Genomic DNA, 288,358 nt, shown 5'->3' with positions numbered 1-288,358 from the left:
CTTCAGATTTATTGTACTTGTTACATGGTAAGCCTGACCCCTGGATGGGTGGAGAGAGAAATGAAATTCTCAGAGAAAGGATCTGAAAAGAGTACAATTCATCACAAACTCAGAAAGTGTTCAATTAAGAGTGTGATTCTTAGAGCATCGAATGTCTGGTGATGTCAGACTCTGTCATGGCTGTAAGTTTAAGATTTGTTTTCCAAAACAAACAGGAGGAATCATCCTGTCTTGTTGCTAACTCCAAACATACATTTTTCCCCTCATTAAGGCAGAATAGGAACCATTTAAATGCTCACTATGGGCCAAGGGGTTACATGCAGTGGCTCTTTTAGCAACTTTAGGAGAGATTGCTGCAGAAAAAGTTGGGCTCAGAAAGATGAAGTTGCTTATCCAAAGTCACACAGCCAGCAAGTGGTACGGAATTTGAATCCTAGCCAGCCATTCTGCAGACCATGTCTCCGGCTTCCCCAACCACATTCATCACTCCCACGTTCATCCTAGGAGTGTTTCCTTGTTATACATCATCATACAACCGTTTTTCCTTTCCTCTTCCGATAATGGTAGAGTGCCTCGTGTTGTAATAACCCTCCTGTAAATAACAATACACCCTGGACAAAACAACTACTTGAAGGCAATGGAGAGTCATCAAAAGCAGACAGAAATAAGGGGGAAGTTGATTAGGTTCTTCTCCCAAGAATATATCTCAATTTACTTAGCCCAGAGTGGCTGGAACTTAAGCAAAAAGCTTCAGTTATACTGAATTGAAGAGTTAGAGGATGGAATTTGAGGCTGCAACAGCGTAGGAAGCAAGAAAGAAATACTGGAAAGGAGGGAGCCACAAAACATGAAACTTCAAAACTCTGCATGAAAGCTACCTCAAATTCTTATTGATTCCTGAACTGTGTGTGGTGCGGGGCGGCGGAGGCGGGTGGGGGGTGCAGGGGGGTGGGGAGGCGGGTGCTTCTGAGGGAACTGTTAGTCACTCAGCCATATCCAACTCTTTGTGCCCCCATGGACTATAGCCCGCCAGGTTCCTCTGTTCATGGAATTCTCCAGGCTAGAATACTGGAGTAGGTAGCCATTCCCTTCTCCAGGGGATCTTCCTGAGCCAGGGATTGAACCCAGGTCTCCTGCACTGCAGACAGCTTCTTTACCATCTGAGCCACCAGGGAGGTGTCAGGGAAGTGCCAAGATTCTCAGCAAAAAGCAACAGCCAGGAAGTTGAAGAAACTGAGCAGTTTCATTTGTTGTTTATAGCAGAGGAGACTGAATTTTTATTTTTAACTGACCCAAATCATCTGCTTGCTGCAATAAGAATCAATACTCTTCAAAGAATGATAACTGAATGCAGAGGCTCTAAATATATTGTTCAAAATCTTCAATATACAATCAAAAATTTTAGACATGCAAAGAAACAGAAATAGTGTGATTCATAGTCAAGAAAAAATAACAGTCAATAGAAACTAACTCTGAGACTATCTAAATAACCAAATTAGCAGAAGAGCACTCCTAAGCAGGTTTTATAAATATGTTCAAGGATTTTAAGGAAAACATTGTATTATTATAGAACAGCCAAGGAATTTCAAGAAACTGAAATTATACAAAAAGAAATAACACAGTACACACAAAGGAACAAATATACAAATGGTGACTAACTTCTCATCAAAAACAATAAATTCAGAAGACGATTAAAAGGCAACTTTAAAGTGTTGAAAGAACAAATTATTAACGTAGGATTCCATGTTAAGTAAAAGCATTCTTCAAAAATGAAGGCGAGAAGGACCTCCCTGGCGGTGCAGTCGTTAAGAATCCACCTGCCAATGCAGGGGACACATGCTTGATCCCTGGTTCCCCAAGATTCCCCGTGCTGAGGAGCAACTACACCAATGGCCACAGCTACCGAGTCTGTGCTCTGGTGCCTGCAAGCCACAGCTACTGAACCTACATGCCCTAGAGCACATTCTAGGGCATGTAGCTTTTCTTGGCTTTTCACCAAGAAAAGCCCCTAAGATGAGAAGCCCATGCTCTGCAACTAGACAGCAGCCCCTACTTACTGCCTCTAGAGAAAGTTTGCAGTCAGCAATGAAGGCCCAGTGCAGCAATAAATACACAGATACATTTTTTTAAAAGAAGGAAAAATTAAAATTTGGAGGGAGAGTATCAATAAAACTGTAGAGACTTTCTTACCAATCAGTTTGAAATACAAAAATGCTAAATAAAAATTCTTTCAAGTTGAAAAGAAATGGCATCAGATGGAAATCCAGGACTACTAGGGGGCTTGAAGGGCATCACAGATAATAAACATGTAAGGATAAAAGATTATATTTTTCTTCTCCTAATTAAAAAATGTCAGTTTAAGGAAAAAATAATACATTGTAGGATTTATACTGAAGCGACTTAGCAGCAGCAGCAGCATAGGCAACATATATAATAATGACATGAAAGATGGGGTAAATTAAACTATAATCTTGAAATAAAGTGGAAAATTGAACTGAAATACATTGTATGCAAAGTTGAACAATATTATGTACTCTAAATTGTCTCTGATAAGTTAAGAATGCACATTGTGATTTCTGGAACAACTGCTACAAAATACAAAGAGATGTGGCTAAAAATCCAACATAGGAAATAAAATGAGATACTAAAAAAAGTATTTGACCAATGCAAGTAATACAGGAGAGGAAAAGCAGAAGAATGAAAACAGATGCAAATAATACAGAAAAAAATTATTCAAACATATCGGCAATAAGATTAAATGTTAATAGACTAGAATCTTTTTTAAAAAAAAGTTTCCCTAAAGGAAAGCCTGAAGCACAGATAGCTTCACCAATGAATGTTAATAATTATTTAAGGAAAAGTAATATTGATCTTATACAAATGCTTGATTTTTAAAGTCTGCATAACCCTGACACCAAAATCTGACAAATATATTAAAAGAAAAGAATTTTACAGAGCACTAGGTCTCATAAACATAAACACAAAAATACCAGCAAATTGAATTAAGCAATACATAAACAGACTATTAATAATAACTAACTGGAATCTATCCCAAGAATGCAAGGTTGGTTTAACATTCCAAAGACAATAAAGTAATTAAGCATTACATTAAAAAGTACAAAGTTATATAGTTGATGAAGAAAAAACATTTGCAAAATTTAACACCTTATTTGATGCAGTTGTAAAACTGCAGAATAAAACCAAAGTCTTACATTAAAAAAAATTTTAACACCAATTTTTGTAAAAATTCTTGGCAAATGAAGAATAGAAAAGAATTTTCTCAATCTGATGAAGGTCATCTATTAAAAAATATATAGGTAACATCAAACTTAATGGCAAAATATTAAACACTTAGCCCTTAAAATTATAGATGTCAACTACAAATAGGCACTTACTAAGAACATTGCTAATGATTAAACAACAAAGGACATGGACATGGAACAACAGACTGGTTCCAAATAGGAAAAGGAGTACGTCAAGGCTGTGTATTGTCACCCTGCTTATTTAACTTCTATGCAGAGTTCATCATGAGAAACACTGAGCCGGAAGAAGCACAAGCTGAAATCAAGATTGCCGGGAGAAGTATCAATAACCTCAGATATGCAGATGAAACCACCCTTATGGCAGAAAGTGAAGAGGAACTCAAAAGCCTCTTGATGAAAGTGAAAGTGGAGAGTGAAAAAGTTGGCTTAAAGCTCAACATTCAGAAAACAAAGATCATGGCATCTGGTCCCATCACTTCGTGGCAAATAGATGGGGAAACAGTGGAAACAGTGTCAGACTTTATTTGTCTGGGCTCCAAAATCACTGCAGATGGTGACTGCAGCCATGAAATTAAAAGACGCTTACTCCTTGGAAGAAAAGTTGTGACCAACCTAGATAGCATATTGAAAAGCAGAGACATTACTTTGCCAACAAAAGTCCGTCTAGTCAATGCTATGGTTTTTCCAATGGTCATGTATGGATTCGAGAGTTGAACTGTGAAGAAAGCTGAGCGCCGAAGAATTGATGCTTTTGAACTGTGGTGTTGGAGAAGACTCTTGAGAGTCCCTTGGACTGCAAGGAGATCCAACCAGTCCATTCTAAAGGAGATCAGCCCTGGGTGTTCCTTGGAAGGAATGATGCTAAAGCTGAAACTCCAATACTTTGGCCACCTCATGCGAAGAGTTGACTCATTGGAAAAGAATTGCAGCATGCCAGGCCACTGACTCGATGGACATGAGTCTGAGTGAACTCCCGGAGTTTGTGATGGACGGGGAGGCCTGGCATGCTGCGATTCATGGGGTGGCAAAGAGTCGGACATGACTGAGCGACTGAACTGAACCGAACTGAGGCCTCCCTGTCCATCACCAACTCCTGGAGTTCACTCAAACTCATGTCCATCAAGTACCCCATCTCATTCTCTGTCATCCCCTTTTCCTCCTGCCCCCAATCCCTCCCAGCATCAGAGTCTTTTCCAATGAGTCAACTCTTCGAATGAGGTAGCCAAAGTATTGGAGTTTCAGCCTCAGCATCAGTCCTTCCAATGAACACCCAGGACTGATCTCCTTTAGGATGGACTGGTTGGATCTCCTTGCAGTCCAAGGGACTCTCAAGAGTCTTCTCCAACACCATAGTTCAATAGCATCAATTCTTCAGTGCTCAGCTTTCTTCACAGTCTAACTCTCACATCCATACATGACCACAGGAAAAATCATAGCCTTGACTAGACGAACCTTTGTTGGCAAAGTAATGTCTCTGCTTTTGAATATGCTATCTAGGTTGGTCGTAACCTTCCTTCCAAGGAGTAAGCGTCTTTTAATTTCATGGCTGCAATCACCATCTGCAGTGATTTTGGAGCCCCAAAAAATAAAGTCTGACACTGTTTCCACTGTTTCCCCATCTATTTGACATGAAGTGATGGGACCAGATGCCATGCTCTTCGTTTTCTGAATGTTGAGCTAAGCCAACTTTTTCACTCTCCTCTTTCACTTTCATCAAGAGGCTTTTTAGTTCCTCTTCACTTGACTAATGAAAAACCTTTTGTAAATTGAGTGCTTCATGATATTGAACTCCCCCTTCACCAAAACCTTATATATTGACCTTTCCCCATTGCCGCTTTGGAGCAGTCTCTCACAGCTATCTGAGATGCTGCCTCCCAGACTATAGTTTTCATTTTGCCCCAATAAAATTCAACTCGCAACGCTCAAGTTGTACGTCAATTCTGAGTCACTAGAGACAAGGCAAGGGTGTCTTTGCCTTCAGCATTCATATCCAACTTATTATTGTAAGTCTTCACCTGGTCAATAGGCAAGAAAAAAAAGTAATGGAAGATACAGAGAGATGAAAGAAACAAAATAATCTGTACTCAAAGGTGACATAATTATTTATGTGGAAAATCCTAAGGAATACATAGAATAACTATGAGAATTATAAGTGAAGTTAGAAAGGTCATATGATATATAGTCAGTGAAGCTTACGGTGAACAGTGTCAGATTCGTGGCCTCCTAAGGAGAGAATTTTGATCCAGAGCCAGAGATGAGGCTTGATCACTCAGAGCTTTTGTGTAGCAGACTTTTATTAAAGTATAAAAGGGACAGAGAAAGCTTCTGACATAGACATTAGAAGAGGGCAGAGAGTACCCCACTCATTAGTTTGGGTGGGGCTCTATGTACTTATTCAATTGGTTATTAACAATAGAAAGGTCTAACCAGATCCACTCCCACAACATTCACCTTAAGATAACAGGATTAGTCAGAAGGTTCCTGTTAAGGAGAAACAGGTCCTCAAGCAAGATACACTGTTGTTATACAATCATTTAGTTCAGTTCAGTTCAGTCGCTCAGTCGTGTCCGACTCTTTGCGACCCCATGAATCGCAGCACACCAGGCCTCCCTGTCCATCACCATCTCCCGGAGTTCACTCAAACTCACGTCTATCAAGTCGGTGATGCCATCCAGCCATCTCATCCTCTGTCGTCCCCTTCTCCTCCTGCCCTCAATCCCTCCCAGCATCAGAGTCTTTTCCAATGAGTCAACTCTTTGCATGAGGTGGCCAAAGTACTGGAGTTTCAGCTTCAGCATCATTAGTACAGAGCTTAAGAAAAAACATACCCTTGAGCAAGATGGGTTCTGTTGTTGTGTAATCATTAGTTCTGGACTTAAATAAGGTTAGTCTTAAAGACTGTTGTCATAACAACTCAGAGTTTAAGAAAAAAACATCTTATGTGACTAAGACAAAGGAATGTCGGAGAAAAAAAGGTTTGTCCCTTTCTCCTCCTGGAGTGCCCTGGACCCCTTTCTCCTCCCTGAGGACCCCGGACCCCTTATCAACCTACCTCAGAATTAACTCTCTCATTAGTATCCATTAGCATCTTCCCCAGAGGAGGCTAAGAGTCGGACACGACTGAGCGACTTCACTTTCACTTTCCACTTTCATGCATTGGAGAAGGAAATGGCAACCCACTCCAGTGTTCTTGCCTGGAAAATCCCAGGGACGGGGGAGCCTGGTAGGTTGCTGTCCATGGGGTTACACAGAGTCGGGCACAACTGAAGTGACTTAGCAGCAGCAGCAGCAGAGAAGGCAATGGCAACCTACTCCAGTATTCTTGCCTGGAAAATCCCATGGGCGGAGGAGTCTAGTAGGCTGCAGTATATGGGGTCATGAAGAGTCGGACACGACTGAGTGACTTCAATTTAGTATCCAAAAATCAATTGTATTTCTATACATAGGAAGGAAAGCTGTGATAAACCTAGAGAATATATTAAAATGAAGAGATATTACTTTGCCAACAAAGGTCCATGTAGTCAAAGCTATGGTTTTTCCACTAGTCATGTACAGATGTGAGAGTTGGGCCATAAAGAAGGCTGAGCGCTGAAGAACTGATGCTTTCAAAATGTGGTGCTGGAGAGGACTCTTGAGAGTCCCTTAGACAGCAAGGAGATCAAACAAGTGAATCCTAAAGGAAATCAACTCTGAATGTTAACTGAAAGAATTAATGCTGAAGCTGAAGCTCTAACAGTTTGGCCACCTGATGTGAAGAGCTGACTCATTGGAAAAGACCCTGATGCTGGAAAAGATTGAAGGCAAAAGGAGAAGGTGGCAGCAGATGATGAGATGGTTAGACAGCATCATCCACTCAATAGATATGAGTATGAACAAACTCTGGGAGATAGGGAATGACAGGGAAGTCTGGTGTGCTGCAGTTCATGGGGTTGCATAGAGTTGGACACGACTTAGTGACTGAATAACAATAATAATGGAGAAAAATATTTGAAAATGAAATTTAGAGAATCCTCACACAATAATATCAAAAATAATTTAGTAATAAATTTAATAAAAGATGTATACAATCTTTACACTGAAACCTACAAAATGTTGCTCAGAGAAATACTAACCAAATAATGGAGTGATATACTATGATTAGACTTCCCTGGTGGCTCAGATGGTAAAGCGTCTGCCTACAATGCGGGAGACCCAGGTTCGATCCTTGGGTTGGGAAGATCCTCTGGAGAAGGAAATGGCAACCCACTCCAGTACTCTTGCCTGGAAAATCCCATGGACTGAGGAGCATGGTGGACTACAGTCCATGGGGTCACAAAGAGTTGGACACGACTGAGGGACTTCACTTCACTTCACTTCATACTATGATTATGGAATGAAAGATTCAGTACTATTAAAAGAGGTCAGTTCATCCTCAATAGATCTATAGATTCATTATAATTCCAGTCACAGTCTCATCTGATTTTTTTCAGGCTGCATTAATTCATTTATTGTCAAGAGATTACCTCCAACCATAACAAGGCACAAAAATTTCACTGTAAGTTTTTCACGTTCTGTGTGGAAATAATTTTAAACTTACAGAAAAGTTGCAAAACTGGAAACAATATATAGAACATTCATGTACCCTTTACCCTTACTAGCCTCATTTGCTTTACCACTTGCTTTATCATAAAGTGTGTTTCCTCTCATTCCCACTCCCAAGATATTTCCTTAAACAACCATTGTTTAGTTACCAATTTCAGTACATTTTAAATTGATATGATAGTTTTATCTAATCCAATTTTTACCTAATTTAACATTGATAAAAAATTTTATCCAATTCTAATTTTGTCAATTTTGACTCAATAATGTGCTATGTAGAATTTTTTCTCTTTATTTTAGAATCTAATCTGGGATCAGATATTGAATTTAATTGTCATATCTTTTCAGTTTCCTTTGGGCTTCCCAGGTGGCACAGTGGTAAAGAACCCACCTGCCGATGTAGGAGACTCTGGTTCCATCCCTGGAGGGAATATCCCCTGGAGGAGGAAATGGCAACCCATTCTTGCCTGGAGAATTCCATGCACAGAGAAGCCTGGCAAGCTACAGTCCATGGGGTCACAAAGAGTCAGACATGACTGAGTACTGCTCACTGCACTGATTCAGTCTCCTTTAATTTGGAATAAAACCTTCTGCCTTATACAACCTTGATATTTTTAAGGAATTCAGTTCCTTCTTTTCTAAAATAGACTTTCCCTCTGCAATCTCCTTATAGTTAGATTCAACTTTTGTATTCCAGGTGTGATGCTGTGTCCTTCTCAAGTCATTGCATCTGAAGGTAAACAGTGTCCATCTACCCCTCAAAGTCGATGTTAATGTTGACCATGGGAAGAAGGTATTCCCCAATTTCTCTATTGTATAGTTACTATTTTTCACTTTCAATTAACACTTATCTGTGGAGAGACATCATGCAAATGTACCACTCCTCATCAAAGTCCTCTCCTAAACTTAGCATCTGTTGAGTAAGTATCCTTGCCTGAATTATCTTTGCCATGATGGTTGCAGAATGATTTTTTAACTCTAGCGTTCTTCACATTAATCAGTCAACAGCATTCTGCTGCAAGTCAGAGTTCTCCTTTCTTATCTATTTATTGATTATCAGTATGACATCATGAATCACTGTTTCTCCATGTCTTATGGTTAACTGTTGCCCTTAATTATCTTGCTACTCAGACTGTCCCTTATTTGACTGGCAAGAGCCCCTTCAAGCTGGCTCCAGTGCTTTGTGACTTGTCCCATCATTTTCCTTTTCAGCATAACGGAATATTTCAGGCTTATCTTGTATTCACTCTACCTCAGCCATGAAATCAGCCATTTCTCTGAGGATCCCTGGTTCCTTTTAGGAAATCAAGATCTGGACACAAGGTGTGCTCATTGCTCCAGCAGAATATTTTACAGAAATCAACAGGGTGGTTCTAAAAATTCATGTGAAACTTCAGAGGGCATGAAAAAACCAAATACTGAAAGAAAAGAACAAAACTGAAGGACTTACACTACCTGACTTCAAGACTTACTATATGTAGTAATATCTACAATAATCATTAGGGAATAGGAATGGCAAAAAGACGATTCAATGGAAGAGAACCAAAGTTCAGAACAGAACTACATATGTACAATCAATAGGTTTTCTTTCTTCAAAGAAAAAGCAACAAAGCAATTGGGAAATAGAAAGTATTTTTGATAAATGATGCTGAAACAACTAGATGTCCAAATTTAAAAAAATAAAAACAAACAAACAAAACCCACAACACCTACCTTCCACCATATGTAAAAATTAATTTAAGATGAATTACATACCTACACATAAAAGTTAAATCTATAAAGTCTGTAGATGAAAAGAGTAGAATATCTTCCTGAACCTGGGGAAAGCAAAAATTACTTAGAGCTCAGAAAGCAAAAACAATAAAAGAAAAAGTTGACAAATTAGAGTCTATCAAAATTAACACTTCTGCTTATCAGAAGACACCATCACAGAATGTGAATAAGCAAGTGACAGACTCGGAGAAAACATTTGCAAAACATGCATCTGACAAAGGATTTGTACCCAGAATATTTAACACACTCCCACCACCCCAAAACAGAAATATCTAAATTACTTAATTGTCAAAAGCCTTGAAGAAACACTTCACAAAGAACATGCTAATGACCCTTGAGAATACAGAAAAGTCCTCAACATCATTTGTCATCAGAGAAATGAAAATTAAAACTACAATGAGATACTTCCACATAGCCACCATCTAGGATAGCTAAACACCAGCAATTTCAAACGTTGGGTAAGATGTGAAGAGAGAAAAGTTCTCATACATCATTATTGGAAGTATGAAATAGTACAATCACTTCAGAAAACCATCTGGCTATTTCTTATAAAGCTAATTATTAGTGAATTGTAATCCATAAAGTTGTTTACCCCCCAAAAAATTCAATATACACCTACCCTAAAATCCCTGGTGGTTCAGATGGTAAAGAATCTGCCTGCAATGCAAGAGACCCAGATTTGATCCCTGGGTCGGAAAGACCCCTGAAGAAGGGAATGGCTATCCACTCCAGTATTCCTGCCTGGAGAATCCCGTGGACAGAGGGGCCTGGCAGGCAACAGTCCATGGGGTCACATAGAGTCGGACATGACTGAGCGACAACACTTCCTTCCTTAACTCTTCCATCACTTACCTTATAATTTTACTTTTAATTTTTACCCCTTTATAATTTTACCCCAGCAATTTTACTTTTAGGTATTTATACAAAAGGAATGAAAATATATGTTCACAAAAACACATTTACATGAGTCCTCAAAGCAGCTTTATTCCTGATAGCTCTAAACTGGAAATAACCCAAATGTCCATCAAGAGGACAAGGAATAAACAAATTGTGCTATATTCACAAAGTGGAGTATGCTTAGCAAAGAGAAGAAACAAAAGAACCCAGACACAAAAAAATACATATTGTAAAATTCCATTTCTGTGAAAGTCTAGGATAGACAAAATCTACAACAGGAACCTGCAAAGAAAAAAAAAAATCAGAAAAGTTTTTGAAGAAATAGGTATACATATGCCTCCAGTGTTGATGCGCCTATATGTAGTTTACATGACCATCACTCTCTCTGCTATATTTGTCAAGACGCCCATCAAGACCTTTTAAGTAAACAGTAACAGAAAACTCAAACTAGAGTGGGCTGAAATAATAGGGAGTGTATGTGAATAAACAGTCCAGGATCAGACTGGGTTCACACACGTCTTGATTCAGCATCTCAGACACTGTACTCTATTCTGTGCCTCGGTGTTCCGCTCTGCTCTTCGGGGCCTGCAGGTTGCATCCACAGATGGATGGATAAACATGTGGTATGTACATACACAATGGAATCCATTTGCAGCAACATGGGTGAAGCTAGAGAGTTTCATACTAAGTGAAGTAAGTCAGAAAAACAAATACTAGATGATCTCACTTACATGTAGCGTCTAAAATATGACCCCCGTAAATTTATCTATGAAACAAACAGACTCACAGACAAGAGAACAGACTTGTGACTACCAAGCGGAGAGGAGTGGGAGTTTGGACTCAGCAGATGCAAACCATCACACATAGACTGGACAAACAGCAAGGCTCTGCGGTGCCGCACAGGCAACTACCACCAACATCCTCCAAAAACCATGATGGAAAAGAATGGGAAAAAGAATGTACATGTGAGGTATAACTGGGTCACTTCTCTGTACGCTAGAAATCAACATAACATTGTAAATCAAGTATATTTCAGTAAAACAAATTTTTTTAAAAAGTGAAGATTAAAGAGAAAAGAAAAAGGTAGAGCCTATTTCACCTTTCCTTGACTCTAGGCTAGGTTCTTGACTTGCTTTGGACAAGAGAATGCAGCAGCAGCCATGGCATACAGCTCTCAGACTAGGGCTCTAAGGGTGCGGGTGCTTCCAGCTCCTTCTTGCTTGTTTCCTTGCTTCTCCATGAGAAGGACTGAGCTGGCCTGCTGGAAAATGAGGCACACAGAACAGAGCCCAGCCAGCCTGTCTGTGCCTGGGGAGATCTAACCATGTGGAAAGCCCATTCAAGACTCACAAAGCCACCCAGCTACCCAAAGCCAACCACAGAGGCACACGTGAGTCCTACCAAGCTCAGCTCAGCTCGTCTCAGACCAGCCAAACCACCCAGCACCCCACTGACTACTACACAACAGCAAATGTTTATTGTTGTTCACCACTGAGGTGTCAATGATTGTTATGCAGCATTACTACGGTAATAGATAACTGATACACTCTCCCAAAGAACAGCAGAGACTCCCAGAGATGGCAACCATGAAGGATGGTGCTAAATTTGTAGAGTCATGGAGATGGGATCGGAAGTAGTGCCAGAATCTTGATGCAAGCCAACATTGTGGAGAGACAGAAACCACAAGGAGGCAGGAAGCCTGGTCTGCTGCCTCTCAGAGAGAAACAGATGCCAGGCGGCACCACAAAGGGAGAAGCGGGAAGAGGAGTCGCCAGACCATTTTCCAGTTCCCAAAGGCCGGGCTGCACTCTGCACTTTCTTTCCATGAGAATCCCTTTTATTAATCACCCTTTCATCTGAGCTATTTAAAATGGATTTCTCTTCCGTATAGCCAGCGTTTTCCACTGCAGAGTAGATAAGTCTCAATGATCACAATCCCACTGAAAACTAAAATACTTTCACATATACACGTGGGACCAAAATTTGCCCAGAGCTTGGCTAATGACCAGAAATATCAGGATATAATTGTAGGATTTATACTCATTCCCATGATTCAAAATCACTGGGGCTTCCAGATGGGCACCGTTTTCATTCTGCCCTAGTTCATCTTCTTAAAACCAAGCCACATGGATAGTTTGGCCATCTGCTCCTCCAGACCCCTTCATCTCCAGATGTCTACAGTTAAGGCAGCCCCATAAGCCTGAACCAAAAGTCATGATTCTTGAGAAATCTGAGATTCTGTCCTAAAGTATGACCATGCTCAAGAAATAGTGTAGAACCTTCCAAATCCGTGATAGCAGAGTGGTTGGTCAGTTCAGCAACGAAGTACGAATTCTGCATCCAGTTGCTGGACGCACATGTTCTGTTTGAGTCTGGATTTCTGCACTTCCATTAGCAGAAGACCACATGATGTAGCTTCTTTTCCCTTAATTCTCAAAAACAGATTCACCCACACGGCTCTTCTCATCATTAAGAAAGTACAGTCTTGACGAGGCACTGCTGGCACTAGGGTGGGTGGGAGGGGGCACTCAACACATCAGGTCTCTCCAATCCCAAACTTCTTGGATCTGAAAAACCCCAAACTTTCCCCCTAGGAAGCTGCATGAAACTACATGGATTCCTTAAACACAGCTCAAACTTCTTTTAAATATCCCAGCAAACTCACAATAGAAATAGTACAGATATTTACAAAACTACAGCTTCCATGGATTTCTTCCTCCCGCACATCCTAAAATGAATGAATCTTGGCTGCAGAGTTCCCACCTCAGAACTTTCTGATGGTCGAGGAATGAAAGGAGAGTGTGGTGGTATCCTTTTCTGACTCAAGGTAAGGGTTAAAAGCCTTTTTCCCTCTCTCTGCAGGTGCCCCCTCTGGGGTAAGTGAACTCAGCTTTTCCATGTTTAGACCAAACGCCTCAAATTTCTTCCTGGCAGGTGTTCATGGGTGTGAGCAAATTAGATTTTGAAAGTATTTTTGCCACGAGTCTCAGGCCCTCAATATAGGTTATATGTTGGAAGTCCAGGGCCAGCCAGTACCACCTCTCTGAGACACTGGAAATCGGGGCTGATGAAAAGGAAAGTCAATAAATTGTGGAGTCCAGAATCAGGAAAACCTGAGTTTGAATTCAAGGGCTGCCTCTTCCCAGCCACGCGACTGTGGGCACGTCACTGCCGCTCCCTGAACCGCCCCATCCTCCCCTGGACAGCAGGTGCCCCTCACTGCCGCGTTCAGGAATCTGACAAGACGTCACATGTAAACCGTCTGGCCCGTGCTTAGGGTTTACTAAACAGTTATGTATTAGGGTTCTTGATTACAAGCTGTGTGGTAATCAAATGGAATTTATTGGAAGGCTATCAGGGGCTCAGAGAATTGGCAGAGAGCAGTGATGAAGTCTGGAACACGGCCAGAAACCAGGAGATTGCTGGAGGCTTAAGCAACAGGGCCTTGGTAAGGTCATGGGAAGAGACGGCCGGCACGCACCGCGGCCCCGGCCTGAATGCCTCCGGCCCCTCCTCCCCGCTGCGCACCACTCACTCAAGCTGCCGGGGCCTGGAGCGGACACCTGGGTGCCCCGGCCTGGGCTCCATGCCCAGCCCCTGGCTGCAGCTGGAGCAGACGGAGCGAAAACCGGCACTCCTTCCTCCATGGAGGCGGTGGGGGCACCCGCACCCCCCCCCCCACGACTACACACGAGCTGGAGCAGACGGAGGGAAACCGGTACTTCTGCCTCCATGGAGGCGGTGGGGGCACCCGCACCCCCCAACCACAACTACACACGAGGGCAGGAGGGCGAGTCTCTCTGGGGAAATGAGGGGCTATTAGAGGGCAGGCTGGCTGCTGAAGAGCCCCAAACCCACAAATGCTTGCTGCAGGTGCTACTACTTAAACCCAGGAGAGAAGGCGGAAGCTTCTCCAGGTGACCAGGGGCAGAAGTCATGTGGCATGGAGGGGGCTGTAGGCTTGGGTTTCCCACCAACTCCCTCTGCAGGGGTCACAGTGACCCAAGGAAGCTGAGAGGGGTAGTACCCAAGCCTCCCTTGATCTTGTCTGTGACCTTGAGCAAGCAACTTCACCTGAGTGTCTGTTCTGAGCAGGAAATAGCCATGAGAGTCCAAAAGACAGTCCACCCAGAATGAGAGCAGGCACACGTGGCAAACCCAGTAAGAGCCAGCGTGGTGATGGCAGTGCCTTCTGCACAGGCTTCCCGGCCCCAGAGCAGAGAAGCAGCGGGGCACACACAGTGCCTATGTGATACGGGTGTGATGCCGATGTGGGCTGGGGACAGGGCACAGCCACCCACTAAGGCTGCCAAGTCCAGCCTCCTGTGGAGCCTCCAACAATAACATGCTGATATTAATGCCTCCAGAAGCCTGGGGTGTGCATTTCTTTCCTAACATAAAGATGCCTTCACACCTAAAGCAACACTCAGTTCTGTCCTCAGAGGTTTTCCAGGGACATTGAGCAACTTACCTATTTTGCAGCCCAGAGCTTCCCATCCCACCCACCCGTGACTCTGTTGAAATGTCAGAGAAACCCCGGCCCAGCTTCGTGTAACCTGAGAGTTGCCCAGGGCAGCCACCCTACGGAAAGAGAATCTGGTTCAGTGAAAACATTCGAGACAGAGCAGACATACACATCTCTCTTTTTCTTTTTTCTGGAAGATGATTTTCCACAGTTAGCCACAAGATCCATTTTCTAAATGAGAAAATAATGGTTTGTATGTCGCCACTGGGAGCCAAGGCATTTATCATTGATGAACTCGGCAGCATTTATTAAGTACCTATTCTATATGGAGCGCTCCATTAGATGCCTGTAAGGGATGGCTGGGGAAGGCACGGCAAACGCAGGGTGTGCTCTGCCACTCACTTTCTCCTGGTTTCCAGGCTTCCCACCCTCGTTCTTTGCTTCCAACATAATGCAGTGCTGACTTTGTCACATCCTTGCTGGAAATCCTTTATGACTTTCCAATACCTTCAGAAACCTCTTTGCACAATTTGCGGAGTCTTTCAGGACCTGACTCCTGCCTGCTTCTCCAGCCTTTCTGCCTTCCCTGTCCCTCACGACGTCTACCTGCATCTACTTATTCACTGATTTCCCATCCGTTCATTCCCCAGATACTCACTGGGCAGTCACTCCAAATCTGATACTCTGTCAGCTGCTAGGGATGCAGCTGGGGGAGACAAGAAAATGAGATCCCTTCTCTTAGGAAGCTCACCTTCTAGTGCAGTGTAGATGCCAGCAAGAGAAAGAAGTAGGAGCGTTGCACACTGTGCAAAGTGCCACACATGCAATTCCCTGATGGTCCAGTGGTTAGGACTCTGATTTCACTGCCGAGGGCCCAGGTCCACTCCCTAGTTGGGGAGCTAAGATCGCACAAGATGCACAGCTCAGCGAGAAAAAAAAAAGAAGTATCGAACAATCGAACACGCACAAAAAATAACACAAGAGGGTGATGTGATTGAAAGTGACAGGGGAAGGACCGGGCGCATTTAGCCATACGTGAGTGGAGAACCAGCCCATACAAAACACGTGCAGTTCCGTGGTTGTCCAACACGTGGTCTCTACCCTGCGCATGTGCATGAGCTCGGCCTCCTCCAAATGTCCTCTTCAACTCACCTCCCCGGTCCCTCTTCTGCCCATAAGGCTGACTCAGTATCATCTCTACAGGGAAGCCAAGGACCAGCCTGAGCGCCCCTTCTCTCTGCTCCCCAGATGCTCCAAGCTTCTCTCCAGCTTAACTCCGCTCCACTGCGACACACCTACTCCACCTCCCTGATGCCCAGCATCCAGGGAGCAGGGCCCAGAAGTCACCCCTGCCTCATGGGGAGAACCAGGGAGGGAGGAAAAAGCTGGAGGGGACCGAGGGGGGGCACCCAGATGGGGTCTGAGCTTGGTGAACATCAACCATTTTTCCAGCATTTTTTGTTTGATTAAATCCCAAAGGACATTTTTTTTCCTCCAACTCCTTTTTCCTTTAACTTTTAAGCCATATGGTTCTGATTCATTTATACTTAACTAATTACAACATTGGTTTTGTAAGAGCTATTTGATGTCCGTGAGTCTTCTGAGCCCTTTCATACAATTTTCTAACCCTTTTTACTGTGAAACCCAAAGTGGTCTTTCGCCAGCAGTAAACAGCAGCCAGTGCCAGAAGGTTACGGCTTGGTCTCAGTTTGGTCACAGGGACCAGGCCTTGTGGTTACAAGACCTCGGAATTTGGCAAAATGTGTTTTTCGACTCCCAGTGAAATTCTAAAAAGGTTTCTCAGAAATAATGAGAACAGAACACATAAATAAGAAAAGCAGCTCTTAAAAAGCAAGGCCTTTCCCTTCAGAGAAGTCCTCCTGTGGTCACGGCTTCCTTCAGCCTTGCCCTAGGAACAGCGGCCAGGAGCTGGATTGCTCAAGAAAGGCATTTGCATTTGTGATCCTGCCCTGCCTCTTAGGATCTTAGAGAGTGGCATTTGTGTAAACAGGTAGGGTTTTTATGGGGATGCCAGTGTTCTAGCCAACTTGGCAGCCAAGCCACTCTATTTTTGTTATAGGAGATGAAAGGAACCAAAACCAGCTGAGGGCCCACTGGATGCCAGTGCCCCACCATGCCAAGGGCAGACAAAGAGGAAAAAATGCAGCCCTTGCTTGCAAGGAGTTTTGCATCCACAGCTGCAAGAATGTGTAAGGGCGATTACTATTGGTTGACCTCTTATAATACACCAGGCACTATCTTGAGTGTTTCCAGAACATTGTGTGTGTGTATGTGTGAGTCGCTCAGTTGTGTCCAACTCTTTGTGACCCCATGGACTGTAGCCCACCAGGCTCGTCTGTCCATGGGATTTCCCAGGCAAAAATACTGGAGTGGGTTGCTATTCCCTTCTCCAGGGGATCTTCCAGACCCAGTGATCAAACCCAGGTCTCCTATATTGCAAGCGGATTCTTTACCACCTGAGCCACCAGGAAAGCCCTCCAGAACATTATTTCAGTTGATATTTGGGATAACTTGGGAGGCTGGGGCTCTTAATATCTCCCACCAGCACATGAGGAGAGTCAGTCTCAGGGTGGTAAGCAGTAGAATTAGGATTGGAACCCAAGTCAGTCTAACCCCAAAAACCATAGTTCGTGGATTACAGAAAGATGCTTATAGGGAGGCCCATGGATTCTGAGAAGGTGCATGCTGGAAACCAGGCCAAAGGTCATCACTGTAAAAAGCAAAGACGGAGGCATGGCTGGGGGATGTGGCCTGATGGAGAGACATGACCTAATACTGCTGAAGGTCTACCAGGTGCCCCGGCCCAACAGCCCCAGGACCCCAATCAGCCCTATCTATACCCTCATTTTCTAGAGGAAGAAACTGAGGATCACATTGCTGAGATCATTGCTCAAGGCCACACGGCCAGAGAAGAGAAATGCTAGAATTTGGACCCCATTCCGTTTGGCCCCAAGGTGCTCTCCATCAGCAGTTCATCCTTCCAGATGTGGTGAGCTCCCTCTCCCGCCAGGTTGATGATCAAATCACCATCATCTGCATTCAGCTAAAATCTATGTAAAGTGGGACGGTCCAGAAGAAATCTAAATAAGACCTGTGCAAGACAACTGAAATAAATGTTAAACGGGGAAAGGAGCTCGGCCCTGAGAGAGGGATGAAATCATGGAAACCGGATTTGGAATGATTAACAATGGAAAAGATGTATGAAATGCAATCACTCCACGTGGTAAGTGTGCAAAGTTCTCAACAAGAGAATGGGGAGGGAGCAGACAAGAGCCAAATTTGGAAGGACGCTAAGTGAAAAGTAAAACTGTGAGACCAAATGTGTCTAGGTTGGTCAAAAGAGAAAGGAGTTTCCGGGTGAGTGACAACTTGTGGTTTCTTTTAGAAAAGAAAACCTTTACAGAGGTCTGCTAAGGCCCAGCCATTTTCAAGTAGGTTTATCTCATTTCACACGTTTTCTCAGTTAATCTTTATCGGCTCCTTCAAAAATTCGCCTAATTCTCATCTACATTTTACAGAGGAGAAAAATACAAGCTCAGAGACCTACTGGCTTTCCCAAGGTCACAGACCTTGAAAGCATAAACTGGATCAGGTCACTGTTCAGCATAAAAGCCTCTGGTGGCCTCCCATGGTTCCTAAATAAAGCAGAAACATGGCACCAGGCCCTATAAAAATTGGGCCCCCGTTGGCTTCCCTGGTGGCTCAGCTGGTAAAGCATCTGCTTGCAACGCAGGATCCCTGGGTTGGGAAGATGGCCTGGAGAAGGGAAAGGCTACCAACGCCAGTATTCTGGCCTGGAGAATTCCTTGGAGTTGCAAAGAGTCAGACACGACTGAGTGACTTTCACTGACATCTCTGACGTATCTAAAACACTCTCCTCCCTCACTCTGAACAGTCCAGGTCCAAGTTCATTTTTAGTTTCTTGACTACACTGCTTTATTTTCAATTTGGGACCTTTAGATATGTTCTTTCAATGCTCACAAGAATGTTCTTCCTCTAGCTCTTGATCTGTCTGGATCCTTGGGTTGTTTAAGCTTTAGCTCAAGTGACTTTTCCTCCAAGGAGCTTTTCCTTGACTGCACAGTCCATGGAGGGCCCTCCCACTGCTCTCTTGGACAGCACCCCATCTTTCACCACAGACTGTGTGACCAGTTTTATACTGGAGAGTTTGTCTTTTCTAGGAGTTCCGCAAAAGTCCCAGGATCATTAGATGACTTGTGCACTTGGCCTTGAACTTTAGCCCAGTGGAAGGAATGCTCTGACTGGCCAACACCAGATCAAGTGATCATCCCTGACACACAGATGTGGAAGGGAGAATGAGGGAAGGGAGCAGAATCAGTCTCCCCGGACACATGGACTAAGAGTGGAGATGAGGTAGTTCCCCCAAAGGAAAACAGGGGGTGCCACTAAAAGAGTGGGTGCTGGAGAGGCAAGAACTCCAGATGCCCTCCTGTGAGAGTCTAATCCACCCGAGGCAGGGGCTACTTGAGGAGAAGACCCCTGCTCTCCTCCTCCTCAGGAGTATAATCTGATTATAGAAGGAAACCCATAGCAACTAAACCCGCACCGAAGATTTTCCCAGGCCTGGTCCTTGGGATCCCAGCTTCCCGACCCCAGGGTATATTTACATGAGGAAGAGGGACTCCACCTTGAGAAGCATCCGAAACAACTGAAGGGATGGGGTGATTTCTAAACAAGACAGATCCTGGGCTGGAGTTCTCATCTTCACTCCATCACGTGTCTTCTGCATGATCCTGAGCACATCTTCTCTGAGCCTCAGCCTCCTAAGGAGTAAATATATGTCAGTAAAAATACCCACTTTGCAGGTTCACCCTGAGAATTCAACCAGTTTACATAGTAGAGGACTCCAGATAGTGACGAGTACAACATAACACTCAAGAGACAATGATGATGGTGATGATGGTGGTGTGATGATGACGGAGAAGACAACGACAGAGGGAAAGTGGAGATCATGATGATCCTGGGGCTAGACTCCAATCCTCAGACTCACGGAAAGGACCTTGGAAAGCCATCTGAGTCCTTTAACTCCTATAGGTGTCTTCTACAAAACCCTAAGAGATAGGATTTGATTTTGCCCAGATTGGGGAAACTAAGGTTCAGAAGGAAGAAGACCTTGCCCAAGAAGCTCTTGGGCAGAGATGCGCATGAAACCCAAGTCAGTTAACTTGGGTTTCTCTACCAAGAGCCTGCTACCACCCCGTAGTCTGAGGGATTCTTTCAGTCTAGCAAAGTGTAAGCAGTACCTCCACACAAGCACACCCTGAATTTGTGAATTTACATCCATGCACTGGAGGAGGGCCGTTGCATTATGGGACCTTCAGCTCTTTTTCTTTGGGCTTTTTTCTACCTTCTGTGAGCAGCAGACAAAAGATTCTATTTAAAAAGAAAACACACACAAATTGTAAAAACCACCCATATTTCAAAAGCAATTTCACATCTGCACTGAAATTCCTCTACTTACAAACATTCACAGATAAGAACAAAGCCATGCACTAAAGAAAAAGTAGGCCAGCTCTGCCTGCTCCCCACAGATGGTGTGAAGCAGTCATGCGCATCCATTTTAGTCTTGGCCATCGCGTTATTCATTAGTGTTGGCTCATGAGCTGTTTAAAGAAGTGTCTTCTTACCATGAAAAGAAGAAAGTCAAAGTAAAAACATCTTTGGATACATTTTTGAAGAGCTGAAAAGAACCAAGTAGAGCTAGAATCAATGCCAGCGTATCACTGGTTCTTTTGTAAACCTCAGTTTTACACAGACGCACACGCTGCAGAGACTTATATATAATGTCTCTTTGGACTTAGAAAGAAATGGAACTAAACACCACCTTTTGGACATGTGTTTGTACATGGCTGCTTTCTGAATTTCTATCAGCAGCAGCACCGCTAAGCATTACCTTATTTTAACAAGACAATTAATGGTATTGTCCAGAGATAACCAAGCTTAATAGCTGACTATGGCAGACACCGCTGCCTATGTAGCAGCCATTCCCCACCACTTCCTTCCGTCCTAGGGAATTCTCTAACAACAGAAGTTTGAAATGGCAGATATTTTCTTAGATTCCCTTGCACATATAGTTCTGACCAATGAAATGTAAGAAGTCTCTAAGGAACACCTTGATAATAAGAAACAGATATAGGAGAAGAGGCCTTGTGCTTCCTGCTGTGGATATTACCCCATGAAGATGTGAAGCCTGGAGCTGCCACAGCCATTTTGGAACCATGAAGTCACAAAGACTCTGATGCTAGGAAAGACTGAAGGCAAAGGAGAAGGGGGAGGCAGGGAATGAGGTGGTTAGATAGCATCACTGACTCAATGGACATGAATTTGAGCAAATTCAGGGAGACGGTGGAGGACAGAGGAGCCTGGTGTGCTGCAGTCCATGGGGGTCACAACTCAGTGACTGAACAACAACAAAAGATAAAAACCAACAGGCTAAAGATGGCAGAGCTGAAGGATAGAAAGATGCTGGCTTCTTGATGACAAAGTTGAACTGTAAACCAAGATCCTGGGATGTTGGTGCTTGAGCTGGAGTAGAGCTCCCATCTCCAGACTTGCTGCTATACCCTGCTGCCTCCACAAACCAAAACTAATGTTAACTGAGCATTTACTAAGTACCGGACATTCTTCTGAAGCACTTCACATGTGTTACATTTAAATCTCACAGCAATCCTATGAGATAGATCCTAACTAACCCCATTCTCCAGAAGAGGAAATTGAGGCTTAGAGGTTTTAAGCATCTTGCCTAAAACCACACAGCCAGTGTGTGACTGAGCCAGGATTTAAACTCCAGAGCTCAAACCTGTAACCACTTTGCTTTACTGTCTCACCCTCCTATTCCTTCTCTCCACCCTAACCTCTAAGCAGACTGACAAATCATCCAGATGTTTTTGGTAGGTACACCCGAACTGTTTCCTGACTTGCTATTGCCCACATAATGCCTTGTATATGCTTGGGAGCCCAGGTGTTTGAGCTAACTGCCTGAGAAATCCAAGAAGTCTTCCAGGAAGAGGTTTTTTTTTGAGTAGATTGTTTTAAAAGATAAGTTTGAATTCGCCAAACAAATGGAATGAAGAGGGAGTGTGTACTAGTCTGAGTTCATAGTTACAAGAACAGATTATGACTCCTGCTCTTTTAGACAAGAAAAGAATTCATGAAGAGGGTGCTAGGAGCTCACAGAACTACTGGGAGGAAAGGAGAACCACATTCTAAGCCACAGGGCCAAGAGGTTTACCGTGAATCATGTCACTGCTGCTGCTAAGTCACTTCAGTTGTGTCAGACTCTGTGTGACCCCATAGACGGCAGCCCACCAGGCTCCGCTGTCCCTGGGATTCTCCAGGCAAGAACACGGGAGTGGGTTGCCATTTCCTTCTCCAATGCATGAAAGTGAAAAGTGAAAGTGAAGTCACTCAGTCATGTCCGACTCTTAGCAACCCCATGGACTGCAGCCTACCAGGCTCCTCCGTCCATGGGATTTTCCAGGCAAGAGTACTGGAGTGGGTTGCCATTGCCTTCTCTGAATCATGTCACAGTACTAGTCTAATGAAGACCTCACAATCATTGCACCGCCCAGCACCACAGCGTCACCACCAGGCTGGAGAGGATTCTGCAGGCCCCTTGTGCTCTGGGGAGTAGCTCCTGATCTCAAGGCCAGGTCAAGTGCATCTGACTGGCAGAGCCTGGGTCACATGCCATGACCTAGCTGCAAGGGAGGCTGGGAAAGGACCTGTTGGCATTCTCAGCACCTATTCTGGAAAATGGCCTCTGCACCCACCAAGACTCAGAGGAAGGGCATTCAAAAGCTGGATGGCCCAAGACACTGTCAAGCCGTCATGTGTCCATAGCAGGCGGGCATTTAAGGCAAAGGGAACAAATCTTTCAAAGGCACAGAAAGCACGTGCTTGTCTTGGCTCAGAGCAATGAGATGGATACTGTGCTCCTATATATTTAGTGCTGAATTACGCCTCCAGAGTTGCTCTTTGGCCAGCTTGCCTTCGCATTTCAGTGTCTTCTGTCCGCAAGGGCAGACTTTGTTCCTGACGGATCTCAGAAGGCCTGGAGGGGTGCCAGGGGTTCCAGAGAGATTTAGCTGCTCTAAGAAGAAAGAGGAGGTAACAGTAGCAGAAGGACACAACCACAATGCAGGATCCTTTTGTCCAAGGCCCAGCTCCCAGGAGAGGCAATTCACAAAGGATCCTGGCACATAAAACTGCCCTTTCAGAAGACAGCAGAAGCCCTCAGTTCTTCTTAAAGGGCCAGCTGCTGCCTGCAGAATCCTTTCACCCCAAAACCTTCTCCACCCGCACAGAGCTCAGAGGGGTGGGGTAATGTCTTCTCTAGGTCTTTCTCCCTCTCCCAGCCAATGACAACCTGGGATAGCCTTCACCCTTCAAGTAGGAACCAGAAATCCTGCTCCAGGCTCTGGTCACAATAAAGTTTCACAATGAATGAGTGTCAGAGAGTAGCAAAAATGTAGCCGGAATCAGAGCTCCCTGTTGGAAAGGCACGAGGCTTCTCTGGCCAGAGCAGCGACCCATCCTATCTGCATGCACTCTCCTGCCTTCGAGAGCAGCAGCTGCGGGAACCTATCCTCGGAGATGTTGAGGGGGCATACTCTGGACAGGCCGGGGAAGGCAGAAGTGACAGGAGGATCTTGACCTTCTCCCTTATTCCCACTCAGCCAACGTGACCCCTCATGCAGACCCCCTTTCTTCACTCCCAGACTGGAAATCTGCATGGCAGCCCCAGCCTGGCACCTGCAGTCACTCTCTGCCCCTCACTCTCCCAAATCCAAACAGCAGCTCCAGGATACCTCCCAGACACATCACCTCTCTCCAGAGTAAGCCCAAAGGTTCCCTTAATGGGACCCTGGTCCCTAGTCTTACCCTGTCTAGAGTATTGCCCCAGGGTGATGGACAAATTTTCTTGTGTCCTAGTAATACACTCTTGCACAAGAAAAGTAGCTCTTTGCTCACCTTAAGGCTGTGGTTCTCCATCTAACGCAGCTCTCACCCCACAGGTGACATTTGGCAATGTCTGAAGACTTTTTTGGTTGTCACAACAGGAGCCAGGGGGATGTTACTGGCATCTAGTAAGTAGACACCAGAGATACTGCTAAGCACCTACTAAGATACTGCTAAGCATCCTGCAACACACCGAACAGCCCCCACAATGGAGGATTATCCAACACCCCAAATGCCAAGGGGGCCCAGGTTGAGAAACTCTGTGTTAAGGTGAAGCTGCCCAACCCAGGTTCTGACGGCCCTTCTAAGCCTCCCATGGTCCACCACAAAGGCTTGCCCACCACAGCTTCATTCATCTTTGACCTCCATCCCTGAATGCCCTGCCTGTGTTCTTATATATGACTTCAGGACTGGGTACCTGCTCAGGGCAGGAACACAGACGCCCCAGCCCCCAGCTACCCTGCTTGAGTTCCCGAGGATGGGCTCCCTGCAGGCCTTAGAGTGCCTTGGCAGCCCTCCCAGCAGAACCAGGGAGACACAAGTTCCAGTAACCCTCTCACCATTTGGAGGGTTTCTCTCTCCAAAGAGACTGGAGAGGAGCCTTCACTGGTGCCAAGAGCAGGAGACAGGCAAGCGCCCCTCCCAGGAATCACTCTGTTTTGGAGGAAAAGATATGCTAAATAGCAACAAGGCTTCAATCACACCTCCTGCCCTGAGGCCCTGTGTCACACTTCTTGCCAGAAAGGTTAGCCAAGGTTGGGGCCTGCATGGCTGTATTTCAGTTCAGTGGAGGGAACTGGAACAAAGATGGCCTGAGCCATTGTCTGGTTCAACACGCTCCTGGCCCTTGCTCCCCTTCAGGCTGAGTACACCAGCCAAGTGGCCGACCCCTGGCCAGACCTTGCTGCCTCTGTGCCTCTGCTCACACTGGACCCTCTCCCTGGAAGGTGTTTCCCCTGCTAACTCTGCATGCCCATGCCCCCTGTTAGCTGCTGCCCAGGAAGCATCCTCTATCCCACTGTTAGAACAATTCGAAGAATTGATGCTTTCACACTGGTGCTGGAGAAGACTCTTGAGAGTCCCTTAGACAGCAAGGAGGTCAAACCACTCAATCCTAAAGGAAATCAACACTGAATATTCATTGGAAGGACTATTAGTGAAGCTGAAGCTCCAATACTTTGGCTGCCTGATGCAAAGAGCCAACTCAATGGAAAAAGACCCTGGTGATGATGGGAAAGATTGAAGGCAAAACGGGGGGGGGGGGGGGGGTGGGGGGAGCAGAGGATGAGGTGGTTAGATAGGGTCACCAACTCAGTGGACATGAATTTGAGCAAACTCTGGAAGCTAGCAGAGGACAGAGGAGCCTGGCATGTGGGGTCCAGTCGGATCTGACTTAGCAACTAAAGAACAACAACAAGAACCATCAGAGCATTTTGAAACACGTTTCCAGTTGGTTTCTAGTCCCAAACCCTTCACACTAATGAGTAGTGACTTTCCCAAGGGCAGTAGGTCACCACTCCTCTTGAAACCCTCAGTGCCTGGCTCAGGGCTGAGCCCCAGAATGAACAGCTAATGGAGTAAATAAGACATCTCTACCATGATCGCTCTCCCTCTTTGCCTTCTCACAGGTTGTTCCTTCAGTCTGGAACACCCTTCCCACCACCCATTGCATGGCCCATCTCCCCACACTAGGGCGTCATTCCAATATGGCTTCACAGAGTCACTCCACCCAAGAGGCATTCCCAGCCCCGGGCCCTGGTGTGTGCCCTGCCATATGGCCCAATAACAGCTATCATCTTTTCTCACAGCCTTTTCCAGGCTTCTGCAGATGCTCTTCTAAGCAGCCTCTGCTTAACCACCTCCTGGATTGAGAGATGCTCTCCACTCCTCCTTCTGTAAGAAACACAACTGGTGTCCAGAGCAAGCTGCCAGGAGACAGTGCCCTTCACCTTAGGCTGCCTTCCTGACACTTATTCCACTTCCCCTCATCCTTTCTAGCAGAGCCCACATGCCTTTAAGAGGCTGAAGATGCCAGTCACGTGGCATCTTCACCTGCTTTCCTCGTCTGCTTTGCGGGGGCACAGGCACAATCCTGGCCAATGTGGGCAGGGCAAACGTTGGCTGGGGGCTTCTGGGAAAAGTTTCCTCTCCCTCTTCTTTGCTGGGTGAAGCTGGGGGAGCAGGAAACTACTGCCAGTTGTGGGAGCGATTCTGCACCATGAGATGTTACTAATCCTCTGCGGATGGCAGGAAGAAATCTCTGTGGCCTGAGGACACTGCTGGGCCCCCGCGCAGCTCCGGGACTCCCTGACTCTAGACTCCTTCTTATGTGAGATAATACATGTTTTCACTATTTAACCCAGTGGTTTTCACGCTGTGGGTGATACCCCTTAATAAGGCGTGGGATTATTTTACTGGGTCATAGCCAGCATCTTCTTTTAATGGGATAGACAAGAGTCAACTAAAATAGAAAACATTAGAGAGCATCCCACAAATAAAGGTAAGCTGTGTTTTTGCAAATGTGTTTCAGTTCATATTCTATGCATGTGTATGTGTGGGTACACTGAGTGACAATGAATAATGTATTTTCTTACTATGTATTGAAGGATTATTAAAAGCAAAACTTAAAAGCTAGTTTTAGTGAGAGTCTGTTACTTGCAGCCAAATGCTTCATATCCCATTCACCCACTCTTTAGCATGCCTGTGAACTTCTGCTTACAACTTGAGTTGTTCGTTGAATTTGGATGGAGGTGAGAAGAAAATTCCAAACAACTGGGGACAATAACCATGAAATTCTAGAAGGATTATATGCTTGTATTAATTCATAATATCTTGCTTCTCACTTTAAAAAGAAAAGTGTTTTAATGAAAAAAAAAATTATAGAACTCCAGTCTGCAAATTCAGATCCCCCTAAAAAGACTCTTCTACATCAAAACATTGGCAAATGAGCATATATGTATATGGTTTTGGCTAAAACAAAATGTAGATGGCATATACACATCATTTTGGTACCGTAATTTCTTATGGTAATCAAGCTTTTTTTAATTGACTGGGTACCATTCTCTATCACATTGCACAGGGAGCTCTAGAGTATTGTTTAATATCTATGTTCTACAATTGATCATAAACCACGAGAGCAGAAAACATGACCATCTCGTTCATCACTTCATGCCCTCACACAGTACCAAGTGCACAGGAAATTCTTAATAGGTATTGTTTCAGTGGGTAAATAACAAATGAACAAACAAAACCATTGCTTTATTTTATTGGTTCATATGACCCCCCACAAAAGCCTTGTGGGGTAGAGAGGGCTTATATATGTTTTATTCTAACACTGGTGATGAATTAATTGAAGTTCACAAGAGCTAACTGCCTTAAGCCACACACTAGTACTGAGAGCCAAGTTAAGGCCCCAGAACTCTTAGCTCATGGGGTTACTCAGCTGCAAGAGGGTTATGATGTGAGGCCATCCCATTACCAGAGATCCTTCCTTATATTCCACTTTCAGTGCTTTGATTCTGTGATTTATTCAGAATGCTGAAGAGAATTCTTCTGTTTTGTGAGTCCCGTTAACATTTGGAGGGTTATTGGTGAAGTTTTATTAGGGAATTGGCTTTTTTAAGTGGGAGCCTACAGCCAGAGGCCAACATTTGTTCCCCCCAAAGGGAATGTTTCCAATTTTATAATAGCAGTTGACGGGAAAAGATTATTTCTGACAGAAATTCACTTTACAGTTGACTTTGTTGGGTCACATCTATTCAGTCAAGTAAAAGATTCCTCATCCTGAATAGTCAACCAGTTGCTATTTAAAATCTTTATATCTTTGGTTTAGCCTGTGCTTCAATTTCCTTGAGCATCTACTTTTTTATATTCTAGGACATGCTTATAAAAGAACACGTATAAAGTCTTCTTATTCAGGACTTCCCACGTGGTCCAAGGGTACAGAATCTGCCTTCCAATGCAGGGGATGCTGGCTCAGTCCCTGGTCGGGGAACTAAGAGCCCACATGCCAGGGGGCAACTAAGCCTGTGTGCCAGGACCAAGACCTGATGCAACCAAATACATTAAAAACAACTTTTAAGCCTTCTTGTTCATGTGTGCATGCTCTGTGCTCAAAAATGTGGCAAGGGGCAGGCATGAGGGAGTCTTCTTGGGTGTGGAGCAAGTTCTAGATCTTGATCTAGGCAGTGGTTTTCCAGTGTGCATATGAAAAGGCCCTCAAGTCCTTTAAGGCCCGAGTACTTTGCTGTATAAGATATACTTAAACAAAAAAGTTTTTTTTAATATTTTATATTTTTTTAATTTTTTAAATTTTATTAGTTTTTTTTAGTTTAAATTAAATTAAATTTAAATTTAATTAAATTAGTTTAATTTAATTAGTTTTTTTAATTTTATAAAGTGCTAGAACATGGGGAATGAAACTAGTGCATCCTAGAGCAAACCAGTTCAAGTCTACAAATATGTATTAAGTGCTTACTATGTACAGGGCTTCCCAGTGGCACAGTGGTAAAGAATCTGCCTGCCAATGCAGGAGACACAAAAGCCGTGAGTTCAATCCCTGGATCAGGAAGATTCCCGAGAAGAAAATGGCAACCCACTCCAGTATTCTTGCCTGGAAAATTCCGTGGACAGAAGAGCCTGGAGGGTCATGGGGTCACAAAGAGTCAGACATGACTGAGTGACTGAGCACACATATGCTATGTACAAGGCAAGGTGCCAGACCTTGAATGAGACAGATTATAGTGATCATATTAATTACAAATAGTCCTTGACACAAGATGGGTCCTCAAGAAACAGTTGTGGAATTAATCTATGAGTTAATTAATAGCTAGCACAGAGGAGTTTCCCTCCAGGTGCCATTAGCGGTAAAGAACCCGCCTGCCAAGGCAAGTGATAAAAGATATGTGGGTTTGATCCCTGGGTTGGGAAGATCCCCTGGAGGAGGGCACGGCAACCCACTCCAGTATTCATGCCTGGAGAATCCCATGAACAGAGGAGCTTGGCAGGCTACAGTCCATGGGGTCGCAAATAGTCAGACATGACTGAGGCGACTTAGCATGCACGCACAGAGGAGTTAATTTAAAAAAGGAACAGAGATGTACTGTTCCCTGATCCAGGAAGAAGGAAGACAAAACTGAATGAGCATACTGGTCCATGGGGATGATCAGTCCCCATGTAAATAGTTGGTCTTGATTTGAGAATGTCAGCAGGCAGTCATTTCTGCGGAAAAGATTAAGTTGTACCTGCTGCGTTCCTCACCTCAAGCCAGACAATGGGGACAGCAAGCTGTTCACTGCGGGAGATGAGAAAAGAGAAACCTGAGGTGGCTGCTATGGGGCATGAGGAAGTTATTGGACACCTCGCCGTGGAAGGGTGGGAGAGAGCAGAAGCAAGAACCCAGAAGGCAGGGAGTGAAAAGGGAAGACATCGAGCCACAGTTGCAGACTTCTCTTTTGAAAAATTTGTATGAGAAGCAGAAAAATATTAGACAGTACCTGGAAATGGACAATGAGACAAAGATTATTTTATAATAAGCAGACTTGACTATGTATGTAGACTGAGGAGAAGGACCGGAGTATTGCAAACACTGGGGAGAGGTGAAGTGATGGCTGCTGAGTTACAGTGTGACTGGGGACTTCCTGGCGGCCCCGCGGCAAAGCACCTACCCGTCAAGGCAGAGGACATGGCTCTGATTCCTGGTCCAGGAAGATCCCACGGGCCTTGGAAGCTACTAAGTCTGAGCACCACAACTAAAGAGCCTGTAACCCGCTATGGAGAGCCTACATGCTAAGGCCCAGCTCAGCCAGATAAACAAAAACAAACCAAGTGTTGGATAAAATGGGAGAAGAAGGGGAGGAAGGTACTTTTGGAAAGGTTTCCATCACCTCTGAGCAACTGCAACAGACTCCTCAGCGGATTCCTGTTCTCACTCTCACCTCTCCTGTTCCTGCTTCCCACGCAACTGTGGTGATCTTCCTGAAATGTAAATCTAATCATGCAACATTCTGTTTACAGCCGCCAAAACCTTCTTAATCCACATATAAAATCCAAACTCCTTGCCACAAGCCCTGCATTGGATGACTTCAGACTCTTTCTCTAGGCTCATCTCTCCAATTCCCCCTCCCTCACCTCGAACCACCATGCTGGCCCACCCTCAGCTCCTGCCACAGGCCCATTTCCTTCCTGTACATGCCAGTCTCTCTTTCTTAAATGCTCCTCTCCCCCAGTCTCACATGGCTGCCTCATCCTTATGTTTCAGGCCTTAGGATTCTGGTCACCAGTTCTGATGTGTGGGACACCAGCTACGTGTGGTACAATTCAACTCGATTCTGACAGTACCAACCCAGAGGTAGATAGTGTCAGAAGCCACAGGTGAAGGGCTCAGTCCTACAAAACTGCCCCCTCCCCTACACACGCCACAGATGTCAATTGCAAGCCCAGATTGTTACCTGTGCTTCTGACTCACTAGCTAAAGACGGAAGATTTCCATGACCCCCTCCTTGAGTTTGATTAATCTGCTAGAATAGCTCATAGAGAAATACATTGCTTACTTACTGGATTACTAGTTTAACATAAATAGATAAAACTCAGGAACAGTCAGATGGAAGAGATGCCCAGGACAAGGTATGGGGAAGGAACACGGAGATTCTATGTCCCCTCCTATGACCACAACTCTCCCCACATCTTCACACGTTCACTAGCCTGGAAGCTCTCCAAACTGGACCTGCTGGGGTTTTATGGAGGCTTCATTACATAGGCATGATTGATTAAATCACTGGCTGCTGCATTAGTCACTCAGTCGTGTCCAACTCTTTGTGACCCCCAAGGACTGTAGCCCTCCACGCTTCCCTGTCCACAGGATCTTTCAGACAAGAACACTGGAATGGGTTGCCATTTCCTCTTCCAGGGGGTCTTCCTGGCCCAGGGATCAAACCCTCGTCTCCTGTGTCTCCTGCATTGCTGGAGGATTCTTTACTTGCTGAGCTGTCACTGGCCACTGGTAATTGAACTCAGTCTCCATCCTGTCTCCCTTCTCTCGGACTCAGGGTGGGAGGGGTACAAATGAAAATTCCAACCCCATCACTAGTTCCTCTAGTGGCCAGTGCCCATTCTTAGGTGATCTAGTTCAGTCACTCAGTTGTGTCTGACTCTTTGAGACCCCATGCCAGGATTCCCTGTCCATCACCAGCTCCCAGAGCTTGCTCAAACTCATGTCCATCAACTCAGTGATGCCATCCAACTGTCTCATCCTCTGTTGTCCCCATCTCCACCTGCCTTCAATCTTTCCCAGCATCAGGGTCTTTTCCAATGAGTCAGTTCTTCACATCAAGTGGGCAAAGTATTGGCATCAGTCCTTACAAAGAATATTCAGGACTGATCTCCTTCAGAATGGACTGGTTGGATCTCCTTGCAATCCAACGGACTCTCAAGAGTCTTCTCCAACACCACAGTTCAAAAGCATCAATTCATCTGCACTCACTTTCTTTACAGTCCAACTCTCACATCCATACATGACTACTAGAAAAACCATAGCTTTGACTAGATGGACCTTTTTTGGGAAAGTAATGTCTCTGCTTTTTAATATGCTGTCCAGGTTGGTCATAACTTTCCTTCCAAGGAGCAACTGTCTTTTAATTTCATGGCTGCAGTCACCATCTGCAGTGATTTGGGGGCCCCCAAAAATAAAGTCTGTCACTGTTTTCACTGTTTCCCCCTCTATTTGCCATGAAGTGATGGGACCAGATGCCATGATCTTGGTTTTAAGCCAGTTTTTTCACTCTCCTATTTCACTTTCATCAAGAGGTTCTTTAGTTCTTCTTCACTTTCTGCCATAAGGGTGGTGTCATCTGCATATCTGAGGTTACTGATATTTCTCCCAGCAATCTTGATTCCAGTTTGTGCTTCATCCAGCCCAGCATTTCTCATGATGTACTCTGCATAGAAGTTAAATAAGCAGAGTAACAATATACAGCCTTGACGTACTCCTTTCCTGATTTGGAACCAGTCTGTTGTTCCATGTCCAGTTCTAACTGTTGCTTCCTGACCTGCATATAGGTTTCTCAAGAGGCAGGTCAGGTAGTCTAGTATTCCCATCTCTTTCAGAATTTTTCACAGTTTATTGTGATCCACACAGTCAAAGGCTTTGGCATAGTCAATAAAGCAGAAGTAGGTGTTTTTATGGAACTCTCTTGCATTTTCCATGATCCAGCAGATGTTGGCAATTTGATCTCTGGTTCCTCTGCCTTTTCTAAAACCAGCTTGAACATCTGGAAGTTCACAGTTCACGTATTGTTGAAGCCTGGCTTGGAGAATTTTGAGCATCACTTTACTAGCGTGTGAGATGAGTGCAATCGTGCGGTAGTTTGAGCATTCTTTGGCATTGCCTTTCTTTGGGACTGGAGTGAAAACTGACCTTTTCCAGTCCTGTGGCCACTGCTGAGTTTTCCAAATGTGCTGGCATATTGAGTGCAGCACTTTCACAGCATCATCTTTCAGGATTTGAAACAGCTCAACTGGAATTCCATCACCTTTGTTCATAGTGATGCTTCCTAAGGCCCACTTGACTTCACATTCCAGGATGTCTGGCTCTAGGTGAGTGATCACACCATCATGATTATCTGGGTCATGAAGATCTTTTTTGTATCTTTTTTGAAAATCTTTTTTGAATACACAGTTCTTCTGTGTATTCTTGCCACCTCTTCTTAATATCTTCTGCCTCTGTTAGGTCCATACCATTTCTGTCCTTTATTGTGTCCATCTTTGCATGAAATGTTCCCTGGGTATCTTTAATTTTCTTTCCCATTCTATTGTTTTCCTCTATTTCTTTGAATTGATTGCTGAGGAAGGCTTTCTTATCTCTCCTTGCTTTTCTTTGGAACTCTGCATTCAATTGGGTATATCTTTCCTTTTTTTCCTTTGTGTTTCGCTTCTCTTCTATTCCCAGCTATTTGTAAGGCTTCCTCAAACAATCATTTGGCCTTTTTGCATTTCTTTTCCTTGGGGATGGTCTTGATTCCTGTCTCCTGTACAATGTCATGAACCTCCATCCATAGTTCTTCAGGCACTCTGTCTATCAGATCTAATCCTTGAATTTATTTGTCACTTCCACTGTATAATCGTAAGGGGTTTGATTTAGGTCATATTTGAATGGTCTAGTGGTTTTCTCCACTTTCTTCAATTTCAGTCTGAATTTGGCAATAAGGAGTTCATGGTCTGAGCCTCAGTCAGCTCCTGGTCTTGTTTTTGTTGACTGTATAGAGCTTCTCCATCTTTGGCTGCAAAGAATATAATCAATCAGATTTCGGTGTTGACCATATGGTGATGTCCATGTGTAGAGTCTTCTCTTGTGTTGTTGGAAGAGGGTGTTTGCTATGACCAGTGTGTTCTCTTGGCAAAACTCTATTAGCCTTTGCCCTGCTTCATTCAGTATTCCAAGGCCAAATTTGCCTGTTACTCCAGGTGTTTCTTGACTTCCTACTTTTGCATTCCAGTCCCCTATAATGAAAAGGACATCTTTTTTGGGTTTTTGACTAACACCCAAAAGGTCTTGTAGGTCTTCATAGAACCATTCAACTTCAGCTTCTTCAGCATTACTGGTTGGGGCATAGACTTGGATTACTGTGATATTAAATGGTTTGCCTTGGAAATGAACAGAGATCATTCTGTCGTTTTTGAGATTGCATCCAAATACTGCATTTTGGACTCTTGTTGACTATGATGGCTACTCCATATCGTCTATGGAATTCTTGCCCACAGTAGTAGATATAATGGTCATCTGAACTAAATTCACCCATTCCAGTCCATTTTAGTTCACTGATTCCTAAAATGTCGATGTTCACTCTTGCCATCTCCTGTTTCACCACTTCCAATTTGCCTGGATTCATGGACCTAACATTCCAGGTTCCTATGCAATACTGCTCTTTACAGCATCAGACTTTACTTCCATCACCAGTCACATCCACAACTGGGTGTTGTTTTTGCTTTGGCTCCATTTTTTCCCATCTATTTGCCATGAAGTGATGGGACTGGATGCCATGATCTTTGGCTTTTGAGTGTTGAGTTTTAAGCCAGCTTTTTCACTCTCCTGTTTCACTTTCATCAAGAGGCTCTTTAGTTCCTCTTCACTTTCTGCCATAAGGGTGGTGTCATCTGCATAACTGAGGTTATTGATATTTCTCCCAGAAATCTTGATTCCAGCTTGTGCTTTGTCCAGCCTGGAGCATTTCGCATGATGTACTCTGCAAGTAAGTTAAACAAGCAGGGTGACAATATACAGCCTTGACAATATACAAAATGAAAACCACAATCACAGAAAAATAACCAAACTGATCACATGGATCACAGCCTCGTCTAACTCAATGAAACTATGGCCATGCCGCGTAGGGCCATCCAAGATTGATGGGTCATAGTGAAGAGTTCTGACAAAATGTGGTCCACTGGAGAACAGAATGGCAAGCCATTTCAGTATTCTTGCCTTGAGAACCTCATGAACTGTATGAAAAGGTGGTCTAGGGTCATTCCAAAAGTCACCTCATTAACATAACAGAAGATACCGTTATTGTTCTCATCACTTAGGAAATTCTAAGGGTTTCAGGAGTTCTGTCCCCAGCATATGGCCAAATACCTATTTCTTATTATCAATCACAATATCACAGGACTCAACTAAAATGCTGTCTTCTCAGCAATGACCTCCATAACTAACCACTGTGAAGTAAGGTTCCTAAGGCCTCCTTGGTAGGATGTTGTAAGTAGAGGCAGGCTACAGTTTCTACTGCAACAACAATCAATAGATGGATAAGGTACAAAAATCGTATCTTAAAGACATTGCAGAACTGTGAAAGCAGAGGACTAGATGGGCTAAGTTCTTAATTATGAAGAGCCCTTTCTACATGATTGAGGTGGCCAGCCATTTTCTTACCTGGGGATATTGACAAATATGGGCATTGGTTATGAATCAGGTTTTCCACTGGCAAAGAAAAATGGAAAAAAACAGTGAAATTGTTTTGAATCCTACTAAAACAATCTAAATGTAAATTCTAGTCTATTAACACTTCTGGAATGATCAAGTAAGGGCCTACAAAAATCTGCCACACTAAAAAAAGCAATAAGAACACTGGCAAAGATTGTCAAAACTAACATTTCCAGAACACTGGAAATTACCAAAGGCTTGCAACAATCCAAGAAGAGAATCTTGAAAGCAGAAAGAAAGCAATGACACATCCTGAACAAGGAATCCTTAATGAATTTAACAGATGAGTTCTTATTAGAATCTATGGAACCAGCAGATATGAGAAATGGGAAAATATATTTAAAGTGCTTAGAGAAAAAAACTGACCAACAACCAAGAATTCTATATTTGGCAGAAATATCTTTTAAAAACAAGGGACAAATTAAGGCATTCCCATATAAACAAAAGTAGAAGGAATTTGTTACTACTAGGGCCTTTCCTGCAAGAAATGTTCAAGGGAGCCCTTTAGGTTGAAATGAAAGGTAACTAGATAGTAACTCGAAGCTGTAAAAAAGGTCAATAATAAAGATAAATATTAATACAATAACAAATATAAAAGCCAGTATTGTTGTATTTTCATTTGTAACTCCATTTATTTCCTACAGGATTTGAAAATAAAGACATAAAAAATAATTATAAATCTATGTTACTGGGAAGACAATGTATAAAGATGTAATTTGTGACAATATAATGTGGGGGAATAGTGGACAGTGCTACTAGATATAATAAAGGAATTCAGTAAAGTTGCAGGGTACAAGATCAGCATGCAAAAATCAGTTACATTTCTATACGCTTTCAGTATATAATATGAAAAGGAAGTTAAGAAAACAATTCCACTGAAAACAGCATCTAAAAGAATAAAATACCTAGGAATAAATCTAACGTAATGGGGGAAAGTCTTGTACACTGAAAACACAAAATATTGTTGAAAGAAGTTAAAGGAGACCTAATAAGTGGAAAAATATCCCATATGCACAGGTGGGAATACGGAGTATTGTTATGATGACAATACTACCCAAAGTGATCTACAGAGTGAACAAACTCCCTGACAAAATTCTGACACCCTTTTATTTCAGAAGTGGAAAAGCCAATCTTCAAACTCATATGCAGTTGCAAGAACCTTGAATAATCTAAATCATTTTTTGAAAAAACAAAGCAGACTCACACTCCTGATTTCAAACCTTATTACAAAGCTACAGTAATCAAAATAATATGGTATTGGCATAAAGATATAGACCAAAGAGCTAGAATAAATATCCCAAAAATAAACCCAGATATCTGTGGTCAATTGAGTCCATTCAAAGGGAAAGAACTATCTCTTCAACAAGTGCCAACTGAATTTTTGCATGCAAAAAAATTAAGTTGAACCCCTACCTCACACCATAAAAACTTAACTCAAAATAGATCAGAGATCTAAATGTAAAATCTAAAACCACAAACCTCCTGAAGTACAGAAATAGATCTTCATGACTTTGGGTTTGGCAACAATGGCCTATGATAAGACGCCAAAGCATGAGAAGCAGAACAAAAACAGATACATTAGATTTCACCAAAATTAAATGGACTATGATAAGACGCCAAAGCATGAGAGACAGAACAAAAATAGATACGTTAGATTTCACCAAAATTAAATGGACTATGATAAGACACCAAAGCATGAGAAACAGAACAAAAATAGATACGTTAGATTTCACCAAAATTAAATGGACTATGATAATACGCCAAAGCATGAGAAACAGAACAAAAACAGATACATTAGATTTCACCAAAATTAAATGGACTATGATAAGACGCCAAAGCATGAGAAACAGAACAAAAACAGATACATTAGATTTCACCAAAATTAAATGGACTATGATAAGACACCAAAGCATGAGAAACAGAACAAAAACAGATACATTAGATTTCACCAAAATTAAATGGACTATGATAAGACGCCAAAGCATGAGAAACAGAACAAAAAATAGATACATTAGATTTACCAAAATTAAAGACATTTGTGTAGCAAAGACATTATTATAAGAAAATGAAAAGACAACATACAGAATGGAAGGAAATATTTGCAAATCATATATCTGATAAGGGTTTAATATGCAGAACATATAATGAACGCCTACAACTCAATAGCAAGAAGAGAAACATCCCAATCAAAAAATGAGCAAAAGACTTGAACAGACATTCCTCCAAGGAAAACACACTAACGACCAATAAGCACATGAAAAGATACTCAACACTGTTATTCGTTAGACTAATGCAAACCAAAATCACAATGAGATACCACTTCACACCTATTAGGATGGCTATAAGCAATTTTTTAAAGTGTTGGCAAAGATGTGGAGAAATTCAAATCTGCATACATTTTTTAAAATCTGCATACATTTTTGGGGGAAGGCGCCAAGATGGCGGAGGAGTAGGACGGGGAAAACACTTTCTCCCCCACAAATTCATCAAAAGAGCATTTAAACGTCGAGTAAATTCCACAAAACAACTTCTGAATGCTGGCAGAGGACATCAGGCACCCAGAAAAGCAACCCAACTCCTCGAAAGGAGGTAGGAAAAAATATTAAAGACAATAAAAGAGACAAAAGAGGGAGGGACGGAGTTCCGTCCCGGGAAGGGAGTCTTAAAAAGAGAGAGGTTTCCAAACACCAGGAAACCTTCTCACTGCCGAATCCGTGCCGAGCTTTGGAAGCACAGAGGACAACATAACAGGGAGAAAAAATAAATAAACAATTAAAACTCGCAGATTGCGAGCCCTACGGTAACTCCTCCAGCGGAGAAGCAGCGCAGACGCCTGCATCCGCCATTAGCAAGCGGGGGCTGGGCAGGGAGGCGCGGCGCGGGCTGCATCGCTGAGAGTAAGAATCTGGCCTGAATACCCTGAGCGCTATCTGAGCGAAATAATTTGGGCTAGCAAACCAGACTGTGGGATATCTACCATGCGAAAAGCCAGCCCTAACCTAAGACACTGCCAGCCCGCGCACGGAACAAAGGACTAAACAGAGGTAGCCGGCTGCAAACCTTCCCCCTCCGGTGACAGGCAGCCAGAGCCGGAAGGGGGCAATCGCAGCCCCAGAGCGACATTATCTATAAAACTGGCTTCTTTGCTAACTAAAACTTATTGGGGGTCTGAACGGTCAACACCTGCCTGAGAAGGTGCGCCGGTTTTACACCCAGATAACCAAGTGGCGGGGAGGCGATAAGTCGCAGCATTGGCGCTCGCCAAACACCTCATCACCTGAGCTGCTCGGACCTGGGAAGAGCACAAAACGCAGGCCCAACTGAGTCTGCGCCTCTGAGGACTACCTGAGTGCCTGAACCTGAGCGGCTTGGACCTGGGAGGTGCATGCAACCCAGGGCCAGCCTCGGATTGTTCCCGGCGTAACAACCTAGAGCCTGAGCAGTGTGGGCAGGGAGGCTACACGCGCCGTGAGCGGGGGCAGACCCAGTGTGGCTGAGGCACTGCGAGCGCACGCCAGTGTCATTTGTTTGCAGCATCCCTCCCTCCCTCCCCATAGCGCGACTGAACAAAGAGAAGAAATACAGCTCCACCCACCAGAACACCGACACAAGCTTCCCTAACCAGGAAACCTTGACAAGCCACCTCTACATACCTACACACAGCAAGGAAACGCCACAATAAAGAGAACTCCACAAACTGCCAGAATACAGAAAGGACTCCCAAACTCAGCAATTTAAACAAGATGAAGAGACAGAGGAATACCCAGCAGGTAAAGGAACAGGATAAATGCCCACCAAACCAAACAAAAGAGGAAGAGATAGGGAATCTACCTGATAAAGAATTCCAAATAATGATAGTGAAATTGATCCAAAATCTTGAAATTAAAATGGAATCACAGATAAATAGCCTGGAGACAAGGATTGAGAAGATGCAAGAAAGGTTTAACAAGGACCTAGAAGAAATAAAAAAGAGTCAATATATAATGAATAATGCAATAAATGAAATTAAAAACACTCTGGAGGCAACAAATAGTAGAATAACAGAGGCAGAAGATAGGATTAGTGAATTAGAAGATAGAATGGTAGAAATAAATGAATCAGAGAGGATAAAAGAAAAACGAATTAAAAGAAATGAGGACAATCTCAGAGACCTCCAGGACAATATTAAACGCTACAACATTCGAATCATAGGGGTTCCAGAAGAAGAAGACAAAAAGAAAGACCATGAGAAAATACTTGAGGAGATAATAGTTGAAAACTTCCCTAAAATGGGGAAGGAAATAATCACCCAAGTCCAAGAAACCCAGAGAGTCCCAAACAGGATAAACCCAAGGAGAAACACCCCAAGACACATATTAATCAAATTAACAAAGATCAAACACAAAGAACAAATATTAAAAGCAGCAAGGGAAAAACAACAAATAACACACAAGGGAATTCCCATAAGGATAACAGCTGATCTTTCAATAGAAACTCTTCAAGCCAGGAGGGAATGGCAAGACATACTTAAAATGATGAAAGAAAATAACCTACAGCTCAGATTATTGTACCCAGCAAGGATCTCATTCAAGTATGAAGCAGAAATCAAAAGCTTTTCAGACAAGCAAAAGCTGAGAGAATTCTGCACCACCAAACCAGCTCTCCAACAAATACTAAAGGATATTCTCTAGACAGGAAACACAAAAATGGTGTATAAACTCGAACCCAAAACAATAAAGTAAATGGCAATGGGATCATACTTATTAGTAATTACCTTAAACGTAAATGGGTTGAATGCCCCAACCAAAAGACAAAGACTGGCTGAATGGATACAAAAACAAGACCCCTACATATGTTGTCTACAAGAGACCCACCTCAAAACAGGGGACACATACAGACTGAAAGTGAAGGGCTGGAAAAAGATTTTCCATGCAAATTGGGACCAAAAGAAAGCAGGAGTCACAATACTCGTATCAGATAAATTAGACTTTAAAACAAAGGCTGTGAAAAGAGACAAAGAAGGTCACTACATAATGATCAAAGGATCAATCCAAGAAGAAGATATAACAATTATAAATATATATCCACCCAACATGGGAGCACCGCAGTATGTAAGACAAATCCTAACAAGTATGAAAGGAGAAATTAACAATAACACAATAATAGTGGGAGACTTTAATACCCCACTCACACTTATGGATAGATCAACTAAACAGAAAATTAACAAGGAAAAAAAAATAAAAAAACATGTATCTATAAAGTTCACTAAAGCAAAGCACAGTAAAATGAGGTATGGCAATAAAAGGCGTTAAATTTATCAAATAAAAAAAAAATAAATAAAGTGCTGAAAAATTAAAGCTGTCAAAAAAAAAAAAAGAAAAGAAAATGACATCACCAAAATGGCACCATAGGTCATTCCTGATTTCACTCCCCCTTGCAAAAAAAAAAAAAAAAAAAAATCTGCATACATTTTTGATGAGAATGTAAAATGGTGTAGCACTATGGAAAACAGTTTGATGGTTCTTCAAAAAGCTAAGCATAGAATGACTATATGGTTTGCTAATTTCCGTGGCTAGGTGTATACTCAAAAGAACTAAAAACAGGTACTCAAACTTCTATGTCAGTGTTCATAGAAGTATTATTCATGATAGCCAAAACTTGGAAACAACCCAAGGATCTATCCACAGATAAAAGGATAAACAAAATGTGGTACACATATACAATGGAACAGTATTCAACCATAACAAAGAATGAAATTCGGATAGATGCTACAACATGATGACACTTGCTAATATGACACTAAGTTAAATAAGCCAGACACAAAAGGACAAATACCATATGATTATACTTATATGAGATATATAGGAAAAGCAAATTTATAGAGAAAGAAAGTAGAATAGAGTTTACCAGGGAGGAAGAGGGGTGAATTGGAAGTTATGGCATAATGATTACAGAATTTCTATATGGGGTGATGAAAAGGTTTTGGCAATTAAATATGAATGATTTTTTCACAACACTGGGAATGTAATCAAAGCCACTGAATCATACACTGAAAAATGGCTAAAATGGCATCTTTAAGTGATACATTTTTGTTGTGGTTGTTTAGTCACTAAGTCATGTCAGACTCTTTGCAACTCCAGGTCCCAGGGAGCATACCAGTCCCTCAACTGAAAATCCTGGAGGACTGTGCCCTGGGAGCAGGAGGAAACCAGAGTTATATAGAGTCTTCCCAAAACTGCAACCCAGATTCAACTCAGCTCAGCTTGATTAGGTTAAGACGATTCAGCTCAGTTCAGTTGCTCAGTCATGTCCGACTCTTTGCGACCCCATGAATCACAGCACGCCAGGCCTCCCTGTCCATCACCAACTTCGGGAGTTCACCCAGACTCACGTCCATCAAGTCAGTGATGCAATCCAGCCATCTCATCCTCTGTCGTCCCCTTCTCCTCCTGCCCCCAATCCCTCCCAGTATCAGAGTCTTTTCCAATGAGTCAACTCTTTGCATGAGGTGGCCAAAGGACTGGAGTTTCAGCTTTAGCATCATTCCTTCCAAAGAAATCCCAGGGCTGATCTCCTTCAGAATGGACTGGTTGGATCTCCTTGCAGTCCAAGGGACTCTCAAGAGTCTTCTCCAACACCACAGTTCAAAAGCATCAATTCTTCGGCGCTCAGCCTTCTTCACAGTCCAACTCGATTAGTATCTATCAATCGAGGAAAAGATGAATAAACCTTCTCTGAAGAAAGATACCATCATCTGGACACTTACAGCTTTTTAAGCACAATGTCTGATATTTAATCAAAAGTTACTCAGTATGCCAACACACAATCATATGACTAAAACAAAGTTTTAAAAAAATAGAAACCATTGTATGAACCAACACATTTCCATTTTTGTTTAAACCATTTTGAAGTGGAATTCTGTCAGACACATAGAAATATTCTTATCTAATAAACTCAGAGGTCTTCATTGCCCTTTCCAGTCCATTAACACCATAGCACCCGCAGAAGAATTTATACCACAGCTTTCCCTTCTACTTAATCCAACTTTGAACTAGACAGAACACTTTAGACCAAAAGGTTCTGATTTTTCACTAAGACATTCTTGGGTTTCCATAACAGAAGCTGTTATAGATTTACATTCCTTGTCTTTTAGCAGCAATAGCAATCATGGCTATCAATCTGTGTGGCCCTCTCTAATTTATGAAACACTTTACAAACATTACCAAGAGTCACGGGAGTATTTAAGGTAAATATATTAGCTACTCCATTGGTAGATGAGTAAACCTGAGCATATGGTTGTATCTTGGGTGAAGATGGAAAAGCTAAAGGCTAGAGAGTTTAATGGCTTTCCCAAGGTCACACAGAAGTAAGTGGCAGAGTGATGTCCTGACTCCGTGGACAATGGGTCCAATAGCCCTGCATTCTAGTCCTGTTTCTAGTATCCGTTGGCTCCGTGACTTTGAGACAGCTACTTAACCTCTCTGTGCCTCAGCATGTTCATCTGACGTGCAAGGCTACATGTGTTGCCCTTCACCTTTCCTAACATTTTTCTAGATGCATCTAGTCCATATCCCCAACTTTAAGAACAAAAAGAACTTACTATGAGGTTCCTGCATTCCCATGTAGGTGGATCCATTCATGCCATGGAATTATGAATAAATTTTGTGTGAATGTACATTTTGTCAGGGCACATCAGAGTTCTATGACTCCAAAAGTTTAAGAATCTTGTCTTAGTGCCATGCTGGATGAGCAGCTACACACAACATGCCTTAACATGTTTCCTCCTCTCTGGTTGGATTTGCAATTAAACATGAACTTTCAGTGCCTAACTCAAGGCAATAATAAATGTCCATTACAGACAACAGGGCAGGGCCAATTCAAAGGACAGTTTAGGGTGAAAAGCTTTTGTTTCCCTCAATAAAAATAACACTCATAATGATAGTGCCTCTAGCACTTACCACTGATGCCTCTATTTTGGTTTTGAGTTTCATGAGTAATTCTGTCTGTAAGAAGAGAACAGATGTAATGATACCACCTTGCATGGTTCCGTGCAGTTCAGGTTCAACAGTCAGTGCCTCGTCCCTCCTTATCCTCTCTTCAGAGGATTTTAAATTGGGAGTTTTTGAAATTTAGACTGCTGGCCATGTGGGTTTCTTATTCCTCCCTGGGGTGGAATCAGTGCAGTGAGAAGGGGACAGAGTTCTAAGCACATTTCCTCCCCACACCCCTTTCCTGTCTTCTAAAGCCCAGACTCAACACGCAGCCCACGCATCACCCCTCCCAAGACAGCATTCCCAAGGCACAGAGGGATAGCAAAAGTAGCCAGGATCCACAGCATGGTGTTAACAAATCAAATTTTCTTAATAACATACTATCCCCTCAGTCACATGCATGTTTGTGGGCATGCTGGAGATTACTAACCATGTGCAGCTGGCCTCCAGCTGATGGCCAGGACACACATGTGTGAGTGCATGCACACACACACACACACACATTTAGAGGATGCCTGCTGCCAATTTCTTGCCTGGCAAACCAGAAATATTTCAGTGGTTTATAAATAAGATCCCAATCATCTCGGGACACTTCTCAGGTTCAGGCCCATCTGGGTCAGGTGCCCACAGGGCTCTGAGCTCCTCTCCATTCACACCCATACTCCATCCCGGCATGCCTTCCACTTCCCATAATGCACAGAGAATGCCTCAGCGCCAGAGAAACATCTGAACTGGACAATTTCACAGGCTGCATCAGTGCTGTCTTGATTTGTTCTTTTTTTCTCTCATGTTATTGAAATGTTATTTTTTTCCACTCACATACTACCACCTCTCACCCCTTCCAAATCAACCTATTGGAAAAGATGTTTATTTTGCTTTTTCCTTGGCATAATTTAATATCAGACAAGTGCATCTCTGATGCAGACAGTATATTCCTGGGGCATACATTTGAGATTCTGGTTAATTAGAATTACAAATTTGTCATGCAATCCTGGCCAGTTTGGAATTGGCACCCTCACATCATGTCTATGCCCTTTTGGCCTTGCCAGCAGTTGCTAGGATTGTTGGAGGGGCAGGGGGAGTCGCTTTTCTCAGCTATAAGTTAGGATTTCATAAATAATTGGCAGCGCCTTAAAAGAAGCCTGCTCTTTACCATGAGATAATGTATGTTTTCTTTCTACTTACTTGGAGTGGGTCGTATTGGGAGCCACCCAAGTTCACTTTTAAATCATTTCTCTGCATGCCAGACACAGCTTTTGAAGTCGTCTGCCCCAGCCCCCAGGGAAGCCAGGGCCAGGGCCTGGGCCTCTACCCGTGGCCCCACTGTGTGCCCCGCCGCCCATAACAGGAAGTGTGTCAGAGCAGGGTGGGCACGGGGTGGGTGGGGCGGGCCCACAGGGCTCAGTTCCCCCAGACGGAAAATCCTCTGACGTGTCCTCAGTGTGCGCGTCTGGAGCTCCAGCAGGTCAGATGTCACCGCTGCCTCCAAGCCTCAACACCCCTTTGTGTCTGCCCCGCTGGCCTTCAGATGTAGCACATGGCATAACAGCAGGCTTTTTCAAAGTGCAGGCCACAGGAAATCACATCTGAAGTGCCTGGCATGGAGGGTGTTTTTATACTGTTCACTTTTTCCTTTTTCTTTTCATCTGTTTTCTGCATTTTTTTTTCAGTTTGCTTTTTCTCCTTGATTTATTGTTGTATTATTCTATTTTTAAACCAAGACATACTTTCCCATCAGACTCTTTAATGTAACTCATATGAAAATTAGTGATGGGTGGACCTCAAGACGGTGCAGGGGCTGAATCCAGTAGGAACTGCCTTCCCAAAGCGCAGATGCTTATCTGAATCCACACTAGCTGCTGTGGTCCAGGAGAGCAGAGTGACCAACCCCTCACTAACCGATCTGAGGCTCCCTCGTGTGGGCTCCTGCCCCTTCTGCTCGAACTTGTAGCAAACAGTGTCCTTGTCCCAGTTTGTCCCCCTTCCGTGGGAAAACATGGATATTCCAGAAAGGATTATGGAATCCCCAACATCGGGAGGAAGAAAACCAGTGTGATCCAACCTAGCGTGTTCATTTGGGGATCAGTCCATGAGGGCTGGCTTTCAGAGCAAGATGGGATGATGGTTTAAGGGTCACACTCAGGCCTCTTTGAAGCTCCTCCATGTCTCAAGGAGACCACCTCAGCACCAAAGCCAGAGAGCCCTCAGCTGAGATTCCTGCTAGCATTGTGGTCAGGGGTGAACCTCTAACGATCTGTGCCTCAGCTAGAATCTGAATGCTTTTCTTCTAGGGTTGTAAAAAATAGAGCAATGGTTTGTCAAGGAAATGGCAGGGGCTCAGTAAAGTGGTAGCTGGTCTTACGACTCACAGGTTTGTTCCCATCCCCTCATTTAGTCTGAATTCATCTCCCTTTCCCCCGAATTCCTGCTGAGAATTTGTCAGTCTCCCTTTTATTTTTTTTTCCGTGTCTTATGGGTCTCTCCTTCCTCTGCCCAAATCGGAGAGGTTAGAAGGGTAAGGACCGTACTCCATGTGGCCTGGCAGTTAAAAGCATGAACTTTAGAGACCAGTAGTCTGTCTTCACTGCTCATGAGTGAGCCCACTCATCCATTCAGCACAGATGCCTGAGTTCTTGCAAGTGCTGAGGATTCTGCAAAGAGCAGTAAAAGCCTGGTTCCCACAGCAGGCACCCCTGGTTCTCCCTATTCTATTTCAGCCCCAGCTGGAGCAGACATTTCAAGAGCAAAATGGCCTCACACCGGCAGCATCCCACCTAACAGGTGTGCTGCCTAACACTCTACTTCCTGTTCTAAGAAATTTTCTGACATCCAAATGGCCTGTTTGGACGTTATGCAAATGCTGCCTAGGAGGATGAGGTTAACATGCCAGGATGAGGTAAGCAGTGCCAGTGGAGGCCCCCTGCAGCCTCCTGTCCTCCAAGCAGACAATGCTGGGAGGTCTCCGCATATTGTCCGCAGTGCTAGAGGGATGGAGCTCCCGTGGCCCACAGCGTAACCTTCATCGTGCTCCCACCCCCTTGTTGACTTCTCTTCCCTCTCCTACTCTTCCTGCTCCCTCCCTTCTGCTTCCTCCCAAACCCTTGACCTGAATCCTTGACCCAGACTCTGCTTTCAGGAGAACAAAAGCTAAGACAATTTCTGCTCTCATAATCTTTGAAATTTAATGAGTGTAGAGAGACAATAGGGAGAAGGCATTGGCACCCCACTCCAGTACTCTTGCCTGGAGAATCCCATGGACGGAGGAGCCTGGTGGGCTGCAGTCCATGGGGTCGCTAAGAGTCAGACACGACTGAGCAACTTCCCTTTCACTTTTCACTTTCATGCATTGGAGAAGGAAATGGCAACCCACTCCAATGTTCTTGCCTGGAGAATTCCAGGGATGGGGGAGCCTGGTGGGCTGCCATCTATGGGGTCACACAGTCGGACACAACTGAAGTGACTTAGCAGTAGCAGAGAGACAATAAATTAACAATCAACAAAGAAATAAGGTAGTGCTGTGCAGAGAATTAAAATAGGCTGATGTCACAGAGAATGACGAAGGGTCTACTTTATGTTGGGTGGTCAGGACAGGTCTCTCTGAAGCCATAAGAAAGAGCCACCATTGTGATATCCAAGAAGAGCATCCAGGGCAGCCAAACAGCTGGGATGAGAATGATGTTGGCAGAGTCTGAACACCTGAAGAAGGTCAGGGTGGTCAAAGGATGTGGGTGGAAAGAGAATGGTCTAAGATAGGGGCAGAGAGGGAAGCAGAGCCAGATCAAGCAGGTTTGTATAAATCAGGACAAAGATTTTAAATCTTGTTCCTAGTATACGAAGGAATCATTGGAGGGTATTAAGCCAGCTAATAGGACAATATCTGATTCACATTAATTAACCTCTTTGAATCTCACTTTGTTCCTCCGTAATTATTCGTAATGCTGGTGGTCATGAAGTTTTAATGAGATCACATGTCTGAGGTGCTCTGTACAAAACCTGAAACATATGTACTCCATACTAATGTTCACTATAGCTATTATTCCTGTTCTGTGTCCAGGGCCCAAAACAAAACAGATATTTACATATTTGCTGGATGTTTAAAAATATGAATGATGGTCAGGCAAGCCATCTCATGCTAGAGGATTATAGGATTCCATGGATTCCAATTCCAGCTGTGCCACTTAGGGTTAAGTCACTTCCCTCTTCAAAGACTCACCTCCTCTGCAAAAGAGGGAAATCTGTGTCCATCCCGTGGGACTGTTGTGAGCGAAGGCGTCTAACACATAAGGTGGATGTGGCTTATGGTGGGCAGAATGGGGTGAGGGTGTGCAGTTTTAGGTTTCTCAAAACTCCATATGAAAACAGTCAGAGCAACTAGAGAGCAAAATCCAAAGCCCATGAACAACATTTACAACAAAACTAAGTAGAAGTGAATGCCCGTGAACCCTAAATACCAACAGCCTTAAGACTGATATGTCATTGACATCTGTGAGAAAGTAGGAGGAAGTAACACAGCATCTTATGGCCCTGAATACAGAAGAACCCCCACAATAGCCTAGAAATATTCATGAGAAGGGCTTCCCAGGCGGTGCTAGTGGTAAAGAACCTGCCTGCCGCCAGCGCAGGAGACATAAGAGACACAGGTTCGATCCCTGGGTTGGGAAGATCTCTTGGAAGAGGGCATGGCAACCCACTCCAGTATTCTTGCCTGGAGAAACCCCATGGACAGAGGAGCCTGGCAGGCTGCAGTTCATAGGGTCACAAAGAGTCAGACACGACTGAAGTGACTTAGTATGCATGCACGCACACATTCATGAGAAAGTGCAACAGGCCAATTTGAAAACAAGTTTTCAAAACAAGTTTCAGGCAACTGAAACTAGTAGAGATTTTGCTGAATCTAATACAGCGTGAGTGCTATCAATAAGGGGCTTCCCAGACAGCACTGCTGCTGCTGCTACTGCTAAGTCGCTTCAGTCATGTCCGACTCTGTGCGACCCCATAGGCGGCAGCCCATCAGGCTCCCCCGTCCCTGGGATTCTCCAGGCAAGAACACTGGAGTGGGTTGCCATTTCCTTCTCCAATGCATGAAAGTAAAAAGTCAAAGTGAAGTCACTCAGTTGTGTCCGACTCCTAGCGACCCCATGGACTGCAGCCTACCGGGCTCCTCCATCCATGGGATTTTCCAGGCAAGAGTACTGGAGTGGGGTGCCATTGCCTTCTCTGCCCAGACAGCACTAGTGGTAAAGAATTCACCTGCCAAGCAGGAGACCCCGGTTTGATACCTGGGTCAGGAAGATCCTCTGGAAGAGGGCATGGTAAACCACTCCAGTATTCTTGCCTGGAGAATCTCATGGACAGAGGAACCTGGCCAGCTACAGTTCATAGGGTCCCAAAGAGCTGGACATGACTGAAGTGACTTAGCACACATGCCCATATATTATCAGCAAGGCCTAAAGAGACTGGTGTAGTTTAGTCCCTACAAATTCTCAAAATGGACCCACAGGGCTCCTTTCTAAGACAGGACCCCATACCAAGGAGAAACTGTTGGGTATGGAATCAAAATTAAACAGAACAAGAAAACATAGAGACAGAAATGAAAGCATACAGATAAAGCAGGGGAGAAGAGAGTCAGGAAATCTCAAAAAAAAGACACCAGATAGCTTCAAGCTATCAAAGTCTGCTAAAGTTTTATCAAAAAGAAAAAGAAGTCAATGTGAAGAGATTCCTATTTGCCAAAGACAGGACAATTTGAGCAAGGCTGTGGTGTTGGAGAAGCCTCTTGAGAGTCCCTTGGACTGCAAGGAGATCCAACCAGTCCATTCTGAAGGAGATCAGCCCTGGGATTTCTTTGGAAGGAATGATGCTAAAGCTGAAACTCCAGTACTTTGGCCACCTCATGCGAAGAGTTGACTCATTGGAAATGACTCTGATGCTGGGAGGGATTGGGGGCAGGAGGAGAAGGGGACGACAGAGGATGAGATGGCTGGATGGCATCCCTGACTCGATGGACGTGAGTCTGGGTGAACTCTGGGAGTTGGTGATGGACAGGGAGGCCTGGCGTGCTGCGATTCATGGGGTCGCAAAGAGTCAGACACGACTGAGCGGCTGAACGGAACTGAAATGTGGTAATGTACTGAAATCCATCAAAAAAGTTTAAATCCATGAATTTGTCATTATATATTTAAAAAATTAATTGGTTGATGGGTCTAGAGATTATCAAACTAAGTGAGTTAAGTCAGAAAGAGAAAGGCAAATACCGTATGATATCACTTATACGTGGGAATCTAAAATATGACGCAAATGAAATAGATTCACAGATACCAAAAAATGCTATGGTTACCAAAGGGAAAAGGGGTGGGGGAGGGGTAAATTAGGAGTTTGGATGAGAAGACACAAACTGCTATATAAAAAATAGATAAACAACAAGCTCCTGCTGTATAGCACAGGGAACTTTATTCAATATCCCATAATAAACCGTAATGGAAAAGAATACGATAATATATGATATTATATATAGAAATAATATGAGAGTGTGATAATATACATATAAAACTGAATCGCTTTGCTGTATAGCAGAAACTAACAAAACAAAACAGAAGCTGAAAAAACTAACTGGTAGCTTCTGGTGGATGATAGATAGGGATCCAACATACTGCCTTGCAAACTAGATAAATAGAAGGAAACAGTCAACAGTTCACCTGTCTTTCCTGCATACACTTACCAATCAGTGGATTGGGGAGGCGTCTCCTTAAAATTTATTCCAGGAAATATGTAACCGCAAAATGAGAGACCTAGGTTATCACTGCTTTTGCAAATCCCGTGTGAATTAACGGACATGGCACTGTCAACATCACAAAAAAAGCAAAACCAGACAAAGTGCTCACCGTCACCTGCAGTGCTGCCAAACAGATGGAACCTGAGGCTGATTATCAAGCCTCCACCAGCTGCCAGTTCGTGGGAAATATAGGGAACAAAGAAATGCGGCAAACTGCACCCAGAGAATGCAGACAGCAAGGTTCTAGTGTTGAGCACACAGGTGAGCAGATCCTGGTTCTTGAACGTGTAAGTTACAGGGGGAAAGGGGTAGAGGGGAACCTGTAGATTAAAAGAGAAAGCATCCAGCATAGAGTAGGCTCAAAGCATGCTTACTGCTGTTGGTTGAATGGATGACATATTGCTCAAATGGCTGGATGAATAGGTGAGCTCCTCCAAAGTGCGGGCCTCACCTATCTTTGGGCACTGCTGCCTCCCCAGCACCAGCACAGCACCTGGCAAATAGTAAGTGCTCAATAGATACAAGTTGAAGGGATGGGTGGCTCTGTCTGCAGTGTCCTTTACCAGCACAAGTGAGCATCCACTTATTCTCACAACATGCCCCACTCAGAATCCCAAGCTTTCTGTGCTCTGGGTACCGACCACGCTGATGACACAATCTGTCTTCCTTCTTTCTCCTCAAATATGCCCACTTCCACTTCTCTAGAGCTCTCCCTGATTAGCAAAGTATGCCTGGAGCTCTCCCTCTGAACCATGAATTCCAGCCATATTTACTGCTCATCTTTCATACGGTAGGCTCTTCTTCCCTGGTGGCTCAGATGGTAAAGAATCTGCCCACAATGTGGGAGACCTGAGTTTAATCCCTGGGTCAGGAAGATCCCCTGGAGTAGGAAAATGGCAACCCACTCCAGTATGCTTGCCTGGAGAATTCCGTGGACAGAGGAACCTGGAAGGCTACAGTCTATGGGGTTGCAAAGAGTCGGACATGACTGAGCGACTAACACTTCCGCTTTCACTTGTCATCGTTCTCCAAAGCCACGATGATAGCCTTCCTGTGTAAACCCGAGCTGCCTAACCCCACATCCAGGGTCCATCAGGATCTGGTCTCTGCTACTTTCCACCACGTTGCCTTCCACCATGGCCTCCTGTGCCCAGTAAGTCCGCCAGGTGTGCACTCGTGGTCCCCCGCCTGTGCCGCTCTCCCCACGCCCTCCCCTACCAGTGCATTCCTTTGTGATTTAACTCCTGGGGAAGCCTCCTTTGGAGTCCCTCTCCGTAAATCTCAGGCTGGGGTGCTCTTCCACATTTCTTGGTATCTTTTATTAAGACTTAAACTATAGTGTGATGGTCTGCCTGCAGGCTGCCTCTCTCAGCAGACTTGAAGCTCCCTGAAGTTCATTTGAAGTTTACTTGGGTCATTTGTCCCCATATCCCCAGTGCCCAACAGAGCATCTCAAACCTCCGTCTTCCAAGCCTCCATCGGTATCCTTTTCCAATGTCCCCGGCTGAGACACAATGAGACACATTCCGAGCAGTGCGCTCCCTTGCTCTGCCAGTTTAATAAACTCAGTTTCTCGGCTGGTCTCTGTATGGGCTTCAAGAAAACCTAAGGCAGTGTCTGGCGTTAGTGGGCACTTGGAAAAATATTTGTAGGAAGGAGAGAAGAAAGGGAGGAAGTAGACGGCAGGGGATGGAGGAAGAGATGGAGGGGTTATAAACACAGAGTGAGTATTGTGGACTGGGCACAAATAATGGATCAAAACTTTGGCATTTTGCTATTACTAATGATTTTTCATAAGAGCACAGAGAAGGGTAATTTGGGTTGACAAACACATATTTACTTTTACCTTGGAGATAGTCAGCCTCTTTTCAGTTTACACTATTATTTCAGAGGCAGAAAAGAAAAAAAAAAAACTTGCTTATCCTGAACTGAAGGGAAAATTTATTTGAAAAAGTATTATTCTTTTATTCATCCACTCAAACACACATACACAACACAACTCCCTTCTCCCTTTGGTAGTGCAGCCTCTAACATTTTTAAAATGGTTGTTTCTTTCCACTAGAGAGGCTATATTAGCTATTCAGGGAATACTAGCCCTTTCCTTGGACTCAAAAAAGTATTTTATCCATTAAAATCTAACCAGGGTGTAGTAATCATAAAATCCAGCCACTCTGTTAGGAAGACGGATATCCTCAAAGATTTATGTCTGGCTGTCTCAAAGAAAATGTGTAAGATGGAGTTTTCTCAGAGACTTCCTGGCTGCACTCCACCCCACACATAATTTCTGTTTGTATAAACCTCAGATCAAAACTCAGGAAGGGTTAAGGGAAACCTTTCTGAACCACAGGTTATGTCTGCTCACCATCCTCGGTTGACCGTTTGGAATGAATTAACCAGTCCCTAACCAGCGCCCACAACTGGTGCTCGGATGGAACTAACCAAGCTCTTCAGTCTAAATGCTCAGACCATTTGGGGTCTCAGATTCCATCCAGATTTGAGATGAGGGTCTATTCAAAGTCATTTGCATGTCCCTATAATTGTGGTGAGAGATAATGAAAACACACCACACGATTAGTCTCCAGGATATGGTGGAGACCATTGGAAACATCAGAATTCGGGAAGGGGTGGAGAAGGGGGTGTGACTATTTTGAATGAACCTGAAAGAAAATACTTCCCGAACCTTCTTTCAGAAGGCGATTTCAGTTCCAATTTTTCATAAGGTTGGAAAAAGTTAAGCAAACGAGAACTATAGACACTTGTTTATAGAAGGTTTTTCTCTTTAATTGCTGTTTTTGTTTCATGAAAGAAAAGTCCCATAAAAGAAAAGCTCATTTCTGGCTCAGTGAGGCAGTGAGACTCCTGAAAATGCCACAAAAAGGCTGACTTGGCTCTGGCCAGCCGAGGAGTCCCGAGGACTTGAGCGTCTATATATTTCCATAGCAAGGTATGCGCCTTTCCCACCCTCCACCCTAAAGGTCTCTCCATACATTTGAGACAGTTTTTAAAATCTGAACTGTGGGACCGTCTGGTTGCTGGCAGGCATTCCAGACAAGTGGTTTTCTAAGAAGCCAAGTTCTGGTTTGACTCTTTGATTGGAAAAGTATCTATTTCACTAAGGGTGATAGGCCCCTGGATGCATTCTCACCAAAAAACCCATAAAGCAATACTTGAAATGCCAGCAGTGAATTGTAGGGAATTCTTTTGGTTTGCCTTCAAGGACACAAAACATCGCAAAGGTCTTCTCTTTGGCAGAGAGGGGGCCTGGCAACAGAGAGCTGGCCCAGGGTGTGTATGAAAAGAGTCAGACTTGGGAGTCAACAGACCTGGGTTCGAATCCGGACTCCACCACCAGCAAGCCAGTCTGACTTCAGTGTGCCTCCTGATCTCTCCTGAGTCTGACTTTCCTCTTCTGTGAAACATTGCCCTAGTCTCAGAGAGATGGTAGGGGCTTAGGGAGATGACATTTGCGTGATTCCTTCCACCATGCGTGGTATGCAGGAGGTGCTTAATAAGAATGGGTTTGAAATCCACCACCCCACCATTCCAGGAGAATGATGGAGATATGCGGCCTCGGTGAGGTCACTGAATCCCTTCCGAGACCTCTGTCTGGGGTCTTCGAAGAAAAGAGAGCTTTTCACCTGTTTTCATTAATCCAATTAACAGACTCATGAATCATGGGGCTGGTATAAGAGCCCAAACAGGAGGGATTCTAAAGATGGAGAAGAAGTCTCTCCCCTTGGAGCTGATGCCAACAAGAGGTTGACCAAAAAGTGCATACGAAGTTTTTGCTAATAACTCAATTAGACAACTAAAGAGAGAGTAAGATTCACCAAACCACATGCCTTCAGGGCCAGGCGGGTAGCATACCACTTCTGGTAACAGCAGGAGGGTCCAGGTCCCATCTGAAGACAGTTGCCAGCACCAGGGGAGTGTCATCTCTCAAGAACGTGGGTCAGTGTGGCAAGATTGCTCATTCCTCAAGAAGAGACAGAAATCTGGATTTGAACACACAGGCTTCTAAGTTTTTAATATTGACAAGCTTTTTAAAATTTAAACATCTGTCTGCAGGCCAGATGAGTAGGGAGATCACTGTGGTTTGAGGGTTTGACCAAGAAAGTGGGGCTCATGCCAGAACTCAAATAGAGCGTGGAATTTAGACTCGCTTATTTGGGTATTTACTGTGTGGACACGACTTGGGAGGTGGTGCAGCTGGGTGGTAATGGACGTGGTGTCTGATTCCTCATCTGCAAAATAAGAAAAGTGAAGTCTATCTGGAGAGTGATTGGGAGGATCAAGTGAGATCAAGCTCGTTAGATTCTGCACAATCAAGAGCTTGGTTGTATTAGCCCTTTGTGATCCAATCACATTGGCTGTTGTCGTTGTTATTATTACCAAGAGCAGGGACAGAGGTCACATACCGACCTGACACTCTTGGTTCTAGTTCACTCCATCTAGAGAGCCCACGCTTGCCCTACCTTCACACGATGGTCCTGGGAAAGTGACGATACTCCCATTTTACAGATGAGGAAACTGAGGCAGCACAGAAAAGTGAAGAACCCACAAGGGTTATACAGAGAGTAATCTTCTGGAGGAAAGATGGGAAACTGGGTCTCCTGGCTCCACAGCTCACCTTCCACCTGCTCCACCCACGCCTACAGGGCCTGCTCCATGGAGAGCGTCCTGGATTCCAGGATCTCCACACCCTTCAAGGTCCTTGTGGGTTCATCTCACATAGGCCCATGACACGTCTTACCCTGCCCTGCCCCACCATCCAACCCCATTAAAAGCTCCTTTGAACTGGGTTGCAAGGCTCATCCCCAAAGCCCAGGAAGTGTCTTGGACAAGGAAAGAGTTTCATGGTGTTCCTTGTAAAAGCACAACCTGTCATGCAGCTATTGTGTCAATGATCCCTCTAGTCCCAATTGCCAAAAACCCAAAACATCTTGAAACAAAAAGAAACTGGCTCCACGTCTGCAGGAGCCTCGTTTCAGGCCCTGTCTACACGGTCACTCTGTTTTTATTAACTTAACCTGAGACTCCTAACCCACAGGTCAGGGGCAGGTCCCCCAGAAGCGCCCCCAGCTCTCGTCAAGAGCCCCCTGGGGAGGGGTCACTGGGGCCAAGGGTTCAGGGGTGAGGGCGGCCTGAACTGGGGCAGCACTCTCTGCCCACAAACATCCCAGACGGATGTTTTGGTCTCATCTTGAAGCCATTTCCACCCGAGGCGCGGTTCAGAGGGCTGATTGCCAACCCCGGACACTCATCCTCGGCCACATTCATCTGACAGACGCTGTGTGCCAGGAGTGCCGTGTATTTGTAGCGTCTTTACTGGGTCGTCACATTCATGGACCCTTGGCCATCTACCTCACTCAAATTCAAATATGCACAGTCAGAACATATCCAAACAGTGCTGCCCTCCCTGTCGAGCACTTGGGACTGCCCCTCGGAGGCTAACTCTATTGTTTGCAAGGATCTTTTAGTCCCGTATGTTCCCGTAGCAATTTCGACTTGTGCTCGAATGAGACACAGCAGACTTTCCCATTGCCGCAGGGAAAGGAGACTGCGCTGGACTTTCCAATAGACATGTCTCCTCTTACTTTAAAACATACGTTTTTGCTATAAGTGATCCTCTTTAAGACCCTAATATTCATATAAGACAGTAGATGTTAAGAACTCGGGCTCTGGAGGTAAATAGGCCGTAATTCATATCCTATTTGTGGGATCTTGGGTGAGCCTTTTAATCTCGCTCAGTCTCAATCTCTCTCCCTCAATCTCTTACAGACTGACCAATCTGTAAAACAGAAAGTGGGCTTCCCAGGTGGCTCAGGTAAAGAATCCGCCTGCCAATGCAGGAGACGTGGGTTCAATACCTGGACCGGGAAGCTCCCCTGGAGAAGGAAATAGCAACCCACTCCAGTATTCTTGCCGGAAAAATCCCATGGACAGAGGAGCCTGGTGGGCTACAGTCCATGGGGTTTCAAAAGAGACTGACATGACTTGGTGAAAAAAAGAAAAAACAGAGAGAATGAAGGCAAAGGGCTTAATTCGACAACTGATGGTAAAGTTGCAACAAAAGGGAGCAATTACCATAATCGCCAAGGATTGAGAGTTTCAGGGACTCCCCTGGTGGTCCAGAGAATCAGAGTTCACCTTCCAGGGCAGGGGGCGAGCGTTCAGGGATACCTGGTCTGGGAGCTAAGATCCCACATGCCTCAGGGCCCAAAAGCCAAAACAAAACAGAAGCAATACTGTAACAAATTCAGTAAAGGCTTTAAAAATGGTCCACATCAGAAAATCTTTTTGAAAGAAGAGTTTTACAGGGATTATCTTATGTTCCTTTCAAGAAACCTGTGAGGCAGTTATTTTTGTCCCCACTTGACAGATGAGGACACTGAGGTAGCGTGTACAGCCCAAGGTCTCCCAGTGCATGAATGACGAAGGTAAGATCTATTCTCAGGGCCCCTTGGCTCTACAGCCTGGGACCCCAACCACTTCCCCATCACAGTTTCTTTAAGGGAAGCCCAAGGTAAGCGTAGATCCCCCTTCACAATCACATGTGGTCATCATCTTATGCAATTTTTTTTGGCCAGAGCAGAGCTAAACCCATCCTCCTCTTTCCGGTATCTTCAGAAGCCCCTCTGTCTGCCAAAAACCCCAGTTCAACCAGGACTTCCAGGAAGAGCGAAGTCACAGATTTTACACTGACACCCACCAGCATCGCTGGTGGCAAAGGAGATGCTCGCCCTTCCGGCCCTAGAAAGACCACTTACAGGGTTCGGGGATGCCTCTAGATCATCTCTACACCCGTCCCCAGGGCCCTTCTCATATCCAGCATCCTACTGCTTCTGAAACAAATGGCTTAGCTGTCACATCCCAGAATTCTATCTCTCGGTCCATTTTTGTGGACTCAGGAGCATGCAGTCTCAGGAATTCAACACCCCCACCCCAGAATTTCTCCCGCATCCTCCAAACCAAGTCCCAATTTAACACACAGCTAATGGAGGTGTGCCCTCCACACTGGGATCTGTCCCAGCTCTGTTCCTGCAGGTGGCAGCTGAAGTCATGTGCAGAAGGACCCAGGTGTCTGAGCAGTTTTCAGAGCCCAGTCGTTAATTCATTTGTCTGCAGACATTATCTAGACTCCACGTCTCCCAGACAGGCCACGACAGAGTGCATTACGAGGTGAGCCTGCCTTAGTTTTCCCTCCAGCTTCCCCTCCACCTTTTTTTTTTTTTTCTTCTTGGACTCAGGGCCCAACGTCTTCTGGACATATTTTTCATTTTTCCAAATATCAATTGCTCTTTTATTCCCTCTTCGAAGCAGTGAGTAATAAGAGTTGTGTCTGGTCCTGAAATTCCGACTGAAATAAATTAGCCCAATGACCAACAGGAGGTGCCTAGAACAATAACTGCGGAATATTTGGCATATTACAAAAGAGCCCCTGGATGTTGAAGTACAGTAAGTCTAGAAGCACATTACAGAGCGAAGTTGCCAAAACGGGTATGCAATGAGCCATCCAGGCAGCAGAACGCCTCATAAATTAATCCTGCTTTTTTTTTCTTTTTGGTCCACTGTTCACAGTTCTTCTAGCCCTCTGGTTAATGGGGCATGCAGAGGGGTATTTTTGGTGTGGCCCACATCCCCAGCAGGCAAGCATATGCCAAAGCTGTGAGTAAATGTACACTTTTGTCCCCTCACTCGTCTGGCGTCCCAGATGCCACTTGCTGCAGTAACAGGAGCCGAAAGAGACACAGACTTTGGAGGCAGCAAGCTGTGAACAAATACGGAGCTCCTACTAGGCGCCAGGCATTAGACCAAGTTCTGGGGTTCCTGCAGAGGGCGACACGGAGATCCCTGACCTCAGTGCTGACAACTCAGGTACACCCCAGTCCATCTGAGTTGGGTCTCCATCTCAGAGCAGATGGGAGCGGCAAGTAATAGTTTGATGTGCATCCCAATCCCTCTTCTCCTTGAAAAGATCCCCCACGTGTGAGCCTGGGCGGGAGTGGGGGCAGGACACAGCCCTGTCCCCCACTGCAGAAGCAACAGAGGCCGGATCCTCCTCCCCACCTCTTGGTAGCCAGGGGCCAGATCTGTGACAAGGCCCAATCTAGAGCTTTGAATCTTAGGGAATGTTCCAGACACTGCAGTGGGCTGGAATAAGTTCCCCAAAGAGATCCATGTCCTAATTCCTGGAATCTGTGACTGTTACCTTATATTGTAGAAAAGGGCATTGCAGATGTCATTAAATTCAGGATTTTGAGATAATGAGATTATCTTGGATTATCTGGGTGGGCTCCCATGCAATCCACATATCCTTACAAGATGAAGATTTCACACACACAGAAGAGGAAGCAATGTGACCGAGGAAGCAGAGACTGGAGTGATGCAGATACAAGCCAAGGAATGCTGGCAGCCACCACAAGCTGGAAGAAACAAGGAAGAGATTCTCCTCCGGGGCTTCCAGAGGGCATGCAGCCAGCCTGATGCCTTGATTTCAGCCCAGAGATATGAACTTTGGACTTTTGGTCTCCAGAAATGTGAGAAAATTAATTTCTGTTGTTTTAGTCACCTACTTTGTGGCAATTTGTTACAGAAGACATAGGTAACTAATGCAGACATCAAGAGAATTTTGAATTCTTTCATGGCTTTGGGACCCAGCATTTGCCCCATACTGTTCTGGGTTCAGACTGTTCCTGTGACATGCCCTGGCCAGTGGTTCCAATACCTACTCCTGTCCCTGGATCTGCAGCCTCCCCATCTATTATTCCAGGAGCTCCCTTCAGTCCTCCCTGCCAAACTCACCTTTTCTAAATTTAGTGAGCAATAAAGACTTCTATTGCCTGCTTTCATCAGTAAGAACCCCCAAATAGAAAAGCTGTTATGAAAATTAGAGACAAGCCATGTTTAGGCCCAGCAGAGTGCCTGTCACACAGCAGACACACAATAAGTCAGAGTTCATAAACCAATGGCCTGTTTCACTCATTCAGTGCTTTTCCCCCTAAAGTTGAATTTGTTACCAATATTTATGAGTCAGGAGATTTCACATAAAAGACTGAAATTCTAGCTTCTCTTGAAAAACAAAGAAACAGAAGATCTTGCAACACTGGATCTTACATTGTCATGGCAACAATTGGCTGGTCCTTCCAGAGGCTGTTGTTGTTTACTCACTAAGTTGTGTCCGACTCTTTGCAACCCCTTAGACTGGAGCCCACCAGGTTCCTCTGTCCATGGGATTCTCCAAGCAAGAATACTGGAGTGGGTAGCCATTTCCTTCTCCAGGGGATCCTTCCAACCCAGGGACTGAACCCGGTCTCCTGCATTGCAGGCAGATTCTTTACAGTCTGAGCCACCCGGGAAGCCCCCCTTCTAGACACACACGTTATAATTTGCCCCACTCCCCACCAAGCCCTTTCACTGTCTACCCGCCCACTCCTCTCATTTTATGCATTGTACAGTGCCTCTATGCCTCTGAGTTTGTAATCCTTGTTACACAAACAAGTCAGACCCAGGCTAGGACTGGGTGGGTTCCAGTGGAAGACCAAGGTTGGGAGGTCTTTGCCCATGATTTTTCCCAAGGTACGGTTTCTTCTACCCTCCAGCTAGCCAAAGGTGCCTCCTCCTCTATGGAGCCACCCTGTCATTCTCCACACGCCATTAGGTCCCTCCACTGCCATCCAGGCCCGCCTATTAGACCATGTGGATCAGTTTCCTGGGTAGGTTTTTCATAGGAAGTCTTTGCCTTCTGAAACTGCTAGGGGAGACTTACACTGAGTTAGCACAGAAGCAGCCAGTCAATAAACACTGGAGAAGTAAGGCAGAAAAAGGAGAGGGCAAAGGAGCGGGGAGGAGAGAGGGAGGGAGGGGGACTAACTGGGTTCCTGCTTTGAGCCAGACCCCATTCGGTCAGGTCCTCCCAGCTGGTCCTCCCAGTAACCCCACGAGACATACATTAGTACTGGTCTCATTTTTCAGACAACTGAGACTCAGAGACACCGTGACACCAGGATTTGAACTGAGACGTGCTTGGGAGCGTACAGAGCACTGCTTGGTCTCCGCCTGTACTCACGGGGCAGACTGCTCCCTTCATATGGTGTAATTTTCCATTAGTGATTTGCCCGGAACTCTTTTTCACCCACACATTTTCCATTCATACGCCCCTCCTTCCCCCCATTCATTCCCACATTCACTCAGGAAGCCTAATTCCCCAGTCCGCGGCCCCTCCCTCTTTTCTCATCCCCTCCATCTTCCCGCACTGGGTAACGGAGCGCTGGCTGGCTGGGGAACTGAGCGCTGGCTGGCGGGGGAGGTTAGAAGACACCTCGCCCAGCACCGACCCTGCCCGAGCCTCCTGCACAACCCGCTTTGGGCATGCGCACTGAGGGCCGGGCAGGGATGCCTGGCTTCCCTCTCTTCCCTGCCCCACGAGATGACCCTCAGAACTAATCCCAAAAGTTCCCCAACTCATCACTGCTCTTCAGAGCAGTTTCCTGGAACCAACTCATCACTGCTCTTCAGAGCAGTTTCCTGGAAGAATTCACTGGGTTTCTAGGAAAATGTTTCCGGTTGTCTTCTCTTAACATGAATGTAATTCATTACATTCAATATGCCATAATTAGTTTAATGGGCAGTCCTTGAATGTCTGCATATGACATTTGAAACATTTTCCAGAGGCGAAACCCCAGAGGCCAGTAGCTGCCGATGTACAAGACCATGGAGATGACACAGGTGGCCTTGTGAAGAGTTCCCAAGTGGGAGCAAGAGGTTTGAGATCTGGTCCCCTTTTTTCCCTATTGGCTTGGGTAGACCCCTTTCTTTTTCTGGTCTTGAGTTTTCCCATGGAAGGGGAAGTATCTCATGGCACTCAAGACCCTGGAAGCTGGAATCAGCTCCTCAGAGTTCCGATCTCAGCCCTGCTTCCCACGAGCTGTGTAACTTCGAGAAAGTTGATGTAACCACTGTGAGTCTTAGTCTCCTCATCTGTAAAATGGGGATAATAATAGTATTTACCATCCAGAGTTGAAATAGCAATACAATGAGTCAATACATATGAAGCATTTCAGATAGAGTCCTGAACTCAGTAATTTCTTGACTCATCTTAGTTATGGATGATAAGAAGAAGAATATGCAGGAGAAAGGGGAAGAAGAAGGGGTAGAGATTGTTTGACATTTCTGGATGCCAAACTGGGATGGTCATGGAGTTGAAGAAGGAACATAGCTACTTTTGATATTTCAAAAAATTTCATGGGACTCCCACATCTACTCACCCACAATAAAACCACAAAGGATAATAAGAATGGCAACTTTCTTTGCTTTTGGCTGAAATTACATTAACCTCTTGAGGTGAACTAAAAGACTTTGGAGTTAAATAGACCTGCACTCAGACCCCTAGCAGAGTGTATAATCTTGAATAAGGAGAGTAACGTCCAGACAGACTGATAGCACCAATTTTGCAGGGCAGTTATGAGGATTAGATGAGATAATGTATGGACAGCACTTAGCATGGGTGCTGGAACAGAGTTGATAACAGCATGTGACACCTACAGCTAATATCCTTCCTTGGCTGCCCTGGGCCTCAGCTTCTTCATTGGTGAAATTAAAATCATACCACCTGCTTTTCTCATTCAACAAATATTTTCTGATCCAAGTACTATGAATACTTCACCAGACACAGCTCAGGGCCTCTCAGAAGCCACAGTTTGAAGTTGCTCATTATTCATCCATTCAACAGATATTTTTACTGAACATGTAGTATGTAACAGGCTGCATAATGGGATTTAGAGTTAACAATGGCTAATAAAACAGACTTAATTCCCAAATACCTACAGAATTATAGCCTGGAGAAGATGTAATAAAACAAATTTAATGAAATACCTAGCATACAGTAGATGCTTAATGAATAAAAGTTATCTGGGTGCTAATCAGAAACTTTGTATGTGTCACTTGGGAAAGTTAGATGATCAAAATGTTAAAAATTAATGCTGTCTTAACACATGGAATTTCTTTGGTAAATGGAGGCTTTTAAAATATGAAGAAATCCAAAGTGAAATATTTAAATATACACTTAAAACATGTATAGGACCTGTATGCTAAAACTTACAAAATGCTGATTGGAGAAAACCTAAATCAGTGGTGAGGCATACCATGTCCATAGATTGGAAAATACAACATAGTAAAGATGATAGGTCTCCCCCAAGAGATCTGTAGGTTAATGCAATTCCTGTCAATATTGCAGCTAGTAAGTTTTTTTTTTTTTTTTTAAGACAGACGTCTTATTCTAAAGTTTATTTGGAAAGGCTCAGGCCATAGAAGTGGTGAAAATGATCTTGAGAAAGAACAAAGTGGAGAAATCGCTGTACTCAATATTAAGGCTTACTGTACAGTTACAGTCAGGACAGTGGGTGTCGGTATGTGGATCGATACACAGGTCAATGGGACGAAGCAGAGAACAAGAGATAGACCCACTCAAATATGCACAATTTAGTTTTGACAAGATGCAAAAGAAATTCAAAAGAGAAATGAAAGCATTTTTAAAAAATGATGCTGGAGCAAATGGACATCCACAGGCAAAAAAATAAATAAAATTAGAAACAGAAAACAGATCAGTGGTTGCAAGGAATTAGAGAGCGTGAGAGAAGGGGGCAGGGGAGGAGGCAGGCACCAAAGGGCAGCACAGGACCCTACAGTTTGGAAATTCTTCTGCATGGTGGTGACTATAGTGGTAGATGCACAAATCTAGCCACGTGACAGAATTATTTAGAATTTAAATACACACACAAATGAATACAATGAAACTGGGGAGACTAATAAGATTGGTAGATTGTATCCATAGCAATAGCCTGTGTTACCATCAGAGGTAACTGAGTAAAGGATATCCAGGATCTCCTATACTCTTTCTTACAACTGCAGGTAAATCTATACTTATCTCAATAAATCTTTCAGTTAAAAAAATTTTATCATTTTTGAATTTAAAGACTTGTATTTTATTAAAGATTTGAAAATACCGAAGAGAAAGGATCAGAAAAATCACCATCCTGGAATACAGCCTTTCAGTGTGTTTCTCTTTCCAGTCTTTGTTTTTATATTTATGTGAAAAGCAAGTCAGGGCTAACCATCAGGGTGGTGCAGGGTTGGGGCCTGACTGTCCCCGCCTTCTGTGACATCAGAACTCACGGCCTGAGAGATGCTTGGTGACCAGAAGCCAGGGAGGTGGGGGTACCCTCTTCTACCCAGGCAGCCTGACCTGAGGCCATGGTGGTCCACCAGGTGGGCAGCAGGGGCCGAGTGGCAGCCGAGAGAAGGGGAAGTCGCTGTGAGGACAGGAAGCAGGTGAGGCCAGACCAGGGGACATGGCTCTCCTCCCATCTGGGCCCCCTTGGATGCTCCCAGCAGCCTGTGAGGCCCTCGAAGTCAGGGACAGGCTTTCAGGCTGACTCTCCCTAGAGCCCAACCTGGTGGCACATAGTACAGGGACTCAGGAGCTTCTTCTAGAAGCCGTTACTGACACCTTATCAATTCTCACACTGCCAGCACAAGGAATGCCCTGGAGGGACTTGGGAGTCTTGTTAGCTTCCTGTTGTATCCTGAGTGCCTAGGTTGGTGCTTGGTGCATAACAGGTGCTGAATGAACGAACAAATGAACCAAAATAAACAGGATACTTTACCTAAGTTGGAGACGTCCTGGAGCCTTTGTTCCAAGGGCTGGAATTCAAAATTCACATAGGATTTTGTCAAAATGGAAAATGTTAGCACTTGTGTGCACAGCCTGGTGTGCACAGCCTGGGGCTTCTTCTACTCCTCTCTCTTGGATGTCTTGACATTCCCGAGAGGCAACTGTTATGAACTCATTTACACATGGGTAAAGTGAGATCGGAAAGGCCAGACAACAGAGACACACTGGGATTTGAAACCAGGTACCCCTGATTCCAGAACCCTTAGCAAGGTGACCCTGCACTGCACTGCCTGCCAGATGGGGAAGTGTAGGGAAGACGGAAAAGGTGGTGGGGACAGTCAGCTGGGCGCTGCACACAATGGGAAGGGGTAGGATTTATTCTGAGATTACTAAGCAGCCATTGCAGGGGTGTAAGCAGAGCAATACACGATGGACCTATATATGTTTTCAAAAGATTTGTTCACTTATACGCTTAATACACCTTTCGACTTCTTTACGCTGGAACTCGCTGCGAGATGGAGGCCTTGTGGGGCTCCGGCTGCGCTGCAGTTTTTGCTGAAAAGTGTTCCTCTAATACCAAACCTTAGGAACACTCCTTCTAGAAAAGTCATGTAAGTTCTGTGGTCCAGGAAACGCTGACACTCTCATTTCTCCCCTAGAGTCACACAGCTCCTTCACATAATGAAGGCTCCAACGAGTCCTGCAGCAAGGAAATCCATGTAACTTTACCACAGTATTTTCCAAACTGATTCAACTACAGAGGCCCTGCTTTTGCATTCTTGAAAGACCTTATGGCGTATATCAAAATCCATTTTATAGGGACTTCTGTAGGGCATGTGGGTTCAACCCCTGGTTGGGGAACTAAGATCCCACATGCTGAGTGCTGCAGTCCAAAAACAAAGTCCAAAAAAAATCCATTTTACAAATGAATAAACTGAGGCTCAGAGAGAAGAAATGATTTGGCTCAGCCTCCATAACAGCACAAGAGAAGGAGTAAAATTTAATTTTAGTCCGTTTTCCCTGCTTTTGACCTCACTCAGCACAAAAAACAAACAAACAAAAACCAACTTAGCAGCAAGCATGCAGATCAAGACATCATCCTGTACAGCACGTTGACAGAGGAATAGTTAAAGAAATAGAAGAATGTTCAGACCATGGAATATTCATCAGCCATTATAAAGAATGAATCAGTCTATGTTCCTAGATAGGGTTTCCTTGGTGGCTCAGCGGTAAGGAATTCACCTGCAGTGTAGGAGACGGAAGTTTGATCCCTGGATCAGGAAGATCCCCTGGAGAAGGAACTGGCAACCCACTCCAGTGTTCTTGCCTGGGAAATCTCATGAACAGAGGAACTTGGCAGGCTACAGTCCAAGGAGTCGCAAAAGAGTCAGATACAACTTAGCAACTAAACAACAACAACATGTTCTTAGATAGTCTCAGGAAATATTGTTAAGAAAAGAAAAAAGTGCCCTAATCTACAACGATTTCACATTGGGTGTCCACACCCAGGCAGTTTCTACCCAGATCAAAGTATAGAGCATTTCCAAGACTCCTCCAAGGCCCCTCGCAGCTCATACCCCATAACCACGGTTCTGAGTTCTAGCATCACAAATGAGTTTTGCACGTCTCTGAATTTCATGAATTCGTGGAGCAGAATCAGACAGTGTGCCCCTTCATGTCTGGCTTTCTTCACTTCTAGTGTGTCTGTGAGATTCGGTCACGTTGTTACTATGCAGTTTATTTTTATTTTTAAAGTTAACAGCAATTATAACGTTGCTAGTATATATATTTTTAAAAACTATCCAGGAAAGAAACAAATTATGTAAATGTCTTTATCTTCTTTGTTTGTGGTAGCCGGTCTAAATCTTACTTCACAAACTCAGGTACCTAAGAAATGTATTATTTCAAGTCAAATTAAATCTGATTCAACCCACATCTAGTGAATTGGGAAGAAAGTCAATGTTGGTCACTACTGTCTGCCTTAATCCTCTCTCCACTTCTGTTTGCCTGACTTGGTCACTATCCCAACTCACATTGTCTTTGAAAGCAGGAGTCTCTAAATATCCTGTGCTGAGACCTCCCAGCCACACCGTAAGGCCATCAGGAGAGGGTGCCGGGCCCCTCGCAGACTCAGACTCCCCTTCCACCTTTGCCCACCTCTCCAAAAGGCTCTCTCACTTTTATCCCCCCCAGATCCTGGCATGCCCACCAAAATCTCCTAAATTATCTTGGACTGACCCAAGTACCAGGGAGCAATGTTGTCTTCAGGAAGCCATTTAATTCCTGCACCAGAACCCCAAGGGGTAGACTTTCATTTCCGGCCTTAATACAGTAACTGGGGCCAAACTGGCCCTCACAGTCATTGTAAGCAGCCAGAAAATTGACAAAAATATACAGAGAAACTATTTTCAGATGAGGGTAAAGGACAACACAAAACTATAGTCACTGAGGGGAAAAGGAAAGGATGGTTGCCCCAACTCTTTCTCCACAATGGCTGTGCCAAGAGCTAGAGGGCAGACAGAGCCCAGCAGTCCTGCTGAGCTGCAGAGTCTGGGCAGGCGGAGCTGCCAGCCTCTGGAGGACAAGGCCTTGGAGGGAAAGAAGGGCTGTGTGCTGACAGCACCCTGGCTCAGGTGGGGATTGCCATGCTCCTCAGCTGTGGGCCAGGATGTGCATGCAAAGGATTAGCTCACCCATGGCTTACCAGAGGGCAGCTGCTCTGGGGCTGAGAGCAGAGATACTGGAAAGCCAGTTGTGCTGCAGGTAGATGGAATTCTGGGCCAGCTAGAACCAAGAAACTCCTTAACACCACAGGCATCCATTTGAGAGCACACATATCACACATGTATCTGTACACACACACACATTCTATATTCATACACTACAATGTAACTCATCAATAACCCCAAACCCCCAAAACAAGCAGATGTCTCAGAAGTATTATACTGAGTAAAAGTAGCTCAACAAAAAAGAATGTGATATGTGATTTCATTGCTGTGAAGTTACAGGACAGGCAAACAGAGTGACAGAGAACAGCTGAGCGGTTCCCTACTTCAGGGTCGGGGGAAGAGGGAGTTGGCCGCAAAAGCACATAAAGGAATTTTCTAGGATGATGGAAATGTTCTGTATCTTCACTGGGGCGATACTCCGCATGCATGTAGTGGTATGTGTGTGTTCAGTCATGTCTCGACTCTTGCAACCCCCATGGACTGCCAGGCTCCCCTGTTCATGGGATTTTCCAGGCAAGAATACTGGAGTGGGTTGCCATTTCCTTTGCCAGAGGACCCTCCCAACCCAGGGATCAAATCTGTATCTCTTGCATTGGCTAATGGATTCTTTACCTCTGAGCCACTTGGGAGGCCCAGTCCTCAAGTATAGACACTTCAGTCACTAAGTCGCTCTGATTGTTTGTGACCCCACGGACTGAGTATAGATGTTACGGTGCATGCAAAATGTGCGTTTTATCATATGTGAATTATACCACAATAAAGTCGACTTTTTAAAATAGCATTTACAACAAACAAAAAATAAAAGGCAAAAGTGAGGCAAATAATGAAAACAAAGGTCAGCCTGCCTTCTCACCGGGGACAAAGGAGGGAAAATGCCGAGGAAATGTCCACAGGTCACCCTGTTATCTAACCCCACGGTTCCGCGGGTTTTGTAGCAGGCATGTGGGACTCAGGTAAATAGAAAAAGTGAATCCCCGCTCCTAGCCCTCTGTGAGGGAGGTGGGGTGCTCGTCCACCCTCCAGGGACTCACCTCCTCCTCTTCTTGCCCCCAGACGCTGTTGGCACTGCTGATCCTGGTGCTCTATGTGGGCACAGGAGTATCAGGTGAGCACTGTGGAGCACTGTGGAGGGAGGAGCCAAGAGCTCAGAGTCGGGACCGTGATCTGTAGCTGGTTGCACACCAAGGGGACCTCCACAGCTTGCCTTCTCCCATCCTCTTCATCCCCTGGGGATGAACAGCCAAATGTATTCCAACTCCTGCTCCTTTACCTTAGTAAGAGGTGGTGTTCATACCTGTTTCAGGAAGAAGTTGGGAGGTGTCAGAAAGGATCAGAGAATGTAACTACCCCCAGAATCCTGTGACTTCCCAGGTAACATATTCAAGAAGGGACCTTAAGCTTGGCTGAGGACATCTGAGAAGGCTTTCCGTAGGTGTCATTGATGAACTGGGTCTTGAAGGATAGGTAGGAGTTGGTCTGGTAGATAAGGTGGGGATGGGTACTTGGGACAGAAGGAAAGCATAGCAAAGGTTCGGGGAACTTGTAGGAACCAGCACAGCAAGAGAGGTCTACAGGAAAACGCTCAAGATACAACCTTGGTGTCTGCCTTTTAGGTGTTTGAATACCAGACCAGTGACTCCCCAGAAGAGCCGATCAAGGTCATGAGGACCTGGTTGAAAGAGAACTTGCATGTTTTCTTGGAGAAGCTAGAGAAAGAGGTGCAAGAGCTGGAGCAGCTGGTCCGGGATCTGGAGGAATGGCTGGATGTCCTCCTGGGAGAGGGGCACCCGGAGCAGCTTTGCTCCACCCTCAGAAATCACCTGTGAGGGCAAGGGCTGAGAGGACCTAGGCAGGAGGCCAGGTGGAGAAGGGAGTGAATATTCCAGGAGTCCCTCTAAGGAGGGCTGGGCTGTGGCACTTGAAGTTCAAGCCAGCCAAGAAAATAAAACAGTTGACACTAAAAACTGTTGGCACCACTGCTGGCCCATGAGGTGGCGCTAGTGGTAAAGAACCCACCTGCCAACGCGGGAGGCAGAAGAGACGTGGGTTCCACCCCTGGGTCGGGAAGATCCCCTGGAGGAGGAAATGGCAACCCACTCCAGTATTCTTGCCTGGAGAATTCCATGGACAGAGGAGCCTGGAGGGCTACAGGCCCTGGGGTCACACGGAGTCGGACAGGACTGAGCAGCAGGGCTGATGCATGCAAGCTAGGACCAGGTGAGAGACACCCTCCCGCAGAGCAGGACTCTGGCAGGCACGACAGCAGCCTCAGAGCCAGCCACAGGGACAGGACCCTTCTCTTCCACTTCCTTGAGTCACTGCACAAAGTTCCTCAGCCTCTCTGAGACACAACTGTCTCAGTAGTAAGAATCCAGGAAACAAACTGCTTCACAGGGTTACAGTGAGGCTGGAACGTGTGTCTGCGGTGTGTGTCTGCCATACAATAGGTGCCTGATAAACAGTTCTCCCTTACTCACATTCCTCCTCCTTCCTCCTTTGAAGTTAGCAGGAGGATGTTGGTCTGGAGTATAGAGATAGTATATGACAACTCAACCTTCTGACACTACTGGTATAAGCATAAATTTTTGGAGCCCTTCTGGAGGGCAAATTGGTGAGAGCTGTCTAATTCCACAAATGCATTTATCCCTTGACCCAGCCATCACTTCAGGGATGTATCACACACACACACACACACACACACACACACATATATATATATATATACATATACATATATATACACATTGTGAAATTGCACACTTCATTTCTAACACCAAACAAGCAGAAAAAAAGGAACAGCCCAGATGAAGATGACATCAGCAGGGCAAGTAACAGTACATCCACATAATGAGATCTGCTGTAGCTATGAAAGAGAATGGGGAGGCTTTCCTACTGATGTGGAAATGCATGCAAGGTATGTCATTAAAGAAATAAGGATCTATATTTTACTGTTGATGATGACGAAGTTGTGATTGAATATGGATAAAAATTCTAGATGGATACAACAGAGGGGGAGACTGAAGGGAGTTGAATCGAGGCAAATGTATGACAAGAAAGCGAGGATACTTTCCATTGCTTACTTTCACACTTTTCAATTTTCAAACTATGTGAATGTTTTGCCCATTCAAATATTTTTAAAATAAAATTATCTACTATTTTGCTTGCAGACAAGGACTGGAATACAGAGTATATATGCAAAAATAATATCACTGGGCTTCCCAGGTGGCTCAGTGGTAAAGAGTCCACCTACCAATGCAGGAGACACAGGTTTGATCCTTGGGTTGGGAAGATCCCCTAGTAAAGGAAATTGCAACCCACTATAGTATTCTTGCCTGGAAAATCCCATTAATAGAATAGCCTGGCAGGCTACAGTCCATGGGGTTGCAAAAGAGTTAGATATGACAATAACTGAACAACAACATCACCATGATAAAATTATGAGTGACTTTTAATTTTTTTTTGTCTGTGCCACACAGCACAGTTTGCAAGATCCTAGCTCCCCAACCAGGAATCGACCCTGCGCCCCCTGCATTGGAAACACAGAGTCCTAACTGCTGGACTGCCGGGGAATTCCCTATTTTTTCAAAATAGTGCCATAAGAGAACCTCTGTCTTTTGATTATTTTGATTAAGCAATGAGAATGCTTGTCTAAGATTTTCCCTTTTTCTCCTGACTTCCAGGAAGCTCAGAGTTTAGTGTCTTTTAATGGAATTATAACTGCCTTACTTTTTTTAGGTTATTTATTTCCCCCTTCTTATGTCTTTTTTGTTTTTTTTTATTTTATTTTAATGGAATTGTTATATATCTGCCAATTATTGGGACTACCTCCAATTGTTGGAAAGTCATAAGGGTTCCAATTAAAATAATCTCAGAGGATATTGACTTACAAGGAAAGACATAGCAATCCATATGCTGGAGGGAATGAATCAATTGTCATCTGGTTGGGAAAAGTCTTCACAAATTACGGTCACAGGGTAGCCGGGGGTGAGAAGCAGAATCTGTTTTCTCATTTGCAGCTACTTCCTCCAGAGTTGTATGTGAAAGAGCTGATTGATATTTCCTTTTATTTCGGTTTACTATTACCATACAAGCTGTAGTTACAGATCCAAAATTATGTATGTTCTCTGTGTACTTTAAAGGGTTCTCAGGTGGAAATTTTACTATATACAGATTTAGCTTGAAGGCTCCCCAGGTAGCTCAGTGGTATAGAACCCACCTACCAATGCAGGAGACACGAGAGATGTACGTTCAATCCCTCCATCAGGAAGATTCCCTGGAGGAGGAAATGTCAACCCACTCCAGTATTCTTGCCTGGAGAATCCCCATGGACAGAGGAGCCTGGTGAGCTACAGTTCATAGGGTCGCAAAGAGTCACATAGGACTTAGCAACTAAACAACAACTCATTTCAGCCTAAGACATATTTTAGATTCTAGCCCCTAACCAAGTTGTAATTCTATTAAATATTGCATCTGTAATATATATGTGTATATAGAGAGATGTATATGTTTATATGATATTTATATATTATATGTATTTATACATAAAAGATAGGTTAGATGTTTGTGTATGTAACTTGGGGGATATGTGGGGGAAAAAAGTAAATAGAGCCTAGATCCTGGTGATGGCTTAGTCAATAAGTCATATCCAAGCCTTGTAGCCCTATGGACTGTATCCTGTCAGGCTCCTCTGTCCATGGGCTTTTCCTGACCCAGGGATCTAACCCAGGTCTCCTGCACTGCAGGTGGATTCTTTACCAACTGAGCCACCAGGGAGGCCAGCATATACACACTACTATATGTAAAATAGACAACCAATAAGGACCCATGGTGTAGCACGGGAACTCTACTCAGTATTTTGTAATAACCTATATGGGAAAAGAATCTAAAAAAAGAATGGATATATATATATATATCAGTTCAGTTCAGTTGCTCAGTCGTGTCCGACTCTGTGCCACCCCATAGATGGCAGCCAACCAGGCTTCCCCGTCCCTGGGATTCTCCAGGCAAGAACACTGGAGTGGGTTGCCATTTCCTTCTCCAATGCATGAAAGGAAAAGTGAAAGTGAAGTTGCTCAGTCATGTCCGACTCTTTGCGACCTCATGAATTGCAGCACGCCAGGCCTCCCTGTCCATCACCAACTCCCGGAGTTCACTGAGACTCACATCCATTGAGTCCATGATGCCATCCAGCCATCTCATCCTCTGTTGTCCCCTTCTCCTCCTGCCCCCCATCCCTCCCAGCATCAGAGTCTTTTCCAATGAGTCAACTCTTTGCATGAGGTGGCCAAAGGACTGGAGTTTCAGCTTTAGCATCATTCCTTCCAAAGAAATCCCAGGGCTGATCTCCTTCAGAAGGGACTGGTTGGATCTCCTTGCAGTCCAAGGGACTCTCAAGAGTCTTCTCCAACACCACAGTACAAAGGCATAAATTCTTCGGCACTTAGCTTTCTTCACAGTCCAACTCTCACATCCATACATGACCACTGGAAAAACCACAGCCTTGACTAGACGGACCTTTGCTGGCAAAGTAATGTCTCTGCTTTTGAATATGCTATCTAGGTTGGTCATAACTTTTCTTCCAAGGAGTAAGTGTCTTTTAATTTCATGGCTGCAGTCACCATCTGCAGTGATTTTGGAGCCCCCAAAAATAAAGTGTGCCACTGTTTCCACTGTTTCCCCATCTATTTCCCATGAAGTGATGGGACCAGATGCCATGATCTTCGTTTTCTGAATGTTGAGCTTTAAGCCAACTTTTTCACTCTCCTCTTTCACCTTCATCAAGAGGCTTTTTAGTTCCTCTTCACTTTTTGCCACAAGGGTGGTGTCATCTGCATATCTGAGGTTCTTGATATTTCTCCCAGCATCTTGATTCCAGCTTGTGCTTCTTCCAGCCCAGCGTTTCTCATGATATACTCTGCATATAAGTTAAATAAGCAGGGTGACAATATACAGCCTTGACGTACTCCTTTTCCTATTTGGAACCAGTCTGTTGTTCCATGTCCAGTTCTAAGTGTTGCTTCCTGACCTGCAGCAACAGTTAGAACTGGACATGGAACTAATTCATTTACTGTACCCCCTGAAACTAACACAACATTGTAAATCAACTATAGTCCAATAAAAATTTCTTTAAAAAGAAAGAAATATTGATTGGACCGTGCATCCACCAGCCACTGGTGAATGAGATGTTTAAAGCTAATGGTGAAAACAAATGAAAAATCAAATCAGAAAAGTCAGTACAAGGCAATTTCAGAAAATAATAAATATGAGTGGAAACAAGACCACATAGCAAATCACTGTAGTTCCAGGTGGAAATGAAGATTTGGCATGGGGGAGAAGTGCCCAGAATCAGGATGCATTCTGAAAATGTAATCAGCAGGACATGCTGATGGATGTGGGAGAAGGGTCTAGTTAGCTGCTTGCCAGGCCTCAGGACTGCCTCTCTTTTCAGCAGAGGAACCTGAGCCATGAGTCAGGGCAAGATGGAAGAGACAGGCTCGGTCTGGTTGAAGGGAAAGTAGCCAGTTGGAAAAATGTCATGCCACTTAAATACCCACATTTCTTTCCTTTGTCTCAGACACCTGGAGAATGAGGTCAGCATCACAAGAATTAAAAGCTTTTAATTAATTTTAATTGATGGTTCTCTCCCCATCTCTCTTTTACTCAATAGATTTGGCAGCCTTCCTAACGTTCCCCCAGGCTCTTCTCTTTGGCTAACACTGATTCATTCTACTTTTTTAATTGGTTTGTCTTATTGGTTTTGGTCATCTTTTTTTCTGTTCTTTCACTTTATATATATTATATAATGGGAAAGGAAAACCACAATCACTCAAATAGTTCATGATTTAAAGATAAGAATCTGATCATCTGGACAAAAATTCGATACAGTAAAGTTCACCTGTGTGTTAGCCATAAGTATTTCATAAGCATGTTGTGATGATTGGGAAGCAATAATAAAATTGTGATAGTTGACATTTAGAAAATGCTTCCTCTATTCCTGTTTTAGGGGCTTGATCAAATGCTATTGTTATTTCCAGTTTATAGGAGGGGAAATTGAGGCAGGGAGAGATTACATCATTGTCAAAGTAGTATCACCAATAAATGGGGAGCCAGGATTCAAGCCCACGCTGTCTGGCATCAAAGCCCCCACACTAACCCAATGGTCTTCACAGTCTCCCCTCCACTAAGCCCAGCCAAGATAATGTCTTCTCTCTCTTAAAAAGTTACCATTTTATTGTTAAGGAATCATATGCCAATTAAATTTATAAAGCAGTAAATATTCACTGCATGCTACTACATGTCAGGTACCTATATAGAGAAGTAGAAATCTCATTTCTTGCCCACATACAGCTAGTCTGTCTACCATGAAGTCAAGAAACAAAGATGGAGAAAATGAAATATCTACCTTGTTTTCAAAGCTATTGGGTGAAGTGTCAAAGGCACCTAACTAATTATCAAATGAGCTATATATTTATTGACCTTAAGAGTTCAGAGAAAGGATGGAATACTTGCATTGGTACTAACATGAAAATCTATTAGTCCAATTACAGAATAATGCTGAAACTTAAATTAGGCTATGGCCAAGAGGAAATCATGGGAGGAAGGGGAGAAATGATAAATGATGGGTGGGGAGAGAGAGGGACCCTTCTCTCTAGAATGGGATGGGTATTGCAGCCTGAACTAAACCCAAGGATCAGATCCCAGGTCTCAGGTAAGATTTGGAGGCAACTTCCTAAAGGTCTTTGTAAGAATAAATTTTAAAAAAAGAAAAGAAAAGAAAAAAGTCCTTAAGAATTAAGGACTCAGTCTCCATTGAAATTATTCCAAGACCAGGAAGGTTCATTTCCAGTCTGCATGTCATATTTTTGATGTCAAATAAAAATGTGGATTTAATTTGTTTCCTTAATCCACAAATTTGTTCAACAAAATTGTGAAATGCACTAAATCCAATTTGGTCCAAATCTGGCTGTCAGAAGGATAATTGAGGGATGGAGCCAAAGAAGACGCCTTCAGGGGCTTCCGAATCCTCTCTGTTATACCCACTTCCAGGAGGAGGAGCATCCTTGCCCGAGGACAGGGTCAGGCTTTCCTCCAACAGTGTGCATATCCTTCTGAGCTGAGTGGCTGAGCCTTCAACAGGCAGCCCGCAGTCACCTGAGTGCACTTCATCACTCAGAGCCTCAGTTTCCTGCTCTGTCGTAAGGTGCTACTGCACCTCTTTGGAGAAGCTGTTGGGACACGAAGAGGACATGATGACAGTAAAGCACAGTGCTGGAAAGCTTGTAGGTGCTTAGAAAAGGAAGCATAGCAGAAAAGTCCGAGTAGATCCCAACTCAAGGGCACTGGGCTTTCCTCCCACAGCCCTGACCCTCTCTGTCTCCTGCCCCTCTCTCTCCCTCCCTCCCTCCCTCCCCTTCTCTCTCTCCATCTCTCAGTCCCACTTGCCTTTGGGCTGGCCCCATTCTCTGGCAGGCTGTCCCCACTGTGGTGGCAACACGGCTTCTGGAGAAGAAATGCCTCTTCCCCGAGAGCTGTGCTCAGAGTCCTGCAGGTGAGCCTGGCGGCCCTCGGACTGGATCACCTACTGTTCCTGAGCTTCCCCTCATGGCTACGGTGAGGCAGTGCTCACACTGGCCAGACTTGCTCACATGCTCATCTCCTCTAGCCAATGATTATCCTAAGCACAGACTGAGTGGTGGGGAGCTGTGGCTCCCCAAGGGAAATCAAGGTACTATTACCAGAATGGGAGAAATCCATGCAGGAAATAAAACTTAAATGCTTTGTCAAAGTATCCATGACAACAATTTGTCATTTGCCTCACACTCCAGCAGGGTATAAAGTGTTTTCTCAGCTACCCCACCTCATGTAGATCTGAGCTCTAGACAAGACAGTGATCTTTTATAACACCCTCATACATGGCCAACTGCAGCAGAACTCACTTCTCCTGCCTGTGAACCCAGGCAAAGCACGCATCAGTGGAGGCGGCATGAAGAACCTGAAAGACCAGGACTTTGGGGTCAAACAACGGTCCAAGCCCTGCCTCCCCACCCGGCCCCTGCACTGCGCCCTCAGACTGCTCACTCCACCCTTCAGGGATGCCCATAAAATGGGGTTTGTCTACATATCTCCAGGGCTTTTTGAGAGGATTAAGACTTTTAATTAGTGTTTACTATGCTCCAGGCATGGTTCTAAGTGCTTTATGGGCAGCATAAAGATTTAATCATCACAACACATCTATGCACCAGGTCCTATCTGTGTCTTCCCTGCATACGTAAGGTAACCAGCACCCAGGATGCATCACCATCCCAGGGTCACAGAGTGCGTGGAGGAGCGGGGATGCAAACTCAGACAGGCAAACTCGGGGACCACGTGCTGTTACCCCACCCTATGCTCCTTCCGGATTAAATGAGGTAATGCGCGTGCAAGGGCTGTGTAAACCGTAACACACTATATAAATGTCACTCACGATTACTTCTCTCCTCCCGCCCTGGTCATTAAGGCCAGGAGGGACCTCAGGAATCTACCGTTCAGTTATTTTCTCACAGCGCTGGACGTGGTCCGTCAGCTGTACTTCCTCCCAGCCTGCCTTTGACTCTGAAGCTACACCTAGAAACCCACCTGATTCTTTTCATTCTCCAGCCCCAGCAAAGTGGCCTTTTGCACCCAGGCATTCATTTCCTCCGCAGCCCTTAATGAACCACAGCGATGAGCTATGGCTACACTGGGCAGAGCGAGAACCAATACGGCCTCTGCCCACATGGAGCCCCCGGAAGCTTGCGCGGTCAGAGAAAACGGCGCCTGGGGAGGAGCTTCACGGATAAGCCGGACATAATATTAGAACCTGGCTGCCGGTGGTGGTGAGATACATATTCAAGAGGAATTGTGCAAGGAGAGCACCCAGCACAGTCAGGGCTGAACATTCTCAGCTATGGTCGCGAAATGAATTCTTGTGTCCCATGCCCTCTGACACCGAGCTTACGACTCAATTCAGTACAACTCCCCTGTTCCCCTCACTACGCATCTTCTGTTACTTTTGGTCTCTGCTTTATTTCTCATATCAAAACACATACCCATTAGTAGAGATGCAGTAAAAATAAAACAAATGTACATTAAAAAAAAACAAACGCGTATAAAGACAAAAAGCAGGTTAGTGGTTGCCAGGTGCTGGTACGAGAAGGGAACTGGGAGTGAATGCTTAATAGGCATGGGGTTTCCATTTGGAGTGATGAAAAAGCTCTGGAACTAGACCACGGTGATAGTCGAACAACACTGTAAGTGTACTTAATGCCACTGAATTGAACACTTTAAAACGGTGCAGACAATAAGCAAGAGCAAGGTGCTCAACATCACTGCTCGTCAAGGACATGTGTTAAATCACCATGGGACACCAGAAGAGATGGCCCACATGGGCGAGAAGGCTGTAAATCTCGTAAGTTGCTGATGGGGTACAATATCATGCAAACCACTTTGGAAATCAATTTGGTAGTTTATTATAAACACATGTCTACACTGTGTCCTAATGATTCCATTTTAAGTATTTACCCAAGAGAATGAAATGAATGGGCCACACACATGTACACACACACTTACACACCACAAACACAAGACCTTGCAAAAATATGTGCATAGCAGCTTTATTCATAAAAGATAACAACTAAGGCACTTCCTTGGCGGTCCAGTGGCTAAGATTCCACGTTTCCAATGCAGGGCCCCAAGTTCTATCCATGGTCAGGGGACTAGAGCCCACAAGCTACAACTAAGAGTTCATATGCCACAACTAAAGATCCCACGTGCCACACTAAGACTGGCACAGCCAAATAAATATTGTTTTAAAAAGGTAGCAACTGGAAATAACTCAAATGCCCATAAATAAATTGCAATTATATTCATATAGCACACTATTCGTAAATAAAAGAATAAACTACTGATTCAGAATAGACTACTGGAATACCAGACCACCTGACCAGCCTCTTGAGAAATCTGTATGCAGGTCAGGAAGCAACAGTTAGAACTGGACATGGAACAACAGACTGGTTCCAAAAGGAAAAGAAATACGTCAAGGCTGCATATTGTCATCCTGCTTATTTAACATACATGCAGAGTACATCATGAGAAATGCTGGGCTGGATGAAGCACAAGCTGGAATCAAGTTGCCAGGAGATATATCAATAACCTCAGATATGCAGATGACACCACCCTTATGGCAGAAAGCGAAGAAGAACTAAAGAGCCTTTTGATGAAAGTGAAAGAGGAGAGTGAAAAAGTTGGCTTAAAGCTCAACATTCAGAAAAGGAAGATCATGGCATCTGGTCCCATCATTTCATGGCAAATAGATGGGGAAACAGTGGAAACAGTGACAGTTAATTTTGGGGGGCCCCAAAATCACTGCAAATGGTGACTGCAGCCATGAAATTAAAAGATGCTTACTCCTTGGCAGGCAAGTTATGACCAACTTAGACAACATGTTAAAAAGCAGAGATATTAGTTTGCCAACAAAGGTCCATCTAGTCAAGGCTATGGTTTTTCCAGTAGTCATGGATGGATGTGAGAGTTGGACTATAAAGAAAGCTAAGTGCCTAAGAATTGATGCTTTTGAACTGTGGTGTTGGAGAAGACTCTTGAGAGTCCCTTGGACTGCAAGGAGATCCAACCAGTCCATTCTAAAGGAGATCAGTCCTGAATATTCATTGGAAAGACTGATGTTGAAGCTGAAAGTCCAATACTTTGGCCACCTGATGTGAAGAACTGATTCATTGATGCTGGGAAAGACCCTGATGCTGGGAAAGATCGAAGGCAGGAAGAGAAGGGGAGGACAGAGGAAGAGATGGTTGGATGGCATCACCGACTCAATGGACATGAGCTTGAGCAAACTTCAGGAGTTGATGATGGACAGGGAGGCCTGGCGTGCTGCAGTCCATGGGGTCACAGAGTCGGACATGACTAAGCAAGTGAACTGAACTGAACTGAACTGATTCATAGAACAGCTTGGGTGAGTCTCAAAAGCATTATCTTATATGAGATAAACAAGATATAAGAATATATATTGTCTGAGTCCATGGATAACTAAACTAGGGTGATAGAAATCAGGTCAGCATTTCGGGGGAGGTGTACAAGGAAACTTTCTGGAGTGTTGAGAATAACGTATATCTTAATATGTATGACGTGGTGGTTACGTGGGTATTTGCATTTGTTGCAATTTATCAAACTGTATCTCTTTCTTTATTGTATATAAATTATGCCTCAAAAACATTAAAAATAATAAAACTGTACACCATCTCTATGACTCAACAATTTTATTCCTTGATGTTTATCCAAGAAAAGCACATGTGCTCGCAAAAAGTCATGTATAAAAATATTCATTACAACCTTGTTCATAAGAGACAAAAACTGTAAATGGATTAAATATTCCAGTTAAAACATAAAGATGATTAGTCTCATCTTTTAAAATGTACATTGCTAAAAAAAATAAATGTAAAATGCACATTGCTTATCAGAGACACAAATATAAGGACCCAAAAAGGTTGAAATAAAAGGATGAGAAAACATATCCATAAAAACATTAAAAACAAGTATATTAAAAAGCAGTTGTAAGTCTACTAATAACAGATCAAATAGATATTAAGACCAGAAGTATTATTAGACATAAAGAATAACAATTCATAAATATAGGAGCATTAATTCAATAGGAATATATAACAATCTTAAATTCAAATGAGTTTAATAATGGAGTCTCAAACAGTGTTAAGAAATAAAATCCCATAATCAGAGCACAATGTTTAGAAATATGTCTCTCAGTAAATGATAATACAGATATAAAATCAATACAGCTATATTAAGATTAAGTAACATGAATAATAAATTTGATCAGACTCAAACCTATTCAGTCATCTGGTTTATGGCAAACATACCATTACAACATAGTGGGGGCAAACTGCCTTGTCAATAAATGGTGCTAGATAAATTGCACCAATTTGTGGAAAATATGGACATTGACTTACCTCATACTACATCCAAGATTCTGTTTCAGGTGAGTCATAGACCTACATATGAAAAGTAAGACAATAAGCTTCCAGAATAAAATGTGCGTAAATATTTATGACTATGGATAGACAAAGATTTCTTAAAATATAAAGAACACTAAACATAAAGGAAAAAATTAGTAAATCAGACTATTTTAAAATTAAGACCTGTGTTTGTATGTGTTCAGTCACTCCGTTGTGTCTGACTCTTTGTGACCCCACAGACTGAAACCCACCAGACCCCTCTGTCCATGGGATTTCCCAGGCAAGAATAATGGAGTGGGTTGCCATTTCCTCCTCCAGGGGATCTTCCCTACCCAAGGACTGAACCCATGTCTCCTGCATCTCCTACATTGGCAGGCTGATTCCTTACCACTGAGCCACCTGGGACGCCCAAAATTAAGAACTACTGTTCATCAGAAGACATTATTAGAAGAATAAAGGAACAAACATAAGGTGTTTTGTGTTTTTTTGCAAAGATATTTGCAATGTGTATCTCCTACAAAGAACCTGTATACTGAATATATAAAGAACTTCTACAAATCAGTAAGAAAAAGAGACACTACCCCCTTCCCATGGGAAAAGTTCTGAACAGGCACTTCACAGAAGGGTGTACCCAAGTGGCCAATTAGTTATTCATGAAAACCTAATTAAACCACAGTGAGCTACCATCACCTACCATCAGAATGTCTACACTTTTTAAACTGGTACCAAGTGTTGCCAGGATGTAGAGCTCCTGGCATTCTCACATACTTCTGTGGGAGGGTAAATTTGCACAACTGCTCTGGAAAGCTGTTAGCAGGGCCTGCTGAAGTTGAACACATACATGTTTTATGAACACAAAATTCTACTTCAAATGTAGATTCTCAGAAGTATGTGTGTGTATTGCAAGTCATGCCCCAAAATAACATAGAATATTATTTTTAATACTTAGAAACTAGAAACCATTCAAGAGCTCATCAACAGTAGAATGGATAAACAAATAGTATTCCATTCATACACAGATACAATGTGACTGAAAGTCAGGTACAGTTCTCTGTGACTCTATTCGCATGAACTTAATCTATAGTGATACAAGTCAGAATGTTGGTTTCTTTTAGAGGGTAATGACCAGAAGACAATACAAAAGAGACGCTTGAGATGTTGGTAATTCTCTATATCTTGATTTAGAAGATGTGTACCTATGTATATTCACTTTATAAAAATTTGTCAGGCTCTGCACTTAAGGCTCACACATGAAGCTATATCACGTTATTCTTCAGTTGAAGTTCAGCAAAACCTATTACATGAATAGTGCTAAAGTTTACAATGTGAAGTGAAGTCGCTCAGTCGTGTCCGACTCTTTGCGACCCCGTGGACTGTAGCCTACCAGGCTCCTCTGACCATGGGATTTTCCAAGCAAGAATACTGGAGTGGGTTGCCATTTCCTTCTCCAGGGGATCTCCCCGACCCAGGAATTGAACCCGGGTCTCCCGCATTGCAGGCATACGCTTTACCGTCTGAGCCACCAGGGAAGCCCCCAAAGTTTACAATACCTAATGCCAAATCATGTTTGAGTAACTTTGCACCAATTTCCACCAGCATCCTTGTGTCCCAAACAAAGCCTCCCAAATTGTGAGCATTCTAACCTTCAAGACATTCTTTAGTTTCATTTTAACTTGATTTTATCCAGCAAACCAGCAAATACAAGCTACAATGAATCCGGATAAACTGTTTCACTTTCTTTCTACTCCTTCCTTCCCCCAGCCAAGGTGGTAGGAAAGGACAAGAAGGGAAGCTTGAGCTAAATACAATAGGGAGTACAGTTGTTCCTCAGTGTCTGTGGGGGATTGGTTCCAGGACACCCCTGCAGATACTAAAATCCATGGAGGGACCTTCCTGGTGGTCCAGTGGTTAAGACTTTGCCTTCCAGTGCAGAAGGTGAGGGCTGGATTCCTGGTCAGGCAGCTAAGATCCCACATGCCTTCCAGCCAAAAGAAACCAGAACATAAACAACAGAAGCAATACTGTAACAAGTTCAATGAAGACTTTAAAAATGTCCCACATCAAATAAAAGTCTTAAAAAATAAGATTCATGGATACTCAAGTCCCTTATAATAAAAAATGACACAGTATAATCGGCCCACCATATCTGTGATCGAAAAATCTGCGGATGTTGGAGGACTAACTGGACCAACAGGACTTACCACAGAGTGTGTCTGCATGGCACTCAAATGTTTTCCCTAAAGTAGCCTTGAAAGAAATTGGGGTTGGAGGCTCCTAAAGACATGTGACCGGCGAAGAATCTGGGGCAGGAGTCAAGGGGTCTTAGTTTTAGCCCAGCTCTGCCTCTAGTTCACGGTGATCTTGGGCATGTCCCTTCCCCCTCTGGTATCTCTTTCTTCAACTGTAAATGAAGAGTTAGATTAGCGGGTCTCTGAGCCCTTTTCCAGAATTGGCTGTGATCACACATGATTCTGTGGGTCTGTATACACACTCTGTTTTAAGTGCTCTGTGAGGCACCTGTGGGTACATTTATATATGAGCTGAACATCATCTTCACCAGAATTCTTAAAGAAAAATGTATTTGTTGGGGGATGTCAGTCTCCGTGGTTCCAGGTGGCTCAGTGGTAAAGAATCCATCTGCCAATGCAGGAGACACAGGTTCCATCCCTGAGGCAGGAAGATCCCCTGGAGAAGGAAACGGCCACCCACTCCAGTAGTCTTGCCTGGAAAATTCCATGGACAGAAGAGCCTAGTGGGCTACAGTCCGTGGGTTTGCAGAGTCAGACACCTACACGTCAGCCTCCATGGGCACCCGAATGTGCGAGGAAGCAGTGTTCTTATCAGAGGAAAGGAGATAACTCTACTTATTCCAGAGAGAAGAGAAAAGGGAAGCTATGATAGACCCACAGGATGCTGGGAGGCTGTGTGGGTTTGTAGAGCAACCCTTCCCATAGCTTCGCTGTCAGTGACATCACTAAGCACGTGACAGGCTCGGGAGCAGATTTTCTTGTGAAAATTGGTGAAAGGCTTAAGCTTCCTGCACAGACCCACGTCAGCCTGTCAGTCCCAAGGCAGTACAGACAAACGCAGGGGCCAGGAGGGAGAGGCGTATCCGGGAGCATACACTCCACTTTCACACCAAGGGCAGGGAACAGGGGCTTCAGTTTCATTGAACCCAATCTCCAGGATGCAGGAGACAGCCCTAGCTGACAGATACATCATATCTTCTATAACACATGGAAGACCATTACGGCTATGCACTGCCTGCATGGAACAATCGGGGTTGGGGGGGGGCGGAGACAGACGCGGCTCTTCCCTCCTCCCTAACTGGAACTCCTGCTCTGGGGCTGGGCCTGCAGGCGCTGCCTCCTTGACACCCCCATCCCCACCCCCATCCTGTGGGAGGGCGCCCTCACCCACAGGCTGGATGAGTCGCTGAGTTTGGCAGTGGGTGTTCTGGCCACATGGCCCTCTCTACCCATTGTACCGGCTTTGCACGCTGGAAACCATTTCCCCCACCCCTGATTGAAAACAAGGTTGAATTCATAATTTCACAATTTTTCAAAACTGCCTAACTCCAAGTCGGGGGAAAGGGGAGCTTTCAGTAACCCCTATCCGGTAGCCAAGAATTAGCAAGGAAAACACTGCTTCCCACTTTCTAATTGATGCCTCTGCCAACGGCCCCAGGTATGTCGGCTCCTGAACACGCCTCTTTGGGGAATTAGTCTCAGGAAACATATCCCCTAGGCCATGTGCACTTCCTGTTGCCTGCAGGACTCCCCGAGGCCTTCTTGATGCTAATTTTCTTAATACAAAACCATTCCTTTTTTTGAAATGAAAAATGACTTGTTAAAGCCCTCTCAGGTCCCCTTTTTTTCTCTGTCCTCCCAGAGAAACACATTAAAGTAAACAAACTTGAGATGTAAAATGAAAACAGGGGCCCCCGTAGCACCTGCAGGGTTTTACCAGCTCACATTACAAAGCCCTGTCTGAAGTGGCCCGAGAACTGTTTCCATTACAAATAGCCAGTTTCTCTTGAAAGTCAGGCAAAAGCCAAATTAGGCAGATTACATCAGGATCTATTTTCCTGTAGCATAAGTTCTTTGGAAACACCTGCCTGACATATTTCAGACGTGTGCCGAGGCGAGCCAGGCCCTCGGTGGTTTCCAGGGCTCGTCAGAGTCTCAACAAAAGTGGGTGTTTGGGTTTCACCGAGTAAAACTGGGTGAGATGCCTGCATGGAATCTGAGTTGCTGCAGACTGACTTTTCTGGTGCCTCTGAGGAGAGGTTTTAACCAGCTCTGTCCCTGCCACGCTTGGTGTTGCCAAGAGAGTCCTGGCACCCAGGCAACCCGTCTCCGAACCTCTGCTGGGTGCTGGGGGGAGAAATGCTGGGGATACGTGGTCACGGCCCAGGTGGAGTCGGGGTGTGTCCTCACTCGGAGGGAAATGCTGAAATTAGAGAAGAGAGCAGAGCCCACGCCTGCTGGGGAGCTGAATGAAGGACTGATGCAGACAGGCGATGCACTGAGTCAAAGCCTGCGGGGGGGACGGGGCGAAGGAGACAGGACACCCCACACCTCCTGGCTTTCCCTAACCCCTAACTAACATTCTGCCCTTGACAACCCTCTCCCCACGGAGACTTTTTTATACATTTTTTTACTACCCAGTAACTACGAATAATTGACTTTTTCAAATGATCAGCTTTGCTTAGAAAGTGTTCGGTCAAGTGGGTTAATTTAAATTATGGTAAATCCGAAGTGGAATACTGTCTGGCCATTCCAGTGAACCAGGGAGAATGACAGAGATTCTTGTGGAAAGACCTCTAAGGTACACCTACCTAGAGAGAAAAATAGAGTTGTAGAACAACAGAGATAAGATGAGCCCGCTTATTTAAAAGGGTGTTGTGCAGGGAGCAAAGGTATGTACGTGAGAAGGCACAGGAAGTGGGCCAGGAAAAAGGATAGTGAACTATTAACAGTGAGCACCCCTGGGGAAGGCATAGGTGGGGGATAAAAGAGACGAGAGGGGGGCTTTCATAGTCTCTTCAGAATGTGCTTGAAATGTTTACAATGAGAGCGGAGTCATGTAACACTCGTGTAAAGAGAACGTCCTTAGTAAAATAATACAAAAAGTTTAAAGCGACTGTACTCCAGTAAAAATTAATTTTAAAAAATACAGTGACTTAAAATGGGATGGAAATTTCGAAAGAGATATACGGCTGATTCACTTTGCTGTACAGCAGCAATGAACACAGCATTGTAAAGCAACGACACTCCAATAAAAGTTAATTTTAAAAAGTACATGTGTACACTACCATATATAAAATAGATAGGACTTACTGTACAGCACAGGGAGCTATACTCAATATTTGATGATAACCTCTAAGAGAAAAGAATCTAGAAAAAAATAGATATATATGTAGGTATCCAGCTTCCCTGGTGGTTCAGAAGGTAAATAATCCACATGCAATGCCAGAGACCTGAGTTCAATCCCTGGGTCGGGAAGATCCCCTGGAGAAGGAAATGGCAACCCACTCTAGTACTCTTGCCTGAAGAATCCCATGAACAGAGGAGCCTGGTGGTTACAGCGCACGGGTTCACAGAGTCAGACACGACTGAGCGACTAGGCACACACAAGCACACACATATGCACGTATAACTGAATCACTTTGCTGCACACCTGAAACTAACACAACATTGTAAACCCAATATATTTCAGTTAAAAAAAATTGTGTGTTGGGAGAAGTGAGTCGGAGAAGGCAATGGCACCCCACTCCAGTACTCTTGCCTGGAAAATCCCATGGACGGAGAAGCCTGGTAGGCTGCAGTCCATGGGGTCACACAGAGTCGGACACGACTGAAGTGACTTAGCAGCAGTAGCAGCAGCAGCAGCAGTGAGACAGCACTCCCACTGAGCTCCTAAACCCCAAAGACTAAAGAACCTATAACTCCAAGTGTGCAATGGGCCCGGGGAATTACTGGATGTTCTTGCACCCCGACTGGGTCAAACACTGAAGCACTTGAGAAGCACACAAGGGGAAGGGCCGGGGAAACTGTCCATCAGCAATGAGACTGTATCTAATGGCACAGTGAGGATAAAGGCACTAAGATCCACTAGCCTGGACTGACACCCTGACTCAGCCATTCCCGAGCAATAGGACTTAGGACACCTCTCCTGACCTCTCTGTGCCTCATTTTCTTAGCCATAAAATGGAGATGAGAACAGAAGTCATCTGATAAAGTGGTGGTGGGGATTAGGATAGAGAAATCAAGTGAAAGCACTTAGCACAGGAAATGGCGCACAGTGACTAAAATACGAGTTACTGTTGAGACTGGACACATTGTAAAGTTTCTTCTTACATTTATATGTTCTAAACGAATACATCAGAGAAGGCAATGGCACCCCACTCCAGTATTCTTGCCTGGAAAATCCCGTGGACGGAGGAGCCTGGTAGGCTGCAGTCCATGGGGTCGCTGAGGGTCGGACACGACTGAGTGACTTCACTTTCACTTTTCTCTTTCATGCACTGGAGAAGGAAATGGCAACCCACTCCAGTGTTATTGCCTGGAGAATCCCAGGGACGGAGGAGCCTGGTGGGCTGCCGTCTATGGGGTCGCACAGAGTCGGACATGACTGAAGTGACTTAGCAGCAGCAAACGAATACATGATGGGATCCAATTCAACAGATGAACATTTCCCCTTAAAATAAGGATGTGGATTAATGCTGCCACCGGCAGACTAGGACCACACAAGAACCCCATGTCTGAACAGAGCAGAACTGGGTCCTTTCATACTCATCAGAGAGCTCTTTACTTTGCAGGGAGAGACCCAAGATTTGTAGACACAGGACTGCAGTTTGCCTCGGGTGAAATACTCCAACAGGTCACCCAGAAGGCCAAGAGCAGACAGCAAAGCTGGAGGACGGCGCTGAACAGGACTCCGAAGGCCGGGGGTGCAGGTCATCTGGCAGCTGGGAGTAGGGACCTCGAGGTTTTTGAAGGCGCATGGGGAGGGGCAGAGAGGTGCTTCACCCCAGCCAGGGCACCTTGCCAGGGCACACCAGCTGTGTGAGGAGACCAAGGCTGAACTAAACAGTCAGACTTGCTTAAAGCCAGGAAATTACTGACCTGGAGAGCAACCATAGACGACTGTCAAACACAGAGCGTGTCAGCCCCAAACTGCCTCCTCTCCCAACCAGCAGGAATCTGAACTTTGCAAACTCTGAAATCAGCCCCCTGGTCTCCTTTGTCTCACACATCCCAGCCCAGATCGTCAGCACAATTCCCCCGGTAGGGCTTTTATGACTGGTGATGATGTAAGGAGGCAGAGAAAACACAGCTGGGCCTGCGTGCAATTTACAGAGAGGGCGCTGGGGGAACGTGTGCCTGTCCCCAAACAGCGGCCATACAGCTGCTCAGCTCCCCCCACGATGCTGAAAGTCCCCACCACCTCTCAGAGAAGGAAACACGTGGTTCAGACCAATGAGACAGAGCTTTCAGTTTTAAAAAAATCACATGTAGGCATTTTAAAAGCACTGTGATGTTTGGGGTTCTCCTTCCTTGCCCCCAACATCAGTGAGTTCTCATTCTTGCTAAACTGACCCATTAAATACCACTCTCAAATCCATCACTTTCTCGAATCCTCCATATTATCTCCTGGGTTGGGCCGCATCATCTCTCACTTAGAGTCTATAACCACCTTCTAACTATTCTTCCTGCCTTCAGTCTTGGTTCCTCTAATCAATCTCCACCGAGTAGCCAGAGAGATTCTTTCAAAAAATCATATCTGTCTCTCTCTTATCTAAAACCTTCAATGGCTCCCTATTGCTTCCAGAATAAAGCTTAAATTCCTGTATGGGTGCAGTCCATTCTTGTTATCCACAGAAGTCCTGTTCTATACTCACCACTAAGAGTCGATTAGTTAATACAGAACCATCGCTCTTACAGGAAATACAAATTTAAAGTTTTACGAGCTTTTTGTTGTCATCGCTGTTGTTAACCAATAAATAAATAACCTTGTTGTATGTTTTTCTCTTTAACTGTAATATATATTTAACATATATTGCTGATTCATCATTAACATTGAATCACAGGACCATAACTTATGCCTCAATAAGCTTTTCCAATGCAAATATTTTCTACATAAGACACAAGATGTGATCACCCTTCTGGAGCTGGGAAAAGTAAATGGCACTACAGGACAATGCTTGGGGGCCATTTGAAATAGAAAAATCGCCATCAAAAATGGGACAAGTGAAAGTGAAGTCAAAGTCGCTCAGTCATGTCTGACTCTTTGTGACTCACAGATTGCAGCACACCAGACCTCCCTGTCCATCACCAACTCCTGGAGCTTGCTCAAACTCTTGTCCATTGAGTTGGTGATGCCATCCAACCATCTCATCCTCTGTTGTCCCCTTCTCCTCCTGCCTTCAGCCTTTCCCAGCATCAGGGTCTTTTTCAATGAGTCAGTTCTTTGCATCAGGTAGCCAAAGTATTGGAGTTTCAGCTTCAACATCAGTCCTTCCAATGAATATTCAGGACTGATTTCCTTTAGGATTGACTGGTTTGATCTCCTTGCAGTCCAAGGGACTCTTGAGAGTCTTCTCCAACACCACAGTTCAAAAGCATCAATACTTTGGCGGTCAGCTTTCTTTATGGTCCAACTGTCACATCCATACATGATTACTGGAAAAACCATAGCTTTGACTAGACTAATGTCTCTGCTTTTCAATATGCTGTCTAGGTTGGTCATAGCTTTTCTTCCAAGGAGCAAGTGTCTTTTAATTTCTTGGCTGCAGTCACCATCTGCAGTGATTTTGGAGTCCCCCCAAAAAAGTGAAGTCAAAATCATTTACTTGTATCCAACTCTTTGTGACCCTATGGAGTGTAGCCCACCAGGCTCCTCTGTCTGTGGAATTCTCCAGGCATGAATACTGGAGTGGGCAGCCAGTCCCTTCTCCAGGGGATCTTCCTGACCCAGGGATCGAACCTGGGTCTCCTGCATTGCAGGCTGTTTCTTTACCATCTGAGCCACCAGGGAAGCCCTCAAAATGGGACTAACATGGCACTAAATAGACCAAAGAAAGGATACTTATTTATAGTGTGAGAGCTGAAACCACAAGGCAGAGGGCTGCCTTATTAGTTCTCAGCCATGAATGTGACCAGTGGACGACTCATGTTTTTCATTGCTCTCTACATGTCCATAAATGCCACAGAAGCACTGTGAGTATTAATTTTGAGGTTGCAAATAAATTTTGAGTAAGTAAATTTGCAAATATGAAATCTGCAAATAATGGAGATGAATTGCATTTTTTACCATTGCATGCTCAACATCTCTTTGTCCTGTTTCCATCTGCAGCAGAGTGAACATTAAGGGTGAGCATACAACTACACATCCAGTCCCAGTGTCCTGGGGGCTTGGCTACAGTGACCAATCCAGAGAACAGCATGTGGCCGGAGCACAGTCAGTCAGAGCCCTCTCCTGGGATTTTTCTACTGGAAGTGGGAGGGAAGAGTCTTGCATTTGGGAAAAGACTTGGCAGGATGTGACTCTGGGCTGCTGATGACCATGTTCCCTGTTATGTTGGCCTCCTGTGGTGGGGAAGCATGTAAACTGAGGTAGGGAGAGCGGGAGAGAAAGAGACCAGGAATTGTCAAGTCTGGTTTTCCTTTACCTCTGCCCGCAGGTCCCCAGAATCCTTTAACAAACCCTCTTTCTTGCCTCTTACAACAAAGAGTCCAGAGTGACACTGAGCAGGAGGGTCTACCTGGGCTGGTCCCATCCCCCTTCCTTTCTATCATGCTCTTATTTCAGAAGTGACATCCCATAACACAGAAATGCTCAGAGTTCCCTGCGCATGCTCTGCAGCTCCTTACCCCCACATTGGCTCAAGCTCTTCCCTCTGCCTGGAACCCACTTCCTTCACTCCTGAGCTCCGTCATCTGGTCCTTCTCTGACCTCTCAGGCCAGGCTGTCGGCCTCTCTCTTCAGGGGTTCTGTTGCACCCAGACCAGAATTCCATCTCCTTGGGTTTCCCACGAAGCCCAGACCCAGCTCCTCTCTTAGTTCAACACATGACCTTGAACTTACCAATTTATAGAACTTGAGCTCCCTGAGGGCAAAACTAGTTCATTCATCAGGTAGCTGGGGCCCAGTGCCCTGAGGGTACCCAGTGGAAGTGTGGCAAACTGTTGAATTTGGGGCCTGAAGTGCCAAATCCAAGACTCTGTTGCTCCTTCTTTCCAGAGGCTAAGTGAATGCTGCCAAGTTAGGGCCCTCGCAAAACCCCTCATATCTGAACGACAACTTGCAGCTCAAAAAGCCCTTCCACACGCATGACTTCGTAGAAGGCTCATGAGAGCCCTGGGAGGCAGCTGTATCGTGCGTGCTCTCCCTTTGAAGAAACAGGCTCACGGAAGGAAAGTACCTCTGTCCAGTACACGCAACTAACCGGTAACGGGGCAAGACATGGAGTGCAGCCTCCGGCTTTAAGGCCAGTGCACTCTGGACCACGAGGAGCAGTCGGACCCTTCTTTGAGTGACTGTTTGTTTGACTGACTGATTGATGAAGAATTGAGGGGAAAGTGCCACATGTGGGAGAGGAGAATGGCCTGTCCTATGCTAGGGGAACTCATGGTGTCTTGCAGAAAGGAACACCTCTTTTTTACTAGCCCCAGTCAACAGGTACTTGGTCAAAAACTCAACAGAAAAAAATATATTCAACCTTCAGGAAATATTTTCCACATGTCTTAAATACCTGCAGGCCCTGTCCCATTTAGTCCTCACCACCTAGGTGACCAGCTCATGGTTTTGCCAAGAATGTCCCAGGTTTAAAACTGAAAGTCCTGGTAGTTCCCTAGTGATCCAGCAGTTAAAAATTTGCCTGCCAGTGCAGGGAACACGGGTTTGATCCAGGAAGATCCCACATGCCACAGGGCAACTAAGGCTACGGGCCACAGCCACTGAGCCCATCCGCCAGAGCCCAGGAGCCACAACTACTAAAGCCTGCGTGCCTAGAGCCCAAGCTCTGCAACAAGAGACGTCCCTGCAGTAAGAAGCCCACACACAGCAGCAACAAGTAGCCCCTGCTCACAGCAACTAGAGAAAGCCCCCACAATGCAACGAAGACCCAGCACAGCCAAAAAACATTTTTTAATAAAAAAACTAAAAGCCCTACCTCTCAGGAACTCCTTCATTCATGGACAACCCAGGAGGGTTAGGTGGTCCTCACACCTCGTGACAATGACCTCCAGGGCAGGTATTGCTCCCATGTTACAGATGAGGCAACTGAGGCTCAGAAAGGGAAATCGGCTGGCAAAGGTCACACAAGTAATGAGCAGAGGAGCCAAGGTACAAGCCAACATCCCTCTGATTCTAGAGCACTTCCCAACCCTCAGCAAGGCCTCTCCTATCAACCACGTAACCAACCAGTTAGTCATCCGGAATGGATTAGCAAAACTGAGGCGTCATGCAGGAAGAGTGGGTGTCAGGCCACAAACACGACACAGCGTGTAAAAAGGGAAACAGTGCATCTAACCACCATTCCTTGGGCGTACATTTCTCGTCTGATCTTCACTACAGTTGTGTCTCCATGGGGCTTCCAGATCAGCTAGAGGAACAACAAGCTTGACAGATGTTTTCCCCACTGAATTGGCCCATGATTTGACTGTAACTGTGTCTGTACCCGATGCCAAAACAACAGGCCAATTAACCCAACTCCATTGGCCAATACGATGGAAAGAGAAAATAAACAAAGACGGTCATCTCAGTGAGATGACCCAGTTGAGAACTGAATCTGGCTCGTTAATTCACCACACTGACCAGCAGACTTGGTTGTATCAGGTCACCTTAAGGCCCTTGGCAGACTCAGCCTGAATTAATTATTGAACTAATTCAAATTAATCAGTCTTATTGGCAAGATCTATCAGTGGCCCCTACCTTCTCAACTGTAAAAGACTAGATCAGCTTGATGATGGGAGTTGTACACTTTCCACGTTATGTAAGGACTGCCCATGCTAAATGCTTGCTGGGAATCATTACTCTCAAAGTTTATTATGTAAGAGGCACTAGCTCATGCATTATGAGCAGACCAGGGCAAAAATGACATTTAAGATATTACACAAGTTTTAGAACTAGTGGCTCTACAAATAAACAGTGATTTTTAAAAGAAATGGGAAAAAAGGATTTATAAACCCAATAAAGATGCAACAGGGACCAGTGAAGATGAAAGGAAAAAATTTAAAGCTGTGGTGAGCCACCTTCTGAAGCCCTCGGAACACTCAAATCCAGAATAATTCCTCACACAGAAGAACGAAGGGGTATATTCTTAGAAATGCCAACCAACAACTTACCCTCCCCTCCTGCCCCACCCATCACCACCACTGAGCTGTTTGGATTCCATGCGTGAAGTAAGATGAAGCCGGCAAAGAATTTGACCAAAGAGGAACCCAACTGTCCATTCCTTCTCTGGCCTTTTAAGCAGACTCAACCCAGATACTTATCCCAGCTGCCCGGGGCATATTATATACCTTCCTTGCTTGCTGCACACCCAGATCACACCAGTTTACCCATTAGAATGGCCAACGATGGGTAAGGTGTATTAAGCACTGACCATATACCAAGTCCTGTTCTAAGCACTTTGTATACATTATCCTACATAATCCTCACCAAATTTCAAGAGAACTCAATTTAAAATTGAGGCACAGAGAAATAAAATGACTTTTCCCCTGGTCTCACAGTGGTGAAGTTGGGATTTGAAATCCAAGGTCTGATTCTAGAATGTTTTGTTTTGAATACCCGTTGTCCACCCCCTGGACTTTCCAGTCACTGGGGCCATATCTGGCTCCCAGTTTCTGCCCCAGGTTCTCCTTATTTGGGGAGCCCCAGTTGGGAGACTGAGCTGGGACTGAGTGTGCTAGTGTGACCACAGGGTCAACTGGGTGTGTATAGCTGCAAGAGAGAGGAGGTTTTTGTAAACAGCAAAGAATCAAGGCTCAGGGGTTTGCATCTCTTTCCTTTCAAGAGAGAAGCTAAAGACAGAAGCCAAAAAGAGCTAGGTGTATATGTCAAATGCTTCAGAGAGCAAATAAAAGAAAACCCAATTCAAATCAGCTTGAGATAGTCATTTTATCACTTCATATAAGAGTTTGCTCCTTGGAAGGTAAGTTATGACAAACCTAGACAGTGTACTAAAAAGCAGAGACATCACTTTGCCAACCAAGGTCTCTACAGTCAAGGCTGTGGTTTTTCCAGTAGTCATGTATGGATGTGAGTTGGACCATAAAGAAGGCTGAGCACCGAAGAATTGATGCTTTCGAATTGTGGTGCTGGAGAAGACTCTTGAGAGTCTCCGGGACTGCAAGGTGATCCAACCAGTCGATTCTAAAGGAAATCAACTCTGAGTATTCACCGGAAGGACTGATGCTGAACCTGAGATGGCTCCAATACTTTGGCCACTTGATGCAAAGAACAAACTCATTGGAAAAGACCATGATGCTGGGAAAGATTAAAGCAGAAGGAGAAGGAGATGACATAAAAGGAGATGGTTAGATAGCATCACCAACTCAATGGATGTGAGTTTGAGCAAATCCAGGAGATAGTGAAGGGCAGAGGAGCCTGGCGAGCCACAGTCCATAAGGTCACAAAGACTTGGACTCAACAACTGAATATCAAGAACAAATAAGAGCAAGTGTTGTGGAGGGTGTGGGGTAGGTATTTCAAGGTCAATTGATTCAGTGACTCAACATATCATCAAGGACTTGGGGTCTTTCAGTCTTTCCATCCACCATCCATAGTGTCAACTTCATCCCCAGGCTGGGTCCCCTGTGTCTATGAGAAGACTGTCAGTGGCAGGCAAAGCTATCATAGCCTCACAAGGTTTGCTGGGAGAGGAAGAGAGCCTGGCTCCCTATGGCCCTCTCAAAACAGTAAGAAACCTTTTTTTCTCAGAACACACCCTCCCCCCTCTGCCTGGAACTCATCCTGGCCCATACACAGAGTGAAGCCCCAAGGAACATTGACTGGATTGGCCCCTTGAAGGTCTTTGGCTATGGGAGCTCACAAGACACTAAGTCATCATGCAAACATCTTGATCTCACAGAGGTCATCAGTGGCACTGATGCTGGCCATGCACGTGCTCGAGTAGGATTTGGGGACAACAAATATTACTAAAGGAACAAAAGAATCATCTAAAAGAACTGCTTGTGGGTTCACACAAGACACCCCAGGGGATTCCCAGAAATAAACAGGGAGACATTGAGGAGCCCAATGTTCTACACTGCGTGATTGTAATAAAAGTCTATAAAAGTTGAATGCATTTGCACCATGAAACTGGAAAACCCCAGAGAAAAATTAGGTTCCATTTGCTTTAATGACCCTTAGGGATCCACTTGTACCCTTCTACCTGACCCTCGGCCCTCTCCCAGATGTATCTGTCCCCTCTGGCTCTGTGCATCAGAGCACTTGGCAAGAGATACCCTCCACTGGCATGACCTGTTCCAGATGGTCAATTATGCTGGCTGCCCAGTCAGGGGAAAGGCTCAGACATCAATCAACCCAATTTATTCATTAACTTGAACAGCCCAAGTCGTGTAAAAGGAAGTTGGCTTAAGTAAATAAGTTTCTAGTCTGGCTCCAATCATTCCAATAACCGCATTTCCTCTCCCTTCAGCCTAATAGTCCTCTGCTTGGATCTACTCAGGTAGCACTTATGAGGGAAAAGTGAAGCCCAGAAAATGACGCTTGTCCTCAAAACAGGTCAGACTCCCTGCATATTTCTTGACAATCAGTCAACAGGTAAGGAGAACCTCAGCATCAGACATTGGTAGATCTGATGCTATCTGCAACACTAAGGCACTCACTCCTACGCTTGCTGGTGGCTCACAACTGAGACCCACCCTGGGAGTTTCCCTTGACAAAGACTATTTTTGACCAAACTTTAATTAGCTCCCCTAAACCCCCTTCTAGACTAAACCTAAGCTTTGGGCCTCCATGTACATCCATGCTGAGTCTAGTCTCAGCAGCAATCCTGCTAAATCAGTTAGCAAGAATCTGCCCCCCAACCCAGCACTCAATATCTGATCACCCTTGATATCTGCTCAAGTTCTTCATCCTTCACTTTGGTGTATATAAGTCTTTGGCCTGCTTTAGCAAGAATCCTTCTAGGCCAGTTTAGCAAGAATCTTCTTACCCTTGATGTCTCCTCTCGGTCACTTCCCATCCACTAACTTCCTTACCTTCTCCTGGGCTATAAACCCTCATTTGTCCTTATATTCAGAGCTAAGCCTGATCTCTCTCCTATTGCAATAGTTTTTGAAAGTCTTCTTTGCCTTAAAAAAATATCAGAATAATGTTTTTCCTTACCACATTCAGCTAAAGGAGACTGTCTCATCCAGTTACACCTGCTCTGCACAGAAGCCCACATTAAATGGTTGGTAGATGCAGGGCTGCCAAGGCCCCAACACCCATGCCTCAATTCAGGATGCCTCTGAAGGGCCATCTCAGCTTCAGAGTCCCCAGAGGGATCAGCAGAATCCTCTTTTGCACATGCATCAAAGTTCATCTTTTCATCCATCCAGTCCTGCTTCCCTCTCTACAGGTGCCTACTAAGGGTAGAAAGGGACTGTATTCTGAAGGAGCCAACATGGGCAAGAAGGGATCACACACTGGATGAAGGGGACAGGATATAATTGAAAAGCAGAGAGTTTATCAATATGGTCACACGCCCTTCGTACACAGGATCTGACACCCTGGCAAGGACCCCAGGAGAAAGCACTAAACGTGCTGCTCAGCTGCTTTTAGAATGGCTGACTCTTAGCAAAGTAGAAATGCTAGGGCTGCCATTGTAGATGACAGGAAAGGGGATCAAAGGACTTGGAAACATGGGCTGGATATGTTCTCCAATCTCTTCTGCAGGTGAGCCTAGAGGATGCATCTACTGATGCAAGAAGTAATGTACTGATGACAGGGAGCACAGTATCACTGAAGTCCAGGGTGGCTGTTCTCCCCAAGGCCAGGGCTGATGGGAGGAGACACTGTTGCAGGGCTCCGTGAGAGCAAGTGGTTCACAAAGTAATCAAGGCCCGGTTGTGGTGCTAAACTCACAGAAGCCAGGTTGGAGCAACATAGTAATGAGTAGCAGGGTTGGGTGGCAGCCGCGGGGGCCGGCCTCCAGAGATCTCAGGAAGATGGGAAGTAGAATACAGTGCCCCAGGGGCAAAAGAGATGGATCCCTAAAAGGATGTTTCTCAGACTATATACTTAAAAGAAATTAAGGAGGATTGATCAGGAAACCAAGGGAAGCTACATCAATAAAAAGTCACAAGCTACTGCCCAGTATTCAGACCTGAAAGCTGTCAACTAAAGGAGAGTCCTCATCCTCAGGAGGAAGGACCCAGGCACATGGCAGCAAGCACAGAAGTAATGAATTCCCCAACCATTCCCCAAAGGGAACTGTAGCCATTAACTCAGTAAAATATCCAGACATTCCGAAGACCATGAGACACCAGATCGGAGTTGCAGCCACATCGTAGTCCCCAGTGACAGCGGGGGGCAGAAGGGAGCCAGGTCACCAGAGGAGGCCCGGTCCAAGTCAGGTCTACAGTGAACCCACCTGGTGGTCATCTTCCTGGTCCTCAAGTGTTAAGTGGAATGGATACTCATCACAGTTAGGTGGATACCCACATTGGTTCCTTAATGTGTGGAGCCATCCTAGAGGAGAAATCCGCTAAAATTGCCCCATCCCTTTGCCAAGATATTAAATCACAAACAATATTACATCTCAAGCAGAATCTTTCAGAAGACACCCTTAATGACCTAAAAGAGCAGGCATGGTGGTCCGCAAAATACTTCCATTTAATTTACCAACCTGACCCCACTCCTACAGAAACCAGATAGATTCTAGAGGATGACAGTGGACCAAACTCAATCAAGAAGCAGCTACCATAGTTGCTGGCCCAGGTGTGGTATCCTTGCTAGAGAAGACTAACACAGTTCTGATTCATGGTATACAACCCGGCTCTGGTAAATGTATTCTCTTCTCTCCTTGTCAAGAAAGAGTACCAAAAGCAGACTGCATTCCCATGGGACAGTCGACAGTAGAAATTTACAGTCTTACTCTAGGGACATATTAACTCTCACCCTTTTTCATAAAACAGTCCAAAGGGGCCTGGACACTCTACAGAGCATCCCGTTTATCAATGACGAACATGGCAGATATCATTATATCAGTGACATCGTGTTAGTCAAACTGGATGAGCAAGAAGTGATACGTATGTTGAAGGCCTTGACAGGACCCTTAAGCTCCAGAGTGTGGGACAGAAAACTTGCAAAAATTCAGAGATCCTCTACATCATTGAACTTTGAGTTTTGCGGCTTAAAGCAGGCAAGAATAGATATACTACATAAGGGATCATCCCATCCAAAATAAAGAATGGCTGCTAAGCTCACCTGAGCCCCTTACAGTGAGCAGAAAGATGCATCAAGGAAATGCATCCAGCCTTCCACTCATTCATTTATTTATTCATTCATCCACCAAAAACTTGTTGACAACTACTCTGGGTGACCTGCCCTGGGCCTGAGGTTGAGATGGGGTGAACTGGGAATTTCTGATGGTGTCCCGACCTGGGCCCCCAAAATGCTTGGATCCTGCCTTTACTACCACCACCATCCTCCCCCAGAGGGAACCCAAGGAGCAGAAGTGGATGAGAAACAGAGGAATCATTTGAGAAACAGCATCCCAGGTGACTCTACGAAATGCAGAGCATGCTAAAGTTCAAGGTCAAAGTAAGGCCACCTCTCCTTCTCCAGATTCTTTTAGTTACCTACGCTCTTCAAAATGCCCTCCTGGAAACACAGGGAACACTCAATAAAAATCCAGACTGTCTTGCAGGACAGAGGGTTTCCTCAGGGATCATGAGAGCTCATGAAGGCAGGCTGGGGTTTTCCCCTGAATGGTGGGTATTTTTGAAGCTGCTGTGTGGTGTGCACACGCCCTATCCTCTCAGGGTGCTCGGCCCCCAAGCGCTCCGCGCCCTCTCCACGCGTTCTGCTCGGCAGCCACTGAAACAACAAACATGCCCCCGTTGTACACAGGCTGCCTGCCATGGGGCTCTGCCACTTCCAAAACCATCCAGCAAGGCCAGTGGCACCGGTCCACGTGCTTCCAGGTGTCAGTGGGGACAGAGGCTGAAAACTGGTCTCTTGAAGCACCCTTGGCTGAACTGAGTGAGTTCATGAAAAGAAAAAAAAATTCCCATTGGGCAGCAGTGTGTCAGTTCAGCCGACCTTTTCCAAAGTAGGGTAACCGTCCTTATGGAGCAAAATGGCCCAAAGCAAGGGAACACCAGGTGGTATAATGGAAAGTACAGAGGATTTGGTGTCAGAAGGAGCCAAATTCAAATCCTAGCTCTGTCTCTGTGTGGTCTTAAGCTATAAGAGCCTCGGTTCCCACATCTGTAAAGCAGGAATACTAATTGACTTCACTGATGGATCAGAGGAGAGTACAGCCGTGAGGTGCCTGGAACTCAGCGGACTGTCTTGGAGTCCCTTTACCATAACTGGATCGGCTTTCATAGGATCAGAGCTTGTCAGAGTTGGAGAGGACCACGCAGAGCTTCAGTTGAATATTTAATTCTTACAGCCCCTGAGGCTTCTGTCTTATGGCTGACCTCATCCAGAATGGGTAAAGAGGTCTCAAGAAGAGAAACCAAGACAATATTTTATTCAAAAGAAAAATGTGAGAAGGTGTCTTCTCCCACCCCAGTTTCTGAGATTTTGCCATCATCCGTGCTTGCTGTGTGAGTCTGATATATGGACCATGGCAGGAGAGTGTGACAGAGGAAGGATGGAGAGGCTGGCCCTTGGCAGCCAAGCAGGGATCCATGACTTCCCCCGTATGTTGTCCCCTGAGCCCAGTGCAGGGTATAACTCACAGGCTGCATCTGCAAGATGGTCTGGAAATGCTTCCAAGGAGAAGAACACGGTGGAAGCAGGAGCTCTCTAAATCACTTAGGAACAGTTCATTCCCAAGTAATACAAAACTAATGAATTAAGAGAGCATGTTGGCCCCTGAAACTGAGAAGTCCAGAGGCAAGATAGGTTTCAGCAAACTTAGTTAGTGAAACTTACTAACTTACAGTGGTGAATCCAAGAAGTTTGTTTCTTTCCATCTCTCCCCTCTGCCTTCTGCCCAAGGCTGCCTCGCTCAAGGCTTCCTCCCCTCTCAGCCACAAGGTGGCTGCTAGTAGAGGTGGAAGGACATCCTAGTCCACTGAAAAAAGAGAGCTCCTTCAAGAGAGCCTCTGTGAAAGAACAAACAACAAAATAAAAGTGGGGGAGAAGCTTCCTTCTCAGAAGCCCCTAGCAAATGCCAATCACAAAGTCCAGGGTATTGAGCTGTGAGCACAAGCCAGGGTCCAGCTCTGGTAGTGAGGACTAGGGCTGCTTTCCCTTGAAGTACAAGAGATACGTGTGGACAGCACCCAGTTGAAACCTGGTGAAAACAAGATAAAAGGGGAGTGAAAGCTGGGAAGCCAATAGCAGCCAATGGGAAGCCAACACCACCAAAAGCTTTGCCTACCCTGGATATGGGCTTTCCAGGTGGTGTAATGGTGAAGAATCCATTTGCCAATGCAGGAGACTCAAGAGATGTGGGTTTGATCCCTGGGTTAGGAAATTCCCTTGGAGAAGGAAATGGCAACCCTCTCCAGTATTCTTGCCTGGAAAATCCCATGGACAGAGGAGCCTGGCGGGCTACAGTCCATGGGGTCATGAAGAGTTGGACACGACTGAGCACAGCACAACAGCAGCAGCCCGGACAGGCATCAGTTCCGATTCTTCCAGCACGTTCCCTGCTCTCCATTCTCCTGAAGGTAGATGAGTGAATCTGATAAGATCATCTTTCTCCAGTGTAAACATGGCTCCTTAATTGACTAATGTCTTAGTTGAAAAAGTCTGTGGTCACCCAACTCCCTGGAATCACTGGTTTCCAAACTTTTTACCAAAGAGCACTTTTGTCCGTGGAGCAGTCGAGGAGGGTGTTTTAATTGCAGCAGAAAGGGGGTGCCTAGGGAAGGAGAATGCTGAACAAGCTAGGCTCTGGATCACCCTCTTCTATTCTAAGCTCACACATATAACCCTGGCACCACCTTAAAACGAGTTTCTAATACCTGTTATTATTTGCAGACTTGACCTTGGGCTTTGACCCTACCCCACATCCTACGTAAATGTCAAAGCCTTCAACCTCTGCCTTCAAGAATTCAGTTTCCTTGAACTTTCTTGTGGTCCAGTGGTTAAGAATCCACCTTTTAATACTTTGATCCCTGGTTAGGGAACTAAGATCCCACATCCCCTGGGGCAACTACTGAGCCTGTGAGTCACAAAAAGAGGGAAGCCCCCATGCCACAAATAAGACCCAATGCCTGCCTCTGCCATATCCCAGCTGTGTAACCTTGGGGAGATCACTTTATCTCTCCTAGCCTCAGTTTTCTTCTCTAGTAAATTGCAAGAACAAGCCACAGTTTGGACAACAAAAATGCAGCCTATTAGGGCACTGGGTTGACTGTTGCATTTGTAGAATCTCTCTATTTACTATCCATAATGGCTGGAAATGCTTGACCTGCTCAACACCCATGTTAACTATATCCAGGCTCCATTTTTTTTTAAGCTCTTTATAAAAGGAATTAGAGGCCCCTAAAGACAACACTTGCACTAAGTGGACTATGAGTGGCCCCAGGCTGGCTCCCCAGAGCTCTGTAATTTTCTACAGACTCTCCAAATAGGATGCTTACAGCTAAGTTCCTACTCCAAAGCTGGGTCTGCTTACAAACATGCCTGCCCCTCGGAAATGCACTCTGGGACTGCTGCTGAAAGCAGCTTTAAAAGCTGACTAAGGTGTGCAGCCCTGGGTCTTCTCATTGCTCCTTCAACCTCCTGCCTTTGGAAGCCGGGCTGGTAGACTCCACCAAGGCCCTGACAATGAGCAGAAAGCTGCCTTAAGAAAATGTATCCAGCCATTCTCTCACTCACTAATTCATTCATTAAAAACTGTTGAAAGGCCTCCCCTGGGCCTGAGGTTGGTGTAGGGTGGAGGGGTGTAAATTGGAAACTATTTGATGGTATCACCATAGGGGACTCTAGGAATGCCTGGATCCTTCCTTTTACCACCACCATCACCACCCTCCCCCTGAGGAAACCCAAGGAGCAAGAACAGAAGAGAAACCAAGGAAGCATTTCAGAAACAGTATCTCAGATGACTTTTATAGGCAGAGCACTCTAGACAAAATCTGAGCTCAAAGTAAGGCCACTGATCTCTACTCCAAATCTTTTTGTTGTTGTCAATTTTTGGAATGCTTTAATCAACAGGATGGAAGTATACAAATGAATTTCAAAATTAAATCAATGCACCCAAGAGGGAGATCTAATATGAGAGTACCTACAGCTCACAATGAGAAACCGGTCAGATGGAAGAAGGCCAGAGTCCAAAGCAGAGAGTGCAGAGGGATGTGCAAGAGAGGACGGGCCCTGGAACCGGAATATCAAGACGTGCTCAGCTGACGTCTTCAACTTCCAGACGCCCCAAGGCCTTAGTTGGTGGTTTGGGACAAACATGGTATTTGGTCACAAAGAGCAGCAGTAGAGATCGGCTGTATCTGGAGTGGGGAGGGAGGTGAGACATCTGGGGGGACTGCAGACAGTCTATGATAAAGTAGACGGAAGTATGAGGGCGCGGGTGCTAATAAGGCTCTGTGTCCCCTCACGACAGGCGCCAACCAAACCGCAGCAATGTACTATGAAAAATGACTCAAGTCACTACTTGAGTGGAAGATATGAAGTAGCTACGGGAAACTTCTGCGGGAAAGGTCCAGCTTATATGGAGAAACATACGCATTCAAGCACTGGTCATCTATAGCGCCACGTTCAGAGCTGGTGGAGGAAAGGAGCTCTTTCTGGGTGACTTGCAGAAGGCCATCTTTTCTTCACGGAGAGGACTGAAGCATTCAGCTCTGTACAAAGTTCTGCTAGCCTTCATCTTGTCCTGTTTTGCCTTGTATTTGGAAGCGTCCCTGGGCTCACCGCTGGGATTGCTCCAATTGTCAGCCTCAGCTGTGCTCTTGTAATGGCGCCTCGTGGACGTGTTAAAAACCGGAAGTCTCTCAAATGCTTCACGTGAAAGGATAAATGACAGCATCAGTAACCACGCCTTCCATAGAATAGAGTTTTAGATCTCCTTGGAAATGTCTAGCATACAGACGAGAAACTGGCAAGCCACAACCAAATCCAGCCGACGGGGCGGCTTGGGTAAGCTCCAGCTCGGTCTCAGAGTAGTTGAACACGTGTAGTGAAAACGGCAGTCTATTTTTCAGAGTGGAGCCCACCACCTAGGTCACCTCTCTTAGTGGATAAGTCTTCTTTACCAGAGTAACCAGGGTTTTAACAGTGGGTACCCTCTTTTCTCTCTTCATATGGTTCGACTGTTGTTCTCATTGAGTTCTTGAACAACTCAAACAGCACGAGAAAGAGGTGTGAGGGCACATAAACTACCTGATTAGATTTGTTTGGAGCTTTGGCACTGAATTCTTCAACTTCCAGCTCTGGAGCTACCAGATAATATAGCTCACAAAGCATCTTGGCAGTTTCATACACATCTTTCACAAGGCCAGTGACGTTGCAGGTGGGATCAATATTCCCGATGTGTCTCAGATGTGCAGGGTTGGTGTCACTGCCAAATGGAAATGTGTGCTGGTTAATAAGCACATGGAAAGAGATGTGGTTGGTATGAAATTGGTCCAGAAAATACTGGGTGTTACTGCTAATGAATGGATCAAACCCAAACTTCTCCTTGTACTCAATCACTCCTTGGGCCATTGTAGGAGCCACATCATTGTGTTTATTTCTGACTTTAATTAGGACTTGTAGAAAGTTATCCAAGACCTGTGGATCTTCAGGGCTCTGATTTTCATATTCTAGAAGTTCAAGAAAACTCTGCATATACCAGCTCTGAACCAATTCCACCGAAGGGTGGTTAAGCAAGTCCTCCAGCAGAAGATTAACTTCTTGCATTGTGTTAGCCAGGCACACAGGAAGCTCCTTTTGTAGGAACATGTATGAAGTTTTCTCACACACATTTTCTCTCCCTTGGGGATGCTAGCTCCAGAGCACCAGCAGCGGAAATCTCCTGGAACCTCCTGATCGGCAGGATGTGCACCTCTTACCATTCCTAGGCCCAGGCTGTCCTGGAAACCCAGCCAGGCTGCACAGAGCCACCCAAGGCCTCAGAGTCCACAGCTGAGGGATGAGGACTCCCAGACCAGCAAGCCCACCTAACGCCAACTTTGGGGTGGGTGGGAGGGTGGGCAGGTAACTGTCCTTGTCACCAGATGAACCATATCCAGCCACCCTGGCCCACAGGATAGGTGTCTTGCCCTACTCCAAATCTTAATATTAAAATCATCAAAAAAATAAAATAAATAAATAAATAAATAATCATCATACCGGGGACTTCCCTGGCAGTCCAGAGGTTAAGACTTTGCCTTCCAATACAGAGGGTGAGGGTTTCAATCCCTTCTCAGGGAGCTAAGACCCCACATGTCTAATGGACTAAACACACACACACACATATATATATATATGTATATATCAGTTCAGTTCATTTTAGTCGCTCAGTCATGTCCAACTCTTTGCAACCCCACGAATCGCAGCATGCCAGGCCTCCCTGTCCATCACCAACTCCCAGAGTTCACTCAGACTCACGTCCATTGTGTCAGTGATGCCATCCAGCCATCTCATCCTCTGTCCTCCCCTTCTCCTCCTGCCCCCAATCCCTCCCAGCATCAGAGTCTTTTCCAATGAGTCAACTCTTTGCATGAGGTGGCCAAAGTACTGCAGTTTCAGCTTTAGCATCATTCCTTCCAAAGAAATCCCAGGGCTGATCTCCTTCAGAATGGACTGGTTGGATCTCCTTGCAGTCCAAGGGACTCTCAAGAGTCTTCTCCAACACCACAGTTCAAAACCATCAATTCTTTGGCACTCAGCCTTCTTCACAGTCCAATTCTCACATCCATACATGACCACAGGAAAAACCATAGCCTCGACTAGACGGACCTTTGTTGGCAAAGTAATGTCTCTGCTTTTGAATATGCTATCTAGGTTGGTCATAACTTTCCTTCCAAGGAGTAAGCGTCTTTTAATTTCATGGCTGCAGTCACCATCTGCAGTGATTTTGGAGCCCCCAAAAATAAAGTCTGCCACTGTTTCCACTGTTTCCCCATCTATTTCCCATGAAGTGATGGGACCAGATGCCATGATCTTCGTTTTCTGAATGTTGAGCTTTAAGATAACTTTTTCAGTCTCCACTTTCACTTTCATCAAGAGGCTTTTTAATTCCTCTTCACTTTCTGCCATAAGCGTGCTGTCCTCTGCATATCTGAGGTCATTGATATTTTTCCCGGCAATCTTGATTCCAGCTTATGTTTCTTCCAGCCCAGCGTTTCTCATGATGTACTCTGCATATAAGTTAAATAAGCAGGGTAACAATATACAGCCTTGACGTACTCCTTTTCCTATTTGGAACTAGTCTGTTGTTCCATGTCCAGTTCTAACTGTTGCTTCCTGACCTGCATACAGATTTCTCAAGAGGCAGGTCAGGTGGTCTGGTATTCCCATCTCTTTCAGAATTTTCCACAGTTTATTGTGATCCACACAGTCAAAGGCTTTGGCACAGTCAATAAAACAGAAATAGATGTTTTTCTGGAACTCTCTTGCTTTTTCCATGATCCAGCAGATGTTGGCAATTTGATCTCTGGTTCCTCTGCCTTTTCTAAAACCAGCTTGAACATCAGGAAGTTCACGGTTCACATATTGCTGAAGGCTGGCTTGGAGAATTTTGAGCATTACTTTACTAGCGTGTGAGATGACTGCAATTGTGCGGTAGTTTGAGCATTCTTTGGCATTGCCTTTCTTTGGGATTGGAATGAAAACTGACCTTTTCCAGTCCTGTGGCCACTGCTGAGTTTTCCAAATTTGCTGGCATATTGAGTGCAGCACTTTCACAGCATCATCTTTCAGGATTTGAAATAGCTCAACTGGAATTCCATCACTTCCACTAGCTTTGTTCATAGTGATGCTTTCTATGGCCCACTTGACTTCACATTCCAGGATGTCTGGCTCTAGGTCAGTGATCACACCATCATGATTATTTTGGTCGTGAAGCTCTTTTTTGTACAGTTCTTCTGTGTATTCTTGCCACCTCTTCCTAATATCTTCTGCTTCTGTTAGGTCCATACCATTTCTGTCCTTTATCGAGCCCATCTTTGCATGAAATGTTCCCTTGGTATCTCTAATTTTCTTGAAGAGATCTCTAGTCTTTCCCATTCTGTTGTTTTCCTCTATTTCTTTGCATTGATCACTGAGGAAGGCTTTCTTATCTCTCCTTGCTGTTCTTTGGAACTCTGCATTCAGATGCTTATATCTTTCCTTTTCTCCTTTGCTTTTCGCTTCTCTTCACAGCTATTTGTAAGGCCTCCCCAGACAGCCATTTTGTTTTTTTGCATTTCTTTTCCATGGGGATGGTCTTGATCCTTGTCTCCTGTACAGTGTCATGAACCTCATTCCATAGTTCATCAGGCACTCTATCTATCAGATCTAGTCCCTTAAATCTATTTCTCACTTTCACTGTATAATCACAAAAGATTTGATTTAGGTCATACCTGAATGGTCTAGTGGTTTTCCCTACTTTCTTCAATTTAAGTCTGAATTTGGTAATAAGGAGTTCATGACCTGAGCCACAGTCAGCTCCTGGTCTTGTTTTTGTTGACTGTATAGAGCTTCTCCATCTTTGGCTGCAAAGATATAATCAATCTGATTTCAGTTTTGACCATCTGGTGATGTCCATGTATAGAGTCTTCTCTTGTGTTGTTGGAAGACGGTGTTTGTTATGACCAGTGCATTTTCTTGGCAAAACGCTATTAGTCTTTGCCCTGCTTCATTCCCTATTCCAAGGCCAAATCTGCCTGTTACTCCAGGTGTTTCTTGACTTCCTACTTTTGCATTCCAGTCCCTATAATGAAAAGGACATCTTTTTTGGGTATTAGTTCTAAAAGGTCTTGTAGGTCTTCATAGAACCATTCAACTTCAGCTTCTTCAGCATTACTGGTTGGGGCATAGACTTGGATTACTGTGATATTGAATGGTTTGCCTTGGAAACGAACAGAGATCATTCTGTCGTTTTTGAGATTGCATCCAAGTACTGCATTTCAGACTCTTTTGTTAACCATGATGGCTACTCCATTTCTTCTGAGGGATTCCTGCCTGCGTTAGTAGATATAATGGTCATCTGAGTTAAATTCACCCATTCCAGTCCATTTTAGTTTGCTGATTCCTCAAATGTCGACATTCACTCTTGCCATCTCTTGTTTGACCACTTCCAATTTGCCTTGATTCATGGACCTGACATTCCAGGTTCCTATGCAATATTGGTCTTTACAGCATCGGACCTTGCTTCTATCACCAGTCACATCCACAGCTGGGTATTGTTTTTGCTTTGGCTCCATCCCTTCATTCTTTCTGGAGTTATTTCTCCACTGATCTCCAGGAGCATATTGGGTACCTACTGACCTGGGGAGGTCTTCTTTCAGTATCCTATCATTTTGCCTTTTCATACTGTTCATGGGGTTCTCAAGAAAAGAATACTGAAGTGGTTTTCCATTCCCTTCTCCAGTGGACCACATCCTGTCAGATCTCTCCACCATGACCCGCCCGTCTTGGGTTGCCTCACGGGCATGGCTTAGTTTCGTTGAGTTAGACAAGGCTGTGGTCCTAGTGTGATTACATTGTCTAGTTTTTTGTGAGTATGGTTTCAGTGTGTCTGCCCTCTGATGCCCTCTTGCAACACCTACCGTCTTACTTGGGTTTCTCTTACCTTGGACGAGGGGTATCTCCTCACCACCCTTCCTGACCTTCAATGTGGGATAGCTCCTCTAGGCCCTCCTGCACCTGATACACATACACACACACACACACACACACACACACACATATACAGAAGCAATATTGTAACGAATTCAATGAAAACCTCAAAAAATTTCCACATCAAAAAATCTTAAGATAAAATAAAATCATCTTTCCAGGCAAGAGTACTGGAGTGGGGTGCCATTGCCTTCTCCATATCAATGTATACTGAGAATAAATAGAAGAAAGAGAGGGGAAGATGGCAGGAGGGAGAAAAAGAGAGAAACCATGAGAGAGAACCAGGCACCAAGTGAGGCCCCAAAGCATCCTTACCACTCATAGGGATGGAGAGGAAAATAAAGAAAAATAAGAACACCCCTGATCCTGAGAGCCAAGCCTTGCTTATTCAGAAAGGAAGTGATGGAATTGACCTGGTGGACAGGCAAAGAAGAGCATTCTAGGCTCACAGAATAGCATGTGTACAGATACCATGGGTGAAAAATCAAGGCAGGTCCAGGAGACTCAAAAGGTCTGGGGTGGCTACAGCAGAGGTGCCAGAGAGAAGAAGAGATAAGAAGAGGAGGTCTGCAGGGGCCAGATTGCAGAGGATATATCATAAACCCTACTTCTGCTATGGCCCTCGGAGCATGCTTTCCTGTCTCTACACTTTGGGTTTAGCCATGTGACTTGTTTTGACCTGTGGATGCTAGCGGACATGAAGAGAGCCAAGGCAAGACGTGTGCTTCCAAGATTAGGACTGCCCCCCTTATACTCTGGCCTGTCACCATATCAAGAATATGCTCTAAGCAATGGGTGATCTAAGAAGGCAGAGACATATGGAACAGACCTGGGACTCAACACACAGCCTGGAGTCAAGCCCAGCTGGGCCCAGGCAACATCTGCTACATCCCAGCCAACCCACAGATGCATGAGCAAGACCAATAAATGCTTACTGTGGTACACCACTGAGAATTTGTGGTTATTTGTTACACAGCAAATGCTACCCAAATAAGCCTTGTGTACTTAGGGAAGACACTTGGAATTTACCCTACATGCAGAAGTCATTTAATAATCTTATGCAGACGATCCTCTCACAACCTTCCCTGCTAAAATACGGAGTATGAAACTTATCCCCCTCAGTTCCTAGGGCAGGTGCTGGACCTGTGGAACATACACACTGAATCCCTGCTCATAAGCTGACAGGATCACGTGCTTTGGTGAATGCAGGTTCCTCTGTCTGAGAAAACTTCGCCCATCTCAGCCACTTAACCAATACATTTTTTAATATTTCAAGAACTTTGCTCACAACCTTCACGGAACCTTCCCCAAGCTGGATTGGAAGCTCCAGAAGACAAGTGCGCATGGACAAGCTCTAGAATAGACCATATACTAGGACACAAAGCAAGTCTCAATCAATCTAAGAGTATAGAAATTATTCCAAGCATCTTTTCTGATCACAGTGGCATGAAACTCGAAATCAACCACAAAAAAAATAAATGAGAAGAAAAAGATCCAGCAGATATTACATTATTGATTTGGCTTCTCCTTTTCTAGACTGAAAGCCCCTTTAGAGTGGGGATGATGTCTTTTCTCTTAGGTCCCCAGAGTCTAGGACATGGTCTGGATGGAGTTGGTGACTGGTCAGTGTGTATTGAGTGAATGAACAAATGAACTTCCTAACAGCTCCCAGCACAAAGCCAGGCCAGTGGCCCCCATGCAATGAATACTCAGTTGCCTGGCTGCCAATGTTTGTCCTACTTGATTCCCTCACCTGTTATTTCCTTCTTTTCTCATTTAGAATCACAAACTCCCTCCTGTGTGCCACTCAGTTTCTCTTACAGTAACCTCTTTATTCCATCTTAATAATACTTAGACTATGGACAGAGTGACATAAAGGAAACCCGTGAGTCAAAACATCTATGGTAGGAAAAATACAGGTGACCTATAAAGTACTTCACCAACTTTCCTGAAGACTTCATGTTTGGACCTTATAAATCATGGGCGCCTGTCCCACACAGGCTAAGCCAGCTGTATTGCAGCAAGCTGCCCATCTTTAAGAGGCCTGGTGACACAACGCCTTGTTGATGCAGAGTATTTATACAGAATTTCCCACATCAATCTTGGTGTAAAAAAGGAGGTGATGTCATCAAGCTGTGAAACAACTATCATCTGTAGAAAATACTAGGCAGTCTCTGGGACAGAGTCATGGTTGCTTATTTCTTCAAGAGTGTGTGAATTGTAAGATGAACACTGAAGCTATGCTATAAAGACCAGGAGCTGCATAAATAGTCCTCCCCTATGACCCAGGAACCATTCCCCTTCTAGGAATCTGTCCTAAAAAAATCATCAGGGAGGTGCAGAGAAAGATGCACAAAAATTTATGTTCATAGTTTGATTCCTGGAAAAAAAATACAAATAGCCTCTATTTAATACTATAGGGAGGTGGTTAAGCACACTAGATCACAGCCACAAACATAGTCTTTTGCAGCCATTAAAAATGGTCACTGGTTCCTCTCCCTTTTTCCTCTGTCCTTGATTAATTCTGTCTAGAAGCCATTAGCTGCAGCTGAACAAGGCAGGCATCTTCAGAAGGTGAGAGTGGGGAGCTCCAGAATCTGAGTGAGGTGAGAGGTGTCTACAGAGTGGTGGCAGTAGCAGGAGTGGGCCTGCCCAGCATGGTGAAGCATGTAGGGGGGTGGTCTGGCACAGGTTGCCTCCCCAGGCAGGTGAGATGTGGGAGCAGCCTGGCATGGGGTTCAGAGCTCGGGTGAGTGGAGGAGAATGTCCTCAGAAGCAGTGGCAGGGGCTGTGGGCCAGCACAGGGCATCGGAGCCTGACAGAGTGGCAGGGGAGGGGAGACGTACCCCAGCACACCAGGTTAGAGCCAGAGTGATCAGGAGGTCGCCCACATGATTGGAGGGTGAGTAGCAGCATCAGGGTCGAGACTGTAGGAGCACGAAGAAAATAAGCTAAAATAAAATATTTTACGTTTCTGATTACTAGAGAAGAACATTATAAATACGGAAAGGCATAAATCTGGAATCAACCTGTGGTATTGGATTAGAGATATCAGTGTGAACTTATGGAGAAAGAAAGGTAGATAGATGACAGATGATTAGATAGGTAGATGATAGATAATTAAGCAAAAGTGTGTGTGTGTGTACATATATTCCCAACTCTGTCTTCTGAGAGCACCTAAGAGTAAAAATAGCTCAAGACAATGAGCACACCCAGCAAGCAGATCTTGGTTTCTAAACATCACTTTCCATTAAAAGGAACAAGGGGTCTGTGCAGAAATGGCTGTTCGAAGACATAATTTGCTATAGGCCTGAGCATTGCTGGATATTCTTAACTTGCTATGCTAAGAATGAATGGATCCGACCTGACCACTCCTTTCCAGGCCCATCTCAGAGTTGTTTGCAGTGAACAATCTCCAGAATGAATAATGTCTCCCTCCATGATGAAGAGAAGTCTTGCTTAATACTTGCTATAAAAGCAGTGGATTTTTCCTAAGCTCAGTGTTCTTCAGCTGTAATGCAAATGCCATGCATCTATCTGGGCCATTTCACGTTGCTTCAGTTGGACTTGGGGGGCAGGAAAACGGATTCAACTATGCTGGTGCTCATGTTACTTCCTGTGTCATGAGTAATAAAGTCCTTTGTCTCTGACTCAGGCGTCTCATGTACTCTGCCAGTATCCATGAAAGAGAAACAGGCTGTTATTACTTGAAAGTAAGGTAAAATCAAATCCCAGACCCAGTGATTACTGATTCCAAGGCTGGGCCAGGGAAAGTATGAGACACGCCTGGAATATCTTTTACCGGTGAAAATGAGAGACTACTCAGAGAAAGATGGCAACATCAAAAGGACACAAAATGCAGCTTGAAGGAGTTCTTATTGGTCAAATCTGGGACAATTTAAACGTCAAAATAAATAATGATAGTAACAGATTATAACCTATTGAATAAGATAGGAACCCATGACTTTATACTAATATAAGTAAACAAAACAGACAAAAGATGTACAGAAGTGTTAGAGGACTTGTGCAAAATGCTCCTCCCTTTATAAAGGATAGAAGATAGGAACTCTTTGGTTTGCTTGCTTTTAAGAAACTATTCTCCACTTCCCAATATTTTGAGGGAAAATACATAGCCTCTTTCCTTAGGCCCTGAGGTCTGGATGAGAATCTCTGTTTCAGGTGTGGAGCACATGATGCTTTCCTGGCCCATCAAAGCAGGCCATGCTTTTGCCCATTGGAACTAATTCAGAAATGGGCACTTGACCTAGCCTGTTCAATCAAGGCGAACCTAAAAAGGTTTGTGAGAACAAAAAAATTCTTGCTTTTCCCCACTGGGCTTGAATTTGAAACAGTGTGATTTTGGAGCTTCTCAGCCATCTGGTCATCATAAAGGAAGACACTGGAACTCTTGGGGAAACCCTTCTGAATCTGGGCCCTCCAAGTCTGGAGGCCCAGTAACTGGTGAGCATCCTTGATATGTATGTATGTTTTTTTTCCATGCCACCAAGCAATTAACTACATTCAATCCTGACACTACAAATCTGGTGAGAGCATCTGATCCCACAGAGGAAGGGCTCAGCCCTACAAAACTGCTCCAATTCTGATGCTATTTTCAAGTCCAGGCTGTTACCTGTGTTTCTGATTAACTGGCTGTAAACTGGAGTTTCCCATGATGCCCTCCTCAGGTTCCAATGATTGGCTAGAGTGGTTCAAAAAACTCAAAGGAATATTCACTTGCATTTACCAGTTTATTATTAAAGGACACAACTCAGTAACGGTCAGATGGAAGAAATGCACAGGGTATGTGGGAAGGGCACTGTCCTTCCATAGCCTCTCCAAGTGCATTGCTCTCACAGGACCTCCACAAATTCACTGACCTAGAAGCTCTCCAAACCATCCTATAGAGTTTTTATGGAGGCTTCATTATATAGGAATTTGATTAAATTATATAGGTTTGTAAATCATTGGTCATTTGGTAATTGAACTGAATCTTCATCCCCTCTCTGTTCTTTGGAGGTCAGGGGATAGGAAAGTTCTAACCCTTTAATCTCCTGGTTGGTTCCCCTGGGCAACCTGCCTCCATCCTTATTTGACCCAAGTGCCTTGTACTCAGTCATGTCCGGCTCCATGGACTGTACCCTGGCAGGCTCCTCTGTCCATTGACTTCTCCAGGCAAGAATACTGGAGTGGGTTACCATTTCCTCATCTGAGGGAGCTTCCCACTCAGGGATCAAACTGCCATTAGCACCCTTCCACAAGCCACTCATAACATAACAAAAGGCACCTTTCCAGTTTCTCCTTTAGGAAATTTCAAGGGTTTTAGAAGCTCCATGCCAGAAATGGGGAGGAAGATCAAAAACATATTTCTTATTATGAATCACAATATCCCAATATGTTTATAATCTCTTCATCCTTATGAAGTCTTCCTACAGGAGAACTCAGAAAACTTGCTTCTCTAGCCTCTTTGCACCTAGTCACAGGCCTGTATTCTGCGTGCCACCAATAAAATGATTTATGCAGATTTTGAATATAAAGTAGCCAACCTAGGCAAAGAGAGGGTTGCTCAAAACACACTTTCCTGGTAAAGGTAGCAGTAGAGGCCTCTGGTTGCCGGATGGTTGAAAAGTCACATTACTGGCAGTGTTTGAGCATCAGTACTGGTAGAAGCATTAGCTACACTGAACTTGAAATCCTGACAGCAATGCATGCTATAGCACTCACCGCTTGGTCCTCCCAGTGGCAACAGTTTTCTCATCATACTGATTCCCCAGAACTCTGAGGACATTATTTCTGGCAACTTAGCCTTGACCCCAACTCTTCCTCCTTGCGACAATTCTAAATTTCCCAGTATCCTTTAGTTAATCTCCTTTTCTGCTTAAGAAGATGCATTCAATCTCTGTTGTACACAGCTGAAAGTCCTGCTTGATTCTTTTTAAAAATATTGTTACCAGGAGTGGGGTAATGGCAGTAACAGAACTTGAAACTTAGGAGACGAAGGACCTGCTCGTTAGTGACTGAAGCAGATGACTTTTTACGCAGTGGCTAACATCTGGTCAAATTGTCTGCTCTACCATAAGACTTCATGCCAATTGAGGTTATAGAGACAGAAGAAATAGTAGGAAAATTCCAGAATAGTCATCCATACTGACTGCTTCTTGCCATTTTTAATAAAATTCTAAAAGAGAGAGATGATCTCAGACAAGGGCGAGCCAGTCTGCAAGCAGGTGGAAGGGATACAGCTCTGCTAAGAGAGGCACTGTCTGACTGTGACCCAAAATCTCAACTGACCAAGAATCCCATAATTTGAAGCTTTATAAGTGGGAAAAGCCCAAGTAACAACAATGAGGCTACAGCATCAACAGAAAATTAGATCAGCATCTCAGGTTATTGTCTAGGGCTTCCCTGGTGGCTCAGCTGGTAAAGAATCTGCTTGCGATGCAGGAGACCTGGGTTCAATCCCTGGGTTGGGAAGATCCCCTGGAGAAGGGAACAGCGGCCCACTCCAGTGTTCCGGCCTGGAGAATTCCATGGACTGTATAGTCCATGGGGTCACAAAGAGTCAGACAAGGCTGAGCGACTTTCACTTTCACTTCCAGGTTATTGTCCAGACCCTCCCCTTAACAGTTCTCTGTCAAATAAAGATGTGTGTGTGTGTTTGTGTGTGCATGTGGACTCACTCAATTGTGCCCAGCTCTTTGCAACCCCATGAACTGTATCCCATCAGGTTCCTCTGTCCATGGCAAGAACACTGGAGTGGGTTGCCATTTCCTACTTGAGGGAATCTTTCCCACCCAGACGCTGAAACTGCGTCTCTTGTATCTCCTGCATTGGCAGGCAGGTTCTTTACCAGGCACCACCTGGGAAGCCCTTGAAGGAGGAGCACCGACCAACATGCAAAGATCAAACAAGAGGAGGTGTCTCTCCACCCAAGATTACTATTTTTAATATTGATTTATTTGGCTGCACGAGGTCCTAGTTGCAAAATGTGGGATGTTCATTGCCTCGTGCGGGGCCTTTGGGTATGGCATGTGAACCCTTAGTTGTGGCATGTGGGATCTAGTTCCCTGACAAGCGATATGACTCTGGGCCCCCTGCATTGGAAGCAGAGTCTTAGCCACTGGACCACCAGAGAAGTCCCAAGATTACTACTTTTAATGGCCCCCAAGAATCACCCAATGAACTTAGGACTAGAGGGTTAGTCAGAACAGAGAAAGAATGGGTAAGAGATGGGACTATTTAGGCTTAAATTGATGCTTTTGAACTGTGGTGTTGGAGAAGACTCTTGAGAGTCCCTTGGACTGCAAGGAGATCCAACCAGTCCATTCTAAAGGAGATCAGCCCTGGGTGTTCTTTGGAAAAAATGATGCTAAAGCTGAAGCTCCAGTACTTTGGCCACCTCATGCAAAGAGTTGACTCATTGGAAAAGATTCTGATGCTGGGAGGGATTGGGGGCAGGAGGAGAAGGGGACGACAGAGGATGAGATGGCTGGATGGCATCACCGACTCAATGGATGTGAGTCTGAGTGAACTTCAGGAGTTGGTGATGGACAGGGAGGCCTGGCGTGCTGCGATTCATGGGGTCGCAAAGAGTCAGACACGACTGAGTGACTGAACTGAACTGACTACACATGTAAGCCTTACATGCTGTGGTTACTCACACATAAAAGTCCCCGAAATCAAAGACTGGATTTCTATCACATTTTTAAAAATTAATTTATTTTAATCGGAGGCTAATTACTTTACAATATTGTAGTGGTTTTGCCATACATTGACATGGATCGTCCATGGGTGCACATGGGTTCCCCATCCTGAACCCCCTCCACCTCCCTCCCCATCACATCCCTCAGGGTCATCCCAGTGCACCAGCCCTGAGCACCCTGTCTCATGCATCGAACCTGGACTGGCGATCTGTTCACATATGATAATATACATGTTTCAATGCTTTTCTCTCAAATCATCCCACCCTCGCCTTTTCCCACAGAGTCCAAGAGATTGTTCTTTACACCTGTGTCTCTTTTGCTGTCTCACGTATAGGGTCATCGTTACCATCTTTCTAAATTCCATATATATGCGTTAGTATACTGTATTGGTGCTTTTCTTTCTGACATTTTTGAGGGATACATATTTTCAAAACAATCTGAGCCTGGCCCTATGATAACCTGGAACTGTTAAACCCTAAAAATAATCTTTGGAAGTCAAACTCTCACAAGAAGAAATAAGCCACTAAAGCTGTGAAGTCCCCAGAAAAGACCGCACCTCAATACCTGCCTCAGATGTAACTGAGATAATAGGCAGCATCCTCTCACAACTGGACCAGATGAGGGGGTTGCACATAATCACTTGGATTCCTGGATTTCGAGATGGATGCAGTAATTGACTTTAGACTTTGGATAGAGTATATGTCCAGAAAGAAAGGTTTGTGAGGAGGTTGGGTAACTAAAAGGATGAGCTACAGCAGACATTTTTAATTGGCCACTCAACAGCCGCTGACAACTCTCTTCCTCTTAATGTCCCCCTAGGGGCACAGCTAAAAACTATTTGCCTTTCCAATCTCCTTTGTAGTTAAGGGTGTAGTGACCCAGCTCTGACCACTACAATGTAAGGGAAATCATTGGGTGGGGATTCCAGTAATGATTTTTTAAAAGAGACAGGCTCAGCTGATATAAGTAAGGCAATTTAACTTTAAAAAATATATATCAAAAATATTACATATAAAATTAAAGTCTCCTTTGACCATCCCTCAACTTTTGCCTCTTACCCTCCCCTCCTCTCTTGTTATCAGGTTGGTAAACCCCCTGCCAGACCATCCTCATGCATTTGAATATATTTGTATTTGTATACATTCAATACATATGTGTGTGGGTATGTAATTGTGTGTATGTTGTTGTTGTTTAGTTCCTAAATTGTGTCTGACTCTTTTGCAATCCCGTGGACTGTAGCCTCCCAGGCTCCTCTGTGCATGGGATTTCCCAGGCAAGGATACTGGAGCGGGTTGCCATTTCCTTCTCCAGGGGATCTTCATGACCGAGGGATTGAACCTGCATCTCCTGCATTGGCAAATGGATTCTTTACTCCTCAGCCACTTGGGAAGTCCTTTAATAGTGTATAAATAAAATATAATATTGCTGGGGTTACATGTATGGAATCATATTGACAGTATCATTGTGTATCTTGCCTTTTTCATTCAACAATATACCTTATAGATATTTTCTTGCCATACTTATAGATCTACCTCATGCTCTTTACCTGCTTCATAATTTTCCATAGTACAGATGCTCCACAATTTAGCCTTGTTTTTTTTTTAACTGATGGACAGTGAAACCATTGAGACCATTTCCAATGTCACTATTTACTTCTTAGAAACAACACTGAAATGAAAATTCTTGTCCAAGGCTCTTCATGTACATGTGCAAGTATTTCTCTAGGGTAGATACTCAGAAGTGTAATTGCGGGGTCATAGGCTATGCACATTTTTTATTTTTATGTCCTTTTAAAATTTTATAGATCCTGCCAAATTTCCCTCCAAAGTGGCAGTACAAATTTATAGTCTCTCAGCAGTGCATGAGAATTCCCCACACTCTCAACAACTTTTTTTTTCCTAATCTGATGGGTAAGAAATGGCTTCTGGTGTGTTCCCTTGCAATTTTCTGATGAGTAGCGAGTTCAGCTTTGTTTTCATGATTCTTATCACAACAGGGGCTTGTTTTGGCCCCAGAAGCTCAGTGAGTGCAGGTCAAGGATCTGCATTATGTAAAGGAAGGGTATTTGGAGTGGAAAGCACCAGTCAGGTTCTCGTGTCTTTGCTGCAGGAACTCAGGGAAGTTCATGTATCTTCCTGGTTCACAGAGCGTGCACGCAGGCTAAGTGGCTCCAGTCGTGTCCGACTCCTTGCTACCCTATGGACTGTAGACCGCCAGGCTCCTCTGTCCCGGCAAGAATACCGGATTCTCCAGGCAAGAATACTGGAGTGGGTTGCCAGTCCGTTCTCCAGGTTCAAAGAGCAATGTGACAATTAAATGAGACAACACACAGAAGGGATTTAGCCCAGGGGCTGGCATAGCAGAAGCACCCACTAAATGGCAGCTATCATTATTATTATCAATGACCACCATCTCCACCCTGCTGATGCGTGATAGGTGGCTACTGACATGGCTTCTGGTGATTCCGCACCTCCTGACATTTACCTCCCCCACCTCCACCCCATGTAATCACTTCGTCTTGAGTGTGGGCTGAACCTAGTGAATCTTCAAGGACAGAGGGCACCCTCCAGCTCTCAGCCAGTGAGAGAGAAACCAACAGCCCTTGGGGAACCAAAAGCTGCCAACGACCATGTCAGTCAGCTTGGAAGGAGACTGTTTCCCAGCCATTCCTTCTGGTGACTTCAGTCATCGCTGACACCTTGACTGCTAGTCTGTAAGGGACCCCGAGCCAGAGGACCTTGCTAAGTCGCACCCAGACTCCTGAACTGTAGAAACTATGAGGTAGTAGATGCTGTGCTTTTAAGACACTGAGTTTGGGGGTAATCTGTTACACGGCAGCAGATAAGTGATACATGGCATTAGTTTCTTGAGGACCACCTTTCTTGGTCAGTAGCCTCTCTCCTAAAGACAGGAGAGTCATGTACATTTAACTGCAAACAAACCTGCTTAATAGCTCTCTAAAGCAGGAAGATGTTGCGAGCTATTTCAAAGACAAAGCTTCCGGGCATGTTCACGGCTGGTAGCTTGGTTTGCCACTCCATGCTTTCCAAGGCGGGAGGTGATGCACTGTAACAGGAAGAGCAAGACAGTCAGATGGACCTGGCTTCAAGTTCAACTCTGCTGCTTCCTCTCTGGGCCACCTCGGGCATGTCACTTCTCCTCTCTAAGCCTCCATTTCTTCAACCATCAAGAGGTTTCAAAAAGAAACCTCTTTTACCATGGGGATGCAGAGATACATGATATTACCAAGCAGCCAACACGCAGTAGGCACAGAATTATTACCTTTTCTCCCGAGACTTTTGACCTTAAAATGTTTGCCCCTTCACACCCAGAGAACACCCTGGAACCTATGTCACTGTAATGGTCAAATCCCAGCTCTGCTGAGAAGGGAAGCCCAGGTTTTTCATCACAGGATTAAGAATAAAAGTGGATGCGGTGTGGGAATCCATTTGAGAATGGACAGTATTATAAGAAAGTGTTATCAAAATGTTCAGCCTAAAAGGGAAAAGGAGGGAGAAAAAGAGAAGGATTTGGAGTGTTACCTAGAAGGCCAAGAGTTTATTTTTTCTTTTAACTTTCCAGTTAATCTTTTCACTCACCTTCTAGGTAATTAAGGGCTGAAAAATAAAAGCCTGCTGGCCTTGGAGGGACCCTATCTGGGGCACTTTCCTTTATTTTTTTCCAAAAGAAATACTCTCTCTAAAACCACAAACCTGCACCTGTTTCCCCTAATTTAAAGGCCCCCAAAGTGATGTTTTCAATTAGTAGATGCCTTTCTTTCTAAACTTGATCTCAGGCCAACGCTTTATAACTAAAACCTTTATTTTCTCTCACAGCCCTCCTCCAAACAAACAGATAAGAAAGAGAAGGAAGCATCCGATGTTTCTTCTCTTTTGTTAGCTTTCTAACTGTGAAAGTTCAAGCTTCTCCTTCAGTGGAAGCATGAATCCTTTGAAACCAGAGCAAGCGACAGCCCCAGGCCAATTCCGGCCAGGGTTCAGACAGCCCAGTCTCAGGATGGCTTGGGAAGGACTGGCGGCGAAGCCTTGAGTTTCAGCTCTGGCCAACGCCCGCTTCTGCCTGCTCCCCTCCCCAGCCAGAGCCCTGTCTAGACAGTCAGCCCCATAGATTATTTCTGTTTCAGCCCAGTTCCTCCCTTCACCTGCACTGCAGTGATAGGGACTCACTGGAAAGGACTAGGGGCCCTTCCAAAAAGATTCTTGTGTTCTCTGCCCTCAGGATGTTTCAGCAGGGGGAGGGGAGGAAAGAGGCATTCTCTGTGTTATGAAAAATGGGTACAGAAGAGGAATGCCCATGGGGGTCATACCTACCACCACCCAGCTCCTCTGTGGGTGAAGGCAGCTTTGAAAACAATTAAGGCAGGTAACTTTTTCATAAAGAGAGGTTTTTGAGAAGTGGCAGTTGATATTTGCTTTTTTGGCTATTCTGCATTCAATAATGTGATCATTCCAATGCCCCAAAGTTGGCATTCTTGCCACAGAAGTGGAAGGGGCAGAAGTCCCCTCCCACCAACCTGAAGCAGAGCACAGCCCTCTGGATATGGAGTGACCAGAGTTAGCAAGTAATAGGATGCCCAGTTACATTTGAATCTCAGATAAACAACCATTTTTTGTCTGCTAAAAAAAATATTTATTATCGAAAATTCAAACTAATGAGGCATCCTTTGTTTTCTCCCCAACGCCACCTGGAAGGAATGACCCAAAGGTAAGAGTAACAGATGGCTCATCGCGGCTCTAGCAGGGTTAAGAGTCCAGGAGGGCACAGGAAGACCCAGAGCTGGCAGCACAGTTGGTGATGACAAGTGTGCCATGGCGATAGTGCCAGCGGCATTGTGGACTGGAGCCACCACAGGGTGGGGTCTTGTCCCTGCCTCAGTTTCCTCCTTCCTGCTAAGGCACATCCTCCCACCTTCCTCCTGATTCTCAGAGCTAGCTGATAATCAACCAAGGAATTCCTTTTCTGATCATGCGTTTTTAACTATAATTTTCCAAAAGGTATCTCCTGCGCTTAAAAAAAAAAAAAAAGAAGTCCGTGCTCTTATACTGTCTCCGGGCAATCCCAGGCTGGGGGCAGGGGCTGAGACCCACCCTGTGTGACCCCAGCCCCTCAGGACGGGCTCACCTGGTCTCTTAGGTGGGTGGGTGTCCCACTCCACCGCCCCTGACTTGGAGAGCTGGGCCAGGCTGCAGAAAGGCTTGGGGCTGGCTCTAGCCACCTTCTTCACCACTGTTTGTGGGTTCACAGGAAAGGGGTCATTTACGGAGTTGGTTTGAGTGCAATCGGGCACTGCCGTCCCAACGCTGGCTGCACTTAATTCACCTCCGAAGGCCAGGGCTGGCAGGGCCAGGGCAGTTTCTGCACTCAATCCTCTGCCAGTAAAGAGCCCCTCAGGCCCTCTTTTGACTGATAGCTGGTCCATCAAGCCACTTGGTAAAGAATTCAGCAGGGCATAGTACCCACCCAAAGGGAGGGGATCGTGCCCCTGCTGCTCATTGTTGGATTATTCCTGGAGGGCCTTGCAGCCACTGGGAACCTGTCCTCCACCCACAGACTGTCACCCCTCCTCTCCTTCAGCCCTTTCCTCCCTGCATCCCCCTGTTTAAGCAAGAGGTTTGGAGTGGCACAAATTCTGGTTGAGCCCTGGATGTTTCACTCTTTTAGTATGATCTATCACTGTCTCTCTCTGAGCCTCAGTTATATCATCTGTAAAATGGGGGTAATAAATGGACCTAGCTTACAGGCCACCTTAAGGATGCAGTGAAATGATGCAAGTGAGGTGCTGAAGCAACGCCAGGACATCCCCTTTCTCTGCTCAGCTCTGGCCAAAGCCCGCTTCTGCCTGCTCCCCTCCCCAGCCAGAGCCCTGTCTAGACAGTCAACCCTGTAGATTATTTCTGTTTCAGCTCAGTTCCTTCCTTCACCTGCTCTGGAGTGAAGGGAACTTACCCACCCTGGGAGGCAGAGTTAGTTACACATGCCAGCTGTGATGGACTTGTCTTCCTCACCTGGACCACAAGCCCACAGACTAGTCCCTGTGGGAGCCACAGAGGAAAGTCTCAACCAATGCTGGACAACCATGAATTGTAATAACAATGATCATTGCTCCCATTTATTCAGTGACCTATGTCCCAAGAACTGCAGTGGGGATCAAAATAAAATAAAATGATGAAAAAAAAAAAAAACCCTGCCCTCATGAAGTTCACGAGGGTCAGTGCTTTGTCTCAGTCAGTGCTCATGCTCATCCCATGAAGTAAGTACTACTGTTATGCCCAATTTATAGATTAGGAAATTGAGGCTCAGAGAAGGTAAGTGACATGTGCAAGATCACTCAGCTTAGCCCATAGTCAAACTAAGAATCAAACCTGACTCCAGAGCCCCTCCCTTTATTACTATTTGGTTTCACTCAAGCTTCATGAGAAGGCTGTGCAGTACACCGTCTTGCCAATGATGAGGATAAAGGAGGCTGAGTTAGGAGAAGTCACTCACTACAAGTCACCAGGTTGACTGGACCCACAGCTCCAAGGAAATCCTGGTATTTATGAATCCACAGGCTGTGGTGCCCTCAACTTGCTGCCAGCAAGAACACCTCTGAACACCCCTGGAGAAGGCCAAGGACTAGTACATGGCAGGTGCCTCAAAAACCCTCTTTCATAGAAAGAGACTCCAAGCTTGACTCAGCTGTAATGAGAATGGGAGAGACAGAAACCACGGGAAAGTCAGGGTCAAAAATAAAAAGTGCTGAACTGGTCCTCACCTTATTCTATTCCTTTCTCCCCACGTTTTGGATGTCTGGTGGGGCCTGCCTAGCCACAGCCCCTCTCGGTTCAGTCCCCACCATGAGAGTTCAGGAAGCCAAACTCAGAAGTGGCTTCCACCTGAAATCTGCTGCTCCTTTGAGTTCTTGTCTGAGCATCCTATGAAGAGACAGTCAGGCTCATTCTTCACAGCTCCATCAAGGGCTTTTTAAAATGATTTCTTCCTTCTTGAAAGCCTTTAAACCCAAACTACTTTGTTTTTGCCTGCCAGCACCAGAGCCTCCTCTACACATTAGGAATGCTGCTGGTAAAGGCGCTTTCTCCAGCTCTGTCCTACATGGCTTTGGAGACAAGGTGAGTTCCTGCCTGACTAGGAAGAGGCTGATGCCTACTCACCTCATTGTATTTCTGTATTTGCTACCTCCAGATACTGGAATGGGTGCAAATACAAGCACTGTCCTTGCAAGTTGTAATTTAATTAAGGGTAGAGGAGAAGGCAATGGCACCCCACTCCAGTACTCTTGCCTGGAAAATCCCATGGATGGAGGAGCCTGGTAGGCTGCAGTCCATGGGGTCGCTGAGAGTCAGACACGACTGAGCGACTTCACTTTCACTTTTCACTTTCATGCATTGGAGAAGGAAATGGCAACCCACTCCAGTGTTCTTGCCTGGAGAATCCCAGGGACGGGGGAGCCTGGTGGGCTGCCGTCTCTGGGGTCGCACAGAGTCGGACACGACTGAAGCAACGCAGCAGCAGCAGACTATCTTCATAGTTTACTTGCTGGTGCCCCTGTGTATTACTCAGGAATTAACAGAAAGTAACAGAAAATCAATTCAACAAGTTTAAGAAAACAAAGGAGGGGGATGGGGCTTAGGTATCATTGGTTCATGAAACTCAACAGTCCAGGATAGTATCAGTGCAGTTTCAGGCACAGCTGGATCCAGGACCTCAAACAAGGTAGGACTCAGTCTCTCTCTCTGCATTTTTTTGTGTGTGTGTGTGTCTAAAGCCACCCAGAGTTGGGCAAACTCTGGGAGATGATGAGGGACAGGGAAGCCGGACGTGCTATAGTCCATGGGGTTCCAAAGAGTCACACACGACTGAGTGACTGAAAAACAACAAAAAGCCGCCCGGTCTATGGCACTTTGTTAAGACAGCTCTAGCAAGCTAAATACAACTCTGTTCTCAGGTGGAATCCTCTCGCACAGTGACAGTATGGCCTCTGCAGTATGGCCCAACTCCACAACCTGAAAGAATCTCTTCCCCCTAGCAGATCTAAAATAACAAACCAACAAAACAAAACCCAGAATTGAGTCTCATTGGCCTGACTGGCATCACATGTACCCTCCTGAGCCAATCCCTGTGGCCAGGGAGACAGAAGAGGCTGCCTGGTCAGATCTGAATCTTGTGCCCACTTGGCCTGAGAACAGGGGGAGGGGGGCACTCCCCTGGGGAAAGGGAAGGCAAAGGGGAGAAGAGTGTTATTGCAGGAGGTGCCAAAACAGCAGGCGTCGACTCTAATCTACCGCCACCCACAATCCATCCTCCACAGAGCTGCCTGAGTGCTTTCTTCATATCTGATCTGACCATCTTACTCTCCTCCTTCAGTAATGTGCCATTATCTTTCCCGGCCTGCCTTTTCCATTTGCTGCCTTGGGATGGACCTCTCCAGATGCACCAGAGTACTTGATAGCACCCTCATTTTTGGAGGCCTGTGTCACCGCTTTCTCTACCTCAAAAACATCCTCACTCCATCCTCAAGACCCAGATTTTAAAAATCACTCTCTCTGGGAATCCTTCCCTTTTAAGCAGACCCACTTCATTTCCAAAGCAGAGCTGGATTCCCAAGTTACATGAAGCTAGCAATGTTTACATGTTTTGTCTACTGATGTTTCCTGATTAGTGAAAGTGATAGTCACTCAGTCGTGTCCAACTCTTTGCAACCCCATGGACTGTATTTCTACCAGACTCCTCTGTCCATGGAATTCTCCAGGCAAGAATACCGGAGTGGGTTGTCATGCCCTTCTCCAGGGGATCTTCCAAACCCAGGGATCAAACTGGGTCTCCTGCAGTGCAAGCAGATTCTTCGCTATCTGAGCCACCTGGGAATATCCCCAGAGCTGGGTAGGATGATAGTAAAAGTCTGGACAGATTGCTGAGGTGCAAATCCGTTTGTTATGTGACCTTGGCTAAGTTAATTTATATTTGTGTGCCTCCATTTTCTCAGGACCTAGCTCCCAGGACTGCTGACAGAAATGAATGAGTTAAGACATGAAAGATACTTGGAACAGTATCTGCTACTAAGCCTAAGAAGCTTGATCACATTACCTCCTGTTGTTTTAACATATCCCTGTTGGGAATGACCTGTCCGTTCCCCCCACAGAGCCTCTGGAGGAGGGATGTCTGTGCAACACACTGGACCCCTGGCGCTCTGTAGGTGTGCTGTTTCCCCAGCACAGAGAAGGTGCTTGGAACTTCAAAACCCAAATGCCGAAATGAGTGAGTGAGCAAGCAAGTGCCCACACACAGAGTAGGAGAGACTCCATCGGCCACAGCAAGTGGACCAGCATTCCACCTCGATCAGCAGTCTGTACAGATCCCCTCCTGCCCCTGCAAGGGCTCACCTCCGAGCAACCCCAGCCCGCTCCTCCAAGCCACTTTCCTCCCACCCTCTTCCCCCTACTTCATTCAGCCCAAGTTCAAGTGCAAACCACCAGGACAACCCAAAGAACGTTCATGGATAAATCACCTGATTACTAACCAGGTCCACCCACCACACCGTTAACCACTATTTTCCCTAAGAAAAGTAAATAGCACCTCCTCCCCACCACCTGACCGTGAAGCCATTAAACCCAGGAAGGGCGTGTCGCCACAGCTGCCCAGAAACAACTTGAAAGTGGAAAAATACGGTGGATTTGGTGATTCAGTGGTCGTGAAGATAGCCAAAATGTTTGGTTTCAGCCCGAACGGAACCTATCCTCGTCCCTACTTGGTCTCTTCTAGGATCAGAGCAGGCAGAGCCTCAGAAGATACCTGGACAGGTTGGAAGCTCTGTGCCCCCTGCCTCCCCACGCCTCAAGTTTACCCAGCATTTGAGCCCCGTACTCCTGGGACTGGCCCTGGAAGTGGCCAAAGGTTCTGACCCAGGCAGGAGAACTTGAACAGCGCCCCCTAGAGGAAGTCAAAGCTGGGCTTGAGAAACCAGGGAGCAAGGCCCCCAGCCCTTGGGCGACACATTTGGCTCCAGCTTCTGGCAGCTCAGGCAGAAAGAGAAACACATCGGGCTTGCATAGTTTTCATTTTCCAACAACAGAAAGCATGTTCAAACCTCGGCAGAGACAACATTTTTACTGGAACCAGGCTGCAGAAGGAATGTCTTGGGGCACTGTGGTTTAAAGGACAGTGGGTGACAGGGCCGTGGGCTCTGCAACTGCAGCTGCATTGGCTTCGTGTTGGCTCTTCTACTCTTAGAACAGACACCTGCTGAGGTGGTATGTTGTGCCTCCCTGGGCTGGGACCGGGCCACTGAGAGGGCAGGGCACACTTCCTGCTGCCCAAGGCTGCCGGGTCATTCCCTCCTTTAGCACTGAGGATGCCCGTCCTCAGGTTAGCACCTCCATCGGTGGCAGGAAGGTGGACCCCTTCCAGGGCCCGAGAGTGGGCTCCTGTCTAACACTCAGAAATGCACTGTCTGAGGAGATGCAAGTGCTGACAAAGCAGGAGACCTTACTGGGAAGGGTGGCCCCGGCAGAGAGCAGCAGAGCAGGGGAACCCAGGAGAACCCTCTGCCACGTGGCTCGCAGTCTCGGGTTTTATGGAGATGGGATTCGTTTCTGGGCTGTCTCTGGCCAATCATCTGACTCAGAGTCCTTCCTAGTGGCGCACGCCGGGCTCGGTCAACATGGATGCCAGAGAGAAGGATTGTGGGAGGCGGCAGGACCCGTGGCCTCTCCTTTTGACCTTTCCACGTTCTTCCGCTTGGTGGCGCCCTGTTAGTTCTGTGTTCCTTACTGGGACCTCCTCTAGGAAAATACCGCACACAGAAGGTCACTGTGGGTTCTGGCTGGGGTGGGTGGTTTCAGTGAGTGTGCTTCCTCAAACACGTCCACCCATCAGTGACACCGAGACAGCAGTGTTCCTCTGAAGGCTACGGGGGGCTTCCTTCCTCACTTCTGCAAAGTCATGGTTTGGAGAGAAGCTGTTGCCCTCTGTCTCCCAGCAGCCAGCCTGCCACTTCATCATCTTTGCTAACAGAATACTGTTTTGGTGGGCTGTGCCCAGCCCTAGGGGACACATGATGGATCTAAGAAGCCATGACACCTCCATTTCCCTATCAGATCAGATCAGATCAGTCTCTCAGTCGTGTCAGACTCTTTGTGACCCCATGAATCGCACATGCCAGGCCTCCCTGTCCATCACCAACTCCCGGAGTTCACTCAGACTCACGGCCATCGAGTCAGTGATGCCATCCAGCCATCTCATCCTCTGTCGTCCCCTTCTCCTCCTGCCCCCAATCCCTCCCAGCATCAGAGTCTTTTCCAATGAGTCAACTCTTCGCATAAGGTGGCCAAAGTACTGGAGTTTCAGCTTTAGCATCATTCCTTCCAAAGAAATCCCAGGGCTGATCTCCTTCAGAATGGACTGGTTGGATCTCCTTGCAGTCCAAGGGACTCTCAAGAGTCTTCTCCAACACCACAGTTCAAAACCATCAACTCTTCAGCGCTCAGCCTTCTTCACAGTCCAACTCTCACATCCATACATGACCACAGGAAAAACCATAGCCTTGACTAGACGGACCTTTGTTGGCAAAGTAATGTCTCTGCTTTTGAATATGCTATCTAGGTTGGTCATAACTTTCCTTCCAAGGAGTAAGCATCTTTTAATTTCATGGCTACAGTCACCATCTGTAGTGATTTTGAGCCCCAAAAAATAAAGTCTGCCACTGTTTCCACTGTTTCCCCATCTATTTCCCATGAAGTGGTGGGACCAGATGCCATGATCTTCGTTTTCTGAATGTTGAGCTTTAAGCCAACTTTTTCACTCTCCACTTTCACTTTCATCAAGAGGCTTTTGAGTTCCTCTTCACTTTCTGCCATAAGGGTGGTGTCATCTGCATATCTGAGGTTATTGATATTTCTCCCAGCAATCTTGATTCCAGTTTGTGTTTCTTCCAGTCCAGCGTTTCTCATGATGTACTCTGCATAGAAGTTAAATAAACAGGGTGACAATATACAGCCTTGACGAATTCCTTTTCCTATTTGGAACCAGTCTGTTGTTCCATGTCCAGTTCTAACTGTTGCTTCCTGACCTGCATACAAATGTCTCAAAAGGCAGATCAGGTGGTCTGGTATTCCCATCTCTTTCAGAATTTCCCAGTTTATTGTGATCCACACAGTCGAAGGCTTTGGCATAGTCAATAAAGCAGAAATAGATGTTTTTCTGGAACTCTCTTGCTTTTTCCATGATCCAGCAGATATTGGCAATTTGATCTCTGGTTCCTCTGCCTTTTCTAAAACCAGCTTGAACATCAGGAAGTTCACGGTTCACATATTGCTGAAGCCTGGCTTGGAGAATTTTAAGCATTACTTTACTAGCGTGTGAGATGAGTGCAATTGTGTGGTAGTTTGAGCATTCTTTGGCATTGCCTTTCTTTGGGATTGGAATGAAAACTGACCTTTTCCAGTCCTGTGGCCACTGTTGAGTTTTCCAAATTTGCTGGCATATTGAGTGCAGCACTTTCACAGCATCATCTTTCAGGATTTGGAATAGCTCAACTGGAATTCCATCACCTCCACTAGCTTTGTTCGTAGTGATGCTTTCCAAGGCCCACTTGACTTCACATTCCAGGATGTCTGGCTCTAGGTGAGTGATCACACCATCGTGATTATCTGGGTCGTGAAGATCTTTTTTGTACGGTTCTTCTGTGTATTCTTGCCATCTCTTCTTTTATCTTCTGCTTCTGTTAGGTCCATACCATTTCTGTCCTTTATCGAGCTCATCTTTGCATGAAATGTTCCTTTGGTATCTCTGATTTTCTTGAAGAGATCCCTAGTCTTCCCCATTCTGTTGTTTTCCTCTATTTCTTTACATTGATCACTGAAGAAGGCTTTCTTATCTCTTCTTGCTATTCTTTGGAACTCTGCATTCAGATGTTTATATCTTTCCTTTTCTCCTTTGCTTTTCGCTTCTCTTCTTTTCACAGCTATTTGTAAGGCCTCCCCAGACAGCCATTTTGCTTTTTTGCATTTCTTTTCCATGGGAATGGTCTTGATCCCTGTCTCCTGTACAATGTCACGAACCTCATTCCATAGTTCATCAGGCACTCTATCTATCAGATCTAGGCCCTTAAATCTATTTCTCACTTCCACTGTATAATCATAAGGGATTTGATTTAGGTCATACCTGAATGGTCTAGTGGTTTTCCCTACTTTCTTCCATTTAAGTCTGAATTTGGCAATAAGGAGTTCATGGTCTGAGCCACAGTCAGCTCCTGGTCTTGTTTTTGCTGACTGTATAGAGCTTCTCCATCTTTGGCTGCAAAGAATATAATCAATCTGATTTCGGTGTTGACCATCTGGTGATGTCCATGTGTAGAGTCTTCTCTTGTGTTGTTGGAAGACGGTGTTTGTTATGACCAGTGCATTTTCTTGGCAAAACGCTATTAGTCTTTGCCCTGCTTCATTCCCTATTCCAAGGCCAAATTTGCCTGTTACTCCAGGTGTTTCTTGACTTCCTACTTTTGCATTCCAGTCCCCTATAATGAAAAGGACATCTTTTTTTGGATGTTAGTTCTAAAAGGTCTTGTAGGTCTTCATAGAACCGTTCAACTTCAGCTTCTTTAGCGTTACTGGTTGGGGCATAGACTTGGATTACTGTGATATTGCATGGTTTGCCTTGGAAATGAACAGAGATCATTCTGTCATTTTTGAGATTGCATCCAAGTACTGCATTTCAGACTCTTTTGTTAACCATGATGGCCACTCCATTTCTTCTGAGGGATTCCTGCCTGCGGTAGTAGATATAATGGTCATCTGAGTTGAATTCACCCATTCCAGTCCATTTCAGTTCGCTGATTCCTAGAATGTCGACATTCACTCTTGCCATCTCTTGTTTGACCACTTCCAATTTGCCTTGATTCATGGACCTGACATTCCAGGTTCCTATGCAATATTGGTCTTTACAGCATCGGACCTTGCTTCTATCACCAGTCACATCCACAGCTGGGTATTCTGGCTCCATCCCTTCATTCTTTCTGGAGTTATTTCTCCACTGATCTCCAGTAGTATACTGGGCACCTACTGACCTGAGGTGTTTCTCTTTTGGTATCCTGTCATTTTGCCTTTTCATACTGCTCATGGGGTTCTCAAGGCAAGAATATTCCCCTATATTATATACTTATTTTCCCATCCCTTGTAACGAAGGCTGAACCTGTTTACCTAGTGCTGGTCAGAGAGATGTCTGCTATGACTCTGGGAAAGCTCTTTCCTCCCTAATAGTGGAAGGCCCCTATTTTCAGCCTTGAACACGACGTGTGAAGACACGTGCTATGAGCTGTGGCAGCCATCTTAGGACCATGAGGAAATATGGCTGGACTCTTAAAGGAAATACATGGAAGATGGCAACATAGAGAGAGAGTCCTTAACTCTACTCAATACTCGTAATCCTCTATAGGGGAAAAGAATCTTTAAAAAAAACAGTGGCTCTATTCACATGTATAACTGATTCACTTAGCTGTGCACCTGAGGCTAACACAGCATTGTAAATGATCTATACTCCAATAAAAACATTTTTTTTAAGCAAAGAGAGTGTCCAGATGTTAACCTGGAATCATCGAACCCACTTGGGACCAATTGTCTCGCTGAAGGTATCTAGTATAAGATGTCTTTATTGCTTATTACTACTACTAGTTGAGTATTCTCTCACCTGCAGCCAAATATATCCTAATTAGTACAACGGGTATACATACAACACAGGAAAATTCAATCCTGGGAAGACCACAAGGGGTCTTGAAAATGAAGCCTGCTTTGGAATAAGTGATCCTGGCTTTCATCTTTCCTTTTTTCTCTAATTTGCTGTGTGTTCTTAGAAAGTCATTTTTACCTCTGTAGCCCCTGTTTGCACACTGGACTGGTGTAAAGATGACAGGGGAACACTCATGAGAAAGTGTGGACCCACTTTCTTCCTGGTTACCAAGTTGCTGCAAGTCTCTCTTGCTCACTACACTCCCTCCAGCTTCTAAAAGCAGGCTTAGAAGAACATGGGAGGCGTCTGATAAAGTTTTATTGAACAAAAGAATAAATTCCTTTTCTTCTCTCTTATAAAATGAGATTTCAGTGGTATATTGGTTTACTAGGGCTGCAAAAAAAAAAAAAAAAGCACAGACTGGGTGACTTAAACAACAGCAATGTATTGTTTTGTAATTCTGGAGGCTGGAAGGCCAAGATCAGGTGATGCAATGGCTTCTTCTGAGGCCTCTCTTCTTGGCTTACAGATGGCCAAGAACTTCATCCTCCGTCTTCACATGCTTTTCCCTGTGTCCTCACATTCCTGGGGTCTTTCTGTGTCCAGATTGCCTTATAAAGACATCAGCCTGATTGGATTAGGTCCTGTCCTAATGACCCCATTCTAACTTAATTGCCTCTTAAAAAGCCCTGTCTCCAAAGACAGTCCAATTCTGAGGTCCAGGGGGTTAGGACTTTAATGTAGGAGTTTGAGGTGGGCACAATCCATCCCATAACCTTTGGTTACTGCCAAATAACCCCTCATGGTTTCTTTCAGATCTTCCCCTCATTTGCGCTCTTCAATCTGGGAATGTCTCATGAAGATTATTTTGATAAATATTATCATAATATTTCTTTGACAAACACTGGAATAACCCTTTTGGACTTTTTTTTTTTTTGCAAAGCACTTTCCATACCTCTGATTCCACTGTCTCCTGGGTGGTTCTCGTTTTGCATATGACAAAACAAAAGCCTAGAGAGGTCAACTGACTTTCCCAAGGTTATTGGCTAGTAGTTGGATTGAACGATAAGGAGCCAGGTCTGCCTGATGCTAGCGCTGGCCTTGCTCCACTGTCTGGAGTATGTGTGTGTGTGTGTGTGTGTGTGTGTGTGTATGGTGGGGGTGGTATCTTAAGGCAGTGTGGGTGATGGCAGGGACCCTGGGCCTCTTTGGAGGAAGCTCTGCTCTGAGACAGCCCCTGCCATCTCCCCCCACCCACCCACCTTTCACTTCATGGCCCATCACACGCCCACTTTCCCTCACACGTGTGCTCTGGTTTTGACAGGCTGTGCCTCTGCCAAGAACACCCTCCTGTACATCGTCCCCGCCCTCAAGATTCCCCCAGAAATGCCTACGCCCCTTTGCCTCTAATCTCACTGCATAGCCCCGACCTCGACTGGGTACAGTAGTCCAGCCAGTGACGGGCGCCCTGGGGCTGGGAGCCTCTCCTGCGACTGCTGGATCTACCCTCAGCATTGCGCAGCCCAGGGCAGGCCGAGCAACCCTGCCCAGCGAGTAGGCTCTGAACTGAGAGAGGGCTATGAGAGATGGCAGCCTGTTCCCCCTAGAAGGAAGGTTTGGGAGGAATATTTATTTTAGAAATTGGGGAAGGCAGAGTCAGCTGAGGGTCTGAAGCTTTGGGGAAGGGCTGCAGGGGATGAAGACCAGCCTTGGCGGTCACAGTTATCTGAGGGGCGGGCGAGGTTCAGCTTTTCACAGACCTTCTTCCTTATCCTAGAAAAAGAAGAAGCCAGCTTCACCTCCTGTCTTCGAGCCAAAAGGAGAGAGAATCCACACCTGAGCATCCCACATGCTACTTTCTTGCCCAAGGAAGGGGGAAAGTCCTATTTTCCTGCCAAGAAGAAGGCCTCGCTCGCTTTTGGTAGAGAAATAACGACATCCAGTGGACATCCAGGTCATCCTCAGGCTCCGGTGATGGCTTCCCCAGCCGGAAGGCCTTCCAAGGGCTGGGGCGACAGGAGCAGTGAGTTAAGCACTAGAAAGCTGAGCTCAGATCCTGATACTACCTCTCAAGCTGTGTGACCTTGGGTAAGTCACTTTCCCTCTCTGGGCCTCTCTGTTTCCTCCATGAAAAAGAAGGGACTCTGAAAGTCCTTTTTGTAAGAGTTTAGCAAACATGGGTCGCTTGTTATCACTAGGTTCAAGGCTGTACTACAAACTAGCCGGGCAAGCTTTGGAATCAGACAGCCCTGGATTCAAATGCTGAATTCGTGACTGAATGACCCGAAGCAACTCACCATATCCCTGAGCACTTATTTCTGCAAAACAGGTTCCCAGCTGTTTTCAGGGTTGTTGCCAGTATGAGGTCGTGCTGTGGGTGCACAGGCCACAGCATTCCTAGAATATGAGAAAGCAAACAGGCCCCCACCCAGGGGCACAGGAGGGCCGTGCAGATGGCATCACTGGCTCTTAGTGCCTGAGGAAAGCCGACGAGAGCTTCAGGAGCCCTCAGTCCTTGAGTGGGCTCCAGCTGAAGTTCAGAGAAGTTACATGACTCACCTAAGTTTGCTCAGCCAGTTAGTGGTTACCTGCCTGAACTCTGGCATGCCCTAATGCTGCAGTTTAAATATTTCTTTTCTCTTCCCTTCTAACTAGCTCTGTGACAGGGGACAAGCGCCTCTACCTCTCTGAGCCTCAGTATTCTCATGCATGAATTAGGGCTGCGGGTCTCAGTTCTAAAAGTACCTCGAGCTGTGGTTTTCACCCCTGAGCACACCTGTGAGGTACGCACCATCCACACCGCCCCCCACCGCCTGGATTCCAGCCACCCGCCCTCCTGTCCTGGCTCTTACGGCAGCCCCTGCAGCAAGCCAGCACATCTGCCTGAGAACACCACGGAACCCTGCTCCGGAGCCGGGGTCCTGCCAGCAAAGAGTTTAAACAAACAGAACTGCGCAGAAACGAAATGGTCCGTTGGTTGTAAAGGGCTGCGCCTCACGCTTGCGCTCTCAGGTTTCATGATAATCCAAGTGATGGTTCTCCTGAGGAGGATTAGGAAGAAAATGGTTGGGGGCTCGGAGGGGAGCAGAGAAAAACAGTTGTGGACCCAAGGCAAGCCCTGCCAAGAAAGTGGCCTCAGAGGGTCACTAAATCAAAGATGGGGGGCGGTGGCTGAGGCGGAGGAGGAAAGGAAAAGTGGGGCTCTTTCCAACTCTTCTAGTACCTAAGTCAGACCTTCACCAGTGAGAGAGCTTTCCACTACATTCGAGAAGGACTACCAGCCCCCCACAGCCCAAACTCCACTGGGGTCAGAAGCTGGGAGGGGCACTTCCATAGGGAGTGGGGCAGCGAGCTCAAAGGCATTCCAAGGCCATGCAGGTAAAGCATGAAGAGCGTAAAGAGAACAGCAGACGCAGGATGGCCCTCACAAAGGATGCTCAGCCTTGGTCTGGGGAAGACAACAGCGAGAGATGGGGACTGGGGCGCTGGTCCCAGCTGGGACCGAGCTGTCCAGCTCTGGCCAGTTTCTATCAGGCGGGAACACAGGCCCAGCGTTGCCAGTCTTCTAATTTTTTTGCAAGAGAAATAGGAAAGAATAAATTTTGTTTTTTAATGTGCAGGTTCTCAATTTTAAAACACTGGCAGCAAATTCAAGTTTGTTTTTTTTTAAATACTACGTGGGCCAAACAAAATATATCTGTAAGCCAAATTTGACTCAGACCATGGGTTTGCAATTTCTGAATGTTTGTGTCATGGTAAAGGCAATGGAATCTGTCTGGGTTCAAACCCCAGTTCTCCCATCTGCTGTGGGGTGAACTTGGGCAAGCGATCTAGCCTTTCCAAGTCTCAGTTACCTCATCTGTAAAATGGGTATAATAGCAGCATCTACTAAGATGGTATTTGAGAAAATTATATGAATTGATGTCACGGAAATTCCTTGGCACAATGCCCAGCACATGGTAAGCCCTCTAGAAATGTTAGCTATTATTCATAATGCACCCAGAGGGATAAAGATAGAACAGGAGGAGTGGGCCAAGAAAACCGATCAAGCAGGTGAACAGGGCCAAGTCTGAAAAAGCCAATCAACCATTTCCTGTCTTACTGTGTCAGGAATGGCCCTTAAGAGATTATTGTCACAAACTGACAAGAGAATTTTAAACAGGTTGGGCAGTGACCCAAAAGGCGGTGGCCCTTCACTATTCCTCCTCGTCCTTCCAGAATATCATCACGGTGATCTCATGAAACCTTCTAGAGTGTTCTAGAGCAAAAGAGGGTTAGGAGGGTAACCTGCAGAAGGCAAACCGGTGCCCCGGTCTGTGGCTCGGTCGCGGCCCAGTTTTGTGATTTTAGCTGTGTCACGGCTTCTCCCTCTGAGACTCCACTTACCCCTCTGTAAAATGGGCTATAAGAGCTGCTCAGGATACCGGTGGGGATTAGGAACAACGCAGTGTAGCATCTGATGTGGCGCTCATGTACCACCGATGGGGGCTGCATTATTGGCTGCTGTTGTGATAGTCTGTATGATTAATGGGGGAACAGAAGTGCTTGCCTGACCAGCATCCACTGACCCCTTTTCAGGTAACAGTCTTGGTTTTCCCGTGGGGAACCATATGTTCCTCATTCCCAACTTAATGGTTCAACTGGTGCTGGCTCCACCTAAGGCTGCAGGGACAGGCGTGTGAATCAGGCGTAGCTGATAAGAGTTGCATAGTCACCTGGGCTGATGGGAACCAGACCCGGGCTTTCAAACTCTGAGGAAAGAGAAGCTCCCTTTACCCCCAAACCTGCTGTAGTGAGGAGCAGGCCCGAGCTGGGGCCAGCCATCTATCGCCACGTGGGGAGAGCCTGAGAATGAAGCCAACATCGAGGAAATCAGAGCAAAGAGTTGGAAAAATTCTTGATTCTTGATAACATTGCTTAAGCACCTGGGTCCAGCTGTGCCTGAGGCTTGCACTATGCTGGGTTATTCCATTACAGGAGCCAAAAAAAAATTTCCCATTTTTGTTTAGACCGTTATGAATGGGGTCTTCTGTAACTTGCAGCCAAGAACCTCAACAGATACATGAGACTTAAAGATGAGTTAAGAAAATGCCCCAGAGGAAATTTAATTAGTTGGTAGTTCTTATAGGCTCTCAGATCATGCTCTGAGTGTGACAACACTATTCTCCTTCTTCTGAGAGCGTGCTAATAAACTCTGAAAGCCTTTGGTCAAGCGTTCCTTAAAGCAATGGTTCTTAGCTGGGATGATTTTGCTCCAAGAGGACATTTGGCGTGTCTGGAGATGTTCCTGGTTGTCACAGTGGGGCAAAGGGGAGGAAATCTGCTTCTGACATCTAGAGAGTAGAGGTCAGGTATGCTGCCCCAAATCCTGCAATGCACAGGCTAGCTCCCCTCCCGCAGCCAAGTGTGATCCCTTCCAAACATCAACAGTGCTGAGCTTGAGAAACCCAGAAGTAATACATCATCCAATATTTCACTCCCACCGGTTCTCCTCTATAACCATACCTTCCCTGGGATCTTAAAGTACAACATACTTGAAGACAAAACCTAGGCTGGGAGGGAACTTTATATATTTCATGATGTTCTCTGGAGTAGGTAAATGTGACTCAAACCCAGTTCAGAGAAGCTGCCCAGAGTTTACACACAGGTTATACATCATCCCCTCCTAGGTCGGCAGCTGCCCTCCCATCACCATAACAACCACAGCTCACAGCTAGCAGATCAACAGGCTGAGCCGGCACCCTCTCTGAAGACAGAGAGTCTCATCCAGCGATACCTGCACGGCCTCCCACATCTAGCAGTAATGATCAAACAAATAAGCAATAATATAAATCTCACAAATCCAATAAAGAGGAAAGATAGCATTCCCTTTCTATCTGAGGAATATTTCTCATAGTGCTACTCCTCTTGATCTGTTTTCTGGGTAAAAAAAAAAAGATTTCAAAATCAAACCAGTATGGGAAACACGAAAGCCTTCATGACCTTCTGGGTAATAATAGCATGTGTTAGCATATTAAAGGCATATTAAGTCCTACAGTTTAAAAAAACCTGTTTATCTTTCTTCAACATGGTATTCCCGAAATTCACATGAACACAGAATCCCCATTCACTTTACAATACTTGTTTAATAATTCATAGAATTACTGCCCCACAGGACACACATTGCGAGACAGGTCAAGGGAACTACAGAGAAAAGGAAATATGAATGAGATGTACAAGCAGAGCTGGGGAAACCAAGTCATGGTGGAAATAGACCAAGACCCCCTGTCCAGAGGACTGTGCCTTCAAACTCCTTTCTCAGCGTGGCTCATCCGAACCACATCTGCACGTCCCTACATTTCTATGGCTCTTCCAAAAGAGGCTCTTGAGGGCTGATCGACTGTGCTAGAAAGCACAGGATTGAGAGAAAAGTCAGACTCCAGTAGATCCTGCAATGATGGGTGGGATTTGGAGAAACTATCATGGAAGAGATGATGTTGCTGTGTGAATGCCAGCCTTCCTGGAGAGCCTTCTCATGTGAAGGAAGATGGAGAGATTGGCCCCTTGTATCCTAAAATCTCCAAGTAATTTCAGGAACACATGATTCCTACATAACAGTCAGTTATATTGACCTGTCAAAGTTTAACAAGGAGCAGGGCAGACACGGGGGAGTCAGGGAAGAGAGCATGGTGACCTGTGAATGGTGATGGCAGCCACAACTAAGTGTCCTCCTAAAGGCAACCACCCACCCAAGACTGCTGGGGCGGCCAATCACTTCACAGAGAGTGCTTGAGCAAGGGATGGCCACGGACTGGACAGAAGACGGGCGCCTGACCTAAGGGGAGCCCTCCATTGGCTGGATGGTGACCTATGAGGCCGCCAGTGTGAAAAACCCTGCCCAGTACTTTCAAGTCATTGAGCTGACAGACTCTGTCCTTCTGGGTTTTAAATAGGAAAAATATGGAGTGAGTTAAGTAGTTGGTGGCAGAAGAAAAAGATACAGACACAGCCCCGATAAAGATGTGTGAGTTCCTGCTCTGAAGGGATCAAACAGCAAAGAGCCTGCCCCAAATCCTGACCTCAGAGGCTTACATGCAGAGCCAGGAGCCCAAGCCCCAGGCTGCCGACCCAGAGTCCTGGCTCCTAATCAGTAGGGCAGCACAGGGAGCCCGGAGCCTGCTATTCCTCGAAGAGCCAGTGCCAGCCTCAGGCTGATGTCACCCAGGAAAAGGCACTGTTTTAGAGCCTGCAGTCAGGAGAACTGGGACCCTAATAGTGACGGTCAGCGTCCAAAGGCTGGCTGGGACCAGTCCTCGGCCAGAAGCCCCTTCGCTTCCCAAGGCATCTTTGGAGGACCATTGGGACTTCACAGATTCTGCAGTCCTGACACATTACAGCTAATGTCACACCCAGGGGCTTGCATGGCTGTCCCCGAAATCACACAGAAGGCACTGCAAAAACACAATACAAAACCTTGTGCATAGAATAACAAGGTCACAGTGCTCTTGATGTGAAGGATGGGTGACTATTTGTAGGGGAAGGAGGTGGTCAAGGTTATATATTTGTCTTAATGAAGTCATGCCAACCATGATGCAGAGAAAAACTGACTTCACTTGCCTGAATTCTGCTGCCAACAACAGCGTCCTGGAGGCAGCAGGAGCAGCAGAATTAGATCACACGGCACTCAATTTCACCCCGGACTCTAGGACCTAAGCGTCAGTGACCAGTGTCTCGGGGAGGGAGTGTGAGAGCCAGTGAGACACACAGGCAGCCGGCAGGACCTCCTTGGCAACAACCCAGGAGGTCGCCTGTATGTCAGGCAGCCAAGCAAGGCTTGGGTTCAATTCCGTCATACTCACTGAACCCCCAATTTGCATTACACTGTCCATCACGCCCTTACATGTGTGACCCTATCTGTTCCCTCTGCAAAAAACAAGTCTCTCGGCACGTATTAAAGCTACAGGATAAGGCTGCCTGTTAAGCCAGAATGGAGTGAACCCTGCAGGAAATTTAGAATTCAGGACCGAGACTTCCTGGTGGTGCAGTGGTTAAGACTCTGTGCTACCACTGCAGGGGGCGTGGGTTTGATCTCTGGTCTGGGAACCAAGATCTCACATGCCGTGTGGCACAGCCAAAAAACAAAATGAAATTTGGGATTCACTATTTTCTTTATTCTTTTTTCCCTCTTACCTCCTGAAAGTTACTTTAAGAGCAGCATCATTTGAATGATGGAGTCTCTGCATTTAGACTTCTCTTGCCTCCTTCCTGGTGGCTCAGACAGTAAAGAATCTACCTGCAACGCGGGAGACCCAGGTTTGATTCCTGGGCTGAGACGATCCCCTGGAGAAGGGAAAGGCAACTCATTCCAGTTGCCTTCCAGTTGTCCTGGAGAATCCCATGGACAGAGGAGCCTGGCAGGAACAGTCATGGGGTCTCAAAGAGTCGGACACTGACCCTGAGTGACTGACACTCGCCTCCTTTGACCAGCTTGGTGGTTCTCAGACTCTAACTGGATGTCAGAGTCACTGCCCTGGGTTGGAGAGCACAGGCTCTGCATCCTACACTGAATTCACATTTTAAAGGTTTTTAAGAGTCTTTGACGCTATGGTTTCTCACCTAAAGTGCTCACTTTGGAATCCAAGGACTGCGAAAAGGGAGGCGCTATTGTACACCCTGAGAATTTTGGAATCCACAAGTCTGTTCATTCAACACACCTTTATCAGTACCTGTGATCAGGGCTGGGATCACAGCGATGGCCAAGGATGGATCCTGGTGTGAAGGAAATCAAAAGCCCTCTAAACCCAGGCTGGGCTGGTTCATCTCGCTGAGCGCTCAGAACGGGCCTGAAAAGGAGGAGGGCTTAGACAGAAGTATCTGGTTCTTGATCATCCAATCCCTGAAGAGCAAATAGGAGAACTGAATCCAAGCCCTCTGATCTCCAAAGAGGACTCTTCTACCCTCTTCACTCTCCAGTCCTCAAATTTGCACAATTTCTACATTTTAACATTTATTTTTGGCTGCACTGGGTCACTGTTGTCATGTGTGGGGTCTTCACCAGCTGTACCTAGTCGGGGCTACTCTGCTGAGGTGTGCAGCCTTCTCATGACGGCGGCTTCTTTTGTTACGGAGCTTGGGCTCTAGGCGCGAGGGCTTCAGCAGTTCTGTCCCGCACTGGCTCGGTTGCTCCAGGACATGTAGAATCTTCCCTCACCAAGGATGGAACCCATGTTCCCTGCATTGCAAGGTAGCTTCTTAACCACTGGACCAGTAGGGAAGTCCCTTATGCGCACATTAATAGCTACACCACCAAGGAGAAAGTGACAAGGCAGGAAATGAGTCCAGGCAGAGAGGAATTAGCTCACTCAGTGGATCAGGAAGGAGGTTATTGAAGAGCGTGCAAAATTAGTCACATTCCCTGGGGAAAATGCAAGCGCAGTGGCAGGAACAGTGGGCGCTCGGTTTTGTCAGCCCGGCCTCCATTCTCCTTTGCGGACCTCAGCGCCTAGGCTTTCTTTGAGCGTCGGCCTCCCTTCCCGTCTCAGGCTATGTGGATTGCATGAGGCAGACCCCACCCCCTGGCTAAGGGTGGCTCTGTGATCCAGGGCTGGCCAGTCAAGAGCATCTCATTCCTCTGACCACAGCGAGGGGTTTCAGGGTGGGCACATGACCCAATCTGAGCCAAGGAGAGGAATTCTAGGGTCCTCAAGGAAGAGAGAGTTTGCCCCACCAGAGATATTAAGAGACTAGGATGTCCTCCAGTGGTTGCTAGGAGCCACTCGGCCACCTTACAGGGAGACAGCCTGTTTTCCAGTGAGACCATGAGAGAAGAGAGCCAGGCAGGCAGGGAGAGTCCCCAGAGCAGGGGGGCCTTGGAGGCCACGCCTAAAGGTACCTCATCCCTGGGCTTACGTGTGCACACTTAGTCCCTCCGTCGTGTTGACTCTCTGCAGCCCCATGGACTGTAACCCGCCAGGTTCCTCTGTGCATGGAATTGTCCAGGCAAGAATACTGGAGTGGGTTGCCATTTCCTATTCCAGGGGATCTATCTTCCTGACCCAGGGATTGAACCCATACCTCTTGTGTCTCCTGCCTCAGCAGGCGGATTCTTTACCACTAGTGCTACCTGGCAAGCCAAGAAATCCCCTTCTGTGAGGAGGCTGGTTTGAATTGGGCTTCTATCCTCAGATCAATAGAGTGAGCAGAGTAGAATAGTCCTAGAAGAGGTGGCGATTGAAATTATGTTGGACCTTGACATTGATATTAGGCTGGAGATAGAGAAATCAAATCTACTTTGTGAACTTTTCTTGAATACAATTTCCAGGTTGGTTGATCAGAAAGCAGGATAATAGACTCTTAAGAGCTTCCGCAGATGGACTGTTTCCGTTCTCATTTTGACAAGGAAATGGAGAGCGGAAGGACAGGGGCCACAGAGCTGCGAGGAGCCCCACAGAGGGTGCGGTGCTGAGGAAGCAGTCATGGATGGGGGCTGGGCGTGTGGAGGGCAGCGCCTAGATACGGGCCAGAAGGAAGCAGTGGGCAAGGCACCCGGCAAGGGGCCTCGGGCTGGGCAGGACTTGAGGAGACCCACTTTCAGGATCAGAGAGGACTGGGCTCACATCCTTGCTCTGCTGTTTCACTAGCAGGGTGATCTTGAAAGCCACTTCCTATTCTGTGCCTGAATGCCCAGGTTTATAAAAGGGGGTTCAAGTCCTGCACTGAACTGTAAGTCACTAAGCCCTCTGATTACTAAACCCCAGAACAGTCTCTGAAGAGAACAAACCGAGTTCCTTATAGGCCTCAGGAAGGTTACGTTTCCAGCCAGGGAAGTCAGGAAACACACAATTTGTTCATCATCAGCCTTCCTAAGTCATCTGGTAGGCTCCAGGAGGCAAGGAGATTTCTTTCACTACTGCCTAGCTCAGTACCCACCACAAGATAGGCCTTCAAAAATAAGTCTTGAATGAATACGAGTAAACTAATAAAACGGCAGTTACTATAGAGTAAATAGAATGAATACATGCTGTGGTAGAAAGTGACAAGGGATAGTTTAAGACATGGTCAGAGGAGGCTTCCCGGAGAAGTGGGTGTTTGAGCTGGCTCCTGAATGGTGAGCAGAGAGTCATAGGAATAGCTGGGGGAAATGCATACCAGGGAGAGGGACCAGCGCATGCAAAGGCCCTGGGCTGAACTCATGACTGGAGAAAAAGCCACGCAGCTCGGCAGGAAGCTGACGGAGAGGCAGGCAGGGGCGGGATCACTGCCGATAACAAGACATTTGACCCTGAACTGAACCCAGTGGGCAGCCATCAGAGTGCTCGGCAGGGCAGGGGTGTGAACCAACCTGTGCGCTCAAGAGCTCCCTCTGCCCACTGTGTGGTAGACAGATTTCAGCAGGAAAGACAATAATATACGTCCCACACCTGGCGCACAATAGGTACTCGATGAACAAGAGGCATCCTTCACTACCCCCAGTGCCACATCCACAAAGGCTGGATGTGCTTATTCGCTCAGTGGTGTCTGACTCTTGAAACCCCATGGACTGTAGCCCACCAAGCTCCTCTGCCCATGGGATTATCCAGGCAAGCATACTGGACTGGGTTGTCATTTCCTCCTCCAGGGGATCTTCCTGACCCAGGGATTGAACCCCCATCTCCTGCATTGACAGGCAGATTCTTTACCCCGGAGCCTTCCCAATGTCCATTCCAAGCCAAGACTGTGCTCTTTATCCTCTGGGTTCAGGCTGTCTCTAGCTACCCTCTGGGTACTCTTGATGGTCACAGTAAAGCCAACAGACAGATTTGGAGGAAAATCCTCTCCCCTTTTTGGTTACAGTAACAGCCCAGGAGCCAGGGAGGGGATGTGCCGGGTGGGGGCGGGGAGTGGGAGCCTTCTGTTCAGTGTTGAGCCGTTCCCAGCATACTTTTCAAACATTCGTTTGCTTTTGCCCAGTCTCCTCCGTAAGAGACATGCTTTCGGATGTGTTTTGAAAAATATTCCATATGCTAATGGAATGTCACCATCTGCCAAAGAAGGCAGAGCTGTTTTTAAAGGAAAAACTATTACAGAAATGAGGTATTCACAGAGGGGCACTAAAGAGCCCGAACGTCGCTGACCTGAGGCTGACCTGGGCCGCCTCGTGTTACCAACATGAAAAGGGAGTGAGAGAATCTGAGGCCAATTAACTTCTCTCTCTCCCCCTCCCACCCTCTTTTTCTCCCCTCCCCTTCTTGGAGACATGATGAAATTTCCTGAAACAAAAACTCGCAGTCCGTTCTATAAAACGCTTTCGCCTCTGGTGGAAAAAGCCCCGATGGTCCCTTTTATCTCCTCATTCCTGAGGTGCAGACCTGGCCCCGGCTGTACGTGCAGACGGGGGCCGCGGGGAACGCTCCCAAGGTGCGAGAGAAGCGGGGCTGGGTGCGAGCGAGGCTCTCCCGGGCGCCCTGAGCCCTTGCCATGGGGTCCGGAGAGCGTGGCCGGGTCTTGGAAAGAGACGGAAGCGGGATTAGGTGTCCTGCGGCATGATTAGCGGACAGGCATTGTTGCCCGGAAGGCCTGGGCCGCTCGGACGGAGGCAAGTGTTTGGAAAAGGTTTTCCAAGTTCTGGGCGCGTCCTCCCGTCCCGCCAGGCCCGCTGGTTATCACACCCCTAACTTTCCGGCGGCTTCTTCTCCCGCGCGGTAGCTGCCTGTCCTCCTGGGCCCTCTTCTCAGGGCCCTGTGCTTCTGGGCTCTGCCGCAGGCCTCTCTCTCCTTCACGTCCCGAGGCCCCGCCGCTTGAGTATCTCCCAGGCACCTGCGATGTGCCTCCAGCCGCTCTTCCACCCCCTCAGCCGGACTCCCCCTCCCCTTACCTGGGGGACCAAGTACCCCACCGGCTAGTTTGGTGCAGGGGGTGTGAGGGTTTCCCATCTCAAGGCCTTGGCACTTCCGCCCACCCAGCCCGGAGCCTTGTATGGCAGACTCCCACCACCTATCATTGAGGTCCTGGGTCAGATGTCTCCCAGGCCACTGCGCCCTGTGTAATCTCTTCAGAGCACTTATCACGATCTGAATTTATCTTGTGAATTCATGAATGTATGGGCAGTGTAGCCATTGCTGTGTGTAGTCCATTTCTTCTTGGTGAATGTAAGCTTCCTGAGAGTAGGACCACATCTTCTTACATCGGTTAGAGCGCCACCTAGTGGCGCACCGGAGACACACCCACACAGAACAACCGGTGCCCTCGTCAGCTCCAGCTACTCTTCCAATCAAGGTTTCTATCTCCTCGATACCATGCCAGGGCTTCCCCGGTAACTCAGCGGTAAAGGATCTACCTGCGACGCAGGAGATGCAGGTTCGATCCCTGGATTGGGAAGATCCCCTGGAGGAGGGCATGGCAACCCACTCTAGTATTCCTGCCTGGGAAATCCCGTGGACAGAGGAGCCTGACAAGACTACAGTCCACAAGGTCGCAGGGTCAGAGAGGACTGAAGCAACTAAGCACACGTGAGCAATACCCCTCAACACTGCTTTCAGTGTTCTGCCCCTAGTCCAGGCCTCAATCCGTCTCTGGAATCTTGATGCTGGCCTTCTAACTGGACGTGTCCAGCTCCAAACCCCACCAGGGGCTGGCTGCCCACTGCCCCCAGGATACGGCCCCCACCCCATCCTGCTCCATGCACTCCTCACACACTGTGCATTGCTGAAGGCACACCACGCGCATCTGCTAGTGACCAAGGGAGAGATGCCAGGGACACACCGGTGAGCGGGGAGAGAGGTGTGCAGAGGGCCTGTTACTGAAAGAAGACTGCACGGCGTGAGGCCTGGCTCCTCAGGGCAACTGCTGGCATCATGGTGCCCACCGAGAGGAAGAGGCTAGGCAGTGTGCTGAGGTTCCAGCCAAGGCAGACTGGAATCAAGCCCAGGGCTCACCAGTGAAACACACCTGAGCTTCAGTTTCTTCAGCTGTGAAATGCTAATGGTATAATCGCGCAGATTACTGTCCAGATGAAACCGCTTACCAGCAGGCCTGGTACTCACCAATGGTGGTGATTTTTATTTGAGCTGTGGTTGGTATTAATCACTCTCTCCCCTTCACCACCCACTCCCCTCAGTCCCACACCTACAGGTACACTGAGGACATAACGCTGTCTCCTGTCTACTTGGAGACGCTGCAACGGGCTGAGGATACTGGCATGTTGAGGTCTCCTTCTTTTTCCAGAAATATCCCTGGCAGATAGGACAGGCTTTTAAAGCTGAGTTATTCTTAATAAAAAAAAATTAACAAAAATAACTTGGTAGAAACATGATTCGGTTGGTCCATCTCCCTCTGTTCCATCCACTGAACAGCCCGAGTCCTCACCGGGGCCAGTCACCGTACTTCCTAGTCTTTCCCCCTCAAGAGGCCCAGATAGGCCTCAGTCTGCTTGTGCACGTTTAAATTTGTCTCATATCACACCTTCCTAAACTCTAACCCTTATACTTTGCTCTGGAAATGCTGCACCATCTGTTTAAATGCCACAGTTGAAGCTACCAAAAAAAGCTGGCACCAAAAACCTGTTATGTACCAGGCACTGTGTTAGGCAGTTTAGATTATGTCATGTGACCCAGAGTGATCTTAAAATACTGTCTCCACTTCCTAGATGAAGCAGCTCAGGTTCACGGCAGGAAATGCTCTTGCCCAGGGGGCCTGCTGCCAATTAGCTACCAGAGGTCTGGTTTTGAACAAGGTCTGCCAGCCCCAAAGCTTGTTTCTTTCCTCCCTGCCATCCAGTAGACCAGTGATCCCCCCTGGATGGTCTTCATCAAGATCCAAAGGCCGTGATGTTCTAAGAGCATTTCTTCCCAATCATAAGAACTGAGGGGTATTTGGGAGAACAAACACAGCCCATGAGCACAGAAAGGTCCCTTGGATCCGGAAAGGGTGGAGGGAGTTTAAGTTGTAGTCACTGAGGTCTTCTCCCCCAGAACGTCAGCTTTGAGCTGTTCCTAAGGCATGCCCACCGCAGATTAAGTCTTTGGTGTGGTTACTTCCCGGTTCTGCCAGGCCAACCCACCAACAGCGTCTACTCTGAGAAATATAATCAGGCAATTCCTGGAGACAGGACAAGCAGACGGCCACAACCTGAAAGCCATGGAGCAAGACAAATCCATTTACAGGACAGCCTGCTTTCCAGGTTGCCCTGGGTGCACAGAGGAAATAATTACTTCTTGAGCTGCACCACACTTCTTCCACATGGCTTCACACAACCGATAAAAATTTTACAACACTGAATGAGGATTTCAGCGCATCTGCGCAAGTAAACACCTGAAGATGGCCCTGTTCTGTTATCCCACAGATGCTGACGGTCTATGAGGTGTTAGACCCAGCTCTGTGCAACAGAGCTGGGAGATGTTGGAGCTCCCAGAGGCTTCCCCAGTTAGAAGACCAAGTTGACCTTAGACCCAAGTCCTGCCTTGCTTTAGCACAAACTCAATTCCAACACAAAAGCAGGCAGCTGGTGTGCCGTGAAGTGCAGCAAGTACAAGCATGCTCCCTCTGATGTTAAATGTGACTGAAGGCAGTGGCTGCCAGCTCTTGGCTCCTTCCTCCTCCTGTCTTTTCAAACACTTCCCCCTTTTGGTCATTTTTCATTAGCCAACCTGTATTGATACTGTGTGCCAAAAAGCTTATCATTAATTTGTTCCTTTTCTCTGGAATCTCTTTCATCCTTCCAGAGTTGTTGTCATCTTGGATGCAATGCCTCAACAGGTCACTGCTAAAAGTGCTTCAGTTCAGGTCAGTCGCTCAGTCGTGTCCAACTCTTTGCGACCCCATGAATCGCAGCACGCCAGGCCTCCCTGTCCATCACCAACTCCCGGAGTTCACTGAGACTCACGCCCATCGAGTCAGTGATGCCATCCAGCCATCTCATCCTCTGTCGTCCCCTTCTCCTCCTGCCCCCAATCCCTCCCAGCATCAGAGTCTTTTCCAATGAGTCAACTCTTCACATGAGGTGGCCAAAGGACTGGAATTTCAGCTTTAGCATCATTCCTTCCAAAGAAATCCCAGGGCTGATCTCCTTCAGAATGGACTGGTTGGATCTCCTTGCAGTCCAAGGGACTCTCAAGAGTCTTCTCCAACACCACAGTTCAAAACCATCAATTCTTCAGCGCTCAGCTTTCTTCACAGTCCAACTCTCACATCCATACATGACCAATGGAAAAACCATAGCCTTGACTAGATGGACCTTTGTTGGCAAAGTAATGTCTCTGCTTTTCAATATGCTATCTAGGTTGGTCATAACTTTTCTTCCAAGGAGAAAGTGTCTTTTAATTTCATGGCTGCAGTCACCATCTGCAGTGATTTTGGAGCCCCAAAAAATAAAGTCTGCCACTGTTTCCACTGTTTCCCCATCTATTTCCCATGAAGTGATGGGACCAGATGCCATGATCTTCGTTTTCTGAACGTTGAGCTTTAAGCCAACTTTTTCAGTCTCCACTTTCACTTTCATCAAGAAGCTCTTCAGTTCTTCTTCGCTTTCTGTCATAAGGGTGGTGTCATCTGCATATCTGAGGTTATTGATACTTCTCCCGGCAATCTTGATTCCAGCTTGTGCTTCATCCAGCCCAGCGTTTCTCATGATGTACTCTGCATAGAAGTTAAATAAGCAGGGTGACAATATACAGCCTTGAGGTACTCCTTTTCCTATTTGGAACCAGTCTGTTGTTCCATGTCCAGTTCTAACTGTTGCTTCCTGACCTGCATACAGGTTTCTCAAGAGGCAGATCAGGTGGTCTGGTATTCCCATCTCTTTCAGAATTAAGATGGTGTTAATTCAGAGATGGCGAACTGGTGCTTGAGCAATTGACTTATGGGTCTCTTCATAATCTGGATTTTCAGTTCTTAAAAACTCAGATGAGGCATCACTGTGTCTGCATTCCAGCAACAGGTCATCCGGAGCTGGAGCACACTGTGTCCTCTAGGAACTGAGCTAGTGAAGCCTTCCTTTATAGATGAGGAAATGGAGATCCAAAAGGGGTACTGCCATAGCTCATTAGTAACAGGATGACCAGCCAGATGGTCCAACCTCCTTTTTCCTTGTTAACTAGAAAACAAACAGGCTGAGACGGCAAAGCACCACTTAACCTGACTGTATATTCAAGGAGTTCTATGAAACTTGAGAATCTCTACTCATTCACAACGTGAATTTCTTGCAGTAACATCGCCTATCAAGGATAAAAGAAAACTAGTGTTCGCTGTCTTGCGCTGACTGAGCACCAATATGTGATGTCAGAAGACAGCTTGAGGGGTGAGGGTCTGCTCTGGCCCCGGAGCCTCTGGCCACTCCACAGCACGGCTTGGGTTCAACATCTGCTGTTCGTAATGACTAGCCCAAATCACCAAGAACAGTTTATCCTGTTTAGCGTTTAGTACAGGCAGGGACATACAGACCTGTGATCAACAACAGTCATTACAGGAAAAGTCAAGAAACCACATCAACCTCAAGGAACTAAGTGACTTATAGAATATCATTATAACCAAATACTATGCAACCATCAGCAAGAATGAGGTAGAATTACATGTACTGACACAGGCAAATCCCAACACTAGATGAAACAGGTGAAGTACAGCAGGCTACACCAACTATTGCAGGGCATGGGGACAGCAGCTATGAAGCAGGCAGGAAGGCATTTGCGCGCACGCACACACACGCAGCCTTCTATGCACAGACTACTATCTGTCAGAGGATATCCAAAAAACTGGTCAATAAGGATTGGAGGACTGACAGTCAAGAGTGAAAGGGAAAACCACTGTGTACACCATCTTTCTATGGCTTGTAAATTGGCTTTCTTTAACCACATGCATAGGCTTCCCTGGTGGCTCACAGGTAAAGAACCCACCTGCTAATGCAGGAGATGTGGGTTCAACCCCTTTGTCGGGAAGATTCCCTTGGAGAAGGAAATGGCAACCCACTCCAGTATTCTTGCCTGGGAAATCCCATGTACAGAGAAGCCATGTACAGGACTGTAGTGAGCTACAGTCCACAGGGTCGCATAAGAATCAGACATGACCTAGCAACTAAACCACAACGATCATATGTGTACTACCTATTCTTAAAAAAAATTTTTACAAGAAAAATGAGTGGGAGCAAAGCTGTGTAGAATTACTCTAATTTCATCTCAAAAAAAGTCCAAATAAACAACTGAGCTGACTAAAGGCTGGTGTGAATCTAGTTATCAGGAAAGCTCAGCAACTACTCAGGACTTCTGAACAGAATCCTGAAGATACTAACTGTATTCCTTCTGCTTTAGTCCTCAGTCATGTGTCAATCTGCCAAAAGGAAAGACAATTTCATGTCCCTTAAAGGGCTGCAATTTAACTGTACATGCCCCCCCAACCCCCTGGATTCAGAGGATCCACTCCCACTTTGAGTCCTTGGGCACATTTAAGGGACCATTCTCACAGTAACTTGTGAAGCAATTAAGCATTTGTGGGAAGTGAACTAGCTGAGGAGGAGATCTGAACCAGCCTCCAACTCCTGAGGTTAAAGCTGGCTTTCAGGAAAAGGTCCCTAGGCAGAGACAGGCATTATCTCATACCAGTTCTCACAGGCCAAAGAGAGTACTTTGCCTTTAACCTCGTGGTACAGAGCAGATGTTTCTTTCTTTCTTTCTTTTTTTAATCTAAAACTTTAACTGTATGTCACTGAATTACTGACAGCATGTTAACAGTTTTTTTTGGGGGGGAGGGCGGGAATTTCTTAATAGAACATCATAGCATCACAACACTTTATTAATACAGTACTGGCTTTGAATTAGTGGCTGAAAGAACAATTGCACGAAGCCAGATTAGGTGTACTGCATAATACTCATACTTGATTTATTGACATTACTTAGCAATTTATTGGACAAAGGTCAAACTTTTTGTTTTTTATTAAGCACATTCCACAGTACAAAGCTGTCATGAATAATATCTGTACAATTTAACAGTTTTAATAGCTGTTCAGACACAAATTTATTTCAAACAGATAATTGGCAAACATAATTAATTACAAGTTAGAATTAGACTATCCCAGTGCTTTAAAACATTAATATAGCAGTAATTTACAGTTGCTCAATTATGGTTAGCAAAATAAAGTCCAGAGTACGGCTGGGAATTACTACTATAATCCCAGAAAGTCGGAATTCCTTGGGTGCCAAAGTCCCCTGCTATAATTTAGTAGGCACAATTCAAAGGTTGTGTGCATATTCAAAGGCCATAATCTCCCAAGGAACAGGAACTTCTATATTAAACATGCAAAACAACAGAAAGTCCATCCGTTCAGAAGCAGCGCCTCCTCCCCTCCCCCCTGCCCCGCCCCGGGCTCTCCTACCCAGCCTGCTGTTTAAGCTGTAGGATGAAGAGCGGGTCAGTGAAAACAACTCGCATAACCACCCTCAGGCTCACACATCCACTGGATGAATGGAGATGTATTTTTTTATACTTTGAGACTCCTCAAAAATAGAAATTAACTTAATAACATGTACAAGAGAAGGATGTTATTTTTTAAAAGGACAAAGGAAAACAAAACCAACCAACCCAATAAGCAATCACAGACACACACATTGATCCCCACACCGTTCTTAATGCAAAAGGACAAAGCAGAGCCCAGGTACCTTCCCCTCTGGGGAGAGTGTGCTCTCACGGGAAGAGGTTTAGTTAACAGGAGGTTCTCATTGGTCCTTGAAAATGTTAGCGACCTTCCTTGATCTTTGGAAACAGTGGCAAAGGGCAAATCAAAACCTAATACTGGACAAGGGAAAAGGAGGGCCAACTGGACACCAACATCCTTTCCATGCGGGTCATCGTGACAGTGCCATTCACACATTTCCGGCTGCAGAGCGCCTGGGAGCCAGGGGAGCTTGCTGGGGCCATGGCAGCAGGCACCAGGGATGACAGGGATGGGGTTCGTGAGCCTGAGGCTTCACACCTCCTGGGAGGACTCTTCCACTCAAGACGGGCCCCTGAACCAGCCTGACCTGGAACCCCGGGCTCCAACACACAAATGGGCCCTGCCACCAACCCGATCCGGGCAGGACGCACAAACGCTGGAGGTGGGGCAGTCAGTGAGTAGGTCTGTCTCGCCCTTCCCTTTCCAGGGTTACTAACACACAGAGCGTGACCTGGGATGAGAAATCAAATGAATGAATGCCATGGGAAGTAACCACGAATACAGAGGAGTACTGATGAAGAAAAGAACAACAAAAACATTTAAGGTACCTCTCTTATTGTATATACTGCATGACAAACAAAACATTTCGTGTTCAACTTCAGAAATTACATCTTAAAACAAGATTCTCATTAAAACACACACACCCCCCCCACACACGCACAATGACAATGACAAAATGAAAACACTGTATGAATACTGCAGGAAGGGTTCCAGGTCATCCACATCGACCCCGGGAGCGGGTTCTTGAGCCCAGCCCATGGTGAAGTGCGAACACACTGTGGATTAGTGTCTCAGGCACGGGGGCCCTGACTCGAGCAACCTTGAGGTTAAACTGTTATGTACATTATATCTACATGCGACACAGTATTTTAAATTAGGAGGCAAGCACACGTGTGAAGGTGTTACTCTACTGAATATCAGGAGATGGTGGCGGGTACGGAGAACAGTTAACAGAAGAAGAGGAGCTGTATCACCTGTTGGGAGAGAATATAACCTGGCATATAGTTCTTTAAATTAAAAGAAATTGGTACAGAAAGGAAGTATAATCCAAAAAAATATCAATCAATCCAGAGAAATGTTTCCATTGTCCAACATGTTCCTAATACAAGTCAGAATTCATCATGACTTGGACGGTCAAAAGGAGAATGCTAACTTCTGAAAAGGGAAGCCCTGGACATTCTGGGTAGGTGTTTGGCACCCAAATTTCACCGAAGAATGCTGTTTCTTAATATCAGACCAAAGTGCAAAGCAATATAAATTAGAGGCCAAGTCTTCTCTTGACGGTCGATTTACTTCTGCAAAACAGACTTTACGTTCCTCTCATATGAACAATTTACATTTGAAGCGTTAGATTTGTTTTCACTGGTAGGGGGAGGAAGTGGGGTTCTGTACTACTGAAAGTCGGTGAGGCTAAGGTATCCTTCTCAAAGCAGAGGCCGGAATCGGAGGTGAGAAATATCGGTACTTGAAGAGTTAGGCTGCTTTGCATCTACCCAGCGTCTAGAACCAATTCCAGCTTCTTAACTCAGCTGTGAAGAACTCCCTTAGGCATTTGGTAGCCGCGTAGCCAGTAGTTCAAGACTAGGAAACCCTGGGGAAAAAAAACACAAACAAACAAAAAAAACCAAAGGGAGCATGGATGGATATTCTGGTTGGATGTGAAGATATATATCACAGCCCATACATCTCCACAAAGACACATACATTGCTGTGCACACGTTAACACTGATTGTCAAATAACCAGCATCAAAACAGACGCTGCAAACTGTTTTGAGCATACTACGTACCAGGCGTCACATTTATTTAAACCTCACAACAAACTTATGAGGGAGCAGCTATTATACTCACTTAAAAGAGAGAACTGAGGCTCAGAAACATTATTTAGTTTAAAGCATTAGCCCTTATATCCTGGGATAAACCATAACGGAAAAGAATATATAAAAAAGAATATATTTATGTGTATAACTCAGTCACTTTGCTGTACAGCACAAATTATCACAACATTGCAAATAAACTAGACTTCAAGGGGAAAAAAAGCATTAGCTTAAGTGACAGAGAGGGGATTCAAAGAGATGACTGACCCTATACCCTATCATTTTTCACACTGCTAAAAGTTATGCATGTAATATATGCTCAAAGTTACATTTTGTAATTAGCATCATCTTAAATTTATGCCACCCAGAGCCCACCAGGCCTCTCTTATGAAAGACCAAGAGCCTTTATCTGTCACTGTAAAACAAAAAATATGTAAAGGCTAGTAAATAAAGTATTCCTTCTTTAAAAAAAAAAAAAAATTGGCTGTGCTGGGATCTTAGCTGCAGCATGCGAGATCTAGTTCTCCCACCACGGATGGAACCCAGGCCCCCTGCATTGGCAGTGTGGAGTCTTAACCACTGGATCACCAAGAAAGCCCCTAAAGTATTCGTTCTAAATAGAATGCTAATAGTCAGGAATTACTCCTTTTTGAAATAAATCATTTATAAGAGGAAAACACAATGCAGAGGGGGAGGCAACTGAATGGTCTCTATTTTTTTTGACCATGAACTTGAGTGAGCTACCCAGGTGGCGCTACTGATAAAGAGCCTGCCTGCCGATGCAGATGTATGAGACATGGGTTCAGTCCCTGAGTTGGGAGGATTCCCTGGAGGAGGAAATGGCAACCCACTCCAGTATTCTTGCCTGGAGAATCCCATGGACAGAGCAGCCTGGCGGGCTACAGTCCAAGGGGTCGCAAAGAGTTGGACGTTTACAACTGAAGCAACTGAGCACACATGACCTTGAGTGAGGAACATGTTTTAATCACAGTCTCTACACGTACACAAACACATACACACACTCCTAAGCAGAACACTCACGAAACAATACTTATCATTACTATGAACAATGCAGGTTCACACTTTATATCCTAAATTTCACCCAAAGTCAAAATCCATCGAAATGATTTCACAACCACTAATAAGTTACAGTCCTTTCCAAACACCACTGGCCTGGAAGATCTAAGTTGCCTTTAGGTCTAAAACTCTATGGTGTAAAATAGAAAGAAAGAAAAAGGGGTGGGGGTGGTTTTTTAAAGCTTTTGATTTGTTTTTAAAGCTTATATACTATTTAAAGACAATTTTCCTAAAAGGTTGGTAATTTTCACTAAGACCAAGAATCCTAATGTTTCTCAATAAATTCAAGACAGATTCAACTTCATCTGCCACTATTTTCCCCATGAAGGATACGAAGAGTACTTGAATTATTTAAAAAATATTAACACTCAGAGATTAGAAGTCAGCACTCTCAAATGCTACTAGTGGGAATGTCAAGAGATGTAACTCTTCTGCAGGGTATCCCCAAGTATCAAAGTCTTTAAATGTCATACTTTTCAACCTAGACACTGCAGACATTTCTAGAATTCTATCCAAAGGTAATAAAGGGTTGGGCAAAGACTAAGCTGAAAGAATCATGGCAATGTGTTTTATAATAGCTAAAAGCCGGGAGGAAAATATAAATATATAACAGGGCCATATCCAAACAATCAAATTTTATTTTGCCATTAGGAACAATAATTTAGATAAACAGTGACCTTGCTAACAGGCAATAATTTCACAATAAAGGGGGCGGGGAGAAGCACAGTTATCAACCACAATTTTTAAAAGCCTGAAAGGCTACGTACAAAGGAGTTAATAATAGCAAACCGAGGAATTTATTCTCTTCTTTTGGCCTACCAACTTTTACTAATTTCCAAATAATGATCCTATATTGTCTTCTAATAAAAAAGAGAGCTACTGTATACATAGCTCTTAGAAGTCAGTAATTTTTTAAAAAACGACTCAGCAAATAAATCTACTGCTTTAATTTCCCGACACAGAAATACTCTTACCTTATATTTTAGGGGTAAATATCTTACTGCAAGGTTAAATCATCATTATGGTAGTGCTTCTTATTATGCATAAATCTTACAGTATCACATGGTAATAATTTTTCCTTGTTACAATAAATGAAAAGAACTTGGAAAAGAGCAATGAAATTTATAAAGTTGACTGCCAAAGTTGTCAAAAGTAGTTCACTTTGAAGAGACAAACACATTTGAGGTTTCAATGCTTGTGCTGCTTAAAAAGCAGATAAGATTTTTCCACTGATTTGTGATTGTGGATCACAACAACGCAGTTGTTCTTAGGCTCCCAAAAAGGGGGTGAGAGGAGGGACTGGAAGAAGTAACACCTCAGTTTTCTTTCCACCAGAGCCAATGAGAGAGTGAGCCCTGGTGATCATTATTCCATCTCTCAGTCAAAGGAACTATGTTTCAGGGCAGTTTCACAAAGTCTATAAAAGTTGTCCAATTTGTGAATGTTTACTATGCTCTATAATTCATCTATCAAATATGCCAGAGGGGGGAGAAAACACACTACAGACGTCTTAGATTTTACCATGTGCTTCTCTAGTAGAGTGGCACATTTCAAAACCACCAAAGAGATACATTTAAGTTGCTGTATGATACACCTCCTCCTCTGACCCCATCCATCTCAGGTCGGTCAGTTGGAGCTGTCCATGTTCTGTTTTATGCATATCTCCAACACGGGAAAAATAAAAGCAGAGGCACTGGGATACAACAAAAGCAACGCAGAGAGAGAAATGTATAGCTTAGAATGGAAGTTAAGAACGGAATCAACTTAACAAAAGATGTGCAAGACTTCGACACTAAGAACTGCCAAGGCACTGCTCAAGAGAAACAAGAAGATTTAAATAATCAAGAGATATACTGGGTTTATGGATTAGAAGACTCAACATTTGTTAAAGATGGAAATTCTCCCCAAAATGATCTTTAGACTCAATGCAGTTCTGATCATAATCCCATAATCTTCATAGAATTTGACAATTTCATTCAAAAATGAGTATGAAAACCAAAAGGACCTAAAAGAATCAAAACAATGTTTTTAAAGTTGACTTATTATACAGTGTGGTATTGGCAAAAGGATAGCCATAGATCACAGAACAGAAGAGAGGCCAGAAAAACAACTACAAACAAGTGGGGAATTGAGTTTTTGACAGATTACTAAAGCAATTCAATGGAAGAGGACAGTCTCTTAATCCAATAGAGCTGGAATGACTAGATGGCTGTATACAAAACAAGAACATTGATATCCTTACCTCACACTATATACAAAAATTAACTCTAAAGAGATCAAAGACCTAAATGTCAAAGCTAAGCTCTTACAATGATGCTCGTCCAAACATGGTAGTCACTAGCTACATGTAGCTGTTTTAAGTTTAAATGAAGTATAAATATAATTAAAAATCCAATTCAATTTAAATGTAATTAAACACTCAGTTCCTAAATCAAACTGGACACATTTCATGAGCTTAATAGCTACACACAGCTCATGACTACCAAAGTGGATGGTGCAACTGTGGAAAACTGAAATCTAGTGAAAGAAACGTCAGTGTTTGCTAAGGCTGCGGTGGGGTCAGGTTCTGACTCAAGGACACAAGGGAACTTCTGGGGGTGACAGAAACGTTCTTATCTGGATTGTGGAGGAAGTTGCAGGGGAATGTAAATTTGTCACACAGTATACTTTAAGTGGGTACAATCTGTTTTATAAAAATCACACCTCAATAAAATTGATTCAAAAACAAAAATGGAGATTAGCGAAGGGAAAGGGCAGAGGGAGACGTGTACATATAGGCACCTGTGTATAGAAGACTATATCTAGTACTTTGACTATGCTAGTGTGGACAATTTATTCCAATTTCTTACTGAGTTACTCTCTATGTTTGTGGAAGGTGACTGTATGAATACACTGCAGTTTCTTATGCACACTTACTTATTTACGGTCAGATTCTGGTTGGCTGAGCAGAAAGGGCACAACGATGTCATGCTGGCCCCAGGAGCCACTCGGCCAACCAAGGCCAGCGAGCGCTCACGGTGCACTGTGCGGGGTCAGACACTGGGGCTCCAGAACAAGAAGGAGCGCCACAGCCTCGTGAGAGAGACAGGCGTGCACACCATTTCAACGCCAAAGAATAAACCAAGTCAGATCAGGTGAAGGAGAGAAGGTGGGGTGCTGGTCTCTACAAAGCCCTGACAACGCAAGCAAGGGGAGCAAGGGGCCAGAGGTCTGAGGAGTAATGAGGGAAAAGGAACAGAATTCAGTCTGGTTGGAGCACTGGGTTTTTGGAAGGGAAGAATGAGAGGCTGAAGTGGGGGAGGGTAGAGAGGACAGCAGGTGAGAGCTAGAGGGTGAAACTCCTGGTAGCTGGTCCTAGCTAAGCCTTGTTCCTAAAGGCAGCAGGGCGGTAGTGCAGGGCAGAGGCAGGGCGGTAGTGCAGGGCAGAGGCAGGGCGGTAGTGCAGGGCAGAGGCAGGGCGCTAGTGCAGGGCAGAGGCAGGGCGCTAGTGCAGGGCAGAGGCAGGGCGCTAGTGCAGGGCAGAGGCAGGGCGCTAGTGCAGGGAAGAGGCAGGGCGCTAGTGCAGGGCAGAGGCAGGGCGAAGGCAACCACAGGTGTCAGTAGGATCAAGGGTGGCCGGAAGAGGGAGAAGAAAATCCCAGGAAGGAAGGAGGAAACCAGTTTTCATTCGGGTCCATTCCTCCTTCCTCATGTATTTCTTTTTCTTTGGGGGAAGGAAGGCTGACTCGGGGATGAGCAAGCATTCAAGAGATCCTTGCCTTCTTCCTCTGTAATTTCCTGTAATTTAATAAATGTAAAAAGTGTGGCATGTGAATTTCTCAACTGACTTGTAAAGAATCTATCCAGAGAGAAAAAAAGCGAGGGAGATGGCCATTATCACAAGAGACAGCAGGAACACACTTGAGACCAGGATCAGCAACGATGTATGTGACTTAAGGGTCACTACCGTGGCTCAGCTCTTACAGCCGAGGAGGCACAGCCAACCCGTGGTGGCACTGAGTCCTCCTGGGTCCACGTGGGGTCCCGTCATCCTTCCTACTGACCGGCAGTACTCCAACCAGGCACTGCTGCTCAAACCGAGTTGGCATGAAGAAAAAACACACTGGCCATTCCTGATGCAGACCCTGGCTTCTCACTAATAATGGAATGGGGCAAGACCAGAGGTCAGCATACTTTTCTTAAAAGGTCAGAATGTGTACAGATTTTAGATGCTGTCAGCCACATGGTCTCTGTTGCAACTACTACTCAATTCTGCCACTGAAGCAGGAAAAAAGCCACAGACAATAGCTGTGGCTGGTGAGGGAGAGCGTATGGAGGACAGAAGGTAAGAGCTAGATGTTGAAACTCCTGGTTTCACAGACACAGACATGACTGTTTCCAATAAAACTATTTATGGGCATTGGAATTTGAATTTTATGTAATTTTCACATGTCTTAAAATAATACTGTTAAGTTTTTCAAAGTATTTAAAGTGCAAAACACTATTCTTAAACTGCTGTGCTAAGGATACAGAAGACTGGCAGAGGGTCAAATCTGGCCTCTCGCTGTAGGCCTGACCCTTGAGTAAGTCAAATTTCCTGGAGCAGAAATAAGGAGTATTTGAAAAGATGTCAACTTAGTGATCTATAAACCAGTGATTCCCTATCTTTTCACCAACAAATGTCACAATTCTACACATGGACTTTCTTTACATTTCTAATATTCAATAAATAGAAAAATATACAATGATAAAAAGCTACTAAGCACTAAGCAATGTACATAAATATGAATTTTATTAACAGTCTTTACATACGTGGTAGTACAATATGCACAACATTATTTCTTCAATCTACGAAGTTTAATGTGCACAGAATGCACAGGCCTCCTTGCGGAATTCTCAATTGGGATTACTGGTCCAGATGAACATGATCATCAGTTCGAAGGACACAGCCAAGGAAGGCTTCTCATTCTCTATTAATGGATAACCTTTGTAATCAAAACATGCCATCATCCATGGTTACAATGGCTCTAAGTCTGCCTGTAACCAGGGCAAAGAACTCTCCAGGGTACCTGCTGAGTCTAATGGATAAAAAGTGAGTTTTAGGGGCTCCCTCAACAAACACCCTTCTCTGACTCCTCCTTCAGGGAATGGCGGTGGTGGGTGGACTGTAATGGGAGGAAGGAGAGGTAGTTTTAAGAGTTTGGTGGACGGTGATTTTTTTTTTAAACTGAAAGACAAGAAAGAAAGAGAAAAAGAAGATCCTTATATTGCAAAACAGATTGGGGGATTTTTACTGGTATTAAATTGATATGACCTGGGAAACAGTTTTAAAAACAGGAACCATAGTTTCTGGCAATACGAAAACCCGCAATAATCAGGATTCTGATTCAGACCTTATTTTGATGTGACCATAAAGATACTAGAACTATACTAGAGTTCTATACTAGAACTCTGCAAAGCTGATGCCTCTAATAAAGACTAACCACATTGGTTCCTATTACTTCCCCAGAGGGAAGGTGGACTCAATCAGCCAAGTTACAAGTGGGGAAGTACTCACCTGAAACGGGTGAAGTGCAGACTGTTATCTGGAGATGTAAGTGTATGTTCTGGAGGGAGAACGGGTCTCATTCTGGGCACTGGGAGGCACATTTAAGAAATCCCAAATCAAAATTGTGTCATCGTGCGAGCTGCTGATGATCTGAAATTCATCAAACTGTAGCCGAAACACACGTCCAGAGTGTTCCTGGGAAACATATCAGCTTGATGAATAAAACGAGACCTTGACAATCCCTCCTATCACCAGGGAGCTGGCACAGGCTAAAAATACAGCTCCTTATCCAGGTTTCCTAAATAAGTCTCCAGAGCTTACTGAGCTTTGCCCTTCACCCAAGGAACACATATTCTGCTTCTACTTCAAGGGTTTTCTTTAACTTTGTATTCTAGATTCTGTCCCATTAATATGTCAAAGAAGAAAAACTGCCTGATCGTCTCGCAACGATATTTAATACCTATTCTTGATACACTGTAAAAACTAGGCCCAGAAGGATAGTGTTTTTAACATGACCAAGCATACCTATCTCAAACCACAGCCAACGTCGAAATCAATGGTGAAATATCAGAAGTATTCCTATTAATATCAAGAAGGAAACAAGAATGGCCCTGACTGAAGTTCCGCATGTTCTAGTCAATGCAAGGAGGGAAGAAATAGAAGCTAAAACTATTAAAAATAAGAAAAATCAATCCATATTTTCAGACAACTGTCTCCTCAAAAATACAACAAAAGCAAACAGATTATTAGAAATAATGAGCTTGGTGAAGTAAGCTTGCTAATGAGCTTGCTAAAATAAAATTAACATATAAAAACAAGTATTCCTGTATGCCAGCAATAATGCCTAGAACACAGACTGAGGGGAAAGTTCACCATAACCTACAAAACGTGCTGCGTTGTAAAACACAACCCAGCCACAGACACCCGTATTAGGAAATCTCCCAAACCTGCAGACAGGAAATACTCCTCGCTCCAGGAGGAAGCCAGGCCATCTACAAATGAGGGCCTGCTTTCATATTTTAAGCTGTGTCACCACTCCCAGGAGAGAGCTCACAGCGGTACGAATGGAAGACAGTCTCCGGTGCTGACTAAACTAATGAAGAGCCCACTCCGCAGAAGGAGCGCCGTGAGGTGTGGGCGCTCTCCAGTGGCGGGCTCAGGGAGGTCATCTGCGGGGGCCAACTGCCAACACAGGGAAGCGCTTCCCATTCCAACACATCACATACCACCAGCGTGCGCAGACACAACGTGCTTGCCGGGGCTCGCGGGTCGAGAGCAGCTTGCAAGTCCCAAACTTTGATTTTCCTAGAACGGAGAATGAGATGGCAATGGGTGGGAAAGTTAACGTTTTACACACTGTCAAGCATTTCCTTGACAAAAAGGAGTGCATTTGAACTGCCTATTTTAAAAGCTAGTGGGCAATCTGCTGATGTTTTGTCAAGGTATTTAAACCAATTACACTTGCTTTGGAAGAAATAAGGACCTACACATTCTCCGAATTGCTGAAATGGTGAAGAACTATTATTTGAGGGGATACAAGAAAACAACTTCATGTTATCTCAATTCAATTCCTGACTTGATAATCTGTGTCACCAAATTCATTCATCAGGGGGCTCTCTAGGGCTGAGTAGGTGCCACTGACAGAAGCTAGGGCTCTTGGTGAAATTCCAAGGATACCTTTCTCCAAACTAAACAAACGCTGAAAGTTAATAATAGGAGTATGAACAGACCAACTAACTCAGTGAAGTATATATAAGGTCATCTTGAAAGGTTTATGGTTGCCATTTGCTCATTTTAAAAGTCATGAGGCTTTTTAAAGAGGATGTGTTCAATCTACCAAAAGGGGAAAATAAATTTATCATTGAACTCACCATACACACACAAAAAAGCCTGGTTTAATTTAGGGCTGGGACAAAGAACTGAATTTCCACACAGCCTAAGCTACTCCCTTCAGTTTATGATAATGGTTAAAAGCATAAGCTTAGTTCATCCTTCTGGGCCTGAGTGTCCCCACACATCAAGTGGTGTCACACCCGCCATCCACTATCACGAAGGAAATAGAACACCCAGCACGGGGCCCGGCAATACACGGCTGCTTCATAAGCAGTACTTCCTGTTCCTCTTCAAATAGTTGTGGCTGTGCCATTTGAAAATCTGAAACACATACCCATCATAGGCCCCGCTGACAATCCTCTTGTTATCAAACCGGATGCATCGGACCAATTCTTCATGTCCCTCAAGGACTCTCAAACAGGCGCCACATTCAATGTCCCACAGCCTTTAGTGAAAAACAGAGCTCTGTGAGCCAGCCTTGCACATGACCACACTACCCACACATCTTCACCATCCTGGGAGCACGTATTTCTGTTTCATTCCTGCCACATTACACACATTCAAAGACGCATGTGTGTATCTTATTCAGGTATTTTTTAAGAACTTGGGAAGAGGCCTTACTTTTCACTTGAAACTTTTAAAAATCATGTTGTTATTATTTAAATAAGACCAACAAACAAGAAATTTCAATTATATTTAGTTCCCAGGCATTCTAGTAAAGTCTGAATGGATGAAACCAAGGAGTCAAATGATCTGGGAAGGATTTTTCTGAGGGAGATGAGGATTGTAGGCTGTAAAGAAGAAGCATATGGGTGTAGGGGAGATGAGAGAGATGGCCCAGGGGGTAGGCTTCCAAGCCAGGCACTTGGAGCCTGGAGGCCATGAGGCCCGCTGTGATTAGGACCAGTGGACCAGCTGGTGGTCTCATCTCCCAATTGGCTTAGGGACATCCCCTTCCTATGACAGACTGCAACCTCGGGCTACCCAGAGCACAGCGGGGATCTCTTACTGGGTCCATGTCTTAGAAACACGAACCCACTGACTACATACGGCCCTTTTCTCTATACGATTTATGTAGCAATTCTGGAAATAGAGTTTTTTTTCTATTATCATTGATATGTCTACATTATTTGCAAAAAAGAAATCACAGTAAACTAATATGCACAAACAAAGCTAGCAAATCTATACTGCTGTTTTCTTAGCCTCCAGCAGTAGAGCCCAGTAGCTCCTGTCACACATCCAATGACTATTCTATCCTAAGCAACAGCTCTCCACCATCAGTGAGGGTGGCTTCCTAATCTACTGTGAAGACAGCCAGTCAGCACTGCCCCTATGACTCCAGAGGTTCCCTTCCTTAAACTAGACAGCAATGCACATTATTATTTTGCAAAAGCTAAGAGATTCCAATGAGGAAGTTATAGATTGTTTATTGTTGAAACATTACATAATGCAAAGCACAGAGAATGCAACAGAACGAAGATTCAAATTCTCAACGGACTTTTATGATATCTTCACATTTAAAATGGTAAAGAAAACTCTTGGCAGTTATAGCTATATTGTATCTGCTTTCATTCTTTTTTTAAAAAATAATCTTGAACCGAATCCGTATTTTGCTCAAACAGCCAATTTGTTTATAAAACTTACTAGCAGATGTTGGGATGGTGGAAAAAAGACCTGGGATAATTAAGTAGATATTTGAGGAAAGTTTTTAATACAATAAAAAGTATTTAAGGATAGGCATATTTATTAGAAAGAAAGAACAACGAACCTTGGGGAGAAAAAAGGGAGATAAACGACTAAGCAGGAATTGATGACACTCCCATCTGCTGGGGAGAGAGGCAGGAGCTCACAGGTGAGGGAAGCAGAGCATCAGGCGGGAGCATGCTCTGTTCTGAGGCATTTGGGCCGTAAGCGATTTTGGGTGGAGGTGAGGCTGTAAAACCCTGTGCACTGGGGAGTCTTGCAGGAACACCCAGGACATACACAATCCGCCCACTTTAGTACGCAGAGCCAGATACACGTAGAAAAATACCTGAAGCTTGCTTATCAGAAGCAGCCCCCAAACCAAGTCTGCTGAGCATCAGGACTGAGAGACGTGAGCCCACTGGCTCGGCACAGCCACTTCCACCCACCTTATGGTATTGTCTGATGACCCACTGACAACCAGCCGGTCCCGGTACTGGAGGCAGGCAATGCCACGCTTGTGCCCGTTCAGAGTGCGGACAAACTCACAGGTGCTCGTGCTCCAGACCTGCAGGCAATTAGCAATACTGTCAAGAATGGATGCGGAAAAGCTCTCGACAAGATACCTTAAAACACAAGCAGAGCTGCTAAGAACGACCAAAACACCTGATTAGGAAATATGCTGTGGGGGCTGGGGACAGACTGGACAGCATTACATCCTCTCATAGGAAATACGCTGCGGGGGCTGGGGGACAGACTGGACAGCATTACATCCTCTCAGCTGTGGAGGGACAGAACTGGAATGAGGGAGCTGTGGAGTCTCCAAACCTTGAGATCTTCTCAAAGAGAACTTCTCCTGGAGGCTTCCCACATCCATTTGCCTACAGGGAAGGGTTTGGGCCAGATTTTATGTTTTTACGCCAGCTGACATGTCAAACCCAATGTAACTGATGTGAAAAGGCTTCACCTTTCACATTCTCCTCTTTTCCAGCAGTTTCTCAAACAGCTCCATTTGTTTTGACACACCACTGCTAATATTATGTATGTGAAATAAACAATCCCCCTTTTGTGAAGCTGTCTGCAAGACTCAGATGTCCACAAACACACTTAACACAGGCCAAATGAGATGCAAAGCAGCCAATGTGCCCTGAACTATTTTATTAGCTGCATCTGCAGTTGAACGGGACGACTAGCTATCCAGAGGCAAAAGGGTGAAGTGGAATCCCCATGTCACACCGTATCCAAAAATTTACTTCATCATGGATCAACGACCTAAATGAAGGAACTGAAACTATAACCCTCAGAAGAAACAAGAGTAAATCTCTGTGGCCTTGTGCTAGGCAACTTCTCAGATATGACAGTAAAAGTACAAGTAACAACAACAAATTGGTAAACTGAATTTCATCAAAGTTAAAAGTGTTTCAAAGGACGCTATCAAGAAAGTGAAAACATGGGCTTCCCTGTTTCCACTTTCTTCCAGTGGTTAAGAATCCACCTTGCAATGCAAGGGACACCGCCCTGATGGTTGGTTGGGCAACACCCCACGGCCCACGGAGCGACACGGCCCGTGCACCAGAGCCTGTGCTCTGCAACGAGAGAAGCCACCACAATAAGAAGCCTGTGCAACGCAACAAAGAGTAGCTCCTGCTTATGGCAACTAGAGAAACTCCACGTGCAGCAACCAAGACTGCCCCCATAGCCAAAAAATAAAATAAATTTAAAAATTTTAAACTTTATCTGATAAGGGACTTGTAACCAGAATATGCAAAGAACTTTTGCAACTGAATAATAAAAAGACAAATAATCTAAGCTTTGAAATGAGCAAAAGATTTAAGTAGATGTTTCTTCAAAGAACTTATAAAAATGGTCAATAAGTCCATGAACAGATGCTCAACATCATTAGTCATTAGGAAAATGGAAAGCAAAACTGCAGATATACTACTACTAAACACCTTCTAGGATGGCTATGATAAAAAGACACACACATACACACGCACAAGTGTTAGTGAGGACGTGGCGAAATATCTGGGCTGATATTATGCAATCTGTTTTATAATAGGGCCCAAACCCTCTTGGCTTGCAGACACGGGTCTTGCACAAATTGGTCTGATTGAGTGATGAGTGAGTTGCCACAAATCCTAGTTTTTCAGCTTCTAGGCTATCCAATCTGAAGTTTGATGGAATCTAGTCTTGATGTGTGGAACTAGATACTAGAATGCTGGCCAGTATAGGTCATAAAAGGAAGGTTTCTGATGAAGTCATTTTGGAAAACAGTTTGACAGTTCCTCAAAATGTTCAACATAGTTACCATCCCAAGACAATTAAAAATATATGTACTTGCAAAAAATCTGTACACAAATATTTATGGCAGCATTATTTATAATAGATAGAATGCGTAAACAATCAAAATATTCATGAACCAATGAATGAATAAAAATGTGGACCATCCACACACAGAATTTCATTTAGTCATCACAAGGGGTGAAGCACTGATGCATGCTGCAAAGTACACGGATGAACCCTGAAAATACTACACGCAGTGAAAGAGGCCAGGCACAAAAAGCCACACGTAATATACGGTGACATTTACCTTAAACATCTAAAATAGGCAGATCCACAGACAGAAAGTAGATTACCAGGGATCAGAGGAAGAGAATAGCAGTTGACTGCTAACAGGCATGAGGTTTTTACGGAGGGTGATGAAAATATTCTGAAACTAGTGAGAGTCAAACACCACTATGAATATACTAAATCACTGAATGGTATGCTTTAAAATAATAAATCTTATGGTATGTGAATTATATCTCAATAAGGCTGCTGTAAGAATAAAAGGAAAGCTAAACGTTTTAAGGTTCACAAGGTACTGGAATCAGCACTGCATTCACCACGTCCGATGGATCACCCAGGACCGCTGCTTATCACGTCTGCCTCACACCACATGCTGAGCTCCTTGGAGGCAGGGGCGTGTCTTGCCCAACACTGCATCTTCAGCACCAAGCCCAAGGTTGATGATACGTCAGGCTCTCAAGGTTAGGTGAATAAATCAAACTTCAGCTCTGCCACTGACTAGCTGTGTGGTGGTCTCCAGCCCAGCCCATCTGTAACACGTGGCTCAACAAGAGTGCTAAGAGGGCGGTGTGAGGCAGTGATGGGAAGCATCCACGCATGACACACGTCCCGCAGGGAGTTCTCTTCCCATGAAAAGGCCGTCAGCAGTAACAATCTCCTTTCATGAGACAGAGGACTGCCCGTGACCCTCTTCTCAGACCTTGCCTATGACTCTAGAAACAAAGACTGAGCATGCCTTGACGTCTCACAAGCACAAATGGAGGAGAATCGAGATCTTGCCAGATGTGAGGCTGGTATAAGCCACAGCGGCTTTCTCTATGTGCAGAAGGGATGGGAATAAACAGAGTTCTGACTGTGGACACACTCACTTTGATGGTCCTGTCCCCAGAGGCGGACACTATGTACTTGTCGTCAAAGTCCACGACGTTGACTGCAGCCCGGTGGCCGACAAGGACCCGGCGCAGAGTGATGTCGGTGGCAGAGGCCATGTCCCACACGGCGATGGAGCGGTCCTTGGAGCAGGTCACCATCAGCCCGTTGCTGAAGCGCAAGTGGAGCACGGCCTCGTTGTGGTGGATCAACGTGTTCAGAACTTCGCCTGTGTTCACATCCCAGACTCTAGAGCAGAACAGAAGAGCACAAGGCTTAATTACTGAGACAACCAGGAAAAGACTCCAGAGTCTGTGCTCTGGGCCCACTGTTAGTACTAACCCTAACAGCAGGCGGGGGAAGTGTGGACTTCACACGTATTTGGTGATTGGGACCTGCTTAAAAGGAGCCCCCGGAAGCAATTTTTCTATCTGCAAAGAAATGTGCAGATGGTTTCAAAAAGGTCAATTCTGCCCAGGTATTCAGGGATGGTGTTTGCAGGCTTGTGTTGGTGACAAAAAAATGATTCAAGAAATCATTGGCCTTTGCAATGAGCCCAAGATGACAGAGAAGATGGCTTGGTGGCTGGGTTTCAAGCATGAGGTTCTTTATGACCTTTGGCAAGCTTCTGAGTCTATTATGTATCCACTGCAAACTGGAGACTGTAAGTCATGGTGTCTCCTCAATTACACACCAGTCTGTTTACCCGACCACTTTACGGACAAAGTCAGTGTCTCCAGCTCCTTGGGTTCTTAGGGGCAATCCGTCACATCATAACTTTTCTGTAACCCCAAACTCCTAAGGGTACAAGTTCACGTGGAGGAGAGGAGGAAGATTCACACTTCTGGAGCTGAGACATGATCTGTGTCAGCAGGAGCAGCCTGAAGCCCTGAGTCAGGCAAAGGATATAGGCGTGCTGGTGACTATCTCTATCTCTTAGGTGTGCCTGTAAAACAACCCTCTTCAAGTCTCTGACTCACCCTAGGAGAGGCATTTCCTTTCCTCCACACGGCAGGCCTTTCTCCAGCTACCAGCAGTCCAGCTGAGGCTGTACCGTATTATGTCTAGGCTCTGGTGAACTCATCACTATACCAAAATCCAAAACTATTTGGAGTGAAAAATGTCCTTGTCCCAGGGGTTTAGGAGTAGATCCAAGTAAGGTTTCCTTTCTACTCTCAATCCCAACCAGCAATCTTAGCTTCCCTTCTACTACAGAACACTGCCACTTCTGTCTTCATCACCTGGGCCTTGTGACAGCATCTGAGAACTGGAGTCTCCACTACTAGAAAAGCTACATATCAACACAGTCTTGAATGACAAAACGCAAGGCTCAAAATTAACTATATGTGTAAATTATTTGCCTCTCTGGCCTCAGTTTCCCAAAACTACACCTATATAAAAGAAGATACTATTTACCTATTTGGAAAGGTTTCTGTGAGAATTCAACAGGAAAACATCATACAAAATATCTGGCACATTATTTGGCACATTATTAAGAGTGCTGCAAATAGCTGCCTCTGATTCTTTCTAGTATCCATAGGTTACTACCCATCACACTCCTACAACACCCCACCTCCTTCCTCTACCCTCTGGAGCATGGTCTCCGGGGAAAAGCTAGCTTGATACGAGGTAATGTGCTTTTACAGGAAAGCAGGTGCCATCTCTGTAACGTATGGTAATGGGAATAGGACCTGCTTAACAAAGTTAGCTCTCCTGTCTATTTTGCTCTAATGCAGCTACACCAAAAGTGGTTTTTAAATAGAGCATACAAAAACATATACACGGTATGTGTGTACTTTATTGCAGAAGAGGGTATGAACCTCAGTCTTCTCATGGAAGGTATACAAGTTCAGACTAGTGAAGCCATATCCTCACCTCACTGTGGAGTCTGAAGAGCCAGTCACAATGACACGTTCATCATACTGGAGACAAAGGACAGAGCCAGTGTGGCCCGTTAACACTTTCAAACATTCCAAGCTGGTTTTATCCCAAATCTATTGAGACAAGATCAACCACAAACAGTAATTTAGTATATCACATTCTGATACATGTTCTTATCTCACCTTATTTTCTGAATCATAAAACAAGACAAAGCTGTGTTCCAGTAAATAAGAGCAATGAACATCCAACAGGTGGTAAATGACAAGGGGGAAGAGGCAGTACTGAACGACTTCCACGACAGATGGACCATTCTGTTGACTCTGTCCCCATTACTACTGTGTCCATTATACTCAGCAGCCTTATAAAGAGAATTTTTAAATAAACTCTGCAAAAAGAGTTGGCTCACCCTCTGGAAAACAATATGACAGTATCTATTAAGAGTCTTTAAGAACGCACACCCTTTAACCCATGACATTGTTTACGAAAAATTTAAAATGAAAAATGTTGAGCATCTTACAAAAAATTTCACAGTAAATTATGGAGAGTTTTTAATGAGAAAATACACTGTTTTATTAAGTTATGTTTTTCGAAAAACCAGACTAAAAGTCATCCACGTAGTGACATAAATACTAAGTATGTTTTAAAGCAAAGATTAAAAGGAAGTAAAATGGTGACAGTTGGCTCTATACTCTGAGTGTTGTTTTTCTCCCTTCTTTTGATCTTTCCAGTGGTTTCCAAGTTTTTGAGACTGTTCACAAATAATGGGAACGATGGGAAGTGATTTTCTTCAAAGACTGTATTGTTAAAAATAGATTCTTGTGGACCTATTTCTTGGGGCTTCCCTGGTGGTTCAGGTTGTAAAGAATCTGCCTGCAATGCAGGAGACCTGGGTTCGATTCCTGGGTCAGGAAGATCTCCTGGAAAAGGGAATGGCTACCCACTCCCTTACCTGGGGAATTCCACGGATGGAGGAGCCTGGCGGGCTACAATCCACGAGGTCACAAAGAGTCAGACACGACTGAGTGACTGATTAGCACTTTCACCTCTTTCTTCCCTTGTAAAAATACTATCATAATTTGCAGTGTTCCTAAAGTGAACTACAAATGGCCAATGCAAATTAGGATAGTATGTTCTCACAAAAACATGCATGCATATGTTCATAGTGGCTCTCTCTATTGATAATTGTGAAGAACCATAAACACAAATATGTAAATGGATAAACACACCGTGGTGTAGCCGTAAAGAGGAGTGCTACCCAGCAGTAATAAGGAGTCAACTGTCGTCAAATGCGACAGTGTAGCAGAATCTCAAATGCACAATGCTAAGTATAGAAACCTAGACTCAAACGGTTTTACTATGTGAGTCCCTTTACAGGACATTCTCAAGAAGGCAAAATTACAGGGACAGAAAAAAAAACATCCGTAGTTGTCAGCGCCTGAGGAACCAAACAGGTAAACACAAAGAAGCAGGGCAAAGAGTCTGGGGGACGGCAGAGCTGTTCTGGGTCCTGATCACTGTTACGGCTGCACAACTATCTGTGCTTATCAAAACTCACAGAACTTTACACCGAAAGAGCATATGTAAATTATAACCAAAAATCTAAAAATCACACATTTTCTTAAATATGAGAAAATAAGCTACAAACAATATGAAAAAACATGTTAGAGCCATTAAACATTAAACACAAAGAAATTATCCAGTTTATCTACTACTGAAAAGTGGATAAAAACAACATAAATTGCTCTTTCTTTTGTGTTATCAACTTAGCCTTTCACAGAATCCATAAAAGGTAATGACTCTTGATTTATGTGCATGTTAGCAACACTTTCACCAGCTAGCAAAGTACCCAGGAGCCCTGTGACACTGAGGTATTGCCCACTTGCACCTACATACAGAATACAGAAGTGAATGTGCTTCGGGAAGGGAAAGCCGTGAGAGGATCCAGGGGTCTGCTGTTAGTAGAGTGCAGACAGCTGCCAAGGTTGAGTGAAACAGACAAAAACCAATCAGGAGGAAATGAAGAGACTGTTACATCTAGTGTCTAACATGTAACCACAGTTCTAAAAATAACACACACAAAATACAGTCATTTACCTTAATGGAATTGTCTCGCAGGCCGCTGATAATTTTCTCGTCGTCATACTGTAAGCAGTAGACGCCTTTGCTGTTCTCAGAGCGACACTGAATCCGCTGCAGGTTGTGCCGCCCACACCGCCAGTTAGACTCTATAGTCTGGGGAAAGGGGGCGACAGGTGAGCTTCCGTCAATCAACTGTTCTATCAGGGTGCAGTCTTTGCATTTCACAAACAGCACACCAGGGATACTCCATCTTGGTCTGATAGCTGTCTGTGGATAGGAATTAAACTCTTTTCCAAGTAAGACATTAGCCCAACAGTATTTTTCCTCAAACGTTCACTGCTCATCTGGCAACTATCACAAGATTTCCAATGAGTGTGGGTTGGGTTTGGAAAAAATGGCCTAGATACAATTCAATATGCTTAAACAATGCTATTTGAACCCAAAACATACAAACAAATAGTAACTCACTGGATCATTCTTTAATGCCACTTAAAATATTTGGCAGAAGACCACCACTAACATAAGTATATACTAACAACCTGTGTATCTATGCAAAACACTGTCTTGATTAGTGAGAAAATACACTGAAAATACCACATGCCGACTACTACAGAAAGAACTGTGTCATCCATTTCTAATCTTCCACAGACTGAAGCTCCTTCAGAGGAAGAATGGCACATTCCAGTCCTGATTTTCATTCTTTCATCATTCATTCAACACTTACTGAGATGTTGGATACTCCAGGTACTGACTGACCGACTGTGCCAGGCAAGGGGATGAAAAGATTGACAGGAAGCATAGCTGGATACACACTAAATCATGTTTATTTGGTTCAATGATCCATGCATCTACCTTGGAAGGAAGTTCTCCTTACTTCCCTTTTACAAACAAGGAGTTTAACTTGCCTGGGGCCACAAAACTAGTAACTGGATGAGCTGGAAACCACACCCAGTTCCTTCCTGACTCTGAGCCTACGGTTTTTCTTTTAAAATATGCAGTGTCCACAAAGTATAGAGGCAATGAACACAGAACTTAGATCAGTAACAACTCCACATAAAGTATCAGAGTCAAACCAGTGATTAAAACTAAGTGCTGCAGGACTTAAAGGGTCTCATATAGTGCTATGGCCTGAGACCAGTGGGCAAAGTTTAATGAGGAGGTGGGCCATGCCCAGAACACTAGGCCTATCTCTGGCAGTGGATGTCAGGGATTTTCAGGATCAAAAGACACAGTGTTTCCACTAAGGACAACCAAAGTATAAATTCCTGATTCTTGAAATTAGGGGACAATAGGGACTACAATAATTGGTTATACTAGTTCAAAATACTCATCTGAGTAGTTAAAAGCTTAATTAATTGCTTAAGTGAAGAAAGGAGATAAATCTCATGGTTATTCACAAAGTTAAGCACTTAATTACTGGTTCTTCTGACATCTAACAAACCACATTTCTTATTTTGAAGGCAACAGCTTCTGTATGCTCTAAAATGTTACAATTTACTGAATGTTATATGCAGGTGCCATGTTTCCATAATACTATGCCACGTGTTTTATACAGCTTATAATACTCATTTGATCATCATGAGTCTGAAGCCAAAATTATTATTCTCATTTTACAGAAAAAGAAATTGAGCATTGGAGATACGGATACATTTATACTTAAAAAGAAAATGCCTTCTCATTTTTGGCCTCTGTACTTAGCACAGGAAGCCTGGAAATGCACGCCCTGTTCTCAGAGCTCCCATACATGGCCTTGAGAGAGGGCAGGATCACATATTTCCAACAACCAGGGGGATGCAAAGAGGTGCCATGGAGGTCCCAAGAGCAAGAAATAGTTCATCTGTCCATCTGCTACCAAATGAGAGCTTCTTAGCCATCATCATCATCTCTAGTGCGTCTATAAAATGCCAGACATAAAGCCACATTTCAAAAACAAAAAAAAATTTATTGCACTATGGCTACTGCTATCAAGGTAGACGAAAGACCTGTCTGTGTAAGCAACTTTATAAAAAGGGATCCAGACAATAAAGAATCTCTGAAATTGAACTCAGTGCTGGGAACCATTTAGAGAAATGCTATATTTTTAGAGAGTGACTAAGCCACTTCAGCATGCTAAGCACACCAGGAAAATTCTGACTTAGAAGGCAGATCTACTGGTAACAAGTCTTATTCATGACCAATGACTCCTGGCAGTGGTTACCAGTATTCAGGCTACACTCTTGGGGCCCAGAAAGTTGCTACTGAATGTGACTCCATATAAACCCGAAGTATTTCAAAGATGAATACATAACCTGTCTTCTCAATATATTTGGTATTATTTTTAAAATTCAAATCACCATTCTTAGTTTTAAAACATACACAATTGCTTTAAAATATTATTGAATCAGTAAATAGCTTTGCTACCCTATATTTCAATGAATAGAAAAAGCACATTTACTATCCCTATTTTTGGGGGAAAAAAAATTTTGTTTTAACTTTGGTATGGGAATCCTCAAAAGAATTTCCTACATGCCCTCCCACTACTCTAAAATGTTTTCTAGAACCCAGTGACTTGGTTATAGACTATTACTGTACTTCAAGTCCTGAGGACACAGCAGAGAGAAGCTGGGTACGGCAACACGATCCGCCTGTGGTAGTACCCCCATCCCCTGAGATGTCTGGACAAAGAATACTACCCAACATAAAGGGCCAAGCCAGACCTGTAGCTCCAACTCTCAAACAAGAGCCAGAGGCCAGAATCTCTCAAAAGCTCTGCTAGAATCTCTCAAAAGCTCTGCTTTCATTCTAAGTCAAGTAGATGTTAGGAAATAGCTTAGCTTCTCAAACTGAGGAGGAGCCTAATTTTCTAGAATATATTTCCAAATTTTAAAAGAAAAATCTTACCAAATAATTTTTGATGGTCCTTTTAGGAAGTTCCCATCTAGGGCTATTTTAAAAATTATTAGGTTCCTGAATCCCAAAACAAAAGCAGCTTGTTTCAAAATGCCAGGAAAGGGACGCTACAGCAGAGCCGGCAGCGGACTGCTCCGTTGCACACCAACCCTGTGTAACTCCTAAGACCTCACTCTTCTCAAGTCTCAAGGCCACCCACAAAAGAAAGCAGCACTTCCTGCTGACTGTGCCTGCCCAAAATACTACCTACCACTATATGTGACGACCTCAACTCTTATTAGAATGCTTATATAAGCCAGGTCTTTTTCAGAAAAAAACAGACCTTTTAAAATGGAAGGCAGCCCATTGTGGCAGAAAATACCTAGGTCAATTAGCAGTTTTGGCAAATGACTTGGGACTATTTGAGCTGCAGTTTTTCCTCTTCTGTAAAAATGGAAACTATATACTTTCTCAAACCTACTGGAAGGATCAAATGAGATTACGTGTGTAAGGTGTTTAGCACAGGGCCTACAGATGGCACCAGCGATGCTCTTCCGCTTTGTAGAGAACAATGGCCAAAGGAGTAGGCGGTGACCAGAAAAAATCTCACCAAATTGCTAGGAACTGCTGTCTCGGTCTAGGTTGATCTTCAACGCTGATCAGCCGGAGCCCTCCCAAACCATTCCCAGGAAGGGGTTCAGCCTTCAAATGCAATTCAACAATTACCTTAATGTCAGCAGCAGGAATACAGGGCATACACAGGTGCACCTTTTTAATGATGCAGATACCTGCCTTTCACTTGGACATCCTGTGGTATGGCTACTGTAGAGGAATATTTCATGTTTTTGAGAACTTTTAAAATCCCCTTACCCTGTGCAAATTTTCAAAATAACTGGGAAAGTAGCCATGATACACAGAGTATACAGCAGCATTTAAATTGGCAATAGAGTGAAAACAGATGTCTGAGTATGAAGGAATAACATTATTTTTAGAAGCCTAAACACAACTGGGTGGGTGGGCAAGTTTCGGCATTTTCTGGTTAGGACAATGTTAATATCAAGTCTGCAAACCACAAAAAAGCTCCCCACTTTCCCTGAATAAAATGTGGTTTATTAAAAGGTGCGATACAACACACCATCATTTTACTAGTGGTCTGTTCCAAGGAGAGGGCTTCAAAGGCTTTAATCCAGAGAATTAAAAAAAAAAAAAGGAAAAAAGCATTCTACATGAAAGAGTTTGTCACTACTCTGAGATGACAAAGAGAAAAATCCAAGTTCAGGACATCAGAACTCTGACTGATTGAGCCTACTGTAACAACTCCCATCTCCCTGTCGAGGAACGCCTAAGGGCATGGTAGGACAAAAAGGGTTTTGGACTAAAAATTTTGGTTCTGACAATTTGAGAGATGAATTAAATCACTGTGGCAAAGTACCTAACAGTAAGCTCACTATTAATAATGATGATGATGGTAACAATTAAGACTCTAGAAAGCAATGGCAATATGGTTGTTTCTTTTAGGACTGTGCCTCAGGTTTTCCAGGAATTCCTTCTCAATTCAGAGGATCTCTAAACTCTCTCCCTCCCACCCTACCCCCTTCCCCTTTTCCCTTCTACCCGTGTGTGTGTGTGTGTGGGGGGCAAGAATACCCATGAGAGATGAAACTTTGCAGAAAGCTAAGAATTCTTATTCTCTCCAGGCTTCATTTCTTATATTCTCATTTCCTGAATAATAAGGCTTGGCTACACTAAGCCAGGTTCCCTACTCTTCTTAAAAATTAGCCAATTCCTCTTGGGTCAGTGCGGAAGGGCAAGGTCATCTGCTTGTCAGAGCCAAATATGGGGATGCATAGATGACAGGAGCCAGCACATGAGCTAGAACTGTCAAGGCAGAGCAAGAAGGAGAAAAAGCAGAAGGAGAGAAAGCAAAAGGGGCTGTGAACTGGCAACCCTGCAGAGTATGTGGGGAAAAAAACCGACTCTAAGGTTGTGTGTAGATGGTATCTTGTGAGAATTACAAGCAATCCATAATCTATATAAATCACACAACACAGTTCATGAGTATACTGCAAGGGCTCAGAAGAGAGTACCTATAATTATTATAGTTTGCTTGTGAGGGCTTTATACCAGCCACGTAGTAACAGCCAAGCCTGTGAGTCTCCCCTTTGTTTGATCCAGGCATCACTGAAACAACTCTTTACTTTGCGTGTCCACCCAGGAGAAGATAAAACACACTTATGAAGTACCACTGATCTCTAGTGTAAAAAAAGCCGTACTGAGTGCAGAAGAACGTAAGGTTGATCAGACTCAACTACCCACTGCCTGTGTGATCATGGGCAAGCTATTTAATCTGGGTAAGCCTCAGATTCCTCAGCTTTAAATCAGGACAGGGCTTACCCTTTCAAGCACTGTCCAGAGTGTAAAATGAGAAAATGCATTATATAACGCTTAAAGTATCTCTGACAAGTAATCACTCCATACGTAGTACATTATTTTCATTATTATTACTATGAGTGAATGTACCAAAGTATAAAACACCAACCCTTACACTAAGAGATCTAGCCCACAAAAATCTGGAGGAGACTCTTGTGGCCTACCAGTGGGTTTTCCTCAACCACACTCTAAGAACCACTGGGTAGACCACCGTGATGTAGGGGTTTTGCCCTATAGCTCCGTTTTCTCTCACATCTGCCTCCTCCACTAACTTTAAAATGTTATTTTAGCCTGAGGAAATGGTTATGTTAGGTGGTGTCACATACTGTCATGCCACAGAAAACTGAATTCATACTGTAGGTTATGACAGTACTCATGAGAATTAAAATAATCTATGTCACCAAATCTTCAACCTGATCAAAGTCCTTGCAGAGTTCCTATTTATTAATGATTGATCTTAGACATCACCCTTCTTATAATGAAGGACTTGCTAAAAATTATTCAAGGAAATTTGGAGATATGTTATAAAGAATAGTTGGGAGGAAAAAAGTAAAAAGTAAAATAGTTTCTAAGATATACGCATAAGCAGTCTTAGTAAAACTACACAGGGGTAAAAGACAATCCCTCTTACCTGAAACACACACACCAATTTAAGGTCCAAGCTAACACTATGTCTCAGTTACTAACACTGTCGGAGCAATTTATTCTAAGCTTTGAACTGTCAGTAAATCAATTAATTCCTAAATTTTAGGATGTGTCTGGCAAAAGCTTTAACTCACTTAAAGCTTTTACTTCCCTAAAAAGTTACTTTACAGCTCATTTTAGGGAACAGAATACTCAAGACAACAGCTTGCATTTGAAATAATGATATTCCAGTCACATTCAGATTTACCATTAACCAAACAGTTCCATTAGTTCACATCACATCTGCCTTAAAAAGAAGTGGGCGGCTACAAAAAGCACATGTTTCTCTATTAATGAATTTTGGCACAATAACTTTTATGCCTATCACCTGGGGGTGAGGATTACTTCACATTTGGGAAGCCGAGTATAACTTTATGGGTGATACAGCACTGCCTAGCAAAGGTTGAACTTTTTTCGCCAAGGAGGAAATAGTGAAGTAACCAAGACCTGCCAAGAACACATGTGAAAGAGTTAATGAGAAATGCCTGTGCATGTCTTTCCTGGTTCAAGGAAAAGGGCTAAATAATAAAACCGAACTAATTAGAACACATGAACAATATCAAACATCTCCAATGTCTCTCATCAAGTTCACAGAGTTTTACTGGTCTGGGGAAGTTGCACTCAAATCCAAAATGGTCCATGAGTGTAATTTGCTCCATAAAAACCACTTAACTATTGCTTAGAATCATATTTGAAGCCTTTTAATGAAAAAGCATGGGAAATTTACAGAGGAAACTGAGACTGTGCCTTCCCTGGTTCTCCAGAGGTGGCTCAAAAAGGTGAAACTACGTTTACCTGAAAAACTGGGCCTTGGATTTTGGAAATTTCATCAAATTAAAAAGGTAATTTTGGATTAAGTTTTCAATTAACTGGCAGCCTTGCAAAAGCATTTCACATTTTAGAAAAGTTAAAACTTTTTTTTTTAATACAAAAAGGGACTATCCAACCTGAAGAATTACACACTGTAATGTGCAGATCACACATTGTAACATATTCGCTCTAAGACTTCACCTTAAAAAAAAAAAGACCCATTCTATGATTTTTAGATCAACTGAACACTAAGCCCATAAAAAAGATAAATCATAAAATTACCTCTATATCCTGGATAATCTTTGGGTATAATGACCTATAAAATGAATTGGGAGGGCCATCTGTTGGTCTGTTTTTAAACAGGTACTGATCCCTGGCAAATAAAAACAAACAGATGTTACATTTTTGCACATAAAAGGGTGAATTTTATTTAAACATGGTGCTTACAAAGTTGTATCTTTCAAGTCTTTTGATTTGCATTGAGCTTTAACAGTTCAAAAGCAGGATTTCTGACAATTAAATGTGCACGTTTGACGTAAGTTCAACTTACAGTTCTTTACATGATCCCAACTTTTTATTTTCTGAATACCCAACACAATAATCTAGCCTTTCATTCTACAGTTCAATAAAAAGGGCTAATGTAGCTTTGTGAAAAATCTAACTTAGTACATATCAAATCTCTTCTTATAAAGGAAACACAACCCTAGCCACCACTCACGCCACCGCCTGTGTGTCCTGGCTGTGGCGCTTTCTCTGCGCTAACTGGGCCAGACTACTGACATGTACAGAGCTATAAAGCTGCATTTCAGAGATGATGGGTTGTCTCTGGAAAATCCTGCCTGTTGTATACCTCCCGTCTTCAACCAGGATCAATATCTAACAGCAAAATGGCATTATCTGACTTTCTCATGACTCTCCCTTTTCTGTATCTATCTCTTGGTAATGGTATCAACGCCCAAGGAAAATGTGAAAGGAAAAGCATAAACATAGAGCTTTGAAAAGCCAAACTGCTCAAACTGTATAATACATCCAACAGTTAATAAATATAAAGGAAATATGCATTTCAGAAGAGGTTATTCTAACAGCTTTAACTTTCCTCCTCTCAACTCTTGACCATGCATCTTTCTCCACTTGTTTAAAATAGGCCAACACAGTAAGCCAGTATTTATAACTACATTTTTTAGTACTCAAACTGACCCTAGGTCAAAGAAACTGTCTTTCAAGGGAACGAGCAACCTGAATACTTACCACCCTCTTCTTTCTGAAAGTCCCTTCCACAGAGGATCAGTGCGCACCATTCGTTCAATCAGCTTCTTCCAAAGCATTCCTTCAGAGATCACTCGCTGCCATTCTTTACACACCAGCTCTGCTGCACACAGAGATCTGGCATCCAGGTAGGAAAGAATGTTTTCTGCTATGTGATCTAAGCCTTGCTCTACAAAATACAAAAAGCAATGAAGGAATAGAAAGGGAGATGGAAATGTACCAGCTACCGTTTCCTTAAAGCTAAGAGGATAAAGAAATCCTGAACCAGGAAACATACTTGAGTAATATCAGAAGTTCTGCAGATACACATGTACATGAGTACCTAAACATACACACTTCTTTTTGTTCTGGTTTTTTAAGAAAAAACAACTGATGTTATCAGTTCCTGGGTGTAAAAGTCAACCCTGGGCAGTTCTATATTTGTCAGATATTCTAACAAAATATTTATTTTTTCACTTTCTTTTACAGAACTTTATGGGGCAATGACACCCCAAATTTTACAGATGAGGCAGAGAGAGGTTAAAAGATTCACGGTTTCACAACTAGAGGATAGTGAAGTCAAGAGTGGAACTCTGATCTCTTCCTCCGAAGTTTGCATTCTTTCCCCTTTGATTCACTGCTTCTCATAACAAATCATCCCATTAATTCATGACCTATGTGAATCCCCTGGGGCTAAGGAGACAGAAAGGTGGAACACTAACTTATATGAAAAAGCTTATGAAAAAAACACAACAATCCAAGAATTAAGTCAAGAGTACTCAGTTGTACTTTTGTCAGTCACTTTTCTCCACCTCTTTCTTATGCAGGTAAAATCCTCAAAACCATGAACCACATCCTAAAAATTCTAACCCTTAGGAGGTTTAATCCTACACAATGCAAGTATCCTTTCAAAGACAACCAAGATTCAGCCTTTGCCTGACACTCAAAGGCAAGACGATCCCTGCGGTCAACAGTGTCACCACCTACACACCCCCATCCTGTGGTTCTGGACATGTCCTTCTGCAGCCCCAAGAAATAAAGCTTTCCCCAGGTCTCCTCTGCGTTGCAGGGGGAACACTAAACATACAGTCGGAAAATTCCAGTTTCAAGTCTAGGTTCACCACCAAGAAGTTCTATGACATGAAACAAATACTGAAACAATACTGAAACATCCCTGCCCCTTGTCTTCTTTACCATGTAACATGGCAATGGCCAGTAACTATCCTTTCTCATATTACCTGTATGAATCAACAAAACTTTATGATAAGATTTTAAAGATAACAATGCATCATTCAAGGTTAATATTTTCTTTTTTCACCATAAACAGAAGCAGTATAGTCACACTAACTTGACAGGGTCTAGGTAAAACATTAAACTTTCAGAGCCTCAATTTCCTCATCTGTATAAAATGAGAATAATAATTTGCCTTATTTTGAAAATATAATGAGATGATGTATAAAAAATGCTTTACAAATTAAGGTTTTTTCCCACTCTTGAGTATTTACACTGTTGATTATGGTTTACATGCCCTTCACATGCTGGTTCCACTCTACACTAGATCTAATACTCGAGCTATGATCTGATAACGAAGACTAGCTACACTGGGGTCCCTGTATTTTCTTGTCCGTGTCATTATATCAAGAGATAAGGCAATCAAAGGTTACACTGCCTTCATCTAACAGCCATGTCACAGCAGACTCCTAAGATGTTAGGAAGCTGAACTGAAACCTTACGCATCTCCCCATAAAATGTCTATTAAAAACAATTCCCCCTAATTCTGCATTGGTATGGCTAGGTTAAAAGGGGAGGGCAGATTCACACAGAAGTCTACAGTTATCCTCACTATAGTTCACTTTCAAAGCTTTATCTGACCCTTGAATTCAGCCTCTACAATTCTGATTCCGTCACCCAGAAGTGTGGACATTCCACACCAGATCTGCATGACCGGCAAATGTAGTAAGTCTTATTCCAAGTTGTTGGCAAACATGCTAAATGGGTCAGAACCAAGGACAGCACCCATGATTCTATATTTCCCTTCAGGCTATTATACATCCATTCACTAAATACAAAGTACCAACCCTGAGCCACTAGTTCTATAATTATCTGGATTGTATACTATTTTCCAGCCCACATCTCTCTATTCAGTCCTCAAAGATACTTGGGGAAACTGCCCCATGAAGACACTGCCATCTTTACACTATCAGGTGAATTTGGTATGGTTACTTTTGTGTTACCTTGCTGGTGCTTACTACATAAAGTTGGCATTGCAATTTTTTGTTTACAAGTTGGCACTACCTGCTTTGTGTCCCTTTTAAACATACACAACCCATGTTCACTTTGGAAAAACTTAGCCTATAAGAAAATATCTTTAAATCCCCAAACCTCACTGCTCAAGAGATAATGACCTTTGACATTCTGTACACTATATCCTTCTAGGCTTACATAATACTACATAGTCTTTTCAACAGCTAATTAACTTTTGATAACCCATTTGAGAATTTGGCCAGAATGAAACATCAAATTCAAAATCCAGTATCTCCCAAATACGCCGTCTCCCAGTTCTCTAGTTCTTAAAAACCAGGAAACTGGCTCCTCAGTCATCTCTGGGTCCTGTCGCGCAGGAGACAACCAAACACAGCTGTACGAGGTGTATGTGCGCAAGGGCACCCAGCAGCTCTGCCCACTGGTTTGCAATTATTTCTCAATGTTTCACAATTCTGAAAAAAACCACCTCAGGTTCTGTCACTATCCTGGCACACAACATCTCTAGGTCTACTTGTTACAGGAGCTGTGTGTTTCCTAAATATCTTCTTTCTTTCTCAGACAATTTTTCTACCCTTCTAGTTTTAAAGCCATGGTTTTTAGTGGCAAAAGAAAAAGGGATAAGTTAAACGAGGAGCGAAAACATGCCGTTTCTTCCTATCACCACTTCACCATGTATTCCAAGTACACTATCCCTTCATTCTTCTCACTCTTGCTCCAAATAGTGGATTATTTTATTTTGTTTTTAACTCTCCCAAATTATGTAACCATTTTAGACAATTTCACATTATTCAGGGCTTGGACTTTTTGATACCATTCTCAAAGATTCAGGCTACCATTCTGTTATCTCCAGGCCCCTTTCTTCCATCTAAGTGTATTTAAAGTGAGGGAAATTCATGGAGAATCACAGGGGGTTCTACTTGTGTCTCTCCACTGACAAGATTGACAAACTATTAATCTGAACTTCAAATTTCAGAATCTCTCTACCCTCTTTGATCATATTTATTTTCAGAGTCTCCACCCATGGCCTAATAAACTTAACTCTTTTCAATTTTCCTAATTCTGGGGTACTTCTCTGTCTGTCTTCTAGTTGCTACACTTAACATTAGCACACAGTCACTAAGGTTTATGCTAATTCCAATTATTAAGCAAACTCTGCTAATTGGTTATAAACACACCCCTAACCAACACGCCTCTCAAATCCTCTGCTGAGAGAGAAAACAAATAGATAAGAACACATTACATGCTGTCTTTTCAGGCCTCAATGGCTGCCACATCCTCATGGTCTGAATATTAACTGGGAACGCTGCATCCAATCCTTCCACCTGGCTGGGTAGTCTATGAGCTGGTTCTAGGAAGCCTGTGTGGTTATACTTGAATCATTTAGGGCTAGTGATTTGAGAAACAATAGTAGCAAAAATAATTTCTGAATATTCTCACCAACTGAGTCAGAATATGTAGATGGTAGGCCCAGGAATCTATCTTCTTAAGAATTTAGTTCAGTTTAGTTGCTCAGTCGTGTCCGACTCTTTGCGACCCCATGGACTGCAGCAAGCCAGGCCTCCCTGTCCATCACCAACTCCCAGAGCTTGCTCAAACCCATGTCCATCGAGTCAGTGATGCCATCCAACCATCTTAGCCTCTGTCGTCCCCCTCTCCTCCTGCCTTCAATCTTTCCTAGCATCAGGGTTTTTTCCAATGAGTCCGTTCTTAAGAATTATCACCAGATAATTCCTACATACTGGGAACTTCTGCTTTATAGCAACAATGTTCCCCTGCCTATGGGCGATCAGCAAAATTCTGCATAAGGAAACTCATTATTAGACACATACCTCCTACTCTTTCAAATGCCACTGGTCCAATCTAGCAACGGCTCAGTGAAATCGGGGGATTTATTTCCTTTTGTTAATACTTTAAATTCACTCCATCTTTTTAGGGTGCAGCATGTTTCAGTCTCTTGGAAAATATACTGGCTATAGAGCCATATAACCTCGTGGAAGCAAATCAGTTTTCCTTTTTGGATCTCAGTCTTCCATAAAAGAAGAGTAATATTAAATGCTTAAAATGGATTATCTCCTATAATCAGCATGATAACCCTCTGAGATAGGCTATCAATAGCCTCATTTTATAGAGAAGGATCTTTCTAACCCTGTTGGGAAGGTTAATAAGAAGAGGTTATTCAGGAGTCAGATACAGAGCAGACATTTGGTAAACACCAGTCTCTCTTCTTCCCTCTTGCAGAATCTGCCTTAGCTGGTATCAGTGGTTAAGGAAGCTAAGCAGTATTCCCTTCCCTTGTTATTTTCTGCGGAGAAAACATGACATGCCTTCCCTGGCAAGTCGCTAAGTCTTCCCTAATAGCTTGGAGTAAATCTCATATTCCTTAAATACTGAAAGAACAGGAATCACACAACCTCTATTTGGGCACCTGGGAGTAGCCACTCCCAGGAGCCATGAAGACTTTATAACTTTCTGGTTTCAAGACTATTCAGAACAAAGAGGTTACTGACTAAGGTGGCCCATTTGCCTAAGCTAAAAAGTGCTCTGAGGTGTTACAACTAAGCATTTTCTTAAAGTATCAATGTCTGGCTCTCATTTACTCTACAGTGCTGAGACTCCCCCATCTCCCACAGCACCCCCCTCCCCAAGGCAATAAGAGGACACATTATGGCCTCGGAAAATGAGTCCAGAATACTGCACACACAGTGCTGAAGAAGTGCTGCTGGTGCTAATTATATGCACCAGATGAAGGTCTGGAAATTTTTCAATAATAAATTAAAACAATTAAAAGGCAAAATTTCAAAGCTCAGTATGTAAATAACACTGCACCAAAATGAAACTCAAATGTGTAATGTCAGTTCAATGCCCTTGACTATAGCCAGTTTCAAGACAGCTGCTTAGATCATACAATTACAGAAACTTTTATTATTTTAGAAACGCATTTCAAAGAGCAGCTGCAAAGAAATTTTCTTCCCCACCCACCCCTGCTGTCCCTTCCCCCTCCCTAGTCACAAACCTAGTTGTAAAACCTGAAGTCAGAGACTTTCTTTCCTGATAGCAACAGCATGTCACTGGATTTCTTTAACTTGGAATATACTGACCTAAAGATTCGGACTAAAATGAAGTAAAATAACGCTCAGGTCACAAAGTCCAACATTTTGTTATGCCAACAGAGTGGCACACACACCTACCTAAATGATGTCAGGATGAATCAATTCGGAAATCAGTGGGTGAATAATTAAAACTTCCTGGCAGTAAATCGCATTGCCCCTGGAGAAGCAGGTGTTTCCTGCCTCTCTGGACTTTTTTTTTTTCCCCCCTTAAACTGTCATCCTCAGACTACCTACCAGATGCCAGGCATATTATGTACAGTATCTTTAATCCTCACAATATCCCATTAAGTATTAGTTTTATTCCCACACTGATCAGGAAACTGAGGCTCCAAAACGTGAGCCCACGTATCAGGTGCAGGTGATGGGATTCAAACACAGGGGCCGTCACATGCAACAATCGGCCTCTCCACTGCGTCACACTGGACCTCTAGTCCTGCGTATTCTGGTACTTCCACAGCTCCCAAGACCGCTGATCTCATCTCTGTCCCATTTACAGTCTGTAATGGTTTATCATCCTTACTTGGGGGACAAAGGAATAAACTATGGCCACGAAGCTAAGTGTTTTTAAAATTCTTAATTGCTCAGACACCTCACCAATACTTATCATCCTTCTTGAAGTACAATCTGTCTCTACTTCAAATGGTATAAATTTTCCCTTTAACAACAGTTCTTACAAACCACAAACTTAGCCTGCAGAAATTGACATTGCAGACTAAACATTTACCATGATTTTTAAAAAAGCATATCATAATTATCACTTTTTCCACTGAACCAAAAGGAGCCAGAGACCACAAACATTTTCCATTTTCCCTATACTGACAGGTACGATATTCACAGCAAGTATTAAAAAGTGAAAACTATAGACCATTTTTATAGAATTAATGGTTTTTACAATCAAAAGAAGTCTTAAGTTGACTGTCAATTTCAACAAAGTAAAAATTCAAACTCAGGATCATCTACAGTAAAAGCTAAACATCAAACTAGAATAATGATTAGTAAGTACTCCACACATTATTAAATCTAAGTATGAACAAACACATGGACCTGTTTCTTCCCTAAAGCTCTTTTCTTGAGGCATGGTCTGTGCTAAGGAACTAATGCCAGATTTAATCCAAGTCTACGAGACAGCAACTAACACAATCAACTCGGCCAGCTTGTCCCCAGCTATTAGATTCATATGTATGATATATACTGACACGTGTATATATGTTCAGATCAAATCCTGCTAAAACAAATAGCATTTTAACAAAAATATTTCCATGTCTCAGCCAATGGTCCATTCATTTCATATAATATTCAGCACCACAAAATTCCACTTTAACAGAGATATGGACAGTGCCTTAAAATTCGCTGTAATGAAAACTGAATTGTGTGCAATTATACTAACCATATTTATATACATAACACATGTTCATCTGCTCTGTCTCTTCTCCAACTCTGCACACTCCCCAAGAGAAGGGGTTGCCTCTGAACTACACTCTGCAAATCAAGAGAACTTCAACAGTGCCACCTCGTGGATGTTCTGTAAACACAAGCTGGGTTCTCTGCTATTCTAAAATGTTTGAGAAGCAAATTATAGACAAAAACAAAACAGTCGAAAGCAAACAAGCAAACAGAACAGATCTGCTTGGGAAAATGGAAGCACAGCTTCATTTATTTAAAAGCACTTAAGAGGAACAAGTCTAGGTGTCAACCTGGGCTAAAGGGAAGTTGCTGTATAAAGGGAAGTCAACTCGGGGCTGTGACGACCTAGAGGGGTGGGATGAGGGCTGGGGCAGGTTCAAAGGGAAGGGACACAGGTATACTTATGGCTGATTCACACTTTTGTATGGCAGAAGCCAACACAGTACTATAAAGAAACCAACCTCCAGTTTAAAGTAAATTTATATATATATGAAGTGAAGTGAAGCTGCCCAGTCATGTCCGACTCTTTTGCAATCCCATGGACTGTAGCCTGCCAGGCTCCTCTGTCCATGGGATTTTCCAGGCAAGAACACTGGAGTGGGTTGCCACTTCCTTCTCCAGGGAATCTTCCAACCCAGGGATCGATCCCGGGCCTCTGGCATTGTAGGCAGATGCTTTTACCGCCTGAGCCACCAGGGAGTCATACATACATAAAACAAAAATGACCCTGTCTCTTCTTGGTTTGGGTGCAGCCTGGGTCAGTAGAAGAGCCTGGATGATGGGGCTCTGAGTTCGAACGACACACACAGAGGAGCTGCAGCACATGCGCACTCGCCTGACTTACACGCACCTATACTTCTCTCATACAATTACAAGCATATCTCTCTCCTTCTCGTCCATGCTCTTTCTCTTTAATTAAAAGTACAAGTTACTGAAATGGATTGTAAGCCATGTAGTCTATACAGAGTAATCTTAACTGCAAGTGATTTCAGCTTTCACACTAACTTTTGAACCAACCCCCATCATCATCACACAATCACAATAAACAAGATGTATGATCTTAGGCATTTCATCCAATTTCTCTGATCCTTGGCTTTATAACCTATCTAATGAAAAAACAGCACGAAATGACACCCCAAGTCCCTTTCAGCAATTAAATACTATGATTCTAGAAAAAAGAGGGTTCCCAGAAATACTAATTCAAGAAATGAGGGGAAAAAATGCTATTATTTTCAGCACAAAAAGAACAGTAGGCTCAAATTTTCCTAAGCTAACTCTCAAATATCCTTAAATACTACCACTGTAGAAAGTGAACTCCCAAGTTCTGAAAGCAAGGTTAGAAACCACGGGCTGGCATGTGCCTTGCAGCCCCAGGTCTCAGGCCTGGAACACGAGCCCAGGGCTGTTTACTGCGGGAGATACTTAGACGATGGAGCTGTGATGCACTGTGCACGTGTGCCTGCCAAGTCTCCTCAGTCGTGTCCAACTCTCTGCAACTCGACGGACTGTAGCCCGCCAGGCTCCTGTCCGTGGGATTCTCCATGGGCTGCCATCTCCTCCTCCAGGGGCTCTTCCTGGCCCGGGGCTGGAGCCCGCATCTCTTATGTCTCCTGCGCCAGCGGGCAGGTTCTTTACCACTAGGGCCAGCAATGCGCTGTAAATCAATCAGGCTAAGCGAGAAGCTACTCTCTGAGGAGCCATCCAGAAGCTCTCACAAAGGGGAGGGCTGGGAGCAGTGCTACTGGTTTTCCCTTGGCTCTTTGTAGGCCAATCCTGGCATGGCAGCTGTTACTTCCAGGCTACCCTGACCATGTCAGAGGAAAGTTTTCTGGCCAGCATTCTCAAATTCTCTTCAAGAGTGAAACCTCTCTATTCTACCTGAACAAATTTAAAACAAAAAAATTTTTAAACGAGGGAAAAGAATTACCAAGTGATCAAAAAATCAAAGGGGGACGAACAGGCAGAGCACAGAGGGTTTTCAGATCCATGAAACAATTATATAGGACACTATAATGACAGATACATGTCATTATATATTTGTCAAAAGCCACAGAATGGACAACATCAAGAGTGAACCTTAAAGTATGTATTCTGGGTGATCCTGACATGTCAAATGTATCACTCTGATGCAGGATGTTGACAGTGGGGAGGCTGTGCTGGTGGTTGCTGGGGGCGGGGAGGCGGGTGGTGAAAACTACTTTCTGCTCGGTTCTGCTGTGACCCTATAGTGCTGTGAAAGTAGTCTATTCAAAGAAAACAACGGGGGGTGAGGAGGGAGAAACCAGGGGGCGAAGCACACATTCAAGCAGGGGTAAGGCGGTGAGGGAGAAGATGCGGAAGTGAGTTTCAAGAAAGTTACTGAGACACGCTATCAATTTCCCCAATGCTTTGCTGCCATTCCCTAAAAGTCACTTAAGATGTAAGTGAACATCTTAGATTTGAGGGCACTTTCCAAACACTGTAGGAAAAACTGTCCCATATTAAAAAACAAATACTGTATTACAACGACAAAATGCAGACGGTATAGAGACCACATCAAAAATATATATATATAGCAACAGTACTAACCAGTAGTCAACACTATTAATCACAGAAACTGCCTACAGTTCCTAGATAGATGCTAAATTATAACTCCTCTTCTAGTACCACATTCAAAATACAGTGTGTATCCCAAGAAAGGCTGTCTCACACTATATTCAGTCACTCATTCACTTTGCAAACACCTACTTGGCTCCATCTGGGCTCTTGGGATGGGCATTCTTCCACTTTTCAGCATTTTTTACAGACAAACATGGTTACCTGGTAAAGCGGTAATAAAGTCCCGCTGCAACATGGGCTTCAGGTAAGAGTTAATATGTCCATGCTGGTAATGACACATTCGTGAAATAAGGTGTTCCACAAATTCCACTTGATCTGATTCAGACCACTGGTCAAAATATTTAATACACAAGTCTTTTTCTTTTTGATAGTTTCCTTCTGATGGCCTCTTTCTGGAGACGATCACTGATGATGTTCCATTACTTATCTATTTTAGAAAAACAAAAGAGTAATTAGTTTGACAAGGAAAATGAATCTAGTCTTCTCATCAGAAACATATTTTTGCCATGTGTATTTATACCTAAAATGCCAGTTTTATCCTAAAGCCAAACTCATTCCTTTATTAATTCAGGCAATAATTAAAAATGTATTCAGAGATCATGTACTCAGATTAGTCACTAAAGTAAATGACAAAGTCAGAATTCTTTGTAAAGTTAAATGGTGTCCTAAATTATCCTCCTCCAATGCTTATTCCCAAACCATGTTGTTATCAGTTAACTGATGCTGGAGAAGGCCATCTTAGAAAACCTGTTCAACTTGACTATTGGACTATTAATGGTTTTTTTTCCTTCCTCAGAGTTGAAAGGTAAAGCTATATGCGTTTACGCAAACAGTTCTCATACTTGTGCATGCATCAGATAACCAGAGAGTATATTAACAGAGACTGCCAGGGGCCACTCTGGAATAGAGCCCTGAGCTAACGTCTAACAAGTTCCTGGATGATGCTGATGCTGCTGCTCTAAAGCCTGCACTTCAGGGACCTCACACTCTCTGTAACAGAGAAACCAGAAAGCAGTTCAATCTAAACAGCTCCATTTTACCTAACAGTTTCAATCGCCTCTGTATTATTTCCAGGGCTGCTAAACTGCTGACAAAATAGTTTATAGACTTTCATTCCCTCTTTCTGATCACCGACTCTGAAAGTTACCCCAGGCAAACCACATATGCCTGAAAACGTCCTCATCTTATTTAGTCTGTTTGTGGATATCCCACAGACTCCTATACTAATGGCTGCATCTCCCATCAAATCTACATGGCCCGTGCATACAACCAGTACATTTTTTAAAAACTGAAACTGCATACACTGCATCTGGACAATATCCGAAAAAATCTAAATCCCTAGACTGAATAAGGCTCAGCAACTTCCCTGTTTACAAACAAAATAACCTCAATACTTTTGTCAAACACTGTCAGGCCATGTGTCCATCACTGTTCTGACAGCCTCTTCATGTGTAACTAGAAGGAATACAGACAAGAGAATTGTGAAAACCGAAGAGTTGTGTCACAAACGTTCGTTAGTTCCATTAGGAGCTTGTCTCAGAAGTCTTGCATGGGAAGAACCAAGAGCTTCTGTTATCAGCATATTCCCTAACAAAGTAGACTGAACCCATCCCAGAAAGAAAACATCCTTTGTAAGTATCCAACAGAGTCTTTGACCGTCCTAAAAATCTTTCATATCTGATGCATATCTTTTGTCGACATTTAGAGGTATAAACCTGGAAGGTCTTTATCTCCCTCCTCATTCATCTCACCACTTTCTCATCTAATTTTCTCCCCTTGCATTCTTTGGGTGGTGGAGAGCTCACTGACACCATGCACCACCAGGGGGCAGCACTGAGCGGAGATTTTTGACGCTTGTAAAACATTTGTACCAAACAGGACCAAAACAGCAGCATTCAAAACAGTCAGATGAAATGAAAATTATTTGCTGTGGTGAAAATCAGCTAGCATAGGAGCATCTTTGCTACTTTTACGCATAATAATGTTCACCATAATGTTATAATAAGGAACATTTAGAAAAAAAACTACCCTGTTACAGGCAACTGGTTCAAGTAAATTATAATACATCTACACAAAGTACTATAAAGCGGCCATTAAAATTAGGTTTATAAAGTAAGATTTTAATAAGAAGAGAACATGTTTATGAAGTATCAGGAACAAAAGAATTTTATATAGCATATGACCACAATAATTTGTGTTAAGGGGTACACGCCAAGACAGAGTAAAGAATAAATGTGAAAGTGGTAAAACTGCCTCATCGTGAGAGAGAAAGCTGTGCGTTTTTTCCTTCCCCTCTTCCTCCTATATTTTTTCACAGTAATTAGCCAAAATAACTGCGCTCCTAACAGGTTAGATATAAGTACGGCAACAACTAGCATTTGTGTACTGCTTTGTAAGCCATAAAATATTTTCACACTCATTATCTCACCTGATAAGCAAATGGGTTATTACTTCATTTTCAGAAGGGTTCCTAGCCCTCTAGCCTCCCTAGAGCACTGGTATACCATTAACTAGTCTATTGAAAGACAGACGAAAAAAAGCCTGAAGACTAAAGTGTTAAGAACCACTGTGAGTTGAAAAATCAATAGTAAAGTAAGAGAATCCTGTTGCAAAATACCAAACGTGAAGGAGGGAACAGAAGTCAGTCTGCGCACAGTTCCCCCTGAAATGACAGCATGTGCTTAACTCCACAGCACACTCTCCATTTCTATTTCTAGCCACCTGCTTGGCCCAGAGAGATCTTCCTAAAATTGCTCCACTTTGGTACTTTTCATCTTAAATTTGTTGAGAACACTTTATTCTTGTTAATAACTAAACTACTCCTTTGCTTCAACTCAAATGAACCCAGAGAATATTTTATTAATCATTATTGTTTTTGGATTTAGATTTGTTTTGCCTGCAACTGTATCTTCATGAAAGGAAAATTATGTGTACCATAATGGTTGATGAAAAACATCAAATCATGAAATGTATATGCTCTCCATCCCCCACCTTACCAAAAAACTGGGGGATGGGGAGGGCCACTGGCAAACTAAAATAGAGCCAGGAGAAAAGGAAACTGAATTTAAAAGGAAAAGACAAACATTAAGAATGAAGTGGGGGGAAGGGTGGTGGCTGGGAGAAAAGGCCAGTGCGTACACTGGTGCGTGGCAAGGTTCCACTCTGGTGACAAAGGACACCACCACATTCGTGGCTTAGACAGTGGCCCCAAAGACTGAATATCTCTGGGCTGCAGCCAACTTCAGAACCTTGGTGTAAACTCCCAAAATCTTGATAATGACACTTCCCTAAGGAGCAGAAGATAAATTAGGGTGGATTCTGAAACTAGCAAAATTGCACAAAACAAAAAAGTCCTTGGCTCTACGCTTCACTGAGGACAGGAGCTGAGGGAGCATCTTATCTGCAGTAAGTCAGGTGCTATCTTCTCTGTGCGCCGCCATTCCTACCTGCCAAAGAGTACTTTTCTTTGGGGACTCATCTTCATTTTGATCCTCCATAACTGAAGTGTTCTAAGGGGGGAAAAACAGGTTATTTGAATTATGCCGAGTTTTGCAAATCCTAAATAACTATACCAAAATGTAATTTTGAAAACCCAAATTAGAGTGTACCAATCAATACCAACCCAAAAGCTGTTTGACTTACGGCTAACACATGCCATTTTGGGTCAACAGGGGTGTTTTTATCTTTCCTAAATAAATACAGTTAGTGGTTGGACAAAAGCAAGCATAAACCTATTTATGAAGGTAGGGTATACTGAGAAAACAGGCTGAATTGAATTATGGGAGTGGGGTGAAACTACCTCAATCATTGCTGTTACTCTTTTAACTCACGGAAAGAAGCCCCAGAGACCCACTAAGCTCCTGATGACTGCACAAAACATTTACTAGCATGTCCGCTATTCAGTAACCCACCCCAGCCATCAGCAATTAGAAGTGACAAAGCCCTGGAAGCCCCCTGCTTCTCTCTTTCCTCCCTTGATAGTCCTGTTTTTTAGGAATGGCTTTGCAGTCTCCCCTAGCAAGCATGGTGGGTGCCCAGCCTTCTCCCTTAAGAGGAGGATGCTGTTAGCCGGTAACAATCTGGCTTGCCTTGGGAATGCATTAGCTTTTGATTTTTGTGTTTACTGCACAAAGAGGCACTGTGTAATTATTCTTTCTGGTGACCCAGTCGCTCAATAGATGCCCATTAACTAGAGATTATACATGATTGGATTTTCCCTTTTGAAGCTCCCACCTAATAGCTAAATGGAAACTTAATGAGAAGGGGAAGTGGGAGAGTTGTACTCTGAAAGGAAGAGCAACTCATTTATGGATGGCAGTCTCTCTCTTCCCAAATCTAAAATTTCAAGATTGGGGTATATAATTTGAACTACCACATTTGTCCATAGTATTAGTCAAAAAGATCCTGTAGATCTGTTAAGTGTTTACAAGACCCTGTTTATTGCCTATAGAGGATAAACCTCTCTCTTAAATTTTCCCTCTTTTTCATTTACATTCTTCAAGTTGTAAAATGTTAAAAGACACATACAGTATTTCCAAACAATCCATCTGAAAACACCCAATGTAGGTGGTGGCAGAAGAATCACTGCATGACACCAGTGGTCTCACAGCAGGGTCTGATCTCACAGCAGGGTCTGATTAGAGATGCAGAATGGTGGAGTAGGAAAGTCAAAGGCTTTGGAAGAAAAGAGAGAGGCTAGAATGGGTGCTGGGGGAGGCAGGGAAGGAGGGTGTGTGTGTGTGTGTGTGAGAGAGAGAAAGAGAGAGAGAGACATCCTAAGCAGGTTGTTCCATGCATGGACAAAAACAAACCACACAAAGTCGTGGGCATCGAGAGTAGCAGTACAGTGGCTGGTGTGTAATGGGTATTCAAAACCTGTTCACACCCTGCTACTTTCCCTTAAGTGTTATCCTCTCATGATTTTCTGACCTCAGACTCTGAAAGAAAGATTCCAGACGCTTGCTTGCCGGATAGGGAAAAGCCATTGGCTTCCTCGGTAAAACCTTACAGATCACAGAACACCAAGGTCTGCAATGCAGAAGGAGGGCAGGAGGGCAGGGCTCCATATGTTCAAGTCGACTGTGAGTTAGAAAGGAAGGCAGTGTGTCCAAGTCGACTGTGAGTTAGAAAGGAAGGCAGTGTGCCCAAGCATCCCAAGCAGGTCTAGAATGGTGGCAGTGAAAAATGATCCTGAATGGAGAAAGTGGGATGAAGAATATGGAAACAGAAGTAGTATTCCTCTCTCCAAGTATTTCCCTTTTACTGCTATCTTGAAGGACTTGTGGATTAATAAAGCTGGCAGGTTTCCACAGGGGAACAAAGCAAGTGGAAGCAGCGGGAAAGGGGGAACAGTGTCTCAGCAGACCACGGGGGTTTGCCAGGTAGTCACAGAGGCATGGCAACGCGCGACGCCACCACAGCCTGGGTTCTGCAAGAGTGGCAAGAAGGAACATGAAGAGGCAAGCAAGCCGAGCGGAAGATGGATGGAAAGAGACGTGCAGTGTTCTGAACTCAAAACTTTAAAAATATGGGAGCCTGAATCCGCCAGAGCTATTCTGACATAAGCTACCTTCCTCACTCTGACATAAGTACTTTCCTCACTCAAGGAGGAAACAAAAAGATAGGCAGACCATACAAGAAACAACTATCTTTCCACTAAGAAAATTTAGTTCTTCCTTTCAGTCACTCCAAAACAGAGAAACAGTGTTTATTTACAGAGTTGAGAAGGAAACCACCCCCCCCCCCCATAAAAATAGCAACTATTCTCTTTAAGGCTTGACAAAAGTGGATAAAATCATACATACAATTTAGTAAAACAGTATTTAAGAGAGTACTGTGGGGGCTAGAATACACATTTTTTCCATTTCTCTTATAAGTTTTCAGCAGAAGATGTCAAAGGGAAGAATGCTGCAACACTGATCAGAGGATCTTTTCCAAAGAGCAGTCCAGGTGATACAAGAGATGCTCAGAGTGAAAAGGGCCCTGGGGTCTCGTGAAGCTTGAGAAACGCTGCAGGCTCCTGTGCAGGCTCTGCCCGCGCCACCACCTCCTCCTCCCTCCCTCCCGCCCCACCACAGACACACACACACCACAACGCCTTCACCAAGATACTAACATGCTGCTAGTCACTCAGAAGTGTCCAACTCTGCGACCGCATGGACTGTAGCCCACCAGGCTACTCTGCCCATGGGATTCACCAAGGTGAGATTACTGGAGTGGGTTGCCATTTCCTTCTCCAAAGATATTAAAGGCTCTGTACATCTCACAATTTAAAAAAATCAGGTTAGATTAGTTTAATCCAGCTTCCCCTAATTTACTGGATATGGCCACCCACCTCCCTGCTCTGCTGTACAATCCCTAACCAAGAGCTCCGCGCACAGGCACACCCTGGACTGGGCCGACAGCATGGCCTGGTTCCTTCCTCCTCCCACGTCGCCACATGAAGACTTTGGGAGACAAAGGAAATGCCCACTTTTGGTAAACACGATATATACCTTTCCTAGTCCCCATTATCTTTTGCCACTTGCTATATGTGGGAATTGGAGAAGGCCCTGGCACCCCACTCCAGTACTCTTGCCTGGAAACTCCCATGGACGGAGGAGCCTGGTGGGCTACAGTCCATGGGGTCACTAAGAGTCGGACATGACTGAGCGACTTCCCTTTCACTTTTCACTTTCATGCATTGGAGAAGGAAATGGCAACCCACTCCAGTGTTCTTGCCTGGAGAGTCCCAGGGACGGCGGAGCCTAGTGGGCTGCCGTCTATGGGGTCGCAGAGTCGGACACGACTGAAGTGACTTAGCAATATGTGGGAATAAGAATGGATGGCAAGAGTAGAATTTTCTCAGAGCCACAGTTATTTTTTTCTTTTTAAATCACTTTGACTTTTATTTCTTAAAGGTTTAATAGATGAAAGGTCACAAGTTCAAGGGTGAGGTAAGAACAAACAATGAGCCTTCCTTCCAGGAGAAAAGAAAGGTGGCTTCCTATATCCAAGCTCTCAGATTAAACCACGAGGTAAACCAATCTTAGACTTGAAATCCTCTTTACGCCTCCAACACTTCTGGGAAAAGAAAGTTCTTGGAAATACCAACATGGCTTAATCACTTCCTACCTTCTCATCATCTCTTTCCTCCTACACCTACCAAGAAGCACCACATGCATATAAAACATGTCGACCTTCCTACTACCAACAGAAGATACAATCTAGCAAGAATCAGCTAGACTCTAAGGCAGTTCAACCTTAGTACTAGTGACATTTGGAGCCAGATTAATTTCCTGTTGCGGGGGGGCTGTCATGTACCATATAAGATGTAAGTAGCATTCCTGGCTTCTCCCTACTAGAGCCCAGTAGCAAATCCTCCCCAGCCCTAACTGTGATAGCCAGAAAGCATCTCCGAATGACTGCCAGATGTCAGGGGCTGGGGACAGGGGATGAGGGGCAACAGAACCGGCCCCCTCCACGTGAGAGCCACTGCTCTAGGGGTTTGAGCTCCTAAACTCACCTTCCTGGGAAAATACACTAAAAAACACTGCCATCTCAGATCTGGCCTTTCTCTTCAGGCTTCTTTCCTTTGACCCCTGTGACAATATGTGATTTCTTTAAACACAGTTTAATCTTTGGTCAAGTAATTTATGGAGTACACACGTATCTAAATTCTGGGATAAATCCTGCTTGCCATTCAATTCCTATTCAGGAAAACTGATATAAGAAGTTCTTTATACTAGAGATTCTTGGGCTTCAGAGTATGCATGAGGGTGATAAATATCATGAAAGTGAAAATGAAGTCGCTCAGTGTGTCCGACTCTTTGCGACCCCATGGACTGTAGCCCACCAGGCTCCTCCCTCCATGGGATTCTCCAGGCAAGAGTACTGGAGTGGGTTGCCATTTCCTTCTCCAGGGGATCTTCCCGACCCAGGGATCAAACCTGGGTCTCCCGCATCCCAGGCAGACGCTTTAACCTCTGAGCCACCAGGATGGCTTCATGAAGTCATACACAAAAATGTATATACATTCCTCCAGAAAGATCCAGAGTTTTCATTAGATCTTGAAGGCATCTCAAATGTGATAAAATAACAAAGCATGTCTTTGACCAAACAGGAGGCCAGGGTGGATGGAGCCTAGCTTTATGTGTTTTGCTTTGATTTAAAGTTCTCCCAGTAATTTTTGTGTCTATCTCTGCTTTAAAATTACTGCTAAGGCACAATGCTGTAGTCCATGTAGGACCACCATCCTAGGGAAACTGCACTGATGCCACTGGTAACAGACTCTGTCCCAACGCATGTATTTCCAAACTACCAAACACCATGAGATCTAATGTCTGTTCCTTCCCTTATAAAACTTTCAGGAGAAGATGCCAAAATGAAAATGCTGCTCTCAAGCTACACTAGCCAGAGGATCATTTTCAAAGAGTATTCCAGGTTAACACAAGAGATGCTCAGAGAAAAAAGGATCCTGTGGCCTGATTATGTTCAACAACTGTGGTGCATTGCATGAGTGATGCCCCACTCCACTCCGAGAGGTGACACACTTCCCTAAGACACGAAAGGTGAATTCTGTGAAGCAACTGTCCTTCAACAAAAATAAGCTAATTAAAAAAAAGGGATACTAAAGGCGCTGTAATATCTCTTAGTTAAAAAATGAGGCTAGGTTAGCTTAACCTAGCTTTCCCAAAGTTGCTGGATATGGCCACCCCCTTTCACAAGCTCTTAATATGAGCGCCACACAACCCTGACTAGGGCAGTAACACGGCATGACTCCCCTCCTCCCATTTCACCAGACAAACCCTTTCTGGGGGCAAAAGGAATGTCCACTTCGCTAAACACAACACATTCCTCTCCTATTTCCAGTCATGTTCCCCAGTCTGCCACGTGGGGTTAGTCTCTGTAAAGGCAAAGCAGGCTCTAAGCAGTGATTTATCTTTGCCAGTAGGTGCCACCAACTAACACAGAACATACTTCACTTGGAAAATTCTCTACTTTAAAGAGTTACATAAGAGGAATCAACTTCCTACTTTAAAAATGCTACAAATTCTGCATTTTGGCTTCATGATAAATGCTTATCAGTGTAAGATGCATATCAAAAACATCTTTACTCCTGAGGCGAAGCAAAAACAAAACTAAAAACCTTACAAAAGACCTTAGAAAACATGGGGGCATTCTACCATTTTCTCCTGTGTTTTTAAATTTTTGGATTTAAGAAATTAAGGGCAACAGATACATGGTGCAAAATGCTATCAGACAGCTTTATTTAGTCCCTGCACCAGGCTTGTTTCCTACATTATCTTTTGTTCTTCAGAAAAAATATGAAAGTAGATAATTCCAATTTTACAGAAAAAATTGAAGGTCAGAGAAAGAAGTAACTGGTTAAGAGTTACCCAGTAAATAAGAAATGCAGGGCTCAGATCTAGGTCTGCTGTGCTCAGAAATAAATGAACTTTCTACACAGAAAAGTACTTCTCTCAGGTGTTTTCCAACTGCTGGCTGCAGCCTATGAAATCAATTTAATGGGCTGTAACCAGCATTTTTTTAATAAAATGAAATTGAATCCGGGCATTCCCCTGCCCACAATGGTAAGCATAACAAAAATCGCACAAAAAAAGCTAAAAGCAATAAGCAAAAACATTAACAGGAAAATTCAAATTAAAAGGAAAGCAAAAGTCATTACTGCAAGGAGAGCAATATTCAAGTCAAACCAGTAAATCACACACAGGGCTTTAAACCTCTCTAAAAGGCAAAAATCTATAAAGAGGATAATGTGTACTTTTATATAATGAATAAAATTCCAAAAAGTACAAAAAATTACAAATATTGAAAAAAAAATTTAAACACCTTTTCATCTTCGACACATCAAACAGACCAACCAACAAACAACACTTGATTTTCCACGGAACATTTAAAAAAAAAAAAGAAAATGATAGAGCATCAAGCCAGAGAAGAAATCTCAAATACAGTCAGGAAGCAGGAAGAGATTTTATGTTTGAGATCAGACCAAGCAGTAAAGTCTAGATTTAGTATGCCAATTACTACTTGCATAAACCAAAGATAAATACATGGAACAATGACTGTCACAGGCATATCAAACACCTTTGAGTTGTTACTGTTAATGCCAGGTTGGCCCCTAACCTAGCCTACACTTCTTCCCCCTAGTGTTAACCAACACATTGCTGGAAAATGAGGTCAGTGGAAAGCCAGAAGCATTCACCTGGAAAAAAGAGGAGACAAACTTTTCCAAAAAAGCAGCCCCTATCTTTCACACTACTCTTGCAACTCAGAAGGAAGTTCTATGCACCATGTCTGTATCTACGCACTCATATGTCTTTTTAATACAATGATTCCAGCCACCAATAAGTCCAGCTTAATCAGAAATGTTCTCCTCCCTCCACACAAACATTAAAATGCAGGAACAAACTAGTGGTTTTCTTTCTACAATAAAAAGTAGTAATAAATTTTAAATCCATTGGGAGTCTGAAATTACTGTTCATGATATTACTAGTGTAGTACGCTTCCTCCCAACTTGCCAGCCTACAGTTCCACTCAAGTTTTTAATGGCTGTTAGTAACATTACAGGACAAGATTATACTAAGGTATCTGGCAGAATAAATAAAGGAGATATTTCTTCCTTTCCTCACAAACTTTATTTCTTAGGCCTATGTTATTAAATTTTAAAATTTTTCTTAAAAGTTACAATAATTAAAGTAGTGTGGTACTGACAAAGTAAGACCAATGAAACAAAACAGAAAGTCAAGAAACAGATTCATTTACACTTACAATTTGCATATGATGAAGTCAGAATTTCAAATAAGGGGAAGAGGGATCTTTCAAGAAAGAGTATTAAAAATAAAAGTTAGGGACTTTTCTGGCAGTCCAGTAGTTAAGACTCCTCCTAATGCAAGGGGTGTCACAGGTTCTATCCCTGGGGAACTAGGGTCCCACATGCCACTGTGTGCGGCCAAAAAATTTTTTTAAACGAATAATAATAAAAAATATTAAATGCTACCTCATTTTATATACCAATATATACTATGGATAAAAACAATCAAATGCAAAAAACTCTACAACCATTCCTAAGAGCAGCTACCAAACAGAAATAAAATTTAGATTTGACTTAAAAAAAATTTTAACTCAGGAATGTTCATTATCAAATTTTAAAGACAAATACATTGGGAGAAACATTTTGATATATAGTAAATAACTTACTATATATAAAGATCTCTTGGTTAGGAAACCAAAATTAATACTTTAATAGGCAAATAAAGAGTAACTACCAATATCACAAAATAAGAAATTTAAATGGCTGTCAAAAATGAACAAGTACAATAACAAAAAAGGAAGCAATTTTTCACCTATCTTAAATCTGCAACTTTAATTCTTATATACTTTAATCTTTGGTAGGATTATAAATTGCTACCTTTCAGAAAGAGAGTATTTATCAACATGTAACTTCAAAAATTACTATATAACACTGGACATAACTTATAGCAATTTATCCTAAAAATTGTAAACCTACACAAAATTGTAGCTACAACAATTTATAACACGGAAAAATAGAAAGTAATGTAAATGTTCAACACTATGGTGTCATTTAAAAATATGATACAACAGGAGAAAATTTAAGTTCTTTCAAAACTTAACTAGTTAAGCTTTATTACGCTTAACTAGTTTAGCGTAACATAGTGAAGAGCTTAATTCTCAAATGTAACCAGTACTCAGAACAACATAAAGTACATTACTAGGACCCCAAACACTGCCCAGTCATTAGCACGCTAAGGGTAAGCTCTATTTTTTAAATATCATCAGAGATCCATTTTGCCTGTTTTTTAGTTTTACATAAATGGAATCATATTGTATACTATTTTGAGTCTGGCTTCTTTTGCTTACGATTGTGATTTTGAGATCTTTAAGTAGTAGTTCATTCTCTTTCACTGCTGTACAATATTTCAAAAAAATGTACTCATTCTACTGTAAATGAATGTGTGGGTCACTTGCACTTTTGGAATTTAAAATAACTGTCATGTCTTTTGGTGTATATAGATACATATTTCATTAGGTCTATACTAGGATAGAACAGCTAGGTTATAAAATATATACTACCACTTTTCTAAAGTAATATTACCCAGTAATCAATACCATCAGCAGTTTATGTGAGTTCTATTGCTCCTTACCAGCTATGGGTTTTGGGTTGTTTTTTTTTTCCTGTTTGCTTAATTTTAACATTCTGTTGGGTATATAGTAGTATCTCTCTGTAGTTTTAATCTGCATTTTCCTGGTGACTAATGAGGTTGAGGACCTTTTGTAAACTTAGCCATTTGGATAACGTCTTTTGTAAAGCGGAAGTTAAAGCTTTTCACCATTTTTTAGTGAAAAAAAATGTCACTTTAGTGGCAGTCTTTTCTTACTGATTTCTAGAAACTTTATGTATTTTAGAATGGAGTCCTTTTTTCAAATGTATTATTACAAAGATCTTCTCCTAATCTGTGAGTTAATTTTCCATTCTCTTTACAGTGTCTTTTGATAAACAGAAGTAATTAATTTTAATGAAAAGTAACTTATCATTGTTTCCTTGATTATAATTTGTGCTTTTTATGCCTTGCTTAAGAAATATTTCTTTTCCTAAGGTCATAAAGCTATTCTCTCGCGTAGTAGCCTAGAAGTTTAATTTTAATTTTTATACTTACATCTAAAACTCATCTACACTGGCTTTTATGTACAGTAGGAGTCAGGGCTCATATTCTAAAACTTGAATGCAATGTTTTTCAAACTGCAGGTTGGAGCTCACAGTATCAATTTAAAGGATAACCAGCATTTAAAAAAAACCTGAAATACCTAAGAACAAAACACAGAGTATATCTGCTATTTCATCAATTACAATTAACATCTCTGAAATTGGGCTATTTCTTATAATAATGGCAACTTACATTTAAAAATGGTAGCACTTTTTCTGTGTATTATTGGGTTGGGCCAAAATGTCTATTTGGGTTTCTCTTAAGCTCTCATATAAGATCATTCAGTGATGGAATACAATATACTGGGGGCCGCTGTGTGAAAGCATATGTATGTGATACAGACACAAATACAGAAGGCAACAGCACCCCACTCCAGTACTCTTGCCTGGAGAATCCCAGGGACAGAGGAGCCTCGTGGCTGCAGTCCGTGGGGTTGCGAAGAGTCAGACACGACTGAGAGACTTCACTTTCACGTTTCACTTTCATGCACCGGAGAAGGAAATGGCAACCCACTCCAGTGTTCTTGCCTGGAGAATCCCGGGGACGGGGGAGCCTGGTGGGCTGCCGTCTCTGGGGTCGCACAGGTCGGACATGACTGAAGTGACTTACTTAGCAGCAGCAGCAGCAAGACATACACACATGCATATAGTATACAGACATAAAGACACATGCTCACGTACATTAGGTCTAAATATAATTTTTACTTCTTACTGTGAAACACTGGAAATCCCTGAGTAAGGTATTAGAGCACACGGAGCTCACACTGCATGTTGCTACTACCTTTTCAGTTTTCTTTCAATTCTCCCAATTATATCAAAAGATATTTTCATTCTCTTTCACTGCTGTACAGTACTTCAAAAATTACATACTCATTCTAGTGTAGATAAATGTGTGGGTCACTTACACTTTTGGAATTTAAAATAATTCCGTCATGTCTTTGGTGTATATGGGCATATATTTTGTTGTTTGTTTTTAACACAAAGAACTGGTCTCTTGTTCAGGTTACTGTAACAGTGTTTAGCTAGAATTTCATTATACATTTTGTTTCTATGGTATTTTTTTTTTTACAGTAACCAATCTCTACATAGTTCCCTTTTCTGATTTTTTTAAAGGAAAAAGATTTTTAAAATATACAACAAAAGAACAAATGGTATGCAGATTTGTCCAAAACTGTGAAGGCTGTAATCTGTCTAAAATTTGTGAAATACTATCTGAAAAGAACAGAGACATAAAAAAACCATGTAAACTATATTAAATGTGGAAAAAAGCAAGTCAAAATAAGTCTGTATGATCCCATCTTTACAATGTTTTACCTATCAATCTTTATTTAAAGAAGCAACTAGAAAAAGTGTTAAAATGCTGACAATACTATCCCTGTAATTCTTCTGTTTTGCTTATATACCCCATCTAAATTTTCCTTAAGGAAGACACAGTTCTTTTTTTTTTTTTTTTTTCAGAAAGGCACTCTTAATTAAAGACATGCAATGACATCTGTATCAAAGACATAAAGCTGACATCTGTATCAAAATTAGTATTTTTTAAATCTATGCCAAAATCATTTATATGCATTGCTTTGATTTTTTGTTTTTGTTTTTAAAGATTCTTAGAGATACTATTTATCTTAACTATCTGGAAAGTATCTGAATGAGAAAATACCTATGGTGCGTTTCACTTACATTATATATGTATTTCTTTTTAATAGTGCTTCCTCCTAGGGTCAAATTTTTTTTTTGCAACTTTCCTTAAAGACTGTACTATACACTAAGAAACTATTATAAATAATAAAAATGTGCATCAAGATTAAAAATAGAACTGTATATATATAAATCAATTGTGCTTTAATACAATGGCAGTGAACAAACCAAAAATGAAATTAAGGAAATAAATCCATTTACAAAGTTTTCAAAAAGAATAAAATACGAATTAACAAAAGGAATGCAAAATTTATATACTGAAAACAACAAAACTTTGTTCAAAAAATTTGAAAAGATCTAAGTAAATGCAAAGAAAGTTATATTCCATTGTATAGATATATCATATTTTATTTATTTAGTAATATTTATCAGTTGATAGACATTGGGTTGTTCCCACTTGTTGGTATTGTATATGATGCCTGTATAAACAGACATGTATAAGTTTCAGTGTAGACACATATTTTAATTCTTTTTAAAATAACAATGAAGTGACTTTTTAAAAACGGAAACTGAAAAAGGCAAAAGAGCCACACCAAGACCCCAGATACATACGCTCTAACTTTAAAAAACAGAAACTAGTCAGTCACTGAAACTTCCAGCAGTCAGATCCTGCAGACACATGTGACCTGTGTCTGCTTCCTGATCTATAAAGCTGAAGTGAAAACAGGTTCTCCCCGAGACAGTGAGAAAACTTTAAAAGATAATCCTGGCACTTAATATGGGCTCCTTTAGTCAAATTTAAACTCCACAGGACAGAAGTGTTTGGCTGTTTTATTCATTCTGTACTCTCAGCACTTAGAATAATTCCTGACACACAAGTAGGGTAGCATAATAAGTATATACTGACAATGAATACTACCTAGAACTATTATAGGTATATCTTCCTATTAATTGTAATGACCAAACTGGTAATCTTGTTTCTGCTTAACTCCCTTCCCATATTTTCCAAACTGTCTACAATGAGCAAGATTTCAACATGTAGGGCAAGAAACCATGAAACACCATTTCTGGTTGTCACAGGAAAGAAGCAAAAAATAAAATCTATTTTCAGAAAGGCAGTCACCCTTATCACCTCCATAGTATTCATTTACCTAGATAAAAGAAGAAGACCTCATTAATTATTTGACTGTTTAAAAAGGTCCAAAACCAGCACAGATACAAGTCTGCTAGAACCTCCCTAGGAAAGCAGACACGGTGGCAGAATGTGCGCTTCAATGCTTCCTAGGGCTCAGGAAGAGACTTTGAAGAGAACTTTAAAGCAAAACTTGTAAGGTGTTTCATGTTTACTAAAGAAAGCCAGAAAAAGAAGGTGCTTTAGAAGCAGGAACAGAAGAACAGGCAACAGACACTGAGTCATGAAGCACAGCGCCACGGAGGCAGTCCGTCCGCTGAAAGGTAAGGAGCAGGCCTTTAGAGCCAGGAGTCCCCACTGCAAACCCCAGGCTTTGCCAATTACTAACTGTGGGACTTTCGGTACGCCACTTGCCTTCTCTCTGGGACCTGGTTCCCTCTTTTATAGGGCAGGGATAACTCTGCCTACCTTGAAGGAAAAGAAATAACATGGGCAAACGACCTACAACGTAACGTTGCTCAGAGAAGGATAACGACAAACCGGAAAAACCTTTTTACTCTTTTGCTTCTACTATAAATTATTTTAAAAGAAACATGAAGGTATCTATTAATGATGTGAAGGGAAGTTAGAGAAATGCCATACCACATCACAATCATTTCTCATATTACTGTGTTAAGGGGTAACCTGGCAGACTCAGCAAAGATTTCAAACGTAAAATCTACCCAAGAAATTGTAAAGCAACGAATTATAATAACAGTAGCTACCACTTATTGAGCACACATTAGAAATTATATCATTCAACTAAAACTAGGGAAACAAAACCAAAACCACCAAAAACTTAAGAGTAAGATGATGAATTTAACATAATATCCATCACATTTCCAGCAGGTTTCATTCTACTCCCCTCCCCACCCCACCAATTGAGCTGATTTTAAAATTTTTATGAAAATATATAGAGTGAAGGCAATCTGGAAGAACTAAGTGAGAGAATTTACACTATGAAATATCAAGATCTACTATATAGCTCTTGTAACAAAGAGAGTATTATATAGGAATAAAGGTAGACAAAGTGCTTCCCTCCTAGCTCAGTCGGTAAAGAATCTGCCTGCAATGCAGGAGACCCAGGTTTGACTCCTGGGTTGGGAAGATCCCCTGGAGAAGGAAATGGCAACCCACTTCAGTATTCTTGCCTGCAGAATCCCATGGACAGGGGAGCCTGGTGGGCTACAGTCCAAGGGGTCGCAAGAGTCAGACACAACTTAGCAACTAAGCCACCACCAAATACTGTACCCAAACTCAAATCCACACATTATGAGTTCCCTTCACTAATTACCAAGGTAACACTTCAGTGCAGTGGAGAAAAAAAATGCTCTTTCCAGTAAAAAACTATCAACTGGATATTCTTATTTTGAGCCCTACCTACCCTCTCACCAAGGGGAAAAAGTATATTCTACATAGACTGCAGATTTCAATGTCAAAGGTAAGCTTCTAGAAGAAACCATAGATCATCTCCATGACCATGGAATAGGTAAAGCTTTCCTAAACAGGATAAAGCATCTGGTAACAAGAAAGAAAAATCTGATAAACTGGATTATAATGAGAAATTTCTGTTCACTGAAAGCATCAATAAGAGACTGAAGATTAAAATGCTCTAAAACTGATTTATGGGGATAGAACAACACTGAACTGCATATCTGAAATGGCTGGATTTTACAACATACAAAATACATCAGTTTTTAAGGAATTAAACTTAAAAGAAAAAAAGGCAACCCACGAAGTGAGAGAAGATTGATAAAACATCCAGAACATTAAAACCCTCACTTCAAATCAATAAGGAATGCAAACACATACACTCAACCTCTCCTCCCCCAAAATAGGTAAAACACTTAAATAGGCACTTCACAAAAGAAAATACCCAAATAAAGTTATAACATGAAATTCAACCCAAGGGCTATCATCTAGAAACAATCACTTGCATTTTGGTTACAAAGGTTGAAAACTATAGATTTATATATATATATATATTTTTTTTTAACTGTTTGAAGCATGCTCTCTAGTAAATTGCTTTTCACATGTGTCATGGATATCTTTTCATATCACTGTAGACCTTCATTTTCATTTTTAATGCCAACAGTTTACTTCATCCCATAATTTACTCAGCACAGGTAAGTAGTAAACATTAAACTTTTTACTGTCACATACAACTACAATTAAACTTTATGCTTACTTTGAATAATTGCCTCTTTTGATCAAATTCCTAGAAATGCTGGATCCATAAGAACTTGTATTTAATAAATGAATGTCTAAACTGAATTTGATTTCCTTTGTTTAATCATTTCTATTCATCAGAATAGCGTTCATATTATAAATTATAAAATCTAATGGTCAATTCTCATTGCTTACATTTCAGAACCTATCAAAAAGACTTGAGCATTCTCTCCTCCCAGATATGCTTCAGTCACTTGGCTTCCAGGACTCTGCACTCATCTACTTCTCAGATCTCTAACACAAGAAATATTAGAGGTTTTCAGACACAAGGAAAACCAGAAGAAAACCTGAATCCAGTGAGGGAATGCAGAGATAAATGAAGAGGAAGTGGTAAAATTGACAGTATATATAAAATAATATTTCCAGTTTTTAATTTCTTTAAAATGTGACCGACTACCTGAGGAGTTCAAAATGTTGAACCACCACAAGTAAATGGAAAATCATCTTTTAGCCATGAACTACAAGACTCAATATTGTTATGATGTCAGTACTACCCAAAGAATCTATAGATTCAATGCAATCCTTATCAAAATGTCAAGAGTTTTTTGCATATACAGAAAAACCCATCCTAAAATTCATACAGAATCTCAAGGGACCCTGAATAGCCAAAATAATCTTAGAAACAACAGTAATACCACCTCACATTTCCTGATTTCAAAACTTATTACAAAGCTACAGTAATCAAAATAGCATGGTACTGGCATAAAGACCAATATAGAGACCAACTGGAGTAGACAGCCCAGAAATAAATCCTCACATACACAGTCAAATGATTTTTGATAAAGGTACCAGGATTATTCTACAGGAAAATAACATTCTTCTCAACAAATGCTACTGGAAAAACTAGATATCCACATATCAAAGAATGAAGTTGGGCCCTTACCTGATAGCACATAAAAAATTAGTTCAAAATGGGTCAAAGATCCAAACATAACAGCTAAAACTCTAAACTTCTTAGAAGAAAAGATAAAGGAAAAACTCTGCTACATTGGATTTAGCAATGATTCCTTGTATATGATACCAAAAGCTAAGACAACAAAAATAAAAATATATAAATCAGACTATATCAAAACTTAAAACTGCTGTGTATCAAAGAATACAATCAACAGAGTGAAAATTCAACCTATGAAATGGGAAAACATGTTTGCAAAGCATACATCTGATAAGGGATTAATACTCAGAATCTATAAAGAACTAAAACTAAACAGCAAAAACAATTAATTCAAAATGGGCAAGGGACTTGAATAGACACTTCTCCGAAAAGATATACATACTAGTGGCCAAAAAGCTTATGGAAAGATACTCAACCTCATTAATCATTCAGTTCAGTTCAGTCGCTCAGTCGTGTCCGACTCTTTGCGACCCCATGAACTGCAGCACGCCAGGCCTCCCTGTCCATCACCAACTCCTGGAGTTTACTCTAACTCACGTCCATCGAGTTGGTGATGCCATCCAGCCATCTCATCCTCTTGTCCCTTTCTCCTCCTGCCCCCAATCAGGGAAATGCAAATCAAAACCACTGTGAGATATCACCTCACACCTATCACAATGACTAGCACCAAAGCAACAGAAATTAGCCAGTGTTGGCAAGGACGTGGACAAACTGGACCCCCACACACGCTGACAGGGGTGTGGAAGGGGCAGCTGCCGTGGGACAGTGGACGGCGGTTCATCAAAAGAGTAAAGACAGAGCTACCATACGATCCAGCAAGACCAATTCTGCATCTGTATCCAAAAGAATCAAAAGAATCTCAAAGAAATATTTATACACTTGTGTCCATATACCAGCATTATTCACAATAACCAAAAGGTGGAAACAACCCAAATGCTCACTGAAGGATGAAATGCTAGACAAAGATGGTATTAACATGCAAAGGAATATTATTCAGCCTTTAAAAAGAAAAGGAAATTCTTATACGTGCTGTAACATGGATGAACACTGAGGACACTAAGCTAAGTGAAATAGTTATAAAAAGAAATACTGCTCTTTTTCGTGGCGCCTCGGAGGCTGTCGGCCACTTCAGAATGAAGCTGAACATCTCTTTCCCGGCCAGTGGCTGCCAGAAGCTCATTGAAGTGGATGATGAATGAAAACTTCATACCTTCTACGAGAAGCGTATGGCCACAGAAGTTGCTGTTGACGCTCTGGGTGAAGAATGGAAGGGTTATGTGGTCCGAATCAGTGGTGGGAACGACAAGCAGGGTTTCCCCATGAAGCAGGGTGTCTTGACCCATGGCAGAGTTCGCCTGCTACTGAGTAAGGGGCATTCCTGTTACAGACCAAGGAGGACTGGAGAGAGAAAGTGCAAATCGGTACGGGGTTGCATTGTGGATGCCAATCTGAGTGTTCTCAATTTGGTCATCGTGAAAAAAGGGGAAAAGGATATTCCTGGACTTATCTACAGTGCCTCGTCGCCTGGGTCCCAAAAGAGTCAGCAGAATCCGCAAACTTCTCAATCTCTCTAAAGAAGATGATGTCTGCCAATATGTTGTGCGAAAGCCCCTAAACAAAGATGGTAAGAAACCTAGGACTAAAGCACCCAAGATTCAGCGTCTCGTGACTCCATGAGTTCTGCAGCACAAACGCCGGCGTATTGCTCTGAAGAAACAGCATACTAAGAAAAATAAAGAAGAGGCTGCAGAATATGCTAAACTTTTGGCCAAGAGAATGAAGGAGGCCAAAGAAAAACGGCAGGAACAGATTGCCAAGAGACGGAGGCTGTCCTCTCTGAGAGCTTCTACTTCTAAGTCTGAGTCCAGTCAAAAACGAGATGTTCTAAGAGTAACAAATAAATAAGATCAGACATCAACTCTCGAAAAAAAAAAAAAAAAGAAATACTGTACAATTCCGCTTACGTGAGGTATCTAGACCATCCAAATTCATAGAAACAGAAAATAGAATGGTTGTTCTTGCTCCGCCAGGGGAAATGAGGAGTGGTTAATGCACTGTGTAACATAGAGCAATGTTAACTTTGTTAATCATGTTGTAATTATATTCCTAATACTTATTTATCTAATAACTTTGTATTAGTCTTTATACCTTTCGACAACTTTAATCTTTTTTTTTTTACTTTAGAATATTTTAATTTTTTTAAACTTTCTATTTCTATTGGGGTATAGCCAATTAAGTGTTGTGAACAGTTTCACGTGAACATCAAAGGACTTAGCCATACATACACACGCATCCATTCTCCACCAAACTCCTCTCCACGTAACACTGAGCAGAGTTCTGGTGCTATACTGTAGGTCCTTGTTGGATATCCATTTTAAATACAGCAATACTGACCACTGTAAGTCCCCCAGGCCGTACCTCCTGACTCTGTAACTACAAACCTGACATTTTCTAAAAGTCTGTTTGTTGTGAAGTATAACTGACCTACAACACTAGAAAAATAAACAGCTTTTGAAATTATGTATTTACTCATATAAATATGACACAGTAGCAAAAACAGCAACAACATATCATGGACTCTATATCCTTTATAGAAATCAAATGTAAGACAACAAACAGAACAAACAGCACCAAGGATGGAAGGAGGGAAGGGGAGGTATACAGCTGTAAGGTCTTTCTTCCACGTTCATGAAGCAGCATCTATCCCTTCAGGACAGGCTGTGGTAAGTTAAAGATGTGAACTGTAAATGCGACAACAAACATGAGGGGAAAATATTAAACAAACAAGGTTTAACTAATCAACCAATGGTAAAGATGAAAACGGAATCACCCCAAAACTAAATTAATCCATAAGAGAGCATAAAAGAGTAAAAGGGGGGGAAAGAGCAGATGGAACAAATAGAAAACAAATAACAAAGGGGTAGATTTAAAACTAAAATCTTCAACTCAGTCACTCAGTCGTGTCCGACTCTGTGACCCCATGGAATGCAGCACACCAAGCTTCCCTGCCCATCACCAACTCCTGGAGCTTACTCAAAATCATGCCCATAGCATCAGTGATGCCATCCAACCATCTCATCCTCTGTCATCCCCTTCTCTTCCCGCCTTCAATCTTTCCCATCATCAGGGTCTTTCCCATTGAGTCAGTTCTTTGCATCAAGTGGCCAAAGTATTGGAGTTTCAGCTTCAGCATCACTCCTTCAAATGAATATTTAGGATTCATTTAGGATTGACTGGTTGGATCTCCTTGCTGTCCAAGAGACTCAAGAGTCTTCTCCAACACCACAGTTCAAAATTTCTCCTGGCAATCTTGATTCCAGCTTGTGCTTCATCCAGCCCAGCATTTCACATGATGTACTTTGCACAGAAGCTGAATAAGCAGGGTGACAATATACAGCTTTGACGTACTCCTTTCCCGATTTGGAACCAGTCTATCGTTCCATGTCCAGTTCTAACTGTTGCTTCCTGACCTGCATACAGATTTCTCAGGAGGCAGGTCAAGCAGTCTGGTATTCCCATCTCTTGAAGAAATTTCCACGGTTTCTTGTGATCCACACAGTCAAAGGCTTTGGCATAGTCAAGAAAGCAGAAATAGATGTTTTTCTGGAACTCTCTTGCTTTATCAATGATCCAGTCAATGGATGTTGGCGATTTGACCTCTGGTTCCTCTGCCTTTTCTAAATCCAGCTTGAACATCTGCAAGTTCATGGTTCATGTACTGTTGAAGCCTGGCTTGGAGAATTTTGAGCATTACTTTACTAGCATGTGACATGAGTGCGATTGTGTGGTAGTCTGAGCATTTTTGGCATTGTCTTTCTCTGGGATTGGAATGAAAACTGACCTTTTCCAGTCCTGTGGCCACTGCTGAGTTTTCCAAATTTGCTGGCATATTGAGCACAGCACTTTCACAACATCATCTTTAAGGATATGAACTAGCTCAACTGGAATTCTATCACCTCCACTAGCTTTGTTCGTAGTGATGATTCCTAAGGCCCAGCTGAATTCACATTCCAGGATGTCTGGCTCTAGGTGAGTGATCACACCATTGTGATTATCTGAGTCATGAAGATCTTTTTTGCATGAATCTTTTGTGTATTCTTGCCACCTCTTCTTAATACCTTCTGCTTCTGTTAGGTCCATACCATTTCTGTCCTTTATTGGGCCCATCTTTGCATGAAATGTTCCTTTGGTATCTCTAATTTTCTTGAAGAGAGCTCTTATCTTTCCCATTCTATTATTTTCTTCTATTTCTTTGCATTGATCACTGAGGAGATGATCCATCTTCCCGAGGAGATGATCAAACACAGAGGAGATGATCATCTTCCCGAGGAGATGGTGGAGTAGAAGAACATGCATTCATCTTCTCCTGCGAGAACTCCAAAACTACAACTTGCTGCTGAACAACAGTCAACTGGAGAATGTTGGATCCACCAAAAAAAGATACCCCACGTCCAAGGGCAAAGGAGAAGCCCCAGCAAGACAGTGAGAGAGGTGAAATAGTGTTTAGAATTAAACCTCTTACCCACTAGAGACACTCAGAGGGCTCAAACAAACCTTGTGCACACCAGGACCCAGAGACCCCACAGAGCCTGAGCCAGAACTGTGTTTCATTGTCTCCTAGGAAGGTACAGGTCAGCAGTGGCCTGCCACAGGGGTAGGGGCTCTGGGTGCAGCAGACCTGGGTATGGCATCAGCCTTCTTGAAGGAGGAGGTCGCCATTAACCCCACCACAAAGCCACCAGAACTTACACAGGACTGGGAAACAGACTCTTGGAGGGCACAAACAAAACCTTGTGTGCACCAGTACCCAGAAGAATGGAGCAGTGATCCCACAAGAGACTGACCCAGACCTGCCCATGAGTGTCCAGAGCCTCCAGCAGAGGTGTGGGTCAGTGGTGGCCTGCTGCAGGGCCAGGGGCACTGAGTGCAGCAGTGCATGCATGGGACCTGTTGAAGGAGGTGCCATTATCTTCATTACCTCCACCATAGTTTGGCCTCAGGTCAAACAACAGGGAAGGAATACAGCTCCACCCATCAACAGAAAATTGGATTCAAGATTTACTGAGCATGGCCCCACCCATCAGAGCAAGACCCAGTTTCCCCCTCAGTCAGTCTCTCCCATCAGGAAGCTTCCATAAGCCTCTTATCCTTATCCATCTGAGGGCAGACAGAATGAAAACCACAGTCACAGAAAACTAACCAATCTGATCACATGGACCACAGCCTTGTCTAACTCAGTGAAACTATGATCCATGACATGTAGGGCCATCCAAGATGGACGAGTCATGGTGGAGAGTTCTAACAAAATGTGGTCCCCTGGAGAAGGGAATGGCAAACCACTTCAGTATTCTTGCCTTGAGAACCCCAGGAATAGCATGAAATGGCAAAAAGATAGGCCACTGAAAGATGAATCCCCCAGGTCGGTAGATGCTCAGTATGCTATGGGAGGTAAGTGGAGAAATAATTCCAGAAAGAATTAAGAGATAGAGCCAAAGCAAAAACAATACCCAGTTGTGGATGAAACCGGTGATGGAAGTAAAGTCCAATGTTGTAAAGAGCAATACTGCATAGGAACATGGAATGTTAGGTCCATGAATCAAGGCAAATTGGAAGTGGTCAAACAGGAGATGTCAAGAGTGAACATCGACATTTTAGGAATCAGTGAACTAAAATGGACTGGAATGGGTGAATTTAACTCAGATGACCATTATATCTACTACGGTGGGCAAGAATCCGTTAGAAGAAATGAAGTAGCCATCATAGTCAACAAAAGAGTCTGAAACGCCGTACATGGATGCAATCTCAAAAACGACAGAATGATCTCATTTCCAAGGCAAACCATTCAATATCACAGTGATCCAAGTCTGAAGTTGAATGGTTCTTAATAGCGACCTAAAATCTTCTAGAACTAACACCCCAAAAAGATGTCCTTTTCATTATTGGGGACTGGAATGCAAAAGTAGGAAGTTAAGAGATACCTGGAGTAACAGGCAAGTTTGGCCTTGGAGTACAAAACAAAGCAGGTCAAAGGCTAACAGAATTTTGCCAAGAGAACACACTGGTCATAGCAAACACCCTCTTCTAACAACACAAGAGAAGACTCTACACATGGACAACACCAGATATTCAATACCGAAATCAGATTGATTATATTCTTTGCAGCTAAAGCGGGAGAAGCTCTATACAGTCAGTAAAAACAAGACCAGGAGCTGACTGTGGCTCAGATCATGAACTCCTTACTGTCAAATTCAGACTTAAATTGAAGGAAGTAGGGAAAACCACTAGACCATTCAGGTATGACCTAAATCAAATCCTTTATGATTAAACTGTGTAAGTGAGAAATAGATTCAAGGGATTAAATCTGATAGACAGAGTGCCTGAAGAACTATGGACGGAGGTTCATGACACTGTACAGGAGGCACGGATCAAGACCATCCCCAAGGAAAAAGAAATGCAAAAAAGGCAAAATGGCTGTCTGAGGAGGCCTTACAAATAGCTGAGAAAAGAAGAGAAGCAAAAGATGAAGGAGGAAAAGAAAGATATACCTGTTTGAAGGCAGAGTTCCAAAGAATAGCAAGGAGAGATAAGAAAACTAAAATCTTAGTAATTGGTTAAGTGTAAATGGTCAAAATATTTCAATTAAAAGACAGAGATTGTGAAATTGGATAACTACATATAAGAAACCCACTTTAAACACAAAGGCACACTGGTTAAATGTAAACGGACAGAAAAAGAAACATAACATTCATGACTAATCAAAGGACACATCCAGAGTAGCTATGCTATCACTGGACAAAGCAGATTTTAGAACAAAGAATGTAACCAGGGATAAAGTGAGACACTTTCATAATGTTAATGGGATCAATTTATCAAAATGATACAGTAATCCTATATGCATATGCCCTTGAGTAACAGAGCTTTAAAATACATGTGTAAGAGAAAATAATAACATACTCAGAGGAGGAAAAAAAATCCAAAGTTAGATGTGAACATTTTAACACTCCTCTCTTAGTTAGGCATAGAACAAGCAGACAGAAAAGAGTACAGATCTGGAGGACATGAATAACACTATCGGACAACTTACCCTGACATTTAGAGAACACTCTACCCAACAAGGGAGCACATTCTTTCCAAGTATAGATCAAACATTCAACAAGATAAATGCTATTCTAGGCCATAAAATAGGTTTCAATAAATTTAAAAGGGCTGAGAATATGTCCTGGATGACAAAGAATTAATTCAAAATTAACCTAATAGAAAAACCCTGAAATCTGAAGATTAAACAATGTATCATTAAACAACACGAGTCAAAAAAGAAATCACAAGAAAAATTAGAAAATACCATGAACTATATGAAAATGAAAACTGCACATATTAAACATTGTGGGATATAACTAAAGAGGTGCTTAGAGAGAAACTGATGTCACTGAATGCATTAGAAAATTAGAAAAGAAAGAAAATGGTCTTCAAAGTAATAATCTAAGCTTTCACCATAAAAAAAAAACAGAAAATTAGCAAATTAAACCCAAAATAAGCAGAGGAAGGAAATAAGATGAGATCCAAAATTAGTAGAACAAAAAATAGAAAAACAATAAGGAAAAAAATTAATGAAACCAAAAGTCCTGTCTTTGAAACAGTCAATAAAACTGATAAACTTCTAGCCATACTGCTAAGGAAAAAATTATACAAAAAAACAAATTTTCAGTCTCAGAAATAAAAGTGGGATCATGAAAACTGATGCTGGTTCAGGTGGTAAAGAATCTACCCACAATGTGGAATTTGACCCCTGGGTTGGGAAGATCTCCTGGAAAAGGTAATGGCAACCCACCCCAGTATTCCTGCCTGGAGAAGTCCATGGACAGAGGAGCCTGGCAGGCTACAGTCCATGGGGTCGCAAGAGTCGGACATGACTGAATGACTAACACTTTGACTTTTGACAAACATTAAAGGAAAATAAGGGAATATTACGGACTTACAGTAATCTATTCCACAACTCAGATAAGAGGGACAAATTCTTTAGAAGATACAAGAATACTCATACAAGAAGAAATGGATAACCTCAACAGCTATTAAAGAAACTGGTTTCAGTGGTGAATTTTATTTAGTATTTAAGGAAGAAACATATCAATGCTACAAACTCTTCCAAAAAGTAGATGAAAAGGGAACATCACCAACAATATTCTGAGGTCAGTATTACCTTGATAACAAAAATCTATCAAAAATATCACAAGAAAAAAAAAAAAAAAAGACCAATATATGATTGTTGTGATTACACTACATTCATCTGTCACACCTAAATAAACTGTACTTAAAACTGGTGAACTTTATTATATATAAACTACAAATCAAAAAAGTTAACTTTTTAAAAAATTTAAGTGCTACAGAAAAACAAAGACTTTCCCACAAAGAAAACTCAAGGCCTAACTGGCTTCATAAAGAAATAGTTTCAAACATTTGAGGAAAAAATAGCAGCAATCTTTCCCAAATTCTTTTTGGATATAGAGAGGGTAATTCATTTTATTTCACTGGAGCTTCCCTGGTGGCTCACAGCCAGTGCAATAAGGCAAGAAAAAGAAATAAAAAGCATAAATACCAGGAAGGATCTGGATGTGTCATGACTGTCTTAGAAAGAAAACCCTAGGGAATGTATAAAACAAGTAGAATTAATATGTGATGTTGGCAAAATCACAGGATAAAAAAAAGAACAAAGCTACACAAAACTCAAGCACTCAACATAGGAATATAACATAGGGAGAAAAATAAATACTTAGATCCCAGGACGCCCGTATGTTCCTCCCATAAGCCTTCACGAAGAGCAAAAGTAATACAAGATGACTGCAAAAAGAAAAGCAGGTAAACAAGCAGCAGACTGAAGACTGACAAAAAACACTGAGAAAGAGTTCTGAATACAAATGAATTCAAAGAGGATGGTAACAATAACCTTGTGTACAAGACAGCAAAAGAGACACTGATGTATAGAACAGTCTTATGGACTCTGTGGGAGAGGGAGAGGGTGGGAAGGTTTGGGAGAATGGCATTGAAACATGTAAAATATCATGTATGAAACGAGATGCCAGTCCAGGTTCGATGCACGATACTGGATGCTTGGGACTAGAGCACTGGGACGACCCAGAGGGATGGTATGGGGAGGGAGGAGGGAGGTGGGTTCAGGATGGGGAACACATGTATACCTGTGGCGGATTCACTTTAATATTTGGCAAAACTAGTGCAACTGTGTAAAGCTTAAAAATAAAATAAAAAAAAAAAAAAAGAGGATTCGAGAGGCAAAGAAACAGTCTTCCAGGGTCACTCTTTAAGGAAATGGAAAGGCAAATGCAAGAAGCTATTCAACTTGATAAAGAACATCTCCCACTCCAGTACTCTTGCCTGTAAAATCCCATGGACGGAGGAGCCTCTAGGCTCTAGGCTGCAGTCCATGGGGTCGCTGAGGGTCGGACACGACTGAGCGACTTCACTTTCACTTTTCACCTTCATGCATTGGAGAAGGAAATGGCAACCCACTCCAGTGTTCTTGCCTAGAGAATCCCAGGGACGGGGAAGCCTGGTGGGCTGCCGTCTATGGGGTCACACAGAGTCAGACACGACTGAAGTGACTTAGCAACAGCAATAGCAACAGCAATGATAAAAAATCTGATGCTTTCGTGCTAAGGAACAATGCCAAGATGTCCCCTTTCACCACTGCTTTTCAACATTATGGTGAGAGTCCTAGTTAATGTGTCATATTTGAGACAAAAGGAAATTAAAAAGTATACACATCAGAAAGAAATACAACTATCTTTGTTCACAGGTTACATGATCACTTATGTAGGGGAAAAAAAAAATGACCAACAAATTCCTGGAACTAAAAAGCAATTACCGCAAGACTGATATAAAATCAGCCACATTTATATATATCAGCAATGTACAAGTGCAAGTTAAAATTAAGATACGTTATTACCATTCATTTTGTTGTTCTTTGGTCACTAAGTCACATCCAACTCTTTATGACTCCATAGACTGTAGCCTGCCAAGCTCCTCTGTCCATGATATTTTCCAGGCAAGAATACTGGAGTGGGTTGCCATTTCCTTCTCCAAGGGATCTTCCCAACTTCAGATCAGATCAGTCACTCAGTCGTGTCCAACTTTTTGCGACCCCATGAATCGCAGCATGCCAGGCCTCCCTGTCCATCACCAACTCCCGGAGTTCACTCAGACTCACGTCCATCGAGTCAGTGATGCCATCCAGCCATCTCATCCTCTGTCGTCCCCTTCTCCTCTTGCCCCCAATCCCTCCCAGCATCAGAGTCTTTTCCAATGAGTCAACTCTTTGCATAAGGTGGCCAAAGTACTGCAGTTTCAGCTTTAGCATCATTCCTTCCAAAGAAATCCCAGGGCTGATCTCCTTCAGAATGGACTGGTTGGATCTCCTTGCAGTCCAAGGGACTCTCAAGAGTCTTCTCCAACACCACAATTCAAAAGCATCAATTCTTCGGCGCTCAGCCTTCTTTACAGTCCAACTCTCACATCCATACATGACCACTGGAAAAACCATAGCCTTGACTAGATGGACCTTTGTTGGCAAAGTAATGTCTCTGCTTTTCAACATGCTATCTAGGTTGGTCATAACTTTCCTTCCAAGGAGTAAGCATCTTTTAATTTCATGGCTGCAGTCACCATCTGTAGTGATTTTGGAGCCCAGACAAATAAAGTCTGACGCTGTTTCCACTGTTTCCCCATCTATTTCCCATGAAGTGGTGGGACCGGATGCCATGATCTTCGTAATTGTGTCTCCTGCACTGGCAGGCAGATTCTTCACCACTGAGCCACCAGGGAAGCCCACCATTTACATTAGGATGACCCAAAATGAGATATTTAGGTATAAAGCTAGCAAAAACTGTACAAAGTCTGTATGAGGAAAAACTATAAAACTGATATTAACAAACTAGAGAGTGATATTCCATATTCACAAATGGTAAAACTCATTATTATCAAGATATCAATTCTTCCCAACTTGATCTAAATGTTCTATGTAATCCCAACTAAAACCTGAGAGTTATTTTATGGATAACAACAAACTAATGCTCAAGTTTATATGAAGAAGTAAAAGATCTAGAAGAGTCAAACAATTAAAGGAACAGAAGACTTCAAGAACCACTATTAGGTTGGTATAAAAGCAACGACAGCTCTGCACTGCTGAACTCTGCTGCTTGATACTGGAATACGTTCTTAAGTGAATGTGGTTATGTTATACAGCATTTTAATGCACATTTCTCGCTTTCTTTGCTAATGACTTGTTCAGTTCAATTCAGCAGCTCAGTCGTGTCCGAGTCTTTACGACCCCATGAACAGCAGCACACCAGGCCTCCCTGTCCATCACCAACTCCCAGAGTCCACCCAAACCCATGTCCATTGAGTCGGTGATGCCATCCAACCATCTCATCCTCTGTTGTCCCCTTCTCCTCCTGCCCTCAATCTCTCCCAGCATTAGGGTCTTTTCAAATGAGTCAGCTCTTCGCATCAGGTGGCCAAAGTATTGGAATGACTTATTACTTGGTGTTTATTTTATATTTATTTTAGACTAGGGAAATGATGTTAAGGGAAAAAGCAAATTTGAGCAATTTTTTAATTCAAGTTCAAACTGGATTGTAAAGCAGCAGAGACAACTCACAGTATCGACAATGCATGTGGCCTAGGAATTGGGACACACGGTGCAGAGGTCAGCCAAGAAGTTTGGCAAAGGAGACGAGAGCTGTGAAGATGGAGGGTGCAGTGGCCAGCCATCAGAACCTGACACCAACCAACTAAGAGCAATCATCAAAGCTGATCCTCCTACAACTACATGAGACGCTGACGAAGAACTCAATGCTGACCATTCTACAGTCGTTCGGCCTTTGAAGCGAATTAGAAAAGTGAAAAAGCTCAATAAGTGGGTGCCTCATGAGCCGACTGAAAATTTAAAAAAAAAAACATTTTCAAGTGTCATCTTCTCTTATTTTATGCAACAACGACCTATTTCTCGATCAGACTGTGACATGTAACAAAAAATGGACAACTGGCAAGGACTGAGAAGAAGCTCCAAAGCACTTCCCAAAGCCAAACTTGCACCAAAGAAGGGTCATGGTCACTGTTTGGTGGTCTGCTACCCGTCTGATCCACTACAGCTCTCTGAATCCCAGCGAAACCGTTACATCTGAGAAGTATGCTCAGTAAGTCAATGAGATGCACCAAAAATGCCTACAGCTGGCATTGGTCAACAGAATGGGCCCAATCTTTCTCCACCAAAACACTCAACCACTCACTGCGCAACCAATGCTTCAAAAATTGAACAAACTGAGCTGTGAAGTTTTACCTCATCCACAGTATTCACCTGACCTCTCGCCAAATGACTACCACTTCAAGCATCTCAACAACCTCTCTCAGGGGAAATGCTTCTACAAGGAGGAGGCAGAAAATGCTTTCCAAGCATGTTGACGTCACTGAATCCCAAGGCATGGATTTTTATGCTACAGGAATAAAGCTATTTCTCACTGGCAAAATGTGCTGATTGTAATTGTTCTTATTTTGATTAATAAAAATATGTTTGAGCCTAGTTAAAATGATTTAAAATTCTCAGTCCAAAACTGCAATTACTTTTGCACTAACCTAATAGAGAGCTACACTAATCAAGGCAGTATGTGGTACTGCTGAAAGAACACACAAATAGATCAAAGAAACAGAGAAAGAGTCCAGAAGCAAACATATTGTAATCAGCTGATCTTTGCAAGAGGACCAAAGACAATACAATGGAGCAAAGATCATCTTTTCAACAAGTGTCACTGCAGTATCACAGGAGAAAACCCAGGTAACCTTGGATATAGTGATGACTTTTTAGATACAACACCAAAGGCACAATACATGAAGGAAGAATTGATAAGCTGCACTTCATTAAAATAAAAAACACTGCTCTGTGAAAAACAACATCAAAAAAGAATGAAAAAAGAGAGAAGCCAGAGACTTGGAGAAAATATTTTCATAAGACAAATCTGATAAAGGACTGTTAGCCAAAAAAACCCCAAAAAACTCTAAAACTTAGTAAGACCTAGAGTCTGTCATCATAGTGAAGTCAGAAAGAGAAAAATAAATATCACATACTATAGGGACTCTAGAAGAATGGACATGAGTTTGCGCAAACTCCAGGAGATGGTGAGGGCCAGGGAAACCTGACCTGCTGCAGCCCATGGGGTCACAGAGCGACTGACCACAAGGAAAATGGCACGATGAACACATCTGAAGGGCAGGACACAGAGAAAGACCTGTGGACACGGGGTGGGGGGAAAGAGAAGGCAGGGACAAACTGAGAGAGCGCTGACATAAATGCACTGCCCTGGTGAACAGCCCGCTGGCGGGGAGCCGCTGCTAACGCGGGCTCAGCCCAGCGCTCTGCGACAGCCTGGGCGGGAGGGATGCGGCCAGGGCGGAGGCTCAACGGGAAGGGGACACGTGCTCACTTTCAGCTGATTCACACTGTACAACAGAATCCAACACAACATCGCAAGGCAATTTATCCTCCAATTAAAAATGAACTTTAAAAAACAACTTAATTTTAAAAATGGGCAAGACATTACCAGGCACCTCACCAAAGAATATATACAAATGGCAGTAAGCATATGAAAAGATGTTCAACAGCATATGTCATATTTGATATAAAACAATGAGGTACCACTACACACCTATCAGAATGGCCAAAACCCAAAACAAGAACAACACCAAATGCTGATGAGGATGTGGAGCAATAGGAATTCTCATTTACTACTGATGGAAAAGCAAAATGACAGCCACTTGAAAGTTCAGCAGTTTCTTAGGAAACTAAACATACTTTTATCATCTGATCCAGCAATCATGTCCTTCGGTATTTACCCAAATATAAACTGAAAACTTATGTCCACACAAAAAGTTGCTCACTCATGTTTACAGCAGCTTTACTGATAACTGCCAAAAGTTGGAAGCAATCAGGATGTCCTTCAGTAGCTGAACAGATAAACAGAAACAATGAAATATTATTTGGCACTAAATAGAAATAAGCCATCAAGTTATAAAACGACATGAAGGAAATTCAAATGCATATCACTATGTGAAAAAAGCCAATGTGAAATGGCTATATATTACATACTAAATGATTCCAGTTATATGACATTCTGGAAAAGGTAAAACTATGGAAAGAACAAAAATAACAGAGGTTGCCAGCGGTTAGGAGGAGAAAGGGATGAACAGGCAGAGCACACAGGATTTCTAGGGCAAGGAAACTATTCTGTATGCCACTATAATGGTAGACTCATGTCACTGAATATTTGTCAAATCCGGAAAATGAACAAAAGTGAACCCTAATGTAAACCATGGACTCTCGATGGTGATGTTCGTCCATGGTGGTGGTGGTGGTTTAGTCACTAAGTCATGTCCAACTCCTGCGACCCCACAGACTGTAGCCTGCCAGGCTCCTCCTTCCATGGGATTCTCCAGGCAAGAATACTCTAAGGCAGGATGTCAACAGTGGGGGAGACTGTGCCTGTGTAAGAACAAGCAATACATGGGAATTGGGAACCCTCTATACCTTCCACTCAGTTTTAGGCTAAAACTGCTCTAAAAATTATTATTCGGGAATTCCCTAGCAGTTCAGCAGTTAAGAGTCTGAGCTTTAAATGCTAGGGGCATGGGTTTGGTCCCAAGATCTTGTCAGTTGCACAGTGTGGCCAAACTAAAATAGAATTAAAAGTTTATTAATTAAAAAAAGGAAAGGAAAAGCTAAGCATTTTTTGCAAACTATATGATCAACGGAAAAAGAAATGGCAGGGGAGAGATTTTAAGATCCTGTAGGATCAAAGAATGTTCTAAAACATTCAAAGGATGCAAAGCCCCTGCTCCTCAATCTCCTGCTCCCCACCCCAAAACAAGCCATCCAGTAAAAAACAAAAAACATTTTATTACACTAGCAAAAGATGTCCTTAAATTAGGAATCTTACAAAATTAACCTCAAACTGCCAGTCCTGCCCCTCAAAATGTAGTGACATAGCAAATCTTCATCTACACACAAAAAAAGAAAATTCAGCTAATGAAAACCCCACACATGAAAAAAGAAAGGGCAGGGAGGAGAAGAGAACCAAAACCTCAAATCAACCTTTCTTAATTGGGGATCGTCAAGATAATTAAGATAATTAAGCTCTAATGAGTGATTCTGGGTAACTGTTTTCTTAATTTTCCTAAGAATGGTACATAGATACTATCGTTATAGTTAAGCATAAGAAAGTTAAATTTATTATATACTGTGACTGTCTTAGTGCATTATGGCATACTGTACTTACAGAATGTGACTGACAAGAGTACTCCAAACTGCACTAAACATGCTCAAACAAACATTTGATGTTATTTCTTAAATGCCTTGAATATGAATTGAATGAATTTCTTAAATGCCTTAAATGTCTTGAGTCAAAACTCAAGAAAGAAAATGTACCAAAAGCAGAAATAAAATTTAACTCAGAAAAGAAATAAAAACGAGACTATAACAGAAATGAAAGTAAATTATAATGCCCCCCAATGATAAATTGAAATGAAAAATGTAGTAACTAAGAGTCATTAAAGAAAAGCAGAAAAATAACCTAAGAGAATGACAGTAAGACAAAGAAAACAGGACAGAGAGTAGAAGCTGATATGGAAAAACGGGTGAGCAAGGTGCTGTAGAGGCTGAGAGAGTGAGCATCTCAAGCCTCGCGAGCCTCACACTTTGTACAACCGCTTGACTCTCCTGTTGCAGCGCAAACGCAGCCATAGACCATAGGTAAATAAATGAGTGCGGCTGCGATCCAATATAACATTATTTACAAAAACAGGGCTGGGTTGGGCCAGAGGGCCATGTGGCAAACCACATCCTGGCCTAATGGAGGAGAATGTCCAGAAATAGACCCAGGTACAGACAGAGATTTAGTACATGGCAAAGTGGCATCTCAGATCACTGAGGAACTTCTTTTGAAAATTGAAGTATAGTAGATTTATAATGCTGTGTTAGTTCCTGCTATACAGCAAAGTGATTCAGTTATACATGTGCATACATTCTTTTTTATATTCTTTTCCATTATGGTTTAACTGAATACAGTTCCCTGTGCTAAGTATATATATACACACACACAGTAGGACCTTGTTCTTTACCCACTGTGTATTAGTTTGCATCTGCTAAACTGAGGGAATTTTTAATAAATTTAGTAAGTGGGCCAACTGCTCAGCGATTTGGAAAAAGGTAAAATTAGAACACTGTAAAAAAATATTTACAATGTATGTCACAGGTAAAAGGACTTATATGCCTAAATTTTTCTTTTAAATTGAGGAGGAAAAACGTTACCAAAATCCCAATGGGAAAATGAGGAAAAGACACAGACAGACTTTTTAAAAGATATAAAAATGGCCCTTTAAGAATAGCTGTTAAGGCTTACTCATACTTAAAGAGATGCAAATGAAGGCTGCACATTTCTCACCTAACACTGAAAAATACTCCCAAGTATGAAAAGACATTCTGTTAGTAACTGAGTGACCACAGGCACTCTTGTATACTTTTGAGGAGAAGACAAATGTGTGTGCAACCCTATTAGAGGAGAATTTGGAAACATGAAACACTACATAAGCAGCTTTACGTTTTCATCCAGCATTACCTTTGATCCTACACCAACCTTTTTCTCCAACAACCCCACTATAATGAAATACTACGAAAATACATAAGCAGCACAAGATAAACATATGCACTGGAGGACTGCTTGTTACTTCAAAACAAAAAAGCAGCTACCTACAAGGCCATATATGAAATTTTGGCTGAATACACTATCGTGTATCAACACATGGCATGCAGCCTTAAGCAAGAGAAAGAAAGGCTTCCATGGGCTGATACAGAGTAATTTTCAGGGTACATTTTTAGGTGAAAAAAGCAAAGTGCAAAATAGCATCTACCTATATGGTACTCTTTGTATAAGAAATAAGCAGAAATAAGAAAATATGAATCTGTGTATCTATTCCTTAGTGAATAAAGAAACCCAGGGAGGATAAACCAGAAACTAGTGACATCAGTTACCCAACGGAAATGGGATGCAAAGAATGGAGGAATGGGAACAGGACAGAAAGCTTGACAATACCTTTTTGGTTTTACTCTTGGAACTACATTAAATGCTTTATATACTCAAAAAAGTTAAAATAAAGTCAACAAGGATTGGGAAGAGAGTTGGAGTATCCACAGAAACAAATGAACCTAAACACATTTCAAATGAGTAACATAATCATTCTTAATGATGAGGAAAAAATTAAGTGACTTTGGAACTCAGCAGCTAGAATATAGATCCAAAAACAAAAGTTAATGGTAAAGAAATATTCAGTATGGTTAGTAATTTATTTTTCAATGATATAGGTAAGCAATTCTAAAACTACTGTTCATTCTAGAACTGACCAAGTAAGTAAATATACTGTGGAAAACAGGAGTCACTGTTTCTCACTGTTAGAGAAAGGAGTTTGAAATATGAAAAGGGCTACCTTAGAATACTAGAATGAAATCTGTAAGACAGGACTAGAATCGAAGCTATCACTGTGAGCTCGTGGTTTTTAATACATAGAAAAAGAGGTATATTTTTCACAAGAGACAAAAATATATATATATTACCTAACCCTGCTGGCTGAGAGCTTACAGAAGCAGTGATATCCCAATAGCACTAAGCACACTTACTCTGTGTGTGTGTGTGTGTGTGTAACAATCACTCAGCTGTGTCGACTCTGTGCAACCCCATGGGTTGCTTCTCTGCCCATGGAATTTTCCAAGCAAATATACTGGAAGGGGTTGCCATTTTCTATCAGGAGATTTTCCCAGGGATTGAACCCATATCTCCTGTGCCTCCAGCATTGGCAGGTGGATTCTTTACCACTGTGTCATTCCTCACTAAAAGAAACCAAGGCTCCTTACAGCACTGACTAATTCCAGGGCTGACGATGAGAAAATACAAGATGAGAAAAATTTTGTTGCAGCAGAAAGTAAGGAAGTGCTTAAAGAATTATGAGGACAGATCAAAAGGACACAGGACCCAGCTTGAAAGTGCAGTGACCAAACTGAATAATCTAACCATCAAAATAAATAATCATAATAACAGATTAAAACCCACTGAATAAAACAAGAAACCACAAGTCTATACCAATAAGTAAATAAACTGAAATTCTAATGAAAAGAGGACATTCATACAGTTCAGTATGGCATCACCAACTCAATGGACAGGAGTCTGAGTAAGCTCCGGGAGTTGCTGATGGACAGAGAAGCCTGGTGCCACAACCTGGTGTGTCGCAGAGTCAGACAAGACTGAGCAACTGAACCGAACTGATAGTTTCAAAGTCTCTCTCCACAAAATATTTAGTAACAAAGAGAAAAAGGGTAACTTTATAGTGAAGAAAGCTCCTTATTATTACTTATTCAAGTAATCAAGATGGCCACCATTAGTAATGAAACAAATCAGAATCATAAATAAAGCATCACTTTTGTGATTTCAAAGATTTCCTGCTGCTGCTGCTAAGTCGCGTCAGTCGTGTCCGACTCTGTGCGACCCTACAGATGGCAGCCCACCAGGCTCCCCCGTCCCTGGGACTCTCCACGCAAGAACACTGGAGTGGGGTGCCACTTCCTTCTCCAATGCACGAAAGTGAAAAGTGAAAGTGAAGTCACTCAGTCATGTCCAACTCTTAGCGACCCCATGGACTGCAGCCCACCAGGCTCCTCCGTCATGGGATTCTCCAGGCAAGAGTACTGGAGTGGGGTGCCATTGCCTTCTCGGAAAGACTTCCTAGTATAAACTAAATCTAATCATAAGAAAACAAATCCAAACTGACAGACATACTACAAAATGATTGATCTGTAATCTTCAAAAGTGCCAAGGATACAGAAGTCCAGAAAAAGCCTGACAATCTGTTCCAGACTGAAATAAATTAAAGTACAACAATTCAAGGCAGTTCATTACTCTGAAGTAGATGCCTTTGCTACAAAGGACAGAACTGGACCTCTGATGAAACTCAGACACCAAGGACCGGATGGCAGTAACGTGTCAAATGCTAATTTACTGATTTGACTCAATTAGGATTATGTAGAACATCTTCCTTTGTAAGAAATATATACCAAAACACTAGAACATGACAAACCATAAAGTCAGCTTTATTTTCATACAGTTTGAGAAGCAAAAGGTTCTTAGTATTGTGTACTTATAACTAAGCTCAACACTGTCTCAAAATAAATAAAAATATATTTTTCAATGGCTGGTTTTTAATAATTAATATCCAACACTTCAAGCTACAGGATTCCCCAGGAAAAAACATGTGCTGAAATCTTTTGCGCCCTTTTTCACCACTACCATCAGATGGCCTCAGTAAAGAACTCAATCTAGTGCTGACTGAGGACATTACAGACTCAGCGTCTTCCCCAGGCCATCACTACCAGTTGACAAATAGGGGTTAATCCATCTCTTTCCTTGTGAACTCCACAGATCCCTCTGTGCAATGCTTCTGGCAAAGTTTTTACTTTGAAATTAATGAGGTGATAGTTTCTTCTGGTTCAGTTCAGTTGTTCAGTTGTGTCCGACTCTTTGTGACCCCATGAATCACAGCACGCCAGGCCTCCCTGTCCATCACCAACTCCTGGAGTTCACCCAGACTTATGTCCATCGAGTCAGTGATGCCATCCAGCCATCTCATCCTCTGTCGTCCCCTTCTCCTCTTGCCCCCAAACCCTCCCAGCATCAGAGTCTTTTCCAATGAGTCAACTCTTCACATGAGGTAGCCAAAGTACTGGAGTTTCAGCTTTAGCATCGTTCCTTCCAAAGAACACCCAGGGCTGATCTCCTTCAGAATGGACTGGTTGGATCTCCTTGCAGTCCAAGGGACTCTCAAGAGTCTTCTCCAACATCACAGTTCAAAAGCATCAATTCTTCGGTGCTCAGCCTTCTTCACAGTCCAACTCTCACATCCATACATGACCACAGGAAAAACCATAGCCTTGACTAGACGGACCTTTGTAGGCAATGTAATGTCTCTGCTTTTCAATATGCTATGTATGTTTTCTTCCAAAAAGTAAGCGTCTTTTAATTCTTCTGGTTACCATTACTTTAGTCCTTAATTTTTCATCTCTTGTTGTCTCCACAGATGAAGGATTTAACATTTACCTTTTACTCTGAATTTAAAAACGAAGCAAGCTCTAAGAGATTTTACAAGGACTTCAGTAAGCGACTCCTGGTTTTTTAGAGGGAGGGAGGAAGGAATAGAAAGCTCTTCTTATGAAGAGTTTTCATATGCCACCCATCTACAAAAACTGGCAGCAGGTTCTGTGCTACCAGGTCACAGTACAGTGCGTGGCACACAGCAGACAGTAAAAAATGTACAAAATGTATCGGCGATATGTTTAACACTATGTTCTAAGTAGTTTCTAAATAATCCCATCCAAACTGCATGATCTCATTTTTGAATTACTATCAGAGCACCCAAGTAATTCAGTAAGAAGGCGCAGACTGGCACAGGTGTTCTGTGTTTGAAAATGTCTCTCAAATTCTTTCTCTTGGCCAAGTATATCCAGTATTATTAGATCTTCTTTTAGTAGGCCATGGCTTAGCTGACTCAACATATACTCAAATTGCTCAGAGAAGAGTTGCCATTTGTGAAGAGGCCTGTGATTTTAAGAGTATACTACTGAGTTACACAAAGTAGCCTAGTTAAACTTATTCAAAATAGCAATGTTCAATCCTAGTGAGGATGCAAACCCTCTGGAAAGCAATATGACAAGATATATACAGTGTATCTCCTAGGAATATATCCTAAGTAATTGAAAAGGAAGGCAAAGAGTTGTGCCAAAAGATGGCGATTCATTTTTAATAAATAAAAGTGAAGAGTCTAAGCATCCAGAAAAATGTCAAATTATAGGATGTTCATGGAATGTGGTCATTTCAAATCATGAGAAATTTTTAATAATAGTAACATATAAACACAATAAGCCTGAATAAGTGTACAAAGTATGTAAAGTAAAATAAAAGCATATAAGGTTATATAATTATATAGATACAATTCTCAAGGATGTAAAGCAATGCACAGATTAAAAACTCAAATAAAATATGTCAAATTATTAAGAATGATATTCCCTAAATTATTCCTCATTTTTCTTTCTAATTTTATCCCAACATTCTACAATATGCATGCATTACTTCTATAATCAGAAAAGATTATTTTTTAAGCAAAACAACAATACAACAAGCTAGTCTTCAAAGCAAAATCATTTTTTCCTCAAGAAACTCCTTCAATTCACAAGAATACTTGAGTTCAAAGAACTCAGCGAACTAAGTCCAAAGTAGTTCTGGCTATGACAGCAAATACTACTACACCATATAATCCCAACAGTCCCTAGCTTAGACAGCCATTTCTTCTTCTCCAGTTTATTCTGCCTGTTCAGAAACTATTTTACAAACAGGTGAATTTATTCACGCAGACTAAGACATGACCCTTTTCTCATGGAACTTGGGGTTTCCATGGGGAGAAAGACAATGGGGAGGGGAAAAAAAAATACAAACACAGAATGTAATTTCAGGCAGTGCTAAGTGCCATGAAGAAAAAATAAAGTAGGGTAAGGAACAGAGTGAAAAGCAGTAAGCTATTTTAGACTGGGTGGCCAGAGAAGGGCTCTAAAGAAGAGATATTTGATCATGTAAGCTACTGGTGTAACAACATAAATAGCATTCCTATTGCGTAATTGTCCTAGAAAACTCTGTTTACAACTTAAAATGCACATAATCGTCTCTATGAAAACAGTTTCTACTTTGAGAGGCAGTAAGGTGTATTGGAGGGGCTTCCCACATGGCTCTACGGTAAAGAATCTACCTGACAAGCAAGAGACCTGGGTTCAATCCCTGGGTCAGGAAGATCCCCTGGAAATGGAAATAGCTACCCCACTCCAGTGTTCTTGCCTGGGAAATTCCATGGACAGAGGAGCCTGGCAGGCTCCATGACATCGCAAAGAGTTGGATATGACTTAAGAGACTAAAACCACTGAGAGACTAATACCACCAAAGCAAAGCGTACGGGAACCAAAGGGACTGTTTCAATTCTGGTTTTGCCCCTTACTTTTATGTGCCCTTAGGCAAGTCACAAGCTTTCTTTCTCTGTGAATCTCCATTTCCTCATGTATAAAACAGACATAACGAAACCTAGTTCATAAAACTGTTCAGAGGATTAAAAAAGTACAGGAAAAGGCTTAGTAATGTGACTGGCTAAGTGTTAACTGTGAGATCCCTACACACGTATGGTTCTTCTACAAAATGAGTACTATGTACTGAATGATTCTTCGTGAAGAGTCAATACTAAAGCACTTCATTGTCACAAGTAGACATATACCATATTTTTATCTTCCCATACTGGGGACTCAAAAGTCCAAATCACCTCTGACTATGGTTATTAGATACTGGTGATACAAATGGTACTGGCTTGGTAAGATTGGTATCACGCTTACTAATGTCACACTCACTTTTCTTCATTTGGTCACGGGCTGCTTCTGTTTCCATTTGTATCCCTAACTCCAAAGTTGGCCTCTTTTCAGTCACAGTTGTAACGGTTAATTTTATGTGTCAAGTCAGCCAGTTGTTTGGTCAAGCCTTAATCTATAGGTTGCTGTGAAGGTTATTCTGTAGATCTGATCGCATACTACCTTCCAAAATGTACACAGGGCTTATTTAGTAAGTTGAGGGCCACAGAGAAAACATTCTGCCTCCAGACTGTAACACCGAAATCTTGGCTGCATTTCTAAGCTGCTTGGCCACACAAATTTCAACTTTGCCAGTCCCCACAATCATGTGAGCCAATTCTCTAAAATATCTTATCTATCCATCTACCTACCTAGCACTACTGGTTCTATCTCTCTGGGCAACCATGACTAATACACTGCTCAACCTTAGAGTTGGCCCCCTTGTTTTCTCTCTTCATTCTATCATCTATACAAAAGACAGAGATCCTATTAACATGTTAGCAGGATAAACTGCTCCTCTGGTGGTGGGCTAGTCGCTAAGTCGGGTCTGACTCGTGCAACCTCATGGCCTGTCGCCCACCACGCTCCTCGGTCTATAGGATTTTCCAAGCAAAAATACTGGAGTGGGTTGCCATTTCCTTCTCCAGGGGCTCTTCCCAACCCAGGGGCTCTTCCTAACCCAGGGGTCAAAGCCGGGTCTCCTGCACTGCAGACAGTTTTCTCTAATGACGTCCCATCTCTTGTAAAACAAAAGCCCCCTTGGAGTGCCCTACCTCCCCCTTTCTCCATAGCACTTCTTACTACCTAAAATACCATGTGATTTACTTATTTCCTTTCTGTCCCCACTAAAATTTAAGTTTCAAGACAGAGTGGCTTTTTGTGCACTCCTGTATTTCCAGCCCCTACAATAATTCCTGGTACATAGTAGAAGCTTCATAAATATTTGCTGCTTGAAGAATAAACAAATGAGTAAACAAAGTATGATTTTTTTTAATGCATTCTTTGTGTTTTCCTATGCTTTCCAGTTTTCCACATTGGGTATTTATTTCTACTATCATATACTGCTGAGAATAATGTAGATCAGAATAACTTTTTGGTGGTGGATTGGTCAATGTCAGAAAACCTTAAAAAGTTTATACCCTTTGATTTAGAATTTTTCCAATGAATAAAACCTAAGAAATAAGTACAGACTAAAACTTAATAACTTTAATGTCCACCAGTAGGAGAGTGATTACATTATTGTACATACAACCTAATAAGTAAGTACAGACTAAAATTTAATAACCTTAATGTCCATCAGTAGGAGAGTGATTAAATTACTATACATCCAGACAATTAAAACTCTATATAATTATTAAAAATGAAGACCTAGGTTTATTAATGTGAACCATATTGGTAAAAATGGGGTTATAATTCAGTATATATAGAGTATAAGCCTATCTATAAACAAAATATACACACACACACAGAAATAAAATGTCAAGGGAAAAAAACAAAAGAATGGACACTAAAAGTGAGAATATGGTTGAATGATTAATTTCTTCTTTATACTTTTCTACTATCCATAATTTTTGCAATGAAAAAATGTTACTTTCATAAACAGAACAATAAGTATAAATCAACAGAAGTACAAAAACCAGAATTCTTACAAGCAATATAAAAGACTTTAGTATGAGGCATACTGTGTTATTTTTGTTGAAAAACTAAAAAGGCATTTTCTGATGTGGTCTGAATTTCATTTATCCACCTACCTATCCTTAAATTATGTACACTGTTAAACCTTATCCATCACATACACTGTTTTGGAAACCATAAATTAAAACTGTCAGTAAGACAAGGTGTCATTTTCATTTTCCCATAGCAGAAGCTCTCAACCATGGCAAATGTATGTGATTTCTTGAGTGTTTAAACATATGTGTATGATCCATGAGTTAATCAAGTGCTACTTCTTGAATGTTAGTACTATATACCAACCACTGTGCTGTCATTAGAACTTTCTCCAAAATATGAATTTACTTGCTACTGCTTCCGCTGCTTCAAATTCTGAGATCATAAAGTCACTCTGTTTTCAGAAAATATGACATGGAAATGATTTTTAAAAATATCCAACAATTTCAATTCATAGTAAAAAACAGAGGAAAAATCACTTCTTTAGAAAAATGCTAAAATAAATCGTTCTGTTTGGCACTTTGAAATTTTGAACTTTCAAAGTTTATCATCACTAACAAGACACTTTGAAACCAGCATTATTTGTATAAAAGACAGCATGATATACTGCAGACCATGGCAACCCCACAGAAGTTAAAAACTGATGATGATACTAGGGAAATGAAGAAAAACAAAATCTTGAAAGAGATTTGTATGAGTGGGCATTATCAGATTTAAGGAAATGAAATAATCATATGATTTCAAAGCAATGGAGAAAAGCTGGATCAGCAAATAGTATGCAGAAAACAGAGTGGCCATTTGGAAAGAATGTGGATCCCTGATTCAAAGAATTTACCAAAGTAAATTGCAGAAGGAACAGAAAGATTTAAATGTAAAACAAAGCCAAAGACCACTGGAAGAATGGCAAAGGAAAAGAATGACTGCAGTGGCCAATAGGCACATGAAAGGATGCTCAACACTGCTAATTGTTAGAGAAATGCCAAGGAAAACGACAATGAAAACCACCTCACACTAACCAGAAGGCCATGGTAAAAAGTCTACAGCAACAGGGGATGAGAATCTGCCTGCCAACGCAGGGAACATGGGTGCAGTCTCTGGCCCAGGAAGATCACCCGCCACAGAGCAACTAAACCCGTATGCCACAGCTGCTGAGCCCGTGCGCTGCAGCACCTAGAGCCTGTGCTCTGCAACAAGACACGCCACCGCAGTGAGAAGCCCATGCACCGCAACGAGGAGCAGCCCTGACTCTACAGCTGGAGAGAGCCTGCAGGCAGCAGCCAAGACCCAGCACAACCAGAAATTAGATTATTTTCTTACAGTCTATAAATAACAAATGCTGGAGGGGGTATTGAGAAAAGGGGACCCTCCTACACTGCTGGTGGGAATGTAAGTTGGTGCAGCCACTATGGAACACAGAATGATAGGCTCCTCAGAAAATTAAAGTCAGCATACAATCTAGCAACCCCACTCCTGGGCGTATATCCCTACAAAACTATAATTCAAAAAGCCACATGCACCCCTATGTTCACAGCGTGCTATTCGCAACAGCCACACAAGGAAACAATCTAAATGTCCACTGACAGAGGAATGGATAAAAAACGATGCGGTGCACACACAGAAGAGAATGTCACTCAGCCATGCAAAAGAACAAAGTGCCATTTCTGGCAACGTGGAAGAACCTGGAGATTACACCAGGTGAAGCAACTCACAAAGAAAAAGACAAATGCCGCATGAAAACGCTTCTGTGTGGAATCTAAAACACGACACAGGTGCCCCGATCTACGAAACAGACGCACACACAGAGCACAGACATGCGGCTGCCGGGGGAGGCGGGCGTGGAGGACACACTGGAGTGCGGGGCAGGCAAAGGCGGACCCTTACAGAGAGGGACAAGCAAGGTCCCTAGAGCGAAGGGAACCAGTCAACGTCCGGGACAAGCCATGATGGCAAAGAAGATGAAAAAACCGTGCGTGAAAAAAAAAAAAAAAAGAAAAAACCGTGCGTGCGTGCGTGCGTGTGTGTGTGTATACATAACTGAACCACTCTGTACAGCAGAAATTAACACACTGTAAATCAATTATACTTCAATAAAAAATAAATTAATAAAAAGAATAAATATGACTATATTTAAAGTAAAAATCTCTAAGCATTATCAACCAAACTGAAAGGCCAAAGTCAGGGGAAAACATCTGCAATAAATGACAGGAGTTACCATATTTAATATATAAAGACTTCCTAAACTGAGATTTTTTTTTAAAAAGTCATTTTAGAAAAATACCAAGTAGGTATGAAGAGATAAGGCACAGAAGACAAGTAGAAATGGCCAGTAAATAGATACGTATTTTAACATTTTCATTCACAGGAATGGAAAAAAAAATTAAAAATTAAACTATCCAATGCCAGCAAAGACATATAAAAAGGCAATCTCTCATCCACTGCTCTAAGGAGTGGAAACTGACCCAACTTGTCAAAAGTACAATATAGCAACCTAAAGTGTTTCAATGTGCACACTCTTTCACCTAGGGAAATAATCAAAGAAGTATCCAAAGACTTATCTACAATGACCTTCTACTCAACATGGATGTCTCAAAAACTTGAAAAAGTCTTGACAAAGAGGGAGGGCTTCTTAAAATCAGCAATATGTATATTAAATGGAATGTTATTCAGTGATTTAAAATGATGGTAGAAAGTCTTAATTCACGATGTTACTATTTGTCATTTTTTATTATTAGTTTAATTTTGAACAAGTATAGGTTATTTTTAATAATATTTTAAAAGTAAACCTTAAATATTTTTAAATGATATCCAGAGCTTATAGAAATAAACTAGATTATAAAGTGGTCCACCCTCCATGGAAACAATTTAGCCACTTCTATCAAAATAAATCACTTCATTTTGTGACAGATCACTGAGGTATAATCAACAATTAAGATTTTTATATTTATATACATTGTATTGTAATTCAGAAAGAAAAAAAACTGTACTCCTCTCAAATCTATGGATGATAAAAGTTGGTGAAATTTCCACTGGTAAAAAGAGTTAGGCTTTACAAAATCTGGAGACATGTCTGTACTATGATGATAAGTAAATAAAGGAGACTGTACTGTGGTTTTTCTACAGTGAGCCCATTTTCCCTATTTTAATAAAATAAGAAAATCCCTATAATTGTAGAGTAACAAATTCTATGAATGAAAAAACTGAAATATGCAATGCTAGATAACATTAACTGTTAACATTTGTTGGGGGGATGGATAGGAGAGATTATTACTTTTCTGTAAATGGACGATTTAATAAAAAACACTGATATTTGTTGACCAAGCAACTGTACTTCTAGGAACTTATTCTACATACATAATTATTCAAGCCTAAAAATATACATTCATTCAAATACAGTGCCATGACAGAAAAAAATTGAGCCCCAAAATTACTTTAATAGGGAACTGGATATATATATTTTTAAATGATAAAACCAACATAATGAAATATTTTTGTGTCTATTAAAAAGAACAGGGTTCACATGATCTCATATGCTGATATGGGAAGATGGGCAACGTATCTTACTAATTTGAAAAAGCTATTAATTGAAAAGTAATATGTATAATATGGTCATATTTGTAGTTTTTTAAGCTTCTATCTAAAGGATAACAGGAGAAACTCCTAAGTAACACTTTGGGAAGTGAGACCTGGGTTCAAAGGAAACATATGTCTTTTATAACTTTCTATATTAGCTGTACTATTTTTAATTCTTTGAGCCTTTTTTATGATTCTTTTTTTTTTTGCTAACATAAAACACTGATTTGTCATGCTCCTTCTTTTTTAAAAGCTATCTCAGATTTGTTTAAAAATGCTCCAGAAAAAACAAAGTTCAAGAAAGAGAAAGTTGGACTAAGAATAGCTTCATTTTGAAAACTGTTCACAGTTGAGTTGAAAGGGTCTCTTTACTTTTGTGTGTTTGGAAATTTCCATAGAATTTTTCACATAAAATCTTGCTAAGAGTCTTGCTATCTATCTAGTACAGCTAAATCCAGAGCTATTCCAGGTGAGTAGAAGTGTGAGCGGCATTATGCTAAACCCTCTTTCATCCTTCTCATGATTCCAAAGTCACACTGTGGGGTTCCATAGGACATTAAAACACCACTCTTATAATCATTTTCATCACCACAATAATGAAGAGAACCTGCACAATTTGATGAATTCCTTCCTGCCCAACAGGCAGGAGGAAGAGAGACCTTAAAACAGCAACAAATGTTCACTGAGTGGTGAGGTTACCAATGGAGTTTTTTTTTTAATAAACTATATTGAGTAAATTTTCTTATAAAGAGAAAAAAAAGGTTTTTAATGTTCATAAAATACTACACTCTACCATTGAAAGGTTATGTCAAGCCTTCCCATTATTGGCCCTAGAGTTCAACAGAATAATGAACAAGAAATAATAAATCCCCAACACTTACTAGAAAAAAAAAAGACACTGAGTTGGAACAGCCACGTCTGACCTAAGGACACAGCCCTGGACAAAACAAGAACCCCTGACAGCAGGGGCCATATCACACACCCAACCTTTTATCTTACTCTGATCCTGCCCTGGGCTCTGAGGCTGTCAGGCCAGACAGGGCACCAGGGGCAAGTGATGAAAGAAACGAATTTTCATTCCCTCAATAGCCAACCAATGGCAGGGTGTAGATGCTATCTCCCTCTACTTCATAAAACTGTGTGGGCAGATATAACCACCTTCATGTAAAGGATGAGGAAACGGGGCGGGGGGGGAGGGGGTCAGGAGAATAGGAAACATGACCAGCGAGCATCACAAAGCTATCAGGCACCAGAGAAAAGACTAGAATTGAGGTTTGTCTGCTCCAGAATCACGATTCTTTCTACCAAGCTATCTCCCTTCTCTAAAAAATATTCTCTTAGGTTGGCAGCTGTAAGTTCCAACTGTAGTGTCCTCCAATCAGTGTGGATCACTATACATAGTGAACAGAAAAGAAACAAGACAGGCAGGTGTCAAAAGTTCTATTCATTGCTGCACAGCACTATCCACAGTGGGGCTTCCCTGGTGGCTCAGTGTGAATTCACCTGCCAGTGCAGGAGATGTGGGTTCAACCCCTGGGTGGGGAAGATCCCCTGGGATAGGAAATGGCAACCCACTCCCTGGGAAATTCCTCTTCCCTGGGAAATTCCATGAACAGAGGAGCCTGGCAGGCTACAGGCCACAGAGTTGCAAAAGAGTCGGACGCCACTTAGTGACTCAACAACTACCCAAATGGAACTAGAAGCGAGGCACTGAAGCTCGACTCTCACCATCCCTTCTGTCACTCCAAGTCATCATCATCAGTGCAACTCTTGAAAAAGGCGCATCCCTAGCTGGGAACTTGTGTGTCAGTTCACTGCACAGAACCTCTACATCCAGGTGCATCAGCCTTCAACTTTTAATGATAAAAATAAAAGGGAATTTTTTTCAACCCCAAAATGGCAGTTGTCAAGTTAAGGTCACTACAGCATGCTGACCAGAACACTGGTTTTGCAGTTACCCAGATCTAGGTTTTTTGGTTGTTAATATTTATTTACTTCTTGGCTGTCTAGGGTCTCAATTATGGGAACTCTTAGTTGGGGCACGAGGGATCTAGCTCCCCAACCAGTGACAGAACTCCAGTTCCCTGCATTGGGAGTGCAGCGTCCCAACCATGGACCACCGGGGAAGTGCCCAGAGCCAGCTCTTAACCTAGTTCTGCCGCTTAAATAAATGTGTAACCTTAGACAAGTCAATTAAATTCCATAACTTCAGAGACAAAGAAGCCAAACTAGATAACTTCTCCATAAAGAATTCAATGAGATAACCTAGTACCCAGAGCCCAACACTTAAAAACAAGGTGGGTATTTTACAACACCTGTAATACATATATAGTCATAAATGATACTTACATGATAATTATACAATCATATATAATATGTGATACATAGATACATGGTCCGAACTCTTGATTATATGATGTAACAATCAACTGGTTGAATCTGAATAACTGAACCAACTGAAATATTGATTTAGTTCAGCTTAGTTCAGAGGCATTCAGATATTCTAGTTCAACTGTTCCAAAAAAATGTTGAGGGTTAGTCACAATTTTTAAAAGTATGTATGTATGTGTAAATATGTAAGTGTGTGTATGTGTGCGTATATTTGGCTAACATCAGAATTTCATTACACACACATACACACCTGGACTTTGTGACTCAGGCTGAATTTGTGTCCACAGGTCTGCTTATTACAATGAACTCCAAGACAGCAGGGACTAAATCTGCACTGCTCATCTTTATATACCCAGCACCAATACAGGCCCTGGCACATACCAATTGCTCAGGAAATATTCATAGAACTGAATTTTCAGAAAAGCCACTCAGCAACCTCACTAGCTTTAAGATTCAGGAGGGCTCAGCTTGGTAAGGGGAATGTAATTTCCTCCCTCCAGAGATATTTGGCAGGTTTTTCTTTTTTTATTTTCAAATAATGACTAAATAAGCCACACACCGGATATCTCAGTAGCAAAGTTTTAACAAACAAAACTAAAATGGAAAACTCTAGAAATAGTAGCATTCCAGTGTAGAGGAAAGAAAATCAATTTTGGAATCACGCAAATCTTGAATTCAAATGCTAGCTCTACCACTTCACAGATTAACTTGAGTTGAATCATACATATCACCTGAGTCCCAGTTCCTACATCTGAAAAAATGGGAATAATACCTACCTCATAGGGTTGTCACAAAGCTAATATATATGAAGCCCTGAGTAGAACTGGTGGTGAGTGGAGTTTTCTTTAAAACAGTTTTACTGAGGCAAATGAATGGTTTTTATTTTTTTGTCTTTCCTATTCCTTTTCCTCTCTCACAGCAGAAACTAGAGGAATACATTATGCCTAAAGGCAACTACAGTACTAACTTTACTCCTGCTTTTCAAATGGTATGATAAATCAGCCAATAGATAGGCTAGTTGGCTGAAGTTGCAACTGTTCCCTGGTGCACGTGGTCATTTTAAGGGGGCCCTTTCATGCAATTCCAGAGCTCTAGCATAGTCAACCAGGCTCTTCGGGTAGCCTGTTCCTGCTTTTCTAAGGCCTTCTTAAAATGGGCTTGCTGAGAATGTGAATGCAGAAGTCATCTCTGTGACAAAAATAAGATGTAGCTTATAAGCAATAGGCATTCTTTGAAAAAGCCCCTATTCAAATTAAGTCACTAACTTTTAGTATTTGTTTTGGATACTGGAGGTAGACAATTAAAATAATATATAAAACCAAAGAACTGACAGAAGGAAAGTCTTCGAAGTTCATTTATATATGTTTACTTTCCTTTCACAAATGGAACAAAATAGAATGATCTAACTCCAATCAGCTGAGTGCATATTTCACTTTACTGTGCTGCATATTCTTCCATAAACTAAAGAAAATAAAAATCTAAATAAACAAAATTCCCCAATGCACCTCTGAAGATACTATTTGTTCCATTAACATTTCAGTGAATATCACTCAATATTTCACCTTATTTTAAGGTCTATTCAAGGCAATGTTTATATTTTTTCTCTTAAATGATTTTCACTGGGAGAGATGAGTCAAAGAAGTAACTTATCTGGGTTTCCATTTTCAAGGTAGAAACCCTATTTGCTCCCTCCCACTCACCCCAACTCCAGAGAATTCACAATACTGCTACTAAAATATACTGAATAAGGCCTTCCGTTGGTCAACTACTTTTAACTAAATGCAATAAAAATAATCTGCACTTCCAGATGTCATTAACAACTACAATTCTTCGCCTGCTTAAATTTCTGGATAGAAACTGGATCAATCCACTAAAAAGCAACTATAACATTCAAGTAAGCATTTTCAGAAAAATAGAAGACAAAGATGTACACACTATTACTATAATGCAAATATCCGTTATTTAGCACCAAGGAGAGCACATGCAATAATCTCAGTCTGCTATTTCAAAAACATTTTTGTTAAAGTTATATCACATGCAGAGAAGCTGCTTTTCCAAGAGTAAATATGCATTACACTGGCGCATTACTGAAACACCTAATCCCTGGACCCTAAGAGTCCTAACTCAACTTTTCATATAGACTCTAAGACAACTGGATCTTATATTGACTTCACTCTCAAGTTAACTGTTTTCTAAAGAAAGCAATCTGAATCAATAACCACACTAGCGCAGCTCAGAATGTTCACAATCCCAATATGAAGGAAATTTTCCCTCTTTCTGGCTCCCCAACTCCATTTAAAGACTGTAAACATGAATAGAGAGATTACCTTGAGAACAGTAAAGTAAACTCATTCCATCAGTAAGATCCCTCTAAATCATTTCTTGATTCTACAGTGTTTTCCTAAAACAGGGCAGTCTCAACAGGATGCCAGGAATTCAATACTGCTTTTTAAAGATATATCAAACTGTCTGGAATATACAGTGATGAAAACTGAATACTGCTACTGAAACCATACTAAATTAAACACATGCTTTCTCTAAACAGAGCCTTCCCAATAAAGTCACAATGTTTTCCGCCTTGACTCTCTTAGAATCCATCCCAACATGTGAGGTTAGCCCAGCTGCACTCCTGCTAATAGCTTTTATCGGAGCAACCCCTCCCACACCCCCAAAGAGTTTTACTTTTATCTGTGGAATTCTCTGCCAGCCTCGGCCTGGAAAACTGGGTGGACCCTAAGGACAGGTGTCAGCTCTGGTCTTTGGGAGGTGGCCCAAACTGACAGTTATTGCCAGCATAAAGCTGTGATCTTTATAAACTTCAATTTGAGGCTTTATACTGTTAGTGATTCCCTCTCCACTCCTTTATGGAAGGAGGGAGAGAAAGCAAGCCAAAAGGATGAGTTTCAAAATAGAAAAATCACCACTTTAATTATGAAACCCTCCCAACTCAAGAAAGAACTGTTAAAGGTAGCCAAATGGAAAATGTCAAGGTTTTGGGGGTACATGCACAACTATTAAACATGAGAATCACAGATTCAAGGTGGGGGTTGGGAGGATAAAAAGCAGGAGCGGAAAAAGAGGAGCAGAATAGGGCCCAGCCAAAGACCCATTTGCTCAGAAGGGCCCCTCTAGGTATGAACTCCTCCACGTAGGGCACCCAGGCTGGAGGAAAGCAGAGGGTTACACAGAACATTTAGCAGACTTAACATTGGATTAAACACACTACTGCAAGTTTCAACAAATGTTCATGGTATACGTAAAAAACACATTTACAACAAGAAAGAAGAGAGGCACCTGGAGACATCTGACACTGGGCATGCTCTGCAGGCAACTCAGTGCGCACATGCTCTCTACCAGGTTGGCGCAGCCTAGCCACAAAGACCTTGGCACAGAACACTGCAGGATGACAAAAAGGAAGGAAGAGAAGAAGCAGTTAGAGGCCGCAACAAATCACTCCTTCACACAGGCAACTTGAATGTTAGTCGGGCAGGGGGTGCACCCATGGCAGCTTGGAGGTCAGGGGTGGTAGTCCAGCAAAACTTACGGAAACCTGGGAGAGGGCCCACTTTCTGTCCTACGGAAAGGAGGTTTCTGCTGCCAACCACTAACTCCTCAGGGTACAGTGAGCAGAATCAAGAGGGAGAGAAAGATGTTTCAGTGGAAACCCATTAAAGGGAACTGTAAAGTCTGAGGGCAAAACAAGATTAGTGGTGAGACTGCGACTCTAACATCATGTGCTTAGTAGCTCTGTTGTGTCCAGCTCTTTGTGACCCCATGGACTGTAGCCCGCCAGGCTCCTTTGTCCATGGAATTCTCTAGGCAAGAATACTGGAGTGGGTTGCCATGCCCTCCTCCAGGGGATCTTCCCAACCCAGGGATTGAACCCTCCAGCACTGCAGGCAGATTCTTTACCATCTGAGCCACCAGGGAAGCCTCAATGGTTTTTGGTCTATGTTGTATAATTACAATTGCCATCATTACATTACCTACTATGGGGCCGGTACTTTAAATGTGTTCTCTAATTACCACACCACAGTGTCAAGAAACTGAGGTTCAAAGGTAAGTCATTTGCACAAAGACAGCAAAAGAGGGGAAAGTCAGAATTTCAAACTTTGGTTGCCGCTATTAAAACCCACATTCATTCCACAAGACTATGATGCCTCTATTATAAAAGCTTTGATCACCTGAAACTTGATCATCTGGGCAGTTTCTGCACTTCCCTAGATAAAATCACAGGGCACCTAGAGACACAAGGCAAAAAGAGCAAGAAAGATGAGCGACAGATTGATAGATAAAGGAGACAAAAGAGCTGATAAAAACACATCTGATTTTGAGTGTCACCCAGATCTCTGCCTTCGCAAAGGCAAAAAAAAAAAAAAAAAACTTTAGAATAATCATGACTTTCATTTTGGACTTTGCTTACAATATTCATTTAACACAAGTAAGAATTAAAAGCTTATTTCATTTACCCATTCCCATTATTCTTTAAGAGCTTGCTGGTTTTAAGGGAATTAAGTAAAAAAGTAAAATATAAACAAATACAATACAGCTAGTATTTTTAAACCATTAGATTATTTGTGGTATTCAATAAGTACTTTTTCAAACCTAAGGTCAATTAATTTACTCTGGCAAAATGAAGAATCAAAAAAAAAAAACAAAACTGAAGTTGGGTGTTTGGGTTCAACCAAAATACTCCAGAAGTCTCAGACCCAACCTCATAAACTTGTTTATTCTAGCTATAATTAGGATGGTTAAATATACCCACTTTCCTGGGACAGTCCAAGTTTACACTGGTCTCAGCATAACTTTCACTCTCAAAAGTGTTCTGGTTTGGGAGGTAAATTCTATGGTTACCCCAACTACAATATAAACAAAGGGCACTATGCTTGAACTCAGGGAAGCCTGGGCTCCTTCCTATCCGCCATCTGTACTTTCTAGTTAAATCCCACCAATAATGTAATGGAGTATTGAGATTATTTGGAAAAGGCATTTAAAGAATACGAAACCAGTGGACTCAATGGAATAAAAAACTAAGCAGGTTTTTGGTAATGAAGAAAATACCATGTATTTCCAATAGTATGCTTCCTTTCCAAAGCTTCCCATAGCCAATATGGTAGAATTATATCACTGATACTCAAGGCATACATATGTCATCACCCCAACACTTTCAAAGAGGGCCATAAAAGATGTTGAACAAATGTTTGGATAATATAATGACAATAGCTGCCATTTATCAAGCTCTTGTTATATGCCAGACAGCTGACATAGTAAACTCTCACAATAACCCTTGTAAGACAAGTATGATTCCATTTTACAGATGAGGAAACCAAAGATCAGGAAAGCAGAGCTTGATCTGCTTAAACAGCAACTTATTGAAAGTGCAAGGAAACAAGGGCTAATTGATGGCAGAACTAGGACAAGAGGTTAATCCCGTCTGACTCTCAGCAAACATGTTTTCTTTCCACTACAACAAACTATCCAGAGATACCTAGCGAAACATTTAGGGCAGAGAAAATGCCCAAGCACACTACATGTGTATATATATGTGGATTGCATACATTATTTAATTTAAATGTCCAACATCCTCATAGTTCAATTTAAGTTCCCTTTTTGGAATCTCTGTAGTTATCCAAATCACAGAATCACTTATACCTGAGAACAGACTTCAAGGATTACACCTGTATTCAGCAACTAATACCAAATTAACACCAAAACTCATCTGCAAATCAATTTTCATTGATTCAGTAAAAACAGGTTCCTGTTGCAGAGTTCAGTATGTATTTACCTCAAAGGGTAAACACCATGAAGGCATAAGGTAGGTAATGTATTCTGATTAGGTTCTGCTAATAACCTGAGATCCAAAACTTAAAAAAAAAGAGAGAGACCAATTTTCACATTCACTAAATCAAAGAATTTAGAGTCTGTGAGATTTAGATTATGAGAACTGGACCAATTAGTTCAAACCACCCCCCCACGACTTCAGAAGTAAAGAAACTAAATAAAGCCCAAAGAAGAAAAGTAGTGAGCAGTTTCCTAATCATCTAATGATCTAATTAATACTTATAAAAATATGGAAAACAACATAAAATAAACCTGAGAACCTAATTTCAAAATATTAAATATTTATTACAGGTATTTTTAAAGTTTGACATTGAACTTGTATATTCAGAAAAAGACTTTTAAAGATAGTCCAGTTTCTAAGAACTTATCTTTGTAACACCGATGGAAGATATTCTGGGGTAAAGAGAGTGATGCCAGTGTTTATAACACATATTAGAACTGCTCTACTTTCACAGTCAATTACCTTGGAGCTAAATAACCAACCACAGCGCTGAAAAATAGTTTTTACTCAACAGAAAATGCCACTCTAGGAAATACATCCATCTTTTTATAAAGATGCCTATGCCTGCTAGTCTAAATAAGGCTACTCTTAGGGCTAACAGTCCAAGAGGACATTGATCTATTTGTAAAGCATGGCTAAACATAAAAGTTCCATATTTATCAACCTAAGAGCGTTAAAATGCAGCTTTGACCACAAGCAGTAATTGATTCTTGAAGCTGCTGATTCTAAATCTAGGGACCTGGGTGAAGACCCATGTTGACTACTGTGGAGTAACTTATTGTCTATCGTTCTTTTACTGAATAGTGCAAAGGTCTCTTCCTTTGAGCTCCACAGAGGCACAACACACACCATTGTCGCGCTCTCTTTCTTTTTTTAAAACGCTAACAGTGGTCATATCTTTAAACTTTTGGAACACTACCTCATTGTTAAAATATGAGTACCATGGTACTTATCCTGGTACCATGGGTATTTATCAATTTTAAGAAACACTTATTGACCTACTTATTAAGCTAACAACAATACAAACTAAGCCTCTTTCCTCCTGAGACTTCAGCCTGGAGCTCAAGAGAAGCACACTGGGATCACAATGAAGATGCTTAAGGGGTACAAAATCCCTAAGAAATGTTCGTTTTAATGTTCACATTTAGCAACCAATACTCTAATTTAGGGTTGTCCACAAAGAACAGGAACTAATTCAAACGGGGTTCTAACAGTAAGAGCAAATAACCAATTACATTGACTTATATTTATATGTTGTATAGCCAAAGAAAAGAACATTAATCAAGGAAACTGACAGTGTTTATTAATTTTGTCACACACACTGTATAATCAAAAACCAAAATCAGGGCCACCATGCTGAGAGACACTGTAATTCTGAAAGGACAAAAAGAATAATAGCTTTTGGCATTTTTCAAAAGCAAAGTTATTAACAGAGGTAGGAGAGAAATGTCCTAGGCTCTCTTCCTATTGCCATAGGAACCACAAATCAAAAGGGAAAGTGGCTGCAGGCACCTCGCCTCTGATTGGCCGGCTTTTAGAGGAACTCACAAAAGCTAACTTTGGTCTGTGTCTAGATGGAATAGTTTTTGAATATCTTGCCCTGATTCCTTCTCAAAGAGGCAATTCTTTCACAAGCTACTCAAAGGGGTATTTTATGTTAATTGTCTCTCTGATGTCACTCTGATTTAGATTTTCCATAAATCTGATTTAGGTTTTCCATAAATCTCTCCAATTTTTTTCTTTAAACTACTTTCCACAGAACCATTACCCACCTCTTCTGCCTCCTATCATCGCGCTTGAGATAACTGAGTTGAGGCGCTTAAATTCTACTCCATTCAACAAAAAACTTATCTGAATTTATATCTGCAGACAGAAACACAACTAAGACCTTCTCTCTCCTCTGGGAACTCATAGAAGGGAACTTTGAGAATATGCCATGTAAATACAACACACACACACGCACACATACACACAGTCTTAACACACTCAAAGGAGGAAGATGCCTGAACTAACCATAATGGATGAGCAGGAAGCTGCCAAGGGAAAAAAAGAGAGAAAGAGATATTCCAGGCAGAATGAATAACATAAGCAAAGCCGAATAAGAAATGACAGTCCTATGCAAGGAACTGGAATTAATCTAGCACGCCTAAAGTTTCTAGTTCAGTTCAGTCGCTCAGTCGTGTTCAACTCTTTGCGACCCCATGAATCGCAGCACGCCAGGCCTCCCTGTCCATCACCAACTCCCAGAGTTCACTCAAACTCATGTCCATCGAGTCGGTGATGCCATCCAGCCATCTCATGTTCTGTCGTTCCCTTCTCCTCCTGTCCCCAATCCCTCCCAGCATCAGAGTCTTCTCCAGTGAGTCAACTCTTCGCCTGAGGTGGCCAAAGTACTGGAGTTTCAGCTTTAGCATCATTCATTGCAAAGAACACCCAGGACTGAACTCCTTTACAATGGACTGGTTGGGTCTCCTTGCAGTCCAAGGGAGTCTCAGGAGTCTTCTTCAACACCACAGTTCAAAAGCATCAATTCTTCGGCACTCAGCTTTCTTCACAGTCCAATTCTCACATCCATACATGACCACTGGAAAAACCATAGCCTTGACGAGACAGACCTTTGTTGGCAAAGTAATGTCTCTGCTTTTCAATATGCTATCTAGGTTGGTCATAACTTTCCTTCCAAGGAGTAAGCATCTTTTAATTTCATGGCTGCAGTCACCATCCACAGTGATTTTGGAGCCCAAAAAAATAAAGTCTGTCACTGTCTCCACTGTTTCCCCATCTATTTCCCATGAAGTGATGGGACCAGATGCCATGATCTTTGTCTTCTGAATGTTGAGCTTTAAGCCAACTTTTTCACTCTCCTCTTTCACTTTCACCAAGAGGCTATTTAGTTCCTCTTGACTTTCTGCCATAAGGGTGATGTCATCTGCATATCTGAGGTTCTTCATATTTCTCCCAGCAATCTTGATTCCAGCTTGTGATTCTTTCAGCCCACTGTTTCTCATGATGTACTCTGCATAGAAGTTAAATAAGCAGGGTGACAATATACAGCCTTGACGTACTCCTTTTCCTATTTGGAACCAGTCTGTTGTTCCATGTCCAGTTCTGACTGTTGCTTCCTGACCTGCATACAGATTTCTCAAGAGGCAGGTCAGGTGGTCTGGTATTCCCATCTCTTTCAGAATTTTCCACAGTTTATTATGATCCACACAGTTAAAGGCTTTGGCATAGTCAATAAAGCAGAAGTAGATGTTTTTCTGGTACTCTCTTGCTTTTTCGATGATCCAGCAGATGTCGGCAATTTGATCTCTGGTTCCTCTGCCTTTTCTAAAACCAGCTTGAACATCTGGAAGTTTACAGTTCACGTATTGCTGAAGGCTGGCTTGGAGAATTTTGAGCATTACTTTACTAGCTTGTGAGATGAGTGCAATTGTGTGGTAGTTTGAGCATTCTTTGGCATTGCCTTTCTTTGGGATTGGAATGAAAACTGCCCTTTTCCAGTCCTGTGGCCACTGCTGAGTTTTCCCAATTTGCTGGCATACTGAGTGCAGCACTTTCACAGCATCATCTTTCAGGATTTGAAATAGCTCAAATGGAAGTTTCTAAGTGTGAGCTAAAGAAAGCTTAGAGAGATAGAGAGGGGCCAAATCACAGAGGTCTCCCCATACCTTTCTATCGAACTTGAGACTTCATCCTGTAGGACAACAGCTCTTACACTGTGTGTGACAGCTCACCAGTTAACAGCCAATCCTTCCCAGGACCAAAAAAAATGGTCCAATTTTTTTTTTATTAAATTAACAGTGACTCAGTGGTAAAGAATTCGCCTGCCAGTGAAGGAGATGAAGGATACAAGAGTTCTGTCTCCGGGTGGGGAAGATCCCCTAGAGAAGAGAATGGTAACCCACCCACTCCAGTATTCTTACCTGGAAAATCCCATGGACAGAGGAGCCCAGAGAGTTACAGTCCATAGAGTCACAAAGAGGTGGACATGACTGAGCATGCAAAGATTTTAATTTCCTGCAACTCAGTATATACTGCTTCAACAATATGTGTCACGGGAATAGAAGCAGGTCATGCAACACACTGGCAAGGGTTGGGTGAGGTTCTTAGGCTAAAAGGTAGGAGATAAAGTATAATATCAAATATCAAATCAATACCAAGCTAATTCAAGCAAGCATCAAAGAAAGATGCTGTTTTCTAGACCATGTGGGGAACATTTTCCACATGCAAGACAAGAGAGCAAAGAAGTCCGCTCAAGAGTAACCCAATGATAAATATAGGAAACCCAGAGATAAAGATATATCCATTTGAATGCAGAGATCCAAAGAATAGCAAGGAAAGATAAGAAACCCTTCCTTTCTCAGTGATCAATGCAAAGAAATAGAGGGAAATAATAGAATGGGAAAGACTAGAGATCTCTTCAAGAAAATTAGAGATACCAAGGGAACATTTCATGCAAAGATGGGCCCAATAAAGGACAGAAATGGTATGGACCTAACAGAAGCAGAAAATATTAAGAAGCGGTGCCAAGAATACATAGAAAAACTATACAAAAAGATCTTCATGACTAAGATAATCACAATGGTGTGATCACTCACCTAGAGCCAGACATCCTGGAATACGATCCTGGAATCAACTGGGCCTTAGGAAGCATCACTACAAACAAAGCTAGTGGAGGTGATGGAATTCCAGTTGAGCTATTTCAAATCCTGAAAGATGATGCTGTGAAAGTGCTACACTCAATATGCCAGCAAATTTGGAAAACTCAGCAGTGGCCACAGGACTGGAAAAGGGCAGTTTTCATTCCAATCCCAGAGAAAGGCAATGCCAAAGAATGCTCAAACTACCGCACAATTGCACTCATCTCACACGCTAGCAAAGTAATGTTCAAAGTTCTCCAAGCCAGGCTTCAATGGTACATGAACCGTGAACTTGCAGATGTTCAAGCTGGATTTAGAAAAGGCAGAGGAACCAGAGATCAAATTGCCAACATCCGCTGGATCATCAATAAAGCAAGAGACTTCCAGAAAAATATCTACTTTACTGACTTCACCAAAGTCTTTGACTGTGTGGATCACAATAAACTGTGGAAAATTCTTCAAGAGATGGGAATACCAGATCACCTGACTGCCTCCTGCGAAATCTGTATGCAGGTCAGGAAGCAACACTTAGAACTGGACATGTGACAACAGACTGGTTCCAAATAGGAAAAGGAGTACACCAAGGCTGTATATTGTCACCCTGCTTATTTAACTTCTATGCAGAGTACATCATGCGAAATGCCGGGCTGGATGAAGCACAAGCTGGAATCAAGATTGCCAGGAGAAATATCAATAACCTCAGATATGCAGATGACATCACCCTTATGGCAGAAAGAGAAGAAGAACTAAAGAGCCTCTTGATGAAAGTGAAAGAGGAGAGTGAAAAAGTTGGCTTAAAACTCAACATTCAGAAAACTAAGATCATGACATTCCGTCCCATCACTTCATGGTAAATAGATGGGGAAACGATGGAAACAGTGACAGACTTTATTTTTTTGGGCTCCAAAATCACTGCAGATGGTGACTGCAGCCATGATATTAAAAGACGCTTACTCCTTAGAAGAAAAGCTATGACCAACTATTAAAAAGCAGAGACATTACTCTGCCAACAAAGATCTGTATAGTTAAAGCTGTGGTTTTTCCAGTAGTCATGTATGGATGTGAGAGTTGGGCTATAAAGAAAGATGAGCACCAAAGAATTGATGCTTTTGAAGTGTGGTGTTGGAGAAGACTCTCGAGTCTCTTGGACGGCAAGGAGATCCAACCAGTCAATCCTAAAGGAAATGAGCCTTGAATATTCATTGGAAGGACTGATGCTGAAGGTGTAACTCCAACACTATGGCCACTTGATGCGAAGAACTGACTCACTGGAAAAGACCCTGATGCTAGGAAAGACTGAAGGCAGGTGGAGAAGGGGATGACAGAGGATGAGATGGTTGGATGGCATCACTGACGACTTGATGGACATGAGTTTGAGTAAGCTCTGGGAGTTGGTGATGGACAGGGAAGCCTAGCATGCTGCAGTCCATGGGGTCGCAAAGAGTTAGAGATGACTGAGGGACTGAACTGAACTGAATGATAAAGATATGAAGTAAACAGCATAAAAGCCATATGTTTTTATAAATATTATGAAATAACAGAGCTTAAAATCATGTAATTCCTTCAAATGAGACATCAAAAACTTTTAATATTGAAACCATTGCTAGAGACAATGATAAGACAACTAATAAACTTTTAATCAGAGAAGTGACCGTTAGCAGCTGGAGTGAAGAGTGTTGAAGAGAAGAAAGATAGGTCTATTAGAGAGCCTAAGGGCAGTCTCTTATTTTTATTTTACAACTAATGCAAATTTCTTTCAGCTAAGCTACAAAGAGTAGACTCAAGGGCAAATACTTACCTTCAGAAATACTTGCCTCAAGTCAATTTTTTTCCAGTAGAACTCCCACCATACCCTACCAACTGAATATAAAACAGAGTAATGAAAATATAAAACAGGTAATGAAACAGTAGAATAAAGGAGTGGGAGCAAAGATCTATTTTACGGTAATCACGTGGTGATAACACACTCTCCACTGAAATGTCTATCCAGGAGTGGGAATTTGTCCTGAAGAATGATACAGAAAGTGGGCTCAGACAGATTATGTAACTCCGGCTCCCTAAACCTGGGTGTGAAAGCTACAGAGCGCACATTCAGTTTCTGACGGAGGCGGTCCTCAACGCCAAACAAATGAAGCAAGAATTAAAATTCATCCAAGTTAGGAACTATCCTATCGTCTGAATTCTCAGACTGTTGCTTTCCAAGAAGCTATAGTAGTTGTAATGAAAATAAGGCCACAGAGCTTTTAAGAGCCTACAACACAGACTTCTGCTCTGTATTATAATGTTTGATGGCAATCTATAAGAAATAGCAAACTCTCACCAAGTAATTATACTGTTTTTAAAACCAAGAATCATAATAATCAGGTCAGAGGATAAATGTTAATTCATAGTTCAAAGGTATCTTCCAAAGCATTTTAAAGAACTGAACACTTATAATTTTTCTTTTATAATTTCTATTTATCCATATCTTCTAATGACCACCTAGTTCTAGTTTTTCTCTGACGAACACCTAGTATTCATAATATTGAGGTCCAAGCCTCAATATGTGAAAGGCTTTCTTCTCCTTATAGTGGTATTTTATTATAACAGAATTTGACAGTAATCATGTGACATATAACCAAGAATGTTAATGCTTTAACTCTTAGCAACTGTACTGTAGAACCACATATTTATAGATAATACAACATACGGTATTTTTCACGCTGGGATATACGTTAAAGGAAGAAAAGGGCATGGGGAGAAGGGGGCAATGAAATGAGAAAAGAAAAAGGGATAAGAATGTGGAAAACTGAAATTTACTTTCTGCCAAGTTTTAGAGATTCAAACCCAACCAACTTATCCTGGAATCAGAATTCAAAGCCAGAGCTCAAACTTTCCTTAAATTCTACTATTAAAACAAACACTTTTAACGTCCAGACAATCCTCATCAGTCCATGTGGTCACAAAGAGTCGGCCACAACTGAGTGACATTGTGGACGTGCGCGCACGCACGCATGCATGCACGCACACACACACTCATCTATCTAAAGTAAGATGCTGTTTAGTCGCTGAGTCGTGTCTGACTCTTTGCAACCCCGTGGACTGTAGCCTGCCAGGTTCCTCTGTCCATGGGATTTCCCAGGCAACAATACTAGAGTGGGTTGCCATTTCCTCCTTCAGGGAATCTTCCTAACCCAGTGATCGAACCCTCATTTCCTGCATTAGCATGTGGATTCTTTATCTGAGTCACCAGGGAAGCCCCTAAAGTTAAGATATCAGAACCCAAAACTAAAATGGATCTTCACAGTTTTCTTTGGTAGGGAGATGAAGGGTAAATTTTCTTTTATAGCTTCTATTCATGCCTATTTTCTAACTTTTTCTCCAATGAACACCTAGTACTTATAATATTTTAAAACTACATTGTATAATTTTAAGTAATGCTTTTTGTTTAATTATATAATGAATAATGTAAATTATTATAAGTTACAAGTAGTAACTTGACAATTTAAATAAAAACAAATTCTCTTCCCAAGATTTAATTCAGTCTGTCTCAAATACGTGTGGTTTAAAATGTGTTAAAATGCTGAGTGCCAGAAAAACATTTTACCTAGTGACTTTCAGAAACAGCAGTAAGCAGCAAAATGATAACAGCTTATTTCCGAGTAATTTCAAAGGAAAAAAAAAATCACTGTTGTCCACTTCACAACTACCACCCATAATTCAAAACTGTCACCAGGGTTTTTCAGAGCTCTTACAGAAGCTGGAGAGAGGAAGGATTAGATGTATGAGGGGGAAGCAGAATCGCTATTCTAAGCAGCAAGACAAGAACAGGACGTAACAAAATAATCTATTTCCGGCATAGCCACATGGGTCCTCAGTTGTACCAGGACCAGTCTGAGGTTCAGTTGCCAAGAAAGAACAGATTTCCCCTAGCAAGTTCCAGGTCAGATGAGTTTGAACCCAATCCCAATGGGGTTTATCCAAGATCCACAAAACCTGAGACAGGTGAGAACCAAATGACAGTTAAATTAAGTACATCTGAGCCTTGTCAGTTAGCATCTTTGGTCCAATTAAGAACATTTTTCAGGACTAGGGCAGACGACTAAACGATAAATCTAACATTTCCAATTTAAAAATGTTAAATGGAAATGAAATTTACAAAAAAAGAATAATTTGGGAAGGAGATGCAAATTTGTATTTTCAGAGTACCTACTATGTGCCAGACAGGTATAGTTACCTTGATCTCATTAACTGTCACACCACCTCTGGCCAGACTGGTATTTTGGTTTTAAAGAGGAAGAAACTAAGGAGCAGAGACATCAAACCACATGCCAGAGGTCAAAAGTAGCAGACGTGCAATACTATCTGACTCCAAAATCCCCACTTCCTTTGCTGGACATTAAACTCCCTAAAGAAGCAATTTCCTCTGATTTATGTTCAAATATTATCTACTTGTTACTCATTTGTACTGCTTACAGGAGTGTAATTTGTATAACTCCCCGGTGGCAACTTATCAATACACATTTAAGACTTGGAAAACATGCACGTCACTGATTCAGCAATTTCATATGTGGGGAGTTACACTACAGGAAAAACTAAAGATATGCCCAAAAATACAGCTAAGAAAATGTTCACCACATCTCTGTCATAAGAGCAAAGGAAAGAATGCCTAAAAACAGACAATAGACTGGTTATATAAATTACACATCATCCAGAAGACAGAACATGATGTATCCACCAAATAAAAATCATTTTTATAAGAGTATGTTTATTGACCTAGAAGTAAGTTATATATGAAAAGAAAGTTATAAAACATTGAAAAAGTTTAAGAAATCTTAAGTGAATAAAGACTACAAAATCAGGACTTTCATTACATTATGATCTTATTTTATTTGATAACATATAACACATATGGAGAAGGCAATGGCACCCCACTCCAGTACTTTTGCCTGGAAAATTTCATGCACGAGGAGCCTGGTAGGCTGTAGTCCATAGGGTCACGAAGAGTCGGACACGACTGAGCGACTTCCCTTTCACTTTTCACTTTCATGCATTGGAGAAGGAAATGGCAACCCACTCCAGTGTTCTTGCCTGGAGAATCCCAGGGACAGACAAGCCTAGTGGGCTGCCGTCTATGGGGTCGCACAGAGTCAGACACGACTGAAGCGACTTAGCAGCAGCAGCAACACATATAAAACATAGGATTAAATACAGGAGATTCTTATTTTACTCTTTTTGTCTGCCATAGTTTTTCAGATGCAGTCAATATACAACTGACAATGCAGTACTTAAGCTTCTCACACCTTTCTCCTCCACCTTTCTCTTCTCATACCTTTCTCCTCCAGAATAACTAGCATTTCCACACTGTTAACTTAGGGTTCTGGTCCTAGCAACTTTTCCCTTGGGTCAAGCCCTTTCTCCAATGAAGGTGAAGAACAGGTGGGGTTAAGCTAGCTATCAGTTTGGTTACACTCTGAGGTAACAAAGACGCAACCCTAATCTCTGAGGCTACCTAGCCAGAGAAAACTCTTCAGTAACAGTGCTCTGTTTTACAAGGCTACAACTTCTGCTGCTGCTAAGTTGCTTCCGTCGTGTCCGACTCTGTGCAACCCCATAGACAGCAGCAGCCCACCAGGCTCCTGTCCCTGGGATTCTCCAGGCAAGAACACTGGAGTGGGTTGCCATTTCCTTCTCCAGCGCATGAAAGTGAAAAGTGAAAGTGAAGTCGCTCAGTCCTGTCCGACTCTTCTCGACCCCATGGACTGCAGCCTACCAGGCTCCTCCATCCATGGGATTCTCCAGGCGAGAGTACTGGAGTGGGGTGCCATTGCCTTCCCTGCTACAACTTCTAAATATCTGATAATCCAAACTTCATGACACCAGAGAGGACTTCCAGGTGAGATAACTAAAAGCTCGCCTTGTTTCGTAGTCACCATCTGAGAACCAAGAGGCACCTGGTCTTACCACACGCACCAGGGCACCAGCCTCCCCTTCCCCACCATTCCAGACCCAGGTGCTCGTGTTCCCCCTCCTTGTCCTTCCATCAACTCTCAGAAGCCAAAAAGCTGTAATCAGAGAATTTATGGAAGTACCCAGACAGCAAGATCTGACTGCCCTATAATATTAGTACTGAGCCAAAATCCTTACCCTACTTTCATGTAAGAGAGAGTGCAAAGTTTACTGTGTTTTAAAAAGAACATTAGAGGGAATTCCCTGGCAGTCCAGTGGTTAGGACTCCACGATTCCACTGCAGGGGGCACAGGTTCAATCTCTGGTCTAGGAACTAGATCCCAAAAGCCACATGGCACAGCCAAAAACCAAACAAACCACAAAGAAAGTGGAAAATTATTCCCCCTGATATAATGAACAATCTCATTCTTTCTAGGAAGAAGTATCACTTTCAGAAACATGACTTAAGGAATGTTTTTGCACCTACTCTCAAAGGGTCTGACTTCATTATAGTCAGATCATATGTTAATTCTATTTTAACTTTTTCACTTTAAACTGATTATTCATTCAAAAAATTTACTGAACATGTCAATATACTAAATGCTTCAAGAGACAACACAAGAATTCTTAAAACCAAATATTCTGGTATCAAAAGTATTTCTGGAAATAAAGCGGTTTCATTTCCTAGTTCACTAAAGGGAGAAAGAGGGCTAAATTTCTAAAGTATCAAATATTTTAAAGAAATACAGTTTCACTGCTTTCAAGAGTATTAAAACTTAAACTCCACCTATTATAACAGTATTTTAAAAGTCACTTTCAAAGACTTGCAAAGCTTCCACTATCTAAACCGCTTCCCATCTCATCACACCTATTGAAAGTTGGTCCTGCTAAGAAACCTTTTGGAATCAAACATTACACCATAGACAACCCCTCCAATACTTTCTAAACACTGCTCATTTCTCAAATACATACTTATTTTTAGAGACCTAACCATCCTCTATCCCAAAGAAATACATATTCCAAGTTGGTAGAGTCTCATGTTTAAAGTTTTATACACACACGGACTGATTTAGAAAACAACTGTAACCAACATTTTGCTTCAGAACAAAATGAACAGCATGAAAGAAGCTGTCCAAGCTGATACACATAAAGAGGTTTATCAACCTTTAAATGTACAGTAAACTTTGCACTTGCTCCACTTTCTCCTATAGTCCCCAGTGTTCTCATATCCTAAGCTGACCTTGGTTTCAAGTAAGAATGAAGTTCTGTGCCTCACAATCCACTGGGCTCTAAGAACAAATGAATGTGTCTTTCAGCCAGGGGCTAGGACTGCCTTAGTAAGGATTCCTGCTGCTTGCTGTAGAGCAGGGACGTCTTTGATTCCCTTCACGTTGTCTGTTTCCTGCAGGCAACTGGGTAAGGGGAGTTCTTACCACTTGAAGTCAGAGATATCATTAAATTCTGGAGGTGAAAGGGACCTTATAGAGATCATTTTATTCATCTTCTTAAACTGTTATTCTAGCCCAGGTCCTCTAAATGTCTCATGAGATACTTTTGGTACTCGGCCCCTTGAAAGCACCCGGTCTCAAAAGCAGGTAATTGCTGTAAAACACATGATGCGGTAAGATTAACGTACACCTTACAGACTCTTTGTGCAGAAGTAGAGATGAACACAGGTGGACTACAAGACTCTGGAAGTTCCTACACAAAGGAAGTAATGATTTAAAGGCCCAATATCAATTTAAGAAATACTGGACTTCTTTGTCAAAAACCATGTTCAGCGCCACTGCTTTAACTTCACACATGACGCAGCTATATGCAGTTGGTCAAGATGTTCTATAACGAACAGAACACAGATGTCACCATAATAATAAATTTTTCATTAACTGAGAAAATATAGAATTGAGAGGAGGATCAGAAGACAAATCTCATACGAGCATTTCTTGCTGCATTTAAAACAAACAAATAACCCATGATCCACATTTCTTTTAATCGATGAATTAAGTCTAAAGAAAAACAATGAAAGAGCCACTAAGATTGGGATATGAGCAAAAAAGGTTGAAAGGTGATATCACTTATACTTTGAAAATAATCAAATCCAAAAACCAAAAATTGGTCTATAAACCACAGGGAAACGCTTAAAGTAATATATTTTCCTGTTGAAATTGTACTTTATTTCCAAATAAACTAGGTGTTATATTTCTAAAACAATTAAAGTAATACGACCAGTTGGTAAGATGATTTACCAATTTACAATGTAATGCTTTCAGGTCCTCACAGCACCTATACAGAGTAGGAATTCAATAAATATTTGTTAAATTATCAAATAATTAATATGTAAAGTCCTGAAAGTTTACACACAGGGCAAAAATATGATTCAGAGGCTAGAGAAGAATAATGTTGTAATTTTACACTTGTTTTTTGGCCACATCACCTAATCACAGTAACTGATTCAGGAATAAGCACATATTCTAAGTTGAATCTGGGACTTCTATGGAAGCCACAAGAACTCTCTTTCCCCTCTGAGTCTGAACTTGAGAAGAAAGCGAGAGCTGCCCTCAGCCTACCACAAAGCAGAGTACTGAGTTGGTTCTAGGAGGGACCATATTCTCTCTAGGGAAGAAACCTGAATCCACATCCACCTCTGGATTTTTCAAATTTTAAATTCTTCGCTTTGGCTTAACTCAGCCTTGAGTTTTCTACCACTTTCAACTAGAAAAAAAGTCATAACAAACCTTAAATATTTAGTTAAACAGCAAAAGCCAAAAAGGTATTTGACATGGTCAAGATCTTAAGAGATAAGGAATACCCTGCCAATGAAACATTCTTACAATTTATATTTATTTTCCTAGGAAGTCATCTTATTATACTGCTGCTGCTGCGTCGCTTCAGTCATGTCCGACTCTGTGCGACCCCATAGACGGCAGCCCACCAGGCTCCGCCGTCCCTGGGATTCTCCAGGCAAGAACACTGGAGTGGGTTGCCATTTCCTTCTCCAATGCATGAAAGTGAAAAGTGAAAGTGAAGTCGTTCAGTCATGTCCGACTCTATCGACCCCATGAACTGCACCCTACCAGGCTCCTCCGTCCATGGGATTTTCTAGGCAAAAGTACTGGAGTGGGGTGCCATTGCCTTCTCCGTCTTATTCTACTAAAAATATTCAAAACGAAATGTTCCAAGAATATCTCATTCCTGCTATAATACAGATACTAGAGAAAGAAAAAAAAAAGTTACAGGATAAACTGAACACTAAGAAGAATGCAGAAAGAAAGCACAAGAGAAAAAAATGTGTCCTGATTTTCCAAGGAGCTCTGAAATCCAGTACTGAGAAACTCAACCCTCCTCTTTACAGGCACTTCCTTCCAAATAAGCAGTGAGGTTGGCAGTATCAAATACAAGCACCAATTACATAAATGGGTTCCCTTGTGGCAATGCAGGAGAACTGGGTTCGATCCCTGGGTTGGGAAGATCTCCTGGAGAAGGGAATGGCTACCCACTCCAGCATTCTTGCCTAGAGAATTCCATATACTGAGGAGCCTGGCAGGCTACAATCCACGGGGTCACAAAGAGTCTGACATGACTCAGTGACTAACACTTTCACCTATTTCTTCCCTTGTAAAAATATAACTTGCAGAGTCAACACGATTGAGCCACTGAACAACAGAGGATGAGTTTTGATTGTTGTTTTACTTTAATTGATAGAGAAGCATACTAAAATCCTACAAATCTCTGGATGTGATTACCAATTTACAAGAAATTTAAGAACAAAATTATGTAGACCTATTAAGAACATAATTAGCAAAATCCAAACCCGGGGAACTTATACAGAACAAATGACCAGTCTAGTTTCTTCAATAAATATGTGGCAAGAAAAAAGATGGGAGAGGCAATTTTTATAGATTAAAAGAGATTTGAGAGACTATTAACTATAAACAATGAGTGAACCAAGTCTGTCTCCAGAACTGAAAAAACAAACTACTAAAAAATATATGAGAAAAATAAGACAAATTTCAATACAGGACAATACGATATACCTGACCAGTCCCGGAAAAACTGTCAAGATCACCAAAATCGAAGTCTGAGAAACTGACATAGCCAAGAGGAGGCTAAGAACACATGACAACTGAATGTGAGGTATGATCCTGAGTGAAATCTGGGAGCAGAAGGAGGATATGAATTAAAAACTAAGGACAGCTGAATACACTATGGACTATCGTTAATAATAATGCATCAGGATCAGCTCACAACCACACTAATGTAAGACGCTACCTGCTCAATTGTTCTGCAAATCTAACACTTCTAAAAAATAAAGACAATTTAAAAATTATTTGAGACAAGGAAATATAAAGACTATTTGATATTAAAGATTATTAATTTTAGGTGTAATAATGGAATTGTGTGCTCTGTATGTGCATGTTTTTATCAGTCTTTTGTTTTTAAGTCTGTATCTTTAAAACAGATACATACTGAACTATTCATGGAGAGACGAATAAATAAAGTTAAAAGGGTATTTTATAGCAGTGTTGCCAAGGTTTAGTCTTCAAGGTGATTTCTGGCGACATGTAAAGGTGTTTTAATGTTCTAATAGCAACACATTTAATTTAAATACATATTGTAAAAATATACAACTAGCGCATCGAACATGATTTCATAGATTTTAATTGCTTCGGTTTTCCTTAGGAAAAAAAAAGTAAATGTAAGGCTAAAAAAAAAGCCTAGGCAGAGGCAGGTTAAGATCCCAGGTTCACAAAATAGGACATTAAGCAAGCCACCCGTTCCAAGGTATACAGCACCTGCTACATCCAAAGTAGATACTAAATAAATGTTAACTATATCCTATTGATAAAAAGCCAATCTAGAACTCCCACAGAACAGAAAAGACTGGAATTGAGGAGAATGAGTCAAGTGCAGAATGAGGGAGGGAAGGAAGCATGAGGGCTTGCAAAGGCAATCTGGGCAAGGGCAGGCAAGGCTTCCCCTCTCCTGCTCAGTCTCCCCAATACTGATAACCTGCAGCTGCCCACCTACAACCTGGAAACCCTGTTGCCTCAGAGTCTCTGGAGCTCTTTAGAGTTCCAAGCTGCCACCTAACACTCTTCAACTAAGGTGGTGATAGCTAGAGGTGCAGAATCTAAGAAAGAGCACAAGGCTTTGCACAGACAGGAAGGGAGAGGAGAGAGGGACAGAGCAAAGAAGGTCCAAGAAAGAAACAATCACTCATTACGTGACCTCAAACAAAAAAATAATTACCTTCACCAGACTGCATTTCCTCATATGCTAAAATGTGGAAGCAAGTCTATCTTTCAAGGTTATAGTGATTAAAAAAGATTAAAAGATACAGTAGATGTAAATCTGACATTTAACCAGTGTTAGTTCCCTCCCTCTTTACTTTGGCAGGGTGAAGGAAACCCTTGATGAATAAAAGCTGTTAGGATGAAATACAGAAAAATAGTAAAGAACAGCCTCGGGTTCTATCAGTTTTGAGCCAAAATAAAGGAGAGGAATCCTGGGGTCAGAAAATGTGGGATATGTTGGGAAACATATTATTAAAATGGCAATTATCAAATGAATTTCCTAGAGGAGATTACACGCAGCATTTACTAAAATTACCAGACCTAAGGAAGCAACTCTCAGTAAGAATCATCCTATTAATTTCTCTCTCTCTCTCTCTCTCTCACACACACACACACACACACACACACACACACACACACACACAAGGAAACGGTGGGGGGGCGGGGGGGGAAGGTTAGCAGTTTATAGCAGTTGGCAAATCCTTCAAAATGACAGCTGAAGTATTACTGAAATAAGACTTTCTGGATAGATTAGAAGTCAATGACAGGTTTTAAAATCTGGTTTAGAGTCAGAGAGGGAAAGAAGGGAAGCTTTCTAATCTTCTGAAAGGAATTTCTGATGCCAAGAGCTTAATTTTCATAATCAAGTCACTTAAAACTAAGATGATATTGAAACAGAAAACACCAAGCATTAAATGGAGTAAATGTATTCATTTTAAAAGTACATATCAACTTCTGATACAAGACAGTAATTCTCATTTGCCCTCCTAAATTTATTCCTTCAATCAACGGGGCAACTAGTTGTACGGTACGCACTATGTGCTAGATAGAGTCTGGGAACATGGTATGAACTGTATGACGTAACAGACATGATCCTTGTCCCCACAGAGATCCCTTCTTAATAAAGGAGCTGACTGTCTAGTGGGGGATTATGCAATACATTCATCAATTATAATTATGTGAACAGCTGTGAAGAAAAAGAACTGAGTGCTATAGGAATATGACAAAGGGAATCTAACCCGTAGGAGTATATAGGGAGCCCAGACACAATCCCTGAAGAAATAATGCTTGAACTCAGCTCTAAAAGACTAGCAGAGGTTAAATGGGCAAGAAAGGAATTAAGGATGACGCATCCCTGATAACAAATAACAGAAGTTAACGCTTGTTGGGTCAAGACAGAACCTGGCGCTCTGGAGGAAGGGGTGGGGGAAAATCACTGTGGCTGAAGCATGGAAAGACAGAGTGAAAAGGAGCGCAGACAGACAAGACGCAGGAGGAAAATGGATGTCATGGCTGCAGTTTCTGACTATGCAGCTGAAATCACCAAAGAAATACACAAGTAAAAGACAATGGTATCAGGACCGTAGCTATAGTACTCTCCACAAATATAAGATGCTTCAAGGAATTTCCATTCAACAGAGAAAAACTGGACTGGAAAATAGGGTTTACTGCATGTAAACAAAGAAAATCTACCTGAAAAGTGCAAGAAATTCCCAGCAGAACCTCACTTTCTAGCTACAGCAGCAAAGGCTAGTAGAAGCGAGTGTCCCTGAAGCTGTCAGTGAGGCCAGAATGACAGGTCCTGAAGTGCTTCATAAAGGCACCTGCAGCCAGGGCAAGCCAGAGCAGGGACCTGGCATAAGCCAGCTGCAGACAGTGTGCTGAGTAACGCAAACGCTCCAGCAGCTGGCTTCCCATGAAAATGGCCATTTCAATCACAAAAGAGCAGCAATGGCCTGGCCACAACAAACTCAGAAGCTCCTCCTGGCGACTTCCTTCCACCACTCCCCAAATGCACCTGGATGGAGAATCAGCAGAAGAGAACTACAGCTCAACCTCAACAGTTCTTTCTTCACAAAGAAACTAATAGCCATAAACATAAGAAAAATATGTGCAATATCACTAGTAATTAAAGAAAATTTTAAATTCTTTAAACCAAATTGGGATTTTAAACAATTATTAATACCTTAAAACAACATAAACATGAAGAAAACAGCACTTTCATAGAATATGGTCGGTGTGACATGTCATGTTCATATAAACAGGAGAAAGTGGGTAAAACTTTTGACTGTATAAAATGCACTTGCTCTTAAAAATGTGTACACTCTTTGACCCAACAATTCCACCTCTTAGAACTTACCCCAAGGTAACACAGATTTGTTCAAAGATTAAACTACAAGAAAGAGCACCAGTTTTAAGTTGCTATAAATTAAAAATAACTTAAATGTCTAATAAATGAGTAGTTTAACTAGTTATCCACTTGAATATCCATGCATATTAGGCACCCCTTCAAATTATAAAGAAATACATGATGGTTCTGAAAGATGTCACAAATATTGTTGAGCTTTAAAGGCAGTTTGCAAATTAATTTTAATGTGAAAAACAAATGTTTGAAACATACGTTTGTATGTTTCAAAACATACAAATATGTATATGAAGGAAAAAAATACGTATATGAAGGCAAAGAAGTATATCAAATACTAACAGTAGTTATAAGGGGAACTTTTAATTCTTTTTATTTCTTATTTTACATAATTTTTATTTTCAACTTTCTTATAATAAATATGGATTACTTCTGTAAAAAGAAAATAGACTTCTTATTCAACAGTTTTTCAATAGTTTTGTAATGTATGTGTAAATAATGGTACTAGGCTAATTGGATAACCATGGGAAGTAAAAATGAATCTTTATCTCAACCACAGAAAACAATCATTTTGAGATAGTAAAACCATTACAAGTCTAGAAGACACAATATCTTTAAGACTTTAGAGCAGGCAAAATTTTCATAAACAGGAATAGTTACAAAAACCAGTAACAATGAAAGAAAAAAATGATTAACTGTGCTTAGTCACTTCAGTCAGGTCTGACTCTTTGCAACCCCATGGGCTGCAGCCTGCCAGGCTCCTCTGTCCATGGGGATTCTCCAAGCAAGAATACTGGAGTGGGTTGCCATACCCTCCTCCAGGGGATCTTTTCAACCCAGGGATCTAACCCAAGTCTCCTGTAGTGCAGGCAGATTCTTTACCATCTGAGCCACCATGGAAGCCCAACTACGAAAGAAAAAAATAATTAGGCTTCATCAGTATTAAGAACTTCTGCCCATCAAAAGACACTGGAAAAGCCACAGAACAAGAGGTGTCTGCAATATGTGTATCTGATAAAGAACTCATTTCCACGCTGTTATAAAGAACTCCCACAAATCAATAAGAAAAAGACAACTCAATTTTTATTTAAGGGTCAAAAGATTTGAACAGGCATGTCTCTAGACAAAATAGCTAACTGGTTGACAGGCAGGTGAAAAAATGCTCAACATCATTAGTCATTGAGCAAACTGTCGTGGTCTGGGAGCAGGCTGGAAAAGAATTTCCAGACATGAGACAGAATGAGAGGGAAATAAAGTTTATTAGAGTGGGAGACGCTGTTAGAACAGCAGGCCAGCTCAAAGGAGAACTGACACTGAACAGGGGTCCTTACTCCACTTTTATACCCAGGGTACAAAGAGCGGGATGGGGTCTTGCAGGTCATTTGCTGATTGGATGAGGCACATATACTGGGTGGAGGAAAGAGTAAGGCAAATACCTTCTCCCTATGGGGTAGGAGTGGAGACAGGTATACTGGTCAGGAGGGCCTGAAATCCATTAAAAGTTACAACTTGGGGTAGGGAAGGACGAGGGTCTGGTTTTTCTATTTCTGCATTCCAAGACCCTCCTTGGTTTTATCTGCTCTTTCATCCTTGGGTCACCACACAAGTGTAAATTAAAACCACTATGAGATACTATTTCTCACCTATCAGCATGGCTAAAATTCAGTGACAGTATCAAGTGCTGACGAGGATATACAGCAACTAGAATTCTGATACACTGTCAGAGGAACTCTAAGAATGCACAGCCACTTTAGGAAAAGATCTGGCAGTTCCTTGAAAAACTAAACATACATCTACACTATGCCAGCAATTCCACTCTTAGGTATACCCAAGAGAAAAGAAATGTCCAAACAAAACTTTGAACACAAATGTTCATGTAAGCTTTATTACTAACAGCCAAAGACTGGACACAACCCAAATATTCATCAGCAGGAGAATGGATAAACAAAACTGTTGTATACTCTTAAAATGAAACAATACTAAGCAATGAAAAAGAACAAACAACTGATATAACAAGAAAGAATCCCAAAAACATGTTGGGCAAAATAAGCCAATCACAGTCAGAATACATGTAGTATATGCACGCTGTACCTGTCTCACCTATATGAAATTCTGAAACACACACAAGTAACCAACAGTTACAGAAAGCAGGCGACCTGCAGCCAAGGATGCTGCTGAGGAGACAATGGCAATGAGGGAAATTCTTTGGGGGTATAAATGTTCTATCTTGACTGTGGTAGTAGTTATGTAAGTGTATACAGTTTTCAAAACTCAAATAGTGTACCTGAAATGAGTACAGATTAACGGAGAAGGCAATGGCACCCCACTCCAGTACTCTTGCCTGGAAAACGCCATGGACAGAGGAGCCTGGAAGGCTGCAGTCCATGGGGTCACTGAGGGTCGGACACGACTAAGTGACTTCACTTTCACTTTTCACTTTCATGCATTGGAGAAGGAAATGGCAACCCACTCCAGTGTTCTTGCCTGGAGAATCCCAGGGACGGGGGAGCCTGGTGGGCTGCCATCTATGGGGTCGCACAGAGTCGGACACGACTGAAGCGACTTAGCAGCAACAGTAGCAGCAGCAAGTTGATTAAAAAAAAAAAAAACACTACAATGTAGACATCCATACACACTGAACAGAATGGCTAAACTGAAAAGGACTGGCAAAGCCAAGGGGATATCTGGAGTGCTCCACGTTAGAGAGGGCATCTAAATGGACAGAAGGGCTTGGGAAACAGCTCCACAGATCTACTGAAACGGAATACATGCCTATCCTCTGACCCAGTAATTTCACTCCGGGCATTTTATAACTGAGAGACCCAAGTGCTTATGTTCACCTTAGAAATGTTATTCATAATAAAAGCCAAAAATTGGAAACAAGCCAAGTAATGTGTCAACAATAAAATAAAGATGAACTATATACACAATGGATTAATGGACCAAGGGGGGAAACCTGTTATATACAACAGAATGGGGAGTTTCACAGATACAGACATGATGGGGGTGGGGGCAGAAATATAAGAGTATGTATTAATACATGCTGTATAACTCGATCTATGTAAAATCCAAAAACAGCCATAAGTAAACAATAGTAAAAAAAAAAAAAAAGGCCAGAATAGACATCTGGGAGGGTTTATTTCAAGGGCCTCTAGCATCTTCTCTATCTTGATCTGGGTAGTGGTTACACAATGTAGTACATACCTATGTTAAAAAGAAAATCATTGAGCTGTGCACTTAAGACTGGTGTTCTATACTCTTTGTAAGTTAAATACTCACACGTGTGTGTGTGTGTGTGTATACACACACACACATACACATACAGCTGCCCTGTAACCAATCTTTGTTCAACCCTGAAGCTGGAAGCCTTTTACACAGTACCCAGGTGTGGTTCCCATTGGTGTACATCACTCTCACTCCCAGGCTCCTCAAGCCCATGCTCTTCGTGCCCACCTCCCTCAGGTTATCTGAGCTGGCAGCGCCACTAAGTATCTGGGGCAGTGCCACTGCCAACAGGACTGGATAGAGTCGCGCCCTAACCAGACAGGGGAGACGCCCAAATACTTATTAACAGCATGTAAGATTGTAATAAAGGTGCAACTTTAAGTCTACGGTGCAATCCCTTATTGACTCACTATCCTGTTGATTAAATTCTTGCTGAGATTGTGGAGAAAACTAAATACAAGCAGCCAGCATTTGAAAAGAAGTTCCAGCATCACCAATATTTTGCTTGGAAGTTTAGTTCCCTAAAGTTTACAAACAACTTTCAGGAATAAAGGCGTATCAGAGGCTTTGGTGAAGCATGTTATTGTGCATACTGCAAAACTAAACACAGAGACCATGGATGAAACAATTACCACTGTCTTCCAAAACTAACCAATACATTAAAAAATACATGGCTAACTTCCAGAAACCTCCAGATACTGATTTATGTGTACAAAGCTTTTTACAAACTGGACTTCATGTTTTAAGAGTCTGATTTACATTCTTTTCAATACATAGACAGAAATTCATATCAATACCCTCTACCCGTTCTGCGTTTACAGTGTCTTACTTCCTCCTCTCTGCACCATCTGTTACTATCTTGTGAGTTCTTCCCTGAAACATTACAACAGTCTATTAATTGGTCTCCCTGCTCCACTGCATCCTCCAAGCTGACTGCCACAGTGATCTTCCTAAAGCATGGATTTTGCTCAAACTCAAGTCACCTCTCATCTCCCATTACACCCACTACTCTCTCATCCTTCCTTTCCTACAGGGAGGACAAGTTCAAAAGAAAGTCTTACAGGAGCTGTGGTGAACCGGAAAGGACGAGCCTTGGCTCAAAAAAGCAGCCATGACTCAGCTCCAGTTTTCAGATAAACCAGTGTTTTGATGAGAAATGTCTCAATTTTTAAAAATCTATGTGGATCAAATAAATTACATCTGTGGATCTCTATCTACAGGCTACTTGTCTGTAACTTTTGACCTAAAGGATAACCCCAGACCTGATTATAATCTCTTTGCATCTGCAATCTACCTCAGTTCCTTCACACAAACGACACCACAACAGTCCACACAACCACTTACTCGTACCTCCTGACAGACAGCACGCACTACAGCCCACCAGCTACGACTGTTCACTCACTCACCTTCGCTAGGAAATCCCTCTTCCAACCCAGTACATCCACATCCACTTTGCTCAGGCCTCAAAGGATAACTTTTAAAATTGTCCTTTATAGAATTTCCTTTTTTTTCTAGCTTCCACACAAAGTGTATTCCACAAAAGTGTATATCCACTTTTCATGATCCTTGGCAGTTTTCACATTGTACTACAGTTTTTAACATAAAAGATTGCAAGATTCTAGAAACAAGATATACACCTGATGCTGTTCTGTATTCCCTACATGATCAAACAGAACCTGTTGATTATGTGCTTAATAATTAATGAATAGAGCTATTTATCTGCCTATATGCATGGCCATTAGTACTTCAACTAGATGGCCATTACACAGTATGATCCCTAGGATTCTGAAAATTAAAAGGCTAACAGTTTCAGAAAAATATCCCTGTAATATTAACTTTGATTCAGAACTAACATGAACCCATGATTCTTTCAAATACATATTTTAGTTCTGTCTATTGAAAAGATCTAGAAGCAACAAAACCCAATAGTATTGATTTTGGTTTCTAAACACCGTTCTCCACTAAAAGGAACCAGAGCTTCTTGGAGAAATGGTTGATTCTTGATATGTAGGCAAAGCAGAAGACCAAGGAGCACACCAAAACTGATGGACTCACGTTGAAAAGGAAGCAGGAGCTACCCTGAGGGGCTCTTATTAGCCAAATGTGAACACCCATAAAGACTGTAATTGACCGTTAACACACTGAATAAATAAACGTCTATGAAGAGTACAGTGATACACAAAAAGGAAGGAGGAGAAACAGGGACGGCCTCGGTGAATGCTAGCTAATAAATACAGAAGAAATGACAGAAAGCCAAAATTTTGTAATTTATATTGTAATAAATGATTTCAGGCTCAGGAAGCTGAAACCACAGGGTGAAAGGCTATAATGTAACAGGTTATTTACAAGGTACTGAAATATTATTCCATAGAGTCCTTTCTAATAACAGATGATAAAACTGTACCTTAATGGAGAGATGTGAATGCTGCCACCTTAGACAAAGCATCAAATTTAGCACAGCTCATAATGGGATAACTTGTCATTTGAGGTGCCTCCCGACATGACTCAACCCAAAGTACACTTCACCTGTGATGAAGCACTCTTGTCAAAAATGTTTAAATGAGCTGCAATCAAGCCTCTCATATAACTTCCCGTTTACAGGAAGTCAGGAGCTAGAGAAGCAAGCTCAATAACACCATGAGGAAATGTTCAAACAAGTGAAGAATGTGGCACATCCTACAGGACAACTGAACTGGACTTAAAAAAAAAAAAAAAGAAAGTCAATCGCAGAAGACAGAAAAGGGCAGAGAGACTGTTAAAATGAAAAGAAATTAAAAAGACATCATAACTAAATACAAAGGGGTTATTTTGCTTGGAACCTGGTTTTTGTTTTTTTAAAGAAGGTGTGCTCGAAAAGACATTCTTGGGACAAGTGGAAAAATTTAACTGAATATTATATTATTGAATTACTTTCATTTTCTCAGATAAAAATAGCTTTTGCGGTTTTTATTTTATGTATAAAATGCATATGACTATGTTTAATATTTGGTTGTAATATGGAGATATATACTATATACATGGTACATGTATTATGTGCGTGTTGGCTTTCAGAGAGGAGAGGTTATTTTTATTCTTAAAAGGTACATGCTGAAATATTTAGAGTGAGGTATAGTGTCTGCAAGGTACTTTCAAATTGTTTAACATAAAAGAGTGCTTACTTGGGGAGAGGACACAAAAGGGAAGAGGGTGGGAAGGGAAGACCAAGGTGGGAGCAGAGAAGTGATTCAAATAAGGCAAAATGTTAGTAACTGTTGAGCCTAGGTGGAGAGAGTATACAAGTGTTTGTTGTACTGTTTTTTCCTCAACTCTCATATAAATTAAATTCTTCATAATAAGAAGCTATGAGAAAAATAAAAGAACAATTTAAAAAGCAACCAGTTTAGAAACAGTGTAATGCTATTACACCGGTTACATCTGTCCTCCACTACCTTCAGGAGTTTGTCCAAATTCATGTCCATTGAGTCAGTGATGCCCTCCAACCGGCATCCTTTGCTGCCCCTTCTCCTTCTGCCTTCCGTCTTTCCCAGCATCAAGGTCTTTTCCAATGAGTCAGCTCTTTCCATAAGGTGGTCAAAGTGTTGGGAGTTTCAGCTTCAGCCCTTCTAATAAATATTCAGCATTACCCTTTAGGATTTTAAATAGCTCAGCTGGAATCCCATCACCTCCACTGGCTTTGTTCCTAGCAATGCTTCCTAAGGCCTGCTGCTAAGTCACTTCAGTCGTGTGGACTCTGTGCGACCCCACAGACGGCAGCCCACCAGGCTCCCCCGTCCCCGGGATTCTCCAGGCAAGAACATTGGAGTGGGTTGCCATTTCCTTCTCCAATGCATGAAAGTAAAAAGTGAAAGTGAAGTCTCTCAGTCGTGTCCAACTCTTAGCAACCCCATGGACTGCAGCCTACCAGGCTCCTCCGTCCATGGGATTTTCCAGGCAAGAGTACTGGAGTAGGGTGCCATTGCCTTCTCCTCCTAAGGCCTACTTGACCTCATATTACAGGTTGTCCAGCTCTAGGTGAGTGACCACACCTTTGGTTATGGTTATCCGGGTCATTAAAACCCTTTCTGTAAAGTTCTTCCGTGTATTCTTGACATTTCTTCTCAATCTCTTCTGCTGTTAGGTCCTCACCATTTCTGTCCTTTACTGTGCCCATCCTTGCACGAAATGTTCCTTTGATACCTCCAATTTCCTTGAAGAGATTGCAAGTCTTTCCCATTCTACTGTTTTCCTCTATTTCTTTGCACTGTTCATCTAAGGCCTTCTTATCACTCCTTGCTAGTCTCTGGAACTCTGCATTCAGTTGGATATATCTTTCCCTTTCTCCCTTGCCTTTCCCATCTCTTCTTTCCGCGGCTATCTGTAAAGCCTCCTCAGACAACCACTTGCCTTCCTGCATTTTTTTCCCTTGGGATGGTGGAGAAGCTGACACTGAAGAGAATGGGAAACTTTTCTTCTTACTGAATACTCTTTTTTGCACCTTATAACACAGACATACACGATATATTCAAAAAAGCTTTTTGATAACTATTGATTGTAGCTATGATGAAATCATCATATCTTCATGCTTTCATGATCAAAGCCTAATTACAGTGGAGTTATAGCTCACCCGAGAATTACAGTCTAAAGTCTGTGCATAAGATGAAAATAGCACATAGTAAAAATCTGCCTTAAAAATCTCTTAAATATATGCCACACTGGACCAACACATCATCTCAATTATTTCTACACAGCTAATTTTCACACAAGCACTTGAACAGTTTGCTGTTTCTTCGACTGACTGACTAGTAGACGCTGAATAGCTGGTTTCTACTCAGGCCTCCTGCTGTGATGTTAGAAATGTGTCTTATCACAGCCATATGAGAAGCACTCAGGAACTGAGACAGGTTGAGAAAAGAGCAAATTTCCATTTCCCATTTCACACTTAATCCAGAACGTTCACTGTTTAGGTTAATTTCCCCTTGTTTTTGTCATTGGATGTAAAAAATGAATTTGACAAATCTACGAATGGACAGAGGAGCCCACTGGGTTGCAGAGTCGGACACGACTGAGTGACTAACACACAGGTAAGATGTGTAATGACAAAATGGCTCTTTAAAAATACATTTCAAAAACTGTATCTCTTTGAATGAAATAAATCATTACAGTGGAAAAAATACCACAATCCAAACATAATGGACGAATGTGAAGACTGGGAACAGGCTGTCAGAATTCCCAGATCAGTGTGAAAAAGAGAGAGTAGTAACACCTCTTGTTCAACATCATAACCTGAGCTGTAGCCCGTTTCTTTATATTAGCATTTCCAGGCACAGATATAGATTCCTCAAATCTTTATTTACTCTTATTAATCTTCAGTTCAGTTCAGTTGCTCAGTCGTGTCCGATTCTTTGCAACCCAGTGTACTGCAGTACGCCAGGATTCCCTGTCCATCACCAACTCCCAGAGCTTTCTCAAACTCACGTCCACTGAGTCGGTGATATGATCCAACCATCTCATCCTATGCCATCCCCTTCTCCCACCTTCAATCATTTCCAGCATCAGGGTCTTTTCCAGTGAGTCAGGTCTTTGCAGGTGACCAATGTATTAGAGCTTCAGCATCAGTTTTTCCAATGAATATTCAGGATTGATATCCTTTAGGATGGACTGGTTTGATCTGCTTACAGTCCACACTCTCAGGAGTCTTCTCCAATACCACAGTTCAAAAGCATCAATTCTTTGACAATCAGCTTTCTTCACAGTCCAACTCTCACATCCATCCATGGCTACTAGAAAAACCAAAGCTTTGACTAGATGGACCTTGGTTGGCAAAGTAATGTCTCTGCTTTTTAATATGCTGTCTAGGTTGGTCATAACTTTTCTTCCAAGGAGCAACCGTCTTTTAGTTTCATGGCTGCAGTCACCATCTGCAGTGATTTTGGAGCCCAGAAAAATAAAGTCTGTCACTGTTTCCATTGTTTCCCCATCTATTTGTTTCCCCATTTATTAATCTTCTAATTCCACTAAATAAAGTTAGCCACCACTTGAGGCTAAATAAAAATCCCCAAACCTTTCTTTCTCTGCTCTCTCTGGTGAGTTCCCAATCAATATTCTTACTAGATACTTCTCCTTTTAGAGGATTCACCCACTGAACAACTCACTGAACAACAACTGAACTCACTCCTTTCTCATCCCTCCACACTCTCCAGTCTATTCTTCTAGTCTTCCCTATCTTGAAAAAGAGAACAAATATCCATTCTGGCGCCCAAAGCCACAATCTAAAATTCCTGTTACATCCATCTTTTACTCCTATAGCCAACCCCCAAGTCTGTAGGTCCTACCATCTACGTCTCTTTTAAGTCCACCCCACCTCTACCATGCCCATTGTCAATGCTTTGGTTTACCTAATCATTGCTCACTTGAACTAACTAGACCCCTTGCCTTGAGTCACTTCAATCCATCTTGCAGACACCTGAAAAGTTAACTTCTTAAATGCAAATTTGGTTACACCACTCTTTCTACTTAAGGAACAAAAGGCTCAAGAACAAGTCCCAAAACAATGATACAGTGAGCTAAAAACAAGATCATTTAATAACATTAACTAATACAAAGAGAATGTATCAGGCATTTTTATATGAGTATGTTCCTATTCTACCCCCACACTATAGGACCAAATTAAATGAGCTAATAAGTGTATTTCAGTAAAAAGAGGCCTCAGGGAAGCAAGGAAAATTCAACTGCCTTCTTAGAGACAAAAATGAACACAAAATGGATCCTAACAGTGATAGAAGTGCCTTAAGGAAAACAAAGAGCTTCCCAGATCTGTAAGACAAGACTGCATTCAAGCTGAATGTATTAACATGCCTAAAATGAATGCCATAATCAGAAAAGGATATGGGAAGTAAAAGCAAGCACAGAAGCTGCAAGAAGACAGAAAAATCATCCATCCTTAAAGTAAAAGATGAATGAGGTCATCTCAGTCTCAGGTCAGCAAATATATCACTTCCCTGGTCAAGTCCATGCTAACTAAACCACTTGATTGGCTTGAGTTTTCAGGTCCTTCTAACGAGTGTTTCTTATTTGAAAAACTTAAACTGGCATGTTGAATAGGACCTAATAAGCAAATCTACCAATCAGAAAAGTTTACATTAATCACACCAACATGCACATATCATTATAAATTAATAAACTGGAATTCTGATTTTACATATCAGTCTTGTAAGTCCAACCATGGGATAAGGAGCTGGCTTTCAGCAAGCTGACAAGATTAAATTTCTAAGAGTTAAGTCCAGAATCAGACATAAGATTGAAGTTAAGTTCTAAACTGTATTTGTGGCTATTTAAATTAAAATTTTAAATCCAGTTCCTCAGTTACAGAGCGTCACATGCAGCTGGTGGCTATCATATTGAACAGCACAGATAATGAACATTTCCACGATCCAGAGAGTTCTAACTGGACAGCACTGTTCCGGAAGATAACCTTAAACTCACCCTATTGTGAGTCCTCTCAGGAAACAGCCTGGTAGACAGTCTTGGATGACTGACACAGAATCCTAGAGCTAGACTATCTTCTACAGAAGGTACAAAATAGATACTCAACAATTGTTTCCTTTCCCTTTGTAATGATTTCATGGAATCAGAATACACAATTTTAGTCTTCAGGATTTCCACCCCTCTTTTTATCACTAGATGATACTCCACAAACTTGAGGCACAGACATTAGAAGCACATTCTCTAAGCCAAACTGCCTGGATTCATATCTCATCTTTGGCGCTTACTAGATATGTGGCCTTGAATATGTTATTTAAGTACTCTAGCCTTCAGATTCCACATATGCAAAGTAGAAATAAGGGTACCGACTTCACCGGGTTCCCATGAAAATGAGTTTAAACGTGCACAGTGTTTAGAACTGTGCTCAATACAGAGTAAGTGCCCAGTGTTAACTGCTACTGCTTTTACTATCAGCATCAGCATCCTGAAAGCTCTTCACTTTCCATGTGGAAACGTGAAAAATGCTCACCCAGAAGAAATATCAACAAATATAAAGGAATAAAATAAAAGAAGGATCGTAAAGCCATAGGGTCAGTCTATGATAAAGAATTTTTTTAAGATTAAAGGAAATGAGTACTCTGGAGTGCTTAAACACCAGAAAAAGTCATGAGTTTCCTGAAAATGTCTTACTTGTAAGACTGACAAACCACAGGTCAAAACTAGTCTATATAATAAGCTACCGAGCTATTTAAATAACCAATGAAAACTAAGGAGGAACTGAGAAGATACAGGTGTGAGTTCACTAGACCAAATGATACTTCCCTGTATAAAGCACATTTTGACATTTAAACGTACAGCCTCTCCTAAGTTAGCTTTAGGTTCACTTGATAAACTGACCAAAGATCTTCTAATCTTTTCATTAAGAGAGAGCATCAGATGTAAGTAAAATATCACACCCAACAGCGACCCGTCAGGTGGTCTCCAAGTGGAACCCCACAGGAGAAAACCACACCTTGCTCTAACGGTATACAGACAATATGAAAATCCTGAAGTTAAGTGCAAACTTCAGCAAATGTAGCCAGATGGAAAGAGCCAGAGCTTTGGAGACATACAGGCTCCAGCTTAGAGCCTGGCTCTGCCACTCACTAGCTGGAAGTGGCTCTGCCACTGTACTTACTGTACTTACTTAAACTCAAGAGCTTCATCTTACTGTCTGTAAAATACACACGAAGCACAGGCCATCTAAATAAGAAAAACGTGCAAAGAGCCTACAGTAGTGGCTGGTACTTAGTATATGCTCTGTAAACAGTAGCTAATTAGAGAAGACTCTCCAGCAGTCTTAAGAATAAAAGACCACTACTTTACATAGTAAAGACAAAAATTATTTTGACCAGGTAATAACTATAAATCATGAGATAATACAAAATAATCATCTGTCTCCCTTATTTTCCAACTTATTCCTCAAAAAAAGTCCCTTGTTTACTGAACTGAATTTCCTGTTAGGCTGTGACTACAAACCTTTTGGGCCTATTTAATAAAAATAACTACATTTCTTACACTGAAACAAAGTTTTGACCAGCAAATACCCAGCTAATCCACACCAAAACATAAACACTAAACATAAATATCTAACATTTTTTTCCTTTCTCTATTATATTGGAAAAAGAAGTAAAGGAATTTTAAGTTTCTCTCAATGAGTCGAGTTCTACATAAGAAAACAATACAAGGTAACTGCTTACCTGGACAATATTTTGTACTTCAGATCCACCAATCCAGAATGAATGGGGGCACTCCCTTTCAGACTAGTCTGAGAAAAGACAGCAGTCAAGCAGCTTCCAAGATTCTGTCCGTTTACTGTATCCAGCTTTCTTCAACAAAATCCCAAACATGCACTTCGGTAACTGTTGAAAGACAGAAAGCAATCCATACACCCACCATGGCACCAGTGGCAAAGGACAGCCACCAAGAAATGGAAGGAGGGGTCAACGGAGTGGTGGATCTGAAGCACAGAAAAAAGGTACAAGCCCTGAGGCTGCGGTTTCATACGAGAGGGTGTGCAGGAGCACTGCTCACCTCTGCGCTGAGAGATGGACAAGAAATTCCACAAAACAAAGAAGGAAGCACCCCTAACATTAATACTCAGTCATGACAAGTATGCAGTTTCCAAATACATGATAAAAATTTCCTCTACTATCCATATAAATTGTCCCAGATCATTCAGCTACAATGAATTTTAACCATTTCCTAAAACCATTCCTCTACAATTACAGAAACTTTGTCAGTCATAATTAATAGGGGAGGAGGCTCAAATATTTCCTAATAAAAATTTATTTAAGCACCTAACAAAAAATTTTTAAGTTTGCTACACATAAGACATCTACACATCACTCAAATCTTAAACTCTCAGCTACAATATAGGACATTTCAAAACATGTGACATAACTTTAAGAGTGAACTTCTGACTCAGTAAAGGCCAATCCCCCACAATGGCCAGTCACTGGGTACACCAGGGAAAAGAAAGAACATAATAAACAATTTACTAGATAACACCTTTAAACACATCAGCCCGGTCCACTTTATATCAACATTCTTTTATTACCATACCAACTCTTACAATTAGACTATAAATTCTAAGCAAACTACAAGGAGGACAGGAAAAGGTATTCAACAGGATGCCACAGATAAAAAGTTAAAAATCCAAAGACCGTGAAGCTGCTTGCACATACATTTGCTACTTCCTCAACTGCCATACTACTGCCAAAATGCTCCTGAAGTGACCATGATACCTGAAGGGCTACTAATGGACCAGGCCTTTTACATTCACTACTCATATTTAAAAATATGAGAAGAAAGAACTTGCTCAAAGTCCCACATCCACTAGGTGGTAGAGCCCATGTCCTTTTCATAGAATACGGTGGCCTCCAAAGTCCAAGGACCAAAAAGACCATGATTCCTGGGGCAGAAGAAACCAAGCTCTAAGCTAACTGATGTCAGAACAGAGAACCACAAAAATACAAAACAGTAAGTATTTCAGCCTAGCTGAACTAAAATACAACTGAACTTGTTCAGCCATCCTGAGAGGGCTAACTCCCTTAATCTTGCCACTTAAAAGCACTTCAATATCAAAAACTCATGCAATTCTAAGGCTACAACATGAATTTTATACCCTTGCCCACGCAGCCTGTGTGCCTAGTGGCAAAGATGTGTCTGTGACAAAGACACAGAATCCCAACCCCAGCTGAAACCAAAGAATTCTTGAATTCCAAGATTGGTCAATATACAGTCCACAGGCAAAGACTAAAGATGTTCTGGTTTTTCATGTATTGGCAAAGCACTGAAGTGACTGAAGTACCAGTCTAAGAGTAACCTCTTCATAGCAAACAGGTAGAAATACCTTAAAACCCCCAACTTAAATCACAAACAGTAAGCGCTCAAGCCCTTCTCATTAGTCTAGAGCCTAATAAACTACAAACCCAATTTTGACAAAAAATGCTAGTGGGCTACAGCTAGTAGTTACCTGCTAGAGCAGTACAGTCTGATTTTCAAAGCATGTAACTCACTGCTACAACCAAAACACAGCCACAAACAATCTGACTAACAGACTCACTTCTGAGCTCCTGCACCATCAGGCCTTTTCTTCCATTAGCGAGTTAACTTCCCCTTCTTTCCTTCAAATAAACATTTACTGAATGCCTAATTGGTGGCAGGCCTTCCGCCAGAGAAACAAAGATTAACAGATGTCAGACCAGGATAGTAAGGATTAAGTTCTTCACGTCCTCTGCCCCTTCCTCTTTGAGTCTCCCAAGCAATCATTTCACAGAACCAAAACACATTTTATCATTAGTTCCCAAAACTGGTTAAGAGTTCTCAATTTAACTCTGAAATAATAATTACTTGGGTTCTTTTTTCTTAACAGAGTTCTCACTTAATTTTTTTTCTTCCGTGGACCAGTGGTTTGCTCTTAGAGAACAGTTTTCGATATTCATAGTACTTAGGTATTTGCACATCTCTCTATTCACAAACTTTTTTTCCACCTACATGTTAATGTCCCACAGTTTCTACTTCACAGCTTTCCATTCTGTGAAGGTCTTCATTGCTGACTAACCCTGAGAGGGAATCTCCTAAAAATGCTTCCTGCTGACATAACTGGACTCAGCAATCTTTGACTTCTGTTAATAAAATCCAGAGTAGATACCCTACTGGACTGTCAGGTCTACCTGGCTGGTGTCTCATTTGCCTACAAACTTCCTGTTAGGCAACTGTGATCAGCAGAAACTGAACTGAGGGTAACAAGCACATTCTTGACCAACAGGTTTTTCCCCTTTTGTCAACTAATTCAATGAACAACAATAGAACTCAGGAGGAAATCTTGTATCCAGTCACCGCTTACTCTGTTAAAGGTCAAAATCACCAGCAAACAAGAATAAGAATTTAAAAATTCTAATTTCCTTGGCTAAACTAAATTGATCAAACATAAATCACTATGCTCAATGTTAGTATGAACAATTACCAGTCTCCTTCTACCAGGAAACGTAAAACAGGGTTAAAGTGGGTTCTCTCCGTAACAGTACAGGTCTAATTATGTCTAATTGGTAGTTCTTAGTAATTGAAAGAGTATTTCCCAGATTTCCAAGGCAGTATTGACTCTGTATGATTTCATCATTTTCCCCAAAGAAGCCTCATTAAATGCATGGCTAAAAGCAACTGAATTTTAGGCCTCTGCAAAGCTTCACAATTAAGTACATGCACACATCAGGGACAAAAACTAAAACTTTTCTCACACCATCTGTCTTGACTGTACTTGACAAAATACGGTCCCTGTACTTGCGGGGAGAGTTAGCTTGGCAGACAGTTGCTGAGAGACAAGTCTTTGCAAGGTCCTTTCACATACATCTCTCATAATCCTCCCAACACTGAAGCGATACCTGCATTTTTTTTTATTTTTACACACAGTGAAATCTTACCAGAGAAAGGTTAACTTTCTTCAGGTCACACAGCCAGCAAGTGAGAGTTATGATACAAACTCAGGTGTTTCACCCTAGAGCCCATGCCCTTTATGTTAAATCATGTGTCTCTAAGGTCACAGGTCCTTAGAACTTATCACCATTTGGCAAGTTCACATCAACAGATATAAAAGGAATTTGGTTTCCTCAATATTCTGCTATCACCCACGCTCTGGGATGTATATAATTCAATTTGTATATGTTTAAGAGTCTGTAAATAATGGTTAAAATGTCCATGAACAGAAGTTTGTGCAACACATACCACCCTTCTTTTCCCTTTAGCAGTCTTTCTCCCCTATCTATCCCCACTTGTCTTAAGAATTATCAAACAGAAATGTTAAAAAGGTTTCATAGCATGAAAAAAAAATCTAACATTAATTTAAATCAATATCTATTGCACACCCAAGCGCTAAACATAGTGAAGGATTCAAAGGACAATCAGCTTTAGACATGATCAAACTTCCATGATACACAGGAAGGTCTGGTAAGTCCCATATGCATTAGGAACAAGTCATTATGAGAATTAGTGATATAGGTGAGAATTTCCAGAAAAGAGGATGGCTAAGATACAGGCAGACAGCAATAACCCAAGTAAGCAACCAACAGGAAAGCTCAACTCAACATTTACTGAACACCTTCTACAAGAAGGCGCTGTTGAGGAGTTTATCATTTAACAGGGGACACAAACGGGAAACTCTAATACAAGCGCAGAAGATGCCAAGTGCCACAGGATAAATCCAAAGTGCCAGCACTCATTCATTTAACGATGATTATCATGTAGGCATTGCTATCGATATAAAAACAAAATTATATCTGCCACCATAATAGAAATTGACATCTAGAAGAGGTATCTAAGTTGTGTTCTGAGAGGAGAGAAGAGGACGTTATCAACATGGGTGGAAGAGAGGATTGCTGAGATCTCACCTAAATCAATTTGGCTGGAGAGCTATTAGGTCCTTCCCATTAATATCAGTAGCCTGAGACACGGGCTTAGGTCAGTTCATATCAGTGCTGACAAAGGAAATCTGAAGAACAATGGTCCTCCACACTTTGGCTGGAATATAGAATAAGTGAGGAATGTGAGAAGAAAAAGCTGGAAGGGAGGCAGGAATCTGAATAGTGAGGACTTCAAATGCTTTCTTTCCCTTTAACTGTAAATATCACCAGGTGGAAGCCAAGATCCCAGGCTCCTCACAGCGCAGGAAAGTCTGTTTCTAAAATTCATAGGAACAAACATAACTACTCAGAGGAATACACGTGCTGTTCTGTAAACCTATGAAATGGGCTAGCAATCCTCCTGTGCTACAGAGCTCTCTCGGTTTCCAGGAGACAGCCAGTCAGGGGCCAAGAGTGCCAAGACGTGCGAGCAGGCTCAGGTTTATCCTTATCAAATCTGAAAGGACATCTAACCTACTCCAAAATCAGGACTAAAAATTGATAATATTTGAGCCACAAGCCTCTTGAGGCCAGTCAGTGAGGTCTATAAATAGCACGTGATTTATTTCATTTGGACCCTACTTAAGCCTTTGTCTATTTCATCTGCATTTGGTAAAGCAGCACAGGGCTAGAGGCAATGAGGATAAGTGATGGTGACAAAGACCCAATTTTTTAAAGGCGCCACTAAACAATCCCACTATTTCACTTAGAAAGCCAAAGACTAGAAGGGGGCAGGGGGAGAGATGTAAAAAGAACAAAAGATAATTACTTCCAATAATGTCATTTAGTTTCTTTCATCTCTTTGGTCTTGTGGCCTGTCTGTACTTCAACAGCTCTAAAAATAGATTTGATATTATAAGTTCTTAATGAGATCCAATGTATTTTACCCATGTTACTACATTCAACAAGTAATATAGCCATTCAGAGGTAACCAGAAGGGAAATGATTCACTTAAGCCAAGAAGTGAACCAAGCAGCTAACAACAGAGGATAAACTGCCCATTACTTGAGTAAAGGGGGTAAAGGGTACTCTCACACCCACAGAGGAGGCAGGATTACCCTTCCCAAACCTTTAACATTAACTTTTGCTATTTTCTAACAGGCAGGCCTAATGATCATTTCTTCCAATTAGCAGGTCTGAGAATGCTTTCTAGTAATAAGGGCCTGAGCACAACTTATACTTCTAATTCAAGCATTAAATATCATGTGATACATAATGCAGCTTTCATTCTTCCCAGTGAAGTCCACCACACTAGACAAAGCCTGGTGAACTTCTGTGTATTTCCAAATGGTTTACTCCTTGTCTAGCTCAGTAATATTAAGGCTAATTAAAACCAAAGTTGGTGACGGAGAGAGAAGCCCGGAGTGCTGCAGTCCATGGTGTTGCAAAGAGTCGGACATGACTGAGCAACTGAACTGAAAACCAGAGTCAGAAGTTTAAGAAGCAGTCCCACAAACTAGGTATGTATTGGGCCAATATAAGGCCATGAAAGTCATCTGATGGTTAAATTATTCACCATCAGGAATTATAAATTCAGTTGTCTCAATCAAGAGTTTACAGTCTATATTAAAGACTGAATCCTACCTACGAGGTAGGTCAGCTGGAGAGGCACTTTTTGTGAACCTGGTCACAGGCAGGCGTAGGAGTAACAACGGGGGTTATATTTTGAATATTTAATTATTCTATCACCAGTTTTATTTCCTAGGAAACTCAAAAAGTGCAAGAAAAAAAGGAAGGAGGAATCAAAATCAAAGAAAGTAGAGGGATGAAGATTAAGAAATTGGTGAAACCCTGTTTCCTTTCTTTGATAGAGCACCCTCTGGAATACCAATTTAAAGTTACCCTGTTAACCATTAAGTACCGAACTGGTACAGGCAGCACAATCACAAATATTTGAGTACTGAAGCTGACTCATAAAAATCTAAAAATATTTCATGCTTTAGGCTTTCAAAATACCGTCAGTTTAACCCCTTCCACTCCTTTCATCATGTTATTTTGAAACCAGTGTAAAAAGTGTTTTTAATCTAGTTCTGGAAACTGTAATTAAAATGCAGTGAATACAGAAAGCCACGTGCAATTAGATTTTAAGGCATTATCATTCCTACTCCTGATCCTGGATTTATTAAATCAGTTGTTAAGTATCTGTGCTATCTATAACACTAAAATAAATACATATATGTTTACGAAACAGATGCGTAAGAGTCTTAACTGGTAGCCCTTTGAGGGAATATCACAATCCGTATATGAAAAGCCACTTTTAAAACTGATCCAGATGATTACCTGATTAAGTCTTCTCTGTTAAATTTTCTAAGAATTCCACTTAATAATGTCCCTGAAAAGTCTGAAATATCTTTTCAGATCAGACAAGTACAATCATGTAAAATCAAAACACACAGAAAGCCAGTTATATTTAGGAAGAATTTTTTTTTTCCATATCCATTCAAAGACATTAAATGGATTACACTGTACTTTAATTCTTTTGAAAAAAACATTCTACTTATTTTATTTTAGGCTGCACTGTGCAGCTTGTGGATTCTTAGTTTCCTGACCAGGGATAGAACCAGGGCCCTCCGCAGTGAGTTCTACCCACTGGACCACCAGGGAAGTCCCTAGTTATTTTTTAAATGAATGAAAATGGAAGGAGAATTTAACAGCCAATTTCAAAGAGATACCAAGTTACAATTTTTTGCTATGTCCTACTTCTCCTGTTGTAAGTACAAGTATTGTACATATGTAAGAATATGTACTATGTACTATATGTGTAATTCCATTAGGATATTTTACCAAAATAATCCCTACAAAATTTGCAGAATATCAAAAGCTTGATTACAAAAGTTAGATAAGTTGTACTGACAAGTTACCTAATAAGTGAAAATCAAATAAAAACTCGTATCAGTATCCCTTAGAAAGCAACCACACGTGTGCTCGCGTGCACACACACACACACACACACACACACAAATCAGAAACTACCAGAGCTTTTTTTTGCCCTCTAATTTCCAAGACTGCTGGAGAAGTGCAGTGAATTATGCAAAGGACAGCAAATATTAAGCTGCCTCTGTATTTACGCTACTGTACTTCCATTTTTAAAACATGCATATCAACTCCCCAGACACCATCATCCACAGAAACCATGCAGCTATCCAGCAGACTTTCAGTGTCACCATTTATTATTTATAGCATTAAATGGGGGAAGTAGCTCTGATGTCACCGACCCTACCCAGTGGAATCACTGACTCAATAAACATTTTCACACTGGAGAAAATCTGGCTAGGAAAACATTCTGCTGTGTTAAGTAGATTCTTTCATCTTTCTTCTCAACCCTAGGGTAGAAGAGCTTACTGTTTGGAGAGATACAAAGGCACTGTCAAGGTTTCCACAGGAAGAAAACCTGGGCATGTTCATTTGCTGAGGCAAAGACTTCCCCCTCCCAACTCTCCAGAGCCCAGTTTGATTTCCCTAATGTTCAAACTGGCAGTAACAGCTGCCATATTCTACTTTTTGCGCCAAATCATCCACCAAGTAGCAAATTTTTCGTTTCCACTAGCCACTCTCTCGTGGTCCTGTTTCTAAAAACCCATTCTGGATCCAAGTCCTAAGGCGGAAGGGGGCTGGGGTGTTGGTGGGTTCAGGGAGTCTGGCCTGGCTACCAAAGGTTTCTAAACAGAAGAGAGATCGCTTCCCCTGGGCCGTAGGCTCCCCCTCTCCTTTTTTTTCTAGAAGAAAGAACTGGCGGCAGTGATGAGGACAGCCCCTCCCCCCTCCCCCCCAATTTCCCAAAGCAGCTGAGGAAAACGTGAAGTTACAGTTTCTCTTTCCAGGGAGATGGAATCCAGAGTACCTAGGGCCTTGCTCTGCAAACATCTCTTTCGGCCGAGTAGGAAACCCTTTGTCCGAGAAGCCGGACACCACAGGGGGCCGGGAAAGAGGCCCCTTTTCGGTCACAGCCTCCAACCCCAGAGCTCTCCACCTCCTCCCCTATAGGGCCGATGCCGGCACCAATACAGCCCTAGGTCGAGACGAGGGTGCTGAGACCCCTTCCGGGATGCGGAGGCCACGGCCCTGTCGATCTACTCTGTACCCTCTCCCATCACCATCTCACTCGGCCTGAGTGGGGCTGGCAAGAGCGATGCAGGCCTGGGCTGGAGAAACAGGGAAGAATAAAAAAATACCTTCTAAAGGGGGAACGGGATGCTAGAGTGAGTGTGAGCTAAGGCCACAGCCTGAGCGAGCGAGGGTCGTTCGAGGGACGGGCCCGGAGATAGAAGGGAGGGAGGGTGGGAGGAAAACCGAGTGGCATGGAGGGGGCCGGGCCAGGTCCGGCCTGCGAGCTCGAGGGATCCGGAGGAACCGCGCCGGGCCAGAGGCCAGGCAAGGCGGGGGGCCCAGGTCCGGGCCGAGGCAGCAGGGAAGGGCCAAGGCTGGCCTCGCGCCGGACGTTGAGGTGGGCAGGCCCGCCCGGGGCCGGTAGGACGGAAGAACGGACGGTCCAGCGGGCCGCACTCACCATGAGCTCGATGGTCTTGTCCTCAATCACCGAGTCGGGCTCCATGGCGGCCCCGGCGGCCCCGCCTCGCTCTCCCCGCGCAGCAGCGAACGGCCCGGGCGGAGGAGGCGACGGCGGAGGCGGCAGAGGCGGAGGCGGCTCTCGCACCCACTCTCGCTGCCAGCCCGCCCGGGCCGCCGGCAGCTCCGCCCTCCCCTTCGGCGAACGCAGTACGCAGAGCGAGGACTACAGCTCCCGGCAGGCGCCGCGGGCCCCGCAGAGCGTTGTGGGGACCAGAGTCCGACAGCAGGCCACTCTCTCCCAGCTGCTCGAAGCGGAATTCAGAGCGGAGAGCAGCATTGGACTGTGAATGCGAGACTTGCAAACCTGAAGACTTAAGGGCTCTCTCAAAGTAGGGCCTGGGCAGCGCCCCAACTACATGTCCCAGAAAGCCCTGCTCTCGGGTTCTCCTTCCGGCTACCTTCCCCCGACTTCCTGGCAGCCCGAGGCTACCCGGACCGGCACCGAAACTCCGAGGCAACTCTTCACTTGTCAGAGATACTGCGACCGATTTCCGCACATGCGCGTTCGATGTCTGCAGCGCCCACTCGACGCTGAAGTAGCGGCGCTGCTGATCCGCTAGCGTTTAGGATAGGGTGAGGTGTGGGCGACAGGTGGGTTCGACGTGCGACAGGGAGGGGGTGGTCGTGGGGCTCAGGCGTGGGAGAGCGGCCAACGAACGGGAGGATCTCAGGCAGACGGGTAGGCTCTGACAGTAGAGGCGTCCTAGAAGTGAGTGTTAGGAAAGTTAGTAGGGGAAGAGAAGGTTTATGGTCTATATGCACCACGTACCGGGAGGAACTGAGAAATGAAAGGGAATCTGTGTATATTGAGCCCCTTTAATTCATTTGTTCAGAAAATACGTTTTTAAACTTCCAGCCTCTGCTGGGTACCAGTGTGGGCACTGGAAATTCAACTCTGAACCTTACAGACAAGGCCTCTCTGCTCAAGGAGCTTAATTCCAGTGAGGGGAAGACAGGCATTAATCGCAGGAGTGACAGGTGCTAAGAAGGAATACAGCTGGAGACGCCTTCCAGTGAATTCTGCCTTCAGCTCTGTGTGAACTTTGTCAAGTCTGTCAGTACCTCTAACCAAAGGGGAGCGAGGGCACACCGATAGCTGAGCAAGTTGAGTTTACTACTGGGTGCAGGAAGGGAGGACACATACCGTGAAGAACTGTAGAGCATCTCAGAAGGAGTTGTCAGGTGGTTTGGAAGAGGGTTTAAGGAAGTGGGGCTTTATTCTGGATAAGATGCTGTCAGGAAGTGGGGAAATTCTCTGGGTATCCCAATAAACCTTACCTAGAAAGAAGGAATGCTAGAATGAGTCTAAAACTCTAATTGGTAGAGAAGCAGGAGTCCCTCATTAGCCAGGTTGGGGGATGTTTGGTCATTTTTTATGGTTTGGACAATGTATATGTTTTATCTGTATTCAAATGTAATTAAGGAGTGGTATTGCTTTTGTATTGATCTGTCATGGTCACAGAATGGCTTTGTCTAACGTTAATTGTTCTGTGAAATTATATTTAACAGAGGAACACAAAGCCTAGCTAAGACGGCCACATTTATCATCTAATTGCATCACTACCCGTCCAATTGTATCAGGCTGGCTTCCAAATGTCAGCCTTTCTCAAGTGTTTTGCGTTCTCTGCACCTGTAAAGTGAAGGAACTAGATGACCTAGAAATCGTTCCATTTCCAAGGATTAAGTTATTAGAGTAATTTATATGCAGGCAGGACACAGTGTAAAGTTCTGTGCAGGTAGATTTTGAGTTTCATAGTCCTTATCTGCTGCTTTCCACTGAAGGAACTGAAAGAGCACAGAATTAGAAAGTTATTGCTGCTAACTTGGTGTCTTATTTTCACTGTACCCTTTGCCTCTCTGAGCCTTGAGACGTTCATTAGTAGAATAAAGGGGTTAAAATAAATGACCTCTGTTTCAGTTACATATTGCATCTTACAAACCACTTCCAAGACATAGTATTTTTTTTAACTTTACAATATTGTATTGGTTTTGCCATATATCGAAATGAATCCGCCACAGGTATACGTGTGTTCCCCATCCTGAACCCTCCTCCCTCCTCCCTCCCCATACCATCCCTCTGAGTTGTCCCTTTGCACCAGCCCCAAAGCATCCAGTATCGCGCATGGAACCTGGACTGGCGACTCGTTTCATATATGGTATTATACATATTTCAATGCCATTCTCCCAAATCATCCCACCCTCTCCCTTTCCCACAGAGTCCAAAAGACTGTTCTATACATCAGTGTCTCTTTTGCTGTCTCACACACAGGGTTATCGTTACCATCTTTCTAAAGTCCATATATATGCATTAGTATACTGTATTGGTGTTTTTCTTTCTGGCTTACTTCACTCTGTATAATAGGCTCCAGTTTCATCTACCTCATTAGAACTGATTCAAATGTATTCTTTTTAATGGCTGAGTAATACTCCATTGTGTATATGTACCACAGCTTTCTTATCCATTCATCTGCTGATGGACATCTAGGTTGCTTCCATAAGACATAGTAGTTTAAAATAACAGCGCTTTATTATTATTTACATTGTGTGGGTTAACTGGACTCAGCTGAGCCTACGTAGTTTAAGCTGCGGTTACTCATGGGAACGCAATCAGCTGAGAGCTCATCAAAACAGTTTCTCATCCTCCAGGGCCTCTCTTTACCAGCTTCTTACCATTCAGGCTTTTGTATGGTGACTAGCTTCCAAGAGGACAAGCCCCAGTGAGCAAATGCTTACCAAGATTTGGTTGCCCACATTCCATTGGCTAAGACCAGCCAGATGGCCAAGCCCAGAGTCAGCGTGGAAAGGGCCTATACAAGGTTGTGAATTCAGAGGCGTGGTTCACTGGGGCCCACTAATGTAACAGCCAATCAAGACCTTTAAAATATCAGCACTTGCCACAGGAGCTAGCAAAGGGCTAGGGTCGGAATCACAAACTAAATATGAACCCCCATTATATATGTTTGTCCTGCACTTTTTTATTGTTTCAAGTTAACAGTTCCACATTTTCAAATCTGAATTTCTAACTTGTCTTGAAAAATTAGATTATCTGGTTGTATTGGATCTGCATGGCAGCAATATGCAGGGGTTAAATAGAATTGGGGCTTCCTAGGAAGGAAAGTTGGAGAAGGCAATGGCAACCCACTCCAGTACTCTTGGCTGGAAAATCCCATGGACGGAGGGGCCTGGTGGGCTGCAGTCCATGCAGTCGCTAGGAGTCCCACACGATTGAGCGACTTCACTTTCACTTTTCACTTTCATGCATTGGAGAAGGAAATGGCAACCCACTCCAGTGTTCTTGCCTGGAGAATCCCAGGGACGGGGGAGCCTGGTGGGCTGCCATCTATGGGGTTGCACAGAGTCAGACACGACTAAAGCGACTTAGCAGCAACAGCAGGAAGGAAAATTATGACCAACCTAGATAGCATATTAAAAAGCAGAGACATTACTTTGCCAACAAAGGTCCATCTAGTCAAGGCTATGGTTTTTCCAGTAGTCATGTATGGTTGTGAGAGTTGGATTGTGAAGAAAGCTGAGCACCGAAGAATTGATGCTTTTGAACTGTGGTGTTGGAGAAGACTCTTGAGAGTCCCTTGGACTGCAAGGAGATCCAACCAGTCCAACCTAAAGGAGATCAGTCCTGGGTGTTCACTGGAAGGAATGATGCTGAAGCTGAAACTCCAATACTTTGCTACCTCACGCAAAGAGTTGACTCATTGGAAAAGACCCTGATGCTGGGAAGGATTGGGGACAGGAGGAGAAGGGGACGACAGAGGATGAGATGGCTGAATGGCATCACTGACTTGATGGTCATGAGTTTGGGTAAACTCCAGGAGTTGGCGATGGACAGGGAGGCCTGGCATGCTACGATTCATGGGGTCACAGAGAGTCGGACATGACTGAGCAACTGAACTGAACTGAGGTGGCTCTAGTGGTAAACAGCTTTCTTGCCAATACAGGGGACCTACAAGATGCAGTTTCCATCCCTGGGTCAGGAAGATCCCCTGGGAAATGGCAACCGACTCCAATATTCTTGCCTGGGAAATCCTATGGACAGAGGAGCTTGGCAGGCTATAGTCCACAGGGTTGCAAAGAGTCAGACACGACTGAAGCAACTTAGCACACTTGCACGTGAATAGCAATTACCTTCTTTATGTAAAGCATGAACTCTATAGATTGCCAGTGTTACCACTGCTCCCTGTTGCCTTATTTCTGCATGCTTTACTTGTTTAAGTTGTACACTTAACCCGTATAGATATTTGAGTTTGAAACCCTGGGCGTTGGAACTGTAATGGAGATAACTCAAGGTTTCTATCCTTTTATGAAAACCATATCCCACCTTAAGAGGAAAAAAATGCTAATATTATTGGGTCAGATTCTAGGAGCTCAGTGAGATGAAAAAGTTGTGTATATGATAGAAATCATTCCCAAGCTATATAAGAGGCAAGCTGAGCCAAGACCTATCACTGTGCTCTTTCCTCAAACAAGAACTCAGGTACTTACATATTTTTTTATTTCTTCAGGCTTGATGGCAACTGGCAAGTAGATTTGTCATAGACAATGGCAGAAGACCTTGGGGTTTATATGACATGCCCAAAACAAACTGATACAGGTCCATGATCCCTCAGCCAAAACCTTGAGGTCCAGATATGCTTCAATATTCAGAATTGTTCAGATTCTACAAAGGCAGTGTGATGTACATACTGTATATATAACATGATACTCCCAAGGGGTCTCGGACAGCATTTCATAATCAAATACATGCATTTTTCTGTAGCAGAACCTGTAAGTGCCTATTAGCAATTTATAGCCTCTCAGTTCCAAATCCACCCTTCCTTTCCATGATTTGAAATACTGGAGTGGGACCTTGTAAATATTTGCCAGCTGACAGTGCTTAACTTTGTCAATAGAGAGCCCTAGAGGGAAACAGCCAAATGAAGGGTCTTCTCTTCCCTGTTCCAAAATAGTCTTTTCCTTCTTGCCTTTGTGGCACAGCAGCAAATGTGGCACAGAACCCACGCAGAACCCACGCACACGCGTGTGGTGGGAACATCCAGAGAATGCTTGCAGTGAGTTCAGGGGCACCTTAGCAGGCACTTTCCTACTTACCAGCCCCAACCTGTAGCACCTCAGCAAACTTCACCATCCAGCGGGCCATAACTGTCCTCTCTCTAGTAAGGTTTGAATCTCATCCGAGCAGTGGGGGTGGGAGGATTCTTCCAAGTCTCTTCCTTCCCTTGAGTACTCTGCCTCAGTCTCAAAGGTAGTGGCTTCTCCCTGTAACTGCTACTTCTGTATTTTTCGGAGTTGTCTTTACTCCAATACCCTGTTACTAGTTAATTATTTTTTACATTAAATTTACCCAAAAGAGAGTATGGCAGATGTGAGGGTGTGTGATTTCCAAGACTAGGTCATGAGAGTTGTGGGTTCTTCCTTGCTCCCTCTATCTTGGATTACTCACTGTGGAGGTAGCAAGCTGCCGTGTCATGATGACACTTAAGCAGCCTTCCGTAACATCCATGTGGTAAGGAACTGAGGCCACCTGCCAAAAGCCAGCTCTACCTTTCCAGACCTGTGAGTAAGCCGTCTTGGAAGCTGTCTCCTCCCACCCCATTGGTCCTTTAGATGACTAGTCCCATTCGAAACTTGACCTCGTGAGAGACCCTGAGCCAAGACCCACCCATCCAAGCCATTCCTCAACTTCTGCCCCGCAGAGGCTGTGTGAGATAATAAATGTTTCTTATTTTAAGCTGCTAAATTTTTAGATAATTTGATATGCAGCAACAGAAAGCTGAGAGTTACCCATCCCCCCAAAAAGAGTTGGTTCAAATACTGAACTTGGTGAGTTCTCTTGTAATCAAGGCACCATAAACCCTTGGTAGGGCTTTGTGTTTTGCCTTTTCTTATGAATACTTCTGAAGGTAAAGAGTGGTACTTTAAAACGGTATATTTTGATCTGTGCTGACTTTTCTGAATTCAAATACATTGTAAAGGATAGTACAGTGAAATTTTGACTTAACTCATTCCCAACTAATGTAAAGAACAAAATTTTCTTGAAGAAGAATCTTGTGAAACCAAAGGAAAAAGAATGTTGGGAAGTATTGAAGATAGGAGCCCCTTATTTTATCCACATGACAAGGTTCTATGCCTTATCCATCTATGTATAGAATCTAGAAAAAAAGATAGTTGTCATGATATCCATGCTGCTGCTGCTAAGTCGCTTCAGATGTGTCTGACTCTGTGTGGCCCCATATGAGTACATTTATTTGAACAGGAAAGACAAAGCCATACTTTTTCTAACTTGGCTGACTGGTTTGATAGCACCACTAATAGATGTTACTAATAGAGAGGTAAATCTTTAGTTCTGTAATTTTTAGGAAGATACATTTAAAGCACATAAGGAAAAACACTTCATCAATTAATTTACTGGCAAATGTATTGAAATTAACATTTGTATCTTCCCCACCAATTTTTTTAACTTATCAAGTTACATAAGACCTCCAAGTGAAAGGGTGAGAAAAGGTGTAGAGTGGAGTACACTGTGCCACCATGGCAAATTAACTGTGTGTCATTCAGAATTCAATCAGGGAAACAGAACCAGCAAGATGATTACTAAGGGGCTTTTTGTGCAAGATGGCCTCACATAATTGTCCAGTTTAGTTCAGCAATCTCTGTAAGGTTGCAGTTTTTGTGTTGATGCTGGATTTTCAAGTCTACAGGGCAGGCAGTCAAGACAAGAAGACAGATATAAGGTTGGGGAGAGCAGGCATGAAAAGTCAGACAAAACCTGTGTCAGTTCTCACTGCCCTGACCTTGGTGGTATATGTCTTGCAGAGCCTGCAGCCCTTTGTCAGGGAACTGAACACACACATCTGCCCAGGAATTGGAGAAACTAGAGGAGTCTCTAGAGGAAGGTGGAGTGATTACAGACCCAGCTATTCCTCACATGAAGGAGGTGAGTGAGCAAGCAGATCAGTGACAGTGTATGTGGGCTACAAAATGACTACAGTTTCACTTCCACCTTCCAAATCCTGGCATCTGGTGGCTCACCCTGATCAGAACCATATAGGAACAGAATTTGGAGAAATGTAGTTTAGCTTAGTCAAACTGAGATGTTACTCAGCTTCCGCATCCTGGAAACATAGTGGCATCATATATAAGTCTTGTTCATACAAGATCTAATGGAGTCAGCTAGCCTTGCATCCTATATTACTGTACGCCATCTAGAATCCATGGTCTCTGGTATTGCTAGGATAGAGGAAAAGCTCACTGGTTTATTCAGAAGCACATTATTCCTGCTCACTATTCATTAGTACCTAATCATGTGGCCCTAAGAAGCGGCAAAGGAAGCTGAATTTGATGAACACAAAGGAATTTTGGTAGAGGATCTGTGCTATACCAGCAAAATTAACATTCATTTCATAAATCTTGGTTAAGATTTTTTAGTACATTTCCCAGAAATTGAGAAAAGGAGTTGAATATACAAAAAAATGAGTGAATATACAAAAAAAATCATTTTACTAGTCAGGTGGTTTCCAATACTTTGCTATCAAAAAATTGGAGGATTGAATTGAGTTTTAATGATAATTTAAGATAATTTTCCTAACAGACCACTATGTAGTATTTGACATGACAACTTGGAAATAATCTTTAAAGTTGCATGCTATTTCTGTGAGAAATGTTCATTCTTCTATGAACAAGTTTTCTTAGTACTAACATCAGTAAAAATAAAATCTAAAAATGTATTTATATTTGACACTGAACCCTGTCTCATTCTAACAACAAGTAATATTCATACTTGGATATGCAAGTTGAGTTCAGTTGCCCAGTCATGTCCAACTCTTTGCGACCCCATGAACTGCAGCACGCCAGGCCTCCCTGTCCAACACCAACTCCCGGAGTCCACCCAAACCCATGTCCATTTGAGTCAGTGATGCCATCCAACTGTCTCATCCTCTGTCATGCCCTTTTCCTCCTGCCCTCAATCCTTCCCAGCATCAGGGTCTTTTCAAATGAGTCAGCTCTTCGCATCAGGTGGCAAAAGTATTGGAGTTTCAGCTTCATCATCATTCCTTCCAATGAACACCCAGGTCTGATCTCCTTTAGGATGGACTGGTTGGATCTCCTTGCAGTCCAAGGGACTCTCAAGAGTCTTCTCCAACACCACAGTTCAAAACCATCGATTCTTCTGTGCTCAGCTTTCTTTATAGTCCAACTCTCACATCCATACAAGACTACTGGAAAAACCATACCCTTGACTAGACCTTTGTCGGCAAAGTAATGTCTCTGCTTTTTAATATGCTGTCTACGTTGGTCATAACTTTCCTTCCACGGAGCAAGCATCTTTTAATTTCATGGCTGCAGTCGCCATCTGCAGTGATTTTGGAGCCCAGAAAAATAAAGTCAGCCACTGTTTCCACTGTTTCACGATTTATTTACCATGAAGTGATGGGACCAGATGCCATGATCTTAGTTTTCTGAATGTTGAGCTTTAAGCCAACTTTTTCACTCTCCTCTTTCACTTTCATCAAGAGGCTCTTTAGTTCTTCTTCACTTTCTGCCGTAAGGGTGGTGTCATCTGCATATCTGAGGTTCTTCATATTTCTCCCAGCAGTCTCAATTGTGTTCATCCAGCCCAGCATTTCTCATGATGTACTCTGCATATGAGTTAAATAAGTAGGGTGACAATATACAGCCTTGACGTACTCCTTTTCCTATTTGGAACCAGTCTGTTGTCACATGTCCAGTTCTAACTGTTGCTTCCTGACCTGCATACAGATTTCTCAAGAGGCAGGTCAGATAGTCTGGTATTCCCATCTCTTTCAGAATTTCCCACAGTTTATTGTGATCCACACAGTCAAAGGCTTTGGCATAGTCAATAAAGCAGAAATAGATGTTTTTCTGGAACTCTCTTGCTTTTTCCATGATCTAGCGGATGTTGGCAATTTGATCTCTGGTTCCTCTGCCTTTTCTAAAACCAGCTTGAACATCTGAAAGTTCATGGGTAACATATTGCTGAAGCCTGGCTTGGAGAATTTTGAGCGTTACTTTGCTAGCGTGTGAGATGAGTGCAATTGTGCAGTAGTTTGAGCATTCTTTGGCATTGCCTTTCTTTGGGATTGGAATGAAAACTGCCCTTTTCCAGTCCTGTGGCCACTGCTAAGTTTTCCAAATTTGCTGGCATATTGGGAGCAGCACTTTCACAGCATCATCTTTCAGGATTTGAAATAGCTCTACTGGAATTCCATTACCTCCACTAGCTTTGTTCATAGAGATGCTTTCTAAGGCCCACTTGACTTCACATTCCAGGATGTCTGGCTCTAGGTGAGTGATCACACCATCATGATTATCTGGGTTGTGAAGATCTTTTTGGTACAATTCTTCTGTGTATTCTTGCCACCTCTTCTGAATATCTTCTGCTTCTGTTAGGTCCATACCATTTCTGTCTTTTATTCAGCCCATCTTTGCATGAAATGTTCCCTTGGTATCTCTAAGTTTCTTGAAGAGATCTCTAGTCTTTCCCATTCTATTGTTTTCCTCTATTTCTTTGCATTGATCGCTGAGGAAGGCTTTCTTATCTCTCCTTGCTATTCCTTGGAATTCTGCAT

At 42.9% G+C, this 288,358-nt stretch overlaps 3 protein-coding genes and 2 pseudogenes across 25 annotated transcripts; 3 read left to right on the top strand and 2 right to left on the bottom strand.

Moving 5' to 3' along the window:
* Nucleotides 1-62,941: 62,941 nt before the first annotated feature.
* SMIM23 (small integral membrane protein 23) lies at nucleotides 62,942-68,055 on the top strand. The gene is made up of 4 exons (XM_086362235.1): nucleotides 62,942-63,019; nucleotides 67,145-67,196; nucleotides 67,395-67,462; nucleotides 67,705-68,055. The coding sequence occupies exons 1-4, from the start codon at nucleotides 62,942-62,944 to the stop codon at nucleotides 67,915-67,917; spliced, it is 411 nt and encodes a 136-aa protein (XP_086218361.1). The 3' UTR covers nucleotides 67,918-68,055.
* Nucleotides 68,056-101,523: 33,468 nt separating this feature from the next.
* Nucleotides 101,524-102,153, bottom strand: LOC147350605 (pyruvate dehydrogenase (acetyl-transferring) kinase isozyme 3, mitochondrial pseudogene; annotated as a pseudogene).
* Nucleotides 102,154-147,286: 45,133 nt separating this feature from the next.
* FBXW11 (F-box and WD repeat domain containing 11) lies at nucleotides 147,287-278,883 on the bottom strand. 22 transcript variants are annotated; one of them, XM_086362210.1, is made up of 16 exons: nucleotides 278,692-278,883; nucleotides 269,985-270,146; nucleotides 237,894-237,950; nucleotides 237,004-237,105; nucleotides 188,342-188,404; nucleotides 185,097-185,322; nucleotides 175,522-175,708; nucleotides 174,556-174,646; nucleotides 167,497-167,634; nucleotides 165,397-165,515; nucleotides 163,521-163,770; nucleotides 160,533-160,651; nucleotides 158,735-158,845; nucleotides 157,794-157,872; nucleotides 156,577-156,762; nucleotides 147,287-149,740 (listed from the first exon to the last, which is right to left on the bottom strand). In XM_086362210.1, the coding sequence occupies exons 3-15, from the start codon at nucleotides 237,906-237,908 to the stop codon at nucleotides 156,601-156,603; spliced, it is 1,662 nt and encodes a 553-aa protein (XP_086218336.1). In that variant the 5' UTR covers nucleotides 237,909-237,950; nucleotides 269,985-270,146; nucleotides 278,692-278,883; the 3' UTR covers nucleotides 147,287-149,740; nucleotides 156,577-156,600. The 22 variants fall into 22 exon arrangements, with proteins under 22 accessions (XP_086218336.1, XP_086218339.1, XP_086218351.1 ...); XM_086362213.1 differs by lacking the exon at nucleotides 278,692-278,883 and adding an exon at nucleotides 274,173-274,303; XM_086362225.1 differs by lacking the exons at nucleotides 237,004-237,105; nucleotides 237,894-237,950 and adding an exon at nucleotides 274,173-274,302.
* On the top strand, nucleotides 204,680-205,490 carry LOC147350604 (small ribosomal subunit protein eS6 pseudogene; annotated as a pseudogene).
* LOC147350602 (uncharacterized) lies at nucleotides 278,693-285,720 on the top strand. 2 transcript variants are annotated; one of them, XM_086362233.1, is made up of 2 exons: nucleotides 278,693-279,344; nucleotides 285,585-285,720. In XM_086362233.1, the coding sequence occupies exon 1, from the start codon at nucleotides 278,693-278,695 to the stop codon at nucleotides 279,038-279,040; it is 348 nt and encodes a 115-aa protein (XP_086218359.1). In that variant the 3' UTR covers nucleotides 279,041-279,344; nucleotides 285,585-285,720. The 2 variants fall into 2 exon arrangements, with proteins under 2 accessions (XP_086218359.1, XP_086218360.1); XM_086362234.1 differs by having other exon boundaries at nucleotides 278,693-279,326; nucleotides 285,585-285,705.
* The last annotated feature ends 2,638 nt before the right edge of the window (nucleotides 285,721-288,358 follow it).

Source organism: Bos grunniens, chromosome 20 (assembly GCF_055505025.1).
Source record: "Bos grunniens cultivar Pamir isolate PY7600 chromosome 20, Bosgru_T2T1.0, whole genome shotgun sequence".
Classification (NCBI taxonomy): domain Eukaryota; kingdom Metazoa; phylum Chordata; class Mammalia; order Artiodactyla; family Bovidae; genus Bos; species Bos grunniens.
This window is presented reverse-complemented; position numbering and strand designations above follow the sequence as displayed.

What these genes read in the sequence shown, in the direction of transcription:
- LOC147350602 (XM_086362233.1), top strand. Translation starts at nt 278,693, where the DNA reads ATGAGCTCGATGGTCTTGTCCTCAATCACCGAGTCGGGCTCCATGGCG.
- SMIM23 (XM_086362235.1), top strand. Translation starts at nt 62,942, where the DNA reads ATGGTGGTCCACCAGGTGGGCAGCAGGGGCCGAGTGGCAGCCGAGAGA. An exon ending in GCTGTGAGGACAGGAAGCAG is followed by an intron (nt 63,020 to 67,144) that starts GTGAGGCCAGAC and finishes TCTTGCCCCCAG; the next exon opens with ACGCTGTTGGCACTGCTGAT. An exon ending in AGAATCCTGTGACTTCCCAG is followed by an intron (nt 67,463 to 67,704) that starts GTAACATATTCA and finishes TCTGCCTTTTAG; the next exon opens with GTGTTTGAATACCAGACCAG.
- FBXW11 (XM_086362208.1), bottom strand. Translation starts at nt 278,736, where the DNA reads ATGGAGCCCGACTCGGTGATTGAGGACAAGACCATCGAGCTCATG. An exon ending in CCAGTGTCAGATGTCTCCAG is followed by an intron (nt 188,405 to 237,003) that starts GTGCCTCTCTTC and finishes TTCCCCCCTTAG; the next exon opens with AACACTTCAGTTATGGAGGA. An exon ending in AGAAAAGTACTCTTTGGCAG is followed by an intron (nt 185,323 to 188,341) that starts GTAGGAATGGCG and finishes TTTCTAAAATAG; the next exon opens with ATAAGTAATGGAACATCATC.